Genomic DNA, 288,358 nt, shown 5'->3' on the forward strand with positions numbered 1-288,358 from the left:
GGTAATTGTAACAATTCCCACTAAGACAAATTTAATAGTGGGTTCCGTATTTCAAATTGAGTGATGATAATTCAGTGCTTGTAAATCAAGCTATCACAAAACCGTGTAAATGTCCGTGTAGCTACTGCATACAACCTGCCTTTATAGGTTAGAATTTAACCTTTGTGGTCCGATGCGTTGGTATCTCCCGACTCCTGGTGCATAAATGGCCGTTTTAAATGGGTCTTATCCGGAGTGTCCAACCAAGGGTCCAATTAAGAGCAGGTGAGGTAAGCTGAGGCAGGCTTAGATAACCGGTACCGGGTGGGTGAATAGCTCTTACGCGTTTCTCCGCCTATCGATTGTTCAGCGGCTTCCTCAGAGAAATATATCACCGTCTCTCCGTGCAGCATTTAAATAGCAAACAGTCTCCCGCTCATAGGGACGTCCTACGTATGTATTTCTCTGAGGAAGCCGCTGAACAATCGATAGGCGGAGAAACGCGTAAGAGCTATTCACCCACCCGGTACCGGTTATCTAAGCCTGCCTCAGCTTACCTCACCTGCTCTTAATTGGACCCTTGGTTGGACACTCCGGATAAGACCCATTTAAAACGGCCATTTATGCACCAGGAGTCGGGAGATACCAACGCATCGGACCACAAAGGTTAAATTCTAACCTATAAAGGCAGGTTGTATGCAGTAGCTACACGGACATTTACACGGTTTTGTGATAGCTTGATTTACAAGCACTGAATTATCATCACTCAATTTGAAATACGGAACCCACTATTAAATTTGTCTTAGTGGGAATTGTTACAATTACCTACAGCTGCTATTAATTGACTGATTTATACTAAGCCGTTTCATCATTGCTGGAAGAGACTGTTAGGCTAGAGTGATCACACTCATATGATATGATTAACTATTTATGGTCTAAATTATCACTAATTCTCTTCTAGACTGCATAGTACTACTCATGTGGAATATTTTATGCTTGCAGGAATAATCAGGTACCGAGGAATATGGTATTTATATGTATAAATTGTTTTTAAATTGTTTATAATAAAGGAACACATATGTTTTGGATTAGCGCTGGTATTTTTGTTTGTATAAATACCATCTAGGTTCCACTTCTCTAGGCAGGCGATACCGAGAATGTACACGGACGTCAGAAAAAGACTCACCAGTGTCCTAAAAAATGCAGTTGTACCCAATGTCCACTTAACCACGGACATGTGGACAAGTGGAGCAGGGCAGGGTCAGGACTATATGACTGTGACAGCCCACTGGGTAGATGTATGGACTCCCGCCGCAAGAACAGCAGCGGCGGCACCAGTAGCAGCATCTCGCAAACGCCAACTCTTTCCTAGGCAGGCTACGCTTTGTATCACCGCTTTCCAGAATACGCACACAGCTGAAAACCTCTTACGGCAACTGAGGAAGATCATCGCGGAATGGCTTACCCCAATTGGACTCTCCTGTGGATTTGTGGCATCGGACAACGCCAGCAATATTGTGTGTGCATTAAATATGGGCAAATTCCAGCACGTCCCATGTTTTGCACATACCTTGAATTTGATGGTGCAGAATTTTTTAAAAAACGACAGGGGCGTGCAAGAGATGCTGTCGGTGGCCAGAAAAATTGCGGGACACTTTCGGCGTACAGGCACCACGTACAGAAGACTGGAGCACCACCAAAAACTACTGAACCTGCCCTGCCATCATCTGAAGCAAGAAGTGGTAACGAGGTGGAATTCAACCCTCTATATGCTTCAGAGGTTGGAGGAGCAGCAAAAGGCCATTCAAGCCTATACAATTGAGCACGATATAGGAGGTGGAATGCACCTGTCTCAAGTGCAGTGGAGAATGATTTCAACGTTGTGCAAGGTTCTGATGCCCTTTGAACTTGCCACACGTGAAGTCAGTTCAGACACTGCCAGCCTGAGTCAGGTCATTCCCCTCATCAGGCTTTTGCAGAAGAAGCTGGAGGCATTGAAGAAGGAGCTAAAAGGGAGCGATTCCGCTAGGCATGTGGGACTTGTGGATGCAGCCCTTAATTCGCTTAACAAGGATTCACGGGTGGTCAATCTGTTGAAATCAGAGCACTACATTTTGGCCACCGTGCTCGATCCTAGATTTAAAGCCTACCTTGGATCTCTCTTTCCGGCAGACACAAGTCTGCTGGGGTTGAAAGACCTGCTGGTGACAAAATTGTCAAGTCAAGCGGAACGCGACCTGTCAACATCTCCTCCTTCACATTCTCCCGCAACTGGGGGTGCGAGGAAAAGGCTCAGAATTCCGAGCCCACCCGCTGGCGGTGATGCAGGGCAGTCTGGAGCGACTGCTGATGCTGACATCTGGTCCGGACTGAAGGACCTGACAACGATTACGGACATGTCGTCTACTGTCACTGCATATGATTCTCTCAACATTGATAGAATGGTGGAGGATTATATGAGTGACCGCATCCAAGTAGGCACGTCACACAGTCCGTACTTATACTGGCAGGAAAAAGAGGCAATTTGGAGGCCCTTGCACAAACTGGCTTTATTCTACCTAAGTTGCCCTCCCACAAGTGTGTACTCCGAAAGAGTGTTTAGTGCCGCCGCTCACCTTGTCAGCAATCGGCGTACGAGGTTACATCCAGAAAATGTGGAGAAGATGATGTTCATTAAAATGAATTATAATCAATTCCTCCGCGGAGACATTGACCAGCAGCAATTGCCTCCACAAAGTACACAGGGAGCTGAGATGGTGGATTCCAGTGGGGACGAATTGATAATCTGTGAGGAGGGGGATGTACACGGTGATATATCGGAGGGTGAAGATGAGGTGGACATCTTGCCTCTGTAGAGCCAGTTTGTGCAAGGAGAGATTAATTGCTTCTTTTTTGGGGGGGGGGTCCAAACCAACCCGTCATATCAGTCACAGTCGTGTGGCAGACCCTGTCACTGAAATGATGGGTTGGTTAAAGTGTGCATGTCCTGTTTTGTTTATACAACATAAGGGTGGGTGGGAGGGCCCAAGGACAATTCCATCTTGCACCTCTTTTTTCTTTTCTTTTTCTTTGCATCATGTGCTGATTGGGGAGGGTTTTTTGGAAGGGACATCCTGCGTGACACTGCAGTGCCACTCCTAGATGGGCCCGGTGTTTGTGTCGGCCACTAGGGTCGCTAATCTTACTCACACAGCTACCTCATTGCGCCTCTTTTTTTCTTTGCGTCATGTGCTGTTTGGGGAGGGTTTTTTGGAAGGGACATCCTGCGTGACACTGCAGTGCCACTCCTAGATGGGCCCGGTGTTTGTGTCGGCCACTAGGGTCGCTAATCTTACTCACACAGCTACCTCATTGCGCCTCTTTTTTTCTTTGCGTCATGTGCTGTTTGGGGAGGGTTTTTTGGAAGGGACATCCTGCGTGACACTGCAGTGCCACTCCTAGATGGGCCCGGTGTTTGTGTCGGCCACTAGGGTCGCTTATCTTACTCACACAGCGACCTCGGTGCAAATTTTAGGACTAAAAATAATATTGTGAGGTGTGAGGTATTCAGAATAGACTGAAAATGAGTGTAAATTATGGTTTTTGAGGTTAATAATACTTTGGGATCAAAATGACCCCCAAATTCTATGATTTAAGCTGTTTTTTAGTGTTTTTTGAAAAAAACACCCGAATCCAAAACACACCCGAATCCGACAAAAAAAATTCGGTGAGGTTTTGCCAAAACGCGTTCGAACCCAAAACACGGCCGCGGAACCGAACCCAAAACCAAAACACAAAACCCGAAAAATTTCAGGCGCTCATCTCTAATAACAACAACCACAAGTCCCTTACAGTGTTGCTGTGTTGTGCTCCATCAGACCAGTGGCAGTGTCCTGTTCATCAATCATTCCAGTGACAATATACGCGGCTGGTATATGTCCACTGCTGCCGTAAAATAATTATAACAACAACCACAAGACCCTTACACTGTTGTTGTGTTGTGCTGCATCAGACCAGTGGTAGTGTCCTGTCTCATCAGTCATTCCAGTGACGATATACGCTGCTGCTATATGTCCACTGCTGCCGTATAATAATAATAATAATAATAATAATAATAATAATAATAACAACAGCAACAACCACAAGTCCTTTACAGTGTTGTGTTGTGCTGCATCAGACCAGTGGTACAGATGGGTCCACCGTTATCTTGGTTAGTTTGCTACGCCTAGGCACAGCATGGTTTATTAACATATACCCTTCATCTGTTGTTCTCAGCTGCAATACAATACAGAGAACAATACAGCAGGGGATTAAGTCATTAAAGTAGGGGATTAAGTCCGACCGCCCAGTCTCAGTTTATCCTAATAAAGGTCAAGATAAACATGGACCCATCTGTAGTGTCCTGTTCATCAGTCATTCCAGTGACAATAGACGCTGCTATATGTCCACTGCTGCCGTGTAATATTTATAACAACAACCACAAGTCCCTCACAGTGTTGCTGTGTTGTGCTGCATCAGACTAGTGGTAGTGTACTGTCTCATTAGTCATTCCAGTGACGAGGCAGTCAAAGCGGTATACGCTGCTGCTAAATGTCCACTGCTGCCGTATAATAATATTAACAACAACAACAACCGCAAGACCCTTACACTGTGGTTGTGTTGTGCTGCATCAGACCATTGGTAGTGTCCTGTACATCAGTCATTCCAGTGATGATATATGCTGCTGCTATATGTCCACTGCTGCCGTACAATAGTTATAACAACAAGCACAAGTCCCTTACAGTATTGTTGTGTTGTACTGCATTAGACCAGTAGTAGTGTCCTGTCTCTTCAGTCATTCCAGTGATGATATATGCTGCTGTTATATGTCCACTGCTGCGGTGTAATAATTATTACAACAACCACAAGTCCCTTACATTGTTGCTTTGCTGGGCTGCATCACACGAGTGGTATTGTCCTGTTCATCAGTCAGTCCAGTGACGATATACATTGCTGCTATATGTCCACTGCGGCCGTATAATATTTATAACAACAACCACAAGTCCCGTACAGTGTTGTTGTGTTGTGCTGCATCAGACCAGTGGTAGTGTCCTGTCTCATCAGTCATTCCAGTGACAATATACACTGCCGCTATATGTCCACTGCTGCCGTATAATAATAATAATAACAACCACAAGTCCCTTACAGTGTTATTGTGTTGTGCTGCATCAGACCAGTGGTACAGATGGGTCCACTGTTATCTTGGCTAATTTGCTGCGCCTAGGCACAATATGGTTTATTAACATAAATCCTTCATCTATTGATCTCAGCTGCAATACAATACAGAGAACAATACAGTAGGGGGTTAAATCCGACCGCCCATTCTCAGTTAATCCTATTAAAGGTCAAGATAAACATGGACCCATCTGTAGTGTCCTGTTCATCAGTCATTCCAGTGACATATACGCTGCTGCTATATGTCCAATGCTGCCGTATAATAATAATAACAACAACCACAAGTCCCTTACAGTGTTGTTGTGTTGTGCTGCATCAGACCAGTGGTAGTGTCCTGTCTCATCAGTCATTCCAGTGATGATATACGCTGCTGCTATATGTCCACTGCAGCTGTATAATAATAAAAATAATAATAATAATAATAATAACAACAACCGCAAGGCCCTTACAGTGTTGTTGTGTTGTGCTGCATCAGAACAGTGGTAGTGTCCTGTCTCATCAGTCATTCCAGTGATGATATATGCTGCTGCCATATGTCCACTGCTGCGGTATAATAATTATAACAACAACCACAAATTCTGTTCATCAGTCAGTCCAGTGACGATATACGTTGCTGCTATACAGGGCCGAAACTAGGGGGGGGGCTAGGGGGGCAGGCGACCTGGGCGCCAGATTGGAGGGGGCGCCGAGACCCCCTAACACCCGCCGCGGCACTTACTTTTAAAAACCCCCTTCTCCCGAGTGCCCAGCTCGGGGGGCGGGGTTTCGCGGAATGACGCGATTGCGTCGTGATGTCACGGCGCAAACGCGTCATTCCACGAAACCCCGCCGGAGGAGGGAGAAGGGGGAGCCCGGAGCCGCGCAGACGAGGAGGGAGAGGCGGCTGAAGAGCGGCGAGAACCGCTTCAAATGTAAGTCAGCCCCTCTCCCTTCCTCTCTCTCTCTCTCCCTCCACCACCTGCCGCAATGTGTAAAATGGGGACCTGTGCCTGCCGCTATGTGTAAAATGGGGACCTGTGCCTGCCGCTATGTGTAAAATGGGGACCTGTGCCTGCCGCAATGTGTAAAATGGGGACACTTGCCAGCGTACTGTGTAAAATGGGGACCTGTGCCTGCCGCTATGTGTAAAATGGGGACACTTGCCAGCGTACTGTGTAAAATGGGGACCTGTGCCTGCCGCAATGTGTAAAATGGGGACACTTGCCAGCGTACTGTGTAAAATGGGGACCTGTGCCTGCCGCTATGTGTAAAATGGGGACACTTGCCAGCGTACTGTGTAAAATGGGGACCTGTGCCTGCCGCAATGTGTAAAATGGGGACACTTGCCAGCGTACTGTGTAAAATGGGGACCTGTGCCTGCCGCAATGTGTAAAATGGGGACCTGTGCCTGCCGCAATGTGTAAAATAGGGACACTTGCCAGCGTACTGTGTAAAATGGGGACCTGTGCCTGCCGCTATGTGTAAAATGGGGACACTTGCCAGCGTACTGTGTAAAATGGGGACCTGTGCCTGCCGCAATGTGTAAAATGGGGACACTTGCCAGCGTACTGTGTAAAATGGGGACCTGTGCCTGCCGCTATGTGTAAAATGGGGACACTTGCCAGCGTACTGTATAAAATGGGGACCTGTGCCTGCCGCAATGTGTAAAATGGGGACCTGTGCCTGCCGCAATGTGTAAAATGGGGACACTTGCCAGCGTACTGTGTATAAAATGGGGACCTGTGCCTGCCGCTATGTGTAAAATGGGGACACTTGCCAGCGTACTGTGTAAAATGGGGACCTGTGCCTGCCGCAATGTGTAAAATGGGGACACTTGCCAGCGTACTGTGTAAAATGGGGACCTGTGCCTGCTGCTATGTGTAAAATGGGGACACTTGCCAGCGTACTGTGTAAAATGGGGACCTGTGCCTGCCGCAATGTGTAAAATGGGGACACTTGCCAGCGTACTGTGTAAAATGGGGACCTGTGCCTGCCGCAATGTGTAAAATGGGGACCTGTGCCTGCCGCAATGTGTAAAATAGGGACACTTGCCAGCGTACTGTGTAAAATGGGGACCTGTGCCTGCCGCTATGTGTAAAATGGGGACACTTGCCAGCGTACTGTGTAAAATGGGGACCTGTGCCTGCCGCAATGTGTAAAATGGGGACACTTGCCAGCGTACTGTGTAAAATGGGGACCTGTGCCTGCCGCTATGTGTAAAATGGGGACACTTGCCAGCGTACTGTGTAAAATGGGGACCTGTGCCTGCCGCAATGTGTAAAATGGGGACCTGTGCCTGCCGCAATGTGTAAAATGGGGACACTTGCCAGCGTACTGTGTAAAATGGGGACCTGTGCCTGCCGCAATGTGTAAAATGGGGACACTTGCCAGCGTACTGTGTAAAATGGGGACCTGTGCCTGCCGCAATGTGTAAAATGGGGACACTTTTTCCTGCCGCAATGTGTAAAATGGGGACACTTTTTCCTGCCGCAATGTGTAAAATGGGGACACCTGTCTGCCGCAATGTGTAAAATGGGGAATGGGGACACTTGCCTGTCGTACTGTGTAAAATGGGGACACTTTTTCCTGGATATGAAATTTATGTTAGAAAAGGCAGTTTCTCAGGTAAAAAAGTTCTGAAAGAGATATATATATATATATATATATATATATATATAATATTTTTATTCATTTATTTTTTATTTTTTTTATTTTATTTTATTATTTTTATTTATTTATTTATTTTTTTTGCGGGGGGTGGGGGGGGTTTGGGGGGTGTCAAATGACTACCTTGCCCCGGGTGACAAAAATCCTAGTTTCGGCCCTGTGCTATATGTCCACTGCTGACGTATAATAATTATAACAACAACCACAAGTCCTGTTCATCAGTCAGTCCAGTGATGATATACGTTGCTGCTATATGTCATCTGCTGACGTATAATAATTATAACAACAACCACAAGTCCCTTACAGTGTTATTGTGTTGTGCTGCATCAGACCAGTGGTAGTGTCCTGTCTCATCAGTCATTCCAGTGATGATATACGCTGCTGCTATATGTCCACTGCTGCCATATAATAATTATAACACCCACAAGTCCCTTACAGTATTGTTGTGTTGTGCTGAATCAGACCAGTGGTAGTGTCCTTTCTCAAAAGTCATTCCAGTGATGATATACGCTGCTGCTATATGTCCACTGCTGCCGTATATTAATAATAATAACAACAACAACAACCACAAGCCCTTTGCAGTGTTGTTGTGTTTTGCTGCATCAGACCAGTGGTAGTGTCCTGTCTCATCAGTCATTCCAGTGATAATATATGCTGCTGCTATATGTCCACTGCTGCCGTATAATAATTATAACAACAACCACAAGCCCCTTACAGTGTTGTTGTGTTGCGCTGCATCAGACCAGTGGTAGTGTCCTGTCCATCAGTCATTCCAGTCATCCCTGTGCCACATATGGGCCCTCATTCTGAGTTGTTCGCTCGCTAGCTACTTTTAGCAGAAATGCAAACGCAAAGCCGCCACCCTCCTCTGGGAGTGTATGTTAGCATAGCAGAATTGCTAACGAAAGATTTGCAATTCTGCTATTAAGTATTTCCTTGCAGTTTCTGAGTAGCTCCAGACTTACTCTTAGATTGCGATCATCTCAGTCCATTTAGTTCCTGGTTTGACGTCACAAACACGCCCAGCGTCCGGCCAGTAATTACCCCGTTTCTCCAGCCACTCCTGCGTTTTTACATGGCACGCCTGCGCTTTTTAGCACACTCCCTGAAAACGTCCAGTTTCCGCCCAGAAACACCCACTTCCTGTCAATCACTCTACGATCAGCAGAGCGATTGAAAAGCTTTGTTCGCCCGTGAGTAAAATAGCATAGTTTTGTATAAAAATACTTAGCGCGTGCGCCCTGCTGTGCATACGCATGCGCACAACTGCCGGATTTTAGCCTATTAGCAATTCTGCTAAAAATAGCAGCGAGCGAACAACTCGGAATGAGGCCCATTGTCTCATATAACTCCCAAAATATAATGGAGAACAAAAGTTTTGAGGATAAAATAGGGAAAGATCAAGAAGAACCTCTTCCTTCTAGTGCTGAAGCTTCTGCCACTAGCCATGACATAGACAATGAAATGCCATCAACATCGTCTGCCAAGGCCGATGCCCAATGTGATAGTAGAGGGCATGTAAAATCCAAAAAGCCAAAGTTCAGTAAAAAGAACCAAAAAAAGAAATTTAAATAATCGGAGAAACGTAAACTTGCCAATATGCCATTTACAACACGGAGTGGCAAGGAACAGCTGAGGCACTGGCCTATGTTCATGGCTAGTGGTTCAGCTTCACATGACAATGGAAGCCCTCATCCTCCCACTAGAAAAATTAAAAGAGTTAAGCTGGAAAGAGCACAGAAAAGAACTGTGCATTCTGAGATGGTATCACAGTGTTCGCAGTTGCGATGCCTGACCTTCCCAACACTGGACGGGAAGAGGTGGCTCCTTCCACCATTTCCACACTCCCTACAAGTGCTGGAAGGGGCACCCACAGTCCAGTTCCTGATATTCAAAATGAAGATGTCACTGTTGAAGTACACCAGGATGAGGATATGGGTGTTGCTGGCGCTGAGGAAGTTGACGATGAGGATTCTGATGGTGATGTGGTTTGTTTAAGTCAGGCACCGGGGGAGACACCTGCTGTGGAATGAAGAAGCCCACTGTGATGCCTGGGCAAACTACCAAAAAAGCCACCTCTTCTGTGTGGAATTATTTCTCCACAAATCAAGACAACAGGTGTCAAACCATCTGTTGCCTCTGTCAATCTATAATAAGTAGGGGTAAGGATGTTAACCACCTAGTAACATCCTCCCTTATACGTCACCTGCTGCATATTCATCAGAAGTCAGTGTCAAGTTGTGAAACTTTGGGTAAGAGCATAAGCAGTCCACTGACACCTAAATCCCTTCTTTCTCTTGTACCTAAGCTCCTGCAAGCCACACCACCAACTCCCTCAATGTCAACCTCCTCCTCAGTCAGGAACATCAGTAGTCCTGCAGGCCATGTTACTGTCAAGACTGAGGAGTCCTCTCCTAACCGGGATTCCTCCATAGGATCCTTGAGTGGTACGCCTGCTGTTGCTGCCGCTGCTGTTGTTGCTGCTGGGAGTAGATCGTCATCCCAGAGGGGAAGTCGGAAGACCACTTGTACTACTTCCAGTAAGCAATTGACTGTCCAACAGTCCTTTGTGAGGAAGATGAAATATGACAGCAGTCTTCCTTTTGCAAAGCAGATAACTGAGGCCTTGACAGTTATGTTGGCGTTAGACGTGCGTCCGGTATCCGCCATTAGTTCAGTGGAACTTAGAGAATTGTTTGATGTACCGTGTCCCTGGCATCAAATCCCATCTAGGTTCCACTTCTCTAGGCAGGCGATACCGAGAATGTACACAGATGTCAGAAAAAGAGTCACCAGAAAAATGCGGTTGTATCCAGTGTCCACTTAACCACGGACATGTGGACAAGTGGAACAGGGCAGATTAAGGACTATATGACTGTAACAGCCCACTGGGTAGATGTATGGTCTCCAGCAGCAACAACAGCAGCGGCACCAGTAGCAGCATCTTGCAAACGCCAACTTGTTCCTAGGCAGGCTACGCTATGTATCACCACTTTCCTTAAGAGGCACACAGCTGACAACCTCTTACGGAAACTGAGAAACATCATCGCAAAATGGCTTACCCCAATTGGACTCTCCTGGGGATTTGTGATATCAGACAACGCCACCAATATTGTGCGTGCATTACATCTGGGCAAATTCCAGCATGTCCCATGTTTTGCACATACAATTAATTTGGTGGTGCAGAATTTTTTGAAAAATGAAAGGGGTGTGCAGGAGATGCTGTCGGTGGCCCTAAAGATTGCGGGCCACTTTCGGCATTCTGCCACTGTGTGCCAAAGACTGGAGCACCAGCAAACACTCCTGAACCTGCCCCGCCATCAACTGAAGCTAGAGGTGGTAACGAGGTGGTATGCTTCAGAGGATGGAGGAACAGTAAAAGGCCATTCAAGCCTATGCATCCACCTACGATATAGGCAAAGGAGGGGTAATGCACCTGACTCAAGTGCAGTGGAGAATGATTTCTGTCTTGTGCAAGGTTCTCCAACCCTTCGAACTTGCCACACGTGAAGTCAGTTCAGACGCTGCCAGCTTGAGTCAGGTCATTCCCCTCATCAGTCTTTTGCAGAAGCAGATGGAGAAATTGAAGGGGGAGCTAAGACGGAGCGATTCTGCAAAGTATGTGGGACTTGTGGATGGAGCCCTTCATTCACTTTACCAGGATTCAAGGGTGGTCAATCTGTTAAAAAATCAGAGCACTACATTTTGGCAACCGTGCTTGATCCTAGGTTCAAAGCCAACGTTGTATCTCTCTTTCCAGCAGACACAAGTGTGCAGAGGAGCAAAGACCTGCTGGTTAGTAAATTGTCAACTCAAGCGGAACGTGACCCGTCAACAACTCGTCCTTCAATTCCTCCCGCCACTGGGGCTGCAAGGAAAAGGATAAGATTTCCTAGCCCACCCGAAGGTGGTGATGCAGGGCAGTCAGGAGCGAAAGCTGACATCTGGTCCGGACTGAAGGATCTGCCAACGATTACTGACATGTCTACTGTCACTGCATATGATTCTGTCATCATTGAAAGAATGGTGGAGGATTATATGAGTGACAGCATCCAAGTAGGCATGTCAAACAGTCCGTATGTATACTGGCAGGAAAAAGAGGCAATTTGGAGGCCCTTGCAAAAACTTGCTTTATTTTACCTAAGTTGCCCCCCTCCAGTGTGTACTCCGAAAGAGTGTTTAGTGCAGCCGGTAACCTTGTCCCGCGATTGGCGTAGGAGGTTACTTCCACTAAATGTGGAGAAGATGATGTTCATCAAAATTAATTTTAAATTCCTTAGGGAAGACCTTTACCAGCAATTGCCTCCAGAAAGTACACAGGAACCCGTAATGGTGGATTCCAGTGGGGACGAATGAATACTCTGTGAGGAGTAAGAAATACACAGTGAAAGAAGAATCAGAATCAGAATCAGCTTTATTGGCCAGGTATACTTGCGTATACTAGGAATTTGTCTTCGGTTTGCTATACAACAGCCAAGTAGGTAACAGATAAGCAGGTGGGGGGGTAAGCAAAGTCACACAGATAGGTATACGGTAGGAACACAAGTGAGTTACATGTACGTCTAGTCAGTCAATGTTCAGGAGTTCAGCAGGCGGACCGTTTGGGGAAAGAAACTTTTGAGGCTTCTGGTGGATCTGGCGGGGACAGCCCTGTAACGCCTGCCTGAAGGAAGCAAGTTAAACATGCTGTGGCCGGGGTGTAGCTGGTCTTTTACTATCTTCATTGCCCGCTTTGTAGCTCTGGACAAGTACAGGTCCTGGACTGAGGGAAGGTCGGCCCCGATGATCTTCTCTGCGGTTCTGACCACCTTTTGGAACCTGCATCTGTCCCTCGTGCTGGCGGAGCTGTACCATACGAGTATCGAGGAGCACAGTACAGACTCCACAATCGCGGAGTAGAAGAGGAGCAGAAGCTTCTGTGGGATCTTGAACTTCCTTAGTTGCCTGAGGAAGAACAACCTCTGCTGCGCTTTCCCAACAGTGGCATCAGCGTTGGACCCCCATTTAAGGTCCCGGGAGATTGTGGTCCCTAGAAACTTGAAGGAGTCCACTAGCGATACCACACTGTCAGCAATCGTTAGCGGAGGTGCACTAGATGACTTCTTCCTGAAGTCCACTATCATCTCGACAGTTTTGAGGGGGTTGAGCTCGAGGTTGTTGTGGATGCACCACTGGGCCAGCCGGTCTACTTCCCGTCTATAGGCCGATTCGTCCCCATCCTTGATGAGGCCGATGACGGTGGTGTCATCGGCGAATTTGATGATCCTTACTGATTGCGCCTCTGAGGTACAGTCATTTGTGTACAGGGAGAAGAGCAGGGGTGAGAGGACACAGCCCTGAGGGGCCCCTGTACTAATGGACTGCGCTTGAGAGGTGAATTCCCCCGCTTTCACCACCTGTGTCCTATCTGTCAGGAAGTCTATTATCCAGGAACAGGTAGCTTCTGGGACCCCTAGGCGAAGTAATTTGGGGTGGAGGATGCTGGGGACGATTGTATTGAAGGCCGAGCTGAAATCGACAAACAGGACCCTCGCGTATGTACCGGGAATGTCTAGGTGCTGTAGAATGTAGTGCAGGCCCAGGTTGACTGCATCCTCGACACACCGATTCGAGCGATAGGCGAACTGCAGGGGGTCCAGTTGGGGGCCAGTCACAGTTTTCAGGTGATTCAAAACCAGACGCTCGAACGTTTTCATGACCACAGACATCAGTGCTATCGGCCTGTAGTCGTTCAGGTTCGTGATAGTGGGTTTCTTGGGGACCGGGACTATAGTAGACCTTTTGAGGCAGGAAGGGACTTTCTGTAGCTCCAGCGATTTATTGAAGATCTTGGTGAATATGGGGGCGAGCTGACCCACACATGCTCTTAGGGCAGATGGTGACACTCCGTCAGGACCCGGAGCTTTCCTGGTTTTGGCCCTTTTGAACAATGCCTCCACCTCTTCTTGGGTGACTTGCAGTGCCTGGGGTTGGCCGTCGGTGTTCGGGGCATCATAGAGGTGATTGTTTGGGTTGCAGGGGACTTCTTTTGCGAACCTGCAATAAAAGTGGTTCAGTTCATCTGCAAGGTCTTGGTGCATGGCGGTGGACTTTGATGTTTTCCTATAGTTGGTTATGGATTGCATTCCTTTCCATACAGATACGGGGTCATTGGTGGAGAAATCGTTTGTCAGCTTGTCCGAGAACCGCTTTTTTGCTAGCATGATTCCTTTAGTCAGAGAGATTCCTAGTACGGTTGTATAGTGCTCTGTCACCGCTGCTATAGGCCTCCTCTTTGGCTCGACGAAGTTGCCTGAGCTGGGCATTGAACCATGGCTTGTTGTTGTTGTAAATGCGGTAAGTCTTGGTAAGTACACACATGTCCTCACAGTAACTGATGTAGGATGTGACAGTGTCTGTCAAGTCATTCAGGTCGGTTGCCGAGGCTTCAAAGACCCCCCATTCCGTGCAGTCAAAGCAGGCCTGGAGCTTCATCTTGGCCTCATTGGTCCATTTCTTAACAGTCTTAACGACAGGCTTAACTGCTCTCAGCTTCTGTGTATAGGTAGGGAGTAGGTAGACGAGGCAGTGGTCAGATAGGCCAAGTGCAGCACGCGGGATAGACCAGAAGGCAGACTTGAGGGTAGTATAGCAGTGATCAAGGGTGCACCCTTCTCTAGTGGGACACGTGACTTGTTGTTTGTACTTAGGTAGCTCCTTGCTCAGGTTAGTTCTATTGAAGTCACCCAGTACTATAAGCAGAGAGTCTGGGTGTTTTTGTTCTATGTCGGATATACATACGGCCAAAGGGGTGAGGAATCGGAGGATGAGGTCGACTTCTTGACTCTGTAGAGCCAGTTTGTGCAAGGAGAGATTGATTGCTTCTTTTTTGGTGGGCACCCAAAAAAAACAGTCATTTCCGCCACAGTCATGCGGCAGACCCTGTCGCTGAAATGATTGGTTTGTTAAAGTGTGCATGTCCTGTGTATACAACATAAGGGTGGGTGGGAGGGCCCAAGGACAATTCCATCTTGCACCTCTTTTTCTTCTTTGCATCATGTGCTGTTTGAGGACTAGTTTTTGAATAGTACCATCTTGTCTGCAATTGCAATACCACTCCTAGATGGGCCAGGTGTTTGTGCCGCGTACTTGTATCGCTTAGCTTATTCATACTGCTACCTCGGTGCAACTTTTAGGCCTAAAAACATTATTGTGAGGTGTGAAGTGGTCAGAATAGACTGGAAAAGAATGTTATTGAGGTTAATAATACCATAGGAGCAAAATTACCCCAAACTTTTGTGATTTTAGCTGTTTTTATGTTCTTTTTAGAATTTTTAGTAAATTATATATCCAAACTGTGCAAATTGCTATCTACTTGGTGTCAATTCTAAGTATTGTAACATGGCATGCAGTCAGTATGGCAATGCTCACTATGTCGACATTCATCGACAGCCTGCAGTACACCGGCAACCAGATATCGATTTTCCCAATATATTGAAAAATTGATAAGTATCGGTAATCGGTGCAGACACTGGATCCTGGGGCACTTTTATGTTTATATACTTCTCGGGAACGGATCCAAAGATGCAGAAGGGCCAGTAGGTCCCTCTGCAATTGGTGGCTGCTGGAAGTGCCACATATAAAGGGAACTGAAACGTTGTCTGATATTATTCCACTGTGACTGTGTTTTCATTTTGTCTTGAGTGATGCACCATGTGGGGAATATATTGGTAATTTTGTGCTGGCACCCGGCACTGCTGACACGTTACAGGGAGAGCCCATAGGCAAACGCAAGGGGGTTTCTGGTTGCATGGAAACCCCACCCCCCCTCCTCTTGGCAAATGGCTCTAAATATGACAATAGCAATGGCATATAATATGATTACTAGAGCTGTGTGGTTCTGAGCAGGGCAGTAACTAGGTGTGTGCCAGTGGTGCCTTGCCCAAAGCGCATATGCACTGTGGGCACACCATCTGGCAGCGCCACTCCACAGCCCGCTAGCTTCATTCACTGCCGTCCACCTCCCGCCGCTGCAGCGAGGGCTGCCCGGCCCATTGTACAGGCGCATACGGCACCAAGCTGTAATGGCGCCGCAACTGCCACTGCCACCACCAGACACTGGCCGGCAGGGCCATCGTCAGTGGGGGGAGCTCCTGCCATTAATACCTGGAGTCTGCATAGGTCACTCACACCGGGACAGGCACGGTATCAACTCGGAGGCATGCAGGAGGAGCACTGGGTTAAGGTGCCGGCTGGCTGCCTGCAGGTGATCTGCAGATCAGACTCCAGGGACAGGTCTCACGTAAGCAGGAAGAAAGAGGTGAGTGGCTGGCTGCAGACCCTGTGCACTGCAGCTCATGTTCCACAATTAGGCTCCTGGAAGTGTTTTGAATTAAACTTTTTTCAGTGCATGTGTGCATTGAGTGAGGCACAGTGTGTGTGGGGGGCAGCATGTGCATGCAGTTATACATAGGTAGGTGTGTATGGGGAGCAGTGCCGTAACTACATTTGCAGTGTGGGTGCATTATCTGGAATCCCACTGATAGTCCGCAACTGTTTGTGACCTTGCTGTATATATTGTAGGCAGCACAGTGCATTTTCTATACGCACCGCCCCCGTCCCTTTCTGTCCTGTCTTCCATGCACTCTGACCCCGCTTCCTCCTGTTCTGTAGAGTGCTCTCCAGAGCAGGAGGACGGGTGATGCTAGAGACAGCATCGGGCACAGGATCCGGTTTGCTAAACATATAGGACAAGTAAGGCCACACAGACACACACAGACCACCACCACCTCTCTCACTCTCTGTCACATGGAATGCAGAATAGGGGTTTTACCTAGCGTTTATGTTTAGAAGGGGTTGAACAAGTCATAAGGTTTATAATGGGCTCTACCTGGTGTAATATGTATAAGGTCCTGTACCTGGCATAATGTGTATAAGAGCCTGTACATGGAATAATGGGGCAGATGTATTAACCTGGAGAAGGCATAAGGAAGTGATAAACCAGTGATATGTGCAAGGTGATAAAGGCACCAGCCAATCAGCTCCATTATGTAAATTAACAGTTAGAATCTGGTTGGCTGGTGCCTTTATCACCTTGCACATATCACTGGTTTATCACTACCTTATGCCTTCTCCAGGTTAATACATCTGCCCCAATGTGTATAAGGGTCTGAAGCTGGCATAATGTGTATAAGAGCCTGTACCTGGAGTAATGTGAAGAAGGGACTGTACCTGGCGTAATGTGTAGAAGGGGCACTATTCTGTGATGTAATGTGTAGAAGGGCTCTATTCTGTGATGTATGTGTATAAGGGGTACTGTGCAGTGTAATGTGAATAATGGACACTATTCTGTGGCCACGCCATAAAGCCGCAACCCTATATTTTTTATGTGCTCCTTCCGCATGCACTGCACCTATTTTATATATGGGAGGGGTCACCAATTCTCTTTCTGGCACAAGGCACCAAAATGTCTAGTTACGGCACTGGTTCTGAGTCCTCATTCAGTGCACTGGACCAGAGAGTAGCTGCCAGGAAAAACAGACAGGAGCCTTACCATGAGGTTGGAGAATGTGTCTAGAAAGTGCAGTTCTGTATTCTACTGGTTCTATTATGTGTGTGTATTTATTTATTATAGTATGTTTAACCATTTCCTGACCACTTATCTTATTTATATTATTTATAATTGGGAATGTGGAAATTATGGCAGGCCGACTGTGGACTAAGGGACTCCATACCCTATGCATTGGAGTGCACTACTGCAATCTTGGACCATCGCTCCCTGGAAAACCCCAGCAATGCCACAGGATCAGTAAATATCTATTACGAGTCTGGACAAACACCCCCCAAAAAAACTGATTATCTGCCATTTGAATTTCTTCGAATTACCAGGCCTGGGATCCATTTATACAAGCCCAGTGAATGAGCCCATGCAAATAGACCCCATAAGGAAGGACAAGGTCTTTTTATATTTGTTTTTATATATGCATAACTTTTATTATACTTCGGTTTAACTATATGTTTTCTTAATGACCATTAAATGTGGGTTATGAATTTTTCAATGAGCACTGTGTAGATAATCTTTAAAGTTATACAGTTTAGCGCTGTACATCTTTTTCACTATATTATTTAAATATGTTTGATATACAGCCTATACTATAGACCAGAGGTTCTCAAACTCGGTCCTCGGGGGCCCACACAGTGCATGTTTTGCAGGTAACCCAGCAGGTGCACAGGTGTATTAATTACTCACTGACACATTTTAAAAGGTCCACAGGTGGAGCTAATTGTTTCACTTGCGATTCTGTGAGGAGACCTGCAAAACATGCACTGTGTGGGCCCCCGAGGACCGAGTTTGAGAACCTCTGCTATAGACCATCTATAGTGTTAAATATTAATACTGTATTCCATGTTCCGCAGAGTGGGAGATTGTGGATTGAATTTGGAAACCCCACTCTAGAAATCCTGCGTTTGCCTCTGGAGCTGGACCTCCTTCTATGCTACAGTATATATACACCAAGATGCCTTCCCTCTATGTAACATACACATTGCAGATTTCCCCTGTAAAAAAAAAGGCTGCACTCATTTGTTTTTGTTGCAAAGCAAAGTTATTATTAGCAGGTAGAGCTCTCAATACATAGTTACCAGGTACAGCCTGGCATATAAGCAGACGGTCAAACATTTTGTCAACGTTTCAGATATGCATTATATATCATAGATATATGTTTAAGTGTGAGAGTGTGTGTGTGTACACAGAATCATTTATGGAGAAACTTGTTGGCATCCCTGTGGATGTCTCTTGCCGCTTTCAGACCACTTTTTATGGCAGTGTCTATCCAACCATGAGGAGAAGATGTGTGTTCTCCAGCAAAATATATTCTGCCTTCAGGTTGAGCTAATGCTTCATACATGTTACCATACTGGTAAGGGGTAAAGTAGGCAAATGCCCCCATAGAATGTGGATCCAGACTCCACTTCTTCACCACTGATTTTGGGCAGAGTTTCTTGAGCTCATCCTTTGGTCTCCTGTGGATGACAGCCAAGTCTTCCAAAACCACATCGACACAGTCTTCATCACTGAGTGCTGTGAAGAACATTGAATCATCTGTATCTGTGTAGGATGCGAGGAGGACACCTATTCCATTGGTGAAGTTATGACTTGGGTAGTAGATGTATCGAGATGGGCGATCAGTAACACTTCTACCACCCACTATGCCATCCTTCTCCCAGAATCTCTCGTTGCATTTTAGGTAAATCTTTGTTGCACTTGCATAGTGAATGAAACTCAATGCATTGTACTTCTCATGACTCAGTGGAGGGCTGAACTCCATCAGCCTAGTGGCTTTTGCAGTGGAGGTGATGATGACATAGTCTGCTGCTATGCTGGTGAGATCTGAGGATTCATCTTTGCGGTACTGGACAATCACAGATTTCTGCCTCCTTATGACTTTAACTACAGTGGAATTTAGTCTGATCGCACTTCCAAGACGGCGGGCAAAGGCCAATGGCAACTGATCAAAGCCACCAGTGATCTCATCAAGCCTAGTGAAACACAATGAAAATGTAAAACAGTTATTTAAATTCATCCTCATTTCTATATGATTTATACCTATTTTACTCTTCTATAGACTCCTATATAATTCCTATGTAACTGCTGTCTAGTGTCCAGCAAATCCTATACAATTCCTATGCAACTCCTATCCAGCAACTTCTGAGTCAGTAGGGGCTCTTTCCACGGGCAAGCAGGCTTTTTACCTGAGGCGCTGCTGTTCCGAAGGCGCCGCAGCTGTGGCTAGAGCCACCATCCTGATCTCCGCTCCCCCTCCCCGGCTGCAGCCGGCGCCACTGACTGATGATAGAGGTCATAATTGACCTCTCGTGTCTGTGCGGCGCTGCTATGGGAGAGACGTCATGACGTCTCTCCCATAGAGAGGAGTGGGCGGCCAGAGACGGAGGGCAGCGCAGCAGCGGACAAGAAGCAGGAGCAGGACTGGTAAGTATTGTGTTGTTTTTTTTGTGTGTGTGTGTTTGTAAACGGCGATACTGGGGCACACCTACAGGAGTCACAACTACCGGGGGCACTGCTACAGGGGTCACAACTACAGGGAGCACAGCCACTGGGGGCACTGCTACAGGGGGCACAGCCACTGGGGGCACAACTACTGAGGGCACAGCTAGGGGGCACTGCTACAGGGGGCACAGCTACAGGGGGCAAATCAACTGGGGGCATAGTTACAGGGGGCACAGCTACAGGGGTCACACCTACTGGGGGCACTGCTACAGGGGGCACAACTACAAGGGGCACTGCTGCAGGGGTCACAACTACAGGGGGCACAACCACTGGGGGCACTGCTACAGGGGGCACAGCTACAGGGGGCACAGCCACTGGGGGCACAACTACTGGGGGCAATGCTACAGGGGGCACAGTTACTGAGGGCATAGCAACTGGGGTACATCTACAGGGGTCACAACTACTGGGGGTACTGCTACAGGGGGAACAACTAAAGGGGGCACAACCACTGAGGGCACTGCTACAGGGGACACAACTATGGGGGGCACAACCACTTGGGGCACTGCTATAGGGGTTACAGCTACAGGGGGGCACAGCCACTGGGGGCACAGCTACAGGGGGCAAATTAACTGGGGGCAAAGTGAATGGGGGCACTGCTAGAGGGGTCACAGCTACTGGGGGCACAGCTACTGGGCTCACAACTACTGGGGCACTGCTACAGGGGGCACAGCTACAGGGGTCACAGCTACAGGGGGCACAACTACAGGGGTCACAACTACATGGGTCAGAACTACAGGGGGATAACTGTGGCCATGCCCCTTCCCTATGAAGAAGCCATGCCCCTATTTTTGGGCGCTCATCTTCGCAGCGCACAAACTATTTTACCTTGGGGAGTAGGGGGGCACCACAGGGTCTAGAACCGGCCCTGTTATGAGTGCTGCTCCTGTAAAGCAATTCCTATATAATTCCTGGGCATAACTGTACAACAGCTGTTTGCAATTCCTTTTTGCAAGCTCTGACCAGCAGGTGCCATGTGCCAAAGCTTACTACCCTAATGTCACCCACACAGTTTAATATGAGTATGCCAGACATACAGTGTTTGCTCATTGTACACCAACCATGGGCATAAAGAACTTTGTAGGCCCCATAGCAGTGTAAGGGGCGCTACTTTTACTGTGTGTGCATAATGTGTAAGGGGCACTACCAGGGCCGGACTGTCCATCAGGCACTAATGGCAAATGCCAGAAGGGCCGATGGGCTGGTGGGACAGTCCTATCATTCAGAGAGCTTGTAAGGCAGTATGCTGCGCAGCCTTCCGGCTCTCTGTTGTGGAAGCTCCCCCGCCCCCCTGCCCATCTCCATGGAAATGGAGGTGTGCCGCGAGTCCATGTTCCCTGACTCGCGGCCTGCCCCCGCCCGTTTCCATGGAAATGGAGGCAGGCTGTGAGTCCATGCCCCATTGACTCGTGGCTCTTCCCCATCACTAGTGTCTGCGCACCCCTTTTAGAGGCACGCACACCCCTGTCATCTGCGTGAGCCCCCAGTCCATCCCAGGGCACTACTATTGTGTAGAGGTACTATTGTGTGGTCAAGCCCCTTCCCCACAAGACAACACACACTTGTTAGCATGCGCTTGCCTATGACGTGTACTATCCCTATTTTAAATATAGGGGAGGGGACACCAATGCTCTTCCTGGCACAGGGCACCAAAATGTCTAGTTACAGCTCTGCATTTTAATTATCGACATACACACTGCATACCGACACTCTGTCTACATCATGCTGCTTCTCCTTACACAATATCACCATAGGGGCAGATGTATTAAGCCCGGAGAAGTGATAAAGAAGTGATGAATGGAAGGTGATAATGCACCAGTCAGTCAGTTCCTGACATTTTTCAAACCCAGCCTGTAACTTGACAGTTAGGAGCTGATTGGCTGGTGCGTTATTACCTTCCACTTATCACTTCTTTATTACTTCTCTAGGCTTAATGCATCTGCCCCATATCCCTTCCTTAAACAAGAGGCCATGAATCTCCTGATCAATTCTCTGTATTATCAAGTACATCCTCGTAACTGCCCTGCACATGCCAAAACTATCTCATTTGCAGCAAATCATGAAATCTGCTGCTTAATATAGCAAAATTTTATTATTACTATAACATCCCCATCAGGGGCATTTTAAAAGAGGTGGGTCCCATGTGCAGACTCCGGGTGTGCCCACTCCTCTCCATAGCGTAGTAGACTCTGGCATTGTGCCAGAGTCTACTGCATATGTGCAGGTCTCTGGAAATATGGTGCTCACATTGTTCCGGTGACAAATCACTACTGCGCTTGTGCAACGGCTATGTTGCTGGCAGCTGTGGCAATGCAGGACTCCGGAAAGGTAAGTAATTAAACATAGAAACATAGAATTTGACGGCAGATAAGAACCACTTGGAACCACTTGGCCCATCTAGTCTGCCAATTTTTCCATCCTTTAGGTAATCTCAACCCTTTTTGAAACTTAATTCTTTGTAAGGATATTCATATGCCTATCCCAAGCATGTTTAAATTGCTCTACAGTCTTAGCCTCTACCACCTCTGATGGGAGGCTATTCCACTTATCCACTACCCTTTCTGTGAAGTAATTTTTCCTTAATTTTCCCCTGAACCTCCCCCCCTCCAGTCTCCGTGTATGTCCTCGAGTTCTAATACTTCTCTTACTTTGAAGAATGTTTCCCTTCTGAACTTTGTTAAAACCTTTGGTATATTTGAAAGTTTCTATCATGTCTCCCCTTTCCCTTCTCTCCTCCATACTATACATCAAGCATTCCCAACCACGGTCCTCAAGGCACACCAACAGTGCAGGTTTTAGTGATATCCAGGCTTCAGCACAGGTGACTTAATTAGTAGCTCAGTTATTTTGATTTAACCATCTGTGCAGCAGCCTGGATATCACTAAAACCTGCACTGTTGGTGTGCCTTGAGGACCGTGGTTGGGAATGCCTGCTATACATGTTAAGATCTTTTAGCCTTTCCGGGTAAGTTTTGTGATGTAGGCCATGCACCATTTTATTTGCCCTTCTTTGTACACTCTCTAATGTATTTATATCCTTCTGGAGATATGGTCTCCAGAACTAGACACAGTATTCCAGATGAGGCCGCACCAATGACCTATACAGTGGCATTATTACTTCTCTTTTCCTGCTACTGATTCCTCTCCTTATGCAACCAAGCATCTGACTTGCCTTTCTCATTGCTTTGTTGCATTGCTTTCCTGCCTTTAAGTCACTTGAAATAGTGACTCCTACATCCCTTTCCTCCTCAGTAGTTTCCATTATAGTACCCTTGATACTATATTTAGACTTTGGGTTTTTGAGACCCAAGTGCATGATTTTGCATTTTTTAGCATTAAACTGTAGTTGCCATGTTCTTGACCATTTTTCAAGCCTAGCTAGGTCATCAATAATTTGTTTTACCCCTCCTGGTGTGTCTACCCTGTTGCATATCTTTGTATCATCTGCAAAAAGGCATACTTTCCCTTCAATACCAATTGCAATGTCACCAACAAAGATATTAAAGAGAACTGGTCCGAGTACAGATCCCTGGGGTACTCCACTGGTAACATTTCCCTCCATAGATTGCACTCCATTTACTACAACTGTCTGTTTCCTATCCTGCAACCAGGTTCTTAGCCATTTAACTGTTTTATAATCCACCCCCACGCTTTCAAGTTTATTTAGCAGTCTGCGATGTGGGACAGTGTCAAAAGCCTTACTAAAGTCTAGATATGCTACATCTACAGCTCCCCCTTGATCTATTATTTTCATCACAGAGTCAAAAAAGTCAATAAGATTTGTTTGGCATGATCTCCCACCAGTAAATCCATGCTGTTTTGGATCCTGTAAGTTGTTTGAGTTAAGATATTCTACAACCCTTTCTTTTAGTAGTTTTTCCATTACTTTCCCTACTACTGATGTAAGGCTTACTGGTCTGTAGTTACTTGCTTCTTCCTTGTTTCCACTTTTGTACAGTGGAACTACATTTGCTCTTTTCCAGTCCTCTGGAATGGCACCTGTATTTAGTGACTGGTTAAATAATTCTGTTAATGGTGCCACCAGCACATCTTTTAGCTCTTTTAGTATCCTTGGGTGTATCCCATCTGGCCCCATTGATTTATCCACTTTTAGTTTTGAAAGTTGAGTTAGGACCTTCTCCTCTGTAAATGTACTTTCATCTACCTTATTTTTATGAATGTCCTTGCAACATAACTGGGGGCCCTTCCCTTCTTCTTCTGTAGTAAATACTGAGCAAAAATATTTATTTAGGTGATCTGCCTTGTCTCCCTCCACCAAATTCTCACTCTCTGTCTTAAGTCTTATTATTCCTCTATTTGATTTTCTACTTTCATTTATATACTTAAAAAAAGTTTTGCCCCCTGTATCTACTGACTGGGCCATTTTATCCTCAGCTTCTGCCTTTGCACGTCTAATCACTTTCTTAGCATCCTTCCGTCTGTCAAGATACACCTCTTTGTCATTATTATTTTGAGTCTGTTTGTATTTCCTAAAAGCCATCTTTTTTGCTTTCACACTAGTTGATACTTCTTTTGTGAACCACACTGGCTTCGTTTTCCTGGTGCTTTTCCTAACCCTTTTGATACAAAGGTCTGTTGCCCTTAGTATTGCACTTTTCAGTTATTCCCATCTCTCCTGCACCCCTTCCAAGTTCCTCCAGTCCGCCAATGAATCACTTAAACATCTCCCCATTTTTGCAAAGTCAGCATTTCTAAAATCTAACACCTTTGTTTTTGTGTGACAGGAGTTGGATCCTGTCTTTATACTAAACCATACTGCTTGATGATCACTGGATCCCAGGTGCTCACCCACATATATGTCTGATATCATGCAGTGTGTGCAGTGTGGGCCTCCCTGGATCCATTATAGATACTCCAATGATCACCATGCTGTCATTTTCATAACTTTTATTAAAAAAATTCACACTGTTCACTTTTGCTTACAAATCCATTCACAACTCTGATTTCATAGATACTTGTATTCATTCATAAACACTTGTCCTATAACCATCTATACTACCCCAATGACCTTCTATTGTCATCCTTAAAAATCTGGGTGGGGCTTACCGGGCCACCGGGGACAGGGTTAACTCTGTGCCGGGAAGAAAAATAACTATTTTGTTCCACTTAGCCATTGATGTCAGAGAACCATTGGTTCTCTGCCATCGATAGCAAAACCAGCATTCATCGGTAGTTAGCCATCGATGTTTGGAAACTATCAATGGTTGATGGCCATTCTACTCCGCCTGCATTCCAAACAGCAGAGCTGCTGATACATATATATATATATATATATATATATATATATAAAATTCTAGAGGTCCCAGAATTTGCACCCCACCTTTTGACATTGCCCAAAAGTTTTCAAAACCTATGTGGCCTGGGGGGGCAAATGTGACCCAGTCTGTCCAGCCTGCCCCTGCCCACTGATCTCCTCCCTGTTCTCCCGTTCCCTGGCAGGCAGAGGTGTTTGCGGGGCGTGGAGGGGGCATTGTGGGAGCGTTTTCGGGGCGAGGCCTGGGGCAGGCCGCGGTGGCTACATGACATCACATGCAGCCGATGTGACCCGAAAACAATGAGGGCAGCCGACTGCCTTCGTAGCTAGGCTGCGTAGGCAGAGGGCTACCCTGAACATGTGACAGCACCGTCACCATTTGTGTGTGTGTGTGTGTGTGTGTGTGTGTGTGTGTGTGTGTGTGTGTGTGTGTGGTGTTGGATTGCACATGCGGGGCGGACTTGCCCTGTGGTGGGTGTCCCGCCACTTGTCAGAGAAATGGACCGTAGATGTGCATTTTTTCGCACATCTACAATGCATGCTGAATTAGGCCCTTAGTTCCTATAGATGTTCCTGCATAGGGCAGAATGCCGACAGGGGGGAGAGCGCATCGAATCCCCTTGCGGGCTCGCTGTACTCGTCATGCTGCGCTCGCCACAGGTTCTATTCCCACTCCATGGGTGTCGTGGACAACCAGGAGTGGAAATAGCCCTCGGCACCCTGTCGGCATTCTGGCGGTCGGGATCCCGGCATCTGTATGCTGACCTACAGGATCCTGACCGCCAGTCCCGTATCTACATCCCCCAGCATAATACTAGAATTGTTCTCACAGATACACGTGTGCTCACAGATACACATATGGGTGTTGGAGGTGGAGCAGAGCATACAGTGGACTAGCCAGTCATGTAGAAAGACACTGGCAGCAGAATTTTGCAGAGTCCCCCACGGACCTAAGTGGTACACAGCCACATACCGCTGTGGAGCTCAAACAGATGGTACAACTTAGACTAACCTTCAGTGGCCATCTTGGTGAAGAAAGATGCTTCAGTTATGGAGCATCATGGGGGAAGTGCAGTAGTGCACTCCATATTCCAACAATACCACACAGGCTGGATCAAGTAGTTCAGCAATGTACAGTGTATCTCTAAATACAACTCAGTCAGTAGTGGAAAGTGAAAGTGGCAGTTCTGTGATTTATTGGAGAACCCTTTGAATGCACATGAGGTTATGGCTTAAAGTGGTCCTGGAGAGGTGGTGGAACTCATTTCCTCGCCACCTACCCCCCTTCCCCAATAAGGCTATGGTTTTTGACACCCTCTGCAACCTTTAAATTTGTGCCCTACCTCCCATACTTTAGAAAGGGACAGTGTGCACCAAAGGAGCAAAAGACGGGGTGTGGCGTAGTAACACAATAGTACCTCCAATTCAAATGATGCCACACAGTAGTACACTCTTGTCCCCATTACACCGCAAGATGTGCTCCTGATTCATATTACACCATATAGTAGTGCCCCTTATTCATGTTACGGCACACAGCAGTTCCCCTTATACATGTTATGCCACACTTAGTGCCCCTTATACACAATGCCCACAGTAGTAGTGCTCCTTACACATAATGCCCACAATAGTAATGCAGCACACACACATAATGCCCACAGTAGTAGTGCTCATTACACATAATGCCCACAATAGTAGTGGTCTTACACATAATGCCCACAGAAGTGCTGCTTATACACATACTTTGTCACACCAGCAGCTCACCACCCATGTCCCTTCAGCAGCACCATCCCATGTGTCCCTCCAGCCCCCTCTTACCTTGTCTTCAGCATGCACAATGCCTGCTCCTCTTTGTGGTTCTTCTTCACTTCAGCGGTGGTGATAGCATGACATTGCATACACCGTGCTGGAAAAGGAAGCCACTGGGATCTGAGGAGGGGACGAAAGCCATCCAACAGACATACCAGGTGGGTACCAGGCAGAGGAGAACCACGTAGCCGCCAGGCTCTGAGGAAGGGGGAGGTGGCTGTAGCTCCTCAGTGACACTAGTGCTGCCTGCATCATCTATTGACATGTGTGGTGGGGTGTGCTTTTCTGTTGAAATTACTGTGCATGGTTGTGGTGGAGGCGGAACTAGTTTACAGGTGAGGAAACTAAGTTCAGCTCTGTTCCTCCCAACTTTAACCACTGCCTGGGGTTATGCAGTGAACATTTGTGTTTCTTTACATTGAGGTCTCAAAAGACCTTACAGCCATGAAAATTGAAAAAGTCAATACATGATCTACTACTGCCTTACTATTTAAAGTATCACGATCAGAATTTGTATTCTTCTCATTACATCTAAATGTAAATAACATGTAAATTCATCCAAAATCAATATACATTAGCTGATGTGCCTTGTTTCAACTGGTCAAAGGTTTGATGGGCGGAATTTTTTATCCCTTTTCGCCCCTTAGGAGTCGACAAATCCTTGCTCAGTGGGTGGCTGCAATTAACTGTCACAGTTTCCAGACCACCCAGCAGGTGCACAGGGAGAGTTCACCAACTGTCACGTTTTCAAAGAGCATGACGGTGATGCATTTTTCCCCATAACTTCAAAACCAATTACAACGCCAATATGATTCTGCAAATCTTCACACCAAGAGCTTTAATTTAGTATATGATGTGCTGCTCATGTAATGGCATCATAGAAATAAGTAACTCATGGAGGGGGTGGCCTGGATATTGCTCTGTGCAGACGTGCACTCTTAGAGCTCCTGCTGGCAGAGGTTTATTTTCCCTCCTGCAAACTGCCTCTGTTGCTGGTACTGACCCAATTGGACCTGCCCACAGTTGTGCACAGCTTGTGAGGCTCGGGGAGGCTGGAGAGTGGCCCCCTGCAACTTTAAACACTTGAGGCCTACCTCCTGCTCAGAGAACGGGACCTGGCGTTTGGGACTCCCCCAGAATCGAGCTCCAGGATCGGAACGCGACCGCACCGGGACTCATAGCAGCTCCCCCCGGCCCTTCTGACGATCCCCCCACAGCCTCTTACCTGCTCCAGACCCTCGGGAGCGAGAACAAAGAAGAGGCACCCCTGTTTTGCCCTCCGGAGCCGCGACTACTGCCTCTCAGCTCCTGCACCTCTCTTGCCGGTGGCCATCTTGCTCCACCCGGCCTGCTTCTCACCCCCTCCGGCCTGCTCACACATGCACCGGACGCCCTCCCGGTGCTTCCCATACCCCCTGGGCGGCCTCCCACGGTGGAGTGGTGTTGTCTGCCGCCTCCCCTGAAGCTCCTGCGGGTCGCGGCCTACGTGAAGACCGGGAGCCGCGGTCTAGATTTCCAGCTCTCCCCCACCGGAAGTGCCCTATCGGCGCGGAGGCCCGAAATTGGCCTCTCCTAACCTGGCAGCAGCTGTGGGCGGCCTGTTCCTCTTCTGTACACATCTCCTACATCCTGGCCCCTGTAAAGAGATGCAGAAGTATCCCTGGAGCGGAGTTTAAATACACAGTGAGACTTTGCCTATCTGACCCCTGGATCACTGTGCTGCTGGTTGCTGGCTGATTGTCTGACTTCTCACTCCCCTCTGCCAGCTGAGAGCCCATCTTCTAGGCTCTACGGGCAGGTGATGGTCTGCTATCTGGCCCCTTGTGATACCGACCTTCTGATGTAGTCAAGACCGCTTATACGCCACCACCCTTGCCCTTTGTCCTTTATGCTTACCTAACTCTCCGTCATATCTTCTACGGGATCCCCGGCTTTCCTAGCTCCGCCGCCTCGCCTTTGGAATTACATCTACTGAGAATGCCCCCTAAAAAGGTTAAAGAGGTCCTGCCTCCCAGAATATCTTTCCCATCTCAGAAAGCGGCCCCTACCTCCTCCTCTGTACGGAAGTCTCCTGCTGCTATTTCTGCACAAGATACTCCCTGCAGCCCTGCCTCTATGCCGGGGTTTGACCCTGACTCCGACGCTCCGCTCGCGGTCAAAACTCTGTATCAGGCCCTCTCCGCGTTTAAAACGGAGTTGTCTCAAGATCTTACAGCGGCTATCCGCGAGGTTAAGACGGAACTGACCGCTGTAGGAGACCATACAGATCATCTGGAACGGAAAGTAGAGGAACTGGTCTCGTCCCATAACGACCTCATAGCGGCCCATGATCAACAGCAAAGTGATCTTGAGGCGTTTAAAGTCAAGATCGCGGATATACAGGACCAATCTCGGCGTAATAATATCAAAATTCGAGGCATCCCCGACTCCGTGTAGAACTCTGAATTGGAAGATTACGCCACCGCATTATTCAGGAAGCTTTTGCCTAGAGCCGAACCCAGGGAGCTGCTTATAGACAGAATTCATAGACTGCTGAGACCACGCTCGGTAGCCCCCTCACTCCCGAGAGATACGCTCATGAGAGTGCATTTCTTTACGACAAAAGAACACATCCTGAAAGCGGCTCGGGAGGCGGGCGACTCTGCTTCTGATGTGCTTGGCGGTTTGCAACTTTTCCCGGATTTCTCTGCTTTGACTTTGGCCAAACGACGTTCGTTCATCCCTATCACTTTGGCACTCCGCTACCAAGAGATCACTTATAGATGGGGTTTTCCGGTAAAGCTCATCATCTCGTATGAAAATAAGTTTTACACAGTCGCTTCATTGGACGCTGGAGTCAAGCTACTATCGGAGTGGGATATCCCTGTCACAGTACCTCCTGGATCCAAGAAACAGTCTACTCTCCACTCGGAGTGGTCCATCGCCTGAAGTCGACCCTTCAGGTTCGACTATGTACTTTACTTTGTACAGTTGTCACGGATGGGACTCACTTGCTCTCTTTGGTGTGGTCACGTGAGTTACCCGGTTAATAGTTATGTTGAAGGAGTCCCGACTCCGTGTTTATTGCTCAGATCATATATATCTGTGTTCTGTTTTCTTCTATATTGTTGGTAAGCATATTTGTATTTGTCTCTGCTTTCCCTTTTTCTTATCTAGGTTCTTGGGTGGTGGCGCCAGGCCACATGTTCCCCCCTGTTAATGTACTACTGCATTTTTTTGCTTCCCTTGCAGTAGTTATACCGACCCGATGTACTGGGTCGTTTTGGTTTGTTTTTTCCCCCTCCCCCCCTGTTACTCCCCTTCTCCCCCCCTCCTCCCGTGTTCTGATATCGGTATTAATCGCCTGAGACAATTTTTTCTTCACATAGGTCGAAGTCACTCACCATTCACAGCATGCATTAGTTTGGTTCGATGGTTCAGGCTTTATCCATGAATGTTAAGGGGTTGAACTCCCCTAATAAGCGAAGGTTAGCATTGGGCAATTTTGCTAGGCACAAGGCGGATATTGTCACATTGCAAGAGACACACTTTTAATCTTTGGCGGCCCCTATTTTTAAAGACCGCAGATTTCCATTGGGGTATTTTGCTAACGGTCCCTTTAAGAGGAACGGTGTGGCTATATTGTTTAAACATTCCGTCTCCTTCACCTTGCATTCCCAGATAGCTGATAAAAATGGCCGTTATCTTATCCTGAGCGGCCTTTTAAATGACAAACCGGTTACTTTGTATCACTGACCTGGTCGGAGGGTGTTGTGGACTCGGGGCTTCTTCCGGTGACCGGGAAGAGGAACCGCTACTGGGTCGCAGTAGAGATGGCCGGATGTAGGTCTTCCTCATATAGGATGAAGACGGTAAGCAGGAAGCACAGAGGAATGCTTGAAGGTCTCCTGGAAAACAAGACTTGTAAAAGTGATGAGTGCTGAGGTACAGAGGTGCTGGTAATATTGAGGTGCTGAAGGCACAGAGGCGCTGAGGTGCTGAGGCACTGAGGTGCTGGAGGCACTGAGGTGCTGGAGGCACAGAGGTGCTGAGGTGCTGAGGCGCTGAGGCACTGAGGTGCTGGAGGCACAGAGGTGCTGAGGTGCTGAGGCACTGAGGTGCTGGAGGCACAGAGGTGCGTAGAGGCGCTCGGGCGCTGAGGCACGGAGGTGCATGATGGCGCTCGGGCGCTTGGAGGCACGGAGGTGCGTGTTGGTGCTCGGGCGCTTGGAGGCATGGAGGTGCGTGATGGCGCTCGGGCGCTTGGAGGCACGGAGGTGCTGGGAGGCGCTCGGGTGCTTGGAGGCACGGAGGTGCGTGATGGCGCTCGGGCGCTTGGAGGCACGGAGGTGCGTGTTGGTGCTCGGGCGCTTGGAGGCACGGAGGTGCGTGATGGCGCTCGGGCGCTTGGAGGCACGGAGGTGCTGGGAGGCACTCGGGCGCTTGGAGGCACGGAGGTGCGTGTTGGCGCTCGGGCGCTTGGAGGCATGGAGGTGCGTGATGGCGCTCGGGCGCTTGGAGGCACAGAGGTGCGTAGAGGCGCTCGGGCGCTGAGGCACGGAGGTGCGTGATGGCGCTCGGGCGCTTGGAGGCATGGAGGTGCGTGTTGGCGCTCGGGCGCTTGGAGGCACGGAGGTGCGTGATGGCGCTCGGGCGCTTGGAGGCACGGAGGTGCGTGTTGGTGCTCGGGCGCTTGGAGGCACGGAGGTGCGTGATGGCGCTCGGGCGCTTGGAGGCACGGAGGTGCTGGGAGGCGCTCGGGCGCTTGGAGGCACGGAGGTGCGTGTTGGCGCTCGGGCGCTTGGAGGCATGGAGGTGCGTGATGGCGCTCGGGCGCTTGGAGGCACAGAGGTGCGTAGAGGCGCTCGGGCGCTGAGGCACGGAGGTGCGTGATGGCGCTCGTGCGCTTGGAGGCATGGAGGTGCGTGTTGGCGCTCGGGCGCTTGGAGGCATGGAGGTGCGTGTTGGCGCTCGGGCGCTTGGAGGCACGGAGGTGCTGGGAGGCGCTCGGGCGCTTGGAGGCACGGAGGTGTGTGATGGCGCTCGGGCGCTTGGAGGCACGGAGGTGCGTGATGGCGCTCGGGTGCTTGGAGGCACGGAGGTGCTTGGGAACGCTGAGATGCTGGAAACACAGATATGCTTGGAAGCACAGCGGTAACAGGAACAAGGGAGCTCTGGAGATCACGGTTTCTGACAGGCAGAATTGATGATACACCTGCGCCGGATCTCTGCTCGGCGTCTGGCTTTAAACCTCCCGCCTTTGCCTGATTGGCGGAGCGGGCAGATGACGTCAGCCCCGCTCCGCCTACCTAGTCCCAGTCAACATGGCGGCGCCCTCGCTCCGGGAAGCCGCCGGAGAGACCCGCCGACCTGACGCCGGACCCCCGAGACCGCCGGAGGAGAGAGGCGCCAGGCCATCCAGGACACCCGCAGAGGCAAGCGCGGCCGCCGCTGCCCGCGAGGTGTGACTGTACCCCCTCCTCCAGGAGTGGCCCCTGGACACTTTCCGGGCTTAGTTGGATGTCTGGAATGGAAGATCCGAACCAGTCGGGGAGCCATTACCTCAGTAGCATTGATCCAACTTCTCTCTTCAGGACCATAACCTTTCCACTCTACCAAGTACTGTAGTTTTTTATGAAGATAACGAGAGTCAAAAATAGCTTTGATTTCAAATTCTGTCCCAGCTTCAGACACTATAGTAGTTGGCCTAGGAGACGCTGAGTGGAACCGATTCAGAATGAGGGGGCGGAGGAGAGAGACGTGGAAGGAGTTTGGAATTCGAAGGTGGGAAGGCAACTCCAATTTGCAAACGACCGGGTTTAAGACTTGCGGCACTGAGAAAGGACCAATGAACCTTGGGGCAAATTTCATAGTAGGTACTTTCAAACGAAGATTGCGGGTAGAGAGCCATACCTTGTCACCAACCTTATATTGAGGAGCTGCTCGTCGCTTCCTATCCGCAAAGAATTTATAGCGACCGGAAACTCTCTTAAGATTGGCATGAACTCGACTCCAGATTTGGGTGAAATGTCGGAGAGTTGAAGCTGCAGCAGGAACTTCTTCTGGAGGACAAATGGGCAACTCCGGAACTTGGGGATGAAATCCATAATTAATAAAGAATGGAGACTCACCAGTTGAAGAATGATATAGATGGTTGTGGGCAAACTCAGCCCAAGGCAACAACTCCACCCAGTTATCTTGAGAAGGGGAAAGGTAAACACGGAGAAAAGTCTCTAGATCCTGATTGACGCGTTCAGTTTGCCCATTAGTCTGTGGATGGTAAGCAAAAGAGAACTTGAGTTTAATTTGTAAAGTTGAACAGAGGGCTCTCCAGAATCTTGCTGTAAACTGTACTCCCCGATCTGAGACTATTTCCAGAGGTAACCCGTGCAGGCGGAAATGCTCCTGGATAAATAACAGGGCCAACTTGGAAGCAGATGGTAATCCGGTCAACGGAACAAAATGTGCCATCTTAGAGAATCGGTCAATGATCACCCAAATGGTGTTATGACCCTTAGAGAGAGGTAATTCAGTAACAAAGTCCATCGAGATATGAGTCCAAGGCCTTTTAGGAATGGATAAAGGATGCAACAAACCCACAGGCGGCAGACGTGGAGTTTTGTGCTGAGCACATTGAGGACACGAATTGACATACTCTTGAACATCTTTTTTCATAGTGTCCCACCAGTATGATCTTCGCAGAAATTCCCACATTTTCTGAACTCCCGGATGACCAGAAAACTTAGAAGTGTGAGCCCACTGCAACAGTTTCGGTCGAAATTTAACTGGTACCGACATTCTTCCAGGAGGAGGGCCCAACCTAGTGGGAGCTGCAGAAATAGAGATGGGACTAAGGATTAATGCCTTCTCCATTGTATTCTCCTCATCCGAAGCCATCACTGAACGGGATAGGGCATCCGCCTTGGTATTAAGAGTTCCAGCCCGATACTTGATGATAAAGGAAAATCTGGCAAAGAAGAGCGCCCATCTTGCCTGACGGGGATTCAAACATTGGGCCGTCTTTAGATACAGTAAATTCTTGTGATCCGTAAAATTGTAATTAAGTGTTTAGCACCCTCCAGAAGATATCTCCATTCTTCTAATGCAGATTTAATTGCCAGTAGCTCTTTGTCTCCAATGGTGTAATTTAATTCAGCAGGGGAGAACTTGCGAGAATGAAACCCACACGGATGCAACTTCCCATCTGATGCGTACTGCGAAAGTACAGCACCTATGCCTACCGTGGAAGCATCAACCTCCAGAAAGAATGGTTTTAGGAAATCTGGCTGCTGAAGTACGGGAGCGGATATAAAGGCTGTATTCAGCTGTTTGAACGCTGCTACTGCTTCAGAAGGCCAATTGCTTGGGTCAGCCCCTTTCTTAGTCAGAGCCGTAATAGGTGCCACGATAGTAGAGAAACCTCTTGTAAATTTCCGATAATAATTTGCGAATCCTAGAAATCGTTGCACTGCTTTCAAGGAAAGAGGTTGAGTCCAATCTCGGATGGCCGAGAGTTTCTCCGGATCCATACGCAATTCAGTTCCAGAAATAATGTAGCCCAAAAATGAAATAGAAGGAACCTCAAAGGTGCACTTGGAGATTTTGCCATAAAGATGATTCTCGCGCAACCGAAGGAGTACTTCCTTAACTTGTAGTCGGTGCTCGGAAAGATTGTTTGAAAAAATCAGAATGTCATCCAAATGGACTACTACATTCAGATACAACATGTCTCGAAAGACTTCATTAATGAATCCCTGAAAGACGGCGGGGGCGTTGCTGAGGCCAAATGGCATTACCAGGTACTCATAATGCCCATCTCTAGTATTGAAAGCCGTCTTCCACTCATCTCCTTGTCGAATACGTATCAGATTGTATGCTCCCCTTAAGTCAAGCTTAGTAAATACTCGAGCTCCACGCACTCTATAGAAAAGCTCTGTGATGAGCGGCAGAGGATACTTGTTCTTAATGGTGACTTCATTTAAACCACGATAGTCAATACATGGTCTCAGCCCTCCATCTTTTTTCTTTACAAAAAAGAAGCCAGCTCCCGCTGGGGAAGTGGAGGGACGGATGAACCCCTTCTGCAAATTCGACTTAATGTACTCTGACATAGCTTGTGTCTCTGGAACCGACAAAGGATAAGTGCGACCTCGGGGCGGCATTTTCCCAGGAATGAGCTCAATAGGACAGTCCCAGGCCCAATGCGGAGGTAATTTATCAGCCGCCTGTTCCGAGAAGACATCTAAAAATTCTCGATAAGCCTCAGGAACTGACTCCACGTCCAACTTGGCCGATGCACGGAGTGGAATGACAGGAGTAAGACAATTCAATCGACAGAAAGGAATCCAAGAAATTATTTGTGTCGACCCCCAGTCGACATGAGGGTTGTGAAGCCTGAGCCAGGGAAGACCCAAAACGAGATCATGAGACATCTCCTGAATAACCAGAAACTTCAGTTGTTCTCGATGCAAAGCTCCCACTTGTAGCTGAATTGACTCAGACTGACTCGTAATCAAGGCGTTAGGAATTTGAACACCGTTAATAGCGGTTATCGTAATAGGTCGTTCGACCAACTGTAACTTCAAGCCCAAACTCTGGGCGCAGGGGAGAGAAATAAAATTCCCCGCAGCTCTTGAATCCAAAAGAGCCATAACAGTTTTGACTTCTGTTTCAGTAGACAAAGATACTGAGAGTAAACAGTCCACTTCTGGAGAAGATTGAGAAACCACACCCAGCTTGACTTCCCCGGAACAGGCTAGGATTGCCCGTTTCCCGGGTGAACCTTGCAAGACTTGAGAAAGTGATCCGCGGCTCCACAGTAGAGGCAAAGTCTATTCTCACGCCAACGCTGTCGCTCCTCTGGAGACAGTCGAGACCGATTAATCTGCATGGGTTCGTCTGGAGCTGTCATAACCGATTGTTTAGACGGAGGAGCCCGGAATCTGCATCGATCAGACCGAGAACGTTCGCCAACTCGTTCCTGCATGCGGAGATCCACTTTCACACAGAGCGAGATCAACTGTTCCAAAGAATCTGGCAAATCTCTTGTAATCAATTCGTCTTTAAGACGGTCGGACAGCCCGTTCCAGAAAGCGGCCCGTAAGGCATCATTATCCCAGCGCAATTCGGAGGCTATGGTCTGAAAATGAATCACATACTGACCCACTGAACGGGAGCCTTGTCGCACTCGGAGAAGATCTGAAGAGGCAGCGGTCGTTCTGCCAGGCTCATCAAAGATCCTGCGGAAAGATGAGATGAAATTGGTGTAGCTGGAAACCAAAGGATCAGATCGCTCCCATAACGGAGACACCCATTCCAGCGCAGAGCCCTCAAGCAAGGAAATAATGTATGCTACTTTGGATCGATCCGTGGGAAAGTTGTGTGCGAGGAGTTCAAACTGTACCTCGCACTGGTTAAGAAAACCACGGCAATTCTTCGGGTTGCCGTTGTAGCGAGAGGGAGTGGGAAGCTGAAGGCGTGACCTGGTTCCGGACACTGCGTGAGCATTATCGGGGGCGACTACCGGAGTGGGTACCGGAGCTGGAACCGGAACTACTGAAGCCAGGGAAACCTGAATTTGATCCAGCCTGCCGGATAGTTCTTGGAGATACCGCATCACCTGGTTTTGCGCCGCTTCCTGACTCTGAACACTGGAAACCAGATCTTGAATGGCACTCGCTTCTGGGTTCCGATTCCCCGGGTCCATGGGGCCTGTGTATACTATCACTGACCTGGTCGGAGGGTGTTGTGGACTCGGGGCTTCTTCCGGTGACTGGGAAGAGGAACCGCTACTGGGTCGCAGTAGAGATGGCCGGATGTAGGTCTTCCTCATACAGGATGAAGACGGTAAGCAGGAAGCACGGAGGAATGCTTGAAGGTCTCCTGGAAAACAAGACTTGTAAAAGTGATGAGTGCTGAGGTACAGAGGTGCTGATAATATTGAGGTGCTGAAGGCACAGAGGCGCTGAGGTGCTGAGGTGCTGGAGGCACTGAGGTGCTGGAGGCACAGAGGTGCTGAGGCACTGAGGTGCTGAGGCGCTGAGGTGCTGGAGGCACAGAGGTGCTGAGGTGCTGAGGCACTGAGGTGCTGGAGGCACAGAGGTGCGTAGAGGCGCTCGGGCGCTGAGGCACGGAGGTGCGTGATGGCGCTCGGGCGCTTGGAGGCACGGAGGTGCGTGTTGGCGCTCGGGCGCTTGGAGGCACGGAGGTGCGTGATGGCGCTCGGGCGCTTGGAGGCACGGAGGTGCGTGATGGCGCTCGGGCTCTTGGATGCACGGAGGTGCGTGATGGCGCTCGGGCGCTTGGAGGCACGGAGGTGCTGGGAGGTACAGAGGTGCGTAGAGGCGCTCGGGCGCTTGGAGGCACGGAGGTGCGTGATGGCGCTCGGGCGCTTAGAGGCACGGAGGTGCTTGGGAACGCTGAGATGCTGGAAACACAGATATGCTTGGAAGCACAGCGGTAACAGGAACAAGGGAGCTCTGGAGATCACGGTTTCTGACAGGCAGAATTGATGATACACAGGCGCCGGATCTCTGCTCGGCGTCTGGCTTTAAACCTCCCGCCTTTGCCTGATTGGCGGAGCGGGCAGATGACGTCAGCCCCGCTCCGCCTACCTAGTCCCAGTCAACATGGCGGCGCCCTCGCTCCGGGAAGCCGCCGGAGAGACCCGCCGACCCGACGCCGGACCCCCGAGACCGCCGGTTGGAGAGAGGCGCCAGGCCATCCAGGACACCCGCAGAGGCAAGCGCGGCCGCCGCTGCCCGCGAGGTGTGACACTTTGGTCTCGGCATATGCCCCTAATTCAAACCAAGTAGCTTTTTTTCGTAAATTATGTTTGGCTATTCAGAAGATTCGTACAGGCTCTCTTCTTCTCGCAGGGGACTTTAATTTAGTCCTTGATCCTAAGTTGGACAGGTCTCCCAGGCCTTCTTCCTCCTCTTTAGCCTCCTCTAACGCCCCATGTTTAGCCTTTTCGTAATCTCTTAATTGAATTTGATCTCTATGATATTTGGCGAGTCCAAAACCCTTCCGGTCGCGAATACACCTACTATTCTCCCGTTCACAATTCTTATTCCCACATTGATTTTCTGTTTTCGGATAAATGGACCCTCCAATTTGCCAGATCTGTAGACATTCTCCCTATCACCTGGTCAGACCATGCCCCGATGATTCTTAAATGGGATATTGCTAGTCAACATTCCCCTCCCCGTCAACTATCTCCTCATCTACTGGCTAATCCCATATCTAAAAAAATTAAAGTTGACAGTATCACGTCTTATATGGAATTTAATTGCCCCGCGGACACGTCCACCCTGAATTTTTGGTGCGCCCTTAAAGCTGTTACTAGGGGGGCGACAATACAAGCAGGAGCGCAGCTTAAAAAACGTAATCAACAATGTCAGAATGATTTGGAGCTTAAATTAAAGGAGTTGGAGAACAAAAATCAAACTAGACCCTCGAAATCCCTCCAGAAAGAGTTGGTTGACACTCGGTCCCAACTCCAGAAATTGCTTATGGCACGCACCCAGGCCTCACTAAACAGGATGCGTCAAAAATTTTATTTAGCAGGGAATAGACCGGGGAAAATGCTTGCTCGTAAGCTTAGGGCTCAGCAAGCCAGGAATAGAATTAGACTTATTTAACCCCCCGCGGGCGCCAAAATATCTAACCCGTTGGAGATATCGAATCAGTTTGCCAACTTCTATTCCCAACTCTATAACCTTTCGACTGACCCCTCTACTCCACAACCCACTCTCTCCTCTATCAAGTCCTTTCTTGCTGATTTGAGACTCCCTTCCATTTCAGACGATCAATTAGAGATGCTAAATGCCCCTTGGTCCACATCAGAAACCCTTAGGGTGATCAAGTCCCTCCCCAAAGGTAAAGCACCAGGCCCTGATGGTTTTATTAATGATTTTTATGTCTCCCTTCAGGATCTCCTGGCTCCTTCTCTAGTGGCAGTTTACAATGATATTACTTCTCAGGGCACCCTCCCGAAAGAGATGCTGGAGGCTCGCATTGTCACGATCCCCAAACCAGGTAAAGATTTGACTCTTTGCCAAAATTACTGCCCCATTGCATTATTAAACGGGGACATTAAAATATATGCTAAACTAATAGTTTACCGACTGAATGCCCTCCTTCCCTCCCTGATACACCCAGACCAGGTCGGATTTATACCTGGAAGACAAGCGTCTGACAACACCCGTAGGGTATTTAACCTCGTAGACTCCTTAGCCCGTAAGCAAGGTCTCCTTCTGTTATCTTTGGATGCGGAGAAGGCTTTTGACCGCTTAAATTGGTCTTATATGCGAGAAGTGTTATTGAAATTCGGCCTTCGAGATCAAATCCTGTCATCCATACTAGCCTTGTATAGCTCTCCGTCGGCCCGGGGCTTTAGTAATGGTTTTCTATCTTTTCCCTTTTCAATTTACAATGGCACCCGCCAGGGATGTCCTCTCTCCCCTCTCATGTTTGTCCTGGCAATTGAGCCTTTAGCAGCTAAGATTCGAGCGGTCCCGCAGTTCCCAGGACTTCAGTTAGGTTCCACCCTTCATAAACTTTGTCTGTTCGCGGACGATGTTCTTTTATTTGTAACTAACCCGTGCACTACACTTCCACATTTACATAAAATTTTAGATATGTACTCTGCAGCATCCTATTATAAATTAAACGCATCTAAAACTGATGCCCTGCCGATTAATCTTACCCACTCCTTTGCCTCTTTGCGTGCTAATTACCCATACAATTGGCAAACGACCTCAATACGATATTTGGGTATTTATATCCCCCCGTCTTCCTCTTCTGTTTTCGAAATTAAACTCCCTCCTATATTGGCCTCGCTTCAGTTGTTCACCAAATCATGACTTAACTATGAGATATCTTGGCTGGGGCGTCTGGCCGCTTTTAAAATGTCGTTGCTTCCCAAATTAATGTTCCTGTTTCGTACAATTCCCTATATTTTTCCGAAGAAATATCTAGGTAAGGCTACTGCTATTCTCACCAATTACATATGGTCTTCGCGCCCACCTAAACTCGCCCGCGCTAGGATGCATTTACCAAGGAGAGATGGTGGCTTGAATATGCCTAATCTCTCACTATACCAGGAGGTCTGCCTCTTAGCTCAGATTAAAGATCTTTGTAGTGATACACGTTTGGGGTGGACGTGTCTGGAAGAATTAGCTTGCCCCAGATTTCCCTTGAGAGATCTCTTCTGGCTACCTAAATTGCTGCGGCCACCGGGTTTAAATCTCCTTCCCTCAACTCGAGCCACATTACATGTCTGGGACAAACTGACTGTGGACCTATCACCTTCCTTTCACAATTTGTCTTTAGTCTCGTTACGCACAGTGGCCACCCTGGTCCCTAATCTTAATCTTGCAAATTGGCGTTCTAGGGGAATCGGTTTCCTGGGAGACTTGTTTAATGGGTCTGTGCTTGGTTCCTTTTCTGACATTCAGGGACGCTTCTCTTTACCTAACTCTGAGAGGCTCCGATACTATCAAATACGACATTGGTGGAATAGTCTTCACCATATCCTCACCCCACCACTCCCTTCTATAGCACAGGTCATAGGCCGACTCTCTAATGATACTTCTAAAGGTGAGATCTCGTTCTGGTACAAGACACTACTAGCACTGATCCCCGTTTCTAAAACTAAAGCCCAAATCCGGTGGGAGGAGGATATTGGTTGTACCTTACATGACACACAATGGCAACACATTTTTCTGTCTTCTTTTACAATGTCTAAATGCCTGAACCACACCGAGATGCACGTTAAGTTACTGCATAGATTATACCTTACACCTGATAGGTTGCACACAATTTGGCCTGCATGTTCAAAGTTCTGTTGGCGTCTATGCGGTGAGGTGGGCCACCTCTTCCATATTTTTTGGACCTGCCCTCATATTAAACTATATTGGGTCGAGGTATTTGGGCTAATTAACAAAGTTCTTGAGCTTAACCTGCCCCCCTCCCCTCTCATAGCTCTATTGAACGTATTCCCGCGACCCGTAGGGGCCCATTTACATTATGTTTTAGGCCATATTTGCCTGGCTGCCCGTGCGGCCCTGGCTCAGAACTGGAAACAATCCTTACCGCCCCCTCTATTGAAAGTCATACACAAAATCCAGCTACACTTTTTGATGGAGACTGAGTACATCCCATATTCCTCTTCTGCTAAGTCCCCTCTAGTACGCTGAATGCCTTGGCATCTTTTTGTCACGGAGGGTGAGGGTACACAATTGGTACTTTGTTCCACCTCCCCGGACATACACCCTCAGAGCCTCTCTGCTGCTGGGGACCTCCCCCTCCCTTGAGTCTAGATGTGCCCCCTTCTCAACGCTGTAATTTGTGTTATTACGCTGTGCCCAATGTCACCTTTGTTTGCCTTTATTTTATTCGCCTCTATACTACGCTATTCTTTCTTATTTTCTATTTTACTGGGTCCACTGCAGTTTTCCTAATGAACATATATGACTGGCTTTGAAATGTATGTAAATTTTCATCATTCTGTTGTCTCATGTATTTTTGTATTGATCCCCCCCCCTATTTTCCTTCTGTACCCCTGTTTTGCAAAACAAAAAATTGAATAAAAATGACTGATGAAAAAAAAAAGAAAAAGAAATAAGTAACTCATAAAAGTCATCATTTCTCTTACGTCCTAGAGGATGCTGGGGTCCACATTAGTACCATGGGGTATAGATGGGTCCACTAGGAGCCATTGGTACTTTAAGAGTTTGAGAGTGTGGGCTGGCTCCTCCCTCTATGCCCCTCCTACCAGACTCAGTTTAGAAAATGTGCCCGGAGGAGCCGGTCACAGCTAGGGGAGCTCTCCAGAGTTTCTCTAGTAAACTTATTTTTTAGAGTTTATTATTTTACACGGAGGCTGCTGGCAACAGTCTCCCTGCTTCGAGGGACTAAGGGGAGGAGTAGTGTCCGCCCTGCGGGGTCTGAGCCACTATCTCTGCTGACAGGACACTGAGCTCCAGAGGTGATCGATCTTTCCCCGCCACAGGGGATCGCTCACCCAGGCAGCATGCCGCCACCCCCTTATAGAGCCAGAAGATCAGAAGATGGCGAGATATGGCGGCACAAGGGTAGGAGCGCTGAGTGGCTGCGCTCCGGGCAGGCTCAGCGTCACACAGTGTTGGCGCTATGAAGGGCGTCCTGAGCCAGCGTCTTAATACCATACACTGGTCACAGACGCTAACCGGAGACTGAATCCCCAGGCTAGCGTCAGAATCCGCAGTACACAGATGCTAACCGGAGACTGAATCCCCCAGCTAGCGACGGAATCCTCAGGCCAGTATAAATAATTTGTGCGGGAAGACGCGCCATCTTCAGGAGTTGGAGCTTCTCCTCAGAGCGGACCCAGCAGAATTCAGCGCTATATTCCTGCCTACAATTCCTGTACACTGGGAGCTGTCCCTCCAAGCAACTCCAGCTATCCTGAGCGGTACCAGGGGGTTGTAGAAGGGGGAGGGAAAGGCTGTGTAAAATCTAAGTAGTCTATTAAGGTACACAGATAGCGCTGGTAGTTTTATATGTTCTACCTCAGAAAGCGCTGTGTGTGGGTTGGCTCCAATCTCTGTGTCTCACTCTGCCATACTTGGGGGGGGGGGGGGGGGGGGCTGTGACTGACAATCAGTAGCAGCTCTTGCCACGGGCAAGCATGCTTTTTGCCCGGGGCGCCGCTACCCTGAGGGCGCTGCCGCCGTGGCAAGAGCCGCTACTAATTCTCCCTCCCTCCCTGCAGCGAGCGCCATGTGCGCCAGCTGCAGCCGGCATCGCTGACTGACGCTAGAGGTCAAAATTGACCCCTAGTGTCAGTGCGGCGCTGCTATGGGAGAGATGTCATGACATCTCTCCCATAGAGAGGAGCCGGCGCCCGGAGACAGCAGCAGCAGCGGCAGCAGCAGTCTGGAAGCAGGAGCGAGGCTGGTAAGTATAGGTTTTTTTAGGGTTGCAAAGTGGCGCAACTACAGGGGTCACTACTACTGGGAGCACATACAGGGGACAGAGCTACAAGGGGCACATACTGGGGGCACTGCTACAGGGGGAACAGCTACTGGGGGCAAATCAACTGGGGGCACAGCTACAAGGGGCACAGCTACTGGGGCACTACTACAGGGGGCACAACTACTAGGGGCACTGCTACAGGGCGAACAGCTACTAGGGGCACAGCTACTGGGGGCAAATCTACAGGGGGCAAATCAACTGAGGGCACAACTACTTGGGGCAAATGTGGGGGCACAGCTACTGGGGGCATAACTGTGTCCACGACCCTCCCCTATTTGTTTGCCTTTATTTTATTCGCCTCTATACTACGCTATTCTTTCTTATTTTCTATTTTACTGGGTCCACTGCAGTTTTCCTGATGAACATTTTTGACTGGCTTTGAAATGTATGTAAATTTTCATCATTCTGTTGTCTCATGTATTTTTGTATTGATCCCCCCCCCCCTATTTTCCTTCTGTACCCCTGTTTTGCAAAACAAAAAATTGAATAAAAATGATTGATGAAAAAAAAAAAAAAGAAATAAGTAACTCATAAAAGTCATCATTTCTCTTACGTCCTAGAGGATGCTGGGGTCCACATTAGATCAGAAGATGGTGAGATATGGCGGCACAAGGGTAGGAGCGCTGAGTGGCTGCACTCCGGGCAGGCTCAGCGTCACACAGTGTTGGCGCTATGAAGGGCGTCCTGAGCCAGCGTCTTAATACCATACACTGGTCACAGACGCTAACCGGAGACTGAATCCCCAGGCTAGCGTCAGAATCCGCAGTACACAGATGCTAACCAGAGACTGAATCCCCCAGCTAGCGACGGAATCCTCAGGCCAGTATAAATAATTTGTGCGGGAAGACGCGCCATCTTCAGGAGTTGGAGCTTCTCCTCAGAGCGGACCCAGCAGCATTCAGCGCTATATTCCTGCCTACAATTCCTGTACACTGGGAGCTGTCCCTCCAAGCAACTCCAGCTATCCTGAGCGGTACCAGGGGGTTGTAGAAGGGGGAGGGAAAGGCTGTGTAAAATCTAAGTAGTCTATTAAGGTACACAGATAGCGCTGGTAGTTTTATATGTTCTACCTCAGAAAGCGCTGTGTGTGGGTTGGCTCCAATCTCTGTGTCTCACTCTGCCATACTTGGGGGGGGGGGGGGGGGGGGGCTGTGACTGACAATCAGTAGCGGCTCTTGCCACGGGCAAGCAGGCTTTTTGCCCGGGGCGCCGCTACCCTGAGGGCGCTGCCGCTGTGGCAAGAGCCGCTACTAATTCTCCCTCCCTCCCTCCCTGCCTGCAGCGAGCGCCATGTGCGCCAGCTGCAGCCGGCATCGCTGACTGACGCTAGAGGTCAAAATTGACCCCTAGTGTCAGTGCGGCGCTGCTATGGGAGAGACGTCATGACGTCTCTCCCATAGAGAGGAGCCGGCGCCCGGAGACAGCAGCGGCAGCAGCAGTCTGGAAGCAGGAGCGAGGCTGGTAAGTATAGGTTTTTTTAGGGTTGCAAAGTGGCGCAACTACAGGGGTCACTACTACTGGGAGCACATACAGGGGACAGAGCTACAAGGGGCACATACTGGGGGCACTGCTACAGGGGGAACAGCTACTGGGGGCAAATCAACTGGGGGCACAGCTACAAGGGGCACAGCTACTGGGGGCACTACTACAGGGGGCACTGCTACAGGGGGCACAGCTACAGGGGGCACAACTACTAGGGGCACTGCTACAGGGCGAACAGCTACTGGGGGCACAGCTACTGGGGGCACAGCTACTGGGGGCAAATCTACAGGGGGCAAATCAACTGGGGGCACAACTACTTGGGGCAAATGTGGGGGCACAGCTACTGGGGGCATAACTGTGTCCACGTCCCTCCCCTATGAAGCCACGCCCCTATTTTTCACAAACTGTTTTGCCATGGGGGGGTGCCAGTGGAAACCTTTGCACTGGGCGCCACAAGGTGTAGAACCGGCCCTGCTGACAATTCCCTGTGTGTGTGTATGTGGGTGTTTAATACCTTCCATAGCCATGTTTAGGGACTCGGTGTCATATGCCGCTGAAGTGGTTTCCTCTCAGGAGGAATCCATTTCATGTACACAGAAATGTAATCACGGTGCTGATCCAACTTCTAAATACCTTAAACTGGTCACAGTCACTAACCGGAGACTGAACCCCCAGGCTAGCGACAGAATCCTCAGTACACAGATGCTAAAAGGGGACTGAATCCCCAGACTAGCGACGGAATCCTCAGGCCAGTATATAGAAGTTGCGCGGGAAGATGCGCCATCTTCGGAGTGCGGAGCTTCTTCTCAGAGTTTGGCTACATTTTCCTGTCTGCAGCTCCTATTCCATAGACTGCAGACGGTGATGGGGACATGCTGGGGGGGCAGCACCCCTTGCAGGAGGTGCAGCTCATGTTTGAGGCCATTAGAGATATGTTAAATATTGCTGACATGTCGCCTGAGCAGGTTGAGTAGACTTACTTTACTGACAATAAGAAAGCCTCGCTAACCTTCCCTGTGTCTAAAGTATTAAACGCTATTTGCAAAATCCTGAGTGAAAGGATTCCAGATCCCTAAAAGGGTTCTGGTTACTTTCCCCTTCCCTGAGGAGGATTGAAAGAATTGGGAAAAACCCACCCATAGCTGACGCATCTGTGTCCAGACTGTCAAAGAAGGTGGTTTTACCTGTCCCGGGATCTGTTGCATTGAAAGAAATGGCTGATCGCAAGATTGACACTACGCTTAAATCCATATACATGCCTTAAGGGGCGATACTACGGCCTACCATTGCCTGTGCATGGATTTTTAAAGCTATAGTAAAGTAGTCTGGCACGTTACTTGAGAAATTGGTTACAATGGATAAAAGTGACGTTGAATTGTTCTTTCGCAACATACAGGATTCTGCAGGGTTTACGGTGGAATCCATGAAAGACCTGGGTTCGATGGCTGCAGGAATATCCTCCATGTCTGTCTCAGTTCATAGAGGACTCTGGCTGCGCCAATGGTCTGCCGACACGGAATCAAGGAGAGGTGTGGAGACCCTACCCAACACAGGTCAGGGAAAACGTTGGATGCGTGGATTTCCACGGCTACAGCGGGTAAATCTCATTTTCTTCCCTCAGCTGCACCTGCCACGAAGAAACCCTTTTCTTCAGCTGCATCACAGTCCTTTCGGACTGCCAAGCCAAGAAAGGCCAAACCGTCCAACACTTTCTTTAGAGGAGGTCGGCCAAAATCCAAGAAACCTGCTGCTGCGGGTTCCCAGGAACAGAAACCTGCTTCAGGTACGCCAAAGTCCTCAGCATGACAGTGGACCGCGTGGCCTGGAAGTGGGGCTGGTGGCGGGAGAGACTTTCCTACAGGAAGCCATCCAGAAGTTGGTGGAGGCACAGCTTATTGTATCAGTCCCACCCCATATGCAAAACAAAGGTTGCTGTTCGAAACTTTTCGTGGTACCGAAATCGGATGGTTCGGTCAGACCCATTCTGAAGTTAAAGTCGCTAAACCCCTTTCTGAGGGAGTTCAAGTTCAGAATGGAGTCTATAAGGGCGGTGATATCAGGTCTGGAAGAGGGGGAATTCATGGTATACCTGGATATCCAGGATGCGTACCTCCACATTCCAATTTGGCCATCGCATCAAGCTTATCTCCGAATCGCGCTATTGGACTGTCATTTTCAGTTCCAGGCCCTGCCATTCGGCCTATCCACAGCACCAAGGGTATTCACTAAGGTGATGGCGAAAATGATGGTTCTCCTTCGCAGGCAGGGGGTGAACATAATTCCGTATCTGATCTGCTGATAAAGGCATCGTCCAAGGAGAAGCTGTTACGGTCCATAGCTCTCATGACCCAGCTTCTAAGGGGACAGGGTTGGATCCTGAATCTCTCAAAATCACATTTGGAACCAACCAGGAGGTTGTCCTTTCTGGGAATGATCCTCGACATGGAAGTGCAGAGGGTGTTTCTTCCAGAAGAAAAAGCATTGGTGATACAAACAATGGTCCGGGATGTCCTGAAGCCAGCCCGGGTGTCGGTTCATCAGTGCATTCACCTTCTGGGAAAGATGGTGGCCTCTTACGAGGCTCTGCAGTACGGGAGGTTTCACGCTCGGTCCTTCCATCTGGATCTCCTGGACAAGTGGTCGGGATCCCATCTACACATGCATTAGAGAATGCTTCTGTCACCAAAGGCCAGGATTTCAATCCTCTGGTGGCTGCAATTACTGTACCTCACCTTCTGGAGGGCTGCAGGTTCGGCATTCAGGACTGGATCCTTCTAACCACGGATGCATGTCTCCGGTGCTGGGGCGCAGTCACTCAAGGGAAAACCTTCCAAGGTTTGGAAACCGGCCTGCCGATAAACATTGCTGGAGCTAAGAGCCATCTACAACGGTCTTCTCCAAGCGGCCCATCCTCTGAGAAATCGGGCCATTCAAGTGCAGTCGTACAATGTAACAACAGTGGCTTACATAAACCGACAGGGTGGAATGAAGAGCAGAGCTGCAATGTCAGAGGTAAAAAGAATCATCCTCTGGACAGAAAAGCATGCATTGGCGCTGTCAGCGATCTTCATTCCAGGAGTAGACAACTGGGAAGTGGACTTCCTCAGCAGACACGATCTCCATCCAGGGAAGTGAGGTCTCCATCCGGAGGTGTTCAAGGAGGTAACAGATCTTTGGGGCATACCCCAGATTGACATGATGGCCTCTTGTCTCAACAAGAAGCTTCGGCGGTATTGTTCCAGGTCGAGGGACCCGCAAGCAGTGGCGGTGGACGCCCTAGTGACTCCGTGGGTGTTCCAGTTGGTGTACATGTTTCCTCCACTCCCACTCATTCCAAGAGTTCTCAAACTCGTAAGGAAAACAAGAGTTCAGGCAATCCTCATCGCTCCAGACTGGCCGAGAAGGGCTTGGTACGCGGATCTTCTGGGTCTACTTCTAGAAGAGCCGAGGCCTCTGCCTCTTCGGGAGGACCTGCTGCAGCAGGAGCCGTTCGCCTATCAAGACTTACCGCTGCTACGTTTGACAGCATGGAGGTTGAACGCCAGATACTAGCTCGGAAGGGCATTCCGAACAAGGTTATTCCTACCCTGATACAGGTTAGGAAAGGAGTAACGTCAAAACATTACCATCGTATTTGGAAAAAATATGTATCTTGGTATGAGTCCAAGAAGTTTCCTGCGGTGGAGTTTCAGCAGGGATGTTTTCTCCTCTTCCTGCAAGCAGGTGTGGATATGGACCTGAGGTTAGGATCCATAAAGGTCCAAATTTCAGCCCTGTCCATTTTCTTCCAGAAACAGTTGGCTGCCCTCCCTGAGGTTCAGACTTTTTTGAAGGGAGTTCTGCACATCCAACCTCCCTTTGTACCGCCTACGGCGCCTTGGGATCTTAGCATGGTGTTGCAGTTCCTCCATTCGGACTGGTTTGAACCTCTACAGGAGGTTGAGGTCAAGTATCTCACGTGGAAGGCTGTCACTTTGTTGGCCTTTGCTTCTACTAGACGTGTGTCGGAGTTGGTGGCTTTGTCATGTAAAAGCCCATACTTGATCTTCCATGAAGACAGAGCTGAGCTTCGGACACGTCAGCGGTTTCTTCCGAAGGTTGCGTTGGCATTTCATATCAACCAACCTATTGTAGTGCCAGTTACGACTGACTCCTCAATTTCATCAAAGTCCTTAGATGTTGTAACGGCTCTAAAAATCTATGTGGTGAGGGATGCTTGTCACAGAAATCGAACTCTCTGTTTGTCCTTTATGATTCCAAGAAAATTGGGTGTTCTGCTTCTAAGCAGACGATCTATCGCTGGATCAGGTTCAGTTTCCAGCATGCGTATTCTACGGCAGGCTTGCCGTGTTAAGGCCCACTCTACTCGTAAGGTGGGTTCTTCCTGGGCAGCTGCCCGGGGTGTCTCGGCTTTACAACTCTGCGAGCAGCTACTTGGTCGGGGTCGAACACGTTCGCAAAGTTCTACAAGTTTGATACTTTGGCCTCTGAGGACTTTAAGTTTGGTCAATTTATTCTGCAGGAGCCTCTGCGCTCTACCTCCCATTCAGGGAGCTTTGGTACATCCCCATGGTACTAATGTGAACCCCAGCATGGATGTAAGAGAAAATAGGATTTTAATTACCTACCGGTAAATCCTTTTCTCGTTGTCCGTAGAGGATGCTGGGCGCCCGCCCAGCGCTTCGTTTTCCTGCAGTGGTTATCTGGTTCAGTACAACTTTGTTTTTCGTTGAGTACTGCATTGTTACTTGGTAAGTAATGTTTCAGCGGTTGCTGAGTTTCAAGCTAGTTAACTTGGTTTGCCTTGTATATGTGAGCTGGTATGAATCTCGCCACTATCTATGTATAATCCTTCTCCCGAAGATGTCCGTCTCCTCGGACACAGTTTCTAGACTGAGCCTGGTAGGAGGGGCATAGAGGGAGGAGCCATCCCACATTCTCAAACTCTTAAAGTGTCAATGGCTCCCAGTGGACCCGTCTATACCCCATGGTACTAATGTGGACCCCAGCATCCTCTACGGACTACGAGAAAAGGATTTACCAGTAGGTAATTAAAATCCTATTTTTGGTATTAATAAATAGATGTAAGAACCAGACACTCTGGAGGAGACCAATCTTAAAACGAACAGGATAGGAAACGTGGGAGATTAAGGGGTTGTGAGGCTAAAGTGATGTGCAAAAAGGGTAAAATGTGTTGGGTAGAGTCAAAGCATTCTGCTCTGTAAAGACAACACCAAGTGGTAAATGTAAAGGGGCGGAGTTCTTAAAAAGAGTTCAGAGCTAAACTCACACATTTTTAGCACTCACACATGTAATAGGGTGCAGGAACATGTAAACTTGCTATTTAAAAAAAAAAAATAGCGCATGCTATGTAAAAAAAAAAAGCACGCACACAGCGTCTATTTACGCAGACAAGAGGGACTGGGGGCGTGGCCAGCAGCTCACATAGCGCTGGCCATGTCCCCATAGTGACTGAAAATGGGGGGGTGGCTCACGATCGTGGCATTACCGCGAAGCCACGCCCTCCTTTATGGAAGCCACGCTCCCTTTTTCCAGGCGGGCGCGGCTACGCCGCACTTGAGTCCCAATTCATACCTCCTGAAAGTTGGGAGGTATGTCTTACTGAGGCAAACTATAATACTGTGTGATACTGGGACATACTGTTACAGGGACATACTGTGCTACTGGGACATAGGGCCTAATTCAGACCTGATCGCAGCAGCAAAGTTGTTAGCTAATAGACAAAACCATGGCCCTCATTCCGAGTTGATCGCTAGCTCGCAGCGCAGTGATCAGGTAAAAAAACCGGCAATTCTGCGCATGCGTATGGGGCTCACTGCACACGCGCGTCGTACTTTCGCAAAAGGCGATGCAGTTTTACACAAGCTCTAGCTACGCTTTTCAGTCGCACTGCTGGCCGCAGAGTGATTGACAGGAAGTGGGTGTTTCTGGGAGGTAACTGACCGTTTTCTGGGGGGTCTGGGACTCCAGGTCAACAACAAAAAGGTCGACACACCTTAGGTTGACGCCAATTGGTCGACACACCTTAGGTCGACATGGACAAAAGGTCGACTTGGACAAAAGGTTGACAGGAACAAGGTCGACATGGAAAAAGGTCGACATGAGTTTTTTATGTTTTTTTGGTGTCGTTTTCTTCGTAGAGTGACCTGGAACCCCAATTAGTGCACCGCGTCCCCTCGCATGGCTCGCTTCGCTCTCCATGCTTTGGGCATGGTGCCTTCGCTCCGCTCCGCTTCCCTCGGCACAGATTACCGTTCCAATCGTAGTCCACGTGGATCGTTAAGAATGAAAAAGTTCCAAAAAAGAAAAAAATTGTGAAAAACTCATGTCGACCTTTGTCCATGTCGACCTTGTTCCTGGCGACCTTTGTCCATGTCGACCTTTGTCCATGTCGACCTAAGGTGTGTTGACCAATTGACGTCGACCTAAGGTGTGTCGACCTTTTTGTTGTCGACCTGGAGTCCGGATACCTTTCTGGGAGTGTGTGAAAAAATGCAGGCGTGCCTGATAAAAACGCAGGAGTGGCTGAAAAAATGTAGGAGTGGCTGGGCAAACGGAGGGTGAGTTTATGACGTCAAAACAGGAACTAAATAGTCTGAAGGTAGGAGTAGGTCTCGAGCTACTCTGAAACTGCACAATCTTTTTTTGTAGTAGCGCTGCAATCCTTTCGTTCGCACTTCTGCTAAGCTAAGATACACTCCTAGAGGGCGGCGGCTTAGCGTTTGCACGGCTGCTAAAAGCAACTAGCGAGCGAACAACTCGGGATGAGGGCCCATGCAGGCAGCTGCCTATGAGCGCCGGCCACTGGAGGGCGGCAGAACACACTGATGAGAAAATGCTGTCTCTACAAATCTGTCGCCCCCCACCTCCGTGATAGCGCCGCCTCACATATTCACTTGAGGGCTCAGGCATGTTGCCTGCACCCTTACCACCCCCCCACCCCCAGGGCCAGGGCACTTTTATTTTCCCTTTGCAGCCACATGCTGCAGTGTGCTCATACAGAAGCCGACGCTCTGCTGAGTTTGCTTCCTGCATGGACAGGAACAGGAAGTCACATGTGACTGTGAGAGAGGAGAGGAGCCTTCAGACGTGAGGAGTAGCAGCCCAGCAGGTCTATCAGAAAGCCATACCATACGGGGGAGCACAGACTCATGTACATTCTGCTGCTAATGAGGGAAACTGGTAATTTTAGTGTGTGCAGGGGAGGGGAGGGGGGGGGGGTTTGTATATTAGTGTGTGCAGGGGAGGAGGGGTGGTATATTAGTGTGTGCAGGGGGGGTATATTAGTGTGTGCTGGGGAGGGGGGTGGTATATTAGTGTGTGCAGGGGGGGTATATTAGTGTGTGCAGGGGAGGGGAGGGGGGGGGTTTGTATATTAGTGTGTGCAGGGGAGGAGGGGTGGTATATTAGTGTGTGCAGGGGGGGTATATTAGTGTGTGCTGGGGAGGGATGTGGTATATTAGTGTGTGCAGGGGGGGTATATTAGTGTGTGCAGGGGAGGGGTGGTATATGAGTGTGTGCAGGGGGGTATATTAGTGTGTGCAGGGGAGGGGGGGTGGTATATTAATGTGTGCAGGGGAGGGGGGTATATTAATGTGTGCAGGGGAAGGGGGGTATATTAGTGTGTGCAGGGGGGTATATTAGTGTGTGCATGGGAGGGGGGTGGTATATTAGTGTGTGCATGGGAGGGGGGGTGGTATATTAGTGTGTGCAGCGGAGGGGGGTATATTAGTGTGTGCAGCGGAGGGTGGTATATTAATGTGTGCAGCGGAGGGGGGTATATTAATGTGTGCAGCAGAGGGGGGTATATTAATGTGTGTAGCGGAGGGGGGTGGTATATTAGTGTGTGCAGCGGAGGGGGGTGGTATATTAGTGTGTGCAGCGGAGGGGGGTATATTAATGTGTGCAGCGGAGGGGGGTATATTAATGTGTGCAGCGGAGGGGGGTATATTAATGTGTGCAGCGGAGGGGGGGTGGTATATTAGTGTGTGCAGCGGAGGGGGGGTGGTATATTATACCCCTTTTCCACTAGCTCAAAAAACACGGGTAAATGCACGGGGGCGCGCATTTACCCGTGTTTTTGGCAAGTGGAAAAGGGTCAACCCGGATCAAGTGACCCGTGAATCCTACCCGGCTATTTACCTGGGTAGGACACGGGAATGATCCGGGTAGGGTTCTAGTGTAAACGGGAGCCGTGTCGATGCGACACGGCTCCCGTTTACACTGTATGGAAGGGCGGCGCTGGGAGATCATGTGATCTCCCTGCGCCGCCCCTGCCGCGTCACTAGAAGCGTCACCAACCCGGCATATGCCGGGTTGTGACTGCTGATGGGAAAGGGGACGAGCACGGGTCGCAGCAGTGGGCAGCTCCCGTGTCAGGCTCCCGGCTGCGACCCGTGATCGTAAGTGGAAAAGGGGTATAAGTGTGTGCAGCGGAGGGGGGGTGGTATATAAGTGTTTGCAGCGGAGGGGGGGTGGTATATTAGTGTGTGCAGCGGAGGGGGGGTGGTATATTAGTGTGTGCAGCGGAGGGGTGGTCGTATATTAGTGTGTGCAGCGGAGGGGGGGTGGTATATTAGTGTGTGCAGCGGAGGGGGGGTATATTAATGTGTGCAGGGGAGGGGGGTATATTAGTGTGTGCAGGGGAGGTTGGGTGGTATAGTAGTGTGTGCAGGGTGGTATATTAGTGTGTGCAGGGGGGTATATTAATGTGTGCAGGGGAGGTGGGGTGGTATATTAGTGTGTGCAGGGGGTATATTAATGTGTGCAGGGGAGGGGGGGTGGTATATTAATGTGTGCAGGGGAGGGGGGTGGTATGGTGGTATATTAATGTATGCAGGGGAGGGGGTGGTGGTATATTAATGTGTGCAGGGGAGGGGGGGACGGTATATTAAAAATTTGTATGGGGGAGTGGCATATTAATGTGTTTTTGTTTTTTAATTAATGCAGTTTCCCACTGCCTATCACCCACTGCCTCTCCCCGCCCGTCACCTCTCTCCTGAGACCCTCTCCCTATCACTCACTGACTCTTATACCGCTTTTAGACCAACAGCGCGGGTCGCAGCCGGGAGCCTGACACGGGTGCTACCCGGCTGCGCCCTGCGTCAGCTCCCTTTCCCACTGCACTCGCCAACCCGGCATATTGCCAGTGACGCGGCGGGGGTGGCACTTGGAGATCACATGATCTCCAAGCGCCGCCCGCACATTCACTGTACACTGCAAAGTTTGCCGGGTTGAACACGTGTTCAACCCTGCAAACCACCCGAGTTGGAATACCGGGTCACTCGACCCGGATTATTCCAACTCGAACCTTTTACACCAGCCAGCAACACGGGTTATGCACCTTCAAGTGCAATAATCCGTGTTATATGCTGGCGGTGTAAAAGGGGTATTGCCCTCACTCCGTCACCTCTCTTCTATTACACTCTTCCTGTTGTTCACCATTTCCCCATCACCTCTCTCGCTTGTTACCCAGTGACTCTCACCCTCTCAATGTCACCCTCTGTTTTCACCCTCTGCTTGTCACCTTCCTCCACTCACTGGTCACTGCCTGTCCCTAGCTTCACTCTCTACCCTTCTCCCACTGCCTCTCCCTGCTGTTACCCTTTTCCCGTCCGCTCTCTCTCCTGTCACCCTCTCCCTGTCACCTACTGACTTTTCTGTCAGCCACCGTCTCTAACACTCACCCGATCACCCTCTCTCTTTTCACATTTCTGTGGGGTCTATTCATGAAGCAGTGAAAAGTGTGGAGAAGTAAGTCAGTGAAGAAGTTGCCCATGGCAACCAATCAGCTTATATAATTGTATAGAATACACTTTATAAATGTTACCTCAACACTGATTGGTTGCCATAGGCAACTTCTCCACTGTTTACACTGCATCATGAATAGACCCACATCCTCCTCCCCCCCCCCCCCACACACACACACACACCTTGCGATTTCAGTCTCAGGCGTGTTTTTGACTACCACCCCTTCAGCGATTGCAGACTCCCGCATGTTGCCCGCTAGCCCCCACCCCCACAATTGCAGACTCCTGCATGTACGGCATCCACCACGTACCACTATGTAAGCATGCAGGGGGGGGGGGGGGGGGAAGGTTAAAGTTTTGCATAGGGTGTCAAGAAACCTTGCACCGGCCCGGGGTCCATGTGCACTGCAGGTGGGTCAGATATAACATGTGCACAGAGGTTAGATTTGGGTGGGTTATTTTGTTTCTGTGCAGGGTAAATACTGACTGCTTTATTTTTACACTGCAATTTAGATTTTAGTTTGAACACACCACACCCAAATCTAACTCTCTCTGCACATGTTATATCTGCCTCACCTGCAGTGCACACGGTTTTGCCCATTAGCTAACAAATTTGCTGCTACGATCAGGTCTGTATTAGGCCCATAGTCTTACTGGGGCATACTGTAATACTGTGCTACTGAGGCATACTGTGTAATGCTGTGCTACTGGGGCATACTGTTACTGGGGCATACTGTAATACTGTGCTGCTGGGGCATACTGTATTACTGTGCTACTGGGACATACTCTTCCTGGGGCATACTGTAATACTGTGCTACTGAGGCATACTGTGTAATGCTGTGCTACTGGGGCATACTGTTACTGGGGCATACTGTAATACTGTGCTACTGAGGCATACTGTAATACTGTGCTGCTGGGGTATACTGTGATACTGTGCCACTGGTGTATACTGTAATACCCCTTTTACACTCGCAGGAAAATCCCGGGATATTGCACGTGAACGCGCATCATCCCGGGATTCTTCTCAGTGTAAATGGGTACATGGACAATTTCCCGGGACGAGCATCCCGGGATTTCATCCCAGGTCAAAAGCAGGGTTGAACCCGGGACCGTCCCGGGAAGCTGTGTAGTGTGAAAGGGTCCGTCCCGGGATTCACTATCCCGGGACTGTTAAAAGGACTTGGATTGGAGCTTTCTTGGGCTCAGAAAAGCTGATGTCATCTTTTCTGAGCCCAAGGCCATTTCTAATGACATACTAATGCATTTGCAGGGATATCCCGGGATCAGTGTAAATGGGGCTGTCCCGGGTCGATCCCAGGTCTTAATGCAGTGTGAAAGGGGTCAGTCCCGGGAATGCATCCCGGGATGCATCCCGGGAAGCATCCCGGGAGTGACCCGGGAGTGCGAGTGTAAAAGTGGTATTACTGATGCATACTGTAATTCTGTGCTGCTGGGGTATCCTGTAATACTGCGCCACTGGGGCATACTGTATTACTGTGCTACTGGGGCATACTGTAATAATGTGCTACTGGGGCATACTGTGTATTAATGTTCTACTGTGGCATACTGTTACTGGGGTATACTGTAATACTGACTATTGGGGCATACTGTGTAATACTGTGCTACTGGAGCATACTATAATAATGTGTTACTGGGACATACTCTTGCCATACCTCCCAACTGTCCCAGTTTTCGCGGTACAATCACATCTTTTTGTGACTGTCCCGCTGTCCTACCTGCGGGCCTCAGTGTCCCGTGGTGGTGGTGGTGGGGGAGGGGGGGGGGGGGGCAGTTGGGAAGCTCCTGCCACTCGCTGCTCTGCTTAGCAGAGCAGCTGTGAATAGATGCTGTGAGCATGCACACAGCATCTATTTATGGAATCAAGAGGGACTAGGGGCATGGCCAGCTGCTCACAGAGCGCTGCCCATGTCCCCATAGTGATGGAAAATGGGGGCGTGGCTCACGATTGTGGCATTACCATGAAGCCACGCCCCCCTTTATGGAGACCACGCTCCCTTTTTCCAGGCACCAGAGTCCCGATTCATACCTCCTGAAAATTAGGAGGTATGTCTTACTGGGGCAAATGGCAGTAGTGTGTTACTGGGGCATACTGTTACTGGGACATACTGTACAGTACTTCTGTGCAACTGGGGCATACCGATTTTATTAAAATCATACACATATTGTGACACTGTAGGTGGTACGTGCTTTGTTGTACATAAAGGGGTCCCCTGCCAATCTATGGGTACTCTCCACCACTTCTAAAAGCTAAATATATCATTAAATTTTTTTTTTTTTTTTTATTGCTAGACCCCAGGGTACTATACTATTATTTTTCTGTGACACTGCCGGTCATACCACAGTATCATACACGTATTGTGAAACAGTAGGTGGTCCATGCTTTGTTATACATAAAGGGGTCCTCTGCCGATCTAGGGGTGTTCTGCACCAGTTATAGCTAAATATATTATTTTAAAAATATATCTTTTTTTTTTTTTGGGTGCTAAAAAATTAGAGGAAATCATGAACCAAGCACCAGTGCTGAAGCTGCTGCCACTAGTCCTGACAATGCAAGTCTATCAACGTCATTATTATTATTATTATTATTATCCTTTATTTATATGGCACCACAAGGGATCCGCAGCGCCCATTACACAGTACATAAATGAGCAAACAAGAAAATAGCACTTACAATTCAAGACAATATAGGACAGGTATACAAAACCCGGGGTTAGGTGTCATCAAAGGGTGTATGGAGTAAAAGATAGTGTAAGTAAGAAAAGGAAAGACACATGAGGAAAGAAGTCCCTGCTCTTGCAAGCTTACAATCTAAAAGGTGAAGGGCTAACAGACCGGAGTGACACAGAAGGGGTAGACAGTGCGCATAGACAAGAGGAGAGTTGGCTGGGTTTGGTGAAGAAGTAGGTCTTGAGAGCCCGTTTGAAGTTTTGTAGAGGGGTGGAGAGTCGGATGGGGAGAGGTAGGGCATTCCAGAGATAGGGAGCAGCACGTGCAAAATCTTGTAGGAATGAGTGGGAGGATGTAATCAGTTAGCAGGAGAGACGGCGTGCATTAGCAGAGCGAAGAGGACGGGTGGGAATGTAAAGAGAGATAAGATCAGAGATATAAGAGGGAGAAGAGTGGGTGAGGGCTTTGTAGGTGAGTGTGAGAAGCTTGAATTGGATTCTGAATGAGAAGGGGAGCCAGTGAAGGTCCTGCAAGAGAGGGGATGTGGATGTAGTACGTTTGGTGAGGAAGATGAGACAGGCAGCAGCATTGAGGATAGATTGAAGTGGAGAGAGGCATTGTTGAGGGAGGCCAGATAGGAGGAGATTGCAGTAGTCCAATCTGGAGATGACCAGTGAGTGGATGAGGGTCTTAGTAGCATCCTGGGTGAGAAAGGGTCTGATCCTGGAGATGTTTTTGAGATGGAAATTGCAGGTTTTTTAGAGGTACTGAATGTGTGGTTTGAAGGAGAGGGAGGAGTTAAGGATTACTCCAAGACATTGCACTTGGGGGCTAGAGGAGATAGTTGTGCCATCAATGCATAATTAAATTGTGGGAGGTGTGGTTATGCAGGAGGGAGGGAAGATGATCAGCTCAGTCTTAGACATGTTAAGTTTAAGACAGCGCTGGGACATCCAGGAGGAGATAGCAGAGAGACAGTTGGAGATACAGGTGAGGAGAGCAGGGGAGAGGTCAGGGGAGGAAAGGTAGGTTTGAGTATTGTCAGCATAGAGATGATATTTTAAGTCAAAAGAGCTAATGAGCTCACCTAATGAGGATGTGTAGAGAGAGAAAAGGAGAGGCTCAAGAACAGAACCTTGGGGGACACCTACTGGTAGACGCATTGGGGAGGAGGTAGAGTCATGAGAGGAGACAGAAAAGGAATGGTCAGAAAGGTAAGAGGACAGCCAGGAGAGAGCAGTATCACGCAAACCAAGGGAGTAAAGGATTTGCAGGAGGAGAGGGTGGTCTACAGTGTCAAAAACGGCAGAGAGGTCAAGGAGAATTAGCAGAGAGTAGTGGCCCCTGGATTTAGCAGCAAGGAGGTCATTACAGACTTTCGTGAAGGCAGTTTCAGTGGAGTGCTGAGGACGGAAACAAGACTGGAAAGGGTCAAGCAGTGAGTGGGAAGAAAAAAAGACAGTGAGGCGGTTGTAGACAATACACTCAAGGAGTTTGGAGGCAAAAGGGAGAAAAGAGATGGGTCGGTAGTTGGAGAGAATAGTTGGATCAAAGGTAGGTTTTTTAAGAATAGGGCAGACAAGTCATCTGCTAAGGCCAATGCCCAATGGCACAGAGAGCATGTCAAATTAAAGCTGGTGTATGTAAAATAAAAGCAGCAATATAATTTTACAGTGCTTAATAAAAAAAAAAAATCACAAGTAAAGTTAGTGGCAGAGAAACATAAAATTGGCAATATGCCATTCACTACACGAATTGGCAAGGAAAGGCTAAGGACTTGGTATTTGTTTATGACTGGTGGTTCTGTATCTCATGATGATGTAAGCCCTTCTCCCAGAAGAAGATTTAAAAAAATAAACTTGTTAAGGCACAGGAGCAAACTGTGGGCCTAATTCAGTAATCCTTTTATTAGCATGCTGACCGCCGCCTCCCCCCCCCCCATCTCCCCACCCCCTTCAACAAGCAGAAATTGCAAACACATCGCAATTTCTGCTTGGTGTCAGGAATTAAGGATGCCTCCTGCCGCCGCAGTTTAGCTGCACCAGCAGGAGGCCAACCGCCATGTTCCTGATCGCGGCGGCTGCATGTGACAGCATGTAGCCACCGTGATCACGCCCCCACAATGCCCCCGTTTGCACCGCACCCCACCATTTGGCTGCCCTTGAAACAGAGCATTGCTGCCCGCCCCGCGACCGCCTCTGCCTGATTGACAGGCAGAGGCAATCGCATTTTCTGCGCCCCCCGCAGAAAATGCGAGCGCATGTGCAGGACGGGTGCTGCGCATGCGCCCGCATCTTTTTCTCAGTCTATGCAGTTGGATCGCACACTGCAATCCAACCTGAATTAGGCTTTGTGTGCTCAGAAATATCAAAAATTCCCGGGTATTGTTTTTGCACATGGTATGAAAAAGCCCATTGTCATGCCTGGGCAAAAGACAAAAAAAATCCAACTTTCCTGTGTGGAATTATTGCTACCCAAATCCGGACAACAAGTGTCAAGCCGTCTGTAGCCTTTGTAAGCCATAGTAAGTAGGGGTAAGGACATTAACCACCTAGGAACATCTTCCCTGTTACGTCACTTGCAACGCATTCATCAAAAGTTATTGTCAAAATCAGAAACTTTGACTAAAAACATAACAGCCAGTCCAGCATGAACTAGCTGCTCCCTTCTATCTGGAAGTAATTCAGACCTGATCGCTGCTGTGCGTTTCACACAGCGGGCGAACAGGTCTGAACTGCGCATGCATATGCACCGCAATGCGCAGATGTGACGGTCCGCAGCGACAGGGAGCAACGGTCAGCAAAAGGATGGTGCGACAAATCCGAGAGCATCGGCGATCGCAAGAAGATTGACAGGAAGAGGGTGTTTGTGGGTGGCAACTGACCATTTTTAAGGAGGGTCCGGAAAAACGCAGGAGGTAACAGCTGTTTGGAGGGAGGGTTTCTGATCAATGCACTGGAAGAGTAAGTCCTGGGCTGCGCAGAGACTGCACAAAATTATTTTGGCGATCATACTTGATGCTAGATATAAATCTTATGTTGTATCTTTCTTTCTGACGGACACAAATCTGAAGAGATGCAAAGAGCTGTTGATGAGAAAATTGTCAGCTCAAGTGGCACGTGACATGACAACATCTCCTCCTTCAGTTTCTCTGGCAACTGCGGCTATGAGGAAAAAACTAAATTTTCCTAAATTTTTTGCTGGCAGATAAGTCAAGTTTTGACATCTGGTCCAGACTGAAGGAGCTGCGTACAATTACTGATATGTCTACTGTCAGTGCATATGATACGGTCACCATTCAAAAAATAGTTGATGATTATTTCAGTGATAGCGTCCAAATAGGCAAGTCAGACAGACTACTGACAGGGAAAAAACGCAATTTGAATGCTCTTGCACAAACTGGCTTTGCTTAATTAAGTTGCCCACCCCCCAGTTTGTACTCAAAAAGAGTTTTTAACACAGCTGGGAACCTTGTCAGCAATTGGCATAGGAGGTTACTTACCCAAAATGTAGAAAGGATGATGTTCATAAAAATGTATTACCATTTCTATGAGGAAGACCTTTACCAACAATTACGTCCACAAAATAAAGAGGCCCCTAATACAGTGGATTCCAGCGGGGATTAATATTATGTGAAGAAGAGAATGTACACACTGATGGGGATGAGGAATCGGATGCTGATGATGACATCTTGCCTATGTAGAGCCAGTTTGTGCACTGCCCATTGTCAGCTTGTTTTATGGGGGCCCAAACAAACCAATCATTTCAGCCACAAGTGACAGTCCCTGTCGCTGAAATGATTGGTTTGTTAAACTTTGCATGTTCTGTTTAATATACAACATAAGGGTGGTTGGAAGGGTCCCAAGGACAATTCCATCTTGCACCCTTTTATTAAATTATGCGCTGTATGGCGCATTGCTTTTTTTTGGAAGTTTAAGCGCCACATGTTGTGCCGCCCACTGCTGTTGCTTAGCTTAGTCATCCAGCTACCTTGGTGCAACCTTTAGGCATGAAGTGGATGAAAATAATATTGTGAGCTGTGAGGTGGTCAAAATTGACTGTAAATGAGTGGACATTAAAGTTATTGAGGTTAATAATACTACAGGAACAAAAACAGGCTAAAATTCTGTGATTTTAGCTGTTTTTATAATTAAAAAAAAAACAGATCCAAAACCAATACAAATCCAAAACATGCAAGGGCGGTTTTGGCATAACCAATATAGATCCAAAACAGGAAAGAGATACAGAAACAAAACCAAAACACAAAACCCATGAAAAGGCCCAGGGCACATCTCTACAAATAGCCCAGTTACTCAACCAGTGGAGTGGTTTAACTGAAGATAAAGCAGGTACAGCCGTACTCACTGTTATACACACAGGAAGATGCAGCAGAGCATGAGTGGAGTGGAGCTCACCAGCCGGTGAATGTATGTAGGTATTGGTGCAGGATGGTGGAACAGTGGTTATATCATCAGCAGGTAATCGCAGGTCTCACTGGAGCTAAGTGAAAGATTGTTATCTTCCACTGTGAGACTCTCCCATAGATGCAAATGCTCAGTAGTAGCCTCTGTAGCCATCTTGTAACATAGAATGAAGCTTCCCTTGAGGAGTAGCAACATAAAGTCTGCACAGTAGTGCACTCCACTTTCAACAATTTGCATATTTGAATAGCGTAATCTCCAGAAACACTCACATCTGTGCCTTTAACATATAGATTGTTACAGGTTATTAGAGCCATAACTAGACATTTTGGTGCCCTGTGCCAGAAAGAGAATTGGAGCCCCCTCTTCCCCCATATTGAAAATAGGGACTGGGCACGCTGAAGGCAATATAGGGGCGTGGCATTATGGGAAAGAGGTGTGACCACAGAATCAGGAGCTGTTTTAGGTGCGGGCAAGCAGGGTGGCCATCTAGGGCAATGCCACTGCAGTCACCCGGCTGGAGCCTGCTATCCGCCCACACTTCACACACCGGTTGCAGCAGGAGCATGGGATGCACAGGTGCCCGGTGCAGCCAAGACCATTAACAGAGACTGTCTTAAGCTAGAGGTCCCACTAGAGTCTGGAGGAGAGCAGAGAGAAAGATGGTAGAGGTTAAGTGGAACCTCTAGCATCTTACTGTCTACTTCAATGGTGTCGGTTGCAGCGGGTGCCCACGCAGCCCACGGTGCCTTTTGCGCTAATGTGCAGGAGGCATAGGTGGATTTGGGCAGGGGGGAGGCACCAAGGCACGTACCCCCCTGTCATTTTCTGGCATTTTTTATTATTATTATTGTATTTGTTACTGGTCACGGGGAGCTGCTGCTTTCAGATGCTGGTACTGCCAGCCAGAAACAAAGTATCTGCAGCAGCATGCTTGGAGGCTGAGTAGCTCCGCCTCCTTGAACTCTGCAAGCTTCCGAGCTGCTTGTGGTAACAAGCATGAACCCCGTGGCAACAAGCAAGAAACCCCTGGCAATGAGCATGAAACCCCTGGCAACAAGCATGGAACCCAGAGCATGAAACCTCTGACAATGAGCATGAAACCCTTGGCAAGGAGCATGAGACCCCTGGCAATGAGCAGGAAACCTCTGGCAAGGAGCATGGAACCCAGAGCAGGAAACCCCTGGCAACAAGCATTAGATCCCTAGCAATGAGCATGGAATCCAGAGCAGGAAACCCTTGGCAATGAGCATGAGACTGGTGGCAACAAACATTAGGCCCCTGGCAACAAGCAGGTAATTTAAAAGTAATTAGAAGCCTTACTGTGGGGAATAATTTGTAAGGGACATTATTGTGTGTGGAGCATAAAATGGTGTCGGGCATAGCTGTATGTGGCTTAATGTGTAATGGGCATTACAGTATATGTCATAATGTGTGGCATAACGTGTAATGGGCATTACATTGTGCAGCATAATGTGTAATGGGAATTACGGTATGTGGCATAAGTTGTAATAGGCATTACGGTATGTGGCATAATGTGTAATGGGCATTACGGTGTGTGACATAAGTTGTAATAGTTATTATGGTGTGTGGCATAACGTGTAATGGGCTAATGTCCATTACACGATATGCCACAAACTGTAATGACTATTACAACTTATGCCACACACCATAATTCCCATTACACGTTATGCCACATACCATAATGGTGTGTGGCATAATGTGTAATGAGCATTACGGTGTGTGGCATAATGTGTAATGGGCATTATGGTGTATGGTATAACATGTAATGGGCATTATGGTGTGTGGCATAACGTGTAATGGGCATTACGGTGTGTGACATAATGTGTAATGGTATTAGATGTGTGGCATAATGCGAAATGGACATTATGGTGTGTGGAATAATGTGTAGTGGGTATTACGGTGTGTGGCATAATGTGTAAGGGGCAGTACTATAAGGAGGAAAAATTACAAATAATGAAAAAAGGGCATGAAATTGTTTTTTTTTTTTTACCTGTGTTGTGTAAGGGGCTCTACCTGGCGCATTGTGGGGGTACTACTGTGTGGTATAATGTGACTGATGGACACTACTGTGCAGTGTAATGTGAATTGGTACTATTCTATGCCCACGCGCATCCCCATGAAGCCACTCCCCTAATTTTTGCTGCGTGCCTTCGCAGCACACCAACCATGATTTTAATGTGGGGCGCAAAAGAAAACTTTCAACCTGGTCTACAACCGCCCCTGGAATAGTTCAAATCACATTATACAGGAGGGAGGACAAGTGCTGCAAGCCTGTAATGAGGACCACTTACCCGAGGGGCAGACTGGGGTCAGTGATCGGGTGCCGGAGACTGGAGCATGCAGTGCTGAGAAAATACACTAGGGAAACTGCAGGCACCACTGAGGATGCACTCCTTCACCGGTTGGAGGACCCAGAAGGACCCCATAGAGAAGAGGACTCCTGTGAGAGAATGGGCAGCCCACATCACTGCCAGACTGCATGGGAGTGCCCAAGAGGAGCCGAATCTAGAGGGGTTGCAGCAGCACTGAGGAGGGAAGAAGACAGGACAGATAAAAAGGTAATGGACGACCTTAGGCTGATCGGAACTGGCAAGAAAAGAAGAGGATGAATGTATCAGAAAGGTGGGCAGAGTCAAGGAAGACTCATCGAGGTCAGGACCCCAATCAAGTCCCATGGAGCAGCTGGCTGCAACAACCAAAAAGGACATTTGCAAAGGACATCGCTGGAGAGAGCAGTGAAGACCCCTGCAGGGCCAGAGATGACCCCGGTGGTGTGAGGACTTTTCCTAACATCCAGACAGGGAGATGTTGGACAAAGAGCGCATCCCGTTGCAGTGCACAGAATCTCGGACATGCTGTGGAGTTCAGTCCAGAAGGAGTCGTGAGGTGGCGGAAGAGAAGCAGCAAGGGGATGAGACACTGGATATTAACGTAAGCCCCCTCTGCTGCCTACTCTACCCTTTTGGCCATCCACTGTGCGTTCTGCATGTTGGGGACAAAGTAAAGTAGGGGGTAGGCTCCCCTTTTGCCCCAGTGCCTACATTGTTTAAAAATTATGAAAGGGGTTATGCCCCTTTTGTTACCTTCTGGTGCCCTATTGGTTAAAGAGCTATTTAGGAGGTGTGCTCCCTGCGGGTACTGCAACATGTGTTGAACTGTTTCTTATGCAAAAGCTCATTGATTGCATAGACTGCTGAGCTTAACCTGGTGCACTAAAAGTACTACAATGGCCTGCTCAGTGGCGTAACTCCAGCCCCCACAGCCACTGCTATCCATATGTCAATCTGCCAAATGTCCCTACTAAAATGGCCGCCGCCATGGAGGAGACAGATGCTAGAGGTCATATTTGACCTCTAGATTCTGACAGAGCCAGGAAGTTTAGGGAGCGCATGGCGCTGATGGCAGCCTTACACCCCCTGGCAATGAGCATGACACTAAGAGCATGAAAACCCCTGGCAATGGGCATTACACACCCCTGGCAACAAGATGACACCCAGAGCATGAAACACCTAGCAATGAGCATTGCACATCACTGGCAATGAGCATGACACCCAGAGCATGAAACCCCTGGTAATGAGCATTACACTCCTGGCAATGAGTATTACACATCCCTGGCAACGAGCATGACACCCAGAGCTTGAAAACCCCTGACAACAAGCATTACTCACCCCTGGCAATGAGCATGACACCCAGAGCATGACACCCCTGGTAATGAGCATGATGCCCAGAGCATGAAAACCCCCGACAATGAACATTACACCCCTGGCAACAAGCATGACACCCAGAGCATGAAACCCCTGGCAACGAGCATGACACCCAGAGCATGAAACCCCTGGAAACAAACATGGAACCCAGAGTCTGAAACTCCTGGCAACAAACATGGAACCTAGAGCATGAAACCCCTGACAACATGCAGGTAATTTAAAAGTAATTAGAAGCCTCACTGTAGGGCAGGCATTCCCAACCGCGGTCCTCAAGGCACACCAACAGTGCATGTTTTAGTGATATCCAGGCTTGAGCACAGATGGTTAAATCAAAATAACTGAGGTACTAATTAAGTCACCTGTGTTCAAGCCTGCATATTACTAAAACCAGGACTGTTAGTGTGCCTTGAGGACCGCGGTTGGGAAACACTGCTGTAGGGCATAATGTGTAATGGGCATTGTGGTGTGTGGCATAATGTATCATGGACGTTGCGGTGTGTGGCATAATGTATAACAGGCATTGTGGTGTGTGGCATAATGTATAACGGGCATAATGTGTCACAGGCATACTGTATCACGGGCATTGAGGTATGTAGTATAATGAGTCAGAGGCATTGTAGTGTGTGGCATAATGTACCATGGGTATTACGGTGTGTTGCTAATGTATAATGGGCACTGAGGTGCATGGCATAATGTGTCACAGGCATTATGGTGTGTGGCATAATGTGTCACAGGCATTACGGTGTATGGCATATTGTGTAATAGGCATTATGGTATGTGGCATAATGTGTGAGAGGCAAAATGCCAAATAATGTAAGGGGCATGAATCAGGATTTTTTTTTTCCTGTGGTGGCCAATGTCTGGGGACGCAGTTTGCAAAATCGTGGTGTAAGGTACTCTTTTCCTGCAATGCCACTCCCCTTGCATCTAGGCAATGCCCCTTTTTAGGAGCACGTATGCAAATTGTTTACTTTTCGAATAGCATTGGGGGGGTACAATAAACTTTTTTGGCTTGGTGCAGCAAAATCTCTATCTACGCTACTGGGCCCGTTTGTTTTGAACTGATCCTTATTCAAAAGCTCATTGAATGCATAGACTGCTAGAGTTGAACTTTTTGTTTTATTTAAAGCTCATTTGTTTGCATAGTCTGTGTTATTCGATTGATTGCTTAAATTACCTCAGTGTTTGATACTGTTTCAAATTGTAGCACAATATCTTCCTTGGAATTGTATTCTAAAGAAAGTACTTCTTGTAGCAATTTATCTCCTTTTGCCATTTTAAACAAACAAAATAGCGTTGTACCTTTAATACTGGTTACGATTGTGACTCCAAAAAGGGGAGTTACACCTACACTTGTCTCTGTGTCATGGTGTGCCTTCAATGGTCGACCCCTAAGAAGAAATCCATGGCCACAAGACAAGCACACCTGAGTACCTGGGCATTACACCATGTAGAGCCCCTATTCCTCCTTTCCATAGCCATTCCTCTCCCCCTCCCGCTCCCCACCCCCACAGGCTGTAGTGTAGTGTAGTGTAGTGTAGTGTAGTGTAGTGTAGGTGTGTGTGTGTCAATAACCAAAACATGTAACAAACCTAAAATACAGTATTTATGGGTCTTCATTTACAGCACAAAAGTCATAATGTCAATTACACACTTGTGGCACAGTCTCCAGGTGTCGTTATTTATGGGCTAAGTAGCAGCAGAACAGCCGTGCAGCCCGCTATCTGCCTCTCACCCTGTGACACATACCTGCGTCTCTGTAGCGGCATGTGTACCGGCAACACCCGACACAGACAATGCACAAAGCTTCCTCCCATTCCCATGTGTGCGATATGATGTCACTGTCCACTCGCACACAGACTACTACTGCTGCTGCTCCGGTTTGATGAGAGCAGAGTGTATCAACGGGCTCCAATACCCGGAAGTCTGCTTCAAAGTTCGAACACTACAGGAGAGGAAGGGGGAGGGGCAGAGCACACAGGGGAGACACACTCACACTCTATCTGCCCGTTGCTGCCTGCTACAATATATACAGTGGACACATAAAGCGGCGGCCAATCGATGTCATTGTGGATGGTGCGCTCACACACTAAATGCAAAGCATTGTCTGCACCATCCTAGTTACAGCTCTGCGGGTTATCATCATCATCCTGAACTTATACCTGCCCTATACTAGGTGCAAATAATACATCTTCAACAGAGGTATTTACACAGGATCGGTATGAAAATCTGGTGGCCGGGATCCCGATTGTCAGCATTGCAACAGCGGGATTCCGGCCACCGGTATGACGGTAGCAGGGCTGAGTGCTAGCAAGCCCCTTGCGAGGCTCACTGCGCTCACCACAAGTTATATTCTCCCTCTATGGGTGTTGTGGAGACCCATAGAGGGAGAAATGCCTGTGGCGCCGTGATTCCTGCGTTGGTATTTCACCACTGGTCAGGATTCCAGCATTGGCATTGTGACGTCCGGGATCCCGACTAGCGGTATTGTAACCACCTCCCATTTACATTTCCACCCAAGTCTGTATAGGATGAATTTACATTACTATGTCCTCACTTATCTATGACTATGTGAGAACACCCTCTCACCAGGGGCGGAACTAGCGCCATTGAATGTATTGCACTGGGGCCTGCCTCAATGAAGAGACCTGCAGCTGGTGGCATTATAATAAGCCAGACTGACCCATTATAGTCACTGGTGCATCGCAGGCCATAACAAGGAAGGGATGCTGTCAGAAGAGTAGCTTCTCTGCCAGTGCCTCCTCTCTGAAGCAGTTCTGCTCTTGTTGCTGGCAATCTTGTGGCGCAAACCCCCAGGGAGGAGAGGAGGAGTCAATTTCCACATGTTGCCGTTGTATTGTGGACCGTGGACCGAGGTAAGTATATTGTACTTGGAATAAGGACTCATAACCACAGTGACAGATACTGTAGAATAGCATACACAGGCTTGGGCCTGGTCACACAGGTACATACGGAAAATAAACTAATGAACATAAAAGGTCCTAGCACTTAACATGCTCAGTAGTCATTCTGCTGCAGTGGCTTCCAGCCATACATGCCATGCTCCTGTGGTACGGCCAATGTCCACAGTCCCTGGCACTACAAACTCTGCCCTGCTAACTGGCCTCTAACAGGCATCAGTACACAGAACTCTGGGTAAATGGAAGTTTTAAACTTTTAAACATTTCCCCTGCACATGACTTCCTGCTGTCTCTGGGTGTGATGGAAAACCAGACCTCTGTTTCTCCAGTTGCAGCTGTGCAGAATGTGCAGGTCCTGTTTTCTTCTCCCTAGGAGGGAGCTGGAGGGATCCGGAATGTGAACAAATCAGGTGAAAGACCAATTCTCTCACAATAAGATATATATATATATATATATATATATATATATATATATATATATATATATATATATATACATACATACAGGTTGAGTATCCCATTTCCAAATATTCCGAAATACGGACTTTTTTGACTGAGAGTGAGATAGTGTAACCTTTGTTTTTTGATTGCTCAATGTACACAAACTTTGTTTAATAGACAAAGTTATTAAAAATATTGTATTAAATGACCTTCAGGCTGTGTGTATAAGGTGTATATGAAACATAAATGAATTGTGTGAATGTACACACACTTTGTTTAAAGCACAAAGTTACAAAAAATATTGGCTAAATGACCTTCCTGCTGTGTGTATAAGGTGTATATGTAACATAAATGCGTTCTGAGCTTAGATATAGGTCCCATCACAATGATATCTCATTATGGTATGCAATTATTCCAAAATACGGAAAAATCCGATATCCAAAATACCTCTGGTCCCAAGCATTTTGGATAAGGGATACTCAACCTGTGTGTATATATATATATATATATATATATATATATATCTAAGATGTGCTGTTCAGTTCTCCAGAAATCCAAACCAACCCGAATTTTGAGTATCCAAACCAAAACTCAAACCAACAAAAATTGGCCATTGCACATCTCTAAGATGTGTGTGTGTGTGTATGTGTGTGTGTGTGTGTGTGTGTGTGTGTGTGTGTATATATATATATATATATATATATATATTTATCTATTTTGTGGTAATGGGGGTGTATTCAGGAAAGCAGAAATGATCTGGAGTGAATTACTACTTCTCCCTGTCGCCCACTGCCTCTCCTCGTCACCCTTTGCTCTCCGTCACCCACTGCCTCTTCTCATCACCCTCTGCTCATCACCCATTGCCTCACCCTCTCAGTCTGTCTCTCATTTTCTGCCTTTCCCTGTCACCCTCTACCTCTCCCTGTCACCCACTGCTTCTACCTGTCACTCTCTACTTCCCCCTATCACTCTATTCCTCTCTGTCACTCACTCACTGCCCTCCCCATCAGTCTCTGCCTCTGTCTGTCACCCTCCATCACTCCCTGTTACTCCCTGCCACTACCCATCACCCACTGCCTCTCCCTGTCACCTATTGCTTGTTAATATGCCACACTTCCAAGTGAAAATTATGAACTTGGGGGAGGAGGGGAAACCAGCAAACCACCTGGGCCTACCACTACCTCTGAAACCACCTCTTTGGTCATAAAAGTAACCAAAATGCATTTAACTCTGCCTGCGTGGTGTGAATTCACATACAGATGCTCATTTTGGCTACAGTACATCTCCCATTTACATGCACATGCGGTGCAGTTTGGTGCCCCCATGCAGAGCTGCGTATTTTGCAGCCTTATTCAAAGTGAATGGAGCAAGTGTGCGTTTAAGGCACACATGCCTTAGACGCAGATATGGCTGTGGCAAACAAGGAGCGAATGTGCCTAGATGTAGCCACGATGAGCGTGGTTACATCTGTAAGTTACTTTCCGCTAACAGCCATAGGTTCAACTCTGCCTCATCCCCAGTACAGTAGGTTAAGATTAGAGATGTGCGCCGTCCCAAATCTTCGGTTTTGGATTCTTGTTTTGGTTCTGTATCTCCTTCGTGTTTTGGATCTGTATTGGTTTTGGATCTGTATTATTATTTTTTTTAATATCAATTTTGACCACCTCACAGCTCACAATATTGTTTTCATCCAGTTTAGGCCAAAAGGTTGCATCGAGGTACCAGGATGACTACGCTAAGTGACAGCAGTTGGCGGCACAAACATGTGGCAATTAAACTTCCAACATGGCACATCTAGGAAACAAAATGGCACTGCAGTGGCAGACAGGGTGGCAGTTTAATAAACTATACAAATGTTTGTCGTCTACACAAGAAGACAGTCAGCAATGCTCCAAACAGCACATAATGCAAAGAAAAAAGGTGCAAGATGGAATTGTCCTTGGGCCCTCCCACCCAACCTTATGTTGTATATATTAAACAGGACATGCACTGTTTAACAAAGCAATCATTTCAGTGACAGGGACTCTCACTTGTGGCTGAAATTATTGGTTTGTTTGGGCCCCCACAAAACAAGCTGGAAATGGACAGCGAACATTGCTGGCAGTGATCTCAAACTGGCTCTACATAGGAAAGATGATGTCATCATCTTCATCATCATTCCTCATCCCCATCAGTATGTACATCCTCTTCTTCACACAGTATTAATTCATCCCCGCTGGAATCTGCTATATTAGGTGCCTCTCTATTTTGTGGACGTAATTGTCAGTAAAGGTCTTTCTCGTAGAATTGGTCATTCATTTTGATGAACATCATCTTTTCCACATTTTGGGGGAGTAACCTCCTACGCCGATCACTGACAATGTTCCCTGCTGCACTGAAAACTCTTTCTGAGTACACACTGGAGGGTGGGCAACTTAAGTAAAGTAAAGCCAGTTTGTGCAAGGGCCTCCAAATTTGGCTGCTATCACTGAAATAATCATCAACCGTTCTTTGAATGGTGATTATATCATATGCAGTGACAGTAGACATGTCAGTAATTGTAGGCAGCTCCTTCAGTCCAGGCCAGATGTCAACAGTTGTTCCTGACTGATCAGCATCACTGCCAGCGGGTCACTTAGGAAAATTTAGTTTTTTTCTCACAGCAGCAATTTGACGGAGAAACTGCTCTTTGCATCTCTTCAGATTTGTGTCCGTCAGAAAGAAAGAAACAACGTAGGACTTAAACCTAAGATCAAGTCTGGTTGCCAAAATATAGAGATCTGATTTCAAGAGATTGACAACCCTTGGATCCTGGCATAGCCAATGAAGGGCTTGATCTACAAGTCCTACATGCTTACCGTACTCGCTTCCTTTCAGCTACTCCTTCAATTTGTCCAGCTTCTTTTCTAAGAGTCTAATAAGAAGAATGACTTGACTCAAGATGTCAGTGTCTTAACTAACTTCACATGTGGCAACTACGAAGGGTTTAAAAACCTTGTACAACACGGAAATTATTCTCCAATGAGCTTGACTAAGGTGCATTCCAGCTCCTTTCCCTATATCATAGGTAGATGTGTAGCTTTGGATAGCCTTTTGTTGCTCCACCATCTGCTGAAGTATATGGAGGGTTGAATTCCACCTCTTGCTTCAGCTGATGACAGGGCAAATTCAACATTTCTTGCAAGTGCTGCAATCTTCTACATGCACTTGCAGAATGGCAAAAATTTACCAAAATTTTCTGGCCCACGGACAGCATCTCCTGTACACCCCGGTCATATTTAAAAAAAATTCCACCACCAAGTTGTGTGAGCAAAACATTTTACTTGTTGGAATTTGCCCAGATGTAATGCTCTCACAATATTGGTGAAATTGTCATATATCACAAATCCTGAGGATAGTCCAAGTGGAGTAAGCAATTTTGCAATGATTTCCCTGAGTTTTTCTAAGAGGTTGTTAATGTTATACCTCTTAGTGAAACCTATGATACACAGAGTAGCCTGCCTCTGAATGAGCTGGCATTTGTGAGATGCTACTGCTGTTGGGGCTGCTGAAGGCAGTACAACTACCCAGTGGGCTGTCACAGTCATGTAGTCTTTAGTTTGCCCTGTTCCACTTGTCCACATATCCGTGGTTAAGTGGACAGCGGATAAAACGGCATTTCTGAGGACACTAATAACGCTTTTTTTAATGTCCTTGTACAGACCGGGAATTGCTTTTCTACTGAAGTGGAATCTAGATGGGATTTGGTACCTCAATCAACTGTATAAAACCCACTGCAATAATAGCGGATACTGGACGGACATCTAATACCAGCATAGTTGTTATGGCATTCGCTGTGCAACTGGGTGACGGCTGTCATACTTACTCCGCCTTGCAAAGGATTGTTTAACAGTCAATTGTTTTATTAAACTACTACAAGTAGTCTTCCTGGTCCAATTCTGGACAGTAGTAGCAGCAACAGGCGTAGCACTCAAAGATGCTTCTGAGGAAGGCCGGATAGGAAAGGAGTCACTCACGCTTATGAGATTGGAAGCAGGACTACTTCTGATTATGACTGAGGATGTTGATGAAGGTGTGGGTGGTGGAGATTGCAGGCCCATGGATCTAACAGAGAGAAGGGAGCAGCTAGGTGACACTGGACTGACTGTTACTTTTGTTTTAGCCAAAGTTTCTGAATTTGACAATACCTTTTGATGAATGTGCTGCAAGTGATGTAACACGGAGGATGTTCTTAGGTGGTTAACGCCCTTACCTCTACTTACTATGACTTTACAAAGGCTACAGATGGCTTGACACTTGTTGTCCGGATTTAAGTAATAATAATTTCACACGGAAGAGGTGGATTCTTTTGTCCTTTGCCTAGGCATGACAATGGGCTTTTTTATATAATGGGCAACAACTGTTTCCACTGGTGCCTGATTTGCACAAACAACATCCTCATCAACATCCTCATCATTAACATCCTTATTAGCGCGAGCTACACAAATATACTCCTCATTCTGGTGCACTTCTACAGAAGCATCTTCAATTTCTATGTCAGCATGTTGACTTGTGCACATTTGCAGAGGGAGCACAAATGGTGGAAGAAGCATCCTCATTCCCACAGTATTGGAAAGGTCATGCTCACACATGGCACCTGCAGACACACTTAGACACTCCTGAGGGATGTGTGATTTTTCTGAGCACACAGTTGGCTCCTGTGTCTTAATGAGTTTCTCCCGGCCAGCCGCAGGAGCTGTGCTGGCCGGGAGTTACTCCTTAAATGCAAAAGCATTGCCGCTATGCAATGCTTTTGCACTTTTGCGTGGGGGGCCGGCACTGACATGCAGGGCGGACCAGCCCTGTGCTGGGCGTCCCCCCGCATGTCTGAGTGCCTGATCGTAGCTGTGCTAAATTTAGCACAGCTACGATCAACTCGGAATGACCCCCAATATGTGTATGAGATAAGTACAAAAATATATTATTGTGGTACCACCTTTACCCACAGTGTCTCACAATATGTGTATTAGTCAGGAATAGTAATCAAACAATGCGGTTTAATTTCACCAACAGTGTCGTACAAAATGTGTATGAGACTACGAGTATGGAAATATATTACTGTGGTACCACCTTCACCCACAGTGATCACAATATGTGTATGAGTCAGGAATAGTAATAAATCACTGCATTTTAATTTCACCCACAGAGTCGCACAATATGTGTTTGAGTCAGGAATAGGAATAATAATCAAACACTGCAGTTTAATTTCACCAACAGTGTCACACAATATGTGTATGAGACTATGAGTACAAAATAATAATATACTGCAGTCTGAACGGCAGTGTCACAGTAATTATGAAAATAAAATAAAAATTGTATAGTACACTGGGGTACAGCACAAACAAAAATATATATATTTTTTATAATTATATTTTAGGCTTTTTAGCTTTTATTATTTTAATTTCACACTGGAGCGGAGACCCTGGATGGATGGACAGAGCACCTCTTGTCAGATACACCAGATGACAGATAGAGCACCCCTGGACTGATACTGATAGGAATCGGACACACCAGCCCCTGGATATATACTGGGTTTTTTAACACTGGGGCAGAGCCCCTTGATGTATATAGACAGATCACTCCTTGTCAGATACACCACCAGACGACAGACAGAGCACCCCTGGACTGATACTGAGGACACACCAGACCCTGGATGTATATAGACAGATCACCCCTTGTCAAATACACCACCAGACGACAGACAGAGCACCCCTGGACTGATACTGAGGACACACTAGGACACACCAGCCCCTGGATGTACACACAGTATACTGGGTTTTAACACTGGGGCAGAGCCCTTTGATGTAAATGGATTATGCACAGAACAACCTTTCTCTAACGTCCTAAGTGGATGCTGGGGACTCCGTAAGGACCATGGGGAATAGCGGCTCCGCAGGAGACTGGGCACAAGAGTAAAAGCTTTAGGACTACCTGGTGTGCACTGGCTCCTCCCCCTATGACCCTCCTCCAAGCCTCAGTTAGATTTTTGTGCCCGAACGAGAAGGGTGCACACTAGGTGGCTCTCCTGAGCTGCTTAGTGAAAAGTTTAGTTTTAGGTTTTTTATTTTCAGTGAGACCTGCTGGCAACAGGCTCACTGCACCGAGGGACTAAGGGGAGAAGAAGCGAACTCACCTGCGTGCAGAGTGGATTGGGCTTCTTAGGCTACTGGACATTAGCTCTAGAGGGACGATCACAGGCCCAGCCATGGATGGGTCCCAGAGCCGCGCCGCCGGCCCCCTTACAGAGCCAGAAGACTGAAGAGGTCCGGGAAATCGGCGGCAGAAGACGTCCTGTCTTCAATAAGGTAGCGCACAGCACCGCAGCTGTGCACCATTGCTCTCAGCACATTGTTATATTGTACACTTCACACTCCGGTCACTGAGGGTGCAGGGTGCTGGGGGGGGGGGGCGCCCTGAGACGCAATAAAAACACCTTAGATGGCTAAAAATACATCACATATAGCTCCTGGGCTATATGGATGCATTTAACCCCTGCCAGTTTTTCCTTAAAAAAGCGGGAGAAAGGCCGCCGAGAAGGGGGCGGAGCCTATCTCCTCAGCACACAAGCGCCATTTTCCCTCACAGCTCCGTTGGAGGGAAGCTCCCTGACTCTCCCCTGCAGTCCTGCACTACAGAAACAGGGTAAAACAAGAGAGGGGGGGCACTAAATTTGGCAGATTAATAATACAGCAGCTATATAAGGGAAAAACACTTATATAAGGTTATCCCTGTATATATATAGCGCTCTGGTGTGTGCTGGCAAACTCTCCCTCTGTCTCCCCAAAGGGCTAGTGGGGTCCTGTCCTCTATCAGAGCATTCCCTGTGTGTGTGCTGTGTGTCGGTACGTTGTGTCGACATGTATGAGGAGGAAAATGGTATGGAGGCGGAGCAATTGCCTGTAATAGTGATGTCACCCCCTAGGGAGTCGACACCTGACTGGATGGTCGTATGGAAGGAATTACGTGATAGCGTCAGCACTTTACAAAAGACTGTTGACGACATGAGACAGCCGGAAAAACAGTTAATACCTGTCCAGGCATCTCAAACACCGTCAGGGGCTCTAAAGCGCCCGTTACCTCAGATGGTCGACACAGACCCAGACACGGACACTGACTCCAGTGTCGACGGTGAGGAAACAAACGTATTTTCCAGTAGGGCCACACGTTACATGATCACGGCAATGAAGGAGGTTTTGAACATTTCTGATACTACAAGTACCACAAAAAAGGGTATTATGTGGGGTGTGAAAAAACTACCCGTAGTTTTTCCTGAATCAGATGAATTAAATGAGGTGTGTGATGAAGCGTGGGTTTCCCCCGATAAAAAACTGCTAATTTCTAAAAAATTATTGGCATTATACCCTTTCCCGCCAGAGGTTAGGGCGCGTTGGGAAACACCCCCTAGGGTAGATAAGGCGCTCACACACTTATCAAAACAAGTGGCGTTACCGTCTCCGGATACGGCCGCCCTCAAGGAGCCAGCTGATAGAAAGCTGGAAAATATCCTAAAAAGTATATACACACATACTGGTGTTATACTGAGACCAGCAATCGCCTCAGCCTGGATGTGCAGTGCTGGGGTGGCTTGGTCGGATTCCCTGACTGAAAATATTGATACCCTGGACAGGGACAGTATATTATTGACTATAGAGCATTTAAAGGATGCATTTCTATATATGCGAGATGCACAGAGGGATATTTGCACTCTGGCATCAAGAGTAAGTGCGCTGTCCATTTCTGCCAGAAGAGGGTTATGGACGCGACAGTGGTCAGGTGATGCGGATTCCAAACGGCATATGGAAGTATTGCCGTATAAAGGGGAGGAGTTATTTGGGGTCGGTCTATCGGACCTGGTGGCCACGGCAACGGCTGGGAAATCCACCTTTTTACCCCAGGTCACCTCTCAGCAGAAAAAGACACCGTCTTTTCAGGCTCAATCCTTTCGTCCCCATAAGGGCAAGCGGGCAAAAGGCCACTCGTATCTGCCCCGGGGCAGAGGAAGGGGAAAAAGACTGCAGCAGGCAGCCTCTTCCCAGGAACAGAAGCCCTCCCCCGCTTCTGCCAAGTCCTCAGCATGACGCTGGGGCCTTACAAGCGGACTCAGGTACGGTGGGGGGTCGTCTCAGGAATTTCAGCGCGCAGTGGGCTCACTCGCAAGTGGACCCCTGGATCCTGCAGGTAGTATCTCAGGGGTACAAATTGGAATTCGAGACGTCTCCCCCTCGCCGGTTCCTGAAGTCTGCTTTACCAACGTCTCCCTCCGACAGGGAGGCGGTATTGGAAGCCATTCACAAGCTGTATTCCCAGCAGGTGATAATCAAGGTACCCCTCCTACAACAGGGAAAGGGGTATTATTCCACGCTGTTTGTGGTACCGAAGCCGGACGGCTCGGTGAGACCTATTTTAAATCTGAAATCCTTGAACACTTACATACAAAGGTTCAAATTCAAGATGGAGTCACTCAGAGCAGTGATAGCGAACCTGGAAGAAGGGGACTATATGGTGTCTCTGGACATCAAGGATGCTTACCTCCATGTCCCAATTTGCCCTTCTCACCAAGGGTACCTCAGGTTTGTGGTACAGAACTGTCACTATCAGTTTCAGACGCTGCCGTTTGGATTGTCCACGGCACCCCGGGTCTTTACCAAGGTAATGGCCGAAATGATGATTCTTCTTCGAAGAAAAGGCGTCTTAATTATCCCTTACTTGGACGATCTACTGATAAGGGCAAGGTCCAGGGAACAGTTAGAGGTCGGAGTAGCACTATCTCAAGTAGTGCTACGACAGCACGGGTGGATTCTAAATATTCCAAAATCGCAGCTGATTCCGACGACGCGTCTGCTGTTCCTAGGGATGATTCTGGACACAGTCCAGAAAAAGGTGTTTCTCCCAGAGGAGAAAGCCAGGGAGTTATCCGAGCTAGTCAGGAACCTCCTAAAACCAGGCCAAGTGTCAGTGCATCAATGCACAAGGGTCCTGGGAAAAATGGTGGCTTCTTACGAAGCGATTCCATTCGGCAGATTCCACGCAAGAACTTTTCAGTGGGATCTGCTGGACAAATGGTCCGGATCGCATCTTCAGATGCATCAGCGGATAACCCTGTCTCCAAGGACAAGGGTGTCCCTCCTGTGGTGGTTGCAGAGTGCTCATCTTCTAGAGGGCCGCAGATTCGGCATTCAGGACTGGGTCCTGGTGACCACGGATGCCAGCCTGAGAGGCTGGGGAGCAGTCACACAGGGAAGAAATTTCCAGGGCTTGTGGTCAAGCCTGGAGACATCACTTCACATAAATATCCTGGAGCTAAGAGCCATCTACAATGCTCTGAGCCTAGCAAGACCTCTGCTTCAAGGTCAGCCGGTGCTGATCCAGTCGGACAACATCACGGCAGTCGCCCACGTAAACAGACAGGGCGGCACAAGAAGCAGGAGGGCAATGACAGAAGTTGCAAGGATTCTTCGCTGGGCAGAAAATCATGTGATAGCACTGTCAGCAGTGTTCATTCCAGGTGTGGACAACTGGGAAGCAGACTTCCTCAGCAGACACGACCTCCACCCGGGGGAGTGGGGACTTCACCCAGAAGTCTTCCACATGATTGTGAACCGTTTGGAAAAACCAAAGGTGGACATGATGGCGTCCCGCCTCAACAAAAAACTAGACAGATATTGCGCCAGGTCAAGGGACCCTCAGGCAATAGCTGTGGACGCTCTGGTAACACCATGGGTGTACCAGTCAGTGTATGTGTTCCCTCCTCTGCCTCTCATACCCAAGGTACTGAGGATCATAAGAAGGAGAGGAGTAAGGACTATACTCGTGGCTCCGGATTGGCCAAGAAGGACTTGGTACCCGGAACTTCAAGAGATGCTCACAGAGGACCCGTGGCCTCTACCTCTAAGAAAGGACCTGCTCCAGCAGGGACCCTGTCTCTTCCAAGACTTACCGCGGCTGCGTTTGACGGCATGGCGGTTGAACGCCGGATCCTGAAGGAAAAAGGCATTCCGGATGAAGTCATCCCTACCCTGATCAAAGCCAGGAAGGATGTAACCGTACAACATTATCACCGTATTTGGCGTAAATATGTTGCGTGGTGCGAGGCCAGGAAGGCCCCTACAGAGGAATTTCAACTGGGTCGTTTCCTGCATTTCCTACAAACAGGACTGTCTATGGGTGTAAAATTAGGGTCCATTAAGGTTCAGATTTCGGCCCTGTCGATTTTCTTCCAAAAAGAACTGGCTTCAGTTCCTGAAGTACAGACGTTTGTCAAGGGGGTACTGCATATACAACCTCCTTTTGTGCCTCCAGTGGCACCTTGGGATCTAAATGTAGTTTTGGGATTCCTAAAATCACATTGGTTTGAACCACTTTCCACTGTGGACTTAAAATATCTCACATGGAAGGTGGTAATGCTGTTAGCCCTGGCTTCAGCCAGGCGTGTCTCAGAATTGGCGGCTTTATCCTATAAAAGCCCCTACCTAATTTTTCATACGGACAGGGCAGAATTGAGGACTCGTCCTCAATTTCTCCCTAAGGTGGTTTCAGCATTTCACTTGAACCAGCCTATTGTGGTGCCTGCGGCTACTAGGGACTAGGAGGACTCCAAGTTGCTGGACGTAGTCAGGGCCCTGAAAATATATGTTTCCAGGACGGCTGGAGTCAGAAAATCTGACTCGCTATTTATCCTGTATGCACCCAACAAGCTGGGTGCTCCTGCTTCTAAGCAGACTATTGCTCGCTGGATTTGTAGTACAATTCAGCTTGCACATTCTGTGGCAGGCCTGCCACAGCCAAAATCTGTAAATGCCCATTGCACAAGGAAGGTGGGCTCATCTTGGGCGGCTGCCCGAGGGGTCTCGGCTTTACAACTTTGCCGAGCAGCTACTTGGTCAGGGGCAAACACGTTTGCTAAATTCTACAAATTTGATACCCTGGCTGAGGAGGACCTGGAGTTCTCTCATTCGGTGCTGCAGAGTCATCCGCACTCTCCCGCCCGTTTGGGAGCTTTGGTATAATCCCCATGGTCCTTACGGAGTCCCCAGCATCCACTTAGGACGTTAGAGAAAATAAGAATTTACTTACCGATAATTCTATTTCTCATAGTCCGTAGTGGATGCTGGGCGCCCATCCCAAGTGCGGATTGTCTGCAATACTTGTACATAGTTATTGTTACAAAAATCGGGTTATTATTGTTGTGAGCCATCTTTTCAGAGGCTCCTCTGTTATCATGCTGTTAACTGGGTTCAGATCACAGGTTGTACGGTGTGATTGGTGTGGCTGGTATGAGTCTTACCCGGGATTCAATATCCTTCCTTATTGTGTACGCTCGTCCGGGCACAGTATCCTAACTGAGGCTTGGAGGAGGGTCATAGGTGGAGGAGCCAGTGCACACCAGGTAGTCCTAAAGCTTTTACTTTTGTGCCCAGTCTCCTGCGGAGCCGCTATTCCCCATGGTCCTTACGGAGTCCCCAGCATCCACTACGGACTATGAGAAATAGAATTATCGGTAAGTAAATTCTTATTTTGTCAGATACATCACTTAACGACAGACAGAACACCCCTGGACTGATACACCAGCTCTACAGGAGCCAGCAGTCCCAGGCCCCACTCAGCACAACCCAGCACTGAGATGGACACGTCTGTACAGTGCACTCTCCACAGCTGGAGTGAAAATGGCACCGATCATCTGGCATTTGTAGAATCCAAAACCCCACAAGAATCCGACAGCGCGATGATAACGTTTTGCCTTGTTTTGGAATCAGAGTCTGGCAGGAAACCCCGGAGAACCAGACCCGCTCATCTCTAGTTAAGATTAAGACTTAAGCTGGGTACACACTCGGACGATATCAGCCCAATTTGATGTTTCCAGATTAATCAGAATGACATATCGGGCATATCGCTAAGTGTGCATGCCCAATTTGCAGGTGAATGTGGTCGCTAGCACATACTTCCCAACATTTCTAATCTCCTCTCCAGGAGATGCCTGGAGAGGAGAAGCAGGTGGACGGTGATGAGGGAGGGGCTGAGCTTATTGCGTCATTAGGCCCCGCCCACCCATTGGAAAATCAAGCGATTGGACAATATTTGCATAGAAGCGGAGCTAAAATGATGTGATTAGCATATAATAACATAATTAGGCACCGCCCCCTCCTTCAGGTCTGCGATTTCAACATATTGTTCTTCCCTTACCTGCCCACTTCACTAGGAAGTAGGCAGAATGCGGTAGGGGTGCCCACTCTTCCGTGGCTGCGGAGGACTACCCGAGAAAATGTGTGTCTCCCGCAAAATCCGGGAGAGCAGGTAAGTATGCGCTAGCAACATTGCCCTGTCGGCCCTGCTGCATGGCTAACCAGGTGATAACGCTATGGACCGCAGCGCATGTAATGAAGGTATGTCGCTCCAACCTTCATTTCACCGCTCAATGGGGGTCATTCCGACCCGTTCGCACGCAGCGGTTTGTCGCTGCGGTGCGAACGGGTCTGGAATGCGCATGCGCGGCGGCCGCACTGCACATGCGCGACGTTGCTGTTGCCAGGTTACGTCCAGGACAACGAAGAAAGCGGTCACAGAGCCGACCGCAAGAAGATTGACAGAAAGAAGGCATACCTGGGCGTCACCAAACTGTTGCCAGCCATTTTCGGGGAGTGGAGAAGTCAAAGCCGGCCCCAGCATCGCCGAGATCGTCGCACAGGGTAAGTCTGTCCAGGGCTGGTCTTGTTTTACTTGAATTTTTTTTAGCTTAGCAGGGCTGCACAAGCGATCGCAGCCCTGCTAAGCTAAAATACACTCCCCCATAGGCGTGTACTAGTTGATCGCAGCAGCAGCAGCAAAACGTTGCTAGCTGCGATCAACTCGGAATGACCACCAATGTGTAACCAGGATCGTCTGGGTACACATTATCCCATTGTACCCAGCTTTAGTGTGCTTCAGCACACGCTGACATTATCTGTATTATCTTGGGGCTCAATGCTAATAATGAAAACAGAAAAGTTAAAAGCAATTATTATCTTCTTTACTGTACCTGGTAGTGTTAAATACAATGTCGTCTATCAATGATTCAATGAATGAGATATATAAATTACTATTCAAATCCATGTAGTGTCCAAGCATTTCAACAGCTCCTGTGCTCAAACCTAATTCATTCTCCAGGAAAGACTGTTTTAAAAGAAGATAAAAAGACAAAATTGTCACAGTATTTATTATTGAACTAGAACTGAAAACGAAGTACAGCATTTAGTCAATTTTGAAAAGTAAATTGTGAAAAAAATCAAAACTATAATACATAATATCAATGGCGTCAATACATAATATCAATGGCGTCACCAGGTGTGGTAATACCCGGTGTGTTAGCTGAGAGTGACACAGGAAAAAGAAGGTGGACACTTTGGGCGCACGAATGTGTAAATAAAAGCTGCCTAGAAAACCAAATGTCCCCCACCTAAAAAGGGGAAATGGAGTGCAATAAAAAAGCAATCTGGTGTATGGTTCCTTGCCCGCTATTACATTAGCTCACACGTATATACAGTAGATCAGAAAGTATAAGTGCGTGCCATACTTTTTGAACTGTATAAGCATTAGCTGAGAGTGTTCGCACAGTAGGTGCACACTTGCAAAAGGAGCAGGGGTATGTGCCACCAAATCCACGTCCCCTGGAATGCCATTTTGGGGCAGTGCCCGATAACAGAGCCGGTGGAAACTCTGTACTGCCAGACAAATCCTGTCGCCTCTGTAGCCTACTGCAGTGCTGGCGGCTTACATTCCCTGGTGGACATCCTGCTGCAACTCCTGCCTTCCTTAGGGGGGAAAGGGGGTGTGGCCTGCTGTTATGCATTGGGGTTTGGCTGCACTGTTCTCATGGATGACAGCATTATAGCAGAGCAGCTCTGCTATTTAAGTGTCACCCTCTCAGATTGTGTCACACAGTGCGGACTGCACCCTCTGCATTCCTCTATTGATGCCACTGCATAATATAGTTATTATAAGAAAAATATAATAACAATGTATATTGTGGCACTAATGTCTAAAAGTTGACACTCATAATGAATTTTTGATGGAAAAATCTCCCTGCAGGATTGAGAGTAGAAACTCTTCCAAATACATAGGGTAAGTCCTTTACTTTGCCACTCTTTATAGAGGTGAATATGAGTCATACAGATGCAAATGGCAAGTTTGTATGTACAGCGCATGTGCAGATGCATTCTTGGGAGCACTGTCAAAGTGTTTTGCGCATTTATGTAGATCCGTGAGTATGGGAAAGGGAAACATGTATCTGACGGATCTCTTGCACCTACCATGGGGCCAGTGCCAGATTAAGGTCCACATGGGCCTGGAGCTTAGATTTAGAAAGGGCCTGTTATGTGCCATCGCAGGTAGTGTGATCAGCGCCGTAGAGAAGTTCTACCAGGTGGGAAGAGGGGGTGTGGTGATCTCCCCACACTACGGGGTCTATTCATGAAGCAGTGAAATGAGTGGAGAAGTGAGCCTGTGGAGAAATTTTCCATGGCAACCTTTCAGCTGCTCCGTAGAATTGTGTGGTATGCAAATTATAAATGTCACTTCAATGCTGATTGGTTGCCATAGGCAGCTTCTCCACTGGCTCACTTCTCCACACTTTTCACTGCTTCAAGAATCGACCCCTACATCACTAAGCTACCTCCCTTCACTACATCACTATGCTAGCTCCCCACATTACATTACTGTGCTACTTCCTCACACTATGGGGGTTATTCCGAGTTGATTACACAAAGCTACTTTTTGCAGCCCATGCGATCAACTAGACGCCGCCGATGGGGAGGGATTTTTTGCATAGCAAGGCTGAGAACGCTTGTGCAGCCCTGCTATGCAAAAAAAGTTTTGTGCAAAAGAAGACCAGGGTCAGACTTACTTACCCTGTGCGATGGATCTAGCGACGAAGGTCCTGGAATTGACGTCAGACATCCACCCTCCAAATGCCTGGACATGCCTGCGTTCACCTCACCACGCTTTGAAAACGGTCAGTTTACACCTCGGAACGCCTCCCGCCTGTCAGTCTTCTTGCGAATGCTGCTGCGATCACTATTTCCACTGGTCGCGTCGCTGGCCGGTAACAGCCGTCGTCAGGCAACGACGCGCATGCGCAATGTGCCCGCCACGCATGCGCAGTTTCGACCCGTTCGCACCGCTGTGACAAACTGCAGCATGCGAATGGGTCGGAATGACCCCCTATGGGCGTAATTCAGAGTTGATCGCAGCAGCAAATTTGTTAGCAGTTGGGCATAACCGTGTGCACTGCAGGTGTGGCAGATATAACATGTGCAGAGAGAGTTAGATTTGGGTGGGTTATTTTTGTTTCTGTGCAGGGTAAATACTGGCAACTTTATTTTTACACTGCAATTTAGATTTCAGTTTGAACACACCTCACCCAAATCTAACTCTCTCTGCACATGTTGTATCTGCCCCTCCTGCAGTGCACATGGTTTTGCCCAACTGCTAACAAATTTGCTGCTGCGATCAACTCTGAATGAGGCCCTATATCACTAAGATAGTTTTTCACACTACATCACTGCATTATATCCCTGCAGTAAATCACTACTGTACATCTCCACACTATTTAACTGCACTACCTCTCCAAACGACATTCCCGCACTATATCTACCTACCCACACCACAATACTGCGCTACCTTCCCACACCACCGTACTGCGCTACCTTCCCACACCACCGTACTGCGCTACCTTCCCACACCACCGTACTGCGCTACCTTCCCACACCACATTACTGAGCTACCTTCCCACACCACATTACTGTGCTACCTTCCCACACCAACGTACTGTGCTACCTTCCCACACCACTGCGCTACCTTCCCACACCACTGTATTGCGCTACCTTCCAGCACCACATTACTGCACTACCTTCCCGCACCACATTACTGTGCTATATTCCGCACCACATTACTGTGCTATCTTCCCACACACTACATCACTACACTACCTACCCACACTACATCACTACAATGTTCCCCACACATGCATTACATAACAGCTGTAAATCCCCACAGTATATCACTGCACTACACTTCACTAATCCTCCCTCCCATTACATGAGAACATACCCTACACAGTCAGTTACCTGGAAGACAAATGTGTCAGACCTGCACCAGACAACAATCTCTCTGAACAATTTTTCACCCTGACTGACATACAGTGTTGGACTGGGGAATGAAGGGCCCACCGGGGGAATGCTGTTGTACGGCCCATGCTTAAGGGTGTGGCCAGCCACCACAGAGGTTTGGCTAACCATTACAGAGCACATGTTCTGTGCCCCTTGGTAAATATATAATAAACCATGTTCTTATGAAGTATAATGTAACATATGTATAACTAGGAGATTCATCGCGCCCTACGGGCGCTCTTCACACCGTCATAAGGGGCTACGCCCCTGTGGACTGAGGGGGCAGGAGGTGTTGGGCTTGTTGGAGTTGTGGGTGTGTGTGGCAGGGGGATTGGGGAGGGTATGTCCGAGGCTGCCATAGGTGGTGGAGTTCCACATGTGGTGTGTGGGTGGATGGTGAAGGGTATGGGGGGCTTTGTAGTGTCCATGGGAGGGGTGGAGAGTAGGGTAGGGGGAGGTTGATGGTTTTGTTGAGGTTTCGTGTGAGCTGCAGGGGTGTAGGGGGGAGGGGAAAGTGAAGTTGAGGGTGCGGGCATGTTGGTAGGAGTGTGGAGGGTGAGTGTGTGTAGGGGAGGAGGGGAAAGTGAAGTGGGGGGTGCGGGCGTGTTGGTAGGAGTGTGGAGGGTGAGAGAGTGTGTGTGTGTTGGGGAGAGGCGAAAGTGAAGTGGAGGGTGCGGGCGTGTTGGTAGGAGTGTGGAGGGCGAGTGTGTGTGTGTGTAGGGGGGGAGGGGAAAGGGAAGTGGAGGGTGCGTGCGTGTTGGTAGGAGGGTGAGAGTGTGTGTGTGTTGGGGGGAGGGGAAAGGGAAGTGGAGGGTGCGTGCGTGTTGTTAGAAGTGTGGAGGGTGTGTGTGTGTGTAAGGTAGAAGTGGTTGCCGTGTATGTGGTGATAGGTGTTGGTATATGTGGGGCCATGAGGCTGCTACTTGTTTTCCCCCTTGTGATGGATGGGGTGCAAGTGGGGCTTGGTGCACCTGGTGGGATGGGTGATATGGGGGGCACGCCATATGTGAGTGGGTGGGTGAGGGCGCTGTCTGCACAACACGGAGTAACAGTAACACAGGCCATAGCTGTACATGCGGCATCACCCTGACAGCACGCCGCAACTGACTCTGTACCAGCGTTATCTCTCTCGCCGCTGCTGGCTCGGACCCGACGACCCTGCTGGATGTTTGGAAACAGACAGATTCGTCGGGTTGGAGGCAGCAGCGGCGAGAGAGATAACGCTGGTACAGAGTCAGGTGCGGCGTGCTGTCAGGGTGATGCTGCATGTACAGCTATGGCCTGTGTTACTGTTATTCCGTGTTGTAGACGGCGGGTCCCGGACAGCGTGTCAGTGGCTGCATGTGGGAACAGGCGACGGGCTAGTGCAGAGGCAGGGGTGTGGGGTGCGGGTGTCAGTGGGCTCCCGGGCAGTGTGTCCCGTCTGTGCCATCGGTGGCTGGATGCTGTGCTCCCCCCACCACCGGCCCCGATTCCTGGATCACACAGCCGCAGCGGCCTCTGCTCCCCCCACCGCCGGCCTCGATCCACGGGTCACGCATGCGCAGCGGCCTCTGCTCCCCCCACTGCCGGCCCCAGGTCACACAGCCGCAGCGTCCTCCATTCCCCCCCACCGCCGGCCCTGTTCCCCGAGTCATACAGCCGCAGCGGCCTCCGCTTCCCCCACCGCCGGCCAGTGTGTGCAGCGGTAGTGGGGAGGGGGGGAGCGGTGTGTGCGGGCGGGGTGTGGAGGGCGTTTGAGCTGTGAGTGTGTGGCCACGGCGCGGCTGCAATCTTACAGATGGTAGGGGGGGTTAGCGGCGGCCTAGGTTGCGGGTGTGTGTCCCGCCGTGGTGGGGAAGGTGGGTGTGCTAGGTGGTGGTGGGTGTTTGCAGGGGAGGGGTGGTGTTGGGTGAGGCTGTGTGGGTGTCCATGCTTACCTGTCAGTGTGGGGCGTCAGTGCACTGCTGGCTTGTGCCTGGGAATGGTGTGTGCAATCTCTGGCTGGTCCCTTCTGCTAGTGGTGTGCTGACACTGGGACAGGCCAGGAGGTGCTAAGTCCGCCCAGGTCTGTGACTCCACCCAGTGTAAGAAATGCAGGCACAGAGTCACAGGGCTAATATATAGGAGATGCATAATTCATGTGCACTAGGATAGAGACTGGAACCTAATCCCTAGAGGAGGAGGAGGGCCCACAGGTAGTGGGGCCTATCAGTGGTTTCCCCTGTTCCCCTGTGGGCCAGTCCGACTCTGCTAACACCCCCTCCACCATCCACCCCCCATATATGTCTCCCCCACACCTGCCCCCTCCACCCACAGCATCTGCAGACACCCTCCTCCATCTGCGGTCCCCCCCCCCCCTCACCCACCCCTCCCCCACCCATGGCACCCCCGCACCTGCCCCTCCACCACCTGCAGCGCCTCCGGACCCCCTTCCCCCTCTGCCGCACCACCCGTACCTGCCCCCCCCCCTACCCAGGGCGCCTCCAGACCCCCTACTCCACCCCCGGCACTCCCGCCCCTTCCCATCCCACAGCACCTATGGAACCCTTCACCCATCCGCAACATCCCCGCACCTGCCCCTCTCCCACCCGTGGCACCCCTGCCACTCCCCCACCTAAGGTGCCTCCGGACCCCTCCCCATCTGCAGCCCCCACTCCTCTGCCCCTCCCCCACCCGCAGCACCTGCCGACCCTTCCCCATCCGGGCCCCCCCCCGCTTCCGCCCCCCCTCCACCCGCAGCATCTACAGACACCCTCCCCCATCCGCAGTCCCCCCCGCACCCACTACATTCTGTACATCGTGCCCCGCAGGTGCTGTTCACGCCGTCGCAAGGGGCTGCGCCTCCTTCACCATCGCAATGCCCTTTCATTGTGCAATATTTAACCACTAACAAAGGAATGCAGGTAATACTCCATATAATACAAATATTGAACCCCAGAAAGGCATGCAAGGGTTAAGGGGGCGTAGCCCCTTGCGATGGTGTGAAGAGCGCCCGTAGGGCGCGATGAAGCACCTAGTTATTTGATAAGAGTGCCCCCAAAAAGAGGTTTACTTCTTTTTCCTGATTGCTTCTTTTTGTTAAAGTGAAAAACTTTCTGTTGATACAGTCAGTTACCTGCAAGGAGGATGTCTCTGTCCCCTTCCTCGGGTTCCTGGCTGCATGCACAGAAGTTCCGCCTCCGCAGAATCAGCATGGAGCGGACAGGCTAAGGTAGGACAGAAGTCAAGGAGTGGCAGGCCTGAGGATTGGTACTGGTGGAACAGAAGAAAAGAGGGAGGCAGCTGGGTGGGTATAGGAGCTAGAGGCGGGCGGGCCTGGTCCTAGAGGTGGGAGGGGCTATCTGGATGTTTCTGCCTATTCACTTAAAATACAGCAGCAGCAGGACAGCCAATGGCTGGGGGATGGACCAGCCACAGCATCCCAGCATGTACACCAGCAGAGGTGAGTAGCAGGACGGGCTGGACTTGGCATGGAGGTAGAGGGGGCTGGAGGCTGCAGTAGAAGGAAACATTTGTTTCACAGAGATCTGCAGAAGCTGTGGGCCTAAAGCTGCAGCTCCATCATCCCCATTGTTAATCCAGCCCTGTATGGGGCTGATGCAAGCACCTATACCAATAGTGATGGTTGCGGCAGTTGACGTAAAATCAATGTGCGAGATGAATTTGAAATTCCAGGCCCCAGGGCTGGTGACATGGGGGGTCAAAGGGGACACCTGTACCAGGACCCAAGGATCAGAGGGTCTCCAAGGATATGGCAATTAGTGCCCAGCAGGGATATGAGTCGTCTTGTCCAAATACTGCAGTGAGCTGTAGGTGGTGTGGTCTCAAAGTGACCGGAGCCTCTCACACACAGTGACTTTGCGGCGTGAGTCTGTGCCCACTCTACCGGGTCCTGTTCTGTTGCAGGCAGTTACAGGACATGGCAACAGCTCTGCTGGTCAGGATCCCTTGCCCTGTGCCGGCCTCTCTGGTGGGGTGTGAGGGCCACATGGTACCTGCTGCGCTGGTGCTGGGTACTGGGGAGTTTAGCGCAGGTGAGACTCTCCCCGGGGTAAGAGTGGATTGGTGAACAGATACAGGGCTTTGGGATGGGGTGGGGGAGCTCGGAATGCAGCATGGAGTCATAAGTAGATACAGACTGTGGGGTGTATGGGAGGAGAGAGAGAGGGAGACAGACTGTGATGTGTGTGGGGGAGTAAGGAGAAATATAGATAGATAAATATATATATATATTTATTACGTTTCTAATAAAGCGCAACAAATTGCATTGCGCTTTAATATATATATATATATAATATATATATATATATATATACTGCACTGCAAGATCCGGCACTCCTTGTCCCTGCTGGGTACCTGCTCCGGTGCCCTACTTAGGCAATGATGGCTCAGTATATATACAATGGAAGGCGACACTCGGAGACTGTCATCAGTTGAAAATATATATATAATCTGAGGGGGGCCCCAGAGATATCACTGTAATGGGCCCCAAGATTTCTATTGCCGGCACTGCCAGGCGCACGAGCCCCCGCATTAGCCCTATGGATTCTTGCATTAGCATAAGGCTTCTGCAGATGCCCACAACCACTTTATTTATTTTTACTACTGTGTCCTGTACACTATAATCATAATGGAATCAGTGTTAATATTTGGAAGCCAAAGCTTTGAAGAACATGAACATTGCTACAATGGTATACTGTTAAGCTCTAGCCAAAACCATGTTAATGTTGTTTCATCTTACAGAAAATCTTTTAAATTATTTTGTAGATACAGTAGGTTTTCAGTTACTGTAATTTTCAAAATCTGTCCAGAGTTAGTTACCTGTTCAGAAGCTTTGTCAAATTTCTGCCATATTTGAGAGCAATACCTGGCACTGACTTTCTTCAGAAACTAAAGAGGATAAATAAGAACAGCTTTAGTATCTGCTTAGGGAGTGAACAGTCAGATGGAGCAACAGTTATATTTCATTTCACAAAAATCACTATTTTAACCAATAGCTAGCTTAAAATATTTGCTCTCGCTCGGAAAATCACCCTGTGTGTATTTTTTTATTACGACTGGTGGGCAATAATCTACAGGACATGCAGGAGGGATAATGAGATTGACCACCCAGGAGAGGATCACAAATTGAGGCCGTAGGGGAATTCAAAAGCAGGCAAAGGGTACAAATTACCGTTCAAGAGCACAGCATCTCACACACATCGCCTGACTGAATCCCAAATGTGCACAAAAGTGCTCCCTACTCTATGTAGCAGCGAGCTGTTTTGTGTGAGTAAGGGCTGCCATAAAGTGCGGCTTATTCGGCCGGGCGGATGTCTTCGCTTGCAATTGAATTCCAACCTCCGTGTTATGGGAAGGGTGAGGTAACCTAAAAATATTTGTCATTTTATTTGAAAATATAAAAATGCCTTAAGTTACACATTAATATATGTTGCAGTCAGTGTATGTACATGCATTTTATATGAAACTAATCCATTATAAAAAAAATTACATTATAGCAAGAGTAGTATTGTAACCGAGGTAAGAGAAACTGGAATTAATACATATTCATGTGCAGAAGTCTAGCATTGGTGGCAAGTAAGGCTAGCGTTTTAAGGGGGGGGTTTACAAAGAAGGAGCACATGCAGTAGAAAAATTGTATACTGTACTTTTTCTACTGATCCAGAATACAGATCTTCAACAGATTTTCCTTCTTCCTCAGATGTCAGTTGGAATCCGAACAGGTTTGGTGTCTTCTCAACGTCCTTGTATGTTTTTCTTATATTGTTGAAAAAATAAAAATTGTCTTCATCTGACACAATAAAAGGGTTCAGTTTCAAACCAAACTGCTGAATATATTCACGCACGATCCTATAAAAATGAACAGAAACACTTTCTAGATCCAATCAGATACTATGATTCAGAGGTGGCAATACACAAATATTTACCATTCCCATAATTTATTCATAAATTTTCAATATTCTATTTCATTACAGTGAGCAATAATATGAAAGTGTAGTATATCATTAATAATTTAAAAGTTTGCTAATACCAACAATGCAACTCACTAGTAACAATCAAAAAATAGGCTTACATTCCCAATACTCCACAGAGACAGCACTGATTAAGGTACTGTAGTGAATGATGTGATCACTGCTAAGTTAAAGCATACTTTCCAACATTCTAGCTATCCCCTCCGGGAGTGGGAAAGCCAGGTCAGTACAACAGGTGGGGTGGCACAGTATCGGGGGCATGGAAAAAGTATGTAAAATTGGGGGTGGAACAGGGAACATGACCACACAATTATGTCATCATGGCCCTGCCCCTGCCACACAATGCCAATATTACGGGCATTGTAGGTCAGGAGGTGGGGCCACAATGACACAATTCAGTGCGACCGCGGACCGCCCAATTTTGACGAGTGCATGGGGAGTTTGTGGGTAGGTGCGGGGTAGTTGCAGTGGTGTGTGGGCAGGTGGTGTGGCCCAGAAACTTGCTCACTCTTCTGGGATGCTGGGAGCGCCACATAATTTTCAGGAACCTCCTGGCTGTTCCGAGAGAGTAGACAAGTATGGTCTAAAGGCCATTACTCACTTCATTGCTGCTAAATAAACCTGGTAATTCTAGATAACCTGCACAAAGGAAAATGCTGTACGTGCAGCAACCAAATTTATTTTTTAAGGTTACTATAATATTCCTGTTGGAATCTCCACCATATCCACAAATGGCTAACGCTAGTGTCCCTTCACTTGAAGCTGACCCCTTTTCCTTAAAGCTAGTATACTACAGTAGTACTCGGTTGCTAGCGCATGGACTTTGCAGAAGTTGAGCCTGGATTCTGTTTGCTCAGTACCAATGATTGTATCAAGTGAGCCATGGCACATGTTTGTTTTAGGCTACTGTTAAGTAAAACAGAAACATCATGTTTTTGTACCTTGCACTATATTCTAGATGTTCCCTTGGCTTCATCTGGAGTCCACTATGGTTCTGATTCACCTTGCTTTTATTTCCCTGATATTGTCAATGGAATACCAGCAACAGATTTCTGACTGCCTCAGTACAGAACATGTCTCCGGTTAACTCCTTGGTTACCAACAGTTGGGGTCCATCCCTGAAATTTTTAAAGTAACAACTGCTTTTCTGTACAACTGATTACAGTAGTCAAACATCTCATTATTTCTGAGGAAGCCGCTGAGAGTGATAGGAGGCAGGGACACACGTCAGGATCAGTGGCGTAAGTTTGTCACAGTTGCCCGGAGGCAAGTTCATACCAGTTGCCCCCCCTTATATTTAGATAAATACAGTATATGTATGTATGTATGTATGTATGTATGTGTGTGTGTGTATATGGAGTGTTCTGATTTTTTTTTATATACTGTATATATACATTTCATTGTCTCTTATTTTAAATCACACATTTCTTAGCAGTCGTACCCAGGATTAGAACCCACTGACAGCAGACACTTTACTGATGGAGCTATTTGCTCCAGTACAGGAAGCATGAGAATTGTAACTATATGAAGTTATGTGTAATTGTCAGAGAAGTAAGTTCATATAGTGAAAAGATAGCAGCAGCCATCAATTAACTTACCTCAAATGTGTCACAGAATGGGGGGGGGAGAAGAGCCCCCCTTCAGAGCAGGAGCCCGGCGGCAGATGACTCCGTTGCCTCCCAGAGTTCTGCCTCTGGTCAGGATATCTCTACTTTTATTGCACATGCCAGATTGTCCACCAAATGTCTGAAAAATGGCATCTCCCCTATATCACAAAACTCCAGAAGGCGCTGCATCAAAGGATAAGCACCAACAGCCCGGAGCATGATCAGGGTTGGAGACCAGAGGTAGAAAGAATTATCATAGACCATTTATCTATATCCAGTTACAGAATCTGCCTGGTCAGATAATTATAATCCCTCCTAATTGAGTTATATGGATATCTAAAAAGAAACAATGGGAGGAAATAGCCTAATAAATGATAATGTCGATATTATCTTAAACCATAAAGCTATACCTCTAGATACACTTTTATCGTGGAGCCGCTATGGCCGCCAGACTGAATACACGCGCTACGCACTTTGTACGCTATTTGCGTACAGAGTCCCGTACGTGGTACGTACTTGGCGTACACACGCCGCGCTGAGTGTACAGAGTTGATAACCTTAAAACCTTGTTAGTGATACAATGTAATGATATGATTACACTTTAAACCTTTAGCAGAAAAGTACTCCAACGATGTTATACCTTAAACCTTAAGTAGCGCTGGCGGTATAAAGTACCCGCAGTGCGTACACCTTATCAATACTTATAAACCTTATACAGTTAAATACGCTTTAAACCCTAGCAGGGAAATGAGGACACAACACCGATATGTAGTTGAACCACAGGGTTCTAAGGCCACAGTGGATTATTTCAAAAGGGATAACAGTACAAATCATACACTACAGGCTAACAAGATAAATCTAAACAGAATAATGGCTACAGTCAATGTACATACGTGAGAATGTTCGCTTGCGCAACCTGGACCAGTCCTCCGCTTATCAGGTAGAAAGCGTTCAGAGTTTTCTGACCGGCCAGGCAACAACCGGCTTTTTATACACAACTTACATACACAATACAATGGTTACTGTAATCTCATTGTCCATTGGACATCAGAGATGCATCTTCACATTACAGGAGAGGTCATAGGTTGATTTGAAAAGGTGGGCGATGTCTTTCTCAACTGCTCTTGGGGGTGGTATCCCCTGGATTCCCGCCGCATACATAATATACAGTAAATACAGTTTATACCTATATTCTACTTCTGCACATAACTATACGCTGGAACATACGATCTTTCTCTAACCAACACCGGAATGTTACCCTTAAAATACCCTGCAGTTGGATACTAGACATCACCTTCTAACCTTTATCTGACCCTTCCTATCATGCAAAGGCGAATCCCTTAGTTCTGGAACTGTTTAAACTGTTGATACTCGCTGATGTGGTGCGGGGTGGCTATGTGTAAAATGTGCACTATTTGGGTTAAATATGTAATGTTCTAATAACCCTCTATGCGCTCACAAACTCCGCCGTAAATACCCATACCACGCTCAGGAACGCGGGAGCGATCATACGCAAATTGCGGATATGTGCACGCACGGCGGAATAAGTGCACGCGCAGCGGGCATGTGTAAGGGGTTTGTACATGGTGTATGCATTACAATATTTTTTGACTTTGACAGTCCACCCTTTGTCAGTCAACAATAACTGCCACTATCTAAACATTAAACAGAAAAATATACAATACAATATTTACAGATGATTGGATAAAAATATACAATACATTATCCACAGATGATTGGATAGTAGGAGGAGAGGTGTAGGCGGGAAATGTATGACCTAGTGGGATAGTAAAAGCATGTATGTATGAAATCCATGTCTGAGGGGCATGTATCATCGTGCTGTATATGTTCTAGATAAGCTTCAAGGTATTGCGAAGTATACATTAAATCCTTCTTATCCCGTATTAAGGGTCTGTAAGTGGGCCAACAAACACTACCGAGCTCTTTTCGGCTTCTTGTTCCAACAAATGGGGTGCACATTTAGTTGATGATACATGGAGGGGGGAACACATGTGAATGCTAATATGTGGATATCACCTGTTGACTATGTGTGTCACTACCTGAAGGTTGTAGAGATGAAGATAAGAAACATATCAAAAATACATTCACATAACATTTGCGTAATCATTCTTGGGTGTTGATTGAAGTCTTCTCCGGATGGGTGTATTTTTGCTGAGGGAAAACAAAGGAGAAACGGGTGAAAGAAACGGACCGTGGAATTACGTCTTATCACAACATTGTCTCTATTGATGGGTCATAAATTAAATCAGTTGCTGTACCAATGCCCCCGCTCCTTAAACTCATCACTTTGGTACCGTGCTTGCGCCGCGTTAAAATTCGAACACACTTAAATATCAAGCCAATAATTATGACAACTCCCAGGATACAAAGGAGAAACTTTCCCACACTCATGATAACATTTTGGGCCCACTCTCCTAAACCTGAGAACCAATTTCGTGGGTTCAACCATGAGACCCAGCCGGTCAGTTCATTACTCACAGCAGTAAGGGTAAGGTTGTGTCTCCTTCGGAACTCCCACTTCAACTGTAAGATATCATCCATCTTTTGATCTATGACCTCGGTTGGGTCATCAGCGCTGTTTGTAATATACGTGCAGCACTTCACACCATACTGAGTTGCCAAAGTGACGCAGTACCCGCCTGTCACTGCTGTGATTATAATTGAGGACCATTCTGTGTTGGATCAGTTCCGTTTTGTAAGCTTGCAACTCCCTTCTTGTATACCTGAAGGTGTCATCATACATCTCGGTGATATTATCTATTAGGTTCGCTAGCGCATAGATATACCTATAATTTATAATTCCTCTGGCGGTGCGGGTGATGTCTAACGCGAGTAGGAATTGAATCCCGGTGGATTCGTGGATTAAATCAGAGGCTGCGTGCTCTTTCCTATCTATGAGGTGTCTCTTAACGATGTGTTCATAGTGAGTATGAGTATAAGGAGCTTGAGCACTGCGGTGAACGTCTTTCATTTTATTATGGGTTATGGTCATAACTTCTGGCAACACTCTTCCAATGTAACACAATCCCTCTGAGTTTGGGGCAAGCCACTTATACGCCTTCCTCCCGCATATGAAATAGGCATCATCGGGGAGAACATATGGGACAGAATATGACATTACCATATTGCAAACTTTCCAAGTGAAAAACCCAATCCCTAGTTCTCTCATCTGTTCAGTACACGTATCAGACTGTATGATATGCGCACAGTACCCTGGTGATACTTCTCCAACCCGCATGGTCTTACTTCCTAGAGTATACCTATACCGAAAATACCTTCTATTGTCGGCTATTTGGCGTATAAGTTCAGAGTCTACGGGTATCCTATCAGCTCTGTGTGAAAATGCCATGGTCTGGTTATTCCATGTCACTTCCCAATTTCCCAGCTTTCGGGAATTGGAAATGTTGAAACATACTAAGGACCTATCCACATGATATTGGTGGAGCTTCAAACTAGGGGGCCTAGAAATATTAAATTTCTTGTCCACCGGTCTCCCACCCCGTAATTCAAGTACCTCATCTATTGCTAAAGGGTATAGTACTAGTCCTGACTTGCTTTGACCTTGAGGTACTTGTGAGCACACCCAGCATTCTGTTTGGTTTAAAACCTTGCCCACTAGTGAGTGATAATCACTCAATGGATGACGGTCCATGTTAATATTAAGGCTGGACTGACATCTCTGGATGCACCCGTCCTCAACTATGTTTTCACAATTCCTACAAATACAATTTTCCTCACCCAATAACCCTTCACAGTGCCTCCTAGTTTCCTGACTACCAGGTCGTTTTCTGATACTCACCTTTGCTCGATGGATGTGTTGCTCTTGGAATTCTACAAATGCGTCCTTGCCATCAGAACCCATTCCAGATCCTTTCTCGACCTCTCTGGTACACTCACCGAAACAGACTGCTTTGGTCAACAACAGGGTCAACAGGAAAACCCGGAACGCAGTCTCTTGGGGTAAGTCCATCTTGTTAAGGGGAGAGAAAGGGGAACAACAAGGGGGAGGAAAGGAGGGTAATGGGAGATGGAGAAAATAATAAAAAGGAAAAAGAAAATTGGTGCGACAACCGCCTCTGGTCTTGTAGTTCTCCGCGCTCAGGTGCCGTGACAACAGTCCTGCCTCTCAAACTTCCCGGAACAGACACTCCAGTGATACGATGTTCTCTACACTCTGCTCTTTGTCACGGGCTCTCTCTTGGTCAGCGACCTTCTTACAGTGGGACGAGTGGACTCAAGTCTCTCGGCAACCTTTAATGCTGTTGTGCTGGTTAGTAAGACTTGGTATGGTCCTTCCCACCTGTCAATGAGGCAACCTGAGCGTAGAAAATTTCGAATCATTACATAATCCCCAGGTTCAATGTCATGACAATTACTGTTTGGTAGGTCAGGAATCACCAGCTTTAGATTTCTGTTCTGATTCCTCAGCTGCTGGCTCATCTTAACCAAATATTTTACAGTCACCTCATTATTGCATTTCAAATCATCCTGGGGATCAATCATTACATGGGGTTGTCGACCAAAAAGTATCTCAAAGGGTGATAGGTTAAGGGGGGACCTGGGAGTGGTTCTGATGCTGTACAATACAAGTGGCAAAGCTTCTGGCCACAACAATCCAGTTTCAGCCATCACTTTGCTCAGCTTGTTCTTAATAGTGCTGTTTACTCTTTCCACCTTCGCACTCGCCTGTGGGCGGTATGGAGTATGCAGCTTGCTATTAATCCCCATCAGTTTGCACATAACCTGAAAGACTTCACCTGTAAAATGGGTTCCCCTATCGCTTTCAATTATCCTAGGGATACCATATCTGCACACAAATTCCTGCACGATTTTCTTTGCAGTGAACGTAGCAGTATTTGTGGCAGCCGGGAATGCTTCTACCCAATTTGAAAACACATCAATACAGACTAACACATATTTTAAATTTCTGCAGGGTGGTAACTGTATGAAATCAATCTGTATTACCTGAAAAGGGCCGTCTGTTGGCGTGATATGGGATGGTTCTGTTGGTATTGACTTTCCAATATTCTTCCTCAAGCAGATAAGACATGTCATTGCTCTCTTACCCGCATGAGAAGAGAATCCTGGCGCACACCAGTAGGCTCTCACTAGCTTACACATACCCTCTTTGCCCAGATGAGTCAGACCGTGTGCCGCCTCAGCTAAACTTGGAAGATATGCTCTGGGGGCTACTGGCTTACCTTGTCCATCTGTCCAGAGTCCTGAGGACTCCTGGCCATACCCTTTTGTCCTCCAGACTGCCTTTTCCTGTGGAGAACACAAATTTTGCATTTCACTTAATTTTTGTGTATTGACGGTGTTGAATATCATCAGTGATGTGATATCCGTTTGTATGGGGGTGCTGGCTGCTGATTTAGCAGCTTCGTCTGCCCAGCTGTTACCAAGTGACACTGGGTCTTGACTGTAAGTGTGGGCTTTGCACTTGATAACAACCACGTTGTCAGGTTCCTGTATCGCTGTTAGAAGCCTTTTTATGTGGGATGCATGCGCTACAGGTGTGCCAGCTGCCGTCATGAAATTTCTGAGGCGCCATAGGGCCCTGAAACCATGCACTACTACATAGGCACACCTAGAATCTGTATATATATTGGCTGACTTACCCTTAGCCAATTCACACGCTCTGGTTAGGGCGACCAGCTCAGCAACTTGTGCTGAGTGCGGTGGGCCCAGGGGTTCAGCTTCTATGATACCTCTGTCATCTACAACTGCGTATCCAGTACTTGTAATGCAAAGTCTACAACCAAGCAAGTTTAAGCAGGAGACAACTTGAAACACATATGAAGTGGTTGTATTAAGTGCCAGATGCCATAACACAATGCTGAATGCAAGTTAACCATACACAGGTGAAAATAATGAATAGCACCTGAAGAAAGTCTCTTACTGCAAAAGGTGGAGGCTGACTGTAGCAGAAGTTGGAGCTGAAGTAAATGCTGGGACTTGTAGTTCCACAGGAATACTGGAACTGGGAGATCACTTGAAGATGCCAGAAATAGGAGATCGCTGGAAAACATGAAATTGAAGACTGGAGACTGGAAACTGGGGATTGGAACTGGAGACTGGAAACTGGAGATTGGAAACTGGAACCAGGAGACGCTATGCAGCAATTCGACACGTTGTCTAAGGTGATGAGACTGAGCCGATGCTCTGGACTTATACTCCCCTGGTCGACAGTCATTGGATACTTGGATCATGTGAGCAATCACAACGCAGGATTGGGTGCTCTCCGGTCAGCTGACCGCAAGTGTCATGACGGCACCCATGCTGTACAGATGGCCGGTACACAGGAGGGCACCCGCAAAATGGACTTCAGGGGTTCACCACAATAGTGGGTACTGCGCTCCGCAGACAGGATGCTCATACAGCCACAGACTGGGGCCTTGACCTCCGGAGGCCTGCACACCAGCACTCCGGTAAGTGAGACATCACTGAATGCTGATTCCTGACAACTACTTATCAATATCAACTGTATATGCAAATTTATCCCCCTCCAACTTTCACTCTATGAACACTATGCAACCCATTTGCAGAAAGGAACATATGTAAGATCAAGTTTGCATCCATAATCAGGGTCACAAAGATCTTCATTGGCACAATTGTGAGTTCACCTTCTTACCACATCTAGCAACTCCTGTCTGTGTAACCTAAACAATAAGCACTGTATTTCTATGTTTTTGACGCACTTACAATTTTTAATTTCTCCTTCAGTTACTTGTATATTTATTTGCAGTATTCACAAACCTCTTCATGCACATGCATGTAACCAAATTTTAATGCCACTGAACACTTCCAACACTGTGCTTTCACCTGCATTTCTGCAATTCTACTGCTCTGTTCATCGTACAACCACCACTCCTATTTCCAAATTTATAATCCTTTTTACCTCATGCATACTACAGCATGTCCAGCCTGTCACTAACACACCCCAACACTGCTTGTCTGCCCTATCCTTTTCTCTGTTCCCTGCTCCCACCTCTATCCTTCTCCCCTAGTCTCCTACATTTCCTTCTCTCTCCCCTCCTTTGTCTCCCATCCACTCCACTGCCTCACTTCCACTCCTCCCCAGATATCCCACTGTCATTCACCTCTACCCTACCATGGGCCCAATCGTCCACCACTCTGCCCTGCTCCCTCCCTCCTCTCCCAAACCTCACCTCATATACCTCTGTACCACACATTATGTCCTACATGCTCAACTGCTGCAGTGTCCCTTCCTAGCCCAGGAGCCAGCACCCTCACTACATCCTCTGTATCCCTGCCTTCTAAATCCATCTCACTTCATTGCTACAGCAACCTTGATAATCTCATTCCCATCACTCCCTCAGACTCTCTCCCTCTTTCCTGTGCCCGCTGGAAGGCCAGATCTGTCTGTAATAAACTGGTCCCCACCCATGACCTTTTCATCTCAAATTCCATGCATCTCCTAGCCATCACTGAATCTTGGAATACCCCCTCTGACACAGTTTCTCCCACTGCTCTCCCTGCTGGGGGTCTCACATTCTCACACACACCCTGACCAGGGGGTCGCCATGGGGGTGGTGTTGGGATCCTACGACCCTCTAGCTACTCATACCAACTCATATCACCAGAACCATCCCTTACATTCTCTACATTTGAGGTCCATGACATATGCCTCTTCTAACCTGTTCATCTTTGAGTAGCTGTCATTTACCACCCCACTGGCATGCTCTCCAAATTCCTTGATAATTTTGCTTCCTGGCTTCCTCATTTCCTCTCTTCTGACATTCTCTCCATTATCCTAGGTGATTTCAACATCCCTATAGATAACCCCACAAAATCACCTGCCTCTAAACTCCTTAACCCCACCTCTTCTCTTGGTCTCTCCCAGTGGACCATCTCCTCCTCCCATGTGAGTGGAAGCTCACTGGATCTGGTCTTCACTCGCCACTGTGATCTTTCTGATTTCTCCAACTCATTGTTCCCCCTCTCTGACCATCACCTGCTCACTTTTAACCTATCTCTATCTGCTTCTCCATCTTTACCACCTAAGACTACCATCACAAAGCATAACATTGAGGCTATTGACACCACTCCCCTATCTTCCCTGTTTGACTCGCTACTCTCTCCTATTCTCTCTCTTTCCTGCTCTGAACAAGCTACTTCCCTATACAGTACATCCCTTACCTCTGCTCTTTACTTTGTCGCCCCACCAACCACTATTCACCCTCGCACATCGACTCCTCAACCCTGGCACACCAAATGCACCAGATATCTGCAAAAATGCTTACGTACCGCTGAGCGACAGTGGAGGAAATCACACTCTAAGGCCGAATTCCTCCACTACAAATTTATGCTCTCATCCTACTTTGCTGCCCTTACTTAATAAACCTACCCTTGATCCAACCAATCTCTCCAACTACCGACCCATCTCTCTTCTCCCTTTTGCCTCCAAACTCCTTGCCTTGAGCTTATTGTCTACAACCGACTCACTGTCTTTCTTTCTTCCCACTCACTGCTTGACCCTTTCCAGTCTCGTTTCCATCCTCAGTCCTTATGAAAGTCTGCAATGACCTCCTTGCTGCTAAATCCAGGGGACACTACTCTCTGCTTATTCTCTTTGACCTCTCTGCTGCTTTTTACACTGTAGACCACCCTCTCCTCCTGCAAAATCCTTTACTCACTTGGTTTGCATGATACTGCTCTCTCCTGGCTGTCCTCCTACCTTTCTGACTGTTCCTTCTCTGTCTCCTCTCATGACTCCACCTCCCCACCCACTTACTCTACCAGCAGTTGTCCCCCAAGGTTCTGTTCTTGGGTTTCTCCTTTTCTCTCTCTACACATCCTCATTAGGTGAGATCATTAGCTCTTTTGACTTAAAATATCATCTTTACGCTGACGATACTCAAATCTACCTTTCCTCTCCTGACCTCTCCCCTGATCTTCTCACTCATATTTCCAACTGTCTCTCTGCTATCTCCTCCTGGATGTCCCAGTGCTTTCTTAAACTTAACATGTCTAAGACTGAGCTGATCATCTTCCCTCCCTCCCGCATAACCTCACCTACCACAATTTCATTATCCATTGATGGCACAACTATCTACTCTAGCCCCAAGTGCGATGTCTTGGAATAATACTTGACTCCTCCCTTTCCTTCAAACCACACATTCAGTACCTCTCAAAAACCTGCCATTTCCATCTCAAAAACATCTCCAGGATCAGACCCTTTCTCACCCAGGATGCTACTAAGACCCTCATCCACTCACTGGTCATCTCCAGACTGGACTACTGCAATCTCCTCCTATCTGGCCTCCCTCAAAAATGCCTCTATCCACTCAAATCTATCCTCAGTGCTGCTGCCTATCTTATCTTCCTCACCTAATGGACTACATCCACATCCCCACTCTTGCAGGACCTTCACTGGCTACCCTTCCCATTCAGAATCTAAATAAAGCTTCTCATACTCACCTACAAAGCCCTCACCCACTCTTCTCCCTCTTACATCTCTGATCTTATCTCTCTTTACATTCCCACCCATCCTCTTCGCTCTGCTAATGCACGCCATCTCACCTGACAACTGATTACCTCCTCCCACTCCCACATACAACATTTTGCACGTGCTGCTCCTTATCTCTGGAATGCTCTATCTCTCCCCATCCGACTCTCCACCTCTCTACAAAACTTTAAACGGGCTCTCAAGACCCAGTTCTTCCCCAAACCCAGCCAACTCTTCTCCTAACCCTCTTGTCTATGCTCACTGTCTACCCCTTCTGTGTCACTCCGGTCTGTTAATTCCTCACCTTTAGGATTGTAAGCTCGCAAGAGCAGGGACTTCTTTCCTCATGTGCCTTTCCATTTCTTACTTACACAATCTTAAACTCCTTACTCCCTTTGATGGCACCTAACCCCTGATTTTCTATACCTGTCCTATATTGTCTTGAACTGTAAGTGCTGTTTTCTTGTTTGCTCATTTGATTATGTACTGTGTAATGGGTGCTGCGGATCCCTTGTGGCACCATATAAATAAAGGATAATAATAAATAATAACTGGTTTTCAAATTGAATAATATCTCCCCCCCCCCTCCACTGACCTTACACTAAAGGGTTTAGCTTGCCTCATTCCAAATCTGCAGTTTGATACTTGGCTGTCACACGGTATTTCGTCTCTCAATGAGGTTACTGTGACCTGCTCCCTGTTATCATTTACTCAAATTCAATCACCGTTCTCCTGATCACATAAGAATTTCTATACATTTTTACAATTAAAACACTGGCTGATGGAGGCCACACATCTCCTCATAGAGTATCCCTAATACCTTAATACATACGAGAATTAATAGCTAAAAAGGACAGTAGAGGGGGTATAACCAGGTGGTACAACCTTCTAATAATTCTCAAACTCCGCTGAAATTCTCCAGGCAAAATTTGAGACTGACCTTGTATGCACTGTTTTGGGGGAGGAGTGAAAACTAGTTTTCCAAACCAGTTTCTGCAACACAGCTATTTTTAAATAACATATTTAATGTACAAGTTGCACTCACATAAATAAAAACTTTAAAAGCATATATAACCACAACAATGGTGTTTCCAACCAAACATTCTGTCAGTCCAGGGGCCTGGAGACCATCTGTAGCCAGATCTAATATGGCAAGGTATAATAACTCCCGGGTGCTGTCTGTAAATAGCTTTAGCAGTATCAGGTAGCCAGGTAACCTTAGTGCGGGATTCAGAGGAAAAAGTCCCTGTGCTCAAACGTAGGTTATGGACAGGGTACATTATATTGCAGAAATAGATTGACAAATGATGGTGGTACATACAGTAAATTGAAGGCTGATCCCACTGCTAGAATAGTCAAATCATTGATTACTCTTACTGATGGTGCGTTATCAAAAAATGTAATCACTAAATCTGAATGAGTATATCAACATAAAATATCCTTCAGTTCCCACCATCTATACTCTGCCAAAGGTCCGCAAGGACCCACTCCACCCTCCCAGTAGACCCATCATATCAGTTAGCAACAGCATCACATATAACTTGTCGGCAATAGTCAATCATTACTTGCAGCCATTAGTAAGAAAGACAAAATCATATCTTAAAGACACTGGAGATGTGTTAAAATTATTAATAAATACCATTTGGAATGAGAATTACATTCTAGTGTGTGCTGATGTGTCAACTTTATACACTATAATACAAGAAGAAAATGGTCTGCAAGCAGTGAGCTATTTTTTAAACCAATCAGACTATTCTACTAAACTAAAGGATTTCCTAATTGGAAGTATCAGATTTATTTTGAATAATAATTATTTCATATTCAACAGTACATATTACCTGCAGCGTGTTGGTACTGCAATGGGCTCCAGGTTTGCCCCCAGTTACACAAATCTATTCATGGCCTACTGGAAAGACCTTAAAGTATGGCAGATTTGATGACCAGCTGTTTGTTTGGGAGGGCTGTATGGAAGAACATCAAACTTTCTGCATGTCCTTGAATGAAAATAATTTTAATATTGAGCTTAAGGTCAATATGAGTACAAAGGAGATTGTCTTTTTGGATCTGTGCATATATATTAAAGGCGACACATTACAGACCACAATGTATCACAAACCGACTGACTCCAATTGCTTTATTGAAAAAAGTAGTCAACATCATGGAAACTGGCTTAATACCATTCCGTATAGGCAGCATATGAGGATCAAATGAAATTGCACTGAATCTGAGGTCTATGAAGGTCAAGTAACTGATATGACTAACCACATCTTAGAGAAAGGTTATGAAAATGAACTCCTTAGAGGGGTTCTACAAAAAGTAGATACCTTTAAAAGGCAAGATTTAATTTCTAACACGAAAACCAAAATTTAGAATGGTAAATTGCAATGGTCATTTATAACAAAATTCAACTCTCAGCATAGAGAGATTGAACAAGTGTTCAAAAAACATTGTAAGGTCCTTAAAAAAGACCCTATTTTCGGTAATAATTTACCTTATAAACCTGGTGTCATATATAGAAAGTCGAGTTCCTTGAAAAAGAAGTTAGTTCACAGCTCAATTGAAACATCTAAAAGAAGCAGTATACGCACACAAGGATTTCATTGGTCTGCTATGTGTAACGTGTAGAGCAACTAAAGGCAACAGCAAGCTAAAAGAATTCACAGTTAACAGTATTCAATATAACATTAGAGAATTTATAACCTGCAACTATAGGAATGTTATATATGCTATTGAATGCCACTGCGGACTACTCTATGTAGGCAAAACTAATAGATGTTTTAAACCTAGAATGTCTGAGCATCTGTATAACATTAGGAAGAGGCTAGAGACCCACTGCCTATCTGCCCACTTCAAAATGGCTATAATCCCAATGGCTGTAATCCCAAAGGAATTAAATCCTTTTGGGGTATTCAGCTAATTAATTACACCTGGCGCAACAAGGATGTTGAAATAAGACTGGCAAAATCAGAGATGCACTGGATCTATAAACTGGAGACTTTAGCACCACAGGGTCTGAACAGTGACTGTGAGTTAAAGTGGTTCCTGCAGTTTTAAGAAAAAGATTAAACTCCTTCTATTCTTCTATTCTTTTTACTCTTTATTGTGCTGTTTTGAGATATGTTATGTTTTTTTATGGTTATTAAATGTAACCCCTGTAAGTGATGGTTGTGCCTCCACCCATGCTATATTTTCACCCCAGGCTTGCTTGGGTAAGCCTGATACAAATAAGCATTTACTGTACCTGTAATACTAAGATAACTGTGCGTTTACCTGTTTTTTCCTTTGTATCTCGTTCCAGGAACCTTAACAAGGATGTTATCAAACTCACTTGGCCAGTACGGTAAGTATTAACTTTATTAATTGCAATATACAGCTTAATGTCTCATAGCAGGGTATCGTATCTAGGACAACATACTAATAACATAACCACTTCCCAGGTATAACCCAAAATAGTAATATATGCAGTAGGTACCCTATTCCTATACAGCTTTTGTGCGAGCAATACAAAAATTACCAAAAATTACCTCTGTTTATAACAGGGGAAAAAATATTAGTATTAGTTCAAGAATACCCAGGTTTCTCTTACGTCCTAGAGGATGCTGGGGACTCCGTAAGGACATGGGGTATGGACGACTCCGCAGGAGACATGGGCACTGTAAAGACTTTAGAATGGGTGTGCACTGGCTCCTCCCTCTATGCCCCTCCTCCAGACCTCAGTTAGTTCCTGTGCCCAGTGGAGACTGGATGCACTGCAGGGGAGCTCTCCTGAGTTTCTCTGAAAAGACTTTTGTTAGGTTTTTTATTTTCAGGGAGCACTGCTGGCAACAGGCTCCCTGCATCGTGGGACTGAGGGGAGAGAAGCAGACCTACTTAAATGATAGGCTCTGCTTCTTAGGCTACTGGACACCATTAGCTCCAGAGGGTCGGAATGCAGGTCTCACCCTCGCCGTTCGTCCCGGAGCCGCGCCGCTGTCCTCCTCACAGAGCCGGAAGATAGAAGCCGGGTGAGTATAAGAAGAAAGAAGACTTCAAAGGCGGCAGAAGACTTCAGATCTTCACTGAGGTAACGCGCAGTGCTAACGCTGCGCGCCATTGCTCCCACATACACACACAGGCACAGCATGGGTGCAGGGCGCAGGGGGGCACCCTGGGCAGCAATAAACACCTCAATTTAATCTGGCAGCAAGTTTAGAAACTGCAGGGGCAGTATGTTATAAAACCCCCGCCAGTATAAAGATATGAGCAGCACCGAAGCCCGCCGTCGAGTGGGCGGGGCTTGATCCTCCAGCACTAACCAGCGCCATTTTCTCCACAGCATGCTGCAGAGACTCTGCTCCCGGACTCTCCCCTGCTGCACACAGTAACAGGGGGCAAAGATGAGGGGGGGGGCACATTATTTGGTGCAAATATTATATGTTATAAGCGCTATTTAGACTGGGACTTTTGTTTTCAGTATATTGTGACACTGGGTGTGTGCTGGCATACTCTCTCTCTGTCTCTCCAAAGGGCCTAATTGTGGGTCAGTCCCCATATTTCAGTTATCCCAGTGTCAGTACGTGTATGTCGACATGTCTGAGGAGGAATGCTTGTTTAGGGATGATGCAGAGCAGATGGTGATCGTGTCTCCGTCGGCACAGCCGACACCAGATTGGGTGGACATGTGGAATGTTTTAAATGCTAATGTGAATTTATTACATAAGAGATTGGACAAACAGTGTCCAGGGATAGAGCAGGGAGTCAATCCATGGCTTTGACTGTGTCACAAGACCCATCAGGGTCACATAAACGTCCCCTTTCCCATATAGCAGACACTGATACCGACACGGATTCCGACTCCAGTGTCGACTATGATGATGCACGGTTGCACCCAAGAGTGGCCAAGAGTATTCAATGTATGATTATTGCAATAAAAGATGTTTTGCATATCACTGAGGACCCCTCTGTCCCAGACACGAGGGTCTGCATGTTTAAGGAAAAGAAACCTGAGGTAACGTTTCCCCCATCTCATGAGCTGAACGCTTTATTTGAAAAGGTTTGGGAAACTCCTGACAAGAGACTGCAGGTTCCCAAGTGAATTATTATAGCGTATCCTTTTCCCGTGACGGACAGGTTACGGTGGAAATCCTCGCCCACGGTGGACAAGACCTTGATGTGCTTGTCCAAGAAGGTTGCATTACCGTCCCCAGACGCAGCAGCCCTCAAGTATCCTGCGGTTTGCAGACCGGAAACTACCTTAAAATCAATTTATGCGACTACGGGTGCCCTGCTCAGACCGGCAGGGGCATCGGCATGGGTGGGTACCGCTATTGCAGCGGGGGCAGATAACTTGTCATCTGACATAGACACCCTAGATAAAGATAGTATTTTGTTGACCTTGGGTCACATTGAGGACACAGCCTTATATATGAGAGAGGCTGCGAGAGATATTGGGCTGCGGGGTTCAAGAGCCAATGCCATGGCAGTTTCTGCTAGAAGGTCCCTGTGGACCCGTCAATGGACAGGTGATGCGGATTCAAAGAGACATATGGAGGCTTTGCCTTACAAAGGTGAAGTGTTATTTGGGGACGGCCTCGCGGATCTGGTTTCCACGGCTACCGCGGGTAAGTTCTTCTTTTTTGCCTTAAGTTCCCCCACTGCAAAAGAAAACACCTCAATACCAGATGCAGTCCTTTCGGGCGCATAAGTTCAAAAAGGGTCGGGGCTCTTCCTTCCTCGCCAGAGGTAGAGGTAGAGGGAAAAGAACTCCAGCTACGGCTAGTTCCCAGGAACAAAAGTCCTCCCCGGCCTCTACAAAATCCACCGCATGACGCTGGGGCTCCGCTGCGGGAGTCCGCACTGGTGGGGGCACGTCTTCGGCTCTTCAGCCAAGTCTGGGTTCAGTCGGACTTGGATCCTTGGGTGGTCGATATAGTATCCCAAAGCTACAAACTGGAGTTCGAAGATGTGCCTCCACGCCGATTTTTCAAATCGGCCTGGCCAGCTTCCCCCCCAGAGAGGGAAATAGTTTCAGCAGCCATACAAAAGCTGTGTCAACAGCAGGTGATTATCAAGGTTCCCCTAGTGCAACAGGGGAAAGGGTTTTATTCGACCCTATTTGTGGTTCCGAAGCCAGATGGTTCGGTCAGACCAATTCTGGATCTAAAATCCCTGGACCTATATTGGAAAAGGTTCAAATTCAAGATGGAATCTCTCCGGGCAGTGATCTCCAGCCTGGAAGGGGGGGATTTTATGGTGTCACTGGACATAAAGGATACATACCTTCATGTCCCCATATATCCGCCTCATCAGGCGTACTTGAGATTCGCTGTACAGGATTGTCATTACCAGTTTCAGACGTGCCGTTTGGGCTTTCCACGGCCCGAGATTTTTCACCAAGGTAATGGCGGACATGATGGTGCTCCTGCGCAAGCAAGGAGTCACAATTATCCCATACTTGGATGATCTCCTGATAAAGGCAAGATCAAGAGATCAGTTGCTAAAAAGCATGGCTCTCTCCCTGAGAGTATTACAACAACACGGCTGGATTCTAAATCTTCCAAAGTCGCAGTTGGTTCCGACAACTCGGCTGTCATTTTTGGGCATGGTTCTGGACACGGAAAAAAAGAGGGTTTTTCTCCCAGTGGAAAAAGCCCAGGAGTTCCAGAACATGGTCAAGGACCTGCTAAAACCAAAAAGAGTGTCAGTTCATCAATGCACTCGAGTATTGGGAAAGATGGTGGCTGCCTACGAGGCCATTCCGTTCTGCAGGTTCCATGCGAGAACATTTCAGTGGGACCTTCTGGACAAGTAGTCAGGGTCCCATCTACAAATGCATCGGAGGATAAGCCTGTCCCCCAGGGCCAGGGTATCTCTCTTGTGGTGGCTCCAGATCAATGTGCCTGAGTTAAGGGCCATATACAAAGGCCTACTACTAGCGGGGAATCTTCTTTGCAACCTACCCGTTCTGATTCAGTCAGACATGTCACGATCCGGGTATCTGGACGCCATTTCTTACCCATCAGATGCCTCCTAAGGCTGGCTCAGCGCTCCAGGACCGGATCCCATCTGTTATCCTGATGTGTACATTCCTGTATCCTCTCCTGTCACTCTGGGATGCTGTCACAGTAAACGCCATATTACCCCTGGCATGGCGTCTCCCGCGGCCTCCGCCGCCGTCCCTGAACTTCTGCATGCAGAGTGTCTGAGTGGCGATTACGTCAGCCGCGGCCTCCGCTGTGTCCGCGTGGTTGGATGTGCATCTGTCTCCGGTGGCCGGTGCCGCCATTACTGTTTTCATTACCACATGGATTACAAACCAAACTTCCCTCCAAGTGTCTGCATGGGCGCAGCCATCTTGGATTCTGTCAGCTGATCATTTCCACCAATCTGTTCTCAGTATTGATAATCTGCATAATTGCCTAGCCAATCCCTTCCTTGCTGCAGGTATAAATACACTGTGCCTGAGCAAGGAAGGCGTCAGTGCTTTGGTTGTCAAACCTAGTTCCTGTTTGTCTCTCTCCTGTGATTGTCTTCCAGGTTCCAGCTCCTGTCTCAAGACTTCTACCATAGAGACCCGCACCAGCATTCCACCTGCGGTGTAGCCTGACTCTCCAATCCATTGTGGATTCATCTGTTTCCAGTTACAACATTACCTGCTTCCAGCTCAGCTTCCAGCAGAGTACAGCTTCCCTTAAAGGGCCGGTGTCCTTTCTACACTTTACCACTCTCCACCGGTATTATTATTTCTCCGCTCTCAAGTTCTACATTTCAGTTCATATTTCATCGCTCCCAAGTTCATTTATTATTTAACTGGTTCCAGCCAGTATCCACTCCGTGCTAACAACAGTCTGGTTCCAGCCAGTATCCACAGCAGCTGTTTTATCTTCAGCAACCCAGCTTTTCCTGGAACACCAGCTGGCACAATCCTGGGTTATCTCCATTGCTACAGTCGGGCCTGGTAAGGACTTTCCATCTAGAAGATCATAAGAACTATCTCACACTACCAGTGCCCTGTGGCTCCTGCCATCCTGTAGTACCCAGGAACTGTATTTATTCTTTGCTGACTTTTACGTTTTCTTTTACTGCTGCTGTGTTGCGGAGTTGTCATAATAAACATCATTGACTTTTATCCAAGTTGTCGTGGTCACGCCTTCGGGCAGTTATTATTCATGTTACTTACATGTCCAGGGGTCTGATACAACCTCCCAGGTTCCGGTACATCTCAGCCCCTACAACTGAGGCTGCCTCCCGTCAGCTCAGGCCCTCAGTTGTGACAAGACAACGTCACAGCCGTGACACATGTAAACCGCCAGAGCAGGACAAGGTGCAGAGCAGCAATGGCAGAAGCCACCTGGATTCTTTGCTGGGCGGAAAATCATGTAAGTGCTCTGTCAGCAGTCTTCTTTCCAGGAGTAGACAACTGGGAAGCAGACTTCCTCAGCAGACACGATCTCCATCCAGGAGAGTGCGGGCTTCATCAAGAGGTCTTTGCAGAGGTAACAAGTCATTGGGTACTTCCTCAAATAGACATGATGGCGTCACGCCTCAACAAGAAGCTTCGGACGTATTGTTCCAGGTCGAGAGACCCTCAGGCAGTGGCGGTGGACGCCCTAGTGACACCGTCTGTGTTTCAGTCGGTCTATGTGTTTCCCCCACTTCCATTCATCTCAAAAGTATTGAGAATCATGAGAAAAACAATTCTCATTGTCCCAGTTTGGCCTCGAAGGGCCTGGTATTCAGATCTTCAGGAAATGCTCAGAAGATCCGTGGCCTCTTCCTCCCAGGGAGGACCTGTTGCAACAGGGGCCCTGTGTGTTCCAAGACTTACCGCGGTTGCATTTGACGGCATGGCGGTTGAACACCAAATCCTAGCTAGGAAAGGTATTCCGGGGGAAGTCATCCCTACTCTGATCAAGGCTAGGAAGGAAGTAACGGTGAAACATTATCACTGTGTCTGGGAAAAATATGTATATTGGTGTGAAGCCAAGAATGCTCCTATGGAGGATTTTCAGCTGGATCGTTTTCTCCACTTCCTGCAGACAGGAGTGGATATGGGCCTCAAGTTAGGCTCCATCAAGGTGCAGATTTCGGCCTTATCTATTTTCTTTCAGAAGGAATTGGCTTCTCTCCCAGAAGTCCAGACTTTTGTAAAGGGAGTGCTGCACATCCAGCCACCTTTTGTGCCCCCAGTGGCACCGTGGGACCTTAACGTGGTGTTACAGTTCCTTAAATCACACTGGTTTGAACCTCTTCAGACGGTTGACTTAAAATTTCTCACTTGGAAAGTAGTCATGTTGTTGACCTTGGCATCTGCAAGGCAGGTGTCCGAATTGGCGGCTTTGTCTCACAAGAGCCCCTATCTGATTTTCCATGTGGATAGGGCGGAGTTAAGAACTCGCCCTCAGTTTCTACCTTAGGTGGTTTCGTCGTTTCATATGAACCAACCTGTTGTGGTGCCTGTGGCTACGGGTGACTTGGAGGATTCCAAGTCCCTAGAGGTAGTGAGGGCCTTAAAAATTTATGTAACCAGGATGGCTAGAGTTAGGAAAACAGAGGCACTGTTTGTCCTGTATGCAGCCAACGAGGTTGGCGCTCCTGCTTCAAGGCAGACTATTGCTCGCTGGATCTGTGATACGATTCAGCAGGCTCATGCTACGGCTGGATGGCCGTTACCGAATTTGAAAAAGGCCCATTCTACTAGGAAGGTGGGCTCTTCTTGGGCAGCTGCCCGAGGTGTCTCTGCAGTACAGCTTTGCCGAGCAGCTACTTGGTCGGGTTCAAACACTTTTGCAAAATTCTACAAGTTTGATTCCCTGGCTGATGAGGACCTCCTGTTTGCTCAATCGGTGCTGCAGAGTCATTCGCACTCTCCCACCCGGTTTGGAGCTTTGGTATAATCCCCATGGTCCTTACAGAGTCCCCAGCATCCTCTAGGACGTAAGAGAAAATAAGATTTTAAACCTACCAGTAAATCTTTTTCTCCTAGTCCGTAGAGGATGCTGGGCACCCGTTCCGGTGCGGACAAATTCTGCAAGGCTTGTATATAGTTGTTGCTGACATAAGGGTTATGTTACAGTTGAGATCAGTCTTTGGCTGATGCTGTTTGGTTCATACTGTTAACTGGTTTGGTTCATTCCATATTGGCCCTCATTCCGAGTTGATCGGTCGCAAGGCGAATTTAGCAGAGTTACACACGCTAAGCCGCCGCCTACTGGGAGTGAATCTTAGCTTCTTAAAATTGCGACCGATGTATTCGCAATAATGCGATTACTAACTACTTAGCAGTTTCAGAGTAGCTCCAGACTTACTCTGCCTGTGCGATCATTTCAGTGCTTGTCGTTCCTGGTTGACGTCACAAACACACCCAGCGTTCGCCCAGGCACTCCCACCGTTTCTCCGGCCACTCCTGCGTTTTTTCCGGAAACGGTAGCGTTTTCAGCCACACGCCCCTGAAACGCCGTGTTTCCGCCCAGTAACACCCATTTCCTGTCAATCACATTACGATCGCCGGAGCGAAGAAAAAGCCGTGAGTAAAAATACTTTCTTCATAGTAAAGTTACTTGGCGCAGTCGCAGTGCGAACATTGCGCATGCGTACTAAGCGGATTTTCACTGCGATGCGATGAAAAATACCGAGCGAACAACTCGGAATGAGGGCCATTGTACGGTATGCATGGTGTGGGCTGGTATGTATCTTGCCCTTAGATTAACAAAACTCCTTTCCTCGTACTGTCAGTCTCCTCTGGGCACAGTCCTGAGGTCTGGAGGAGGGGCATAGAGGGAGGAGCCAGTGCACACCCATTCTAAAGTCTTTACAGTGCCCATGTCTCCTGCGGAGCCGTCTATACCCCATGGTCCTTACGGAGTCCCCAGCATCCTCTACGGACTAGGAGAAAAAAATTTACCGGTAGGTTTAAAATCTTATTATTTCATACATGTAAGCAGCTGCTATACTTGACTCTCATTGGGGCCCTTACTGTTAACGTGAAGACTTTTTATCATGCAGTAGGTTGCTCCTACATTCTGATCTGTAGCCGTGGGTGACACTGTATCTATATAGATGTCCTCCCTTGGGAGAATACAAAAGTCCAGGGGTAGTGTTTAACTCTGCACAGTTCCTAGTATATGTGTTAGTCTGTTCTCCTCACTGAATTAATGCTAGTGGATGATCCAAGATAGTGACAGTAAATTTATAGCTGTAATCCTTTCCATGGGGTTTTACTTGCAATAGGTAAACCTGGTCCCGTGAGTAGGGTTAATAATAGCACTCTGGTCAGCGGAAGGGGTTTGATAACTGTAGTTGATTACTATGTAGCAGCTAGGAGTTTGTTTATCTAAACTGAAATCTTAAGTAGTCTCTCTAGTAGTAGTCGCATCCACCGCTGCACGTCGTCAATTCCTGACCCCCTGTATATCTTTCCCCCCATTAGCCTTTAGTAGTTATAAAAACAGTAATAATCTGTAACCAATAAGGAAGTTTACTCATCTCATAGACAGCCTATATGTTAGTTAAATCACTCTCCATCTATTAGCACCCTTATGATACAGTTCTGCATAAGGGGAGGCTGTTTCCACCTGGTGAGGATAGAGGCACCATACTCTGAGTAGGCAATCTCATTGACGAGCATTCCCTATCTACCGTCCACTCTTCACTCCTCCCCCGACTCTCGCTACTGTGCTGCAAAGTTGCTGGGACTTAGGCAATGTAGGAGGATAGTTAGCCCCGCTGAATAAGTAAACCTGTGCGCCAGTCCTTAATCACCTCCGGGGTGCCCTTGCTCTGTAACAGACCAGCTGTCAATTATAATATGGGGGTCTTACGTCCCTCTATTCCTGTGTGCTGTATAGGCTGGCACCTGTCAGTCTCCCACAGTAGCGCCTCCTCCTGGGTCAAGCCGACCGGTATGAATGGGAGGCTGCTCCCCTTGTGCCGCCTATGTACCCGCCTTCCACTCACTGCACCTCTGTGGCCGGGTACGTAGTTCAGCTCCAGTCCCCTCTACAGAGCTCTGAAACTGCCGCCTCCTGCCTTTCACCATGGGTCACCTCCCTGGCTATCTCCTCCGGAGCCTCCTGTCGCTGCGCTCCCCAGATCTCCGGTAAGCTGGGGGCCTCACACCGATCACAGTCCACCACCATCTCCCGGGACTTACCTTTTTTTCTGTTGCTCCCCACCTGTAACTGTTGGGTTTTTTTTCTCCTTCAACTGTCGCGCCCCGAGCTCAGCCTCCCCCCCTGGGCTTCCAGATCCTTTCCTCACACTGACCACCAATGTATGCCATCATAAATACACAATTGTTAACACAAAAAACATACATATCCTATGCTAGGAACAGGTCAGTATTAGCTACCGTACAGTGCTGTTATTACTGTTTCAACTTATAGTATATAATACATTAAGTAATTCACAATTCACCAGGGGACTACACTCTCCCCCTGATGATTACATGAAATATATAAAAGTGGAATTCATCACATATTTACACTGGGCATGCATTTCAGACAAGTCCAATAAATTTATATAACATATTCGAAATATGGCCAAGGCATCACTACTCTCGGATGTAATACCAAGGGAACCTCTGTGGGAGTTCCTAAATTATCATAGGTAAGTATTTTCATGGGCCTACGCTCCCTTTGGGGCCTAAGGGGTGTCTCATTTCTTAAATCTGACACCATACTTAATTCTCCAGAGGACCCATTCTCTGAGGGGCAATCATTAGGACTCTCCCAACCCCTTTCCTGAGATAGGTGAACATCCTCCACTCCCCATTCATCGGTAATAGGGGTCAACAGGGGATCCAGGTGATGAGCCTCCCTCCCTTTCCCACTATGGTTCAGCAAAGGGATAGTGTCTTTATAATATCTCCCAGGTCCATACTGCTCTTTTTCTCTATAACAACCCTCATCCATGTGTTCAGTATCAGCCTCTGCAGGCAATGGTACTTCAGTGGAAGTCAAATTAGCCTAACTTAGATCGGGGCCAGAATCTTCGGATCTAACATGCTGCACTATCGGTAATAAGTGCTGTCTATGATAGGTCAGGAGGGACCCTTGTCCATTTTCCAGCAGTAGTTGATACACCGGGATATTTGGCAGCTGCTTTACTACTATATAGGGTTGAGACTTCCAGCGATTGCTGATCTTCTGTCACCGTGGCAACCCTAAGAGTTTAATTAAGACTCTATCTCCAGGCAATAATCGGTGAACCTTTACATGAGTATCATATCTTTGTTTGTTCCGTTCTCCCATTTTTCTAGCTTCGTGCTGAGCAAGTTGATAGGCTTCGGTCAACTGCTGTTTTAATTGTCAGATGTACTGACTATGGGAAGATGCATTAGAAATATTGACCTTAGTTCCTAAACTCACATCAATGGGTAATCGAGCTTCTCACCCAAACATTAGTAGATACGGAGTGTACCCAGTGCTCTTATTCTTGGTACAATTATAGGCATGTACTAAATGTGAAATGTACTGCTTCCAATAAAGCTTCTTCTTACAATTCAATGTACCCAACATGTTTAATAAGGTTCGATTGAATTGCTCGGGTTGAGGGTCTCCCTGAGGATGGTAGGGAGTCATTCTAGACTTTCGGATGCCACAAAATGTGCATAGTTCATGAATTAACCGACTCTCGAAGTCCCGCCCTTGATCAGAGTGTATCCGAGCCAGTAACCCATAATGGATAAAAAACTTTTCACATAATGTTTTTGCTACAGTTATCGCTTTCTGGTTAGCTGTCACATAAGCCTGTGCATATCGGGTAAAATTGTCAGTGATGATCAATATATTGCTATCTCTTCTGCCTGGACCTTCAAGTGCCAGAAAGTCAATGCATATTAAATCTATGGGGTCCGTACTAACAATGTTCACCAGGGGGGCTGATTTCTCTGGTAATCTCTTTCGGACTATGCAATGTCCACAGGTCTTACAGTACTGGTCGATATCTTGATTCATGTATGGCCAGTAGAAGCATTCCAAAATCAACCCTTGGGTTTTTTCATATCACAAATGCCTATGATTGTCGTGTAAAGACCGTTACACACTTGGAGTGTATTTAACTGGTAATACCAACTGCAACCTATAGGTACCAACCCTCTTCCAAGTTTTTTGATATAAATATTCCTTGTTTTAGCATCAACTCATGCTTCTGTCTTGCTAAGATTTGGCGGACAATTGGGACACCGGGGTAATTATGGAACGCCAGTCTAACATCTGAATAATCGGCAATATATCTATGTCAGCATGCTGCTCATGCCTCATCTGTTCAGGTGTCACCATATCTAGGCCATTGAGGACTGCTCTTTATCCAGCCAACAATACATAGGGGGCAAGACAGCAGTAGACGTCCCCATGGAAACAATTGCTGGATTTGAATTGCGATATAATATACTAATCTGGTAACATAGCCCTTTCACCGTGGCCGCAGGGACTTCCACTTACTCATCAGGAGTAGCATACCCTTCTTGACGTGGCATTCGGGATAAGGCATCTGCCTCAAGGTTGTTGATGCTGGGCTTATATTTGATGATAAAATCATAATTGGATAATGCCGCCAACCATCTATATCCAGTGGTATCAAGTTTGGCAGTTGTCTGAACATAGGTAAATGGATTATTGTCTGTATGTACCGTAAATGGTACACCATACAAATAGTCATGAAATTTGTCTGCCACGTCCCATTTTAATGGCAGAAATTCCAATTTGTGAACAGGGTAATTCTTCTCACTGGCAGATAATCCACGACTAACATAAGAAATGGGTTCACCATTCTGCACTTGATAAAGTCCTACGTAAGAGGCATCTACATGAACCTTATAAGGGAGAGAACGATTGGCATAACCTAACACTGGGGTGTTGGTCAGTCTCTGCTTTAGATTGCAGAAAGCTTCTTCACATAGCCCATCCCACCTTTCTCCAAAAGGATCCTGGTGCCATAAATAACTTTTCTCCCCTTTCCAGGGGCAAACGCAGGATTTCATAAGGGGGGTTTCGTGGGTGCTTGGGTGTGAGTGTGTATGTATGTATATATATATATATATGTATATATATATATATATATATATATACACACACACACACACACACACACACACCCCCACCCACCCACCCTCTGTGCAGTAGAAAGCAGGAGGCACTCAATGTTCTTTGTGAGTAGATTAATGTATAAAAGTACAAAAGGCATAGTGTACCGATGTTTCAACACCGAGCAGGGGATTTGTTTCAAACCTACAGCATAGCACCTTGAAAAAAATGCCCTGCGCAGCGTTGAAACGTCGGTACACTATGCCTTTTGTACTTTTATACATTAATCTACTCACAAAGGCCGCTGAGTGCTGCCTGGTTTCTACTGCATGGAAGGGAGCGCGGTGCAAGCCAGTCTCCACCCAGGGAACCTTTGCAAAAAAATAAATAACTATATATATATATATATATATATATATATTTATATATATATATATATATATATATATAGTTATTTATTTCATACATATATGCACACATACATACACAAGCTATATACATACATACACAAACAGAAACACACAACCATACATACATACACAACTACAAATAAATACATACATACAGGACATACATAGTGTTCCACCACTGGCGGGCAGCAGTATGAGGACAGAGGGAGCTGCTGTGGCTGAGCATGCGCAGCCAGCAGTTCCCCCCTCCACCCCTCCGGACGTTCTACAAGCAGAGAGCTACTGTAGCTCTCTGATGCGGCTTTTAACTGACATGGAGACAGCTGTGTCTCCATCTCAAAAATAGAAGATTCAGCTCGTCAGGAAGGGGGGGGGGGTTTCCAGGTACTTGGAAACCCCCCTGCGTGCGCCACTGCTTTCAGCTTAAGCCTGTCCTTTGTATTGTTTGGTGGGTATCCTTTGGTTAGATCGGTGAGAGATCGCGCCACTTTAGAGACTGTGGAACGAACTTTCGATAATAACCGCAGAATCCCAGAAAAGACCGTAGATCCTTCATAAAGGTGGGTCGTGCCCAATCCTTGACTGCCTGTACTTTATCAGGATCTGTGGCAATCTCATGCCTGCTTACAATATGTCCCAAGTACTTTACTACAGATTGACACAACCGACATTTCTCAACTGACAGTTTTAGGCCTCAGGCTTGTAAGCAATCTAGCACCTTTAACAACCGGACATTGTGTTCCTCGGGAGTTCTTCCAAAAATAATTATATCATCAAGATATACCAATACTTCCCGATAACACATGTCACCGACGTTTTTTTCCATCATCCTTTGGAAGGTTGCGGGGTCCCCCTTTATACCCTGCGGCATCTTCAGAAACTTAAAAAACCCTATCGGACAGATAAACGCCGCCTTGCACCTGTCGTTGACACTCATAGGGATTTGGTAGTACCCACTATGTAGATCAAGTATGGAGAACCACTGACTCCCTTGTAGACAATCCAGAGCCTGTTCAATCTTGGGCACGGTATATTGGTCAGTTACTGTACGGTTATTCAAGGTGCGATAAGCTATACACAGTCTAATTTCCCCATTTTTCTTTCTGGCTACAACTATGGGTGACGCATATGAACTTTCTGAATCAGCTATCACTTGATTCTCCAGCATATCTCATAGATGTTTTCTTACATCTTCAAAATCGGCTGGAGCTAACCGCCTAGATCTTTCTCTAAAAGGGGTATCATCTGTCAGCTTGATATTATGTTCCACATCTTTTGCTGTTCCTAAATCCCAATCTCGCCGGGAAAATACTTTTTCTCGTATATGCAATAGCTCAAATAACTTCAGTTTGTCTCCCTCATCAATATCACTACTAAGAAAGCATCCATCCAGAGCGAAAGGTTTGTCTAGTGATATATGTTATGATCTCAGATCGGTCTCCAGGGGAGCTACGCCACAGTCAATCTTTTGGCTTCCGGGGCAATTGTCAGACGAAGTTCTTGTATGGGCTTGCCCTTGCTTCTTACACCAATCTCAGAGGTTCTTAAATAAACTGGTGTTGGTTCCCACAATCACCGGCAGCTTCCCATTGTCCCCTGGGGAGTCAGGACAAACTAGGGCAACTGGGGGAACAGTCTCATTAGTTGTACCCAGTCCAAGGTCGAAGGTTATATTGGTGACAAAGAGGGTCATTCCGACCCGTTCACATGCAGCGGTTCTTCGCTGCGGTGTGAACGGATCAGAACTGCGCATGCGCGACATGCGCATTGCACACGCACGTCGTTGCCCAGTGGTGGACGTCGCCAGGCAACGGTGTGCACAGCGAAAAAAGAAGATGCAGCGCCGATCGCAAAAAGATTGACAGCGGAGAGGCGTTCCGAGGCGGATACTCACCGTTGGATGCCATTTTCGAGAAAAGGTCGTCCGAATGCAGGCGTGTCCAGGCAAACGGTGGGCAGATGTCTGATGTCAAAGCCAGGAGGAATGTCGCTGGATCCGTTGCACAGGGTAAGTAGATCCAGCCTTACTCGTCAACAGCACAAAACTTTTTTAGCTAAGCAGGGCTGCACAAGTGAACGCAGCCCTGCTAAGCTAAAACATAGGCGGGGATTAGTTGATCGCACCAGCAACAAAAAGTTGCTGGCTGCAAGCAACTCGGAATCACCCCCAATATACCGTAGATAAGGATACTTTTGCTCGCTAAATGGGTATGATATCAGTTCTCAAATACAATAGAAACTTGCAATCCACTGTCCATTAGTACGGTGCATTCCTGCCCGTTTACCATGGCTTTCACCACGGGTGCAGGCCCTATTAGACTACCTGGAATATTGTCCACCCACTGAGCACTCCCCATGGCATGTACAGTTATAATTCGGGAGCCTGTGTGGTTGTCTCAGGACTCCCGTTGGGGTTTTCCGATGGTTCAGACCTCCGTCTATTATAGGCACTATTCCCTTGTCGGCTATTATCATTCATGGGTTACTAAAATGAACGATGGCTGAGCTGTCCACAGCATACTATGGATGATCTGTTTTCTCCTCTACGCATCATCCATCATCGCCTGCCTGAAGGCAAGAAAGGCCTAACACTTTGTTAGTCTGCAGAGAAATCAGCTGATCCATTTTCTTGTTTTGCTCTTCTAACAGTTTTAATAGTCTGTCATCCATAACCATTTTCTCACCATTGGGTACCACTATCTTTACTTGTTTTATGGATTTTTACCTGGTTTCAATCTGGACTTCCTCCAGTGTAACCTCTCTCACCAGTTCATTCAGGTTAGGTGGGGTAGTTTTAGATACGGTGCACAGTAATTTCTGGGCCACAGGGCTATTTGTAAGGGCCCCTTTAAGTACTTGTATAATCTACTTTTCATCAACCTGCTCCTTAGCAAAACCCCCTTTGTCAACAATCTTGTATATTAATCAATCCACACGATAAATATACTGTGTCAATGTTTCTCCATACTCCTGGTATGTACTATTCAATCTGGCTAAGAGGTCTCCTACGTCTTCCAATGTTCCGTAGGAGAAATCTAACGTGCCAAAATAATCCACTAATGTAGCCTGAGGATTGCTTATCCGAGTAGCTTGAATTACCCCCATGGCTGGCCCCCTCAAGCTCTCTACAACACGTTGATGCTTGATATGCTCAGAGCATTGCCACTCCTCAGAATGCTGAATAGCTGCCTTTCACCATAATTCATAGGTTCCTTCGCCAGCGGGCACTGGCGTAATTCCCGAGAATATCCGTAATCGCATGTATCCTCCTTCAAAATGCCATCGTTCTAATTGATTTACTACTTCACCCACCACCACTTCTGAATGAGACTCAGCTGATGCATCTTTCTCATTTGAAGGCTCCTTTTGGGTTGGCTATTTTTGGGATCTCCCCTGGAATATGGTTGCCCAGGACCAGCACTATAGTCTTCTCCGGAGGTAGCTGCCTCCTCTACTGCATTGCTAGCTTCTGGCCATAACAACTGAAATTTTCTCCCAGGATTAGTCTCCAATATAACCATACTCAGGAGCAAAGTAGGATCTAATGGAGTGCTGTTGGTGATAAGCAATGCAAAGGTATCTCCGACGGGTCTTCTCCACCGATCTACCACATTTGAAGGCTCCTTTTGGGTCGGCTATTTATGGGAACTCCCCTGGAATATGGTTGCCCAGGACCAGCACTATAGTCTTCTCCGGAGGTAGCTGCCTCCTCTACTGCATTGCTAGCTTCTGGCCATAACAACTGAAATTTTCTCCCAGGATTAGTCTCCAGTATAACCATACTCGGGAGCAAAGTAGGATCTAATGGAGTGCTGTTGCTGATAAGCAATGCAAAGGTATCTCCGACGGGTCTTCTCCACCGATCTACCACATAGGCCTGTCTTATCCTGTATAACTTGGATACTGCTTTTATGACAACATCGTCATTTACAGCATTAAAATTTCCCCCTAAGCCAAAACTATGTGATTTTTCTACTCCCATCTCAGTGCACCAGCAAGAGATGTCTCGTCCATTCACAATCTCCATCACTAGTCAATATATAACAGGTGCTTCTAGAGGTTCAGGATCTCAGCAGTGCCTCCATAAATGTAACCCCTGTCTTCCCTTGGGGCTACTAAGATATGTAAGTGATGGTTGTGCCTCCACCCAAGCTATATTTTCACCCCAGGCTTGCTTAGATAAGCCTGATACAGATAAGTATTTGCTGTACCCATAATACTAAGCTAACTGTGCGTTTACCTGTTTTTTCCTTTGTATCTCGTTCCAGGAACCTTAACAAGGATGTTATCAAGCTCACTTGGCCAGTACAGTAAGTATTAACTTTATTAATTGCAATATATAGCCTAATGTCTCATAGCAGGGTATCGTATCTTGGACAACATACTATTAACATACCCACTTCCCAGGTATAACCCTAAATAGTCATATATGCAGTAGGTATCCTATTCTTATACAGTTTTTGTGCAAGCAATACAAAAAATTACCAAAAATGAACTCTGTTTATAACAGGGGAAAAATATTAGTATTAGTTCATGAATACCCAGGTATTTCATACATGTAAGCAGCTGCTATACCTGACTCTCGTTGGGGCCCTTACTGTTAATGTGAAGACCTTTTATCATGCAATAGGTTGCTCCTACATTCTGATCTGTAGCCGTGGGTGACACTGTATCTATATAGATGTCCTCCCTTGGGAGAATACAAAAGTCCAGGGGTAGTGTTTAACTCCACACAGTTCCTAGTATATGTGTCAGTAATGTGACTTGGGAGTACTGTGTTGCATAAAGTGTACTGGGAGACCTACAATTTCCCATAACATGAACTAGGCCAGTACTATGGTTCATTAAATAAACTAGAGCACTATTATCGGGCATAACATTAACTAGGGCACTACTGTAGTTCAGAAAATGAGATAGGGCACTATTATAGGGTATAAAATTAACAACTACTGCATACCTCCCAACATGACCCTCTCCAGGAGGGACACTATGCTCTGCTCCTGGACTTTTCTCTTAGTTTATGATTGCCAGCACCTGTGTTGAATAGGTCGATGGATTAGAAAGGTGTTTCAGCACAGGAGATGGCAATCATAAAGTAAGAGAGAAGTCCAGGAGCAGAGCATTTGGTCCCTCCTGGAGAGGGTCATGTTGGGAGGTATGCTACTGCGGACTGGTGTCTCTCTAGAAGCAGTGGTATTGGGGCTCCTTCAAAATGTTACTGTGGGGCCCACAAAGTTCTGGCTACCAGGGATGTGCAGTCCGGGGAGGCAGGGACGGCAGTGCCTCCCCTGTCATTAATGATTAAAATAATATAAATAAGATACATAAGACACATATTATGTGTCATATATATCCTCTTTATATTATTCTAATCATTTTAGAACATTTAATTAGTTTGGGAGGCACTGATAGCTAGTGCCTCCCGTAGGTAGTGGGAACGGGAACATAGTGGGGGCAGGGCCAAGCACTGGGCTGTAAAAGCCCATTAGAAAAAGAGGGGAATGCGGTACTTATGCAAGTACCTCGCTGGCAGGGAAAGCACGCCCCTACCAGCGAGGCACATGTGATTGGACAGCAGATCCAAGGCTGGATTCGCTGACCCAATCACACATACGCGGAGGGGTGAAGTGGCGGCGGGACCCGGCAGTTATTGTTACAGCAGCGGCGGCCCCGGGAAGCCCAGACCAGGAGTGCATGCAGCGGCGGTGGCCAGCACTCTCCCCTCTTGTTCCTCCTCCATCCAGCAGCAGCGACAGTGGCGCCTACACTCTGGGACACGTCTCAGGTGAGAGAGGGGGCAGATGGATATATGTATATATATATATATATGTATATCTCTCTCTCTCTCTCTCTCTATATATATATATATATATATATATATATATAGAGAGAGAGAGAGAGAGAGCAGGATAACGTGTATTACATGTGGTTCATCAACGTTTTGGGGGTCCTCGAAACGTTCATGAACCACATGTAATACACGTTATCTTGCTGTTTGAAAGTCGCCGAGTGCCGCCTCTTTTTTTACCCACTACATTGAAGGCTTACTGATTGCGGAGGGCACCAGAGCAAGACGATCCCAGCGTGGACATCAGGAGCGCCGGGGTACAAATACGTGTGTATATATATATATATATATACAGGTTGAGTATCCCTTATCCAAAATGCTTGGGACCAGAGGTATTTTGGATATCGGATTTTTCCGTATTTTGGAATAATTGCATACCATAATGAGATATCATGGCGATGGGACCTAAATCTAAGCACAGAATGCATTTATGTTACATATACACCTTATACACACAGCCTGAAGGTCATTTTAGCCAATATTTTTTATAACTTTGTGCATTAAACAAAGTGTGTGTACATTCACACAATTCATTTATGTTTCACATACACCTTATATACACAGCCTGAAGGTCATTTAATACAATATTTTTAATAATTGTGTGTATTAAACAAAGTTTGTGTACATTGAGCCATCAAAAAACAAAGGTTTCACTATCTCACTCTCGCTCAAAAAAGTCCGTATTTCGGAATATTCCGTATTTCGGATATTTGGATATGGGATACTCAACCTGTATATATATATACTGTTTTTGGACCGGCACTCACCCTTCAGCGTTGTTTGGCTCCGGTGCCCTCTGGAAATATTGCATATAAGTCTCACATCAAACAAGCAGCGGCACTCGGAGGCTCTATCATGGTGAAAACTAAAGTGCAAATTTATTCCATATCACAACAAGGCCAACGTTTCGGGGCTCGTCTACCCCTTTGTCAAGGTGAGTCAAAAGTGAAATATACATGAAATTGCATTACCTTTATAGGGTGAAGAAGACCCGTCTGCGGGAACTGTGCTGTGAAATCGGGAACGCGCCATACCGATTTCACAGCACAGTTCCCGCAGACGGGTCTTCTTCACCCTATAAAGGTAATGCAATTTCATGTATATTTCACTTTTGACTCACCTTGACAAAGGGGTAGACGAGCCCCGAAACGTTGGCCTTGTTGTGATATGGAATAAATTTGCACTTTAGTTTTCACCATGATAAAGCCTCCGAGTGCCGCTGCTTGTTTGATGTGAGACTTGTGTATATATATATATATATATATACATGTGCCTCCCCAGACAAAGACTTTACAGCACGTCACTGCTGGCTACACCCCTGCACTCACTCACTGTATAAATGCTTTGCACACAGTGAGCAGCAACTGCTGTAGTGAGTGTCATTCACAGGGTTACTAAACCTAATACATATACATGCAAGGAGTTTCTGATCTGTCCACACACCTGAACATTACCCACTGATAATTACAATTCAGGGATTAATACTATGACTTATTCACCACACCAGCCAATTTTTTTGTATTTATGTGTGAGTTAGGTGTATCTACAAGAGGCTCACAAAACACTAGAGATGAGCGGGTTCAGGTGTTCTCAAAATGACATCTTATTGGCTATCCAAAACACGAGACATCCATGAGCTAATAAGATGCCGTTTTGAGAACCGCGTAAAACTTAAAAAAACCGTCTCTACAAAACACACACAGCAGCTGCCCTGTGATGATTAGAGATGAGCGCCGGAAATTTTTCGGGTTTTGTGTTTTGGTTTTGGGTTCGGTTCCGCGGCCGTGTTTTGGGTTCGACCGCGTTTTGGCAAAACCTCACCGAATTTTTTTTGTCGGATTCGGGTGTGTTTTGGATTCGGGTGTTTTTTTCAAAAAACCCTAAAAAACAGCTTAAATCATAGAATTTGGGGGTCATTTTGATCCCAAAGTATTATTAACCTCAAAAACCATAATTTACACTCATTTTCAGTCTATTCTGAATACCTCACACCTCACAATATTATTTTTAGTCCTAAAATTTGCACCGAGGTCGCTGTGTGAGTAAGATAATCGACCCTAGTGGCCGACACAAACACCGGGCCCATCTAGGAGTGGCACTGCAGTGTCACGCAGGATGTCCCTTCCAAAAAACCCTCCCCAAACAGCACATGACGCAAAGAAAAAAAGAGGCGCAATGAGGTAGCTGACTGTGTGAGTAAGATAAGCGACCCTAGTGGCCGACACAAACACCGGGCCCATCTAGGAGTGGCACTGCAGTGTCACGCAGGATGTCCCTTCCAAAAAACCCTCCCCAAACAGCACATGACGCAAAGAAAAAAAGAGGCGCAATGAGGTAGCTGACTGTGTGAGTAAGATAAGCGACCCTAGTGGCCGACACAAACACCGGGCCCATCTAGGAGTGGCACTGCAGTGTCACGCAGGATGTCCCTTCCAAAAAACCCTCCCCAAACAGCACATGACGCAAAGAAAAAAAGAGGCGCAATGAGGTAGCTGACTGTGTGAGTAAGATAAGCGACCCTAGTGGCCGACACAAACACCGGGCCCATCTAGGAGTGGCACTGCAGTGTCACGCAGGATGTCCCTTCCAAAAAACCCTCCCCAAAACAGCACATGACGCAAAGAAAAAAAGAGGCGCAATGAGGTAGCTGACTGTGTGAGTAAGATAAGCGACCCTAGTGGCCGACACAAACACCGGGCCCATCTAGGAGTGGCACTGCAGTGTCACGCAGGATGGCCCTTCCAAAAAACCCTCCCCAAACAGCACATGACGCAAAGAAAAAAAGAGGCGCAATGAGGTAGCTGACTGTGTGAGTAAGATAAGCGACCCTAGTGGCCGACACAAACACCGGGCCCATCTAGGAGTGGCACTGCAGTGTCACGCAGGATGGCCCTTCCAAAAAACCCTCCCCAAACAGCACATGACGCAAAGAAAAAGAAAAGAAAAAAGAGGTGCAAGATGGAATTGTCCTTGGGCCCTCCCACCCACCCTTATGTTGTATAAACAGGACATGCACACTTTAACCAACCCATCATTTCAGTGACAGGGTCTGCCACACGACTGTGACTGATATGACGGGTTGGTTTGGACCCCCCCAAAAAAGAAGCAATTAATCTCTCCTTGCACAAACTGTCTCTACAGAGGCAAGATGTCCACCTCATCATCATCCTCCGATATATCACCGTGTACATCCCCCTCCTCACAGATTATCAATTCGTCCCCACTGGAATCCACCATCTCAGCTCCCTGTGTACTTTGTGGAGGCAATTGCTGCTGGTCAATGTCTCCGCGGAGGAATTGATTATAATTCATTTTAATGAACATCATCTTCTCCACATTTTCTGGATGTAACCTCGTACGCCGATTGCTGACAAGGTGAGCGGCGGCACTAAACACTCTTTCGGAGTACACACTTGTGGGAGGGCAACTTAGGTAGAATAAAGCCAGTTTGTGCAAGGGCCTCCAAATTGCCTCTTTTTCCTGCCAGTATAAGTACGGACTGTCTGACGTGCCTACTTGGATGTGGTCACTCATATAATCCTCCACCATTCTTTCAATGTTGAGAGAATCATATGCAGTGACAGTAGACGACATGTCCGTAATCGTTGTCAGGTCCTTCAGTCCGGACCAGATGTCAGCATCAGCAGTCGCTCCAGACTGCCCTGCATCACCGCCAGCGGGTGGGCTCGGAATTCTGAGCCTTTTCCTCGCACCCCCAGTTGCGGGAGAATGTGAAGGAGGAGATGTTGACAGGTCGCGTTCCGCTTGACTTGACAATTTTCTCACCAGCAGGTCTTTCAACCCCAGCAGACTTGTGTCTGCCGGAAAGAGAGATCCAAGGTAGGTTTTAAATCTAGGATCGAGCACGGTGGCCAAAATGTAGTGCTCTGATTTCAACAAATTGACCACCCGTGAATCCTTGTTAAGCGAATTAAGGGCTCCATCCACAAGTCCCACATGCCTAGCGGAATCGCTCCGTGTTAGCTCCTCCTTCAATGTCTCCAGCTTCTTCTGCAAAAGCCTGATGAGGGGAATGACCTGACTCAGGCTGGCAGTGTCTGAACTGACTTCACGTGTGGCAAGTTCAAAGGGCATCAGAACCTTGCACAATGTTGAAATCATTCTCCACTGCACTTGAGACAGGTGCATTCCACCTCCTATATCGTGCTCAATTGTATAGGCTTGAATGGCCTTTTGCTGCTCCTCCAACCTCTGAAGCATATAGAGGGTTGAATTCCACCTCGTTACCACTTCTTGCTTCAGATGATGGCAGGGCAGGTTCAGTAGTTTTTGGTGGTGCTCCAGTCTTCTGTACGTGGTGCCTGTACGCCGAAAGTGTCCCGCAATTCTTCTGGCCACCAACAGCATCTCTTGCACGCCCCTGTCGTTTTTTAAAAAATTCTGCACCACCAAATTCAAGGTATGTGCAAAACATGGGACGTGCTGGAATTTGCCCATATTTAATGCACACACAATATTGCTGGCGTTGTCCGATGCCACAAATCCACAGGAGAGTCCAATTGGGGTAAGCCATTCTGCGATGATCTTCCTCAGTTGCCGTAAGAGGTTTTTAGCTGTGTGCGTATTCTGGAAAGCGGTGATACAAAGCGTAGCCTGCCTAGGAAAGAGTTGGCGTTTGCGAGATGCTGCTACTGGTGCCGCCGCTGCTGTTCTTGCGGCGGGTGTCCATACATCTACCCAGTGGGCTGTCACAGTCATATAGTCCTGACCCTGCCCTGCTCCACTTGTCCACATGTCCGTGGTTAAGTGGACATTGGGTACAACTGCATTTTTTAGGACACTGGTGAGTCTTTTTCTGACGTCCGTGTACATTCTCGGTATCGCCTGCCTACAGAAGTGGAACCTAGATGGTATTTGGTAACGGGGGCACACTGCCTCAATAAATTGTCTAGTTCCCTGTGAACTAACGGCGGATACCGGACGCACGTCTAACACCAACATAGTTGTCAAGGCCTCAGTTATCCGCTTTGCAGCAGGATGACTGCTGTGATATTTCATCTTCCTCGCAAAGGACTGTTTGACAGTCAATTGCTTACTGGAAGTAGTACAAGTGGGCTTACGACTTCCCCTCTGGGATGACCATCGACTCCCAGCAGCAACAACAGCAGCGCCAGCAGCAGTAGGCGTTACACGCAAGGATGCATCGGAGGAATCCCAGGCAGGAGAGGACTCGTCAGAATTGCCAGTGACATGGCCTGCAGGACTATTGGCATTCCTGGGGAAGGAGGAAATTGACACTGAGGGAGTTGGTGGGGGGTTTGCGTGAGCTTGGTTACAAGAGGAAGGGATTTACTGGTCAGTGGACTGCTTCCGCTGTCGCCCAAAGTTTTTGAACTTGTCACTGACTTATTATGAATGCGCTGCAGGTGACGTATAAGGGAGGATGTTCCGAGGTGGTTAACGTCCTTACCCCTACTTATTACAGCTTGACAAAGGGAACACACGGCTTGACAAATGTTGTCCGCATTTCTGGTGAAATACTTCCACACCGAAGAGCTGATTTTTTTGGTATTTTCACCAGGCATGTCAACGGCCATATTCCTCCCACGGACAACAGGTGTCTCCCCGGGTGCCTGACTTAAACAAACCACCTCACCATCAGAATCCTCCTGGTCAATTTCCTCCCCAGCGCCAGCAACACCCATATCCTCCTCATCCTGGTGTACTTCAACACTGACATCTTCAATCTGACTATCAGGAACTGGACTGCGGGTGCTCCTTCCAGCACTTGCAGGGGGCGTGCAAATGGTGGAAGGCGCATGCTCTTCACGTCCAGTGTTGGGAAGGTCAGGCATCGCAACCGACACAATTGGACTCTCCTTGTGGATTTGGGATTTCGAAGAACGCACAGTTCTTTGCGGTGCTTTTGCCAGCTTGAGTCTTTTCAGTTTTCTAGCGAGAGGCTGAGTGCTTCCATCCTCATGTGAAGCTGAACCACTAGCCATGAACATAGGCCAGGGCCTCAGCCGTTCCTTGCCACTCCGTGTGGTAAATGGCATATTGGCAAGTTTACGCTTCTCCTCCGACAATTTTATTTTAGGTTTTGGAGTCCTTTTTTTACTGATATTTGGTGTTTTGGATTTGACATGCTCTGTACTATGACATTGGGCATCGGCCTTGGCAGACGACGTTGCTGGCATTTCATCGTCTCGGCCATGACTAGTGGCAGCAGCTTCAGCACGAGGTGGAAGTGGATCTTGATCTTTCCCTAATTTTGGAACCTCAACATTTTTATTCTCCATATTTTAATAGGCACAACTAAAAGGCACCTCAGGTAAACAATGGAGATGGATGGATACTAGTATACAATTATGGATGGACTGCCGAGTGCCGACACACAGGTAGCTACAGCCGTGGACTATTGTACTGTACTGTGTCTGCTGCTAATATAGACTGGATGATAATGAGATGTAGTATGTATGTATAAAGAAGAAAGAAAAAAAAACCACGGGTAGGTGGTATACAATTATGGATGGACTGCCGAGTGCCGACACAGAGGTAGCTACAGCCGTGGACTACCGTACTGTGTCTGCTGCTAATATAGACTGGTTGATAATGAGATGTAGTATGTATAAAGAAGAAAGAAAAAAAAAACCACGGGTAGGTAGTATACAATTATGGACGGACTGCCGAGTGCCGACACAGAGGTAGCTACAGCCGTGGACTACCGTACTGTGTCTGCTGCTAATATAGACTGGTTGATAATGAGATGTAGTATGTATAAAGAAGAAAGAAAAAAAAACCACGGGTAGGTGGTATACAATTATGGACGGACTGCCGAGTGCCGACACAGAGGTAGCTACAGCCGTGGACTACCGTACTGTACTGTGTCTGCTGCTAATATAGACTGGATGATAATGAGATGTAGTATGTATAAAGAAGAAAGAAAAAAAAACCACGGGTAGGTGGTATACAATTATGGACGGACTGCCGAGTGCCGACACAGAGGTAGCTACAGCCGTGGACTACCGTACTGTACTGTGTCTGCTGCTAATATAGACTGGTTGATAAAGAGATGTAGTATGTATGTATAAAGAAGAAAGAAAAAAAAACCACGGGTAGGTGGTATACAATTATGGATGGACTGCCGAGTGCCGACACAGAGGTAGCTACAGCCATGGACTACTGTACTGTGTCTGCTGCTAATATAGACTGGTTGATAAAGAGATGTAGTATGTATGTATAAAGAAGAAAGAAAAAAAAACCACGGGTAGGTGGTATACAATTATGGACGGACTGCCGAGTGCCGACACAGAGGTAGCTACAGCCGTGGACTACCGTACTGTACTGTGTCTGCTGCTAATATAGACTGGTTGATAAAGAGATGTAGTATGTATGTATAAAGAAGAAAGAAAAAAAAACCACGGGTAGGTGGTATACAATTATGGATGGACTGCCGAGTGCCGACACAGAGGTAGCTACAGCCGTGGACTACTGTACTGTGTCTGCTGCTAATATAGACTGGTTGATAAAGAGATGTAGTATGTATGTATAAAGAAGAAAGAAAAAAAAACCACGGGTAGGTGGTATACAATTATGGACGGACTGCCGAGTGCCGACACAGAGGTAGCTACAGCCGTGGACTACCGTACTGTACTGTGTCTGCTGCTAATATAGACTGGTTGATAAAGAGATGTAGTATGTATGTATAAAGAAGAAAGAAAAAAAACCACGGGTAGGTGGTATACAATTATGGATGGACTGCCGAGTGCCGACACACAGGTAGCTACAGCCGTGGACTACTGTACTGTGTCTGCTGCTAATATAGACTGGTTGATAAAGAGATGTAGTATGTATGTATAAAGAAGAAAGAAAAAAAAACCACGGGTAGGTGGTATACAATTATGGATGGACTGCCGAGTGCCGACACAGAGGTAGCTACAGCCGTGAACTACCGTACTGTGTCTGCTGCGACTGGATGATAAATAATGATATAAAAAATATATATATATCACTACTGCAGCCGGACAGGTATATATTATATAATGACGGACCTGCTGGACACTGTCTGTCAGCAGAATGAGTTTTTTATAGAATAAAAAAAAAAACACCACACAAGTCACACGACGAGTGTTTAACTTTTTCAGGCAATCACAATATAGTATACTACTAACTATACTGGTGGTCAGTGTGGTCAGGTCACTGGTCAGTCACACTGGCAGTGGCACTCCTGCAGCAAAAGTGTGCACTGTTTAATTTTAATAATATGTACTCCTGGCTCCTGCTATAACCTATAACTGGCACTGCTCCCCAGTCTCCCCCACAATTATAAGCTGTGTGAGCACAGTCAGATATATACATAGATGATGCAGCACACTGGGCTGAGCAGTGCACACAGATATGGTATGTGACTGAGTCACTGTGTATCGTTTTTTTCAGGCAGAGAACGGATTATATTAAATAAAACTGCACTGTCTGGTGGTCACTGTGGTCAGTCACTACTAAACTCTGCACTCTCTACAGTACTCCTAAGCTCCAGTAAATCAAGTGTCTCTGTCTCAAATCAATCTCACTCTCTCTCTTCTAATCTAAATGGAGAGGACGCCAGCCACGTCCTCTCCCTATCAATCTCAATGCACGTGTGAAAATGGCGGCGACGCGCGGCTCCTTATATAGAATCCGAGTCTCGCGAGAATCCGACAGCGTCATGATGACGTTCGGGCGCGCTCGGGTTAACCGAGCAAGGCGGGAAGATCCGAGTCGCTCGGACCCGTGAAAAAAAACATGAAGTTCGGGCGGGTTCGGATTCCGAGGAACCGAACCCGCTCATCTCTAGTGATGATGTATTAATCCCCATAAATAATTTTTGCTATGATGGGATTTTGTTATAAATGTATATATCTTATAAACACTGAAACAGTAAGTCTATGTGATTCTATGATTATCCTAGTGTGACATAAGAATTTGTAACCTTGTTATAACCTGTATTGCACTGGTCGGTTATACAGTATCAGGACTGTTGGGGATGGTGCCAAGTTACAAAAGGAACATTTTGTTTCCATTATGATTTATGGAATATGACACCACCCGGATTGTTGATTACATTTTCGCATTGCTCTTGAGTTATCAGTAACTCAGATTATTGAAGTCTATATTTTTCTTTGCTACATTAAGACTGGTTCAGTCTTTATACAATTTTTTTTCCATACAAACCTTTTTCTATGTTAAATGTGATGTCTTTTTGTGTATGTAGGAAACGCCCTGTTTTCATGAATCCTAATAAATTTTAATTTTTAAGATATAAATAGATAAGAGTGCCCCCCCCCCCCAAAAAAAAAAGAGTGCGTCTTTCCTCTGCCTCTTCGTATATATACCCACACTCTTATGGGCGCAACTCCACCTGAGATATTTAAGAGTGGTACCTCTTAGGAGAGCACCACACTAAACTCTTGCATATTGTGGAATATTTGATTCCTACTGCAAACTATAATATTTTACTGTACATACGTGCGCTCGGGTTTTACCCTCTCCCCATTCCCCTTCCCTTTGTCAGTTACTGAACAGGGCCCAGTATGGAGTCTCATGGTGACTTACAGCCAGGAAGATATCTGGCTTGCCAGGCTAAGGCATGCTGTGGGCACAGAGGTTAGCATTGCTTCCTCCCACAGTCCTGCTTATAGTATGAAATGAGTTTGGACTGTAGAGTGGTAAACTCCACTAGAGCAGGGGCTCAATAACGAAAAAATTTACTGCACAGTCGTGCTTCGTACTTTACCGAACCCACCCAAATTCAATTAACCCCATCCGGGGCTGCTCTGGGGGCTCAGGAGAGGCTGCTAAAACATCTAAGGAGCTGCTTTATTTAAAAATAAAATATTAAAAATAAACAAGACACACAGGTATGGTCACATGCATGAAACTGGAACACACAGGTATGCTCACATGCGTGTAACTGGGAGCTGTGAAAAACAAAAATAAGGCATCAGGCACAAAATATGTAAATAAAAATGCAAAAAAAAAAAGGAAAAAAAGACTCCGTGGAGGGGAAAATATCCAATCTTGATCCTGTGGTATACACCAGTTTATTTGCATCCCAGCATTAAATCCGAGATTATCTTAATCCCTTAAAATGGAGAAGGGGGTACAATTTTGGAGGCTTTGGCCCCTAGTTTTTTAGTTTGTACAGTAATGTGGCAATTAATAATTATATATTTGCTTAGTTGAAGTCCTTTCTGTTCCACACCAAGATAGGTGTGGAGGTGAAAGCCTGTGTGCTGCTCCTGATTGTGCATGCCTCTCTAATTTTTAATCACCTTCTTGACACTGTCCTCTTCCTCTTGCCTCTTCTCATAATGTGAAAAGTCATCAAAAAAGGAGGTGGTATGTTTGTAAATAGCTATGATTCGGCGAACTTGGCAAGCTTTTTCCAGGACGACCACCTGTCTCTGAAATGATGGGTTTATTAAACTGTGCATGTCCTGTTTAAACAACATAACGGTGGGTGAGAGGTCCCAAGACAATTCCATCTTGCACCTCTTTTTTTTTCTTTGCATTATGTGCTCTTTGGAGCCTAGTTTTTAAAACTGCCATCCTGTCTGCCACTGCAGTGCCACTTCTAGATGGGCAAGGTGTTTGTGCTGCCCACCAGGGGCGTATCTACCTATTGGCCAGGATGGCACTCGCCAGGGGCGCCAGCCAAGGAGGGGCGCCGCCCAGCGGTGCCACCCGCGGCCAGTAGGTAGATTTAATATTAATGTCAGCAACTGTCCAATCCGGCCCCCCAAGGTGTGTCTCCCCCCACTCCCTGGTAGTTCGTCTCCCCGAACTGACACCTGGCAGGCTGGCCGCACTGAAGACCATAGCAGGAAGCCGCAGCAGTGGCAGTCACTGTAATTGGCGCCGGGGTCCGACACCGCGCTACAATCAAGAAACTACAGCTCCCAGCAGCCCTTGCTGCCGGGAGGTCACTGCAGAAAGGGCTGCTGGTAAGGTGTAGTTTCTTGATTGTAGCGCGGTGTCGGACCCCGGCGCCAATTACAGTGACTGCCGGTGCTGCAGCTTCCTGCTATGGTCCAGGGCGTCAGTGCGGGTGAGGAACTAACGGGGGGGGGGGGGGATGGGAGGGGGGGGAGTGCTCGGGGTATAATTATATTCTGCAAAGTTGTGCCTTCACAATTAAACTGAACATGCACATTGTTCCAGAGTTGCCACTAAACATACAGATTGAGTAATAAAGTCAGCATGTTATGCTCCCATACAGAGAACTGCCAGCAATACCTCACTTGTTGAATGGAGCTATCCTTATCACCCTAGCACACATTTACCAGAGACTAAACAGATGTGTTAACATTTACAACTTTCTATATTGACAAAATATAATGGCTCCTCTTTGAGTACAAAACATTTTAATCAATATCAATCCAGGCAGCATGTATTTGTCATCTTTAATAGTGCAAAAAAAGGGTTGTTTTTGTATGATTATTGAATTTAAACACATAAAAAGGTATGTGTGTATGTATATATATATATATATATAGAGATAGAGATAGATAGGCAGGTGTGTGCGGCACTCACGGCGACTTTCAATAAGCAGACTTTAGACAGCAAGAAGTTAGCAACGTTTCAATGCTTAAAGCATTGAAACGTTGCTAACTTCTTGCTGTCTAAAGTCTGCTTATTGAAAGTCGCCGTGAGTGCCGCACACACCTGCCTATCTATTGAAACCTTCACATGCAGGCACCCGGTGCGTTATTAGGAGCTTATGGGAGAGCCGGCACCTGCTGAGTTGTGTGTATATATATAATATTGATAAGAGGACGTTGTCCAGTATTTCTTTGTGAGACCAGTGAGTGCCGTCTTTGGGTATATCTATATATATATATATATATATATATATATATATATTTCAAATGGTGATGCCGTGGTCATAGGGACCGAAGACCATCTCCACAGAGCCGCTGCCCCGGGCTTCCTCCTCTTCACCGCTGCTGCCCATGTCCTCCGCCGCTGCCCATGTCATCCTCCGCTACACCACCCGGGGCCTTCTCCTGGTCACCACCACTGCCCAGGGCCTCCTCCTCACCATCGCTGACTTCAGCCTCTGCACCGCCGCTGACCACAGCCCCATCAGCTGCTCAGGTACTCACTCTTTCTGTCCCTGTCACTGCTGTCACTCTCTCTGTCACTGCTGTCACTCTCTGTCCCTGCTGTCACTCTCCCTGTCTCTGCTGTCACTCTCCCTGTCCCTGCTGTCACTCTCTCTGTCACTGTCCCTGCTGGCTCTCTGTCACTATCCCTGCAGTCACTCTCCCTGTCCCTATGTCCCTGCTGTCACTGTCCCTGAATTTTGGCTCATACTGTGTGGGGTAATGTGAATTTTGGATCATACTGTGTGGGGTAATGTGAATTTTGGCTCATACTGTGTGGGGTAATGTGAATTTTGGCTCATACTGCGTGGGGTACTGTGAATTTTGGCTCATACTGTGTGGGGTAATGTGGGTGGGGTAATGTGAATTTTGGCTCATACTGTGTGCGGAAATGTGAATTTTGGCTCATACTGTGTGGGGTATTGTGAATTTTGGCTCATTCTGTGTGGGGTAATGTGAATTTTGGCTCATACTGTGTGGGGTAATGTGAATTTTGGCTTAGTCTGTGTTGCATAATGGGAATTTTGGCTCATTCCATGTTGCATAATGTGAATTTTGGCTCATTCCGTGTTGCATAATGTGAATTTTGGCTCATGCAGTGTGGCATAATGTGTATGGGGCACCAGTACTAGATGGTATAAGGGGTCCTACTATTGTGGTGCATAATGTGTATAAGGGGTATATGATGTGGTACACTACACTTAAGGACAACAATGGGCATTACTGTGCTGTGTTATGTTAGTAAGGAATGCTACTGAGTGGTGTAATTCGTATTTGAGTATTATTGAGTGGCCACGCCCCCTTTATGGCACATGCGTCTTCGATATTTCAAATATGGGTGGGTGTGGGGCGCCAGTCCTTTACTTTGCCAGGGGCGCTCAGACCCCTAGATACACCCCTGCCGCCCACTTGTGTCGCTTAGCTTAGTCATCAGGCTACCTTGGTGCAACCTTTTAGCCTAAAAACCATATTGTGAGGTGGGAGGTGTTCAGAATAGTCTGTAAATGAGAGGAAATTAATGTAATTGAGGTTAATAATACCATAGGATCAAAATTACCCCCAAATTCTGTGATTTTAGTTGTTTTTATGTTTTTTTTCAAAAATCATCCAGATCCAAAAACAAAAATAAAACCTGAAAGGGTGGTTTTGGCAAAACCAATCCAGATCCAAAACACGAGCGGGGATTCGGATCCAAAACCAAAACACAAAACCCGAAAAAGTGTCCGCCGCACAGCTCTGATATAGATTAAACAACGAATGTCTTGCGACACAAAATATGTTGTGTACGTTATCTGGTGTCCCTGCAGATTGATTTACTGTATGTGGGGAAAACCTAGAGGATGCTAAAGGAACGGATATCAATGCATCGCAGCTCCATCAAAAAAGCATTGACAAAAATTGATACCAGCACATCGCCAGTAGCACGCCATTTTTCGGCAGCAAATCATGGTATAAAGGACTTGAAGGTTATGCCAATTGAGCAGGTTCCTCCTTCCAAAAGGGGAGGAGATAGGAACCGAATATTGCTGCAAAAGGAATCTCAATGGATTTACAATTTGGGATCAATGGCACCCAATGGACTAAATGAAGAATTGCTGTTTACTCCCTTTTTAAAAAAGACTTAGTATGGGCATAACGGTGTGAGGAATCATCTGATGGATCCCTGATATTTTAGTCTTATAGGTTTTGATATTATGTGACAACTCACTTATTTGATAGATATAGAATGTGATTCATCTATTTTTTGTACCTCTTAAGATAGAACCGTTTTTTTGGTTACCTGCACCAATTAGCGCCGTAGAGACTAACCAGTAGATTCATATTTTAAAATGTATGCTTTCCGATAGATCTGTACATCATCGATAGGGTCTGGCCCTAACTATATAGTTAGCGGCTGATATGTTGTTTATTAACATTAGCCTTCGATCGGATGCACGGACAGGCAATATATAACGCCCATAAGGTTTAAAGACTCGGTGACGCCACTTTGAGTCTCAGTTGCCGTGGTAACACTGTGTGTGACACTAGATCCGGTGACGCGTCACTTCCTGTGATGCGGACGGGATCGCGTTACAGTGCAGTGGCCGTGGGGCATGATGGGCGAGGTACCCGGAAGTAAGGGGAGATGCGCCGCACGTACTGGGCAGAGCACGTGCTGGTCAGAGACACATGTGGGGAGGACTTGTTACCATGGACACTTAGCTGATGCCATGACCCTATTGGATGGGAAGTAAATGAGGCGCAGATTGGAGCAGGTGACACAGGTGTTGGTAATGTTTATGTGTGTGTATTGGTATATAAGACGTAGTGGATTTGTTTGTGAGCATGCATGGATGGCTTTTTTGACATTGGTATGGCTCCTTGTACCTGACGAAGGTGCTGTGGCACCGAAACAGCTGTTGGTGGAGCTGCTGACTGGTAACATGTACTGAAACCATAAGTAACCTGCATATTGACTGCTATCCATTTAACTGCACATTATTGCACGATGCACTTTATTTCAAGAAAATTATGGATTAACAATAAAAATAATATTTTCTGCTACTGTGCTGGTACAAGTGGATTTTCTGCTTTTGCTATCAAAGGAAGTGTGTGTGATTCAATTTGCTTTGTTTATATATATATATATATATATATATATATGGGTTGGGTATGTGTAACTAGCGGTCAGGAGACCGCTAGTCACAATAACAATGGCAGGATCCGGCTGTTAGGTGGCTAGCATGGCGGCGAGTGCAACACAGCCCCAGTTTCTATTCCCACTCTATGGATGTCATGGGAATAGTCCCCGACCAGTGGGATTTTCAGATGCCGGGATCCCGGCGTTGTCACACAAACGCATCCCTGTTTCCTTCCTGTTGTACTAACTAATTACGGAAGGAACAGGTGACATTTGCTCTCTCTCTCTCTCTCTCTCTCTCTCTCTCTCTCTCTATATATATATATATATATATATATATATATCTGGAAGTGCCCGGCACTCTCTCAACTTTGCCCCTGGTCCCGGTGCCTGAATCCAAAAACAATACAATACGAGGATAATGAACGGCACTCAAGGGACAACTTATTTTGAATGCAAGAAATGGTCTGCGTTTCGGAGACCTTTAATCTCCGTCGTCAGGACAAATATAACAACAATAAAACAAACAAACCTTAAGTACTTTTTTACTCAAGTGCTGGGAAGCGGGCGCGGGCCCGGGGAGCACTTGAGTGAATAAGTACTTAAGGTATGTTTGTTATATTGTTGTTATACTTGTCCTGACAACGGAGATTAAGGGTCTCCGAAACGTAGACCATTTCTTGCATTCAAAATAAGTTGTCCCTTGAGCGCCGTTCATTATCCACATATAATATATATATATATATATCTCTTTTTGTGTATCCGGCACTCGCTTGACAAACGGGACCATTCAACTTACTTTACCCCTGGTGCCTTCACGTGGTGCATTTGCTTACACCCCTTTATGCATAGATAGACAGGGCGGCACTGCCGGATTTGAAAAAGTTAAAAACTAGTGGTTTATTTGAACATTTTGGGGGATGACACCCCGTCATCAGGGCTGCTTGGCCCTGATGACGGGTTATCATCCCCCGAAAAGTTGAAATAAACTACTTGCTTTTTGTTTTTTTTCAAATCCGGGGGTGCCGCCCTGTCTATCATGGTTGCCGCCCTGTCTATCTATGTGTATTATATATATATATATATATATATGTATATATGTATATATATGCATGTATAATAATTTGTATTTAGTCTTCTAAAGCAATGTTGTTGTGTGTATGTTTATATACAGTACAGCAGTACTCATATGCAGGGACATAGCCAGAACATTGTGTGTAGCAACATTTAGAAAGGGCCCCTGTTCCAATGATCTGGAGCAATGTTTTTCAACCTTTTCTTATTTGCGGCACACCGAACAATACTTTAAAATTGCAGTGGTTTCACGTGGACAGATGTCCCTATAGGGGAAGTCTTATCATTTTCTGAAAGTGAGACAGAAGCAGCACTTTTCAAAGAAAGATTTGCTGAGACGGAGGGAATTACCCCTAATAATGACGTCTTTAATTTATCATTGAGACAGAAAAAGAAGGAAATGGACTTCCTACTACATGGAATTACTCTGTCAGAGTATATCCGGGAGAAGAAAATTCCCCGCGGCTTCAGGGTGCGAAATACTCCCACGATTGGTCGGTATAATAAGGAGTTTGTGCGCCGCTGGATAGCAGTATTGAACAAATGCTCGCTGGACTTGATGACATTAGTGGTGGAGGAGTCTGCAAGGGAATTGCAGTTAGTAAGAAACAAAATTGAATCAACAGAGAAGGAATTTAAAGAACAACTGATGCAGGACAATACTTGCAATTGGATGGAGAAACTCCGTTTACAAGTCACGAATCACAAAAAGGAACTGATAGCATTTAAGAAGCGCAAATTTGAGAGAGTTAATTTGGATTATGAAGAGATAAACGTATATCGTTGGCTATCAGGAGACCAGGAGAGCAATCATGCTGGATGGAGATGGCAAACGAATAGAAGAGAACGTGGCTTTAGAGATCACAATTTCCACAGCGATGTACCCTCTTCCTCAGGTGAAGATTCTACGGATCTAGATGGCCCGTCCACTTCTTCTGGAAAGCCCCCTTTAGGGGTAAAAACCCATGCTGGGCACAGGGGAAGAGGAAACACACGAGACGGGGCGGCCAGTGTAAAAGGAAGAGGAAGGAGAAACAACAAGTCAAAGAAGTAGAAGTTGTATTCAATCTCTCTAGACACACCTTATCTGAGGCTGAAAAATCTGTTCTTAGCAAAGGACTGGGGTTTGTACCCACCACCCCATTCGATTCATTTGAATGGAAGATTGAGCAGTTTCGATTAGGTAGACAACTGAGATTGAGAGTTTTTTGGTGAGACAGAGGGCACAGGATCTCAGGATACAACTGCTATATTTAAGAGAAAATCCCAGTTTGATCCTATATCTAATAACATTACCATTCAAGGATTTATGAAGGCTTTGGATGCTCAGGTTTTGTATGATCAAAAAGCTTCTGCACCCTATAAGAACAATTTGACCAAAGATGAATGGACAGCCTTAAGGGACTTGAGTAAAAATAATGATATCGTAATCATGTCTGCTGATAAGGGGGGAGGGGTAGTGGTGATGGATGTTGATGCATATTGTGCTGAGATCTACAGACAGTTATCAGATAGTAACGTGTATGATCTTCTGCCCACCGACCCCACCAATTCATTCAAAGCAGAGATAGATCTGATCCTAGATAAAGCCATGGAAGAGGGTGTCATTGACAGTGATGTATGTAATTTTTTGAAGGTTGATGCACCAAGGGTGCCTTTATTATACACTCTCCCCAAGATCCACAAAAGTATGTGTAACCCGCCTGGCCGTCCGATTGTTTCAGCTAGAGATTCGCTGTACAATAATAATCCAAATAATGTGATATGTTATTTGCAGCCATGCGTCCAGGCGGGGAACACATACTTGAAGGATACTACTGATTTGTTGTTGAAAATGGAGGATATAGGAGAATTACCTCAGAACATGTGGATGTGCACTTTAGATATTGGTAGTTTATATACCAATATCCCTCATGATGAGGGACTTGAGGCAGTTTTTACAACCCTGAAAGACAATCTTCTATACAATGGCCCTAACTTAAAAAAAATTCTGACATTGCTTGAATTAGTTTTAAAATGTAATTACTTTTATTTCAACGGTAAATACTACAAGCAGTGCTCTAGCTGTGCCATGGGGTCCCCTGTGGCACCGGTATATGCTAATACTTACATGTCAGTACTGGAAGAACAACTTTTCTTTAATCGAGAGATGCGTGATCATATAGTGTTTTACAAACGCTATATAGATGATGTCATACTGTTTTGGAATGGGACATATGGGGAATTGGTCAACCCCATTGAACAAATCAACAGGTTGGATTGTCCCTTCAAGTTCACACACACCATCAGTCGTGAAGAAATCACATATTTGGATGTAAGGATCCAATTGGATGGAGACAATAAGATCCATACTGGCATATATTCAAAAAATACAGACAGAAATACTTTGTTGAGGGCAGATAGTTTTCACCCACAGGCCACAATTAACAGCCTTCCATATTCTCAATTTTTGAGAGTAAAGAGGATTACCAATGATACAAGGTTGCTGGAAAGCAATCTTGATATCATGACCAATAAATTTAGAGAACAAGGTTACAAAGATGACACACTTAAGGCTGCCAGAAACAAAGTATCTCTGGGATCTAGACAGGGTACCCTTCTGAAAAGTAAGAAGGATGACTCTGCGAATGCCCTTAATTGGGTTCATAAATATACCACAGCCCATAAAAAAATTAGAGATAGCAGTACTGATTTATGGCCCATGATACAGAATGACATTAAGAGTTTGAAACACACAAGAATTAGGCATTGTTACCAGAGGGGAAAAAATATTAGAGATTGGACCGTGCATGCGGATATCACTAAACAATTGCAATCGAGGGATGGTACAACCAGACGTAGCAATGGTTGTCACAAATGTACAGGTTGTACTACCTGCAGCCATATGATGGCTGGCAAATATTTCTTCCATCCACATACGGGCCGCAGGTATGAAATTAGACATTCTGTAACATGCACAAGTTCATACATTGTCTATATGATTAAATGTCCATGTGGACTTTGTTATGTAGGGTCGCAAGCAATAGTAGTGAAGCTTCTTGTTGAGGCGAGACACTATCAAGTCGATCTGTAGGCATCTCCACCTTTCGATGATCTGTTGAAACACCTGACGGTGTAGTCCCCACTCCCCCGGGTGGAGATCATGGTGACTCAGGAAGTCCGCTTCCCAGTTGTCCACTCCCGGAATGAAGATTGCGGACAGTGCTCTTACATTTCTTTCCACCCAGAGGAGTATCCTTGACACTTCTTGCATGCAGACCCTGCTTTTTGTCCCTCCTTGTTGATTGATGTACACCACAGCCATGGCGTTGTCCGACTGAACCTGGATTGACAGATTCTGGAGCAGAGGGGAGGCCTGAATCAGAGCATTGTAGATTGCCCAAAGTTCCAGGATGTTGATCGGAAGTAGGGCCTCTTGGGCAGACCACCTGCCCTGGAACTGCGCCCCCTGGGTGACAGCTCCCCATCCTCTTAGACTTGCATCCGTCGTGAGGAGGACCCAATCCTGAATTCTGAAGAGTCGACATTCCAGGAGATTGGAAGACTGTAGCCACCACAGGAGAGAAATCCGGGCCTGGGGTGACAGCTGAATCATCCGGTGCATCTGGAGATGGGAACCGGACCACTTGTTCAGGATGTCCGATTGGCATGGAACCGTCCATACTGTATCGCCTCATACGATGCCACCATCTTTCCCAATAAATTTATACAAAGATGAATGGACACTCGAGCAGGTCTGAGGAACATGCAAACCATTTCCTGGAGTGTTCCCGCATTGTCCACTGGGAGGAACACTCTCTATGCTACAGTATCTAGTAAAAATGGAGCCGCTGAGACGGTTCCAGGTGGGAATTCTGTAGATTGAGCATCCACCCGTGGTGAGACAGAAGTTGGATAGTGCTATCTATATGGAGCAGTAGAAGCTCCCGGGAACTCGATTTCATCAGGAGATCATCCAGGTAAGGGACTATATTGACCACCTGGACTCTGAGTTGAAACATCATTTCCGCCATCACCTTCGTGAACACCCTCGGAGCTGTAGACAATCCGAAGGGTAACGCCTTGAACTGGTAATGATCGTTCAGCAGGGAGTACCTTAGATAGGCCTGATGAGGGGACCAAATTGGGATATGAAGGTAGGCCTCCTTGATATCTAGAGACACTAGGAACTCCTGGTGTTCCAGGCCTGTGATCACTGCTCTCAAAGATTCCATCTTGAATTTGAACACCTTCAGGTAAGTATTCAAGGTCTTCAGATTCAAAATGGGTCTCACAGACCCATCTGGTTTTGGTACTACGAATAGGCTGCAGTAGTAACCTTGTCCTTGTTGATGCAGGGGCACCGGAACAATGACCTGGGACTGGACCAACTTTGTGATGGCCAGTAGCAGCGTAACACGCATATTTTTCAAAGCTGGTAAGCTTGATTTGAAAAATCATTGGGGAGGAGCACCGTCGAACTCCAGCTTGTAACCCTGAGAGATGAGGTCCTTTACCCAGGCATCCTGGCAGGAACCTTCCCAGATATGACTGAAGCGACATAACCAAGCTCCCACCACGAGATCCTCTCGGTGTGGGTGGACACCGTCATGTTGAAGCTTTTGCGGAAGCTGAACTGGTGCTCTGTTTCTGAGAGCCAGCAATGGCTGGTTTCTTAGGCTTACCTCTGGTGCCTCTAGCTGTGTTGGAGGCCCCCCTGGACCTAGATCGAAATCTGGTGGATAGAAAGGACTGGGTAGATGGTCCCGGGTAGGTACGTCTAGCAGTTGGAGCCCCAGAGGGAAGAAACGTGGATTTTCCAGCAGTAACCTTGGAAATCCATGCATCCAATTTACCTCCAAAGAGTCATTCACCTGTAAAGAAAAGAGATTCCACATTTCGTTTGGAGTCAGCATCTGCAATCCACTGACGCAACCATATGGCTCTGCGTGCAGATACAGCCATAGTGTCAGGAATCAGCATTCAGTGATGTCTCACTTACCAGCGTGCTGGTGTGCAGGCCTCCGGAGGTCACGGCCCCAGTCTGCAGCTGTATGAGCATCCTGTCTGTGGAGCACAGTACCCACTATTGTGGTGAACCCCTGAAGTCCGTTCTGCGGGTGCCCTCCAGTGTACCGGCCATCTGTACAGCATGGGCGCCGCCATGACACTTGTGGTCAGCTGACCGGAGAGCACCCAATCCTGCGCTGGGTTTGCTCACATGATCCAAGTATCCAATGACTGCCGACCAGGGGGTATAAGTACAGAGCATCGGCTAAGTCTCATCACCTTGGACAACGCGTCGCATTGCTGCATAGCATCTCCTGGTTCCAGTTTCCAGTCTCCAGCTTCAAGTCTCCAGTTTCCAATCTCCACTTTCCAGTTTTCAGTTCCAGTCTCCAGTCTTCAATCTCCTGTTTCCAGCGATCTCATATTTCTGGCATCTTCAAGTGATCTTCCGGTTCCAGTATTCCTGTGGAACTACAGGTCCCAGCATTTACTTCAGCTCCAACTTCTGTTACGATCCTGATGCTCAGGACAGGGGAGATCTTATGTAGTGAGTCCTGAGCACCAAGACGGAATGCTGGGATTGGGAGATGGGAAGGAAATAGCCCCTAGCACCCTACCTCCGTTGTCTTACCCGTGTTATCAATTCACGCCTGAACGACTATGGTTTCTTGGGCCCATGGCAGCCGCGTTTGAAGGGCGGATTAGGTCTGCCCAACTCCGATGCCCCCTCAGGTCTTAAAGAGAGACAAGGCGTGAACTGAGACAGGGTAATAACAAGGGGACCTCTAACTGAAACAACCACGCTAGGGGCTATAAACTACCTAAAAACTAAACGTATGTGTGGCACGCCGCCAAAGGAAAAGAACTACAAAGAAACCACTGTCCACTCCCCTACACGGCACCGCCGAGTTCCGGGGAGGACAGTGAAAACGGAAACCTCCGCAAATGCACCAATTCACAGTAAAGTAAACACTAAGTGGCATAGGCCGCAACACGCGGCAGAAGCCGCTACTCACGAAACCGGGCGAGAACCCCAGATGACAAATAGGTTCGCAAGGACTTAGAAGGATTCCCAGGACTGGCTTCGGACCTCCAAAGTACCAAAGGGCAGGGAGCAAGATCCACCAAACACGGCTGACAGGAACAGGAACAGCATACAAGAAGCTATCACCGGCGGGGCTGCAGTGTGCTGGCTCACATAAAAAGGTCCTGCTGGCCAGCAGGAGGGCCAGCAGGACCAGCCCCCAGACCCTAATTACTAGTTGCCGTGCAGCTGCCCTGCTGCACGAGCAACCTACTTAATTATTCTTAGCAACGGGGAATGCGGTCCACCTGTGGCGTCCCCGTTGCTATGCACCCGGCGGCCCTGCACGCACGGCATCCTGCGTTGCCAGGGACCCGGCGGCTATCATGCGCACGGCGTCCTGGCGTTGCTAGGCGCCGTGTGGGGGACAGGGAAGGAGAGAGGCGCGGCAGCCGTGACCGCTGCTCAGTCAGGGCACGGCCGAAGACCGCCGCGCCTAACAGTACCCCCCCCCTTGAGGAGGGGTTAAAGAACCCCTAGAGCCAGGTTTCTGAGGAAACTCCTGAAAGAAAATCCTCTTCAGCTTGGGAGCATGTAAATCTTTATCCAACACCTAAGATCTTTCTTCAGGGCCATAACCTTTCCAGTAGACCAAAAAATAGAGCCGACCCCGAGAAAGCTTAGAATCTAAAACCTTCTCCACCAAGAACTCTTGTTGCCCCTGAACATCCACCGGAGATCTACCCTGGGAAGTCCTCCGAGGAAATCTACTGGAAGAAAAATACTGTTTCAAAAGAGAACAGTGAAAAGTATTGCCAATTTTGAGAGATCTCGGCAAGCGTAGCCGAAAAGCAACTGGGTTGACCTTCTTAATGATAAGGAATGGTCCAATAAATTTGGGTCCCAATCTAGCCGAAGGTTGTCAGAGCTTGATGTTGCGAGTTGACAACCATACCTTATCTCCCACCTTAAAAGTGCAAGGACGTCGGAGCCTATCAGAAAATTTCTTTTCCCGGAAGGCAGCTTTTCTCAAGGCAAGGTGCACCTTTCTCCAAATTGTTCTGAGATGGGAGGTTAAGGTCAACGAGGAGACTGGAGAATGAGGAAAAAAATAGTTGGCTCTAGGATGAAAGCCAAAGACTGAAAAGAATGGGGACTCCTTGGTGGAAGAATGACAAGAGTTATTATAAGCAAATTCGGCTAACGGAAGAAATTCAGACCAATCATTCTGGAGTTTGGCCGAATACAACTGTAAATACTGTTTTAATGACTGGTTAACTCGTTCGGTTTGTCCGTTAGATTGTGGATGGTACCCAGATGTTAAAGAGAGTTTCATATTGATTGGGCGTGGCCTGGCTAGCAGTGGGAGAAGCTGCACCTTACAAGAGCTCCTGCCACCTAAGGGCTCAAAACCCCGATTCACCCCCCAATCAATGCCCTGGTGCCCCCTGCACTCACCCCATATCCTCTGCCATTAGTGCCCTGGTCCGGGGAAAAGCGCTGCGGAGTCGGGAGGCGGCCTTGGCTGCCTTTGCGGACTGCGGCCTATCCCCTCTCGTGAAGCCGGGGCCTCGATTTCTGCGCCCTGTGGGGCCGGGCTCCGGAGCCGCCCACGGGAGCCGTGACTCTTCTCTCCCCCCTCCTGGATCACCTGTTCCTGCCTGCAGTGTCCTCGCTCCCCCCGTGGGTCCCTCCGGCGGAGCTGTACGGCTGACGGGCCGCGCCTGCGGCCTCCTGCTGCCTCCGGCCGACGCGGCCTTCTGCGCGCCCTGCAGCCGGGACCCGGAGTTTGGGGATACCCCGGTCGGGAGCTCCAGGACCGGAGCGCGGCCGCGGCGGACCCCCCGGGACCGCGGATTCCTTTAAATCTTCTCCCCTTAGCGGGGATGGACACCCCCTGACGCCGGGAGAGAGCCTCTGAGCCACAATTAGCCCCACAGGGGTTAGAAGAAAGGAGAGGAGAGGCCCTGTGTGTGCTGCGGCGGCCATTTTGGGTTCCTGGGACACAGGCTGGAGGAAGCTGTACACCCCTACAGGCAGCCCTGAAGAGCTTTATTCCACACCAAACAGGCTGAAATATATTCAGGGCCCACTTCACCTGGAAGATGGTGAGTACCTGCTGCTGTCACAGCTGCCTTCCCTGATCTGCACCCCTGCTCCATAGAACCCTGTGACAGGAGCCCAGTGCCGCCATCTTGCTTTCTGGCATCCCGCCAGGGTGAAGATAAACCGCACTATACCATATACTCCTCACCCCTGCAGGTTTACAGTTTCACCCCACATTACTGCCCGCAGTGGCGACAACCATGAAAGTGCTTTAATATCCACTGTACGTGCCAGGGCCATAAGATGAAAAGTTAAGCTACAATCTACCCCGACTGCGGAATTGGTGCCTGGAGGAGTCTCGGCCTCAGCGTTATGACACTCGGATCCACATATCCCTAACCCATTCTTAAGATGAGTTAACGCACAACAATAAAATACAGCAAGTGCCATAATCAAGTAGCTGGACTTTATCTATAACACTCTGGCACAATACCCCCAACTCCGCGGCTGGAACACCTGAAGGAGACAAATTCATCCCCCTCTGGAGGCCGTTACGGTGAGCCGTTTGATATACAATAATGGAAGTCAGGAACACGTCATAATCTTGAATACCGATCAACTTTTACGAATCTGCTGTGCCACCTTCCTCCACCCTCCAAGATCCCTGGAGTATTCATTACTTACTCTACCAGTCACACAGGAGATCAGAGCGAAGTTGAAAAGCAGCGACCTGACCTCAACGGACTGTCCGCTCACTATACTGTCAAAGTCAGAAAAATATCACGCTACACATTGCCATATTTGCACCTCATGCGTGTCCCCGCTGCGCGTGCATGAGCTCTCCCGTGCGTGCGCATACTCGCTGTTGCGTGCACCCGCGGGCGCACGGTATGCGCATTTACGGTAGAGTTTGTATACGTCTAGCGTGCGACTCAATCGTAACATATTTTAACCATATAATGTATTTTGTAGATTATGGTCCCTTTGATAGAATCTGAAAGTTTAGTTAATGTAGCATGTTCATAGACAGAGATCCCTCTTTGTTTGATACGAAGGGTCAGACAGGGGTTATACAGTGGTGTTTAGTATCCATCGGAAGAGTATTTAATTAGCAATATTCCGGTGTTGGTTTGAAGCGGATTAATCGCTTGTGCGAATAGTTATGGACATAAGAAGTTTATGAACATTTACTGTATTTGCACTTTATTACCCATGCGGCGGGAAACCCAGTTTCCCACCCACCTGAGCAGTTAGGAATAGTCACAGCCCACCTGTATGAATCAACCTATGACCTTTTGTTATAATGCGAAGACGAATTCCTGTGTCCAATGAACAATAAGAATATAGGGACCATTGTACTGTATTGCGTGTAGTGTATAAAAGGACAAGCCGATCTAGGCCAGCTCTCTACTCTCTTCAACGGTTCTCAGTGCTGATAATCGGGAGCTGGACATCCAGAAGGCGCATGCGATTGTTTCCCTTTGTGCGTAAGTTTCTCTGCAATCATATTGTCTTCATTGTTATAAGCCATTCTCTCTCGTTCTCTCTCACTTTCTCTCTCTCTCTCTCTCCCCTTCCCCCTTTAAAAGTAATTGTATCTTTATTGTATTTTATGTGTAGTTACCTGGTTAGATATTCTATGTTATTTTGGTAGTGTATAACTTGTACTGTATTATTCTTTTGCGATTGAACGTTCATTCATTTCCTTAAAAGGCGTTAGACCCTTAGACCGGTATTTGAGTGTTTATTATATTGCTAAGGGGTTCTCTGAGCGTCACATACGCTCATACAGCTTTAAAACTAACAAGGTTACACTGTGTCACATTTACACCTTATCACTGCATAAAGGTTTACTGTATAAATACATTGTTCAAGGTATAGTTGTTAAGGTTTAACACTGTGAGCGTCAGCGCCGCTTGTGATCTCCTCGTGGTCCCGAGCGTCCGCTACGCTGATAGCGTATCATTACGTTAGTCGGCAGCCTATAGCGTGCTTGCCTGTACGCTCTAAGCCGTGAGCGAACGTGCCACTCGTGCGTCTCGACCACGGCTAAGCGTTTGATATGCAATGTGCGTACTCTTACGGTATTCCATACGTCAATTGCGTACTGTGTTCTTTAACCTTTTACAGTGTTTTAAATAAGATAAATATTAGGCTTTATCAATTGGCGGCTCGTCCGTCCTTCACATATCTGCACTAGGTAATTTCAGCAGACATTATCGGTCAGCAAAGGGCGGGAGGTAATATTCCTCATAGTGCTGACCAGATAAGCGTCTGCTCCGCTTAGTAAAGGGTGCTGAAGGAATCCGGAACCGGAGGTAAGAACAATACGCTAGTGTCTTTTAAAACTGTTTTTTTTTCTTTCTCTGTTCTGTCTTGCGTACGCACGCACGCATATATCTGCATTTCTTTTCATTAGTGTATTTTCACATATCACTCTCCTGGTTGCCATTTCACAATTGATAATGTGCTAAGAAAGATTTGTTGCTATTAGTAGTAAAAGAATAAAAGTAATACATTAAGGGGTAATTTGTAAAGCACGCACACAGCTTTGCCTAAGATACAAGGAGAGACCTGTGTGGTGCTCGGTAGATGAATACAATTAAAGATCATCTACATTGATAAACGTGTTAATTGTATTTCTGTGGACATATCTGGCTGGCATACACGTGTTTCTTACAAGAGGGTGAGACTAGTGTACGCAACACAAAGGCCGACGCACGTAGCGTATATTACGCAACGGAGCGTCCGGGTACGCCCACATAATTCAAATCACACGATAGTATTATTTTTAACAGGCGAAAAGGAGGCAACGCGATAAATAGCGCAAGTCAATTTTAGTGTCCAAAATTTTAAGCTAATAGATCCTTCTCCAATTTGTGACTCATCTGGTCTAGATTGTTTACTGAATGAAAGGAATTTCTGCGCAGAAATAAAATTAAAGTGTACATGTGGTGAGTGTTTGTATATATAAGTTTCTACAATTTTGGGTTGAACCACAAGAAGTCGAGTTCTCGTGAGGTACATACATGTAAGTGACGTGCATGGTGGCTTGGGAGGCATCCCTTGTTAAACATAAATTTGAGCATTAGAGTATAGCAGACCAGGAGGTCTACTGTAGCACAGACCAGGAGGTCCGGAACAGACCAGGAGGTCTAGGTACAGCAGACTAAGAAGTCCACTATAGAGAAAAGTAGCACAACACCAGGAAGGGTTGGTGCGGAACCCATATAGGCCATTAAAGCTCTGGCTGAAGGAATTCGCAGCCGAAATTTTCGATTCCACTGGTCGCTCCGCACATAAGATTAGTTGCTTATGTGCAGAACGATTGTACCGCACGTAATTGTGTGCATTAGTTAGTAACCTGACCAGTACCATTTGCGTACGAAAGGGGTCATAAACGCTATTTGTACACTCTAACGTGATTTGTGTAATTTTTTTTATTTTAAGGGAGGTTCGCTGGTCACTCGGGAACTATCCAACAACCGATACTTGCTGGGGACTGGTAGGTCCAACACGCCCCAGTAAGTAAAGGTTCATAGGGGCCCTAGGTTGGGTACAGCAGCTCTGAATCAGTGATTGCAGTACTGGCCAACGTGGGCGAGGAGTGAGTGGAGTATTCGGTAAACTTCGCCGCCGGCCTGCCCCGGACATCTTGGTTTTTGTAAGGGTTCGCTGAAGACCCTGATTTGAAGGTCAGAGGTAGTGAAAGCAACACCTGCAAGTATGGGGGCCAGTTGTTCAGGTAGGGGGCGATCAACCTCGGTTCAGGTTGATTCAGTAAACCGGCCAATCGGGTCGGCAATGTATGTAATGTGTTAAAAATACGGTTCACACACAGAGGTTTTATGTGATGAATGGGAAAGGATGACTGTGCATGACGGGGAAAAGTTTCCCCGGGTAGGTAGTTTTAGCCCAGATGTGTTACAAAATCTAAGGAGAAGGATATGTCTCATTAAATCAACAAAGAGACGGATCAAACATTATGACTACTTACAGTTATGGCAACAGGAGGGTGAAATACAGAAAGGATTGGCTCAGGCGGCTGGATCTAACCCTATCAGGAAACTGATAGCTACGGCACCACCGCCACCTTACATAACGGGAGAGAAGTTGGTTGCAGAGAATGACGCACTAATGTGTAATAAACAGGCACTTAGTAACTATATAAAAGTTAAGGATAATATGAATAAGATAAGTAATGCAAATATTAACCCGTGCAAGTTGTACCCTGTTTTAAACTTTCCCCAGGAGTGTGATCAAGAGGACGAGTCAACAACACTATCGGCACTCTCTCTAGCAGCCACCATATCAGAAACAGCAGTGGGCACGACCCAACCCGTAAGATTAGTATCCAAGGCCCCTAGCGGAGGGACAGGTGAGGTCGTATCAACGGGTAAGTACGGCACCATACACTATGCTGAAACCATTTCACCACAAGCTGTAGAATCTACTCAGAATGATGTTATTAGACTTAATCCCGTTAGGGTAATAGAAGTGCCAAATGGGAAAACGGATACTTCAGGAGTTACTCCTGTCAGAAACATTGCCATGCACTGCCCATTTTCCCGAATGGAATTAAGAGCAATAGTGTCTGAATTCCCTGATCCTAGGAAGGATCTAGTTGCTAGCCAGAAATACATTAGAGATCTAGGGAATACTGTAGAGCCCAATAACAAAGACTGGCAGATATTGCTGAGGGCATGTTTACCCTCCAATGTCGACTCAGCACAATTCTTAGCTGACTGTAAATTAGATGAAGATGTACCCCTTACGGATGTGTACAACCAAGACAATGTAAAGAGGATAAATTTACAGTTAAAAGCGTATTTTCTAGCTGTAGTTAAATGGAACAAAATTTTCTCCATTAAACAAAAAGAGTCAGAAACAGCTGCTGAGTATTTTCATAGGGCACTACTGGAAATGGCTAAATACACAGGCATAGAAGACATTAAGACAAACGCCAATCATAGAGAAGTAGCAGTATCTGTGTTAATGGATGGTTTAAAGGAGGTATTGAGGACAAGGGTACAGACCACGCAACCATGTTGGCGAGGTCTGTCGGTGGCTACTTTGAGAGAGGCTGCTATTGATCACGATCGGAATATCACCAGACACAGGGAGTCACAAAGTGATAAGTTAATGGCCGTAAGTATACAGGCCCTGACCACAAGGCAACCTTTGTATAAATCTCCAAACCCTGTGGGTAAGTCAAATGTGGTAACTTGTTATTCCTGTCATAGAGAGGGACATTTTGCACGAGACTGTAGAGTGAAAAACACACAAAAATCATATCAACCCCCTAGACAACGACATGACACACGAAATTGGGATCAGGGACCGCAGAGACGGAGTCATGAGCCACATGCAGGGGAAACAAAAAGGTATCCCCCCAAAAAGAGACTGGCAAGTCTCTGGTAGTTCCCATTTACCCCCTTCTCAAGTAGTTGCTGCCAGCGCGATTCAGGGAGGTCACCATACCCAATAGGGGTGTGGCCACACCTGTAATCTGCAGCCAGTGAAATTGATTGCAAGCCTTGGAAGTGAACCCGAGGTCACAATCGATGTAGCTGGTAAATCATTAAACTTCCTTGTAGATACGGGGGCGGCCAAATCAGTGATAAATTCGACAGTGGGCATGAGAACCACTGGTAAGACAATTCCAGCCATGGGAGTAACGGGAGTAGTCCAGCACTACCCTGTTAGCAAACCAGCAGAGATTACAATAGGGCCCTTGCATACCAAGCATTCCTTTTTGCTGGCGGCATCGGCACCGACTAATCTCCTGGGAAGAGATTTATTGTGTAAAATGGGGTGCGTCATTTATTGTACTCCTGAAGGTGTATTCTTAGACATACCTGAGAATCACGCTCAGGAAGTGCGAGACATGCTAGACACTCCCCATCAAAATGAATGTCACATACTGTTATGATAAATAGGAATCCATCCCAGGTAGAAGAAATGACATCCCAAATACCAGAGTCACTTTGGACTAAAGATGGACAAGACACTGGATTAATGGCAAACGTAGCTCCAGTAGTTGTGCAAGTAAAAGATGGCAGGATAGCTCCAAAAATCCCACAATACCCTCTGAAGCCAGAGGTGGAGTTAGGAGTATACCCCGTAATAGAGCGCTTGCTACAACAGGGCATTCTGGTAAGAACATCCAGCACTGCCAATAGTCCCATCTTCCCTGTGAAAAAGAGTGGGGGGAGGGGTTACAGGCTAGTACAGGATCTAAGGGGGATTAACAAAATAGTTGAGAGTCAGTTCCCCGTAGTGCCAAATCCAGCTGTCATCCTTATGCAAATCCCTCCCACTGCGAAATTTTTCACTGTTATTGACCTCTGCTCCGCCTTTTTCTCGGTACCCCTGCATCCTGACAGCCAATATTTGTTTGCATTTACATACAGAGGAGTCCAATACACATGGACTCGATTACCGCAAGGTTTCATAGACAGTCCAAGTATATTTTTACAGGCTTTGCATGATTGTTTACAGTCTTTCCAACCAGAGAGTGGATCAATATTGATACAGTATGTGGACGATTTACTCTTGTGTTCGGATTCACTGGAAGCGTCCCTGAAAGATGCGAAACAGCTCCTGTTTCATCTTTCAGACACAGGACACAAGGTTTCCAAAGACAAGTTACAATTATGCCAGCCTAAAGTAAAATATCTGGGACACTGTCTAACACAAGGACTGAGACACCTGACCGCTGATAGAATTCAAGCAATTAGAGACATGACTCTGCCACAAACCCAGCAACAGATCAGAACGTTTTTAGGAATGTGTGGGTATTGCCGTAACTGGATCCCAGGGTTTTCCATTCTAGCATTACCGTTGCAGGAGATGGTCTCATCAAACAAACCTGATCGGATTTCGCATACAGACGAATCCGAGATGGCATTTGAGAGACTTAAACAGTGCCTAACGCAGGCACCAGCATTAGGTATGCCAGACTATGGGAAACCCTTTGACCTGTACGGAACAGAAAGTGCTGGTTGCGTGGCAGGCGTCCTAACCCAAAAGCACGGTGATGCCAGCAGGCCGGTAGCATACTACAGCGCTCAGCTAGACACGGTAGCGCGATCCCTCCCCACATGCTTGCGAAGTGTCGCTGCGATAGCATTGCTAGTTACAAAAAGCGAAGATGTAGTGCTAGGACACAACCTCACAATTCATACACCACATGCAGTGTCAGCCTTGCTGAATTCTGCCCAAACCAGGCACGTCTCATCAGCGCGGTTTACAAGATGGGAATTGGCATTAATGGCCCCCGTAAACATCACCATAAGGAGATGCAGTGCATTAAATCCTGCAACATATCTCCCAGGTGTGCCTGGACAGGCACAAAGGGTGGAGGATGAGAGTGATGGGGAAGGAGGATTTAATACAAGGGATGACACACATGATTGTATGGAATATTTGACCCAAAATTTCACGGCAAGGCCTGACATCAGTTACAACCCACTGGAAGATGTAGATTTTACTTTCTACACTGACGGTAGTTGTCACAGACAGACGGACTCGGGAGACTTGTGTACTGGATACGCAGTCGTAGATGACCAAGGCACCATAGAAGCAGAACCGCTAGGCCCACCTCACTCAGCCCAGGTTGCTGAACTGGTTGCCCTAATCAGAGCATGTGAATTGGCTAAGGGAAAGTCAGCCAATATCTACACCGATTCTAGATACGCCTTCGGGGTAGTCCATGATTTCGGAGCCCTATGGCGCCTCAGAAATTTCATGACGGCAGCTGGTACACCGATAGCGCATGCAGCTCACATCAAAATGCTTCTAACAGCGATACAGGAACCCGACAGAGTGGCTGTTATCAAGTGTAAAGCACATACATACAGCCAAGACCCAGTATCACTTGGTAACAGCCGAGCAGACGAAGCTGCTAAGTTAGCAGCTGGTACCCCCAGACAGACAGACACCATACAATTGATGGTATTCAATACCATCAACACACAGAAGTTGTGTGAAATGCAAAATTTGTGTTCCACACAGGAAAAGGCAGTTTGGAGGGCAAAAGGATATGGCCAGGAGTCCTCAGGACTCTGGACAGATGGACAGGGTAAACCAGTGGCACCCAGAGCATACCTTCCATGTTTAGCTGAAGCAGCACATGGGCTGACTCATCTAGGCAAGGAAGGGATGTGCAAGTTGGTAAGAGCATATTGGTGCGCCCCAGGATTCTCATCCCATGCAGGTAAGAGAGCAATGTCATGCCTTACCTGCTTGAGGAAGAACATCGGAAAGGCAATACCAACAGAACCATCTCATATCCCACCTACAGGCGGCCCTTTTCAGGTAATACAGATTGATTTTATACAATTACCCCCTTGTCGAAATTTGAAATATGTACTTGTTTGTATAGATGTGTTTTCAAATTGGGTCGAAGCATTTCCTGCGGCCACAAATACCGCTATGTTTACTGCTAAGAAAATTGTGCAGGAATTTGTGTGTAGATACGGTATCCCTAGAATAATTGAAAATGATAGGGGTACCCATTTTACAGGTGATGTCTTTCAAGGAATGTGTAAGTTGATGGGAATTGATAGTAAGCTGCACACTCCGTACCGCCCCCAGGCGAGTGCGAAAGTAGAAAGAGTGAACAGCACTATTAAAAATAAATTGAGCAAAGTTATGGCAGAAACAGGATTAACATGGCCAGAAGCTTTACCCATTGTACTATACAGCATCAGAACCACTCCCAGGTCCCCTCTTAATCTGTCCCCCTTTGAAATTCTGTTTGGTCGACAACCGCATGTTATGATTAACCCTCAGGATGATTTGAAGTGTAACAATGAAGTGACTGTAAAATACCTGGTTAACATGAGTAAACAGCTAAGGAATCAGAATGACAATCTGAAGTTAATGATTCCTGATTTGCCAGATAGTAATTGTCATGACATTGAACCTGGGGATTATGTAATGATACGGAATTTTCTACGCTCAGGTTGCCTTATTGACAGATGGGAAGGACCATACCAAGTCTTATTGATTAGCACGACAGCATTAAAGGTTGCCGAGAGAGAGACTTGGGTTCATTCGTCCCATTGTAAGAAGGTTGCTGATCGAGAGAGGTCCCGTGATAAAGAGCAGACGGTGGAGGAAGTTGTATCACTGGAGTGTCTGTTTTCAGGAGGATTGAGACGGCACCTGAGCATTGAAAATAATAAGATCGGAGGCAGTTGTCGATCCCCTGTCCCCTTTTATTGTTTTTCTCCACTTCCCATCCCATCTCCCTCAATTATTTCTTTCCCCCTTCTCATTCTTCTCCATTTCCTCCTATAAGATGGACTTGCCCCAAGAGACTGTGATCCGGAATTTCCTGTTGACCATGATGTTGACCAGAGCAGTCTGTTCCGGCGAGAGTACCATGGAGGTCGAGAGAGGTTCTGGAATGGGTTCTGATGACAAATATGGAGGCGTATTTTTCCAAGAACAACATAATCAACAAGCAAAGGCGAGTATCAGAAAATGATCCGATAGCATTGACCATAGAAGGAATTGTGAAGGATTGTTAGCTGAAGAAAATTGTATCTGTAGGCATTGTGACAATGTAGTTGAGGATGGGTGCATCAAGAAATGCCAATCCAGTTTTAATATCCATATGGATAGGCATCCATTGAGTGACTATCACTCCTTAGTGGGTAAAGTACTAAATCAGACAGACTGTTGGGTATGCTCTCAAGTACCTCAAGGTCACAGCAAGTCAGGACTAGTACCATTTCCTTTTACGATAGGGGAGGTACTTGAGTTAAGTGGTGGGAGGCCGGTGGACAAGAGGTTTAATATCTCTAGTCCTCCTAGTTTGAAGCTCCACCAATACCATGTGGATAGGTCTTTAGTGTGCTTTAACATTTCCAATCCCCGAAAGCCAGGAAATTGGGAAGTGTCATGGAATAACAAAACCATGACATTCTCACATAGAGCCGACGGATTGCCTACAGATACAGAACTTATACGCCACTTAGCCGGTAGTGGAAGATATTTCCGATATAGGTATACCCTAGGAAGTAGAACCATGAGAGTTGGAGAGGTATCACCAGGATACTGTGCACATATCGTACAAACCGATACGTGTACTAAACAGATGGGAGAATTAGGGTTAGGAAATTTCATATGGAAAATGTGTAATATGGTTATGTCCTACTCCGTCCCATATGTTCTCCCCGATGATGCATATTTCATATGCGGGAGGAAGGCGTATAAGTGGCTTGCCCCAAACTCAGAAGGATTGTGTTATATTGGAAAAGTACTGCCTGAAGTAATGACTGTATCACATACTAAAATGAAAGATATTCACTGCGGTGCCCAAGCTCCTTATACTCACACTCATTACGAGCACATCGTTAAACGCCACCTAATAGAAAGAACAGAGCATCCGGCCTCTGACCTGATCCATGAATCCACCGGGATTCAGGTTCTACTCGCGTTAGACATCACTCGCACCGCCAGAGGAGTGTTGAATTATAAATACATATCAGCGCTTGCAAATTTATTAGACAATATCACTGAAATATATGACGACACTTTTAGGTATACCGGAAGGGAGCTCCAAGCTTATAAAACAGAACTGGTTCAGCATAGGATGGTTCTTAATTATCTCACAGCAGTGACAGGCGGATATTGTGTCACACTGGCAACGCAGTACGGCGTAAAATGCTGCACTTATATTACGAATAGCACCGAGGACCCGGTCGAGGTCATAGACCAAAAGATGGACGACATTCTCCAATTAAAGTGGGAATTCCGCAGGAGACACAATCTCACCCTTGCTGCTGTGGGTAATGAGCTGACCGGTTGGGTGTCATGGTTGAACCCACGAAATTGGTTCTCTGGTTTAGGAGAATGGGCTCAAGGAATTATAATGGATGTAGGGAAATTTCTTCTGTGTATCTTGGGTGTTGTCATATCGATTGGTTTGATATTCAGATGCGTTCAGGCTTTAACGAAGTGTAAACGAAGTACTAAGGTGATAAGTTTAAGGAGTGAGGACATTATAATTCCAATGAATTTGATTTATGACCCAACGATAGAGACAATGTTGTGATGAAAATGTGATTCCACGGTCCGTTTCTTTCACCCGTTTCTCCTTTGTTTCTCTCCAAGGTAAAAAGACATCCGCTTGGAAGAAGAATTTGACAACCTTTTACACAGACAACTGATGGACTATGCCATAGACCCCCCATATCCCTAGTACCTTTAATTTTACGCTAGCCCAACACTTTTTGTAAGTCTATGGACATTGATAAAGCTTTGCTTGCGTTTATTGGCAAAAGCACAAAGAGACTACAGTCAACATGTACATCAAGACAAGACTTCAGACAAGACTTCAATCAACAAATGCATATTAACCTCACATAGAATATCACTGCATTTACCATAATTGTTTCTTATCTTCATCTCTACAACCTTCAGGTAATGACACACATAGTCGATAGGGAATACAGGCACAGATATCAGCACTCACATATCCCCCCATTCATGTATCATCAACTAAAATGTGCTCCCCCATTTTGTTGCAACCAAAAGCCGAAAAGAGCTCGGTAAAGTTTGACAGCCCATCCACAGACCCGTACCACGGGATAAGAAGGAATTCAAATGTATACTTCACAATACCTCGAAGCTTGATTTAAAACACGTACAGCACGATGATACATGACCCCCCAAACATGGATTCATACACACATGCTTCTGCTATCTCACTAGGTCATACCTTTTTCCTAGCTTCTCCTCTCCTCCCCTACCCAACCATAGAAATGTATTTACACATGACATATATTTTTCTCTTTTTGAAATGTTTTAGGAAGTGGCAGTTATTGGTGACTGCCAAAGGGTGGACTGTCAAAGTCAGAAAAATATCACGCTACACATTGCCATATTTGCACCTCATGCGTGTCCCCGCTGCGCGTGCATGAGCTCTCCCGTGCGTGCGCATACTCGCTGTTGCGTGCACCCGCGGGCGCACGGTATGCGCATTTACGGTAGAGTTTGTATACGTCTAGCGTGCGACTCAATCGTAACATATTTTAACCATATAATGTATTTTGTAGATTATGGTCCCTTTGATAGAATCTGAAAGTTTAGTTAATGTAGCATGTTCATAGACAGAGATCCCTCTTTGTTTGATACGAAGGGTCAGACAGGGGTTATACAGTGGTGTTTAGTATCCATCGGAAGAGTATTTAATTAGCAATATTCCGGTGTTGGTTTGAAGCGGATTAATCGCTCGTGCGAATAGTTATGGACATAAGAAGTTTATGAACATTTACTGTATTTGCACTTTATTACCCATGCGGCGGGAAACCCAGTTTCCCACCCACCTGAGCAGTTAGGAATAGTCACAGCCCACCTGTATGAATCAACCTATGACCTTTTGTTATAATGCGAAGACGAATTCCTGTGTCCAATGAACAATAAGAATATAGGGACCATTGTACTGTATTGCGTGTAGTGTATAAAAGGACAAGCCGATCTGGGCCAGCTCTCTACTCTCTTCAACGGTTCTCAGTGCTGATAATCGGGAGCTGGACATCCAGAAGGCGCATGCGATTGTTTCCCTTTGTGCGTAAGTTTCTCTGCAATCATATTGTCTTCATTGTTATAAGCCATTCTCTCTTGTTCTCTCTCACTTTCTCTCTCTCTCTCTCCCCTTCCCCCTTTAAAAGTAATTGTATCTTTATTGTATTTTATGTGTAGTTACCTGGTTAGATATTCTATGTTATTTTGGTAGTGTATAACTTGTACTGTATTATTCTTTTGCGATTGAACGTTCATTCATTTCCTTAAAGCGTTAGACCCTTAGACCGGTATTTGAGTGTTTATTATATTGCTAAGGGGTTCTCTGAGCGTCACATACGCTCATACAGCTTTTAAACTAACAAGGTTACACTGTGTCACATTTACACCTTATCACTGCATAAAGGTTTACTGTATAAATACATTGTTCAAGGTATAGTTGTTAAGGTTTAACACTGTGAGCGTCAGCGCCGCTTGTGATCTCGTGGTCCCGAGTGTCCGCTACGCTGATAGCGTATCATTACGTTAGTCGGCAGCCTATAGCGTGCTTGCCTGTACACTCTAAGCCGTGAGCGAACGTGCCGCTCGTGCGTCTCGACCACGGCTAAGCGTTTGATACGCAACGTGCGTACTCTTACGGTATTCCATACGTCAATTGCGTACTGTGTTCTTTAACCTTTTAGAGTGTTTTAAATAAGATAAATATCAGGCTTTATCAATACGGACCCTGAACTGTGTCCCCCCGTCAATAATTTCTCACCCCCTTTTCTTTTACACACCCACCGTTATCCTTCCCCCTTTTTGTACTTACACGCCACTATGTCCAAGAACAAAAAAACAACACAAGTTCCGACTAACTTCTTTGGCTCAAAATCAAAGGGCCCGCAGAACCCCAACATGTCCGCAGGCTCCCCCCCATCACCGTGTTCCTCGGAGGCAGGTATCGACCCCCAGATACAAGCGGTCATGTCGAGCCTGCTGGAGGGGGTACAATCTGCATTCAAGCAGGAACTATCGAACGCTATAGCAGAATTTAAATCGGACCTTACAGCTCTCGGTAATAGAACGGACACATTGGAAACGAAGACGGACGATCTCTGCCGCTCCCAACACCGCATTGACAGCGAGCTCTCTAGATTACACGAGGAAATGGAGACCCTCAAAGAGCGACAAGAGGACCAAGAAAATCGCTCACGTAGAAATAATCTACGCATACGCGGTATCCCAGAATCGGTCCTTGGACCATCGCTGCCGTCTTTTCTGAAAGAATTCTTCACACACATTGCACCAGACCTTACGGACGAAGAATGCCTCTGCGACAGGGCACATAGAGCACTCCGTGCAAAACCGTCGCCCGCCCAACCGCCCAGGGATGTTATTGTCCGTTTCCATTATTTCCGCTCGAAAGAGAAAATTTTGTCCTCCGTTCGAGATTCATCGGAGATCCTGTTTAAGGGTATGCAACTGCAGATATATCAGGACCTGGCCCCCTCCACGTTACAGAAAAGACGGGACCTCCAGCCGGTCACCCGGGTCCTCCGTCAACACCAGATCAGATACAGATGGGGATTCCCCTTTCAACTTCACGTCTCGGTCAATAACTTTGTTCACTCAGTCAAGACCTTAAACCAAGGGCAGGAACTGTTGGCAAAGTTAGATCTCCTCCCAGCATCGTCCGTAGTCGACATGGCGACTTCTTCATCTAAATCACCGCACTCTCAGCCTCCTCTTCCTGACTGGACGAGGGTGACCCGACAACGCAATACGGACAAAGAGCCCCCCTGATCTGGGGAGCCCCCAGCTGCTGATTGCGTGCAAAATGTTGGCGCAACACCTCCGCGCCTCGACCTGAGCCAGAACCGTGGAGGACTCGACCTCCATCTACATGCCAGTGTCGTAACTATTCTCTGTTAATGTCGTTATAATTCAGTTATACTTGTTTGCACCCCCGCAGTATGCACCCTTCCCCCCCCCCTAATTATTATTTTTTATTTTTTTTGTCGCCCCCCCCCTCCTTTTTTTTTTCCCTCTTCCTCCCCCTAACCTCCCCCCTCTTCCTCCCCCCCCCCCTTCTTTTTTTTTTTTTGGATTTATGTGTGAGGTTCTTGTTATCTGGACACAGTTCTCAATGTCCTATATTGTAATATGTCCGATGTAGATGAAAACGGCCATTGCCATTCTCAACCCTTGTGGCCCTGGCACCCTACACCCTCCCACATGGTACCTTGGTTACCCCCCCATAATCCCTTACTGTTGCTTACAATGTTAATTATGCAGTGTTTTTTCCCTGGCGGCCCCCGAATGGGACCCACAACCTTAGGGATGTCTCCCCGTTTGGGGTATCTTTTCTTCTTCTCTATGTTCTTCCTTCTCTTTCTTTTCTCGTGGCCTTTGCTTGACCTTCCTGCTCCTTTCCCTGCTGGCCCAGAGGGGTGGCCCTCTCATGGCGCGAATGGTACGTTACTGGACCATCTCGGGCAACATGCCATACTCCCTTATGTAAATAGCCATGTCCCTTAAAATATTCTCGGCCAATGTAAATGGCCTAAACTCCCCTAGGAAACGCACCATGTTCTTAAGCGCCTGCAGGCGTGAGAAAGTCGACATAGCGTTTCTCCAGGAAACACACCTCACCAGCCCCCACACCCAGCTTAAGGGCAAATGGTTCTCCCAGTCCTACTTCGCCTCGGCAGACTGTAAAAAACGGGGTGTGGCCATCTTAGTTCGCCGCAACATCCCGTTTACTCACTCTAGGACAGTGACAGACCCAGAAGGACGGTTTCTTATGGTAATGGGTACCCTCCGCTCTACTGCTCTCACTCTGGTCTCCACCTATGCCCCCAACCAAGACCAGTCTCTGTTCTTTGACTCTCTCTCTAAACGCTTATCACAAGAAGCACAGGGAAGCATCATAATGGGTGGCGATTTTAACACTATAATTGACCCGTTGCTAGATAGATCCGGCCCTCCACCTCACGCTTCCATGACGACCCTTCCTCGGGCCTCCCGCACACTTGCCGCCATCATGAAACACCACGGCCTCTGTGACACTTGGCGTTCCCAACACCCCCACACCAAAGACTTCACGCATTTTTCAGCTGCACACCAGCACTACTCCAGGATCGATATGATCCATATCTCCTCGACCCTCGACGGACACGGGCATCACACCTCTGTCATGGACGGACCACGCTGGGGCCTATCTCCTTATAGATATTTACCGCGCGCCGCGTAGGAGATACAAATGGCGTCTAGACGACTCGCTTCTACAACACCCCTCAGCACTAGAGGAAACTAGACTAGCAATCCCACACTATTTCACCGAAAATACGTCCCCCGACATCTCACTTAACGTTCTCTGGGAAGCCCATAAAGCCACGATTCGCGGCGCATTACTGGCAAAATCGTCAGCACTTAGGAAAAAAGCAGCGCAGGAGATATCCTCCCTCGAAGCAGAAATAGCCACCCTACTATCCAAACATAAAGCATCCCCCAGTCCTTCCCTACTCACCCAGATAGATTCCCTCCGGGGGCAACTTAACACCCTTCTATCCAATCGAGCGGCACTAATCCTTCGGAAACTGCAACAATGCTTTTATGATAAAATGGATAAAATAGACTCCCTACTGAGTGATGGCCGAAGACTTCCGTCTGTTTTATAGCTCCCTTTACAACCTACCTGGCCTACCCCAGCAGTCTCCTGACGAGTCCGGGGGAGTACGCTCATACTTGTCTGACACCCTCCTCCCAACCCTATCGGACACTCAGTTGGAAGCCCTTAATAGTCGAATCTCGGAGGAGGAGATAATAGCTGCCATACGATCCATGCGCTTGTCGGCTGCCCCGGGTCCGGACGGTTTCACAGCCCAATATTCTAAACGTTTCGCGAAGGAGCTGACCCCACATCTAACCTCCCTATTTAACGGGATTCTCGAGGGAGCCTCCTTCCTGCCAGAGACGACCCGGGCCGACATAGTGGTAATCCCAAAGCCCGACAAGGATCCGACTAGCTGCTTAAACTACAGACCGATCTCGCTATTGAATGTCGACCTGAAGATATACGCGAAAATATTGGCTAACCGTCTGGGTCCCTTGATGCCCGAGCTGGTCCATCCGGACCAGGTCGGCTTCATCCCTGGACGCCAGGCACCTGATAATATACTCAATTCAAAAAAGGAAATCTCCCTCTCTTATTCTAGCCCTTGATGCGGAAAAGGCCTTCGACCGTATATCGTGGTGTTTCGCCTTTGCTGTCCTTGGAAAAATGGGATTTTCCGGAAAATTTTTGGAAGGGATTAGAGCGCTTTATCGCTCCCCAACGGCCCAGGTTATGGTTAACGGTGTCTCCTCCTCCACTTTCGGGATTGCCAACGGTACCAGGCAGGGGTGCCCCCTCTCCCCTTTAATCTTCGCACTAGTCATGGAGCCCCTAGCAGCAAGAATCCGTAATAACGTTGCTATACATGGAATTTCCACAGGTCTATCCGAACACAAGATAGCGTTATATGCCGACGATGTCCTGATATCCCTCACGGACCCAGCACAATCTCTCCCCGCTCTCTTATCTGAGATTAACTTATACTCTCAGTTTTCGGGATACAAAATAAATGTCAACAAAACAGAGGTCCTCAATTTTTATATCCCGGCAGCTCTCAAACGAGACCTGCAAACTACCCTCCCCTGTAACTGGTATACAAAGAAGATTAAATACCTCGGTGTGTACTTGACCCACCATCATCACCAACTTTTCCAAGCAAATTATCCCCGTTTACTGCAGACAATCAAGGAGGATCTAGCGGAATGGTCCAGCTACTTTATCTCATGGATAGGCAGAATTAACTCCGTCAAGATGAGCGTGCTCCCCCGACTTTTGTATCTATTTCAGACCCTCCCGATTTATGTTCCCACCTACGTGTTCAAGACCCTGCAACGCCAATCCTCCCTTTTTATCTGGAACCACAAACGTCCCCGCGTTCGACTTAAACTGCTTCAACGCCCCTCCAGAGGCGGAGGCCTGGGTATCCCGGATTTTAAGAAATACTTTTATGCTGCACAACTGGCTCAATGCGCACAATGGTGTAACGAGGGGGGGACACGGAAGGTCTGGGTGGGGATAGAGGCAGAGGAGATAGGCTTAGCTACATTGTCCTCCCTATTGTGGCTCCAGCGGCACCAGCGCCCCCGCGCGGCCCTCTCGCACCCCGTAGTAAGCCGCTCACTAGCCACATGGGACCTGACATATAGACGGTTCAGCTTGGCCCCATACCCGTCCCCGCTCATCCCGTTATTTCATAACCCAGCCTTCCCTCCAGGCATGTGTAAAGCCTCGCATGCATCTTGGCGATCGAGTGGTATACTATACTTTAACGATATTACCTCCGATGCCACCTTCCCACAATTTGCGGATGTACGTGAGGGAACAGTAATCCCCTCTTCGGACTTCTTCCGCTATTTGCAAATCAGACACTTCCACTCCACCATTACCACTACCCTCCTCCACAGACATTTATCTTCCTTCGAATACATTAGCTGGAAGCGCACTAATACTAAAGGCCTCATATCAGATATTTACACTCTACTTGATGACCACCTCAACACACCCCGGGCCCCTCACGAGTCGGCATGGGAAAAGGAACTAGGAGTAACTATTGACAACGAGGACTGGGTAGATATATGGGACAATGCGGCTTCCAGCTCTATCTGTGTGAGAATTAAAGAAAACATTTATAAATTACTCTACCGTTGGTACTACGTACCTGCCCGTCTACATACCATGTTCCCCGACACTCCAGATGGATGCTGGAGGGGCTGCACGGACAGTGGTTCGTTCTTACACATATGGTGGGCTTGCCCCAAAATTCATAAAATATGGGGTGAACTCATTATATTGCTATCGCGCTTATTTGATACCTCCATCCCCGCTGACCCCCAATACTTTTTGCTCCCCATGACTCTCCCTACCCTCAATAGACTCCAAAACAAACTATTCCGACATGTAGTTTCGGCAATGACATGCCAAATCGCCACAGACTGGAAGAGCCCGACCCCCTCGCCAATGCCGGTGATAATCTCCCGGATATGGTATGTCTACAAAATGGAATATATGACCGCAGTCATACGTAACACTTCGAAACGATTTGACAAAGTATGGTCCCCGTGGCTAACCCTCCAACAGGCCTCCTCCCCATTTGTGACCTGACGTGGCACGCCATGGCCTTAGCCACCTCCTGCCCCAGAGGGCCACCCCTCCACCCCCCCCCCCCTATTTCCCCTGCTTCTTTCTCTGCTTGGAGGCGCTCAGCCTCAACCGCTTTCCTGTCCTCTCCTACTCGCTCTCTGAGTATTCTTTTCTACTTACTGCCTTTGCTGACTCTCTATGACGGAATGCCACTCCGTTGCCGAGAGTTCCCCATCGCATATGTCTCAACTTTAACCTTTAAAATGAGGGGAAAACAAAAATCCAAAAAAGGATCGAATTTACTGTAATTACACTTGTTCTTTAAACACCCAAATTGTCCGGGTGTTCTGTTACCAATGTATTCTTTTTATGATCCACCCAATAAAACGTGTTTAAAAAAAAAAAAAAGAGAGTTTCATATTTAATGAGGCACAAAAACGTTTCCAGAAACGACCAATGAATTGCGGACCCCGATCAGAGACAATATGCCTGGGCAACCCATGGAGCCTGAACACATGACGGAGAAACAAGACTGCCAACCCTTGAGTAGAGGGTAATCGGGGAAGAGCAATGAAATGAGCCATCTTACTAAAACGATCTACTACCACCCAAATGACTTGAAATCCGGCTGAAAGAGGAAGGTCCACCACGAAATCCATGGATATATGTGACCATGGCCTGAGAGGAACGGCTAAAGGTACGAGTTGCCCGATCGGCAATGAACGAGGAACCTTATGCCGTGCACAAACCTGACAGGAATGGACAAATTCCCTTACATCTTTAGAAAGACTAGGCCACCACACCGAGCGAGAGACTAACTCCAAGGTCTTAGTGATACCTGGATGACCAGAGACTTTGTTGTCATGAAACTCAGCTAAAACAATGCCTCTCAGAAATTCAGGGACAAAGAGACGATCAGCAGGAGTCGGTTTAGGAGCCTGCTGTTGAAGCTGGACTAACTGAGTAAATAAATCCTGTGTGAGGCCTGCCCGGATGACAGATGATGGAACTATGGGGGTAGTAGCAGGATGGTTATTGTGAACCGGAAGAAAACAACGTGACAGGGCATCAGCTTTAGTATTTTTGGAACCGGGCCTGAAGGTGATAATAAACCTGAAACGAGTAAAAAACAATGCCCAACGTGCCTGCCGAGCATTAAGCCGTTTAGCTGACTCAATATACTGCAGGTTCTTATGTTCAGTAAACACTGTAATAGTATGCCTAGCTCCCTCCAGCCAATGCCTCCACTCCTCGAAAGCCCATTTAACTGCCAGCAATTATCGATTACCAACGTCATAGTTGGATTCTGCGGAGGAGAATTTCCTGGACATGAAGGCACAAGGGTGTAATTCCTGAGACTCCGGATCTTCCTGAGATAGGATAGCCCCCACTCCAACCTCTGAGGCATCAACCTCGACTATAAAGGGGAGCTCCGGGTTAGGGTGCCTGAGAACAGGAGCCGAGACAAAGGCCTGCTTTAAGGCCCGAAAGGCAGACTCGGCTGCAGGCGACCAATTGGAAGGGTCCGCTCCTTTTTTAGTCAATGCTACTATAGGAGCGACCAAATCAGAAAAGGTATGAATGAACCGCCTATAATAGTTTGCAAACCCTAAAAAGCGCTGAATTGCTTTTAAATTTGTGGGTTGCGCCCAATTAAGGATGGCCTGGAGTTTTTTCGGTTCCATGAAAAATCCCTGGGGAGAAATAATATACCCCAAGAAGGACACTTCCGTGATGTGAAAATCACATTTCTCTAGTTTTGCGTATAAATGATTCTCTTGTAGTTTTTGAAGAACCAGACGCACATGGGTAATATGTTGTTCCATAGACTCAGAATAAATCAAAATGTCGTCTAAATAAACGACAACGAACTTTCCAAGAAAGTCACGAAGAACATCATTGATGAGGTCTTGAAATACCGCAGGAGCATTTGACAACCCAAAGGGCATCACCAGGTATTCATAATGACCCGACTGTGTGCTGAAAGCCGTCTTCCACTCATCCCCAGATCTTATTCGGATGAGATTGTAAGCTCCTCTAAGATCGATTTTTGAGAAGATAACGGCAGAGCGTAACTGATCAAAAAGTACTGAAATCAAAGGCAAAGGGTAGGTGTTTTTAACAGAAATGTATTCAGAGCCCGAAAATCAATACATGGTCAAAGCGACCCATCTTTTTTCTCAACAAAAAAGAATCCTGCACAAAGGAGATTTCGAAGGCCTAATGAAGCCTTTTTTCAGGCTTTCCTGGATATAATTATCCATAGCCGTGGTTTCTGGCCCGGAGAGGGCATATAATCTCCCCTTAGGTAAAGTGGCCCCGGGAACTAAATCTACAGCGCAGTCATAGGACCGATGGGGAGGCAGAACGTCCGCATTACCCTTGGAGAACACATCAGAAAAATCCTGATATTTCAGAGGAATAAGTTCTGGGGTAACTGCCGCAACCTGGACAGGATGGGAAATACACTCCTTAACACAAAAAGGACCCCATTGGGAAATCTCCCCAGAATGCCAATCTATGGTGGGATTATGAAAGGCAAGCCAGGGGTGACCCAAAACTACTGGAACTGCCGGACAATGTGTAAGGTAAAATTCTATTTCTTCTGAATGTAGGGCCCCCACTGTTAGCAATACTGGAGGTGTGCGGTGAGTAATAATCCCATTGGAAAGCGGACCCCCATCCAAGCCGTGCATGGTGATACGTCTATCTAAGGGTATCAGTGGAACGCCTAAAGCCTTAGCCCAAGCTAAATCCATAAAATTTCCTGCAGCTCCACTGTCGACGAAGGCCGACACCAACGAACTGAGGCTGCCAAAGGAAATCTTTACCGGAACTAATAGAGAATTATTAGAGGAGATTAACTGCAGACCCAAGTGAACCCCCTCACAATTCACTTGGTCAGAGCGTTTCCCGGCTTGTTCGGGCAGTTACGTGCGATATGTCCCTTACCACCACAATACACACAAAGACCAGAACTTAACCTTCTGGTTCTTTCCTCTGGGGACAGCCGGGAGAGACCCATTTGCATGGGCTCCTCGACGTCCTCAGGAAAAGTATATACACATGGATTAGGCCTAAAAGTTGTTCCTCTTTCAGCCCTCCTCTCTCGGAGACGACGATCAATTTTAATAGCGAGCTCCATGAGTTTGTCTAGAGTCTCAGGAGCGGGGTACTGAAGGAGACTGTCTTTAATCACTTCCGACAGACCGAGGCGAAACTGACTGCGCAGGGCCGGGTCATTCCAGCCACAGTCGTTCGACCAACGGCGAAATTCGGTACAATACACCTCTGCTGGATTTTTGCCTTGCTTAAGGGCACGCAGGTGACTCTCCGCTGATGCTTGTCTATCTGGGTCGTCATATAAGAGGCCTAAGGATTTAAAAAAGGCGTCTACTGATAACAAAGCAGCATCATCCGCTCTTAGCCCAAACGCCCAGGTCTGTGGATCACCCTGAAGTAGAGACATCACAATCCCGACCCGCTGAGACTCAGTACCAGAGGAACGGGGCCTTAAACGGAAATAAAGCTTACAAGCTTCCTTAAAATTAAAAAAATCCTTTCGGTTACCCGAAAAACGGTCAGGTAAATGCATCTTTGGTTCTGGAACCATACTCGGGGAGGCTCGCAAAAGATCTTCCTGCGATCTCACCCGAAGAGTAAGGTCCTGAACCATCTGAGTTAATTCCTGTATTTGGTTAACCAAAAGCTGACTGGGGTTTGGCCCTAAACCTGCCGGATTCATGAGGCCGAATTTCTAGGCCCACCAATACAACGGGAAAAATTAAACCCCATTTTTTTTTTATGTGGGCCGGTGATAATGTTACGATCCTGATGCTCAGGACAGGGGAGATCTTATGTAGTGAGTCCTGAGCACCAAGACGGAATGCTGGGATTGGGAGATGGGAAGGAAATAGCCCCTAGCACCCTACCTCCGTTGTCTTACCCGTGTTATCAATTCACGCCTGAACGACTATGGTTTCTTGGGCCCATGGCAGCCGCGTTTGAAGGGCGGATTAGGTCTGCCCAACTCTGATGCCCCCTCAGGTCTTAAAGAGAGACAAGGCGTGAACTGAGACACGGTAATAACAAGGGGACCTCTAACTGAAACAACCATGCTAGGGGCTATAAACTACCTAAAAACTAAACGTATGAGTGGCACGCCGCCAAAGGAAAAGAACTACAAAGAAACCACTGTCCACTCCCCTACACGGCACCGCCGAGTTCCAGGGAGGACAGTGAAAGCGGAAACCTCCGCAAATGCACCAATTCACAGTAAAGTAAACACTAAGCGGCATAGGCCGCAACACGCGGCAGAAGCCGCTACTCACGAAACCGGGCGAGAACCCCAGATGACAAATAGGTTCGCAAGGACTTAGAAGGATTCCCAGGACCGGCTTCGGACCTCCAAAGTACCAAAGGGCAGGGAGCAAGATCCACCAAACACGGCTGACAGGAACAGAGTTCTGCAAGGCAGGAATAGCATACAAGAAGCTATCACCGGCGGGGCTGCAGTGTGCTGGCTCACATAAAAAGGCCCTGCTGGCCAATAACAGGAGGGCCAGCAGGACCAGCCCCCAGACCCTAATTACTAGTTGCCGTGCAGCTGCCCTGCTGCACGAGCAACCTAATTAACTATTCTTAGCAACGGGGAACGCGGTCCACCTGTGGCGTCCCCGTTGCTATGCACCCGGCGGCCCTGCACGCACGGCGTCCTGCGTTGCCAAGGACCCGGCGGCTATCGTGCGCACGGTGTCCTGGCGTTGCTAGGCGCCGTGCGGGGGACAGGGAAGGAGAGAGGCGTGGCAGCCGTGACCGCTGCTCAGTCAGGGCACGGCCGAAGACCGCCGCGCCTAACACTTCTGCTACAGTCAGCCTCCACCTTTTGCAGTAAGAGACTTTCTTCAGGTGCTATTCATTATTCTCACCTGTGTATGATTAACTTGCATTCAGCATTGTGCTATTGTATCTGGCACTAAATCATACTTGCCTACCTGACCCTCTCCATGAGGGAGAAAATGCTCTGTTCCTGGACTTTCCTGGTAATGTAGGATTTCCATCACCTGTGGTCAGCTATTTAATTGATAAGAAAGGTGTTTCACCACAGGTGATGGCAATCATACATTACCAGGAAAGTCCAGGATCAGAGCATTTTCTCCCTCATGGAGAGGGTCAGGTAGGCAAGGTTGCACTAAATACAACCACTTCATATGTGTTTCAAGTTGTCTCCCGCTTAACCTTACTTGGTTGTGGACTTTACATTACAAACTGACTGTGTGGAGTATCGTTGCTGGTTTCCAAACCAACTGTGGGAGTGATCAACATCTGATTGCTATACTAGTTTCTAGACTAGTTCATTGCCTGTATTTCATTGCCTAATTACTGCACTGGTTTCCAGACCAGCTAAATACCTGTGATTGTTTATTTCATCGTTGTCAGCATTCCTTGTACCATTCATCTCAAGTTTTCATCTGCTTCAATTACTGTTTATACTCGTGAGCATTTAATAAACATCATTGCGCGCATGTGCAGGAATCTCTTACAGCCTCCTCTGTGTCTCCATCGCACCACCATTGACCCACTAGTGCCCCCTCCGGGAACAGACATAACCACAGATCTGACACATAGCAGTGGTCCTAGCATTAATATTGCCAATCTCTTTTAGGGAGTCACAGAGGACTCTAGCCATGTCCTGAATGTGTTTTTGGAAAGCAACTGTAGTAACCAGGGTCATATCCCCCGAGAGACCCTCCCGAATTTGAGTAGCCCAGGAATGAATTGCATGTGTCATCCAGCAACCTGCAATGACTGGTCTTTGAGATACACCTGCAGAAGTGTAGATAGCTTTCAGTGTGGCCTCAATTTTCCTTTCCCTGGGTCCTTTACCGTAAATGGGGCATGGAGTACTGCCATGGGGCATGGAGTACTGCCTTTTTGGAAAGGTGAGAGACAGAGACATCTACAGCTGAAAATTCTTCCCAGAACTTTCTGCCTTCAGGGGCAAAGGGAAAGGTATGCAAATACTGTTTTGACACCTGATATTTTTTATCAGGAGTTTTCCAGGCTAATTTAACCAAATCATCTAATTCCTTGGAATCAGGAAAAGTGACTGTCAGTTTGTCTTGTGGGAGGAAAAATTACTGCTGATTTGTAGCATCCTCCAGGGGGAGTTTTAGCACATCCCTTATAGCCAAATGAGGGGTCAAATACCCTGTGCAAGGGTGGAGTCCCCACTTATGGGGTCCACATCATCCCCATCATCCTGTATATCATCATCAGTATCTGATAGGAGTGCAGGTAAAGCACATTTACGTGCACCTGTAGTAGACAGGGGGAAATGGGGGGCATCAGCCTTGGCAGCTAGACTTGCTACTGCTTGTTGCAGTTCTTGTGTTTTATTGGCATTAGCCATTAATTGAGATGACATATCAGACATCATATTTTTTTATAGCCCCCAGCCAGGAGGACTCGTGACTCTCCCCCACATTGTCAGCATTTTGTGATGACTGACTACACTGCTCACATGATAAGGAACCAGGTGAGAGAGGGGAGAATCTGGCATTACAAACACTGCATAATCTTTGTTTCACCATTATAGAGTAACACACAATAACACACACAACACAGACTGACTTACAAACAAGCCTGCCCTATTGCATGTGAGTGGAGACAGAGTAAGAGAGGACACCAGCACAAAAATTCTGTAGAGCCCCAGTGAGGCTGTCAGCGTTTTTATATAGATATATCAGTTAAACTGTTTCTAACTAGGATTCCCCTAGAGGAATATTGTGCACAAATAGCAGCTATCCCCCTACTCAAACACTCTGTACCAGTGATCCAGCGTGTGATGGAGGAAGCTGGCAGTTAACACCAGCGAAACGCGTTGAGACGACATTATTGGACATCTTCACTAAACACCCCCTCTTTAAAAATTGGAGAACTTTTCTTTACAACTTACCCGGACGGCACCAATTGGACTCTCCACTTTGGACCCTAAACATCAACGGTGAGACTAGAGAAAACCCTATCTGCATGAGAAAGCTTGCACGGTGTGCTTAAAAAGGGACTTAGCAAAGTTGCTACTCACCTACAACCATATCTGTGGACCATATCTGGAGAGAATCCTAGCCTGGAGTATGATATACTTCTCCTAAGGGGACTAGTGAATGTCTTGTGACCCATGAATTGATTTGATCAAGATGATTTTATATGCCAGACATCTTATGTGTTTTTAGTAATTCTATTAAATTTGTATATTAATTCAACCTAAAACCTACCGTCCTTTTATATTCATTTATAATTATTTATTAATTATTTTTTAATTGTTGGATTATTATTAGAGGGATATACCCTTATTAACAACAGAGCGCAGGTGTTTTCTATTTTTTTCTGTGATCACATGATAAGGAACCAGGTGAGAGAGGGGAGAATATGGCATTACAAACACTGCATAATCTTTGTTTCACCATTATAGAGTAACACACAATAACACACACAACACAGACTGACTTACAAACAAGCCTGCCCTATTGCATGTGAGTGGAGACAGAGTAAGAGAGGACACCAGCACAAAAATTCTGTAGAGCCCCAGTGAGGCTGTCAGCATTTTTATATAGATATATCAGTTAAACTGTTTCTAACTAGGATTCCCCTAGAGGAATATTGTGCACAAATAGCAGCTATCCCCCTACTCAAACACTCTGTACCAGTGATCCAGCGTGTGACAGACCGGAGGGGCTGTGTGAGGCTGCTGCTGCTTATGCAGAGGAAGGTGCCAAAATGCCGATGAGCCTGCTCTGACATAGCTCCACCCCCTGTAATGGTGCTGGAGCTACTGTTACATATTTATACTGGCTATGTCTCCTAAATGCGCTGTAGTGTCACATAAATGTTAAGCACAGCAAGTGTCAGCCAGTGTCATGCAGGGGCTACAGCGGGTCCCCCCCCAGGAGGGACCCGTATGTCTCACCCGTGCTTTTGCCGCACAATGAAGCGGGGACCCCCCTAGCGGGGCCCCCGGTTTGTACTCACCACCGACGATCACCTTCAGGCAGCATTAGGGGTGTGCGGCATGCTGCGACTGCAACAGCTAAGGCGCAGTGCCCGCTGAACAAATAGCCCCTCAGGACGGTGGTCCTGCAGTGGGGAAGTGGCTCTGCACCTCACGAGGCAGGTGACCATCCACCCCCTAACTCCAAACAGCATACCAAATATAATACAATTTTAAAAGAAACTGGAGAAATATCTCTAGAGCTCCAGAGTGTGCATCCTCTCCTGAGGGCACTGTAACTTAAAGGCACAATTGCAGTGTTTCACCTTAAAGGCACAGTACAGTATTCCATAGTCTCAACTTAAAACCACAGCTGCAGTAGTCTACCGTCACAGCCGCAGGGTTCTTCTGCCTCGTACTAGAGTTACAGCCACAGTCTTCGTTCTACTTACAGTTGCATCGCAGTCTCACCGGTAACCAGCCCGGTTATCAGTCTCACCAGTAACCAGTCCGTCTTACTATCTTGTCAGTAACCTTGAGTACATAAGCACCTACTCCTGTGACACTACATCCAGTACAGTCTCACCTATACATTTATCATCCTGCTATCAAAGTCCCTGGTGATCCAGTGGTCAGGATACGGCTTCCTCTGCCGAGGCCCGGGTTCGATCCCCGGTCAGGGATTGCTCCTTCTTCTCACTGATTCCTACAGATCAGTCTAATATTCACATAGTCCTCCAGTTGCCCGCACAGACTTCACTAACACCGGGTTCACAAAACCACAGTCATGACAGGGCCGACATTTCTTTATTTAAAATCCTTTTTTTATTGATTTTATGTAATATTCTAATTTTCTGATTATTTTGGATTTGGGGTTATCTTAAATTGAAAGCCACAATCATCAAAATTATAACAAATAAAGGCTTGTATTTGCATGTAATGAGTCTATATAACATATTAGTTTCACCGTTTTAGGTTGAATTACTGAAATAAATGAACTTTTGCACAATTTACTAATTTTCTGTGTTTCACCTGTATACATGACTTCACTAAAAAGTGTATTCCAAAAGAGTTACATTTATTTATTCATGAATGTTTAGGTATATAGAAATGGAAAGTAAATATATGGTTTTGGAAAATTGGTTTATAATGTTCGGAGTGGGACGGGACGGGGACTACCTAATGTAATAAGGAATTAAGGAGTTGTGTTAATGGTCTGTACATAACTTAAAGGAAAAAAGAGAAGAAGTACTTCCATCAATAAGCAGCATTAGTTAGAGCTGGACCTGGATAATTGAAATACACATACCCAAGTAAACTACTTATTGATAATCGTATGTGAATATGAATTTTCAGTTGATACATTATGTACTTGTATATGATTAGAAAAGAGCTGTTTTAACATGCCCTAATAGCGTTACTATGGCAAGGTATGCTAGGATGTGTACTTCCACAGCAGCTGGAGAGCTACATATTGAATACTCCAGGACTAGAGGGTAAAAGTATTTTACAAATACAGTTAAAATGACCCACACATGCAGCCAATTTGGTCAGTTTGATTACATTGACAGACCATAGCAGGTAAGTGTGAACAGATCAACTACTGTAATTTTATCCAGCTGTTCAGTAAATGAGTTTAGTTGTAAAGAATGTTTGCAGCAAAATTTATGTTTACTTTCTGTTGCCTACACAATCGGATCTACGTGAAGGTCAGAGTGCTCAATGGTCCTGTTTTGTGATGATCATGCAAAACAGAAAGATTGCATTATTGGTGTTAAGCTTTACCTTTGTGATATAGGCAGACGCATAGGTCCTAAGTCTGCATACCAGCCCTCTGGGTCTCTGTGTGTTAATACACGACCTCCTACACGATAACTGGCTTCTAGTACAGTCACCTGGAATAAAAAAGACTAATTTTAGATTTATTTTTAGTTTCATTCTCTTCTCTTGGACCACATTGTTTGACCTTCTTACATTCATTTTGTCCTTCTGAATACTGTAAGTATATATATTTATTAGCAGTAAGCTCCCAATTCATCTCATATTCTCTCAATATGTCATTGGTGTTTCTATAATGGGTGCAATGTGTGCGGAGCACATGGGCCCCTGAGTCCAGGGGACCCCACACGGTGCACACTGCACCCATATTTTAATACTTACCTTCTGGAGTACAGCGTCGGGCGCTGCATTCTCTGCAAACATTGCAGCCAAAATGGCCACTGCACATGCGCAGAAGTCAAATTGGTCTCCGGAACATGGTGGGCGCCATGCTTCTGGAGACCTGCGCTTGCACAGTAGACTCCGGCATAATGCCTGAGACTACTATGCTGTGCAGAGGAGGGGGCCCACCCGGAGGTGCACATGGGCCCCCTCCTTTGTAAACATGCCCCTGCACCACATGTATTCTGTCTAACCTCTTCACTTATGTTTTTCCTACGGTAAAATATTACTTAAATTCCTCCATTATTTTCGCTCAAACAATCAGCAGTGACTTCCCAACCAGAGCAAGACCACTGATTTTCAAATTTGCCTAGGTGTAGCTTCCCAGTGTTCCAAGCCACTAGTGGCACACCTGTGTTACTGCACTCCAGCAGCTAGATTCCTGCATGTATCCCTGTGTTCAGCCTCAGCTGCTGTATAATTAGTAGTTTGCCTCTGTGTGTCTAGCTGTCCAGCTGCATTGTATCTCCTCATCAGGAGGCTTGTTTTTTCTGGCTGCTCTGATTGGGAGTGTCTCACTTTATATTCCCTTCCTGTTTCCTCTCCTGTGCTGGTTATAGTTCCTGCTACGTGTGAGAACCTGTCAGCTCAGTGTGTTCCTGAAATCGGTTACCTTGTCTTGATCATGTTCCTGATCAGGTCCAGTCCACCTAGAAATCAGGTTTTTGTGTGGACCTTCCACATAGATTATTACCTTTTGCTCTTTTATTGTTGACCATCTTGTGCATTGTTGCATTTATATACAGTTATACTCAGTCGCTTATTCCAACCTGTGCATTGTTGCATTCACATACAGTTAATGTTTAGTCGCTGATTCCATCCTGTGCATTGTTGCATTTATATACAGTTATACTCAGTCGCTTATTCCAACCTGTGCATTGTTGCATTCACATACAGTTAATGTTTAGTCGCTGATTCCATCCTGTGCATTGTTGCACTCACATACACTCTGTTATAAATATCAGTTTGAGAATTGGGCAGTCTGTCTTGGTTGCATTCGGTGAGCATCTTTCCACACTATACCTTACTCTTGCTCAGCCTCCAATAGCTGCCTTGTCCATCCATAAGACATGGGGGCATCTGAGTATGGGGTGGACCTAATTCACCCTGGAAAGGTGGCTGGTTAAGGTGAAGCCTAGCTTAGCAGGAGGCTACTGGACTGCTGCGCAAGCGTAAATGTATGAGCGCCACCGGGTGCCACCTGGAAGCCCTTTGAAACAGAGTAGTCCCCGTAACAGTATAACCAGCCACAACCATAGCCTCTTGGGTCATTTGTTTTCCTGATGGATCCAACTCAAAATCCAGTTTAGATTTTGGAAGGCCAGATCCAGGGTTTGACAGAGCAGCTATAAAAACCCAAGAGGAGAGTCATTATAGGTCTCGGGCCATCTCGTCACCTGCTGCGAGGGAGCCAAAACTCAACCTCCCTGATAGGTGTTCTGGAGACTGTAAACAGTTTATTAACTTCCAGGAAAACTGTAAGCTTTATTTTAAGCTCAGGCCTCACTCCTCAGGTTCTGAGGCCCAGTGAGTGGGAATCATTATTTCCCTTTTGCAAGGCGATCCGCAATCTTGGGCCTTTGGCATCCCAACAGATCACCCCAGTCTATGTTCCATGGATGCATTCTTTAAAGCCCTGGGAGTACTCTAAGATGACCCAGATCGGGCAGCATCCTCAGAAGCCAATCTTCATTCCCTGAAGCAAGGGAAAAACTCAACTGAGGTGTATTGTACTGAATTTCGCCGATTGGCCAATGATTGCGGTTGGAATTACCTGCCACTACGGAGTCAGTTCCATTTGGGACAAACTGAGCAAATTAATGATTCACTCGTTCAATATCCTTCTCTGGCTACTTTGGATGCTCTTATGCAGTTAGCCATTAAAGTGGATAGGCGGTTCTGGGAACGGAGGATGGAAAAAGAGGTTCCCACACAATCTTCTTGTTGGACGGTGCCTGAAGTTGCGGGGGATATGGAGGAACCTATGCAGATTGGGGCTTTCCGCTTACCACCCCAAGAGAAGTCCAGACGTCACAATTGGGGATATCTTTATTGTGGAGCAAAGGGGCATCTGGCGAATGCTTGTCCGCAAACGATGGAAAACAAGTAGACTCAAGAGATTCCGGGGGAGTTTTCTCAGGTCTCTGTTCCCCAAATAATTAATTCTTGTTCCCAGCTAAGATTTCTACTTGAAGTTGAAGTCCTGGCCTTCTCGGATTCCGGTGCCACTGGAAATTTTATGGATTTGGAGTTTGCTTGTGCCCAAGGAATTCCTATACAATATCTTGATTCACCAATTTCCGTCTGTGTCTTGGATGGGAATCCGCTAATCAACGGTCGGATTACCGCTCGGACATCAGTTCTACATTTTTCCGTTGGAATATTTCATCCTGAGTAGTTAGCCTTTCTCCTCATTCGCTGCCCACTTACTTTGGTTGTATTGGGACTACTTTGGCTAAAAACACATAATCCAACATTCAACTGGAGTACTGGCGATCTTATTTCCTGGGGTTCTGAATGTATTGCAAATTGTTTGACCATACCAATTAGGTAGGCACAACCGTTTCCGGAGGGGTTGCCAAACCAATACTTGGCTTATGAGAATGTCTTCTCCAAGCAGCAAGCTGAGTCAATGCCTCCTCATCGATCCTATGATTGTGCAATCAATCTTATGCCTGGAGTAAAGCTTCCTAAGGGTCGGCTTTATGCATTATCTTTGCCTGAGACTAAAGCCATGGAGGAGTACATCCAGGAGAGTTTGGAGAAGGGTTTTATTCACCCTTCCAAATCACTGGTAGGAGCAGGTTTTTTCTTTGTGGGCAAGAAAGATGGCTCGTTGCAGCCATGCATTGACTATAGGGGTCTGAATAAGGTGACGATAAAAAAATCATACCCCTTACCTTTAATTTCTGCTTTGTCTGATCAGCTGAAGGAGGGCAACAATTGTTTCTGAAATTGATATGCGTGGCGTGGAGCATACAACCTTATACGGATCTGGCAGGTGGGTGAATGCAAGACCGCTTTTAATACTCATACAGGTCATTATGAGTATTTAGTTATGCCGTTTGGACTTTCTAACGCTCCTGACGTCTTTCAGGATCTCATTAACGATGTTCTCCGAGAGTTCCTGGGAACATTTGTGGTCATCTATTTAGATGATACCTTGATTTATATACAGTTATACTCAGTCACTTATTCCACCTTGTGCATTGTTGCATTTATATACAGTTATACTCAGTCACTTATTCCACCTAGTGCATTGTTGCATTCACATACAGTTAATGTTTAGTCGCTGATTCCACCCTGTGCATTGTTGCACCCACATACACTCTGTTAAAAATATCAGTTTGAGAATTGGGCAGTCAGTCTTGGTTGCATACGGTGAGCGTCTCTTCGCACTATACCTTACTCTTGCCCAGCCTCCAATAGCTGCTTTGTCCATCCATGGACCTAATTCAACCTGAAAAGGCAGCTGCTAAAGGTGAAGCCTAGCTTAGCAGGAGGCTAAGCATAATTGTATGAGCTCCACTGGGTGCCACCTGGTAGTCCTCGAAACAGAGTAGTCCCCGTAACACCCAGAGATTATACTATGTGTAACTTGTTAAACACAGGGTGTAAGTAAAGAGGAAGCCATAGTTTTATCGTTTTGGGAACAAAAGTTATCTAAGAAAAAAATTGACCATGTGTGATCACGCTCTGGACACCTCATGTCACAACAGATCCTGGCAACACTACGCAAATGTTCAGAGCCTTGAGAACAGAGTTAAAAAATCTTGATAACAATTACCATACTGAAAAAAGCCTATAGTAGTATACGTGATAAGTGTGAGGGTTGGGATTAAACATTTAGGGGACCCGGGGCACTTAAGACAGATTTACATACATATATATATATATATATATATATATATAGTCTCTTTCCCTCTCCCAGCTGCTCATCAAATCCACCCATATATATTAAATGGTCCTCCACCCCTTATATATGATCCCCCACCCTTTAAATATTTAATGATCCCCCACACCTTAAAAATCTAGATTAACGATTCCCACTCCTCCCCCCCCTAATATCTTTACACACTGACCTGTACTGGTGTGACCAATAATCAGGAGACTTCCCGCCTACTCGCGCCTTGTTGCCACAGCTCCAATGTCAGATGCACAGGCTGCACTGGCTTTTACTAGTCACCGGTGCTGTAGGAGTAGGTGAGCATGCAGTGTCGCGGGTAGTGAAGCCTGGAAAGATGTAGCATTGTCCATGTACAGCAGCTCTGGCAGGAGGGCCCCTAAGATAGGGGGGGCCAGGGATTCGTACACCCTGTCCCCCCCTTAATCTGGCACTGGAGGGTGTGATCGCACTAATCACCTTTCCCTCTAGATCCACCCAGGTTTAGATCAACTACTCCCTTTTATTCTACTCATTGTCTTTTTGGTATTCATATATGCTGCAGTGACTGACTCTGCTGTTGGATTGTGACTGCTCATTTTATTTGGTACTGCATCCTCCATAACATCGTCTGGTGTGGTACCATCAGATTAGACATTTTTTATTATGTAATTTCCTGCTCATATTTGAGACCTGCTCTGAACAAATTGCTAATACCTATACTTTAACTCTTGGGAATAACCAAGCACAGTGGAGAGTAGTCCATTGTCAACAGCTAAAGTTTTGGCCAACCAGCTTTAAGCACTGGCACAGATTATCCTCTCGTTAGACTTGCTATTCAAAGTGATATTCATTGCATCTCAAACTCAAGTAATGAGAACCTAAACTATACTTTCATCATCTGGCAGCAGAGGGCTGCTCTGTAATTTCAGAGACAGTTGCAATTTGTACTTTTAATTTAGCCCATGTTCTTAGAGGCGGATTTAGACATCATGGGGCCCTAAGCAAGACACGAATTTGCCCCCCCCCCCCCTTTTACTAAAACAATACTCAGCATGCCCCCACCAATTGTAGCAGACAGGTCACCACTGTCAAAGTCAAATTGCATATTTAAATATTTAGAATACACTATGGTATTTACGAATGAACGCGTCTATGACTCATGAGTCTACTACGCATGCTATAGGCAATACGGTAGGGCGCGAATGACCATAACGGTGAGTTTCTGTGCACATTATGGTAGAAGACTCATTTGTTAATAAATATCATACAGTAACACATAGCAAATATTTCTTACTTACAGATAGTATACACAAAGGCACCATCTACCCAACACACCTTTTATATATATATATATATATATATATATACATGTAACACATGTGTAATAATGACAATTGCGCAATAACGCTTATAGACACACAGGGACATATTATCAGATATGTGAACATAATATGAATAAGTAATTAGGTACACAGAAACTAGTTGTCTGGTGAGACCCTAAGGACAGTAACAGTAGCATTCCTGAAGACAATACCTTTCAAGGGGACCAATGGACTATCAAGATTTGAAACTGTGTACTTTACTGACCAATTGTAGCAGTGCATCCCCCACTGCACGGTGTGGGTTGGAAGTCCTGTATAAATATAGGACAAGCCACAGTAAGCATTGGCTCTCCTATATCAAATCATCGCGGTTATATGCTGACGACTGTGGCCTGGATCCAGGGATGCCTGCGTATGTATTTGGTCTGTTACCTGTAAGTCCTTATTAGTGTATTATACTGTACTTTCATTTCTCTGTATATTTGTGTTTATTGTTTGATCAATCGTTACTGCATTCTGTATCTGTTTTCCCCTTTTCTCTTTATTAAATGTTTGCGGGTTGGAGCACAGTACACTTGTAACAATGTTCATTTGAGGAAAAGTGCCGCACTTTTCATCAGAGTTGCGTACATATGCTTACAGGTTTGAGTTTACGTATTCATAGCACCGGAGGTGCCGTAATGTTTACATTGACGATTGCACTGGTTTTTAAATATTGTCAACTTTTACAGTTTGGGGGCTCTTCCGTGGCTTTATATTTTTGCAGATTTTGCGCAGAAGCAGCGGCAGACTTTGGTTTGTCAAAGGGTGGATGACGCGTCATTTAAGGTAAACAAAATTGTTTAGATTTTTTTTTCTCTTTTTCATCCAATGCTGACAAATTACGTCTGCTGTTTTGTGTAAGTCTGCAAAGTACTAAAGTGAATCCAGGGATGGTAAGGAACATTTATTTCCTTATCTATACTGGGTGCAATTAATAAGTTTTACTGTATTATCTTTCTTTTGTGGGTTGCTGTATTGTTGCCACAGGTTTATGCAAATCATTTAGGGCTTAATTCAAGGTGGATTGTTTGTTTGCTAAAAGTTTAAAACCGTGCGTATATTCTCCTATAGTAAAATCATAAGCCTGTAATCAAAACTTGGTCGCAGTTAACACGCGTCTGAGCGGAGATTCATCTGCAAACAGCGAGTGTTTTCACAATAAGACACTCGGTTCCTGCAGGGAGAGCTATAGTATGCTTTTGCAAGCACTAAGGTAATCCTTGGTGAGCGCTAGAGTATGCTTTGGCGAGTGCTAGGGTATGCTTTGGTGAGTGCTAAAGTAATCATTGGTGAGTTCTAAAGTATGCTTTGGGGAGTGCTAGAGTATACTTCATGAGTGCTAAAGCATGCATTGGTTAGTGCTAAAGTATGCTTTGGTGAGTGCTAAAGTACGCTTTGGCGAGTACTAAAGTACATTTTGGAGAGCGATAAAGTACATTTTGGCAAGTGCTAAAATACGCTGTGTAGTCACGTCATATTTGGAGCGCCTTTGCGGCTCAAGCCTCTGATGCACGCTATAGGAAACACGGTTTAAATTGAGTAATAACAGATATAGGTTGCTTTAAGTAAAAGTGCGCAAGTAGAATAGAGTTAAGTAAGCGTATAAGAAACGCATTGTGTAAATTGTCACGGGAAATCGGAACCCAGACGCGAAAATAAGTATAGAAGTGCGAAGTATATAGGGTGCAATATAACAATCCAACCTTAAAGGGGCCATTACTAGTGTACATCTTGCTAGGTTATAGAAAGACCTCTGGGACATTACCAGTTTTGGGAAGTGATTATTTTCAGTACAGAAAAAATATTGTGAATTTGTGTGAGTTGAAAGTAAAGTGTGTGTGGAGTGAACCCAGAAAAGGGTATACCGAGGTGACACCAGGGTAAAGAGACCCAGCGGCATACGGGCTTTATACCATATGTTAAAGTGATTTGCGTATAGCCTACGGAGGAGGGGGGTAATTCCAAGTTGATCGCAGCAGGAAATTTTTTAGCAGTTGGGCAAAACCATGTGCACTGCAGGGGGGCAGATACAACATTTGCAGAGAGAGTTAGATTTGGGTGGGTTATTTTGTTTCTGTGCAGGGTAAATACTGGCTGCTTTATTTTTACACTGCAATTTAGATTGCAGATTGAACTCACCACACCCAAATCTCTCTCTCTCTGTACATGTTATATCTGCCTCCCCTGCAGTGCACAAGGTTTTGCCCAACTGCTAAAAAATTTCCTGCTGCGATCAACTTGGAATTACCCCCGAGGTCAATTTGTAGAAGGTACAATTAGCGACAATACGAAGGACTTATAGGCAGGGTTAGGAGAGGCGTACCTTCACCAAACATCTCCATAGCCATAAGACATATATATAGGAAGTACCTGTGTGTTTTATAGCAGGACCATGCGTCTGTGTGTCAATCCACATTGTCAGGTCAAAAGTACCAGACTAGTCATGCAAACAACTTCGCTGGTGTGCGACACTGTCGTTTGCATTGTGTATTAAACGCAAATGTGATTTGTGCAAAGAAAGCAGGTCAAAAGAACCAGACCAGTCATACAAACGTCTCCGCTGGTGTGAGATACTGTGAGGAAATCTGTTGTCCTCTCACAACAGAGCGTACAGGCTGCATAACGTCTTCTAAGTTATAGCTTCTACTAAGGGGGAGATAAGGATTGAAAGACACAGGTCAAAAGAATCAGACCAGTTGTGCAAACTGCTCCGCTGGTGTGAGACACTGTAACGCACAATCTATCTCCAGCATCCTAGTAACAAGTGGCGGACATAGGCGACTCCGCTGGTTACACTAACTTCTTACTTGTTTGCTAGTTGTTCCTCAGTTGGAGGGAGTGTGTGAGGGCAGCTCAGGAACCCCTCACCGGCATTTCTCAGGGAAACCTTTAAGGATTGCAGAATGGCGCAATGGGAGCTAAAGGTTCACGTGGAAATGCCGTTGTTGCAACTCAGGTTCAGGTTGCCGGAGATATCAGGCCAAAAGGGTCAGCGATAGCTATAATGATGCAGAAATATGGTAGGTAGACACTGGCTTTCGTGAATGTATGAATGAGAATGGTAAAACAGCATTTCCTATTATTGGTAGTTTTGACCCGGAGGTATTACATACTGTAAGAAATAGAATATGTCTTATAAAATCCCATAAACTGAGGATAAGACATAATGATTGTTTAAATTTGTGGCAGAATGAAGGTGATGATCAGAGTGAAATGGGGTATGCAGCAAATGCAAGTATAACACCAATAAGGGCAACTGCACCACCACCATATGTGGATGGGGAAAAGGTAACAGCCAATACAAAAAGTGTTAAGACTAACCTTGTAATTTATGTCCTGTCTTAAGTAAGTTCCAAGGAAACGGTGCAGGAGATGTGGATGAAGCTGCACTAATCTCGGCTATTTCACATGCCATTAGTATTAGCGAGCAGGAGGGGCAAACCCAACAAGGAAAAGGGGGGGCTGCTCCTCAGGATGAGGAGACAGCTGAGATCAGTGAACAGTGTGAGTATGAGGTCGTTCATAGCACTGAAACAGTACTTCCTGTAATCATCAGTAAGTAATGCAGTGACAGGAATGTACCCCATAGGTACTCTAGCTGTCCCAAGCAGGGAAGCAGACAGACAAGGTGTAAATTCCCATTAAAAATATCACCATGCACTGCTGAGTTAAGGTCCATTATGAGAGAGTTTCCAGACCCTAAAAATGATTTAGTCGGGTGTCAGAAAATCATCCGGGACTTGGGCAATACTCATGAATCCACGAATAAAGACTGGCGGGTAATATTGAGGTCCTGTTTGCCTCCTTACATTGATAGCTTGAAATTTATAAAAGATTGTCAATTGGAGGAAGATAAGACCTTATCGGATGCTGGCAACCAATTAAATGTGACCCATATAACTACCCAATTAGGAATATGCTTTCCAGTAGTAGTGGACTGGAGCAAATTTATTTTTCCATAAAACAAAAGGACAATGAAACAACCGTGGATTATTTTGCTTGAAGTTTGCTAGCAATGTTTAAATACACAGGAATTACTGATATCAAAGACAACGTGCACCATAGGGAGGTGGCTGTCTCAGTGCTTATGAATGGCCTAAAGGAAAGTTTAAAAGTAAGAGTGCAAACATCCTTACCAAAATGGCGTGGGATAACTGTAGATGCCCTCAGGGAATCTGCACTAGAACACGATAGGAACATAGGTAAGTAGAAAGAAAGACAAAATGAGAAGCTAATGATGGTAAGTATCCAGGCATTAGAGAAAACAACAAGACCAAAACAGATTAATATGCACTGGGAACCACATAAAAGACCTATCAGATGATACACGTGTGGGAGAGATGGGCACTATTCCAGAGACTGCCCAGGACATAGGAACACTAGGAGTTATGACACACATTGAAGTAATTATGATTCATATAGGGGTAACCAAGGTCCACCTAACAGGGGAGCACATAGACACCCCCCAAGAGGAGACTAGCGAGACTCAGAAGTGTCTCCAAGTATACCTGCACACATCATAGCAACTAACGCTATGAGGCACGACCAAGGAAGTCAATAGGGAGAAGGTCACACCTGTATCCTACAACCAGTTTGGTAAACTAATGATCTTAGGAAAGAACCCCAAGTGATGGTTGACATAAATGGTACAGAGCAAAACTTTCTTGTAGATACAGGGGCAGCCAGATCAGTATTGACTTAGTTTAGAAATGACTGGGAAGACTATTTTGGCAATGGGGGTAACGGGAACTGTGCAACATTACCCTTTAACTAAGCAAGCAGAGGTTACTATTGGTCCACTGCACACCAAACACTCTTTTCTCCTGGCTGCAGCGGCCCCTACTAACTTACTTGGAAGAGATTTGCTTTGTAAAGTGGGATGTGTGATTTATTGTACCCCTGATGGTGTATTTTTAGACACCCCAGGAAACTTTGCTTAGGAAGTACAGGACATGTTGGACACTCCCCAAAGACTAATGTTGCATTCTCTTGTTCTAGATTCGCATCCATCTCAGGTAGAGGAAATGATATCGCAAATATCGGGTTCCCTTTGGACCAAAGATGGAAAGGACGCTGGATTAATGGCGAATGTAGCACCCATAGTAATCCAATTAAAAGACGGTAGGACAGCTCCAAGAATACCATAGTACCCCCTGAAGCCAGAAGTGGAATTAGGGGTGTATCCTGTAATAGAAAGGTTGCTCCAACAGGGAATTCTAATCAGAACTTCCAGCACAGCCAATAGTCCCATCTTTCCAGTAAAGAAAAGTGGGGGGAGGGTCTTCAGGCTAGTGCAGGATTTAAGAGGGGTAAACAAAGCAGTTGAGAGCCAATTCCTCGTAGTGCCTAATCCAGCTGTTTTCCTAATGCAAATTCCTCCTCATTCTACCCACTTTACTTTAACTGACCTATGTTCTGCTTTCTTTTCTGTCCCACTTCACCCTGACAGCCAGTATCTGTTTGCCTTCTCCTATAGAGATGTACAGTATATAAGTACCCATCTTCGAACACCCAGGTAAACTGTCTCTCAGATGCTGTAGGAGACATTATCATGTGGCCTTACACTGGGCTATTAGACCCAGACATATTTGTCATTATTTATGGGGTGGGTTTGGGATGCAATTTTCCCTGTGTTGGTATGGCTAGGCTGCTTAAGGTTGGTACACCCTAACTCTTTATAAACACTTATGTTTTTCCCTGTCACATTGCATACATTTTTGTATTATGTTAATCACACCTCACGTAGCACTTATGTGCTTCTTATTAACCCTTACTAATTTTCACCTGTGTGCTGCCCTGGGGTAGCCGACCTGTGCCGACATGATGGGGTCCCGCACTCCGGACCCACACCTAGTATTAGGGACCCCCCAGTGACAGAGATGCCTTGCCGTTCCGTCTGGGGGCTTAACCCTATATCTGCAGATATACGCAACTAAGATCTCTGTATTATCTGATTATTATGTAGTGTTATTTCTCACTCAGTGTGCATTAGGGATAGCTATATGTTTTTCCCTTACCCAGAATAACCCCTCCCTTTTAGCACCTGAGTGACATCACAATCTAATTGAGCTGCTTACCAATAAATGTGCATTGTATTTCAGAGAGGCATGGATGGGTCAGCATTAGGAGGGATTGCTGACTCCAGAGTGCCATTGGAGAAGTTAGGGGTGTCTCCAGGTAAGCTGGCTCTCAGATGCTGTAGGAGCCATTATCATGTGGCCTTACACTGGGCTATTAGACCCAGACATATTTGTCATTATTTATGGAGTGGGTTTGGGATGCAATTTTCCCTGTGTTGGTATGGCTAAGCTGCTTCAGGTTGGCACAGCCTAACACTTTATTAACACTTATTTTTTCCCTGTCACATTGTATATATTTTTGTATTATTTTAATCACGCCTCACTTACGTAGCACTTATGTGCTTCTTATTAACCCTTACTAATTTTCACCTGTGTGCTGCCCTGGGGTAGCCGACTGTGCCGACATGATGGGGTCCCGCACCCCGGACCCACACCTAGTATTAGGGACCCCAGTGACAGAGATGCCTTGCTGTTCAGCCTGGGGGCTTAACCCTATATCTGCAGATATACGCAACTAAGATCTCTGTATTATCTGATTATTATGTAGTGTTATTTCTCACACAGTGTGCATTAGCGATAGCTATATGTTTTTCTCTTACCCAGAATTACCCCTCCCTTTTAGCACCTGAGTGACATCACAATCTGATTGAGCAGCTTACCAATAAATGTGCATTGTACAGTCTGATACTTTGCTCAAAGCAGGAGTGAGTAAGTCTGGAGAGTATGGAGTTCGGATACAATGTAAGGGGTTATTGTCTGAGGAATACTGTATTTGTAAGTATTGTGACCCTATAATTGAAGATGAGTACATCCAAAGATGTCAGTCTAGCAATAATGCAGAATTTGACAGACATCCCTTGAGTGATTACCACTCACTAGTGGGTAAGGTCTAAGGCAGGGGTGGGGAACCTTTTTTCTACCAAGGGCCATTAGGATATTTATAAAATCCTTCGGGGGCCATACAACAATTCTCAACTTAAAAATGACCCTGCCCCTCAGTAGGTCTGCCCCTTAAAGGTACTGTATGTAAATAAATGGGTGTGGCCAATTAAAATGGGATGTGATACACATATGCCCCAAATAGTGCAGTGTCAGATCCACAAATGCCCCCACAGTGCCAGATCCACAAATGCCCTCACATTGCCAGGTATACAAATGCCCCCGCAGTGCCAGATATACAAGTGCTCCCAGAGTGTCAGATGATATACAAGTGCCCCCAGAGTGTCAGATGATATACAAGTGCCCCCAGAGTGTCAGATGATATACAAGTGCCCCCAGAGTGTCAGATGATATACAAGTGCCCCCAGACTGTCAGATGATATACAAGTGCCCCCAGACTGTCAGATGATATACAAGTGCCCCCAGAGTGCCAGCTGATATACAAGTGCCCCCAGAGTGCCAGATCACTCACCGCTGCTGCGGCGGCGGCGTGTCTCAGCTGTCGGGTCATGGCAGGGAGGAGAGCGTGGCTATGTCAGGCTGCAGCGGCGTGTAGGACCTCAAACCAGCCACCCGTTCGTGAGCCAATCAGAGCTCGCGGACCAGCAGTGGCAGCTCCTGATTGGCTGCCGGTCCACGAGCTCTGATTGGCTCATGAACCGGCGGCTGGTTTGAGATCCTACCCGCGGCTGCCGGACATAGGGCAGGGAGGAGAGCGCAGCTACTAACAGCTGAGACACGCCGCCGCTGGACTGAGTGGCGGCGTGTCTCGCTGCCAAACTAGCAGGTGGGCCAGAACAAACAGCTTTGCGGGCCGTATACGGCCTGCGGGCCTGAGGTTCCCCACCCCTGGTCTAAGGGTATGCTCACAGGTACCTTAAGGACAAAATAATGTAGGCTTAGTCCCATACCCACTAAAGTTATCTGAGGTACTTGAATTGATGGGAGGGAGACCGGTGGATAAAAAAAATATAATTTAACTAAGTCGCCTATGGTATGGGTCGTTCGGTCGACCCAAACTTAGGTCATCATGGGCCTTAGGTCAACATGAACTAGGTCGACATGTATTAGGTCGACAGGTCAAAAGGTCGACATGAGTTGTTGGACTTTTTTTGTGTCATTTTCTTAGTAAAGTGATGGGGAACCCCAATTAGTGCACCGTGTCCCCTTGCAAGGCTTGCTTTGCTCGCCATGCTTCGGGCAAGGTGCCTTGCTCCGCTTCCGCTGCGCTCGGCACAGGTTACCGTTCGCAATTGTAGTCCATGTGGATCGTTAAGTATGAAAAAGTCCAAATTTTTTTTATTTATTTTTTTAAACTTATGTCGACCTTTTGACCTGTTGACCTAGTACATGTCGACCTAATGCCCATGTTGACCTAGTGCATGTTGACCTAATGCCAATGTCGACCTTCAGTGGTTGACCTAATGTCTCCACCAGTACCATGTAGACAAATCCCTGATATGTTTATATTTTCCCAATTACCAGAAACCAGGAAATTGGGAGATTATATGGAATAATCAGACAATGACCTACTTACATTGAGCTGATAGGGAGCCTCTCGATACAGAAACAATAAGAGGGTACAGCAAGATAATGGTCGGCAAAGTGGTGAAAGACTATTGTATGAAAACCATAAAGCCAGAAACTTGTTAAACCCAAATGAAAGAAATGGGCTCAGGAATTGATATCCAGCATAGGGAAGCTGCTCCTGTGTCTCTGTGGTGTCATCATTATTATCGGTTTGGTGATTAAATGTGTTCGGGTGATAAACCAGAGAAAAAGTAGGCGTGAGAGACCGGAAGATGTTTGCACAAAATGAATGAGCTTAAGGAGAAGCAGTACTGTGGAAGAAGACCTAGTCTATAACCCTGAAGTGGAAACGGTGATCAGATAAGGGAGACCATGTAAATGCCAATATTTGTATGCACTGTTTTCTCCCCCCCTCTCTGCGCCATTGATCGTCATCTCAACAACGCCTGGTTTTGGACTTCCTAAACATCCTTTATAGGTTGGATGCACTCCCACGTTGTACCCATGGGCCTTATATACCCGCTGAGTGTATATATAGGTTGTCTTACCTTCTTTTCTGTAATCTCCAGTTAATTATACACATAGCCGATGCAGGGACATTATCCACACATAATAGCATACACATACATCTCCCCAAATGTATCATCGGGTAAATGTACTTCCCCATTTATTAATAATCTAAACAAGATGAGGGCAGCTAGAAATGCCCTTAGGTAAAAAGCTTGGTATGTTTGTTTGAACATCTTCAGACCCTTGATACGGGATGAGAAGGACTAAATGAATGCTTCGCAGACCTTGAAGCTATTTGTAGAACTAGGACTTATTATGGCACAATGATACATTCCCCTCAAACACACACCCATACATATACGCATTACCTATCCCACTAGGTCGTACAATAATAGATATATTCCCATCTACAATTCTTCTTCTAAGGTACTTACTGAAATATTGTGTATACGTATTAAGAAATATGAATTATGAAATGTATGTGATAGTTTTGGTTACTATCAAAGTGTGGTCTGTCAAAGTCAAATTGCATATTTGTGTTTATTGTTTGATCAATTGTTACTGCATTCTGTATCTATTTTCCCCTTTTCTCTTTATTAAATGTTTGCGGGTTGGAGCACAGTACATTTGTAACGTGTTCATTTAAGGTAAAGTGCCGCACTTCTCCTCATCAGAGTTGCGTACATACGCTTACAGGTTTGAGTTTGCGTAGTCATAGCACCGGAGGTGCCGTATGCTAATTGACGCAGAGTTACATCCGGTTACATTAACGATTGTACTGATTTTTAAATATTGTCAACTTTTACACCACTCAATATGCCGCCGCCTAGTCAATGTATGCTCCCCAATCTGCCCCCAGCCGATTATAGCAGGCACATGGTAGTTATACTAGTGTATTGATTATTGTTTATTACCAGTTATTTATAAAGCGTACATATATTCTGCAGCGCTTTACAGAGAACATTTGGCCATTCTCATCAGTCCCTGCCCCAGAGGAGTTTACAATGTATATTCCCTACCACATTAACACATTCACACTAGGGTTAATGTTGTTGAGAGCCAATTAACCTACCAGTATATTTTTGGATTGTGGGAGGAAACCGGAGTACCTGGAGGAAACCCATGCAAGTACTGGGAGAATATACAAACTCCACACAGTTAGGGCTATGGTGGGAATGGACCCCATGACCCGATTGCTGTCAGGCAGTAATGCTAACCATTACACCGTCCATGCTGCCCTTAAAATCACACCTGGCCTATCTAGTCACTGACAGGCTGCCAGGAGTACTCAGCCAGCCCAGCACTCAGACATTTTTTACGTAAATCAGAAATGCCCTCCTGACTCCATGATCTGTTGGTGAGCCCCTGGGATTGGCCAGGCCCTTGCAGCTGCTTTGGTTGCCTAGTGGTAAATGCGTTACTGCACGGTGGAGAGTTCGCTAACTTACAGTAATTGTCAGACCTTGTATAATGGAGTCACACTAAAGGTACTGATATATAGTCCATACAGTCACTGACTGAGAGGTGTAATAATGGATATCATAAGGGATGGGGGACTTGCTAATAGGGGATGGGCGACGTGCTACAATCAGTGTGTGTGTAGGAGACACTGATATTTAATGCAATACTGATTGTAGCAGCCTAGTAGGTCCCCTATCCCTTATAATACCCATTATTACACCTCTCAGTCAGTGTGACTATATTTATTACATACTGTATCAGTTCCCCGCTGATTGTAGCAGGCATTTCCCATACACAGCAGTACTTAAAATAGAGTATTATAGCATATTGATAGATCACCAGTCAGTGTGTGCCTCCTCCCCAGCCATGATTGTAGCAGGCAAATGTTAGATACTGTACTAAAAATAAAACTGTCCATTCCCCCCACACACACACCTCCCCTGCCATCCCCACTCCTGTCTGACTGGAATTTGAAGTAGGTGGATGTTATATAACATTTTAAAAATACTGTAATAAGCTACACTGGGAGACCTCATGTTATTTTCTGTGCACATCCCGGCTCTTCTCTCTAAGCATCTGAAGTCATACATACGTGTGTCTCGACTGGTCACACACACAGTACTGCAGGACTGGAGACACAGGTATGCGTTGTAGCCGACACCCATCAACTGTGTAATTATTGACAGCCTGCTGGGAGTAATCAGTCAGCCCTGCTCTCGGACAATTTCGGTGAGGCTCGTGGTCTGTCAGAAGTGCCCTTTATACAGCCTTGTCAGCTGGCCCTCTGGGACCAGCAGGGCCCTCTGGGACCAGCAGGGCCCTAAGTAGTCACTTTGGTTGCCTTGTGGTAAATCCTCCTCTGCATGTTCTTCAGCTCACACACAACAATATGTGGGATTAAGCATTTATCTCCTTCAAAGAAGTAGGCATTTAGATTGGATCATGATAACCATATGCTTTTCAGGCTCTGGGTCTTTGTGTGCTCCAGATAAGACTATGGGAGTGGAGAAGTGTGCCAGTGGAGAATTTGCCCATGGCAGCCAATCAACTGTTACGTATAATTTTATAGAATGCACTTAATACATGTTACTTTAAAGCTGATTGGTTGCCATTGGCAACTTATCCACTGGTACATTGAAAGCTGGGTACACATTAGACAACAATATGAATGATATGCCTGATTCCGATGGATAGGAATGACATATCGTACAAATCATACAGTGTGTACGCACTGCATCGTTAACGATACACGCTCCCATGGGTTGTTAATGACATCGCCAGTCATCTGTACATGCAGTCCAATCTGGGGATGTCGTTAACGATGTCATGCTGCCGCACTTGGGATGTCATTTGCCGCTGCTGGTATCGGCAAGTGTGGGGTGCCGGGACCCGACGCTGACGATATCGCTGGGTACACATTATCGTCTAGTGTGTACCCAGCTTTATCCACTCTTTTCACCGCTTCATAAATATCCTATGTCTGAGAAGCACATTTATGTCTTTATGGCAAGGCTGCCCCACTGTGGAGAAACATTCCATAGAATTCCATCTTTGGTCATCAGACTGTGGGCTGTACATTTCCCAAACTACAGTAGATTATATTTTCTCTTTGCTCATGAATCCATAGCTATGGAAGAATATACTTCTGAATACATAGGATCAGGGGTGGAGTAACAGAGAAACTGGCCTGTGTGCAGACTCCGTATGGGTTCCCTTCAGTCTACGTTGCAGTAGACTCTGGCATTGTGTCAGAGTCTACTGTGCATGCGCAGGTGTCCAGAAACATGGAGTCCGTCATGTTCCCACGACTAATCACTACTGTGCAGGGGCTGTTTTCCAAGTGATTTTTTGCCACGGCTGTAGCGCTGACTCCAGAATGATTTGTATTTAAACATGGGTTGGGTGCAGTGTGTGCAGTGTGGGACTTCAGGATCCAGGGGCCCATGTGCACCCATTATAGAAACACCAATGCTTAGGAAAGGGTTATCAGGCCATCAGTCACCACTGGGAACTATTTTATTTCTTGTTGCCAAGAAAGATGGTGGGTTTCGCACATGCATTGAGGTCTGAATCAAGTCACTATTAAAAACAAGTATATATTACCTCTAATTTAATTGTTTAATCAGTTCAGTCATCAATAGTGCTATCCAAAATTAACTTTGTGATCTAAAAATCTTATTTGCCCTTTTTGTGGAGAGTAATAGAAAAGACCCCTTCTGGACACTATGGGCAGATGTAGAGTATAGGGCTGCTTTGCGTGCTCAGGAAAATTGCAGCTGTATCTCTCTCCAGCTCTATTCAGAGATGGATGCATCTATACAGCACACCACCCCTAGACGTCTGCATGATAAAGTAGCTGTCATCACTATCAGCATGCATTTGCCCCAGCTCTATGCTTGGTGCAAGTGTTCCATCTAAAATCAGCTGGATCTCTGTGGGATCAGTATGGGATCCCGGCAGTCAGGAGACCGATGCCTGGAACCTGACAGCCAGAATCTCTGCAGCGAGCACAGTGTGTCCGCTCACCATACTTCGGGCCTGGTGGCAAACTATTATATTCCCCCTCGGTTGGACCACCACCTGAGTGGGAATACCAGGCTTGGGTCGGGATTCCAACCGCCAGCGTTTCACCGGTAGTTGGGATTCCGACAGCCGGTAATTTAACTGCATACCATCCTGTTGCTGTCTAGTTACACCCACTCAGGCAAATATTAGCGTTACACACATCCATACTTGTTGACTTTTACCTGAGACTCGATGCAGAGACACAGGCCCGCCCACCCATTATACAGTGGCATGATTTGCAGCATTGGGGATTTTAATAGTTTAGGACAACATTTAATGATTTAACTTTCTCAGAAATGATAAAACTTTTATTGTAGAGTTCTAGTGCTACCACTTGTGTAAAGGTGAGGAGGTGATTGAATTAGTAAAACATATAGGGTGTTATTCAGAGTTTTTAGCAGGGCCGGTGCTAGAGTGTTTGGTGCCCCCCTGCAAATGATAAATTTGTGCCCTCCCATCCCCAAAAAAAGAACAGTGCATGCCGCAAAATAGGGTGTGGTCACATAAGGAAAGGGTGTGGTCACATAAGGAAAGGGTGTGGCCGCAATGGTACACACAATTCAAATTACACCACACAGTATTACAATCTTATTCACAATACCCAAAACGTAGTGCCCCTAATTCATATTACACCACATAGTAGTGCCCCTTATTCACATTACGTCACACAGTAGTGCCCCTTCTTATACACGTTACACCACACAGTACTTCCCCTTTTACACAAGGCCCACAGTAGTGCCCCTTATCAGAAGTGTAGCTAGGTGCCATGGTTCCCGGAGCAAGGGTATGTTTCATTGCCCCTTTCCCTTTAATGAATTGGGGGCATGTTACATTTGAAAAGAAAAAGCTATTTTAAAATCGATGACAGGGCTTGTTCTAGACCTTGAGGAGCTCAGAGCGTAAGTTTCCTTTGGTGCCCACCATGCTCAAGATAGGGACAGTGTGCACCGAAGCCGCGCACCAAAAATATGGGGCCATGGCCACAGAATAGTACCAGATCACATTACACCTCACAGTAGTGTCCGTTAGTCACATGACACCTCACAGTAGTGTCCGTTAGGCACATGACACCTCACAGTAGTGTCCGTTAGGCACATTACACTGCACAGTAGTGTCCGTTAGGCACATTACACTGCACAGTAGTGTCCGTTAGGCACATTACACTGCACAGTAGTGTCCGTTAGGCACATTACACTGCACAGTAGTGTCCGTTAGGCACATTACACTGCACAGTAGTGTACGTTAGTCCCATTACACTGCACAGTAGTATCCTTATACATGTTACGCCACACAGAAAAGCCGCTTATACACGTTACACCACAGTAGAGCACCTAATACATGTTATGCCAGGTAGAGTGGCTTATACACATTATGCCAGATAGAGTCCATCATACACGTTACGCCAGGCAGAGCCCATTATACACGTTATGCCAGGTAGAGCCCATTATACACGTTATGCCAGGTAAAGCACATTATACACATTATGCCAGGTACAGCCCATTATACACGCTATGCCAGGTAGAGCCCATTATACATGCTATGCCAGGTAGAGCCCATTATACACGCTATGCCACGTACAGAACATTAAACACATGTTAGGATCTCCTGCTCTGTGCTGCCACGTCGCCATGGCAACCGGGAGGCAAGTGTTAGCGAAGTAACCTGAGCGCAGCTGATACTCCGGTCCGGGTTTTTACTGTGTAGTGGTTACAGGCTCTGTGCACGGCAGGGAATCCGGCGCTGGTTTTGTGCTCACAGTCTGTGAGGTCTGAGTGGGGCGTGGACAGCACCTGCTATATAAACCATCCTCTCAGGCTAGGCAAATGCTGCTGAATCTTTGTTTGTTAGTCAGTTCCAGAGAGTTAGCTAGTACTGTGTGACTTTGTATTTACTTGTTGCTTACTGCGAATAGGCCTTGGGATTCGGTACTTCATTCTGCCAATCCGGACCTAGCAGTAAGACTGGAGTCAGTTGTTTGACCTGCTGGGGTTCTTTTGCTATTCTGTGAACCCAGCAGGTTTGCGGCTGTACTCTCAGACCTGCTTGCTTAATCCTCCCTCACTGTGCAGGGCGTCCAGGTGTCAGTTTAGTGGCAGTAAGCTGAACCTGTGCCCTGCAAGTGGGGGTTAGGATTGTGGATACTCTCCTTGTGTCTATATTTCTATCTCTGACCAAGGAGTTTATTCCCACACCCGTTGGTAACCCTTTGGGGTTTTTTCTGTTGCTCTTAGCAACATCATTTCAGGTGCTCCACATGTTAAATCACTACACCTCGCTTCATTGTCCGCTCTATTCCATCTGAGCATTCCTGACACTAGGGAGACACCCAATTCCTGAGCCTTTGGGCTTCTCCGTTCACTTTGTGTTTATTAGTTATTCCATCACCTCCTGTGTATGTTATGTTATACTGTCTGTGAGTTCGTTTGCTTCGCTTCCCTCTCTGTTCATACACCGGTATACTCCTGTTAGCACTGGTGTGCGTGACATATTCAGCAGCCCTACTCCTGTTAAAATTTTGTGGGAATATGGAGCATACCCCTCAAAATACTTTGCAACAGGTGGTCGATCAGGTGCAGGTCCTGACTCGACAATTTAATGAGATGTCCATTAAAATGAACACCCCGCAGGCCGCTAGCGGAGCTCCCGCAGCAGCAGCGGCAAGTTCAGGGGTTAAGGAGCCGAAAGTAAATCTCCCGGATCGTTTTTCTGGAGATCGCTTGCAGTTCTTTTGTTTCAAGGAGAGCTGTAAGCTATATTTCAGGCTTAGGCCCCAGTCTTCTGGGTCGGAGATTCAGCGGGTGGGCATGGTGATTTCCTTGCTACAAGGAGACCCACAGGTCTGGGCATATGGGTTACAGCCTGACTGTCAGTCGCTTAAAAGTGTTGATGCTTTTTTTACGGCACTGGGCATTTTGTATGATGACCCTGACAAGATGGCTTCAGCCGAGGCTCAGATTACGGTTCTTAAGCAAGGGCGACGGCCAGCTGAGGTTTATAGTACGGAGTTTCGGAGGTTGGCTCATGATACCCAATGGAATGACCCAGCCCTGAGAAACCAGTACCGAAGGGGCCTTTCTGACCAGATAAAGGACCAACTGGTACAATATCCCTCGCCTGATAGCTTAGATCAGCTCATGCAGTTATCCATCCGGGTGGATAGACGGCTGAGAGAGCGTAGGCTTGAAAGGGAGACCGCAGTTTCCTTTTTTCCCAAGGGAACCTCAGACTCTGAGGAATATTCCGAGGAGCCTATGCAGATTGGGGCTACCCGCCTCTCCTCGCGTGAGAAGACGCGGAGGAGACAGCAGGGTTTGTGTTTGTACTGTGGGAATAAAGGTCATGTTGTAGTATCATGCCCAGAAAAACCGGAAAACTTCAGGGCCTGAGGGTGATGGGAAATATCCTGTCAGGCCAGAAGTCAGAGTTTCCCAAAAAGACTTTTCTCATTCCGGTGACTTTGGAGATCCTCGGTCAAACTGTCAAGACTGAGGCCTTTGTTGACAGTGGGGCCGATGGGGTTTTCATGGACCGTCAATTCGCCCTGGAACACTCTGTTCCCTCAGTACCTTTGGCATCAGAGATTGAGATCTGTGGGTTAAACGGGGAACCATTGTCCCAGGGTAAAATTACCTCCTGCACCAGCCAAATTCCTTTGTTTATTGGAGCCACACACTCTGAAAAATTGTCTTTTTATGTGACTGTCTGTTCTTTTGCCCCATTGGTTTTGGGGTTACCCTGGTTAAGGGCCCATAACCCTCAATTTGACTGGGTCTCTGGGGAAATTCTTAGTTGGGGTAGTGATTGTTTCAGGAGTTGCTTGAGCCTTCCAGTCAGGCTCTCGCAGCTAAGTTTGCCAGGATTGCCAGGATGTTATGCAGATTTTGCGGATGTGTTCTCCAAAAAAGTTGCGGAGGTACTACCTCTCCATCGCCCCTATGACTGTGCCATTGATTTGTTGCCGGATGCTAAGCTTCCCAAGAGCAGGTTGTACTCCCTGTCACGTCCTGAGACTCAGGCTATGGCAGAGTACATTCAGGAGAACTTGGCTAAGGGATTTATCAGACCCTCACAGTCCCCAGTTGGGTCGGGGTTCTTCTTCGTGGGTAAAAAGGACGGTTCGTTGCGACCCTGCATCGACTTCAGGGAATTGAACCGTATCACGATTAAAAACTCGTACCCACTGCCTCTCATTTCGGTTTTGTTTGACCAGCTTCGTACTGCCACCATTTTTTCTAAGATTGACCTACGCGGTGCTTACAATCTAATCCGAATAAGAGAGGGGGATGAATGGAAGACTGCCTTTAATACCCACTCAGGGCATTATGAATATTTGGTGATGCCTTTTGGGCTCTCTAATGCCCCGGCAGTCTTCCAGGAATTCATGAACGATGTGCTCAGGGAATATTTGGATAGATTCTTAGTTGTTTATCAAGATGACATCCTAATCTTCTCTCATTCCCTGGAGGAACATCGGAAGCATGTACGCTTAGTCCTCCAGAAACTCAGAGACCACCAGCTTGGGGCGAAGCTGGAGAAGTGCGAGTTTGAAGTCCAGCAAATCGCATTTCTAGGGTATATTATCTCCTCAGAAGGTTTCCCAATGGAGGGTTCTAAGGTACAGGCAGTCCTGGATTGGGTGCAGCCCACTAGTTTGAAGGCGCTTCAGCGTTTTCTGGGCTTTGCGAATTTTTATAGACGGTTTATCGCTGGATTTTCGTCTATAGTGGCCCCCTTGGTGGCACTCACTAAGAAAGGGGCGGATGTTGCTCACTGGTCTTGTGAGGCCAAAGCGGCCTTTGCCCGTCTCAAAAGGGCATTTGTCTCGGCCAAGGTGCTGCGACACCCAGATCCAGAGCGTCCTTTTGTGGTAGAAGTGGATGCCTCTGAGATAGGTATTGGGGCAGTGCTCTCTCAGATGGGGGTGTCTGATAATCGCCTTCATCCCTGTGCTTACTTTTCCCGTAATTTTCGTCTGCATAGATGAATTATGATGTGGGTAACCGGGAATTGTTGGCTATAAAGGATGCACTCGGGGAGTGGAGACACTGGCTTGAGGGGGCTAAGTTTGTGGTCTCAATTCTCACCGACCATAAGAATCTGGCATATTTAGAGTCAGCGAAGCGGGCTCAATGCCAGGCAGGCACGATGGGCTTTGTTTTTTGCTCGCTTTAATTTTTTGATAACATATCGCCCTGGGTCAAAAAACATCAAGGCTGATGCGCTCTCGCGGAGTTTTGCTCCAGTTCAAGAGACCACCGAGGAGCCATTGCCCATTGTGTCCCCATCATGTATTAAAGTGGGCATTACCCAGGACCTCTTGTCATTAGTCCTTAGAGCACAGGAGCAGGCTCCTCCAGACCTTCCGGTAGGTCTCTTGTTTGTGCCTCCTAGGTTAAGACAGCGAGTGTTCCTGGAATTCCATGCCAAGAGGTCGGCAGGGCATCCGGGTATTGCCAGAACTCGGGAGTTGCTGTCTAGGGCGGTGTGGTGGCCCTCGGTGGCTAGGGATGTGGATCAGTGGGTTCGGGCATGTGACGTTTGTGCCCGAAATAAAACTCCTAGAGGGGTTCCTGTCGGCCCATTACATCCACTCTCTATTCCGTCTAAGCCATGGACCCACATTTCCATGGATTTTGTGGTGGACTTGCCCAAATCCTCGGGGATGACAGCCATTTGGGTTGTCATTGACAGGTTTTCGAAGATGGTGCATTTCGTTCCACTGGTTGGGTTGCCATCGGCCAGACGCCTGTCTGAGTTATTTATGCAGCATGTTGTGCGCCTCCACGGGTTGCCACTTGATGTGGTCTCTGACCGTGGATCCCAGTTTGTTTCCAAATTCTGGAGGGCATTTTGTTCTGATCTCCAGATTTCTGTGAGCTTGTCGTCAGGCTACCATCCACAGTCTAATGGGCAGACTGAGAGGGTGAACCAGTCCTTGGAGCAGTTCCTCAGGTGTTATGTCTCCAAATGTCATACTGACTGGGTTGCTCATCTGTCCATGGCGGAGTTTGCCTATAACAACGCGGCTCACTCTGCTACAGGGATCTCTCCCTTCCTTTGTGTGTATGGGCATCATCCTAAGGCCAATTCTTTTGACCCCCTGGATTCCACGCCTGGTGGTTCCTCTGTTGTTTCGGTCCTTAGGGGTATTTGGAGGAAAGTGAAGAAAGCCCTTGTGTCTGTGTCATTAGTGACCAAAAGGGTTTTTGATAAGCGGAGAAGACCCTGCAGCTTCAAATTAGGAGACTTCGTCTGGTTGTCCACCAAGAATTTGAAGTTGAGACAGCCATCTCATAAGTTAGGCCCCCGGTTCCTCGGCCCTTATAAGATCACCAGGGTTATCAATCCGGTGGCATTTCAGTTAGATCTGCCCCGTTCATTGGGTATCAATAAAACATTTCATTGTTCCCTTTTAAAACTGGCGGTTAGTAATCCTTCCAGTGGAAGACCTTCTCCTCTTCTGATACGGGGTCAGAGGGAGTTTGTGGTTGAAAGGGTTCTTGACTCCAAGATGGTTCGGGGTCGGCTGTCATTTTTGGTGCACTGGAAGGGGTATGCCCCGAGGAGCGGTCGTGGGTGCGCAGTTGTGATCTTCATGCCCCCAGACTGATACGCTCTTTCTTCTCGCAGTTCCCCGATAAACCCGGTGGTAGGGGTTCTTTGACCCCTCGTCAGAGGGGGGGTACTGTTAGGATCTCCTGCTCTGTGCTGCCACGTCACCATGGCAACCGGGAGGCAAGTGTTAGCAAAGTAACCTGTGTAGTGGTTACAGGCTCTGTGCACGGCAGGGAATCCGGCGCTGGTTTTGTGCTCACAGTCTGTGAGGTCTGAGTGGGGCGTGGACAGCACCTGCTATATAAACCATCCTCTCAGGCTAGGCAAATGCTGCTGAATCTTTGTTTGTTAGTCAGTTCCAGAGAGTAAGGTAGTACTGTGTGACTTTGTATTTACTTGTTGCTTACTGCGAATAGGCCTTGGGATTCGGTACTTCATTCTGCCAATCCGGACCTAGCAGTAAGACTGGAGTCAGTTGTTTGACCTGCTGGGGTTCTTTTGCTATTCTGTGAACCCAGCAGGTTTGCGGCTGTACTCTCAGACCTGCTTGCTTAATCCTCCCTCACTGTGCAGGGCGTCCAGGTGTCAGTTTAGTGGCAGTAAGCTGAACCTGTGCCCTGCAAGTGGGGGTTAGGATTGTGGATACTCTCCTTGTGTCTATATTTCTATCTCTGACCAAGGAGTTTATTCCCACACCCGTTGGTAACCCTTTGGGGTTTTTTCTGTTGCTCTTAGCAACATCATTTCAGGTGCTCCACATGTTAAATCACTACACCTCGCTTCATTGTCCGCTCTATTCCATCTGAGCATTCCTGACACTAGGGAGACACCCAATTCCTGAGCCTTTGGGCTTCTCCGTTCACTTTGTGTTTATTAGTTATTCCATCACCTCCTGTGTATGTTATACTGTCTGTGAGTTCGTTTGCTTTGCTTCCCTCTCTGTTCATACACCGGTATACTCCTGTTAGTACTGGTGTGCGTAACAACACATTATGCCAGGTACAGCTAAACCACCTCATACCTACCACCTCAAACCCACCCTGCTACTGTAAATGTAGTACCTTCTGCTTCACCACTTACACTGCCTCTTACACATAATGCCCACAGTCATAGTGCCACATATAATGCCCACGGTAATAGTGCCCCTTTCATATAATGCCCACAGTAGTGTCACAAATAATGTCCACAGTATTGTGTGCCCCTTACACACATGTCTCCACAGCGCTACCCCGGGACCTGCAGGAGGTCCCGGCTCGGGCGCTGCTCCTTCTCTGCCTTCTCCCTCTTGCAGACTCCATTACTCCAGCAACAACAGCTCTGGAGAATGTTGGAAGTGATGCAGAGAGGGGAAGAATGGGTACTACTTACCCGAGCCCGTGACTGATGGAGGGGCGCGGCGGGGGGCCCTGGTCCACTGCACTTCTTCCCTCCCTCCTTACTGGACTTCAGCAAAAGGGCTGTAGTATGTTATACCGGCGGTCGGGCTCATGGCGGCCAGCATACCGGTGCCGGAATCCCGACAGTTGGCATACCGACCAGAGCCGGCCATAGGCATAGGCAAACTAGGCAATTGCCTAGGGCATCTGATATACCTAGGGGCATCAGCAGCTTCTGCTGATTAAAATGATATGCGGCATGCTTATATTCTGTATGTAGCAATCATATGCAGATACAGCCACAGTCTCACACAGTATATAGGCATGTTGCATATCAGTTTAATCAGCAGAAGCTGCTTGTGCATCCTAGCCACATAGCAATGCAAATAAGATGCATTTTCATTAAAAAAAGGTGCCCGACGTTAGCATTGATGCAAGATTTTTGAGGACACATCTGTATCCAAGCAGAGGCAGAGGTCACAGTGTTAATGGCAGTGTGAGTGCTGTGTGCATGTGACTGGGTTGGTTGTGCAGTAATGTTCGGAATATGTGTAAGGAGCATTATGTGTGTCATGTAAAAATGCATTAATAATGTGCAACATATGTGTAAAGGGCCACTATGTGTATCATTATGGGGGTAATTCCAAGTTACTCCATTATACTTAGAAAGATTACAATGGAGAGAGATAAAAGCTCCTCCCTAAGTTCCTGGATGCCAAATCACTGTACTTAGTATCTCTGTACAGTATGTTCTACTAGTGTACTAATTAGCACGAGCAGCTTGTAGCATACAGCGGCAAGTTTAATCTTTCTAAGTATAATATAGAGAGATAAAAGCTCCTCCGTAAGTTCCTCATTGCCAAATCACAGTCCTTAGTATCTCTGTATAGTATTTTCTATCAGGGTACTAATTAGCACGAACAGCTAATTAGTACCCTAATAGAACATACTGTACAGAGATACTAAGTACGGTAATTTGGCATCCAGGAACTTACTGAGGAGCTTTTATCTCTCTCCATTATACATAGAAAGATTAAACTTGCCGCTGTATGTTATAAGCTGTTCGTGCTAATTAGTACCCTAATAGAACATACTGTACAGAGATACTAAGTACGGTTATTTGGCATCCAGTTAAAAGCTGTTCGTGCTAATTAGTACACTAGTAGAACATACTGTACAGAGATACTAAGGACAGTGATTTGGCATCTAGGAACTTAGGGATGAGCTTTTATCTCTCTATTATACATGGAAAGATTAAACTTGCCACTGTACGTTACAAGCTGTTCGTGCTAATTAGTACACTAGAAGAACATACTGGGTACTCGGACTCATACAGTACCTGCATTTCAAAAGCACGGTATTTTCCACCGCCTCCCACTAGCCCATCGCCCTTCCCCCGTGGAAGCCTGCACAGGTCATGCAGTAGACAGGGAGGGAGATATTAACATAAACCAGGGCAAAGCTGCAGGAGCGGTTGTACTGTTAAGGTTCTATGCACCATACGGTACACATACAATTCTGTAGCAGGGCAGACTCAATTGAAATGGCTACCGCCTGTGACTCCTTGCCCCATGGAGGCCCTCTGCTATGGAGCAAGTAACAGCACAGATTTTGTAGGTCACGGGGCAATGCTGAAGGAGCGTCAGAATCCCCTAGCTAAAATACACAGGGTCGATAGGGATAAGCGAGGTCTATGCACTTAACGATACCCCAACCCCATTGCATCACAAAGTGACAAAATGTCCAAGGCACATGAACATCCACCTTATGTCAGCACTCAGCTATGGAGCGAGTGACGGCATAGGTTTTGCAGGCTTCTGGGAAGTGCTGAAGGAGCGTCGGAATCCCTTAGCTAAAATACACAGGGGCGATAGGGTTAAGCGAGGTCTATGCACATAATGCTACAAGGCGGGGGTTCATGTGCCTCGGACATTTTGTCACTTTGTGATGCAATGGGGTCTGGTGTATCGTTATGTGCATAGACCTCGCTTATTCCTATCGACCCCGTGTATTTTAGCTAGGGGATTCTGATGCTCCTTCAGCATTGACCCGTTCTTTGAACACAGTATTTTCCACTGCCTCGCCCTACCCCATCCCACTTTCCCCTTCCTCCCTGGGAGCCTGCACAGTTCATGCAGTAGACAGGTAGGGAGTTCCAATCTGGTTACAAGACAAGATTTATGTGAAACCTGTGTGCACCCTTCCATTGAATGTAAAACAAAGAAAAAAAATTATAATAAAGTGAATGTCACGGGAACTCGGACGCTCATACTGTACATGTATTTCAAAAGCACGGTGTTTATGCATTGTACATACTTCCTTTTACACAATTAGTTGCGTCTCCATACACAATCTTGCGTCTGCATACATAAGTGTTTTAACATGTTCGCTTGTGTCTGTATGAACTATTTATTTATATTGAGAACTCTCACCATCTGACCATCGGTCACCATCTATTAACATTACAGTCGTCACTGACCATTTGCTAGAGCTGTAGATCAATCTGCCGCTATACGATCGAAAGTACTGGATTAGTGGAGCATTAGCCACCCAGTGGTGGAGATGTGTAATGCATGCTGAGTATCTAGAATCTCCTCAACGCGCCTGCCTGTGATTAAACTCAGCAAGCTAAGCTATCGCCTTAGCGTGACTAAACATCCGTCTAGGCGGAGAATGGGTCAAGATAAAGGTGGCTACATCTGTACTTTAATTGGCTACTGACACACACAAAAAAAAACTGGTGTGTTTGAGTGCGAACATGTGTGAGGGAATATATACTGAGGGCTGATGTGAAGAGACAATATTCTCTGTAAAGCGCTGTGAAAAGTGTGCACTATATAAATAACTGTAAATAAAAATAAATAATTTATGATGAGAACAAGCTTTGCAGTATAACATAGACTCATCTACTTACTCTGTGGCCGGCGTTTAGTAAAGTTTTAGCTGCAGAAAGTCCAGACATTCCTGCACCAACAATTACAATGTATTTTTGATGAAGCATCTTAGTAGAAGGCAATCCATATTTGGCAATATCGATTACCTCTTCATATTCACGATCTTGAAAGCATTCTTGCAACAAATTCATATCACTTCTCATCCCACAGATCATTGCCAAGAATACCAAGGAGAGAAACACTGTAATGAGAAATGTACAATTCATTTTATGCACAATTTTCATTTAATGGCATAGCCGCACATTACTTCCTCAATATAGATTATGTGAAATGTCTGTCATATATAAATGGGAAACAGTGCCCCCAGTGGTCACACTGCATAATACATCAGCATGTTTGCATCCAAAGAAAACACCTACTAGACATCACATTACAGGAACAAAAACTTTTGCTGACTGATAAGCAAACGGAAATGTGTTGCTGCAAACTAATGTGAGTTATTGTGGTGTATACTATATCTATAAAATACTCCCCCATGCCCTGAAGAAGTATTACTTCAGTCATGATCACACTAGTACTGATGCAACCCACAAGATTTAAGCCTGGCTAATATATTGGCCTTTCAATTGATCGGACAATATATTCGGGTGTGTAGGCGCACTGTGGACAGGTAGCGTTCACAGATATATCACGTTGGCCCTACAGAACAGCCAATGGTTGATATATCCACAGATATATCGGCGCATCATGCTGTGTGTATTTGTAGATTTGCTGTAAAGCTCAAACTGTGAGCCGTGGCACCCCGAGGTGTCTCAAGTCACTCTCAGTGGTGACTTAATTGGTGGTCCAGGACCAATTCAATTTATTTATGGTCAACGTAAAAGGGAAAACAAGTGCTGGTGGCTGTCAATCATAAATTACGTGGACTAACAGAAGCAAATTTCGCCCCTCACCACACAATTGAACCTGATGATGACATATATACCCAATTACGCAATTTAATATTTTTCAAAATTTCTCAATAGGAAACTTTTGACCTAGATGTGTCGTGAAAAAATTCTGATACTCTAGGGCGCCGTGATTCAAAAAAGTTTGGGAACCACTGATCTAAACTATGGGTACTAGTTGTGACGTTCAGTGGTACTTGTAAAACTAATAGAAACATTGTCTGTTCTCCCAGGTGGCAATAATTAATAGGGATATGTGGCAGGCACTTTTCATGTTTTGGTTTTGGAACTGGATTCCCACTCGTGTTTTGGATCTGGATTGGTTTTGCCAAAACCACCCTTTCGGGTTTTGGTTTTGGTTTTGCATCTGGATGGTTTTTGAACAAAATACAAAAACAACTAAAATCACAGAAGTTGGGGGTAATTTTGATCCTACGGTATTATTAACCTCCATAACATTAATTTTCACTAATTTCCAGTCTATTCTGAACACCTCACAATATTGTTTTTAGGCCAAAAGGTTGCACTGAGGTTGCTGGATGACTAAGCTAAATGACACAAGTGGGTGGCACAAACACCTAGCCCATCTAGGAGTGGCACTGCAGTGGCAGACAGGATGGCAGTTTTTAAAACTAGGTACTAAAGAGCACATAATGCAAAGAAAAAAAGAGGTGCACCGAAGTCGCTTGGTGACTAAGCTAAGTAATACAAGTGTGCGGCACAAACACCTGACCCATCTAGGAGTGGCACTGCAGTGGCAGACAGGATGGCAGTTTTTAAAAAAAGGCCCCAAAGAGCACATGATGCAAACAAAAAAAAGAGGTGCACCGAGGTCGCTGGGTGACTAAGCTAAGCTACACAAGTGTGCGGCAAAAACACCTGGCCAATCTAGAAGTGGCACTGCAGTGGCAGACAGGATGGCAGTTTTAAAAACTAGGCCACAAAGAGTACATAATGCAAAGAAGAAAAAGAGGTGCAAGATGGAATTGTCCTTGGGCCCTCCTACCTACCCTTATGTTGTATAAACAGGACACACACACTTTAACAAACCAATCATTCAGTGCCAGGGTCTGCCACACAACTGTGGCTGAAATGATTGGTTTGTTTGTGCCCCCACAAAACAAGCTGGAAATTAATCTGTCCCTGCACAAACTGGCTCTACAGAGGCAGGATGTCATCCTCATCCTCACCGACCGATTCCTCACCCCCTTCAGTGTTGTGTACATCTTCATCCTCACAGAGCATTAATTGGTCCCCGCTGGAATCCACCACCACAGGTCCCCCTGTATACTATTTGGAGGCTGGCCTTCCCGCGAGGAATGATAATTCGTTTTGATGAACATCATCTTCTTCACATTGTGTGGAAGTAACCTCCTACGCTTATCGTTGACAAGGTTACCGGCTGCACTAAAACTCTTTCGGAGCATACACTGGAGGAGGGGGGGGGGGGCAACTTAGGTAAAATAGAGCCAATTTGTACAGGGGCCTCCAAATTGCCTTTTTTTCCTGCCAGTACAGGTATGGACTGTCTGACATGTCTACTTGGATGCTGCCACCGATGTAATCCTCCATCATTCTTTCAATGGTGACAGCATCATATGCAGTGACAGTTGACATGTCTGAAATTGTTGGCAGGTCCTTCAGTCCAGACCAGATGTCTAAAGTTGGTCCAGCCTGCACTGCATCACCGCCAGTGGGTTGTTTAGGAATCGGATATCTAAGTTTTTTCATGGCAACCCCAGTTGCCGGAGAAAAAGAGGGAGCTGTTGCCGTGTCACTTTCCGCTTCAGCTGACAGTGTTTTCACAAGCAGGTCTTTGCACCACTGCAGGCTTGTGTCCACCGGAAAGAGAGATATCATGTAGGCTTTAAACCTAGGATCAAGCACGGTGGCCAAAATGTAGTGCTCTGATTTCAACAGATTGACCACCCTTGCATCCTGGCAAAGCGAATTAAGGGCTTCATCCACAAGTCCCACATTCCGAGCAGAATTACTATGTCTTAGCTCCTCCTTCACTTTCTCCAGCTGTTTCTGCAAAAGCCTGATGAGGGGAATGACCTGACTCAAGCTGGCCGTGTCTGAACTGACTTCACGTGTGGCAAGTTCGTAGGGTTGGAGAACCTTGCACAATCCGTAAATCATTTCACTTGAGTCAGGTGCATACCCCCTCCTCTGCCTATGTCATAGGTGGATGTATAGGCTTCAATGGCCTTTTGCTGCTCCTCCATCCTCTGAAGCATATAGAGGGTTGAGTTCCACCGCGTTACAATCTCTTGCTTCAGGTGATGGCAGGGCAGGTTCAAAAGTGTTTGTGCTGGCGCTCCAGTCTTCAGCACGCAGTTGCTGAATGGCAAAACCAACATTTTTCAGGCCACCGAAAGTGTCTTCTGCTTGACCCTGTCATTTCCCAAAAAATACTGCACCACCAAATTTATTGTGTGAGCAAAACATGGGACATGTTGGAATTTGCCCTGATTTAATGCCCGCACAATGTTGGTAGTGTCTGATATCACAAATCCTCAGAAGAGTCTAAGTGGGGTAAGCCATTGGGTGATAATTTCCCTCAGGTCCTCTAAAAGATTGTCTGCGGTGTGCCTCTTACTGAAACCGGTGACACAGAGCGTAGCCTGCCTTAAAGCGAGCTGGTGTTTCTGAGATGCTGCTACTGGTGCCACTGCTGTTGTTGCTGTGCAAGACGATACATCTACCCAGTGGGCTGTCACTGTCATATAGTCATTAGTCTGCCCTGTTCCACTTGTCCACATGTCTGTGGTTAAGTGGACAGTGGGTACAACCGCATTTTGTAGAACAATGAGGACACTTTTTCTGACGTCTCTGTACATTCTTGGTATCGCCTGCCTAGTGAAGTGGAATCTAGATGGGATTTGGTACCGGTGACACACTACCTCCATCAATTGTCTAAAGCCCACTGCACTAATGGTGGATACCGGACGCACGTCTAACACCAACATAGCTGTCAAGGCCTCAGTTATCTACTTTGCAACAGGATGACTTCTGTCATAATTCATCTTCCTTGCAAAGGACTGTTGGACAGTCAATTGCTTAGAGTTCGTAGTCCAAGTGGTCTTCTGACTTCCCCTCTTGGATGGCGATCGACTTCCAGCTGCAATAACAGCAGCGGCAGCAGCAGCAGTAGGTGTACCACTCAAGGATCCTCCGGAGGAATCCCGGTTAGGAGAGGACTCGTCAGTCATGCCAGTGACATGGCTTGCAGTACTACTGACATTCATGGCTGAGGAGGAAATTGACATTGAGGGGGGTTCACTACGATCTGCCGGCGGCCGGCCTCCCGGCGACCAGCATACCGGCGCCGGGAGGCCGGCCGCTGGCTTACCGACAGTGTGGCGAGCGCAAATGAGCCCCTTGCGGGCTCGCTGCGCTCGCCACGCTACGGGCACGGTGGCGTGCTACGCGCGCCACACTATTTTATTCTCCCTCCAGGGGGGTCGTGGACCCCCACGAGGGAGAATAAGTGTCGTATGCCGGTGGTCGGGCTCCCGGCGCCGGTATGCTGGTCACCGGGAGCCCTACCGCCGGCATACTGAAGACCACCCATTGAGGGAGTTGGTGGTATGGCTTGCAGGAGCTTGGGTACAAGAGGAAAAAGAGATTTAGGTGTCAGTGGACTGTTTACACTCTTACCCAAAGTTTCTAAACTTGACAATAACTTCTGATGAATGTGCTGCAGGTGACGTATAAGGGAGGATGTTCCTACGTGGTAAACATCCTTACCCCTACTTATTACAGATTGACAAAGGCAAAATGCTACACACGGCTTGACACCTGTTGTCCGGATTTGTGGAGAAATAATTCCACACCGAAGAGGTGGCTTTTTTGGTATTTTGCCCAGGCATGACAATGGGCTTATTCATCCCACGGACAACAACTATCTCCCCCAGTGCCTGATTTAAACAAATTACATTGCCATCAGAATCCTCCCCGTCAACTTCCTACTCAGTGCCAGCAACACCTATATACTCATCCTGGTGTACTTCAACAAAGACATCTTAAATTTGAATATCAGAAACTGGACTGTGGGTGCTCCTTCCAGCACTTGCAGGGGGCGTGCAAATGGTGGAAGGAGCCACCTCTTTCCGTTCAGTGTTGGGAAGGTCAGGCATCGCAACCGCTGACACACATGGACTCTCCTTGGGGATTTGTGATACCATCTTAGAATGCACAGTTCTTTGCTGTGCTTTTGACAGCTTAACGTTTATCATTTTTCTAGTGGGAGGATGAGGACTTCCATGGTCATGAAGCTGAACCACTAGTCATGAACATAGGCCAGGGCCTTAGCCGTTCCTTGCCACTCCATGTCATGAATGGCATATTTGCAAGTCTACATTTCTCCTCAGATGATTTAAATTTATTTTTTCGGGTCATTTTACTGAACTTTGACTTTTTGGATTTTACATGCCCTCTACTATGACATTGGGCATTGGCCTTGGAAGATGACGTTGATGGCATTTAATTGTCTATGTCATGACTAGTGGCAGCAGCATCAGCACTAGCAGGAAGTGGTTCTTGATCTTTCCCTATTTTATCCTTCAATATTTTTGTTCTCCATTATTTTTCTGGCATTATATAACAATATGCGGCACAGGAGAGCATACCCCTACACCACACAGGGCAAACCCTGTAAAAACTATTTAGCTTAAATATTAATAACCCTTTTATTTGCAATAAAAAATATACAGCACAGGACAGCACCACTGGACGTATACGGCAGACCACTGGACTGGACTTATACAGCAGTACCCCTGGACTTATACGGCAGCACCACTGGACTTTTACGGCAGTCCCACTGGACTGGACTTATATGGCAGTACCCCTGGACCAATATGGCAGCACCACTGGACTGGACTTATAAAGCAGTACCCCTTGACTTATACAGCAGCACCAATGGACTTATATGGCAGTACCACTGAACTTATATGGCAGTACCCCGGATTTATACGGCAACACCACTGAACTGGACTTATACGGCAGTACACCTGTACTTATATGGCAGCACCACTGGACTTATATGGCAGTAACACTGGACTGGACTAATACGGCAGTAACCCTGGACTTATATGGCTACACCACTGGACTGGACTTTTATGGCAGTACCCGTGGACTTGTACGGCAGTACCCCATGACTTATATCACAGCACCATTGGACTGGACTTATACGGCAGTATCTCTGGACTTATACTGCAGTACCACTGGACTGGACTTATGTGGCAGTACACCATGGCTTATACGCCAGTACCCCTGGACTTATACGGCAGCACCACTGGACTGGACTTATACAACAGTACCCCTGGACTTATACGGCAGTACCCCATGATTTATATTGCAGCACCACTGGACTGGATTTATACGGCAGTACCCCAGGACTTATACGGCAGCAACAGTGGACTTATATGGCAGCACCACTTGACTGGACTTATACGGCTGTACCCCTGGACTTACACATCAGAACCCCTGGACTTATACGGCAGCACCACTGGACTTATACTGCAGCACCAATGGACTGGACTTATACAGCAGTAACCCTGGACATATACGGCAGTACCCCATTATTTATATCATAGCACCACTGGACTGGACTCATACGGCAGTACCCCATGACTTATACGGCAGCAACAGTGGACTTATACGGTAGCACCCATAATCCTATATGGCAGTACCCCTGGACTTATATGGCAGTACCCCCGGACTTATATGACAGTACCCCTGGACTTATAAGGCAGCACCACTGGACTTATAAGGCAGCACCACTTAACTGGACTTATACAGCAGTACCCTTGGACATATATGGCTCTACCACTAGACTTATACGGCAGCACCACTGGACTTATACAGCAGTACCACTGGACTGGACTAATATGGCAGTACCTCTGCACTTATATGGCAGCACCTAGGACTTAAACGGCAGTACCCCTAGAATTATATGGCAGCACCACTGGATTGTACTTAAACGGCAGTACCCCATGACTTATATGACAGCACCACAGGACTTATACAGCAGCACCACTGGACTGGACTTATACGGCAGTACCCCTGGACTTATACGGCATTACTCCTCGACTTATATGACAGCACCACTAGACTTATACAGCAGTACCACTGGACTTATACGGCAGCACCACTGGACATATACGGTAGTACCACCAGACTGGATTTATATGGTAGTACCTCTGGACTTATATGGCAGCACCACTGGACTTATACGGCAGCACCACTTGACTATACTTATACGGCAGTACTGCTGGACCTATACGGCAGCACCACTGGACTTATATGGCTGTACCACTGGCCTGGACTTATACGGTAGTACTGCTGGACTTATATGGCTAAACTACTTTACTGGACTAATACAGCAGTACCCCTAGACTTATACGGCAGTACCCCATGACTTATATCGCAGCACAACTGGACTGGACTTATACAGCAGTATCCCTAGACTTATACTGCAGCACCACTGGACTTATATGGCAGTACCACTGGACTGGACTTATATGGCAGTACCCCTGTACCAATATGGCAGCACCACTGGACTGGACTTATACGGCAGTACCCCTGGACTTATACGACAGTATCCCTGGAATTATACAGCAGCACCAATGGACTTATACAGCAGTACCACTGGACTTATATGGCAGAACCCCAGACTTTATATGGCAGCACCACTGAACTGGATTTATACAGCAGTACCCCTGTACTTATACGGCAGCACCACTGTACTTATACGGCAGTATCCCTAGACTTATACTGCAGCACCACTGGACTTATATGGCAGCACCACTGGACTGGACTTATATGTTAGTTCCCCTGGACCAATACGGCAGCACCACTGGACTGGAATTATACGGCAGTACCCCTGGACTTATACGACAGTATCCATGGACTTATACAGCAACACCAATGGACTTATGCGGCTGTACCACTGGATTTATATGGCAGTACCCCGGACTTTATATGGCAGCACCAATGAACTGGACTTATACGGCAGTACCCCTGTACTTATACGGCAGCACCACTGGACTTATACGGTAGTAACACTGGACTGGACTAATACGGCAGTAACCCTGGACTTATATGGCAGCACCACTGGACTGGACTTTTATGGCAGTACCCGTGGACTTATACAGCAGTACCCAATGACTTATATCACAGCACCATTGGACTGGACTTATACATCAGTATCCCTGGACTTATACTGCAGTACCACTGGACTGGACTAATGAGGCAGTACACCATAGCTTATATGGCAGTACCCCTGGACTTATATGGCAGCACCACTGGACTGGACTTATATGACAGTACCCCTGGACATATACGGCAGTACCCCATAATTTATATTTCAGCACCACTGGACTGGATTTATAAGGCAGTACCCCTGTATTTATATGGCAGTACCCCTGAACTTATACAGCAGAAACTGTGGACTTATATGGCAGCACCACTGGACTGGACTTATTTGGCTGTACCCCTGAACTTACATGGCAGTACCCCTGGACTTATACGGCAGCACCACTGGATTTATATGGCAGCACCAATGGACTGGACTTATACAGCAGCACCCCTGGTCTTATACGGCAGTACCCCTGGACTTATATGGCAGTACCCCTGGATTTATAAGGCAGCACCACTGGACATATAGAGCAGCACAACTTAACTGGACTTTTACAGCAGTACCCTTGGACATATACGGCACTACCACTGGACTTATACGGCAGCACCACTGGACTTATACAGCAGTACCACTGGAATGGACTAATATGGCAGTACCTCTGGACTTATATGGAAGCACCTAGGTCTTAAACGACAGTACCCCTAGAATTATATGGCAGCACCACTGGACTGTACTTATACGGCAGTACCCCTGGACTTATATGGCAGCACCACAGGAATTATACAGCAGCACCACTGGACTGGACTTATACGGCAGTACCACTGGACTTATACGGCATTACTCCTCGACTTATGTGACAGCACCACTGGACTTATACAGCAGTACCCCATGACTTATATGGCAGCACCACTGGATGTATATGGCAGTACGACTGGACTGGACTTATATGGCAGTACCTATTGATTTATATGGCAGCACCACTGTACTTATATGGCAGCACTACTTGACTATACTTATACGACAGTACTGCTGGACTTATACAGCAGCACCACTGGACTTATATGGCTGTACAACTGGACTGGACTTATACAGTAGTACCCCTGGACTTATATGGCTATATCACTGTACTGGACTAATACAGCAGTACCCCTAGACTTATACGGCAGTACCCCATGACTTATATCGCAGCACAACTGGACTGGACGTATATGGCAGTATCCCTAGATTTATACTGCAGCACCACTGGACTGGACTTATAAGGCAGTAACTCTGAAATATAGTATACGGCAGTACCACTGGACTTATATGGCAGCACCATTGGACTTATACGGCAGCACCACTTGACTATACTTATACAACAGTACTGCTGGACTTATATGGCAGCTCCACTGGACTTATACAGCTGTACCACTGGACTGGACTTATACGATAGTACCCCTAGACTTATATGGCTACACCACTTTACTGGACTAATACAGCAGTACCCATGGACTTATACGGCAGTAACCCATGACTTATATAGCAGCACAACTGGACTGGACTTATACGGCAGTATCCCTAGACTTATACTGCAGCACCACTGGACTTATATAGCAGTACTACTAGACTGCACTTATATGGCAGTACCCCTGGACTTATACAGTAGCACCAATGGACTTATACGGCAGTACCACTGGACTTATATGGCAGTACCCTGGACTTATACGGCAGCACCAGTGAACTGGACTTATACGGCAGTACCCCTGTACTTATACAGTGTAAATGCCAAATTGCTTTCTAACAAATATTTAAAATGCCCGCTCTAATATATACTGCGGACGCCAGGCGCATCTTATTACCATATATGATATAAGTGCTCTGTATGTCGCAAAACACTACATCCCTTAAGAGAAAGCAATACACCCACACATTGTCTGAGTTCCAAAGCTCATTGATGTATATATTTGTTATTAAAAGGATATGTATTCAATATACCACAATGTACAGTATATATATATATAGTTACATGGTTACAATTTATACAGTAAGCAGTTAATACAAACTGAATTAAATACATACAGTTACAGGCCAGCATACAATACCATTCCCTCAATGCATCTTCCGCTCCATATATCTCTCTCTCAGCAAATAAATACAGGAACTGGGCAGACAGCATCTCGAACAGCACCCAGGGAAAAAGAACAGAGACCTCTGTGTGTCTCATCAGCAATGTACTATATAGTTTGGGGGAGTGCACAGACTAGTCTAGGGGAGGGAACTTTCTCATTCATGATGAGTCACTGGTCAATTCATATGCAAACGAGGTTCAGCCTTGAAGACATCAAAAGGGCTGGCCTGAGTTTCCTGTCCTTCAAATGCTTGGAATATCCTTTGTTCTAATAAGAGTGACTTTAGCTTTCATACATTTAATCATAACTACTCATAGCAATGTGCTACAACTTAATAACAAGCATCAAATGAATATACACATTAATCTGGTTACTGTGACACCAAACACGACATGTCTATCTTGCTTCATTACAGTAATACACATACATGACGTTACTCCATTAAATACATTTAAAACTTTATGATGTCTGGCGCTTGATATGTTATAATTATGTGCTGTATGAAATATGTGTCGAATCTATATCTGTGGCATGTCTGTGTAAATGCATATGTTACCATATATTGCTGTGCTCACTGCGAGTATTTGTAAGCTTAGCGACTCATATGTGATGAGTCTGTATGTTCTCTCTATGTAATATTTTTGACTTCGACAGTCCACCCTTTGACAGTAAACAATAACTGCCATGAATAATTAACACAAGCAAAAATATTTCAGACAAATAATTGGTGACCTAGACACACGTATGTATTCATTTTGCAAATCAGACACTTGACTATATTTGGGGAAGACAGGGAGGAGGACGAGACATCCTCTATATGCACTCAGCGGTCACGGGACCACTGGTTGGGTGTGGGACAACATTCAACCTATAGAGTATGCTGGGACAGTGCTTTGGCCTATAACATCTGATTTGGACGAACATTTCAAACATACATGTACCTACATCTTTGTACACTGATGTTCGGATTCGACTGAGGTTCTGCTAGGTAGATGAAAAAGACACAAACAAATTGTGAAAGTGACATATAAAATTCTCATGATTTACATATTCCTATCATTTTCTGAACATTGTTTCCATTTCTGAAATGTATGCTAGGTCTGTTTAATCATTGAACAAGGGCTATAAGTAGTGTCCTTCCTAAATAACATAAACCTTCGGAGTTCGGGGAGAGCCACTCATAAACCTTTCTTCCACACATATTAATGAGCTCTTTATCTGCTATGTGTGAATAGCCATTGTCTGATTGTTCCTGATTACCTCCCAATTTCCTGAAATTGGTGAGATTTAAACATACCAAGGATTTATCTATGGTACTGGTGGATCTTAAGGCTAGGGGGTCTAGTTATATTATACTCTTTGTCCACCAGTACCCTCCCCCTTCCGTGTAATTCAAGTACCTCAGCTAACTCTAAAAAAAATATGGCACTAATCCTGCATCTTTTCATCTTAGAGGTACCTGTGAGCACATCCAACATTCCGTTTGGTTTAAGACCTTTACTCACTAGTGAGTGGTAATCACTCAAGGGATGTCTGTCACCTTATTTCTAGACTGACATCTCTGGATGCTCTCATCTTCAAATATGGGGTCACAATAACTACAAAATACAGTATTCCTCAGACAATAGCCTATCACGTTACCTCCGAACTCCGTAACTACTAGACCTTTGATTTTTCTCTGGCTTTAACAAACTGATCGGCTAATCCTGGGATCCTATAAGGAAATCACTCCTTCCTCCTTGCGATCTCACTCCATTTACGAGTTCCTTCCGGACTACCGACTTTCCTGCAATGGGAATCGTGGACCCAAGTCTCTCTCTCAGCTACTTTCACTGGGATAGTGCTGTCAACAAAACTTGGTATGGTTCTTCGCACCTGTCTATTAGACAACCTGAGCATAAGAACAATCTCACAGTCTCTTGGTTCACAATCAAGACAGTTAGTATTTGGCATACCAGGAATCAACAGTTTCAAGTTCTTTTGTCAAGTTCTCAAATGCGGGCTCATCTCAAGTACTGTACTGTCACCTCATTGGTGTATTTCTGATCATTGTGCGGATCAATCATGACATGAAGTTGTCTTCCAAAAAAAAAAAAAACACAAAAACCAAAACAAAAATTTCGAAGAGGGTGATTCGTTAAGTGAAGTTCTGGGAGTGGTTCCGATGGTACATAATACTAGTGGCAGTATCTATGATCACAATAGTCCAATTTCAAGCTTTGATCCTACTTCTAGGGGTACCATTATCTACACACAAATTTCTGCACAATCTTTCTTTGCAGTAAACACAGCAGCATCCGTGGCGGCAGGAAATGCCTCTACCCAGTTTGAGAAAACATCAGTGCACACCAATCCATAACAATAATTCCTAAAGGGTTTAACTGTACGAAGACGTTGTGTGTTTGCAATGTAGAGTACCATGAGCATAACTCAAAAAAAGAAAAAGAAAAAAAAAAACATCTCTAGAGGAGAGAAAGAAAAAGAAAATGAAAAAGAAAATGTCAGGTTTGCCATTCACCAACAGGCATATCAGTGTCTATACAAAATTTCCCTTCACCAGTATTCTCATCCTTCCTCCACCCTTTGTGCATGACAAGGCACACTGCAGTAATACTGGTGTTATCGTGCTCATGAGATATACTGGTTCAGGCAGAACTCTGTAGGACCAATTAGGCTTGTAGTGTTTGAACTGTAATCGGGTCCATGTATTGTGTGAACGCAAAAGATGAAGAGGAAACTGTGGAGAAACAGAATAGAGGTTGGTGACAGATGAGTTTGTAGAGGTGGAAAAGATTTTATTAACTACGGGGAAGTGATTCTCTACTTGGTCTACTCCCCTTAAAAAAAAATCTGTTTGTTGTATCGCTATTGGGACTATCCCAGCCATCAATCCAGTGTCCTGTCCATCCTAAGTTCATAGGGAACCCGGTATCTGTGAGATAATTTCCTCTACCTGTTATGGACATGCATCTAGAACAGTGAAATGTAACATTAGTCTTCGTGGGTGTCTAACATACTTTGTACTTCCTGAGCGGGAGCACATTGTATGTATATCATTGCTAACAAAGCTCCTGTTAAGTTAATCAGGGGCCATTTCTGCTAGGAAAAAGAAGCAAAAGTTTAGAGGCCCCATCTTAATCCCAGCAAGTTTTGTCAAAGGGTAATGTTGCATTTATTTTGTTCTTCCCATTAGCCGAATCTGTGTTTTCTATATGGCTTGTGATTCCTTATTATATGTTCCTTGGTCCCATCTATGTGTTTAATAATGTGGCTTGTGTTTTCTGTCTAAGGGGTCTATATTGACTATGTGTCCTACTACTCCTACAATCTCTGGCTAAATGTCCTTTCTGTCTACAAATGTAACATAGCTTTGTTCGTGCTGTACCATCAGGGGTCTGGGGTTCAGGCTGATGGGGCTTTCTTGTATGTGCCTGTATACTTACCGTCCCCAACTTCTCCTCCTGTTCTCTGCGCCTAGCAATATTCTTGTGATGTTCAATAGCACACTCTCTAAGATTAGCTACTGTGACCCCTTTCCAATTTGGCAAAGAAGTCTGCACCTTGACCCTCAATGCCTTATTGAGCCCATTCATTAGCACAGAGACAGCCACCTCCCATTTGCCGAATTAGTGTTTACCAGTGATCTTATTCAGACGGAGAGTTTTCTATTACTGCAAAAGACAAAAAATTTTTTTTACCAAGCTTCTAGATCATGCGAAGTATTCATTCAATCCTTCTCATCCCGTATTAAGGGTCTGTACATGGTCCAACAAACATTTTCGAGCTCATCTTGACTAGGGGCATTACTAGGAATGAATACTTCTTATATGGTAAGTAAAAGAAATACCCGGGGGTTACCCTGTCTCTGTCCACTTTCCTACTGGCAAATACTAATGTGCGGACAGGTTTTTCTCCATTTCTGACGTTACTTTCTTGATTTTTATTTTATTTTTGCGTTTTACTGTATATGTACACGAATGTTACCATACTTACCAGTTCCACTGGTCTCAGCCCCTTCCCCCACAGGCTACTGCTCTTCTTTAACTGGTTGGATACTCCTCTGAGTGCATGAGAAATGGCTGAAACCAATCAGGTTGCCTTCTCCTCCTAGATAAAACTTCAACATTCATTAGTACATATAGAGGTTACAGTCATATTTTTCATATTTTTATTATTTTCTATAGTTTGTATGCTGGCCGTAACTGCTTCCACATCTACATATGGCAGTGTACTTGCTTTCTCTTTTTCTTCCTACTTGTTTATTGTTGATACAAGTTCAAACAGTTCTTATATTTCCATTCCTGTCTTATATGATTTTGGTTAGACATACCACCTGCAATACCTTAGGATCAAACTCACCAACCCCTCTTGTTGCCACAGGTTTAAACAATTTGTATATCTGACCCTTTGTTTTCTAGATTTTATCAGACATATTCTAATCTTTACATTCTGCAGTACCTCTGGCTCAAAGCTGCCCATCCTAGGGAATGATGCCCTATCTTCCGCAGTCATACGTACCCATTCAGAACCAGAAAGTCTCTGCGTGTGGACCATATTTCCCACACATAATAACTTCAGCATAATAACTTCAGCCTGAACCCTGGCTACCATACGTCTCTTACTGGAGCAACTGGCTCCCATATTTGTGGGTCTTGCCTTCTCGGCCGTTCCCACCAGGGACGTGCAGTCAGGGGAGGCAGGGGAGGCAGTGCCTCCCCTGTCATTAATGAGTAAAATAATACAAAGAAGATACTTATGACACATAAGTATCTTCTTTATTATTTTACCTATCATTATATATGTTCAAATCACTTTGGGAGGCACCGATCGTGGTGCCTCCCGTAGTGATTAGGAAAAGTATGGGGAGCGGGGGGCGGGCACAGGCGGGCCCTAGCAATGGGCTGGAAAAGCCCATTGAAATAACATGGGAAAGCGGCACCATTAGTGGTGCCGCTTTCCTACAGGGACGTGCTTTCAACCTATGAAAGCACGTCCCTGTGAGTGAGGCCACAGTGATTGGCCAGCGGATCCGTCACTGGATCCGCTGTCAATCACTGTATGGGGCGGCATCGGTACCTGCGGAGGTGCGGCGGCGGAGGTACGGGAAGCGGCGGAGGTACGGGATGCGGAGGTACGGGATGCGGAGAGGCGGGCGGCGGTAGCGGCGGCGGTAGCAGAGTTTTGGCAGCGGAAGCGGTACCCATTTCAAAAAATGGCGCCTCAGTGTCATTTTTGAAATTCAAGATGGCCGCCGCGAGCCAATCATGGCTCGCCGCGTCATCGCCCCGCCCCCTCCCGCTGACTTATATAAGTCAGCGCGAGGCAGCGGCTGTCAGTCCGACGGCGGAGGAGGAGCGGAGAAGAGCTCCTGAAGACGCCGTGGAAGTCCTGGATGGGCGGCGGCTATGCAAAAGAGCTTAGCAGCCGCCGCCCACCAGGTGAAGTTGCTGGAAGTCCTGGGAAGGCGGCGGCCATGCAAAAGAGCTTAAAGGCCGCCGCCTCCCAGGTGAAGACGTCGTGGAAGTCCTGGATGGGCGGCGGCTATGCAAAAGAGCTTAGCAGCCGCCGCCCACCAGGTGAAGACGCCGGAGGAAGACCCCAGAAGCCCTGGGGAGGTGGCGCCCTCCCAGGTGAAGACGCCGGAAGCCCTGGGAAGGCGGCGGCCATGCAAAAGAGCTTAAAGGCCGCCGCCCCCAGGTGAAGACCCAGTTTAATAAAGAATTTTTTAAAGAATGTGTTGTGTTTTTTTTTTTAATATTTTCTTTACAGGTGGACTACAGGTGCCAGCGGGCCCTTTATGTCCGGGCATGCTGGCACTTGTGGTTCTCCAAGTGCCAGCATGCTGGGGCAGGCTTGCTGGGACCTGTAGGCCACCTGTAAAGAACAATATTACTATTCTTTGCAGGTGGACTACAGGTGCCAGCAGGCCCTTTATGTTCGGGCATGCTGGCACTTGTGGTTCTCCAAGTGCCAGCATGCTGGGGCAGGCTTGCTGGGATCTGTAGGCCACCTGTAAAGAACAGAACATACAATGAACCCCGCACCCACCGCCACCAGGGGTGCGGGGCATAGCACTGGGCTATCAGCCCAGTGCTGGTTGTTGCTCGGGAGGGGGGACCCCATTTTGATTTTTTGGGGACCCCACTTTCCGAGGAATTCCAGCCCTGGGCTGACTGGTTTGGGGGGTGTTTAATGGCATGGCAGGGGGACCCCACACTGAGTGTCTCCCCTGCTATGGCATTATCCCCCCTGGCTGGTTCTGCCTGGTGCTGGTTTTAGTGGTGTGGGGGGACTGCACTTTTTTTTTTTTTTTGGGGGGGGGGGGGGGGGCGAGTTTAGCTGCAGTGCCTCCCCAGGCCCTGACCTCACCGCACGTCACTGGTTCCCACAAACACCAAAATACTCAATGCAAGCAGACGGTGAAAGTTACTCGAGCGCCTTTCACTCGCTCTCGCCCACGCTGGCCAGTACTACGATACACTGTTGATAGTGGAAGGCAATGTACCCAACTTAGGGCTCCTATAAGACCTTACAGCACTGTAACTTCTTTCGTTGGAGGTTCTGTTGGAATATTTTCCTGAGAGAGGCAGCGAAAAATTCCTTTTCGGTATCTTTCCACTGGATTTTTTTGGTAGGGTGAAAAACAGAGAAATTAGATATCTATTGTTCACTCTTTCCAGTGGAAGCCCACCAGGGAGATTTCCCAACTTTATCCAAGAAAAACCCCTTTGTCTATTCAATCACGTCTGTGTATGCTTTTCCATAGCGCATATGACACAATGGTATCACATTGTGCTATGTAGAACACACGGACGTGCGATTCAATCACACAGCCTATAGATACTAGTTATCTATATGCCCTATGATTGCTGTAGACCACCTAGAACACCTAGACCACTCTAGACCACCTAGATTTGGGACACCTAGACCACCTAGATCACCTAGGCCACCTAGTTCTGATCACGCAAGGTAGCGAACCCTACGCCACTGGGCCTCTACTAACCCAGTGTACCAACGACGGGATCCCGAATTCACGGGGTTCAATACACTCACTCTTACTTTCAGCTCACACAAATACACCTTGTTTTTCTTTTCTGTACAGAAAATTTTTACTCCCTTAGGTCAGCCGCTTTACCCCAGAGGTACTTATAGTTTTTAAACTATATTTTTAAGGTAACCTGTTTTTGAAATCGGATAGTTACAGTATGTGCTATTGTATTAAATGTATACTATCCCGCCTTTAATTGAACAAATATCGTGTGTTTTGTACTTAGCGTCTGTATTCCTACCCAACCTTGCGTAAACACGTAACCAGCGTGCCTTTTACGACGCCGGTGCGACCCTGTACTTTGTCCGTACCACGTGTACAACGTACGTCTGCAATTCAACAAACCACACAGTCTCTATAAATGTGAGCTGTACTAACTATAATCGCTCACTTACCACAACCCACACTTGTTCAGTATAACCCTTTACGACTGGGCCAGAACTGCATTTTGTGTTTTTATAATTACTCCCTTAAATACATTTACTTCAAATTTATCTATATAGCAAACAAATGTATCCGATTTCACACAGATCTATAATGACTAATCTATAATTTAAATGATATGATTCAGATTGGATAGCTATCTTGCAGAACATACACTGATATAAATATACACATAATTATAATATTATTATATATATGTATCAATTACTAGCCTCCTATGAGACACCTTACCTCTTCACTGCCTCTAATTTGCATATCAAAGATATTTGCTGCTCACTACTAAAAAAATGTAGTTACACAGGTTAATTTGCATTTCAATGGCTATACTCCACAAGTCTTGGAAGAAAAGAAAGAAGAAAAAAAAACCTCTTTTTTTTTCTTTTTCACAGACAGAAAGGGGAAAAAAACACTTATCTCACCATTTACTCTCACTAGGCCCAATTGAAACTATTTGTAATTGACTATGGCATGGGTTAAATAAATTCATTGGTAACTCATAAATGGTGCTATGAATGTGACAAAGGAAACTGATTGTTCTAAACAGACTGAAAAACAGCTATTTAGAAAGTGTCCATCCTAAAATGGCCACTGCTCCTCCCCCATCCACATCCATGAGGTTTACACAAGATGGTGGACACACCATGTGGCTAGGCCAAAATGGAGGACAAACCATGCGGCTCCTTTGTCACAAAGAAATCACACCCTATACAGGCACCAAAGTTACTTTAGGCCTGAGTTTAAAAAAGTATACAAAATTTCTCAGCATGCTAACACAGCCATATCATGGATATGCAGCAACTTTTAAATGTACTTTTAAATTCTACTTAACAGATAAACAATCCAATCTGAATTAAACACAATATGACTTATTTGAACTTTGTTTTGCAACAATAAAAATAGATTTTAGCATTTTAAATATTATGAGAAACACACTGTCCCTTGAATTTCCTATCAGCGGCTTACTAACACAACAGAACACACGGATGTGATTTCTCATTTCGTTAGCTGATCTACCACAGCGTCGCGTTTGTAATGTACAGTGCATCATTAAGACCGTGATATCGCAGACGCAGCCCCCATATGTAAATGCCAAATTGCTTTCTTACAAATATTTAAAATGCCCGCTTTAATATACACTGCAGACGCCAGGTGCCTCTTATTACCATATACGATAAAAGTGCGCTGTACGTCACAAAACACTACATCCCTTAAAAGAAAACAATACACCCACACATTGTCTGAGTTCCAAAGCTCATTGATGTATATATTTGTTATTAAAAGGATATGTATTCAGTATACCACAATGTACAGTATATATATATACTCTAATTGTAAAGCGCAACGGAATATGATGCGCTATATAAGAAACTGTTAATAAATAATAAATAATAAATATATAGTTACATGGTTACAATTTATACAGTAAGCAGTTAATACAAACTAAATTAAATACATACAGTTACAGGCCAGCATACAATACCATTCCCTCAATGCATCTTCCGCTCCATATATCTCTCTCTCTCTCAGCAAATAAATACAGGAACTGGGCAGACAGCATCTCGAACAGCACCCAGGGAAAAAGAACAGAGACCTCTGTGTGTCTCATCAGCAATGTACTATATAGTTTGGGGGAGTGCACAGACTAGTCTAGGGGAGGGAACTTTCTCATTCATGATGAGTCACTGGTCAATTCATATGCAAACGAGGTTCAGCCTTGAAGACATCATAAGGGCTGGCATGAGTTTCCTGTCCATCACATGCTTGGAATATCCATTGTTCTAATAAGAGTGACTTTAGCTTTCATACATTTAATCATAACTACTAATAGTAATGTGCTACAACTTAATTACAAGCATCAAATGAATATACACATTAATCTGGTTACTGTGACACCAAACACGACATGTCTATCTTGCTTCATGCCAATAATACACATACATGACGTTACTCCATTAAATACATTTAAAACATTATTATGTCTGGCGCTTGATAAGTTATAATTATGTGCTGTATGAAATATGTGTCGAATCTATCTCTGTGGCATGTCTGTGTAAATGCGTATGTTACCATATATTGCTGTGTTTGCTGTGCGTATTTGCAAGCTTACTTAGCGACTCATATGTGTGGAGTCTGTATGTTCTCTCTATGTAATATTTTTGACTTCAACAACAGCAGTACCACTGGACTTCTACGGCAGCAACACTGGACTGGACTAATACAGCAGTAACCCTGGACTTATATGGCAGTACCACTGGACTGGACTTTTATGGCAGTACGTGTGGACTTATACAGCAGTACCCCATGACTTATATCACAGCACCATTGGACTGGACTTATACATCAGTATCCCTGGACTTATATTGCATTACCACTGGACTGCACTAATGAGGCAGTACACCATGGCTTATACGGCAGTACCCCTGGACTTATATGGCAGCACCACTGGACTGGAGTTATATGACAGTACCCCTGGACTTATACGGCAGTACCCCATTATTTACATCGCAGCACCACTGGACTGGATTTATACAGCAGTACCCCTCGACTTATACAGCAGCAACAGTGGACTTATACGGCAGCACCACTGGACTGGATTTATACAGCTGTACCCCTGTACTTACACGGCAGTATCCCTGGACTTATACGGCAGCACCACTGGACTTATATGGCAGCACCAATGGACTGTAATTATATGGCAGTAACCCTGGACTTATACAGTAGTACCCCATTATTTATATTACAGCACCACTGGGCTGCACTTATACGGCAGTACCCCAAGACTTATACGGCAGCAACAGTGGACTTATACAGCAGCACCCCATGTCTTATACAGCAGTACCCCTGGACTTATATGGCAGTACCCCTGGACTTATAAGGCAGCACCACTGGACTGGACTTATATGGCAGCACCTATGACTTAAACGGCAGTACCTCTAGAACTATACGGCAGCACCACTGGATTGTACTTATACGGCAGTACCCCTGGACTTATATGGCAGTAGCCCTGGACTTATATGGCAGCACCACAGGACTTATACAGCAGCACCACTGGACTGGACTTATATGGCAGTATCCCTGGACTTATATGCATTACTCCTCTACTTACATGACAGAACCACTGGACCTATACAGCAGTACCCAAAGACTTATATGGCAACACCACTGGATGTATACGGCAGAACCACTGGACTGTACTTATATGGCAGTACCTATGGACTTATATGGCAGCACCACTGGACTTATATGGCAGCACCACTTGACTATAGTTATACGGCAGTACTGCTGGACTTATACGGCAGCACCACTGGGCTTATATGGTAGTACCCCTGGACTTATATAGGTACACCACTTTACTGGACTAATACAGCAGTACCCCTAGACTTATACGGCACTACCCCATGACTTATATTGCACCACAAATGGACTGGAATTATACAGCAGTATCCCTAGACTTATACTGCAGCACCACTGGACTGGACTTATAAGGCAATAAATCTGAAATACAGTATACGGCAGTACCACTGGACTTATATGGCAGCACCACTGGACTTATACGGCAGCACCACTTGACTATACTTATATGGCAGTGTCAAAGTCAAAAAATATTACATAAAGAGAACATACAAACCACACACATTTAAGTTGCTATACTTGCAAATATGCGCAGTGAGCACAGCAATATATGGTAACACACGCATTTACACGGACATGCCACAGAAACGGATTCAACACTTATTTCATACAGTACATAATTATAATAATATCAAGCGCCAGACATCATGGTGATTTAAAATCACCTAATGAATTAATGTCATGAATGCGTATTATTTGAATGGAACCAGATACACCTGTCATGTTTACTTTTAAAACAAGCAGATTGGTATGTAGATTAATTTGATGCTTGTTATTAAGTTGTAGGACATTGCAGCGGATAGTTATGATTGAATGTATAAAAGCTAAAATCACTTTGTTAAAACAATGAATGATACAGTGAACAGGGCTGAACCTGATCAGCATATGCAAAGAAACTGGTGACTCATGAGTCCCCTCCCCCAGAAACTAGATAACATATTGATTACACTGGAGCCCACTTGCTTTTTGGACTCAGACAGAGATGAAGGTCTTGCATGATTTTACAGAGGAAAGAGAGGAAGAGAGAGTCATATGGAGGGACAAATTTATATGAGAAAGACCTGGTAATTGTATCGCTGGCATTTAACTGTAACTATATGTAACTGTGTTTTAACTATGTTCTAACTGTTTACTGTGTGAGTTGTATTAATGAAACTATAGGTATACTGTACTTTGTAATATATATTGAATCCATATCCTTTTAACAACAAATATATACATCAATGAGCTTTGGAACTCAGATAATGTGTGAGTGTATTGTTTTCTCTTATGGGATACAGTGTTTTGCGATGTACAGCGCACTTTTATCGTATATGGTAGTAAGTGGTGCAGGCATTTACAATATATATTAGAGCGGGCATTTTAAATATTTGTGAGAAATCAATTTGGCATTCATAGATGGGGGCTCTCACGGGATATCACGTTATTAATGATGCACTTTACATTACAAACGCGGCTGTGATCGACCGGCTAATGATGGACGCATCGCAAAATGCTGACGAATCACATCCACGTGTATTGTGTTGTGTTATTAGTAATATGCTGATATGAAATTTAAGGGACAATGCGTTTCTCATAATATTTAAGATGCTAAAATGTACTTTTATTGTTGCAAAACAAGGTTCAAATAAGTCATATTGTGTTTGATTCAGATTAGATTGCTTATCTGTTAAGTAGGGTTAAAAGTACATTTAAAAGTTGCTGCAATAGCCTTGATATAGTGTTTTTTTTTTAACTCAGGCCTAAAATAACTTCAGGTGCTTGCATGGTGAGTGATTTCTTTGTGACAAAGGAAGCCACATGGTCTGTCCTCCATTTTGGACTAACCACATGGCCTGTCCACCATTTTGTGTAACCCTCATGGATGTGGAAGGGGGAGGAGCAGCGGCCATTTTGGGAAGGTAATTTTTTCTAAATGGCTGATTTTCAGTCTGCTCAAGAATTATCAGCTTTCCTTTGTCACATGAAACACAATTTATGAGTTACCAATGCATTTATTTAACCCATGCCATAGTCAATTACAAATAGTTTCAATGGAGCTTAGTGAAAGTTATTAGTGAGATGAATACTTGATGTAAGAAGTACACACAGAAAAAAAAAGTTTTTTGTTTTTTTTTACCTCTAGGATTTAGGTAACTCTGCTTGCTATAAGATAGCCATTGAAATGTTAGTTAACCTGTGTAACTGCTTTTTCTTAGCAGTGAACAACCTCTTGAACAGGCAGTCAAAAGCACACAGCTTTGATATGCAAATTAGAAGCACTAAATGGGTAAATGAGTTTCAGAGGAGACCAGTGAATGATACATATATACAATATTATTATAATTATGTGGGTGTTTATATCAATGTATGTTCTGCAAGATGGCTATCCAATCTGAATCATATAATTTAAATTATTGATTATTGCTAGAGTCATTATAGATCTGTGTGAAACCAATGATATTTGTTGCTATATAGTTAAAACTAAAATAAATATTTAAGGAAGTAAACGTAAAACACAAACACAGTCTGGCCTAGTTAAAAAGGTTTATACAGAAAGAAACTGTATTGTGTTAAGTGAGCGATTATAGGTAATATCGCTTACATTTATAGAAATGTGGGATTTGTACTATTGCGGACGTACTGTTTTTGTACACGTGTCTCGGACAAAGGACGGGACTGCGTACGCAATGTAAAGACATACACACGGTCGCGTGTTTACGCAACGTGCGTAAGGGTACGAACGCTCTGTACAAATTACACAATAGCATTGTTTAGTTTAGGGGCGGGACAGTAGCCACGCTAAATTAGCACAAATTGCTCGGTTTCCAAGATTTAGTTTAAATAAAACCTTTTTTACTGTATTGCCTCTGGGAATAAAGCTGTTTATCTGAATGAAAGATAATTTTCTGTACAGAAAAAAACAAAGTGTATTTGAATGAGTGAACGTGAGTGAGCAAACGTAACAGAGAACGTAGTGGACCCAGGGAATTCGGGATCCCGTCGAGTGGTACATCAAGTGAGTGGAGACTTGGTGGCGTGAGGCAGCTGACTCATGTTAATATAGATTGAAGTACAAAGGAGCAAGGTAGCAGAGTACCGCGGCCCAGGAGGTCAGCGAGGTTTAGAGTACCGCGGCCCAGGGGGTTAGCGAAGGTTTACCCATTTAGTTTTTTTTTATGCGCTCCGGCTGAGGTCTCGCAGCCTGAAAATTGATTCCAGTGGTCGTATGGCGGATAAGTAACAAGTACCTATACGCTGTGCGATTGGACCGCGCGTTCGTGGGTGCAATATTTAGCGCAACGTGATAACCTTTTTACGAGCTATGCATAAAATCGCGGTATCATTAGCGCTGTATATAGCATACACAAGCGTGATTTGTGTATAATAAAGGTTTAGGGAGTTTTCGCTGGCCTCTCTCAGGAAATCTCCAACGGCCTATATTTACTGGAAAGGGTAAGTTATTCCCAGAAATTTCCAGTAAATAGAGGTTACATAGGGGCCCTAAGTTGGGTACATTGCCTTCGCTATCGACAGTGTATGGTAGTACTGGCCAACGTGGGCGGTGAGCGGGTGAAGAGCGCTCGGAGAACTTTCACCATTGCCTTATATTGAGTATTTTGTTTTTTTGTGGGATTAGCCGAAAGGGCAATACCTGCAAAATATGGGGGCCAGTTGCTCAAGTAAGGGACGTTCAACCAGGGTTCAGGTTGACATACCGCGGCCCAGGGGGTCAGAGAGGTTCATAATGTGTGAGAAGCATGGACCACACACAGAAGTTTTATGCAATGAATGGGAACATATGACTGCGGGAGATAGGGAACCATTCCCTAAGGTAGGCAGTTTTGAACCAGAGGTATTGCAGAATTTAAGGATTAGAATATGTCTGATAAAATCCCGAAAACAAAGAGTCAGACATACAAATTGTTTAAACCTGTGACAGCAAGAGGGTTTGGTGAGTTTGATCTAAAGGTATTGCAGGTGGTATGTTTAACCAAAGTCATATAAGACAAGAATGGAAATATAAGAACTGTTTGAACTTGTAGCAACAATAAATAAGTAGGAAGAGGGAAAAAAAGAGAATGCAAGTACACCGCCTTATGTAGATGTGGAAGCAGTTACGGCCAGCGTACAAACTATAGAAAATAATAAAAAAATATGAAAAATATGACTGTAACCTATATATACTGTATACTACAGGTTGAGTATCCCATATCCAAATATTCCGAAATACGGAATTTGTTGAGTGAGAGCGAGATAGTGAAACCTTTGTTTTTTGATGGCTCAATGTACACAAACTTTGTTTAATACACAAAGTTATTAAAAATATTGTATTAAATGACCTTCAGGCTGTGTGTATAAGGTGTATATGAAACATTAATGAATTGTGTGAATGTAGACACACTTTGTTTAATGCACAAAGTTATAAAAAATACTGGCTAAAATAACCTTCAGGCTGTGTGTATAAGGTGTATATGAAACATAAATGCATTCTGTGCTTAGACCTAGGACCCATCACCATGATATCTCATTATGGTATGCAATTATTCCAAAATACGGAAAAATCCGATATCCAAAATACCTCTGGTCCCAAGCATTTTGGATAAGGGATACTCAACCTGTAATGAATTTTGAAGTTTTATTTAGGAGGAGAAGGTGACCTGATCGTTTTCAGCCATTTCTCATGCACCCAGAGGAGTATCCAACCAGTAAAAGAAGAGCAGTAGCCTGTGGGGGAAGTGGCTGAGACCAGTGGAACAGGTAAGTATGGTATCATTCGTGTACATATATAGTAAAATCCAAAAATTAAACAAAAAAAAATCAAGAAAGTAACGTCAGAAATGGAGAAAAACCTGTCCGCACATTAGTATTTGCCAGCAGGAAAGCGAGCAGAGACAAGGTAACCCCAGGGTATTTCTTTCAGTTACCATATAAGAAGAATTAGTTCCTAGTAATGCCCCTAGTAAAGATGAGCTCGGAAATGTTTGATGGACCATGTACAGACCCTTAATACGGGATGAGAAGGATTGAATGAATACTACGCATGACCTAGAAGCTTGTTAAACTTTTTTTTGTTTTTGTCTCTTGCAGTAATAGAAAACTCTCCATCTGGATAAGACGACTGGTAAACACTAATTCGGCAAATGGGAGGTGGCTGTCTCTGTGCAAATGGACGGGCTCAATAAGGCATTGAGTGTCAGGGTGCAGACTTCTTTGCAAAATTGGAAAGGTCACAGTAGCTAATCTTAGATTGTGTGCTATTGAACATCACAAGAATAGTGTTAGGCGCAGAGAACAACAGGTGGAGAGGTTGAGGACGGTAAGTATACAGGCACATACAGGAAAGACCCATCAGTCCAAACCCCAGATCCCAAATGGTCAATAATATGTTACACTTGTAGGAAGGAAGGGCATTTTGCCAGAGATTGTAGGAGTAGTAGGACACATAGTCAATATAGATCCCCTAGACAGAAAACACAAGCCACATTATTAAACACATAGACGGGACCAAGGGACATATAGTAAAGAATCACGAGCCATATAGAAAACACAGATTCGGTTAATGGGAAGAACAGAATAAATGCAACTTACTAATGTTACATTTCACTGTTCTAGATGCATGTCCATCACAGGTAGAGGAAATTATCTCACAGATACCAGGTTCCCTATGAACTTAGGATGGACAGGACACTGGATTGATGGCTGGGATAGTCCCAGTAGAGATAAGACACACAGAAATGTTTTTTTAAGGGGAGTAAACCAAGTAGAGAATCGCTTCCCCGTAGTGCCCAATCCAGTTGTTAAATTTTTATAAAATCTTCTTCATCTCTACAAAACTCATCTGTCACCAACCTCTATTCTGTGTCTCTACAGTTTCCTCTTCATCTTTTGCGTTCACACAGGGTGGTACAATACATGGACCCAAGTACAGTTCAAACTCCACATTCCTAGGTCCCTCAGAGTTCTGCCCAAACCCAGTATATCTCAACAGCACGATAACACCAGTATTACTGCAGTGTGCCTTGTCATGCACAAAGGGTAGAGAATGGGAATACTGGTGAAGGGAAATTTTGTATAGACATTGATATACCTGTTGGTGAATGGCAAACCTGTCATTTTCTGTTTCCATTTTCTTCTTCCTTCTCTCCTCTAGAGATGTTTTTTTTTCTTTTTGAGTTATGCTCATGGTACTCTACATTGCAAACACACGATAGTTAAATTAAGATACAAAAATTTGTGTTCCCTGCAGGAAGAGGCAGTCTGGAGGACAAAGGGGTATGGCCAGGAGTCCTCAGGACTGTGGGCAGGTGGACACGGTATGCCAGTAGCCCTCAGAGCATACCTCCCAAGTCTAGCTGAGGTGGCACATGGTCTGACTCATCTAGGCAAAGAGGGTAGGTACAGGCTGATGAGAGCCTACTGGTGTGCGCCAGGATTCTATTCTCATGCAGGTAAGAGAGCAATGACCTGTCTTACTTGCTTGAGGAAGAATATTGGTAAAGCAATACCAACAGATGCATCCCATATCCCTCCTGCAGACGGATCTTTTCAGGAAATACAAATCAACTTCGTACAGTTAACACCCTTTAGGAATTATTGTTATGTATTGGTGTGCACTGATGTTTTCTCAAACTGGGTAGAGGCATTTCCTGCCGCCACGGATGCTGCTGTGTTTACCGCAAAGAAAAATTGCGCAGAAATTTGTGTATAGATAAGGATACCCCTGGAAGTAGGATCAAAGCTTGAAATTGTACTTTTGTGATCATAGATACTGCCACTAGTATTATGTAGCTTCTGAACCACTCCCAGATCTTCACTCAACGAATCACCCTCTTCGAAATTTGTTTTTGTTTTTGTTTTGGTATTTGTGTCTTGTTGGGTTGTTTTTGGAAGACAACCTCATGTCATGACTGATCCGCACAATGATTAGAAATACACCAATGAGGTGACAGTACAGTACCTTGTTGAGATGAGCCAGCATTTGAGAACTTGACAAAAGAACTTGAAACTGTTGATTGCTGGTATGCCAAATGCTAACTGTATTGATTATGAACCAAGAGACTGTGTGATTGCCCTTATGCTCAGGTTGCCTAATAGACAGGTGGGAAGGACCATACCAAGATTTGTTGACAGCACTAAAGGTCGCCGAAAGAAAGACTTGGGTCCACTCGTCCCACTGCAAGAAGGTCGCTGACCCGGAGAGAACTCGTGACAAAGTAGTTTATTGCTCACATTCATCGAGTTTGTGAACTGTGTGTTTGAAGTGAACTGTGTGTTCCAAGTGAACTGTGTATTCAAAGAGCAAGGCAAAGAGAACCTCGTATCACCAGAGACTCTGTTCCGTGAAGACTGAGAGACGGCACTGTTGGACACTACCTGAGCGTACTAAAGGACTGCAGAAAGACCAGTCATTGTAATTGATTTGTTATGAACAAGAGTTGTTTTGTTCTATTTCTCTTTTCTCTCTTTCCCGCTGACGAACATTTTCTTTCATGATATTCTATTTTTGCAAGGTTTTTTTATGAGGAGTCGAGTGTGGGACTGGAACTGGTTCTGTAGGAAGGAGTGATCTCCTTATAGGATCCCAGGATTAGCTGATCAGTTTGTTACAGTAGAGAAAAATCAAAGGTCTAGTAGTTATGGAGTTCAGAGGTAATCAGGAACTGTCAGACAATGGCTATTCACACACTGCAGATAAAGAGCTCACTAACATATGTGGAAGAAAGGTTTATGAGTGGCTCTCCCTGAACTCCGAAGGTTTATGTTATTTAGGAAGGACACTACTTATAACCTTTGTTCAATGATTAAACAGACCTAGCATACGTTCCAGAAATGGAAACAATGGTCAGAAAATGATAGGAATATGTAGATCACGAAAATTTTATATGTCACTGTCACGATTTGTTTGTGTCTTTTTCACCTACCCAGCAGAACCTCAATAGAATCCAAACATCAGTGTACAAAGACGTAGGTACATGTATGTGTGAAATATTCACCACAAATTAGACATTATAGGCCAAAGCACTGTCCCAGAATACTCTATAGGTTGAATGTTGTCCCACACCCAACCAGTGGTCCCATGACCGCCGAGTGCATATAGAGGATGTCTCATCCTCCTCCCTGTCTTCCCCAAATATAGTCAAGTGTCTGATTTGCGAAATGCATACATACTTGTGTCTAGGTCACCGATAATGGTATGAAATATTTTTTTTCTTATGTTAATAATTGATGGCAGTTATTGTTTACTGCCAAAGGGTGGACTGTCAAAGTAAAAAAATATTACATAAAGAGAATATACAAACCACACACATTTAAGTTGCTATACTTGCAAATATGCGCAGCGAGCACAGCAATATATGGTAACACACGCATTTACACGGACATGCCACAGAAATGGATTCGACACTTATTTCATACAGTACATAATTATAATAATATCAAGCGCCAGACATCATGGTGATTTAAAATCACCTAATGAATTAATGTCATGAATGCGTATTATTTGAACGGAACCAGATACACCTGTTATGTTTACTTTTAAAACAAGCAGATTGGTGTGTAGATTAATTTGATGCTTGTTATTAAGTTGTAGGACATTGCAGCGGATAGTTATGATTGAATGTATAAAAGCTAAAATCACTTTGTTAGAACAATGAATGATACAGTGAACAGGGCTGAACCTGATCAGCATATGCAAAGAAACTGGTGACTCATGAGTCCCCTCCCCCAGAAACTAGATAACATATTGAATACATTGGTGCCCACTTGCTTTTTGGACTCAGACAGAGATGGAGGTCTTGTATGATTTTACAGAGGAAAGAGAGGAAGAGAGAGTCATATGGAGGGACAAACTTATATGAGAAAGACCTGGTAATTGTATCGCTGGCATTTAACTGTAACTATATGTAACTGTGTTTTAACTATGTTCTAACTGTTTACTGTGTGAGTTGTATTCATGAAACTATAGGTATACTGTACTTTGTAATATATATTGAATCCATATCCTTTTAACAACAAATATATACATCAATGAGCTTTGGAACTCAGATAATGTGTGAGTGTAATCAATCAATTTGGCATTCATAGCAGATGCAGTACTGCTGGACTTATGATGTAAGATGTAATTCATAAAAAGCAATTTAAATTGAGTTGTTCATTTAAGCCTCTAGGGTGGATACGAACAACTCAATTTAAATTGCTTTTTATGAATTACATCTTGCTTCAGAAGCCTGTTATTATTTATTATTTTTTGTTTTCTTATAATAATATCTCAGAGTACTACAGATATTTCACAGTCAGATTAGTTTCTGAAGTATAGTGTTTTCTAATCTGTTTACAGGTACAACAGGTTTCATCTTGCATGTTTAGGTCGTTATCAGCATCTTATCATCTATTTATCATCTATATGTTAAGTATTGAAGTACATTTCACACGTTATTTGATGTTTACATTACATGATAAATGCAGGATACTTCACCCAATTCCATTTTGCAGGATTAGTTCCTGTATTTAGGTTTACTTGTGGTTACACATGTTCGGTGTTAACAGGTAGCCCTTGCAAATACAGGTTGAGTATCCCATATCCAAATATTCCGAAATACGGAATATTCCGAAATACGGACTTTTTTGACTGAGAGTGAGATAGGGAAACCTTTGTTTTTTGATGGCTCAATGTACACAAACTTTGTTTAATACACAAAGTTATTAAAAATATTGTATTAAATGTCCTTCAGGCTGTGTGTATAAGGTGTATAGGAAACATAAATTAATTGTGTGAATGTAGACACACTTTGTTTAATGCACAAAGTTATAAAAAATATTGGCTAAAATTGCCTTCAGGCTGTGTGTATAAGGTGTATATGAAACATAAATGCATTCTGTGCTTAGATTTAGGTCCAATCACCATGATATCTCATTATGGTATGCATTTATTCCAAAATACGGAAAAATCCCATATCCAAAATACCTCTGGTCCCAAGCATTTTGGATAAGGGATACTCAACCTGTATACATATTTCATTTTTTCAGCTGATCGCACTATCTAGTAGTGTGTCTTAAACACTTGTTTTTATCAATATTGATCATTGTATGCACTTTTAACAATGTTTTCACTGATATGGTTTGTTATTGTTGTGTCACGTGACGCTGCGCGGCATTTGATTGTCGCGCCGCGTCTCCATGGTTACCTGCTCCCTTCTGTCCACAGCCACGTCATCAGCGGGTCCGTGTAGCGGGATGACGCTACTTCCGGGCGCCGTATGCCACACGCTACCGGAAGTGCGGGCTCCGTGCACTGGATGGCGCGGACACGGCCGGAGACGCTGGGACCCGGGAAAGGTGAGGTATTTAAGTTGTTTTCACTGTATTGTCACTAGTTTGCAGTGTCCTGAGGAAGGGGGTCCGTCCCCTGAAACGTTGACAATAAATGCACTATTTGCTTTGATTCAACTAATTGTGAAAGACTCTGAGTGCCGCCACTACTTTCTCTTCTGCATAATGGGGCTGCCATACCCCTAGGAGGGCACCGGAGCGATACCCCTACGGGGACAGCGGAGTGCCGGGCTGCTTCTATGGATTATATATATATATATATATATATATATATATACACACACATGTGTATAGCATGCACATGGCGTCTTTAAAATAAAGTGTGCCCAGTAAATGGATTGGATATACACACACACATACAGTGTGTGTGTGTGTGTGTGTGTGTGTGTGTGTGTGTGTGTGTGTGTAAAAAAAAATCAATATACAGTATGACACACACACATACACTGTATTGGGACCAGATGCACACTGATACACACACACACACACACATACACTGTATAGGGACCAGATGCACACTAACTGACACACACACAAACACACACATTGTATGGGGACCAGATGCACACTGACACACACACACACACACACACACACACACACACACACACATACACTGTATTGGGACCAGATGCACACTGACACACACACACATACACTGTATAGGGACCAGATGCACACTGACACACACACACACACACACACTGTATAGGGACCAGATGCACACTGACACACACACACATACACTGTATAGGGACCAGATGCACACTGACACACACACACACACACACACACACACACACTGTATAGGGACCAGATGCACACTGATACACACACACACACACACACTGTATAGGGACCAGATGCACACTGACACACACACACACACACACACATACACTGTATAGGGACCAGATGCACACTGACACACACACACACACACACACACACACTGTATAGGGACCAGATGCACACTGACACACACACACATACACTGTATAGGGACAAGGTGCACACTGACACACACACACACACACACACACTGTATAGGGACCAGATGCACACTGATACACACACACACACACACACACACACACACACACACACACACACACTGTATAGGGACCAGATGCACACTGACACACACACACACACACACACACACACATACACTGTATAGGGACCAGATACACACACACACACACACACACACACACACACTGTATAGGGACCAGATGCACACTGATACACACACACACACACACACACACACACACACACACTGTATAGGGACCAGATGCACACTGACACACACACACACACACACACACACACATACACTGTATAGAGACCAGATGCACACTGACACACACACATGTTGTACAGGGGGAGCCAGCCAGCTCACCCTCCTTCAGGCGCTACTGCACTGTGCACTGTATCCCACCCCCTGTTCCCAGCATGGGGGAGGGCTGCTGTGTGTGTTCAGAGCTGATGGAGTCTGACAGGCAGTGTCCGTGAAGGCTCCCATCAGAGGAGCCTGTAATATCCACAGCGCGGATTTCTGCAGCAGGAGTGACAGTGACTCACTACGCTGGCCGCCGAGGGGTGAGTGTGCCGGCTGGAGAGGGCTCTCTGTGTGGCTGCCGGTCCGTTCTCTCCGCTGGTGGGGTCTCTGATGCAGGCTTCCTTCCATCTTCCGGAAGCAGCCGCACTGTGCATGACGATGCCTAGTCCTCCTGTGCACTGCACATGTGGCTGCTTCCGGAAGTTCAGGCAACACTAGCGGCGCGCTGAAGCTGTGATCGCGATCGCGGTAGCGGTTGCGATCGCAGTTTGTATTGAGAAAGAGACAAAGCTGTCTCTGTCTCTGAAAACAAGAATTTTCCCTAAGAGGGGGGTTTCTGGGTACTCAGAAATCCCCCCTGCGTGCGCCACTGGGCTTATACGGCAGTACCCCTGGGCTTATACGGCAGTACCCCTGGACTTGTACGGCAGCACCACTGGACTTATACGGCAGCACCAATGAAATGGACTTATACGGCAGTACCCTTGAACTTGATTTGTTTTTCTTTTGGGATGGGGATTTAACACAGCCTCACAATTTGTTACTTCACTAAATACCAACACTTTTAATTTATCCTTCACCTACACTTTTGACAGATGTAAAATTCATTATTTGGACCTTACTTTGGAGATCGTTGATAATAAGATTCAAACTACCAAATTCATAAAAGAAACCAGTAGTAATGCCTATTTGCACTTTAGTAGTGCACATCATGCCCCTTGGAAGGAGAATATTCCTAAAGGACAGCTGTTGTGTATTAAACGCAACTGCTCTAAAAAAGAACTGTTCTCCGACCAGGCACAGTCCATGATTGAATCATTTAATTCCCGAGGATATCCCAAGAAACTACTTTCAAAAGCTTATGATGAAGTTATAAAGGTAGATAGAGAGTCTCTGATAAATGATCTGGCATTTATCTCTAAATTTAATAACAAGTCAGGAGAAATTAAACAGGCATTTAATTGTAATTATAATATCTTAAAACAAGATCCTTTGTTAAAAAATGAACTTCCATCCCAACCAAAAGTTATTTTTAAAAAGAATAGATCCCTTAAAACAATATTAGCACCTAGTATGTTGAAAAGTCAATCAAAAACAGACGATTGAAAGTTAGAAGGGGAGTGGCTGTCCACAAAACCTAATGGATTTTATAAATGTGGGAAAACTCGATGCACAACATGTAAACACGTGATGGATCGAACAAAGACTGTGGATATAGATAAGGATGGGAACACCCACAATATAAAAAGTTTCATCAGTTGTGACACGAATTGGGTCATCTACTTATTGCAGTGTGGATGTTGTTAAAGCAGATTATTTATCTTATATAATACCCTTTATGAGGTCTAAGAACACTGTACGCTAACTACGTATGAAGTACCGTAAGGGTACGCACGTTGCGTAACAATCGCTTAGCCGTGGTCGAGACGCTCAAGTGTTACGTTCGCTCACGGCCAAGAGATCACTGGCAGGCACGCTATTGGCTGCCGACTACCGTAATGATTCGCTATAGCGATGCGACCGCTCGAGACCACGAAGAGATCACCAGCGGCGCATACGCTCACAATGTAAAACCTTTATATCTAAACCATAAACAGTGTATTATGCAGTAAACCCTTTGTGTAGTGATATGGTGTAAATGCAACACAGTATAACCTTACTAGCTTAAAAGCAGTTTGAGCGTCACCGACGCTCTGAGAATACTTAACTCTATAAGAAATACACAGATACCTGGGCTTAGGGTCCAACGCCTAATATATATATATTTTGAATGATATACTTGCAAAAGAATTAATACAAATACAAATCATACACTACAATATAACATAGACTAACTAACCAGGTAACTACACAGTAAATACAATACAATTAAGTTTAAGAGAAAAATAAGAGAAGAGAGAGAAAGATATGGCCCATAATAACAAGAGAGAAACAGTATGATTACGGAGAAAAACTTACGCACAAAGGAAACGATCGCATGCGCCTCTGGACATCCAGCTCCCGATTTTCAGCAATGATAACCGTTGAAGAGTGAGAGCTGGATGTGATCGGCCTTTCTATTTATGCCCCACACACAATGCAATTCAATGGTCCCTACAATCTCATTGTTCATTGGACACAGGAATTCCTCCTCGCATTATAACAAAAGGTCATAGGTTGATTCATACAGGTGGGCTGTGACTATTTCCAACAGCTCAGGTGGGAGGGAAACTGGGTTTCCCGCCGCATGGGTAATAAAGTGCAAATAAAGTAAATGTTCATGAACTTCTTATGTCCATAACTATTCGCACGAGCGATTGATCTGCTTCAAACCAACACCGGAATATTTCTAATTAAATATTCTTCCGATGGATACTAAACACCACTGTATTACTCCTGTCTGACCCTTCGTATCAAACAAAGAGGGATTTCTCTGTTCATGAACATTCTATATTAACCAAACTTTCAGAATCTATCAAAGGGACCATGATCTACAAAATACATTATATAGTAAAAATATGTAACGATTGAGTCGCACGCTACGATCACATAAACTCTACCGTAAATACGCATACCGTGCGCCTGTGGGTGCCCGCGACTGTGAGTATGCGCACGTACGGGAGAGCGTACGCATGCGCAGCACGGACCTGTGTGAGGTGCAAATATGGTAGTGTGCATAGAGATATTTTTCTGACTTTGACAGTCCACCCTTTGGCAGTCAACAATAACTGCCACTTCCTGAAAACATTTCAAAAAGAGAAAAATATATGTTAGGGGTTAATACATTTACATGGTTGGGTAAGGGAGGAGAGGAGAAGGTAGGAAAAGGGTATGACCTAGTGAGATAGCAGAAGCATGTGTGTATGAATCCGTGCTTGGGGGTCATGTATCATCGTGCCGTACGTGTTTTAAATCAAGCTTCGAGGTATTGCGAAGTATACATTTGAATTCCTTCTTATCCCGTGGTACGGGTCTGTGGATGGGCTGTCAAACTTTACCGAGCTCTTTTCGGCTTTGGTTGTAACAAAATGGGGGAGCACATTTTAGTTGATGATACATGAATGGGGGAGATATATGATTGCTGATATCTGTGCCTGTATTCCCTATCGACTATGTGTGTCATTACCTGAGGGTTGTAGAAATGAAGAAAAGACATAATTACGGTAAATGCGGTGGTATTCTATGTCAGGTAAATGTACATTCGTCGATTGAGGTCTTGTTTGGTGTCTGTTGAATGCAGTCTTCTTTGTGCTTTTGCCCATAAGGTGCGAGCAAAAGCTGTCAATGTCCATAGATTTACAAAAGTGTTGGGCTAGCGTAATTTTAAAATTTCTAGGGAAACTGGGGATCCATGGCATAGTTCATCAAAATCTGTGTATCAGGTTGTCAAAACTTCTTCTTTAATCCCTCTGTTGTCTGTATATCGGCTCATCAAATTCCTCGTCCAAGTGGGTCTTTTTACCTTGGAGGAAACGGAAAAACAGGTGAAAGAAACGGACCGTAGAAATCGCATTTTCATCACATCATTGTTTCTACATTTGGGTCATAAATCAAGTCCATTGGAATTACAGTTTCCTCACTCCTTAAACTCATTACCCTGGTACGATGTTTGCACTTCATTAAAGCCTGACCGCATCTAAATATCAAACCAATCGTTATGATAACACCTAAGATACATAGGAGAAACTTCCCAACATCCATTATGACTCCTTGAGCCCAGTCTCCTAAACCAGAGAACCAATTTCGCGGGTTCAACCATGACACCCAACCAGTCAGCTCATTACCTACAGCAGCAAGAGTGAGATTGTGTCTCCTGCGAAATTCCCACTTTAGTTGGAGAATATCGTCCATCTTTTGGTCTATGACCTCGACCGGGTCCTCGGTGCTATTCGTAATATATGTGCAACATTTCACGCCGTATTGTGTTGCCAGTGTGACACAATATCCGCCTGTTACTGCTGTGAGGTAATTAAGAACCATTCTATGCTGTACCAGTTCTGTTTTGTAAGCTTGAAGTTCCCTTCCAGTATACCTAAATGTGTCATCATACATTTCAGTGATATTATCTAACAAATTTGCGAGCGCCGATATGTATTTATAATTCAGCACTCCTCTAGCGGTGCGGGTGAAATCTAACGCGATTAAGAATTGAATCCCGGTGGATTCACTTATCAGATCAGAGGCCGGATGCTCTGTCTTCTCTATCAGGTGCCTTTTAACAACGTGCTCGTAATGGGTGTGAGTATAAGGAGCTTGGGCACCACGGTGTATGTCTTTCATTTTGTCATGTGATACAGTCATTACTTCAGGCAGTACTTTTCCAATATAACACAATCCTTCAGAGTTTGGGGCAAGCCACTTATACGCCTTTCTCCCGCATATGAAATATGCATCATCGGGGAGAACATATGGGACGGAGTAGGACATAACCATATTACACACCTTCCATGTGAAATCTCCTAACCCTAATTCTTCCATCTGCTTAGTACACGTATCAGGTTGTACGATATGTGCACAGTATCCTGGTGATACCTCTCCAACTCTAGTAATCCTATTTCCTAAGGTATACCTATACCGGAAAGATTTTCCTCTACTGGCTATGTGGCGTACAAGCTCTGTATCTGTAGGCATTCTATCTGCTCTATGCGAAAAGGTCATGGTTTGGTTTCTCCATGACACTTCCCAATTTCCCGGCTTTCGGGGATTGGAGATGTTGAAACATAATAGGGACCTATCCACATGGTATTGGTGGAGCTTCAAACTAGGAGGACTGGAGATATTAAACCTTCTGTCCACCGGTCTCCCACCACTTAACTCAAGTACCTCCCCTATCGTTAAAGGAAATGGTACTAGCCCTGATTTGCTATGACCTTGAGGTACTTGAGAGCATACCCAACAATCTGTTTTATTTAACACACTACCCACTAAGGAGTGATAGTCACTCAATGGATGCCGGTCCATATGGATATTAAAACTGGATTGGCATTTCTTTATGCACCCATCCTCAATGACATTGTTACAAAGCCGACAGATACAGTTTTCTTCAGCTAACAATCCTTCACAATTCCTTCTATGGTCAATGCTATCGGATCGTTTTCTGATACTCGCCTTTGCTTGTTGGTTAAGTTGTTCTTGGAAAACTACGCCTCCATTTCTGTCATCAGAACCCATTCCAGAACCTCTCTCGAACTCCATGGTACTCTCGCCGGAACAGACTGCTCTGGTCAACATCATGGTCAACAGGAAAATCCGGATCACAGTCTCTTGGGACAAGTCCATCTTGTAGGAGGAAACGGAGAAGAATGAGAAGGGGGAAAAAATAATTTGAGGGAGAGGGGATGGGAAGTTGGAGAAAAACAATAAAAGGGAACAGGGGATCGACAACTGCTTTTGATCTTGTGGTTCTCGATGCTCAGGTGCCGCCTTAGTCCTCCTGGAACAGACACTCTAGTGATACAACCTCTACCGTCTGTTCCTCATCACAGGACTTCTCTGGATCAACGACCTTCTTACAGTGGGACGAATGAACCCAAGTCTCTCTCTCAGCAACCTTCAATGCTGTAGTGCTAGTCAATAAGACCTGGTATGGTCCTTCCCATCTGTCAATAAGGCAACCTGAGCGTAGAAAATTCCGTATCATTACATAATCCCCAGGTTCAATGTCATGACAATTACTATCTGGTAAATCAGGAATCACTAACTTCAGATTATCATTTTGATTCCTCAACTGTTTACTCATGTTAATCAAGTATTTTACAGTCACTTCATTGTTACACTTCAAATCATCCTGAGGGTTAATCATAACATGCGGTTGTCGACCAAACAAGATTTCAAAGGGAGACAGATTAAGAGGGGACCTGGGAGTGGTTCTGATGCTGTACAGTACAATGGGTAAAGCTTCTGGCCATGTCACTCCTGTCTCTGCCATCACTTTACTCAGTTTATTTTTAATAGTGCTGTTCACTCTTTCCACTTTCGCACTCGCCTGTGGACGGTATGGAGTGTGCAGCTTGCTATCAATTCCCATCAATTTACACATTCCTTGAAAGACATCACCTGTAAAATGGGTACCCCTATCACTTTCGATAATTCTAGGGATACCATATCTACATACAAATTCCTGCACAATTTTCTTAGCAGTAAACATAGCGGTATTTGTGGTTGCCGGAAATGCTTCGACCCAATTTGAGAAAACATCTATACAAACAAGTACATATTTCAAATTTCGACAAGGGGGTAATTGAATGAAGTCAATCTGTATTACCTGGAAAGGGCCGCCGGCAGGTGGGATGTGGGATAGTTCTGTAGGTATTGCCTTTCCAATATTCTTTCTCAAACAGGTAAGGCATGACATGGCTCTTTTACTCGCATGAGAGGAGAATCCTGGGCCGCACCAATATGCTCTTACCAACTTGCACATCCCCTCTTTGCCTAGATGAGTCAGCCCGTGAGCTGCTTCAGCCAAACATGGAAGATATGCTCTGGGGGCCACTGGTTTACCATGTCCATCCGTCCAGAGTCCTGAGGACTCCTGGCCATATCCCTTTGCCTTCCAGACTGCCTTTTCCTGTGTGGAACACAAATTTTGCATTTCACACAACTTCTGTGTGTTGATGGTATTAAATACCATCAATTGTGTGGTGTCTGTCTGTCTGGGGGTAGCAGCTGCTAATTTAGCAGCTTCGTCTGCTCGGCTGTTACCAAGCGATACTGGGTCTTGGCTATATGTGTGTGCTTTACATTTGATAACAGCCACTCTGTCGGGTTCCTGTATCGCTGTTAGAAGCCTTTTTATATGAGTTGCATGCGCTACCGGTGTACCAGCTGCCGTCATGAAATTTCTGAGGCGCCATAGGGCTCCGAAATCATGGACTACCCCGAATGCGTATCTAGAATCGGTGTAGATATTGGCTGATTTGCCCTTAGCCAATTCACATGCTCTGGTTAGGGCGACCAGTTCAGCAACCTGGGCTGAGTGAGGTGGGCCTAGCGGTTCCGCTTCTATGGTGCCTTGGTCATCTACGACTGCGTATCCAGTACACAAGTCTCCCGAGTCTGACTGTCTATGACAACTACCGTCCGTGTAGAACGTAAGTTCTGCATCTTCCAGTGGGTTGTCACTGATGTCAGGCCTTGCGGTAAAATTTTGGGTCAAATATTCCATACAATCATGAGTGTCTTCCTTTGTATTAAATTCTCCTTCCCCACCACTCTCATCCTCCACCCTTTGTGCCTGTCCAGGCACACCTGGGAGATATGTTGCAGGATTTAATGCACTGCATCTCCTTATGGTGATGTTTACGGGGGCCATTAGTGCCAATTCCCATCTTGTAAACCGCGCTGATGAGACGTGTCTGGTTTGGGCAGAATTTAACAAGGCTGACACTGCATGTGGTGTATGAATTGTGAGGTTGTGACCTAGCAAGACGTCTTCGCTTTTCGTTACTAGCAATGCTATCGCAGCAACGCTTCGCAAGCATGTGGGGAGGGATCGCGCTACCGTATCTAGCTGAGCGCTGTAATATGCTACCGGCCTGCTGGCATCACCGTGCTTTTGGGTTAGTACGCCTGCCGCGCAACCAGCACTTTCTGTTCCGTATAGTTCAAAGGGTTTCCCATAGTCAGGCATACCTAATGCTGGTGCCTGCGTTAGGCACTGTTTAAGTCTCTCAAATGCTGTCTCAGACTCGTCTGTATGCGAAATCCGATCAGGTTTGTTTGAGGAGACCATCTCCTGCAAGGGTAACGCTAGGATGGAAAACCCTGGGATCCAGTTACGGCAATACCCACACATTCCTAAAAATGTTCTGATCTGTTGCTGGGTTTGTGGCAGAGTCATGTCTCTAATTGCTTGAATTCTATCAGCGGTCAGGTGTCTCAGTCCTTGTGTTAGACAGTGTCCCAAATATTTTACTTTAGTTTGGCATAATTGCAACTTGTCTTTGGAAACCTTGTGTCCTGTGTCTGAAAGATGAAACAGGAGCTGTTTCGTATCCTTCAGGGATGCTTCCAATGAATCAGAACACAGTAGTAGATCATCCACGTACTGTATTAATACTGATCCACTCACTGGTTGGAAAGACTGTAAACAATCATGCAAAGCCTGAGAAAATATACTTGGACTATCTATGAATCCTTGTGGTAATCGAGTCCATGTGTATTGGACTCCTCTGTATGTAAATGCAAACAAATATTGACTGTCAGGGTGCAGAGGTACCGAAAAGAAAGCGGAGCAGAGGTCAATAACAGTGAAAAATTTTGCAGTGGGAGGGATTTGCATTAGGATGACAGCTGGATTTGGCACTACGGGGAACTGACTCTCAACTATTTTGTTAATCCCCCTTAGATCCTGCACTAGCCTGTAACCCCTCCCCCCACTCTTTTTCACAGGGAAGATGGGACTATTGGCAGTGCTGGACGTTCTTACCAGAATGCCCTGTTGTAGCAAGCGCTCTATTACGGGATAAACTCCTAACTCCACCTCTGGCTTCAGAGGGTACTGGGGGATTTTTGGAGCTATCCTACCATCTTTTACTTGTACAACTACCGGAGCTACGTTTGCCATTAATCCAGTGTCCTGTCCATCTTTTGTCCAAAGTGACTCTGGTATCTGAGATGTCATTTCTTCTACTTGGGAGGGAGTCCTATTTGTCATAGTGGTATGTGACATTAATTTTGACGGGGAGTCTAACATGTCTCGTACTTCCTGAGCGTGATTCTCAGGTATGTCCAAGAATACACCTTCAGGAGTACAATAAATGACGCACCCCATTTTACACAATAAGTCTCTACCCAGGAGATTGGTCGGTGCCGATGCAGCCAGCAAAAAGGAATGCTTGGTATGTAACGGCCCTACTGTAATCTCGGCTGGTTTGCTAACAGGGTAGTGCTGGACTACTCCCGTTACCCCTATGGCTGGAATTGTCTTACCAGTGGTTCTCATGCCCACTGTCGAATTTATCACTGATTTGGCCGCCCCTGTGTCTACAAGAAAGTTTAATTATTTACCAGCTACATTGATTGCAATTTCTGGTTCACTTCCAAGGCTTGCAATCAATTTTACTGGCTGCAGATTACAGGTATGGCCACACCCCTATTGGGTATGGTGACCTCCCTGAATCCCGCTGGCAGCAACTACTTGTGAGGGAGTTAGCTGGGAACTACCAGAGGTTTGCCAATCTCTGTTTGGGGGGTATCTTTTTGTTTCCCCTGCATGTGGCTCATAACTCCGTTTCTGCGGACCCTGCTCCCAATGTCGTGTGTCGTGTCGTTTTCTAGGGGGTTGATAAGATTTTTGTACATTTCTCGATCTACAGTCTCGTGCAAAGTGTCCCTGTTTGTGACAAAAATAACATGTTACCACATTTGACTTACCCACAGGGTTTGGTGATGTTAACACAGGCTGTTTTGTGGTCAGGGCCTGTATACTTACTGCCATTAACTTATCACTTTGTTGTTCCCTGTGTCTGGTGATGTTCCTATCGTGATCAATAGCAGCCTCTCTCAAAGTAGCCACAGACAGACCTCGCCAACATGGTTGTGTGGTCTGTACCCTAGTCTTTAATGATTCTTTTAAACCATCCATCAGTACCGATACTGCTACTTCTCGATGGTTTATGTTTGTTTTAATGTCCTCTATGCCTGTGTATTTTGCCATTTCTGATAATGCTCTGTGAAAATACTCTGCAGCTGTTTCTGACTCCTTCTGTTTAATGGAGAATATTTTGTTCCATTTAACTACGGCTGGGAAATACTCCTTTAACTGTAAGCTTATTCTTTTTACATTGTCTTTGTTGTACACATCTGTAAGAGGTACATCCTGATCTAATCCACAGTCAGCTAAAAATTGAGCTGCGTCGACATTGGAGGGTAAACATGCTCTCAGCAATATCTGCCAGTCTTTGTTGTTGGGCTCTACAGTGTTACCTAGGTCTCTGATGTATTTTTGGCTGGCAACTAAGTCTTTTCTAGGGTCAGGGAATTCAGACACTATGGTCCTTAATTCCATTCTGGAAAATGGGCTATACATGGCAATGTTCCTCACAGGGGTGACTCCTGATGTGTCAGTTTTCCCATTTGGAACAGCTATTACCCTAACAGGATTAACTCTAACAATATCACTCTGTGTGGGTTCTACAGCCTGTGGTGAAATGGCTTCAGCATAGTGTATGGTGCCGTACTTACCTGTAGATACGACCTCACCTATCCCTCCGCTAGGGGCCCTTGTTACTAATCTCGTGGGTGGAGCTGTGCCTACTGTGGTCTCTGCTATGGTGGCTGCTAGAGAGAGCGCTGAAATTGTTGCCGATTCGTCTTCTTGATCACACTCCTGAGGAAAGTTCAAAACAGGGTACAACTTGCACGGGTTAATACTTGCATTGGTTAATTGGTTAACATTATCTTTAACATTTACACAGTTGCTAAGTGTTTGTGTGTTACACCTTAGTGCGTCATTCTCCGCAACCAATTTCTCTCCCGATATATATGGTGGCGGTGGGGCCGTGGCTATCAGTTTTCTGATTGAGCCAGATCCCGCCGCCTGAGCCAATCCTCTCTGTATGTCACCCTCCTGTTGCCACAACTGCAAATAATCATAATGCTTGATTCGTCTCTTTGCTGATTTAATGAGACATATCCTTCTCCTTAAATTCGTTAACACTTCTGTGCTGAAGCTACCTACTCTTGGGAATTTCTCCCCGTCATGTACCGTCATTCTCTCCCATTCATCACATAAAACCTCTGTGTGTGAACCGTATTTTTCACACATCACGTACCTTGCCGACCCAACTGGTCGGTTCACTGAATCAACCCGAACCGAGGTTGATCGCCCCCTACCTGAACAAGTGGCCCCCATAGTTCGAAGGTGTTGCTTTATTCAGCCAACCCTTACGCAAACCAAATGTCCAAAATAGGCTGACGGTGGCGGTTTACCGAGTACCCCACTCACTCGCCCACGCCGACCAATACGACCTGATCACACCGATATGGTGCTGGCGTACTCGACCCAGGGCCCCTGCGACCTGAACCTCTATTTACTGGAACCTGTGAGGGTGATCCGAAGAACACTTACTCTTTCCAGTAACTATTGGTTGTTGGATAGTTCCTGAGTGAGCAGCGAACTTCCCCTAAAATAAAAAAAATTACACAAATCACGTTAGAATGTACAAATAGCGTTTATGACCTTCGTACACAAATAGTACCGGTCAGGTTTACTAATGTACACAATTACGTGCGGTACAATCGTTCAGCACATAAGCAACTAATCTTATGTACGGAGCGACTAGTGGAATCGAAAATTGCGGCTGTGAATTCCTTCAGCAAGAGCTTGTATGGCCTATATGGGTGTTGCACCAACCCTTTCTTGGTGTTGTGCCTGTGGACTGTATAGCGGACTTCCTTGTCTGCTGTACCTGAACCTGTTGGTCTGCTATGACCTCCTGGTCTGTTACAGTATGACCTCCTGGTCTGCTACACTCTAATGCTCAAATTGTATGTTTTAACCAGGGATGCCTCCCTAGCCACCATGTACGTCACTTACACGCATGTACCTCACGAGAACTCGACTTTTCTTGTGGTTCAACCTGTAAAATTGTATACAACACACTCACTCACCACATGTACACTTTTGTTTCTATTTCTATTTCTGCGCAGAAATTTCTCTTTAGACCAGATCTGTTACAAATTAGGAGAAGGATCTATTAATTTAAATTTCGAATTAAAAAAAATAGATTTGCGCGATTTATCACCTGGCGTTATTTACCGCGTGGCGCTACTTATCGCGTTGAGAGGAGAGAAAAAAAAACTTGTGATTTGAGTTACGTGGGCGTACCCGTACGCTCCGTTGCGTAATATACGCTGCGTGCGTCGGCCCTTGGATTGCGTACGCAAGTCTCAGTCTTTTGTTAGAGACACGTGTACGCAAAGCAAAGATCCACCGTAACACAATTTATACGTTTATCAATGTAGATGATCCTTGATCATCTACCGCACACCACACTGACTTCACCTTATCTCCCAGGCAAAACTGTGTGTTTGTCTATATTTTAACTATGTTACCTTTACTTTTACACTTTGAAATAGCGGCAAATCTCTCTTAGCACGTTTATCAACTATATAATAGCAAACAGGAGAGTGATATACGAAAATACACGAATGAAAAGAAATGCAGATATGCGTGCGTGTGTACGCAAGACAGAAAAATAAACAGTTTTAAAAGAGACTAGCGTGTTGTTCTTACCTCCGGTTCCCGGATTCCTTCAGCACCCTTTACTAAGAGAAGTAGACGCTTATCCAAACAGCACTACGAGGAATATGATCTCCCGCCCTTTGCTGCTGGATAATGTCTGCTGAAATTACCTAGTGCAGATATGTGAAGGACAGGACGAGCCCGCAATTGTTAAAGCAGATTATTTATCTTATATAATACCCTTTATGAGGTCTAAGAACACTGTACGCTAACTACGTATGAAGTACCGTAAGGGTACGCACGTTGCGTAACAATCGCTTAGCCGTGGTCGAGACGCTCAAGCGTTACGTTCGCTCACGGCCAAGAGATCACTGGCAGGCACGCTATTGGCTGCCGACTACCGTAATGATTCGCTATAGCGATGCGACCGCTCGAGACCACGAAGAGATCACCAGCGGCGCATACGCTCACAATGTAAAACCTTTATATCTAAACCATAAACAGTGTATTATGCAGTAAACCCTTTGTGTAGTGATATGGTGTAAATGCAACACAGTATAACCTTACTAGCTTAAAAGCAGTTTGAGCGTCACCGACGCTCTGAGAATACTTAACTCTATAAGAAATACACAGATACCTGGGCTTAGGGTCCAACGCCTAATATATATATATTTTGAATGATATACTTGCAAAAGAATTAATACAAATACAAATCATACACTACAATATAACATAGACTAACTAACCAGGTAACTACACAGTAAATACAATACAATTAAGTTTAAGAGAAAAATGAGAGAAAGAGAAGAGAGAGAAAGATATGGCCCATAATAACAAGAGAGAAACAGTATGATTACGGAGAAAAACTTACGCACAAAGGAAACGATCGCATGCGCCTCTGGACATCCAGCTCCCGATTTTCAGCAATGATAACCGTTGAAGAGTGAGAGCTGGATGTGATCGGCCTTTCTATTTATGCCCCACACACAATGCAATTCAATGGTCCCTACAATCTCATTGTTCATTGGACACAGGAATTCCTCCTCGCATTATAACAAAAGGTCATAGGTTGATTCATACAGGTGGGCTGTGACTATTTCCAACAGCTCAGGTGGGAGGGAAACTGGGTTTCCCGCCGCATGGGTAATAAAGTGCAAATAAAGTAAATGTTCATGAACTTCTTATGTCCATAACTATTCGCACGAGCGATTGATCTGCTTCAAACCAACACCGGAATATTTCTAATTAAATATTCTTCCGATGGATACTAAACACCACTGTATTACTCCTGTCTGACCCTTCGTATCAAACAAAGAGGGATTTCTCTGTTCATGAACATTCTATATTAACCAAACTTTCAGAATCTATCAAAGGGACCATGATCTACAAAATACATTATATAGTAAAAATATGTAACGATTGAGTCGCACGCTACGATCACATAAACTCTACCGTAAATACGCATACCGTGCGCCTGCGGGTGCCCGCGACTGTGAGTATGCGTACGTACGGGAGAGCGTACGCATGCGCAGCACGGACCTGTGTGAGGTGCAAATATGGTAGTGTGCATAGAGATATTTTTCTGACTTTGACAATGTAACTTAAGATATATAGGAAGGACAACACGTAATCTGAAGATAAGATTTATGGAGCATCGTCGCAACATTGTAAATAAGAGGATAGACCACAGTGTGCCAAGACATTTCTTGGACCATCACCAAGGAGATCCCAGTACATTAAAATTGATTGGCCTTGAACATATTACACAGACCAAAAGAGGAGGGGATAGGTACAGTAAACTGTGCAAACAGGAGATATTTTGGATTTCTCATATGTCCTAGAGGATGCTGGGAATGACATCAAGACCATGGGGTATAGACGGGATCCGCAGGAGACATGGGCACTCTAAAGACTTTTCATTGGGTGTGGACTGTCTCCTCTCTCTATGCCCCTCCTCCAGACCTCAGTTTTAGAAATGTGCCCAGGCTGACTGGATGCACTCTGAGGAGCTCTACTGAGTTTCTCTGAAAAGACTTATGTTAGGTTTTTTATTTTCAGGGAGATCTGCTGGCATCAGACTCCCTGCTTCGTGGGACTGAGGGGGCAGAAGCAGAACCAACTTCCTAAAGAGTTTCATGGCTCTGCTTCTGGCTGACAGGACACCATTAGCTCCTGAAGGGTACTGAACGCTAGCCGTGTCTAGATGCTCACTCCCACAGCATGCCGTCACCCCCCTCGCAGAGCCAGAAGTCAGAAGACAGGTGAGTATGAGAAGAATGATCTTCTATCAAGTAAGTGATGACTGAAGTGCGGCACGGCTGGCGGTAGCGCAGCACGCCATTGCTGCCCACACACACTGCAGGGGGCAGGGCGCGGGGGGGGGCCCTGGGCAGCAGTAAATATACCTCAAACTGGCTAAAAGGGGGCATAAGATGCCGCTGGCACAGCCCTACCGCCGCCAGTATAAATATTGTCATGGATACTGAGTGTAAGGAGGGTGGAGCTTCTTCCTCAGGCAGCCAGCACACTGCTCAGCGCCATTTTCTCTCTCTCCTCAGGCTGCACAGAACACGCTGGTCCTCTCCTCCACTTCTGACAAATACAGGGTGCTATTAAGGGAGGGCAAAAAGCTATTGTGGTGCATTTTAATAGTGTGAATTACTGTTTAAAAGCGCTGTTGGGCTGTGGGCATACTGTGTTCACAGGCAATACTGGCTCTGGGATTGTGAACTGGCTGCTCCTATCCTGTGTCCCTCTGACAGATTTTACTGTGGGTCTGTCCCCAAATAAGTCCCAATGTGTCTGTGAGTGTGCTGCACACGTGTGAGGCATGTCTGAGGCAGGGAGTTCCTCCCTGGAGGAAGCCATTTTAGGGACACAGAGTTGTAATGTGGTGGCGCTACCGGCACACCAAGAGCCTGCATGGGTGAAAGAGATACGTGACAGTATGCATCTGATTAACAGAAGATTAGATAAGTCTGAATCTAAGGCTGCATGCTGGAGAAAATCTGTGGAAGATGTGATTTTTCAGGATGCTGTTATTCCTTATGCGGGCGGCCCCTCTGGGTCACATAAGAGACCGTTTGCGAATGTTGTAAACACTGATACCGACATGGACTCAGATTCTTGTGTCGACGATAGTGACTCCAGAGAGACAGATCATAAATTGGCAAAAAGTATACAATATATGATTGTGGCTATAAGGAACGTGTTGGAGGTTACAGAAACCAATCCTGTACCTCAGGAGAAGGCTTATTTATGTAAAGAAAAGAAATCTAAAGTCACGTTTCCTCCTTCACACTAACTAAATGCTCTGTTTGAAGGGATATGGGTGAATCCTGATAAGAAATTTCGTATTCCCAAAAGGATTCAGATAGCTTACCCTTTCCTGGCTGAGGACAGTTAAAAATGGGAGTCACCCCCTGTGTTAGACAGTGCGCTTTCCAGGTTGACAAAGAAGGTAATTCTCCCTGCTCCTGGTACGGCTTCACTTAAAGAGCCGGCAGACGGCAAAATGGAAACGACATTGAAATCCATGTTACCAATGGTACACTACTCAGGCCCACTATTGCCTGCGCATGGGTGAGTCGCGCTATTAAAAAATGGTCAGAGAGCGTGTCATCAGAAATTGACATGATTGATAAAGATGAGATACTCCTTAAGTTAGGGAATATCAAGGACGCTGCCGCCTACATGCTGAAAGCAATGAAGAATATTGGACTCTTCAGTTCACAAGCCGCTACCATGGCAGTATCGGCTAGGCAGGCGCTGTGGATTCGCCAGTGGAACACGGATGCAGATTCCAAAAGAAACATGGAGGCGCTACCATATAAAGGTAAGGCCTTATTTGGCGATGGCCTGGAAGCGTTAGACTCGGCGGCTACCGCAGGTAAGTCGATATTTTTGCCCTATGCGCCTGCACCGGCAAAAAAGACCTATCACACGCAAATGCAGTCCTTTCGGCCCAATAAATACAAAAAGACGAGAGGTTCCCCCTTCTTTGCAGGTAGGGGAAGGGGAAAGAAGCCCACAGCGGCTCCAGGTTCCCAAGAGCAGAAGTCTACCCCTGCTTCTGAAAAATCCTCAGCATGACGCTGGAGCTCCCTTGCGGGAGGCCGCTCGGGTGGAGGCACGTCTCAAACTCTTCAGCCAAGGTTGGATTTTGCCTGGCCTGGATCCCTGGGTGTTTCAAATAGTATCCCAGGGATACAAACTGGAGTTTAAAGACGTTCCCCCATGCCGATTTTTAAATCAACCTTGCCAGTTTCTCTGCCAGAAAGAGAAGCAGTAACAGCGGCAATCCAAAAGTTATGTCAAGACCAGGTCATAGTCCTGGTACCGTTGTTACAACAAGGGTGGGGTTATTATTCAAGCCTCTTTGTTGTTCCGATGCCGGACGGCTCGGTCAGACCAATCCTAAATCTAAAGGATCTGAATTGTTATCTGAAAAGGTTCAGGTTCAAGATGGAATCACTGCGAGCAGTGATTGCCAGTCTGGAGGAGGGGGACTACTTGGTGTCGGTAGACATAAAGGATGCTTACCTGCATGTTCCCATTTATCCTCCTCACCAGGCTTATCTGAGATTCGCGGTTCAGGATTGCCATTACCAATTCCATACGTTACCCTTTGGCCTCTCCACAGCGCCGAGGGTATTCACCAAGGTGATGGCGGAGATGATGGTCCTCCTTCGTCAGAAAGGAGTCAATATAATTCCTTATCTGGACGATCTCCTGATAAAGGCGAGTTCCAGGGAGCAGTTGTTTCAAAACATATCACTCTCTCTGTCAGTACTCCAACAACACGGGTGGATCATAAATTACCCGAAGTCACAAATGGAACCGACGACAAGGTTGTCTTTCCTCAGGATGATTCTGGACACAGAAGTTCAGAGAGTATTTCTTCCGCTGGAAAAGGCTCTGGAAATCCAGAAAATGGTAAAACAGATATTGAAACCATCGAGTGTGTCAATCCATCAGTGCATTCGATTGTTGGGGAAGATGGTGGCGGCCTACGAGGCCATACAATTTGGCAGGTTTCATGCCAGAGTATTCCAATGTGACCTGTTGGACAAGTGGTCGGGGTCACACCTACACATGCACCGAAAGATAATCCTGTCATCAAAAACCAAGATTTCGCTCCTGTGGTGGTTACACAGCTCTCACCTACTAGAGGGATGCAGGTTCGGGATTCAAGACTGGGTCCTGGTAACCACGGATGCGAGTCTCCGAGGCTGGGGAGCAGTCTCTCAGGGAGAAAACTTCCAAAGACATTGGTCACATCAAGAAGCCTGCCTTCACATAAACGTACTGGAGCTAAGAGCCATTTACAACGGCCTTCAACAGGCGGTACATCTTCTTCAAGACCGTCCCGTGCAGATCCAGGCAGACAATGTAACAGCAGTCGCGTACATAAACAGGCAGGGCGGAACGAAAAGCAGAGCGGCAATGGCAGAGGCGACAAAAATCCTCCGCTGGGCAGAAAAACATCTACAAGCTCTGTCGGCAATATTCATTCCGGGAGTAGACAACTGGGAAGCAGACTTCCTCAGCAGACACGATCTCCATCCAGGAGATTGGGGCCTCCACCAAGAAATCTTCGCCAAGGTGACAATTCTTTGGGGAGTTCCTCAAATAGACATGATGGCATCTCGCCTCAACAAGAAGCTTCAGAGATACTGTTACATGTCGAGAGACCCTCAAGCAGTAGCAGTGGATGCACTGGTGACCCAGTGGGTTTTCCCGTCAGTGTATGTCTTCCCTCCACTTCCACTGATCCCAAAGGTACTCAGGATCATAAGAAAAACAAGGGTTCGAGCAATCTTCATTGCCCCAGACTGGCCAAGGAGGGCTTGGTACCCAGATCTTCAGCAGTTGCTCATAGAAGATCCTCGGCCTCTTCCTCCTCGAGAGGACCTGCTGCAGCAGGGGCCGTGCGTGTACCAGGACTTACCGTGGAGCATTTGACGGCATGGCTGTTGAACGCCGGATCCTAGCCAGGAAGGGTATTCCCAAGGAAGTCATCCCCCCCCCTTATTCAGGCCAGAAAAGGAGTAACGTCAAAACATTACCACCGTATTTGGAGAAAATATGTGTCTTGGTGTGAATCCAAGAAAGCTCCTATGGAAGAGTTTCACTTAGGGCGTTTCCTCCATTTTTTGCAGGATGGTGTGGAGGCGGGCCTCCAATTGGGATCAATCAAGGTTCAGATTTCGGCCTTGTCAGTGTTCTTCCAAAAACAATTGGCCTCTCTTCCAGAAGTTCAGACCACCGTGAAAGGGGTTCTGCACATCCAGCCTCCATTCGTGCCTCCAGTGGCACCATGGGACCTTAACGTGGTATTGCAGTTCCTTCAATCGGATTGGTTTGAGCCTCTACAAAATATAGAGTTGAAGTTTCTCACTAGGAAAGTGGTGATACTTCTGGCTTTGGCATCTGCAAGATGGGTGTCTGAATTGGGGGCCTTGTCTCACAAGAGCCCTTACCTGATCTTCCATGAAGATTAGGCAGAGTTGAGAACTCGACAACATTTTCTTCCTAAGGTGGTTTCATCTTTTCACATAAACCAACCTATTGTAGTACCAGTGGTTATTGACACATTCACTGAATCAAAATCTCTAGATGTGGTTAGAGCTTTGAAAATCTTTGTTGCTAGAACGGCTCGTATACGGAAAATAGAGGCCCTGTTTGTCCTGTATGCTCACAACAAGATTGGGTGTCCTGCTTCTAAGCAGACTATTGCACGGTGGATCAGAAATATGATTCAGCAAGCTCATACTACGGCTGTATTGCCGTTACCGACGTCGATGAAGGCCCATTCCACTTGGAAGGTGGGCTCATCCTGGGCGGCTGCCCGGGGGGTCTCGGCATTACAACTGTGCCGAGCAGCTACTTAGTCAGGGTCAAACACATTTGCTAAGTTCTACAAATTTGACACCTTGGCCGAGGAGGACCTAAAGTTTGGTCAATCGGTGCTGCAGGGTCATTTGCACTCTCCCGCCCGTACTGGAGCTTTGGTATAGACCCCATGGTCTTGATGTCATCCCCAGCATCCTCTAGGACGTATGAGAAAACAGGATTTTAATACCTACCGGTACATCCTTTTCTCCTAGTCTGTAGAGGATGCTGGGCGCCCGTCCCAGTGCATACTTTACCTGCAGTTTTAGATATTAGAGTTACACAAGTTGTGTTATCTTAGTTTTCAGCATGTTGCTGCAATTGGTTCATGCCTGTTGGCATGTGTTATGTTGAATGCCATGTGTGCGGCATGGTTGAGGGTGTGAGTTGGTAGATATCTCACCACTAATTTAAGTAAATCTTTTCCTCGAAATGTCAGTCTCCCTGGGCACAGTTCCTACAACTGAGGTCTGGAGGAGGGGCATAGAGGGAGGAGCCAGTTCACACCCAATGAAAAGTCTTTAGAGTGCCCATGTCTCCTGCGGATCCCGTCTATACCCCATGGTCTTGATGTCGTCCCCAGCATCCTATACGTACTAGGAGAAAAGGATTTACCAATAGGTATCAAAATCCTGTTTTTTAAACTAAATTCACTCCATCCTCAGGGTCTCAATGAGGCTATGGAGTTAAATTCAATATTATGATATTAAATCCAAAGATATCATCCTGATTCCCCCTCCAAAAATGTATATTTAACATCAACATATGTATTACTTTCTCTTTATGCATCGTTTCCTTTTTCTGTTTTTTGCACGTCATCCCTAGGATCCATTTATGGATGTGTATATATATATATATATATATGTGTGTATATACGCATGTATATATATATATATATATATATATATACTTATTAGATTATGTTTTTTCAAAAGGGATAATGAAGGTTGCCCTTCCCCTTTATTCTTTCACCCCCTTCCTTCCTCCTCCTGTTCGTCCCGTTCCTATTTTTAAAGATTAATGTCAGTAAGTAAGAACTGAGTCCATAGAAATACTTACTACCATTTAGAAATTAATAATGCAGGAGGATCAATAGAAGGTCATATAACTATTAATAAGGTACTAAATGGGAAAAGTAAAAATCCTATTACGTAGCCTCAGGAGAGGCGTTCTGTAAGTTTAAGAAAAGGTAAACAAAATCATGTGACTCTAAATTGATGACGCGTCCATATGGCTGACGTTGAAGGGAATGTTTCTATGTTTAAAGCGCGATCACGGGACGAACGAGGTCATGTGACCGGGATAGAGGACGCGTCATCACAGCGGGAGGAGCAGTGATCTTTCATAGTCTAAAGGCAGTTCACATGACTGTATGACGCGTTTGAGACGGAAGTCCTTATTAGGTGGCCGCGTTAGTCACGTGAGCTGGGACATTAGGATACAGTTTAACACCCATTGGGCCGCACAGTCATGTGACAAGGAAATAGTGTGGGTGGCTGCCATGGCAACTAAGTTGTTTACTTTGCTCACCAATGTGAGACCTGATAGGAGAAAAAAATCTATACCATGTAATATGGGTCATGTGATCGGACCTAATCTTACATCTAATAAAAACTGTATTTTAGCACATTTACCCAGCTAGTTTTTAAGTTAGATTATTACTACTAAAGGAAGTTTGCCTTTCTGCTGCTATATATGTATAAATAAAATCATTTTGTGTTTATAAATATAATTAAATCTGAACAGGTGGTTTTTGTATGGATAATTGATATCCCTATATAAGAGCCATATGAGCCCAGTATTAGCACATTTGATAAAGCTGCCAAACGCCAGCGAAACGCGTAAGGGGACCAGCCTTTGAACCCGACACCACAAAGCCACCTAAAGGACACTTCTGCAGTTGTTGTCATCTTGGACATTTCAAGCTTATGGACGTGGAAAAGTAATATAGAGAGAATCACCAAACACTTGCATCGGATCGGAGACAGCATCTGGACCTTCGCTAGGTGGGACACGCGGCTAATCCACAAAATATCCAGTAATTATACCTACAAGATTGGACGCATCTGCATACCTTAAAATAAGGATCCTGTTGATAATGTGACCAGTCACAGGGATATTAATAATATTGGGTGTGCTTACACACATTATTTGTTGGTGGTCAGAGACTGGCTTTAGAGGCTTTAAAAATTCATGGTTTTATTTGAGAACAATTTTTACATGTCTTAGTATTATTAAATTGATGTGACTTTTTATGAAATCACCTGTTTTCAGATTCTTTCTTAGCGCTGTTTTTTTATATGTTGTTACCTTCAGTCTTATGAGAGATTGACTATCCCTCACTCTACAGCAGCTTAGAGAACCAGCACAGTCATAGCGCCAGAACCTGTATTAAGTAATTAAAACAATTTTTTGCATAGCACAAACACCTGGCCCATCTAGGGGGTTAATTTACTAAGATGGGTGTTCTATGTAAGATGGGATGTTGCCCATAGCACTGCAGTGTCAGACACAGAGCCGGATTAAGGGGGGGTCACAAGGGGTTAGTACCCCGGGCCCTCCTCCCTGAAGGGGCCCCCCGGACAGAGCTGCTTAGATCCATCTGACCCTACTACCTGCACAGCATACACAGTCACGCTGCACGAAGGGTTACTCACAGCAGTAGCTACAGCAGTAGCAGCTGCCTGGCTTGCAGCAGGGACCATGCCTCTTCCCAGCGTTACCGAGGAGAGAGGGACCCGGATCAGCGGACTGGACAGGAGACGGAACAGACCTCTCTGCTGCACTGATAAGGAGGGCTGTCAAGCAAGATAGTCCGGAGGTGAGCGCCTACCCCACACAGTAATGAGTTTACTGTTATAGTCCGCAGCAGTGGCAGTGCAGACTGCATGCTGTGTTAAATCTCAATGGGCAGGGACTTAAACCTTTATAATAGTTACCCCATATCCCTAAGAAGCAAGAAAAGTCGCCCCCCCCCCCCCATTAAAAAGCACTAAACAAAAAAAAACACTACCCCACCCTGCGGCCAATGTATTTTTTTTAATTATTATTTTAACCTCCCTTCTCCTCCAGCATAATTTAACGGTGTATTATTCCTCCCTCACCCCCAATAGTTATTGATTCCTTCCCCCCCCCCCCCGGGAGTAGCCCCCCCTCCTCCACCACCTCCACCCTAGGCATACATGATTTTCCCCTCCACACACACACACACACACACACACATGCAGGGGCCCCCTATTTTAAGTGCCCTGGGCCCCCCAAAGGCTTAATCCGGCTCTGGTCAGACAGGATGGCAGTTTTAAAAACTAGGCCCCAAAGAACACATAATGCAAAGAAGAAAAAGAGGTGGAATGAGGTAGCTGGATGACTAAGCTAAGCGACCCAAGTGGGCGGCACAAACACCTGGCCCATCTAGGAGTGGCACTGCAGTGTCAGACAGGATGGCAGTTTTAAAAACTAGGTCCTAAAGAGCACATATTCCAAAGTTTAAAAAAGAGGTGTAATGAGGTAGCTGGATGACTAAGCAAAGCGACCCAAGTGGGCAGCACAAACATCTGGCCCATCTAGGAGTGGCACTGCAGTGGCAGACAGGATGGCACTTTTAAAAACTAGGCCCCGATGAGCACATAATGCAAAGATGAAAAAGAGGTTCAAGATGGAATTGTCCTTGGGCCCTCCCACCCACCCTTATGTTGTATAAACAGGACATGTTCACTTTAACAAACCAATAATTTCACCAACACAGCTGTCGCTGAAATGATTGGTTTGTTTGGGCCCACAGCAAAAAAGAAGCAATTAATCTCTACTTGCACACACTGGCTCTATAGTGGCAAGATGTCGTCCTCATCCTCAGATTCCCCCAACCCCTTTAGTGTTTACATCCTCATCCTCACAGAGAAATAATATTCAAACAAACAAAACCACATAATTTAGGTGTCAGTGGACTAGTGCTTACACTATTACCACAAGTTTCTGAACTTGACAATGGGGGTCATTCCGAGTTGATCGTAGCTGTGCTAAACTTAGCACAGCTATGATCGTAAACTCACACATACGGGGGGTACGCCCAGCACAGGGCTAGCCCGCCCAGCATGTCTGTGCCTGTCCCCCCTCCTCCCCCGCACAAATACAAAAGCATCGCACAGTGGCGATGCCTTTGTATTTGAGGAGTAACTCCTGGCCAGCGCAGCTCCTGCGGCTGGCCGGGAGTTACTCGTCGCTCCCGCTGGCCGCAGCGGCTGCGTGACAAATCACGCAGCCGCCGCGGCCCGCCCCCCAATGATCCGGCCACGCCTGCGTTGGCTAACTTGCTCCCCCTAAACGGCGGCTTAGCGCCGCCGTTCAGCCCCTCCTGCCCTGTGACCGCCTCTGTCTCAGAGGCGATCGCTGAGCACCGACGACTGCCATGCGCCGGCACACTGCGGCGCATGCGCAGTTCCGACCAGATCGCTGCGCTGCGACAAACTGCAGCGAGCGATCGGGTCAGAATGACCCCCAATGACTTATGATGAATGCGCTGCAGGTGACGTATAAGGAAGGATGTTCCAAGGTGGTTAACATCCTTACCCCTACTAATTACAGATTGACAGAGGCAACACACGGCTTGACACCTGTTGTCTGGATTTGTGGAGAAATAATTCCACACCGAAGAGAGAAGAGGTGGATTTTTTGGTATTTTGCCCAGGCATGACAATTGCCTTATTCATCCCATGGACAGCAACTGTCTCCCCTGGTGCCTGATTTAAACAAACCACATCACCATCAGAATCCTCATTGTCAACATCCTACTCAGTGCCAGCAACACCCATATCCTCATCCTGGTGTACTTCAACAGCGACATCTTCAATTTCAATATTTGAAAATGGACTGTGGGTGGTCCTTCCAGCACTCGCAGAGGGCGTGCAAATGGTGGAAGGAGCAACCTCTTCCTGTCCAGTGTTGGGAAGGTCAGACATCGCATCCGCCGACACACTTGGACTCTCCTTGAGGATTTGTGATACCATCTTAGAACGCACAGTTCTTTGCTGTGCATTTGCCAGCTTAACTCTTTTCATTTTTCTACTAGGAGGATGAGGGCTTCCATCGTCATGTGAAGCTGAACCTCTCGTCATGAACATAGGCCAGGGCCTTAGCCGTTCCTTGCCACTCCGTGTCGTAAATGGTATATTAGCAAGTTTCCGTTTCTCCTCAGACGATTTAAATTTATTTTTTTGGGTCAATTTACTGAACTTTGGCTTTTAAGATTTTACTTTTTGAATGGATTTTATTGTCTATGTCATGACTAGTGGCAGCAGCTTCAGCACTAGGAGGAAGTGGTTCTTGATCTTTCCCTATTTTATCCTCCAATTTTCTGTTCTCCATTATTTTTCTGGAGCTATATAACAATATGCAGCACAGGAGAGCATACCCCTAAACCTTACACACACGGCAAAGTCTGTAAAAATTATTTGGATAATAATAACCCATTTATTTGGAGTTATTATAATAATATGCAGCACAGGAGAGTGTACCCCTACACCACACAGGGCAAACCCTGTAAAAATTATAATATTAATAACCCCTTTATTTGGAGTAAATAATATACAGCACATGACACCACTGGACTTATACGGCAGTACCGCTGGAGTTATACGGCAGTACTGCTGGACTTATATAGGAGTACCCCTGGACTTATACGGTAGTACCGCTGGACTTGTACGGCTGTACCCCTGGACTTATACGGAAGTACCGCTGGATTTACGTGGCAGTACTGCTGGACATATACGGCAGCACCACTGGACTGGACTTATACAGCAGCACCACTGGACTGGACTTATACAGCAGCACCACTGGACATATGGAAGCACAGGACACCACCACTGGACCTATGGCAGCACAAAACACCACCACTGGACTGATGCAGCACAAGACAGCACCACTGGACTGGACTTATACAGCAGCACCACCACTGGATTTATGGCAGCACAGGACACCACTACTGGAGTGACTGGACTGATGCAGCACAAGACACCACCACTGGACTGATGCAGCACAAGACAGCCCCACTGTACTGGACTTATACAGCAGTACTGGACTTATGGCAGCACAAGACACCACCACTGTGACTGGACTGATGCAGCATAAGACAGCACCACTGGAATGATACAAAAGAGCAGGTCGCCACCCCACCACGCCACTTTCCCGCTCAGACATTGAGGAGACACATCCTCTCGCAACACTCTCCAGGACTGGAACTAAGATGGTGGGGCGGGAGGTGCAAAATATACAAAGTCCGGATCTCATAAGAATCCAACAGAAGGATGATGACGTTTTGCCTCATGAGTGTGGTGGGAAAACCTGAGCCGGACTCGGATCCAGACTCGGATCGTCAAGTCCGCGGGGGTTCGGATCTCTAAAATCTGAATCCGCTCATCCCTAGTTTAAACGCCCTGGCAACAGCAATTTGTACTCTTCGCCCATAGTTGAATTCCCCCCTAGCTTGTGTTGTTTATTAGTATATTTATTGAATATGATTTGCTTTAAAATTTTTGATTTTGTTTTATTATTTATAAATGCATTTTTAATATATCAATGTGAGTTGTTTATGTCACACTGATGCTGATCATATTCTTTGTAAACTTAAAGTTCCATCTCCTATAAACTTTTAGTTCTGGTGACCCTGAATCTAAATACATTTTCATCTAAACAGAAATCGTTAAATCCTTACATCCAGCAAAACAATAGAAATAGTAGTTTTGTATAAAAATATGATTTCATAAAACATGATGAAAGTAATGCAGATCTGTGCTGTAAATGCACTACTTACCAAAGTTGCCCATGCCTTCCTTTAATTCCTGTTGCCCAAATGTAGACAATTTCCAATGTGTGTATTTCTTATACTGAATTCACAAGATCATGTGGTGGAAAAGTGCTGATATTCTGTATATGCAACCACATAATTATAGTATAGGCACTGTGACAGTGACAGATTGCAATAAGCCAGTGTTCCCAAAAGCAAGTTATACTGCAGTCAGCGTCACCCACATTTTATTGTGAAAGATTTTACTTTAAAAAAAATTAAGTTCATTGTTGTGTTGGGAAAAAGCAGGTTATGAAAAAAAAACATTAAAACAGCTAAAATCACAGAATTTGGGGGGTAATTTTGCTCCTACGGTATTATTAACCTCAATAACAATCATTTCCACTCATTCCAGTCTATTCTGAACACCTCACACATCACAATATTGTTTTTAGGCCAAAAGGTTGCACCGAGGTTGCTGGATGGCTAAGCTAAGCGACACAAGTGGACAACACAAACACCTGGCCCATCTAGGAGTGGCACTGCGGTGGCAGACAGGATGGCAGATAAAAAAAAAGGTCCCAAACAGCACCTCATGCAAAGATGTAGAAGAGGTGCAAATGAGGTACCTGTATGACTAAGCCAAGCAACACAAACAATTGGCCCATCTAGGAGTGGCACTGCAGTTGCAGACAGGATGGCACTTTTCAAAAACTAGGCCCCAAACAGCACCTCATGCAAAGATGTCGAAGAGGTGCAATGAGGTAGCTGTATGACTAAGCCAAGGGACACAAACAATTCCCACTGGAATTATATGTCCAAATCACTGGAATTAAATGGCAAAATAACTGGACTTATACGGCAGCACCAATGAAATGGACTTATACGGCAGTACCCCTGGACTTGATGATTTGTTTTTCATTTGGGATGGGGATTTTAACACAGCCTCACAATTTGTTACTTCACTAAATACCAACACTTTTAATTTATCCTTCACCTACACTTTTGACAGATGTAAAATTAATTATTTGGACCTTACCTTGGAGATTGTTGATAATAAGATTCAAACTACCAATTACATAAAAGAAACCAGTAGTAATGCCTATTTGCACTTTAGTAGTGCACATCATGACCCTTGGAAGGAGAATATTCCTAAAGGACAGCTGTTGCGTATTAAACGCAACTGCTCCAAAAAAGAACTGTTCTCCGACCAGGCACAGTCCATGATTAAATCATTTAATTCCCGAGGATGTCCCAAGAAACTACTTTCAAAAGCTTATGATGAAGTTATAAAGGTAGATAGAGAGTCTCTGATAAATGATCTGGCATTTATCTCTAAATTTAATAACAAGTCAGGAGAAATTAAACAGGCATTTAATTATAATTACAATATCTTAAAACAAGACACTTTGTTAAAAAATTAACTTTCATCCCAACCAAAAGTTATTTTTAAAAATAATAGATCCCTAAAAACAATATTAGCACCTAGTATGTTGAAAAGTCAATCAAAAACAGACGATTGAAAGTTAGAAGGGGAGTGGCTGTCCACAAAACCTAATGGATTTTATAAATGTGGGAAAACTCGATGCACAACATGTAAACACGTGATGAATCGAACAAAGACTGTGGATATAGATAAGGATGGGAACACCCACAATATAAAAAGTTTCATCAGTTGTTGTGACACAAATTGGGTCATCTACTTATTGCAGTGTGGATGTAACTGTATATAGGAAAGACAACACGTAATCTGAAGATAAGATTTATGGAGCATCGTCGCAACATTGTAAATAAGAGGATAGACCACAGTGTGCCAAGACATTTCTTGGACCATCACCAAGGAGATCCCAGTACATTAAAATTGATTGGCCTTGAACATATTACACAGACCAAAAGAGGATGGGATAGGTACAGTAAACTGTGCAAACAGGAGATATTTTGGATTTTTAAACTAAATTCACTCCATCCTCAGGGTCTCAATGAGGCTATGGAGTTAAATTCAATATTATGATATTAAATCCAAAGATATCATCCTGATTCCTGCTCCAAAGATACATATTTATCATCAACATATGTATCTCTTTCTCTTTATGCATCGTTTCCTTTTTCTGTTTTTTGCACGTCATCCCTAGGATCCATTTATGGATGTGTACATATATGTGTGTATATACGCACATATATACTTATTAGATTATATGTTTTTTTCAAAAAGGATAATGAAGGTTCTCCGTCCCCTTTATTCTTTCACCCCCTTCCTTCCTCCTCCTGTTTGTCCCGTTCCTAATTTTAAAGATTAATGCAAGTAAGTAAGAACTGAGTCCATAGAAATACTTACTACCATTTAGAAATTAATAATGCAGGAGGATCAATAGAAGGTCATATAACTATTAATAAGGTACTAAATGGGAAAAGTAAAAATCCTATTACGTAACCTCAGGAGAGACGTTCTGTAAGTTTAAGAAAAGGTAAACAAAATCATGTGACTCTGAATTGATGACGCGTCCATATGGCTGAAGTTGAAGGGAATGTTTCTATGTTTAAAGCGCAATCACGGGACGAATGAGGTCACATGACCGGGTTAGAGGATGCGTCATCACAGCGGGAGGTGCTGGGATCTGTCATAGTGTAAAGGCAGGTCACATGACTGTATGATGCGATCGAGCCAGAAGTCCTTATTAGGAGGCCGCGACAGTCACGTGAGCTGAGACATTAGGATACAGTTTAACACCCATTGGGCCGCACAGTCATGTGACAAGGAAATAGTGTGGGTGGCTGCCATGGCAACTAAGTTGTTTACTTTGCTCACCAATGTGAGACCTGATAAGAGAAAAAAATCTATACCATGTGATATGGGTCATGTGATCGGACCTAATCCTACATCTAATAAAAACTGTATTTTAGCACCTTTACCCAGCTCGTTTTTAAGTTAGATTATTACTACTAAAGGAAGTTTGCCTTTCTGCTGCTATATATGTATAAATAAAATCATTTTGTGTTTATAAATATAATTAAATCTGAACAGGTGGTTTTTGTATGGATAATTGATATCTCTATATAAGAGCCATATGAGCCCAGTATTAGCACATTTGATAAAGCTGCCAAACGCCAGCGAAACGCGTAAGGGGACCAGCCTTTGAACCCGACACCACAAAGCCACCTAAAGGACACTTCTGCAGTTGTTGTCATCTTGGACATTTCCAGCTTATGGACGTGGAAAAGTAATATAGAGAGAACCACCAAACACTTGCGTCAGATCGGAGACAGCATCTGGACCTTCGCTAGGTGGGACACGCGGCTAATCCATGAAATATCCAGTAATTATACCTACAAGATTGGACGCATCTGCATACCTTAAAATAAGGATCCTGTTGATAATGTGACCAGTCACAGGGACATTAATAATATTGGGTGTGCTTACACACATTATTTGTTGGTGGTCAGAGACTGGCTTTAGAGGCTTTAAAAATTCATGGTTTTAATTGTGAATCATTTTTACATGTCTTAGTATTATTAAATTGATGTTCATTTTTCATGAAATCACCTGTTTTCAGATTCTTTCTTAGCGCTGCTTTTTTATATGTTGTTACCTTCCGTCTTATGAGAGATTGACTATCCCTCACTCTACAGCAGCTTAGAGAACCAGCACAGTCATAGCGCCAGAACCTGTATTAAGTAATTAATACAATTTTTTGCATAGCACAAACACCTGGCCCATCTAGGGGGTTAATTTACTAAGATGGGTGTTCTATGTAAGATCGGATGTTGCCCATAGTACTGCAGTGTCAGACAGGATGGCAGTTTTAAAAACTAGGCCCCAAAGAACACATAATGCAAAGAAGAAAAAGAGGTGGAATGAGGTAGCTGGATGACTAAGCTAAGTGACCCAAGTGAGCGGCACAAACACCTGGCCCATCTAGGAGTGGCACTGCAGTGTCAGACAGGATGGCAGTTTTAAAAACTAGGTCCTAAAGAGCACATATTGCAAAGAAGAAAAAGAGGTTCAAGATGGAATTATCCTTGGACCCTCCCACCCACCTTTATGTTGTATAAACAGGACATGTACACTTTAACAAACCAATCATTTCAGCTACACGACTGTCGCTGAAATGATTGGTTTGTTTGGGCCCACAGCAAAAAAGAAGCAATTAATCTCTCCTTGCACACACTGGCTCTACAGTGGCAAGATGTCGTCTTCATCCTCAGAATCCCCCAACCCCTTTAGTGTTTACATGCTCATCCTCACAGAGAAATAATATTCAAACAAACAAAACCACATCATTTAGGTGTCAGTGGACTGCTTACACTATTACCCCAAGTTTCTGAATTTGACAATGACTTATGATGAATGCGCTGCAGGTGACGTATAAGGAAGGATATTCCAAGGTGGTTAACATCCTTACCCCTACTTATTACAGATTGACAGAGGCAACACACGGCTTGACAACTGTTCTCCGGATTTGTGGAGAAATAATTCCACACCGAAGAGGGAGGAGGTGGATTTTTTGGTATTTTGCCCAGGCATGACAATGGGCTTATTCATCCCACGAACAGCAACTGTCTACCCCGGTGCCTGATTTAAACAAACCACATCACCATCAGAATCCTCATCGTCAACATCCTCCTCAGTGCCAGCAACACCCATATCCTCATCCTGGTGTACTTCAACAGCGACATCTTCAATTTCAATATTTGAAAATGGACTGTGGGTGGTCCTTCCAGCACTTGCAGAGGGCGTGCAAATGGTGGAAGCCACCTCTTCCTGTCCAGTGTTGGGAAGGTCAGACATTGCAACCGCTGACACACTTGGACTCTCCTTGAGGATTTGTGATACCATCCTAGAACGCACAGTTCTTTGCTGTGCATTTGCCACCTTAACTCTTTTCATTTTTCTACTAGGAGGATGAGGGCTTCCATCGTCATGTGAAGCTGAACCTCTCGTCATGAACATAGGCCAGGGCCTTAGCTGTTCCTTGCCACTCCGTGTCGTAAATGGTATATTAGCAAGTTTATGTTTCTCCTCAGATGATTTAAATTTATTTTTTTGGGTCATTTTACTGAACTTTGGATTTTAAGATTTTACATGTTGATGGGATTTAATTGTCTATGTCATGACTAGTGGCAGCAGCTTCAGCACTAGGAGGAAGTGGTTCTTGATCTTTCCCTATTTTATCCTCCAATTTTCTGTTCTCCATTATTTTTCTGGAGCTATATAACAATATGCAGCACAGGAGAGCATACCCCTAAACCATACACACACGGCAAAGCCTGTAAAAATTATTTGGATAATATTAACCCATTTATTTGGAGTTATTATAATAATATGCAGCACAGGAGAGTGTACCCCTACACCACACAGGGCAAACCCTGTAAAAATTATAATATTAATAACCCCTTTATTTGGAGTAAATAATATACAGCACATGACACCACTGGACTTATACGGCAGTACCGCTGGAGTTATACGGCAGTACTGCTGGACTTATATGGGAGTACCCCTGGACTTATACAGTAGTACCACTGGACTTATACGGCTGTACCCCTGGACTTATACGGCAGTACCACTGGACTTATACGACAGTACTGCTGGACATATACGGCAGCACCACTGGACTGGACTTATATGGCAGCACCACTGGACTGGACTTATACAGCAGTACCACTGGACTTATGGCAGCACAGGACACCATCACTGGACTTATGGCAGCACAGGACACCACCACTGGACTGATGCAGCACAAGACAGCACCACTGGACTGGACTTATACAGCAGCACCACTGGATTTATGGCAGCACAGGACACCACTACTGGAGTGACTGGACTGATGCAGCACAAGACACCACCACTGTACTGATGCAGCACAAGACAGCACCACTGGACTGGACTTATACAGCAGCACAGGACACCATCACTGGACTTATGGCAGCACAGGACACCACCACTGGACTGATGCAGCACAAGACAGCACCACTGGACTGGACTTATACAGCAGCACCACTGGATTTATGGCAGCACAGGACACCACCACTGGAGTGACTGGACTGATGCAGCACAAGACACCACCACTGGACTGATGCAGCACAAGACAGCACCACTGGACTGGACTTATACAGCAGCACTGGACTTATGGCAGCACAGGACACCACCACTGGACTTATGGCAGCACAGGACACCACCACTGGACTGGACTTATACAGCAGCACTGGACTTATGGCAGCACAGGACAACACCACTGGACTGGTGTAGGACAAGACAACACCACTGGACTGGACTTATACAGCAGCACCACTGGACTTATGGCAGCACAGGACACCACCACTGGACTGGACTTATACAGCAGCACTGGACTTATGGCAGCACAGGACACCACCACTGGACTGGTGTAGGACAAGACAACACCACTGGACTGGACTTATACAGCAGCACCACTGGATTTATGGCAGCACAGGACACCACCACTGGAGTGACTGGACTGATGCAGCACAATACACTACCACTGGACTGATTCATCACAATACAGCACCACTGGACTGGACTTATACAGCAGTACTGGACTTATGGCAGCACAGGACACCACCACTGTGACTGGACTGATACAGCACAAGACACCACTACTGGACTGATGCAGCACAAGACAGCACCACTGGAATGATACAAAAGAGCAAGTTACCACCCCACGCACCACGCCACTTTCCCGCACAGACATTGAGGAGACACATCCTCTCGCAACACTCTCCAGGACTGGAGTTAAGATGGCGGCGCGGGAGGTGCAAAATATACAAAGTCCGGATCTCACAAGAATCCAACACAAGGATGATGACGTTTTGCCTCGTGAGTCTGGTGGGAAAACCTGAGCCGGACTTGGATCCAGACTCGGATCATGAAGTCCGCGGGGGTTCGGATCGCTGAGATCCGAATCCGCTCATCCCTAGTTTAAACGCCCTGGCAACAGCAATTTGCACTCTTCGCCCACAGTTGAATCCCCCCCTAGCTTGTTTTGTTCATTAGTTTATTTATTGAATATGATTTGGTTTTAAATTTTTGATTTTGTTTTATTATTTACAAATGCATTTTTAATATATCAATGTGAGTTGTTTATGTCACACTGATGCTGATCATATTCTTTGTAAACTTAAAGTTCCATCTCCTGTAAACTTTTAGTTCTGATGACCCTGAATCTAAATAAATTTTCATCTAAACAGAAATCGTTAAATCCTTACATCCAGCAAAACAATAGAAATAGTAGTTTTGTATAAAAATATAATGATTTCATAAAACATGATGAAAGTAATGCAGATCTGTGCTGTAAATGCACTACTTACCAAAGTTGCCCATGCCTTCCTTTAATTCCTGTTGCCCAAATGTAGACAATTTCCAATGTGTGTATTTCTTATACTGAATTCACAAGATCATGTGGTGGAAAAGTGCTGATATTCTGTATATGCAACCACATAATTATAGTATAGGCACTGTGATAATGACAGATTGCAATAAGCCAGTGTTCTTGAAAAGCAAGTTATACTGCAGTCAGCGTCACTCACATTTTATTGTGAAAGATTTTAGTTAAAAAAAATTCAGTTCATTGTTGTGTTGGGAAAAAGCAGGTTATGAAAAAAAACCTAAAAACAGCTAAAATCACAGAATTTTTTTTTTGGGGGGTGGTGTAATTTTGCTCCTACGGTATTATTAACCTCAATAACAATAATTTCCACTCATTTCCAGTCTATTCTGAACACCTCACACATCACAATATTGTTTTTAGGCCAAAAGGTTGCACGAGGTTGCTGGATGGCTAAGCTAAGCGACACAAGTGGACAACACAAACACCTGGCCCATCTAGGAGTGGGTCACAAAAAAAGGGGAAAAGTTAAGGATAAGGGATTGGAGGGAAGGGGGAAAGGTAAGGTTAGTTGCACAGGATGAGAGTTTACAGAAAAAGGCCCCTAATTCATATGTTTTATTAGTTATTCATATTTAGAGGGGGTGCTACCACAGATCATGTTGTAGTTATGTAGCAAAGGAAAGGAAAGGATCTGTCTTAGGTGCACAAAATTTAAAATATAACTTTTAATTATTACCGTTAAGAATTTTGGGTTATAGCGTATTCTACTGAGTAGCTAATATGTGAAATATTAAAACCACAATTAACAGATATGTGAAAACATGACAACACTGTGAATTACAAAAAAAGAAAATAAACAAAGATTTAAAATGAGCGTCTGTTTGGTGTCTGTTCTGTTATATCCCTGTTTTTGTATATATCAGCAATATTACATATTTATGTTACACATAAGTGTGTTTATGTTCAGTTGGTGAATTGAATGCTTAGAAGAGTGTTACTGAATTTCAAAATTTAAATACTTCTGGCACTGTGCCCAGATTTTGTATATATCAACAATGTTGCATGTTTGTGTTACACATGGATATATTTGTATTCAAATGGTTGCTTCAATGCCTAGAAGAATGTTTCTAACACTTCAATATTTGGATAAATGTCTCTGGCACAGAGCCCAGATTTTATGACTGAAACATATGTTGCAATCTTTGAAAATTGTACTGAAATGATCCTGTATTCATTAATTTGTTACTGATCTCTCAAATTTATAAGATCAATCGCACATATATTTTATGTGCTATCGTTCTTCATTGATTTAAGGACGTTATAGACATATGCTGCATCCTATAGTTGCAGTATTAAATCCCCATGGTGTTTCATTGATGTATAAATCTCCGTGTGGTAGTATGATATCACCTTTCAGAAATAGTCAAATTCTCAATCGTTTTGTTTGATGATATAATATAATATTCCACTGTTGGTTCACCTCTCACTCATAGTGTCAGGTGTCTGTCTTGTATATATGGATCATCTGTTCATATCCCCCTTCAAATTCACTGTGACATCACACCACCTCTCACTTATAGTGTCAGGTGCATTACATATCAGGGAATAATCCCGTATTATCTCTTATATGTGAGATTGTATGCTGGTTCGCCTCTCACTTATAGTGTCAGGCGTGCTGTATATAAGGGGGGAGTGATCCTATGATGTCCTTAGTTATATGCCGATACACCTCTCACTCATGGTGTAAGGTGTTATGTTATTACTGAATTTAGATAATAATGGATATCACACTATGTGTCACTAGAGATTTATTCTGATGGTAGTGCACCAGATTATTTATCCCAAAAGGGGATGAAACATAGAAGGGGTGAATTTAATATAATACGTGGATGGAGCTTAGTTGTATATAACAAATGTGTGGCGCTTTTGTACAGGAAAATTATTTCAATACAATGAGTGTTAGATTGCAATCAAATATACAGTAGGTAATCTATAGCTAAATTTTGTCAATTACTGTGATCTATTGTAATTTGATCACTTCATTGACTTTGCATCCCTGTATACAGCTCAAAATCAAATATACAGTCGGCGCTCTGTGACTAGGATAATTGCTGTGATCTATGGTTTGATTATTTTTATCTTCACCCAATTTATATACGGTGAAATAATCATATAGTCCCCTACTGAGTGCCACTTGCGTGTGCAGATCCCTTGAGCAGAATATTGTCAGTTACCCATATATATTAATTCCTGACAATTCTTTTAGGGCGAATCTGCACCTCAGTAGCGGCCAGTATCCATATCTACAAACGTTATCCACTATATTAAAGATATCGTATTGTTTTACTCCACACTCCGCATGTAAATTGCCTATCACAGCCCACATATGCTGTGTATTCTTGCTCACACGAGAGTGGGTATGGTGTCAGTTTATTATCAGTATTTTGATGATCAGAAAACTGGCCGTCACTCTAATATGCACACATGATCACAGTATTACACTTGCATATATATGTATATGAGTTCTTCTAAGCATCACTGTTACGCTAGGACTGATGTAGTGTTTAGCATTCCACACATGGGATGCCTATAAGTCCTCGTATCCTATACTATCTAAATCCCGTGATCTTAGTCGCTCGGGATTCACAGACCTAGCGGTGACTTTACTTATAAATGATACATTGCCTAATCTTTATACATTTCTTAATATTTTTCAAACAGGAGAAGCAGACACGTAGGACGCTCAGGTCCTACGTACGTTTCACAATAGCTTCGTCAGGGTTACCCTGACAAAGCTATTGTGAAACGTACGTAGGACCTGAGCGTCCTACGTGTCTGCTTCTCCTGTTTGAAAAATATTAAGAAATGTATAAAGATTAGGCAATGTATCATTTATAAGTAAAGTCACCGCTAGGTCTGTGAATCCCGAGCGACTAAGATCACGGGATTTAGATAGTATAGGATACGAGGACTTATAGGCATCCCATGTGTGGAATGCTAAACACTACATCAGTCCTAGCGTAACAGTGATGCTTAGAAGAACTCATATACATATATATGCAAGTGTAATACTGTGATCATGTGTGCATATTAGAGTGACGGCCAGTTTTCTGATCATCAAAATACTGATAATAAACTGACACCATACCCACTCTCGTGTGAGCAAGAATACACAGCATATGTGGGCTGTGATAGGCAATTTACATGCGGAGTGTGGAGTATAACAATACGATATCTTTAATATAGTGGATAACGTTTGTAGATATGGATACTGGCCGCTACTGAGGTGCAGATTCGCCCTAAAAGAATTGTCAGGAATTAATATATATGGGTAACTGACAATATTCTGCTCAAGGGATCTGCACACGCAAGTGGCACTCAGTAGGGGACTATATGATTATTTCACCGTATATAAATTGGGTGAAGATAAAAATAATCAAACCATAGATCACAGCAATTATCCTAGTCACAGAGCGCCGACTGTATATTTGATTTTGAGCTGTATACAGGGATGCAAAGTCAATGAAGTGATCAAATTTCAATAGATCACAGTAATTGACAAAATTTAGCTATAGATTACCTACTGTATATTTGATTGCAATCTAACACTCATTGTATTGAAATAATTTTCCTGTACAAAAGCGCCACACATTTGTTATATACAACTAAGCTCCATCCACGTATTATATTAAATTCACCCCTTCTATGTTTCATCCCCTTTTGGGATAAATAATCTGGTGCACTACCATCAGAATAAATCTCTAGTGACACATAGTGTGATATCCATTATTATCTAAATTCAGTAATAACATAACACCTGACACCATGAGTGAGAGGTGTATCGGCATATAACTAAGGACATCATAGGATCACTCCCCCCTTATATACAGCACGCCTGACACTATAAGTGAGAGGCGAACCAGCATACAATCTCACATATAAGAGATAATACGGGATTATTCCCTGATATGTAATGCACCTGACACTATAAGTGAGAGGTGGTAGATTGTCACAGTGAATTTGAAGGGGGATATGAACAGATGATCCATATATACAAGACAGACACCTGACACTATGAGTGAGAGGTGCACCAACAGTGGAATATTATATTATATCATCAAACAAAACGATTGAGAATTTGACTATTTCTGAAAGGTGATATCATACTACCACACGAGATTTATACATCAATGAAACACCATGGGGATTTAATACTGCAACTATAGGATGCAGCATATGTCTATAACGTCCTTAAATCAATGAAGAACGATAGCACATAAAATATATGTGCGATTGATCTTATAAATTTGAGAGATCAGTAACAAATTAATGAATACAGGATCATTTCAGTACAATTTTCAAAGATTGCAACATATGTTTCAGTCATAAAATCTGGGCTCTGTGCCAGAGACATTTATTCAAATATTGAAGTGTTAGAAACATTCTTCTAGGCATTGAAGCAACCATTTGAATACAAATATATCCATGTGTAACACAAACATGCAACATTGTTGATATATACAAAATCTGGGCACAGTGCCAGAAGTATTTAAATTTTGAAATTCAGTAACACTCTTCTAAGCATTCAATTCACCAACTGAACATAAACACACTTATGTGTAACATAAATATGTAATATTGCTGATATATACAAAAACAGGGATATAACAGAACAGACACCAAACAGACGCTCATTTTAAATCTTTGTTTATTTTCTTTTTTTGTAATTCACAGTGTTGTCATGTTTTCACATATCTGTTAATTGTGGTTTTAATATTTCACATATTAGCTACTCAGTAGAATACGCTATAACCCAAAATTCTTAACGGTAATAATTAAAAGTTATATTTTAAATTTTGTGCACCTAAGACAGATCCTTTCCTTTCCTTTACCATCTAGGAGTGGCACTGCAGTGGCAGACAGGAGGGCAGATGTAAAAAAAAAGGTCCCAAACAGCACCTCATGCAAAGATGTAGAAGAGGTGCAAATGAGGTAGCTGTATGACTAAGCCAAGCAAAACAAACAATTGGCCCATCTAGGAGTGGCACTGCAGTTGCAGACAGGATGGCACTTTTCCAAAAACTAGGCCCCAAACAGCACCTCATGCAAAGATGTCGAAGAGGTGCAATGAGGTAGCTGTATGACTAAGCCAAGGGACACAAACAATTCCCACTGGAATTATATATCCAAATCACTGGAATTATATGTCCAAATCACTGGAATGGGCTTCATCCACAAGTCCCACATACTTTGTGGAATCGCTCCGTCTTAGCTCCTCCTTCAATTTCTCCATCTGCTTCTGCAAAAGCCTGATGAGGGGAATGACCTGACTCAAGCTGGCAGTGTCTGACTCTGAACTGACTTCACGTGTGGAAAGTTCGAAGGGTTGGAGAACCTTGCAAAAGACAGAAATCATTCTCCACTGCACTTGAGTCAGGTGCATTCCCCCTCCTTTGCCTATATCGTAGGTGGATGTATAGGCTTGAATGGCCTTTTGCTGCTCCTTCATCCTCTGAAGCATATAGGGGGTCATTCCGAGTTGATCGCTAGCTGTATTTGTTCGCAGCGCAGCAATCAGGGTAAAAAACAGCAGTTCTGCGCATGAGTATGCGGTTCAATGCACACCTGCGATGTACAGGCACAACTGATGTAGTTTTGTACAGGGTCTAGCAATGCATTTCAGCCGCACTGCTTGCCGCAGAGTGATTGACATGAAGTGGGCGTTTCTTGGTGGCAACTGACCATTTTCAGGGAGTGTGCGGAAAAACGCAGGCGTGCCAGGAAAAATGCAGGCGTGGCTGGGCGAACGCTGGGCGGGTTTGTGACATCAAATCCAGGACTGAATAGTCTGAAGTGATCGCAAGCGCTGAGTAGGTTTTGAGCTACACTGAAAATACACAAAAAAAATGTTGTAGCCTCTCTGTGATACAACCATTCGCACTGCTGCTAAACTAAAAAACACTCCCAGTGGGCTGCGGCATAGCGTATGCACGACTGCTAAAAACTGCTAGCAAATGATCAACTCGGACTAACCCCCATAGAGTGTTGAATTCCTCCTCATTACCACTTCTTGCTTCAGTTGATGGCAGGGAAGGTTCAGGAGTGTTTGCTATCGCTCCAGTCTACGGCATGCGGTGGTAGAATGTCGAAAGTTGGCCGCAATTTTTCGGGCCACCAACAGCATCCCCTGTATGCCCCTGTCATTTTTCAAAAAATTCTGCACCACCAAATTAATTATATGTACAAAACATGGGACGTGCTGGAATTTGCCCATATGTAATGCACGCACAATATTGGTGGCATTGTCCGATATCACAAATCCCCAGGAGAGTCCAATTTGGGTAAGCCATTCTGCGATGATGTCCCTCAGTTTATGTAAGAGGTTTTCAGCTGTGTGCCTCTTATGGAAAGCTGTGATACATAGCGTAGCCTGTCTAGGAATGAGTTGGCGTTTGTGAGATGCTGCTACTGGTGCCGCTGCTGTTGTTGCTCCGGGAAGCCATACATCTATCCAGTGGGCTGTTACAGTCATATAGTCCTTAGTCAGCTCTGTTCCACATGTCCGTGGATTAGTGGACAGTGGATACAACCGCATTTTGTAGGACACTAATGACTCTTTTTCTGACGTCTTTGTACATTCTCGGTATCATCTGCCTAGAGAAGTGGAACCTAGATGGGATTTGATACCGGGGCATGCTATCTCCATCAATTCTCTAAGTCCCACTGAACTAATGGCAGATACCGGGCGCACGTCTAAGACCAACATAAGTGTCAAGGCCTCGGTTACCGCGTTGCAACAGGATGACTGCTGTAATATTTCATCTTCCTCACAAAGGACTGTTGGACAGTCAATTTCTTACTGGAAGTAGCACAAGTGGTCTTCCAACTTCCCCTCTGGGATGACGATTGACTCCCAGCAGCAACAACAGCAGGCGTACCACTCAAGGATCCTCCGGAGGAATCCCGGTTAGTAGAGGACTCATCAGTCTTGACAGTGACATGGTCTGTAGGACTACTGACGTTCCTGACTGAGGAGGAAGTTGACATTGAGGGAATTGATGGTGTGGCTTGCAGGAGCTTGGGTACAAGAGGAAGAAGGGATTTAGGTGTCAGTGGACTGCTTACGCTCTTACCCAAAGTTTCACAACTTGACACTGACTTATGATGAATGCGCTGTAGGTGACATATAAGGGAGGATGTTCCTAGATGGTTAACATTCTTACTCCTACTTATTACAGATTGAAAGAGACAACACATGGCTTGACACCTGTTGTCCGGATTTGTAAGGAATAATTCCACACCGAAGAGGTGGCTTTTTTGGTAGTTTGCCGAGGCATCACAATGCCCTTCTTCATCCCACGAACAACAAGTGTCTCCCCTGGTACCTGATTTAAACAAACCACCATCAGAATCCTCATCGTCAACTTCCTCCTCAGTGCCAGCAACACCCATATCCTCATCCTTGTGTACTTCATCAGTGACATCTTCAATTTCAATATCAGAAACTGGACTGTGGGTGCTCCTTCCAGCACTTGCAGGGGGCGTGCAAATGGTGGAAGGAGCCACCTCTTTCGATCCAGTGTTGGGAAGGTAAGGCATCGAAACCACCGACACACTTGGACTCTCATTGGGGATTTGTGATACCATCTCAGAATGCACATTTCTTTTCTGTGCTTTTTCCAGCTTAACTCTTCGAATTTTTCTAGTGGGAGAATGAGGGCTTCCATCATCATGTGAAGCTGAACCACTAGTCATGAACATAGGACAGGGCCTCAGCCGTTCCTTGCCACTCCGTGTCATAAATGGCATATTGGCAAGTTTACGTTTCTCCTCAGACCATTTAAAAAAAAAATTTTTGTTCTTTTTACTGAACTTTGGCTTTTTGGATTTTACATGCCCTCTACTATCACATTGGGCATTGGCCTTGACAGACAACGTTGATGGCATTTAATTGTCTATGTCATGGCTAGTGGCAGCAGCTTCAGCACTAGGAGGAAGTGGTTTTTGATCTTTCCCTATATTATCCTCCAAATTTTTGTTCTCAATTATGTTTCTGGAGATATATAACACAATATGCGGCACAGGAATGACTGATGGCTGATGGCCAGGACACTACCACTGGTCTGATGCAGCACAACACAGAAAAACTGTGAGGGACTTGTTGTTATTATTATTATTATTATTATTATTGTAATATGGCAGCAGTGGACATATAGTAGCAGCGTATACCACTGTGACTGCCTGGTCACTGGAATGACTGTTGGCCAGAACACTACCACTGGTCTGATGCAGCACAACACAGCATCACTGTAACCGACTTGTTGTGTTGTTATTATTATTATTATTATTATTATAATACGGCAGCAGCGGACATATAGCAGCAGCGTATACCACTGTGACTGCCTGGTCACTGGAATGACTGATGGCCAGGACACTACCACTGGTCTGATGCAGCACAACACAGCAACACTGTGAGGGACTTGTTGTTGTTGTTATTATTATTTTTATACTGTAGCTGTGGACATATAGCAGCAGCGTATACCACTGTGACTGCCTGGTCACTGGAATTACTGATGGCCAGGACACTACCACTGGTCTGATGCAGCACAACACAGCAACACTGTGCGGGATTTGTTGTTGTTATTATTATTATTATTATTATTATTATTATTATTATACTATAGCAGTGGACATATAGCAGCAGCATATACCACTGTGACTGCCTGGTCACTGGAATGATTGATGGCCAGGACACTACAACTGGTCTGATGGGGTGGTATTCATGTGACCGGCAGTCGGGAGACCGACGGTCACATGACCTCCACCGACATCCCGCCCCCTCACTATCACGATGGTCGGCATGTCGACCAACAGGGACTATTTCCACTCGTGGGTGTCCACGACACCCATAGAGTGGGAATAGAACCTGTGGCGACCGCAGGTCGCTACCGAGCCCGCAAGGTGCTTGCTGCACTCGCCCCTCCCCGTCGGGATCCCGGCGGCGGTATGCTGACAGATGGTCTCCTGACCGTCGGTCAGACATACTACACCCGTCTGATGCAGCACAACACAGCAACACTGTAAGGGACTTGTTGTTGTTATTATTATTAATATTATTATTATTATTATTATTATACGGCAGCAGTGGACATATAGCAGCAGCATATACCACTGTGACTGTCTGGTCACTAGAATGACTGATGGCCAGGACAATACCACTGGTCTGATGCAGCACAACACAGCAACACTGTGAGGAACTTGTTGTTGTTATTATTATTATTATTATTATTATTATACTGTAGCAGTGGACATATAGCAGCAGCATAAACCACTGTGACTGCCTGGTCACTGGAATGATTGATGGCCAGAACACTACCACTGGTCTGATGCAGCACAACACAGCAACACTGTGAGGGACTTGTTGTTGTTATTATTATTATAACATGGCAGCAGTGGACATATAGCAGCAGCATATACCACTGTGACTGCATGGTCACTGGAATGACTGTTGGCCAGGACACTACCACTGGTCTGATGCAGCACAGCACAGCAACACTGTAAGGGACTTATTATTATTATTATTATTATTATTATTATTATTGTTATTATTATTATTATTATACGGCAGCAGTGGACATATAGCAGCAGCATATACCACTCTGACTGCCTGGTCACTGGAATGACTGATGGCCAAGACACTACCACTGGTCTAATGCACCACAACACAGCAACACTGTGAGGAACTTGTTGTTGTTGTTGTTATTATTATTATTATTATTATTATTATACGGCAGCAGTGGACATATAGCAGCAGCATATACCACTGTGACTGCCTGGTCAATGGAATGACTGTTGGCCAGGACACTACCACTGGTCTGATGCAGCACAACACAGCAACACTGTAAGGGACTTATTTTTATTATTATTATTATTATTATTATTATTGTTATTATTATTGTTATTATTATACGGCAGCAGTGGACATATAGCAGCAGCATATACCACTGTGACTGCCTGGTCACTGGAATGACTGTTGGCCAGGACACTACCACTGGTGTGATGCAGCACAACACAGCAACACTGTAAGGGACTTATTATTATTATTATTATTATTATTATTATTATTGTTATTATTATTGTTATTATTATACGGCAGCAGTGGACATATAGCAGCAGCGTATACCACTGTGACTGCCTGGTCACTAGAATGACTGATGGCCAGGACACTACCACTGATCTGATGCAGCACAACACAGTAACACTGTGAGGAACTTGTTGTTGTTGTTGTTGTTGTTGTTATTATACTGTAGCAGTGGTAATATAGCAGCAGCATATACCTCTGTGACTGCGTGGTCACTGAAATAATTGATGGCCAGGACACTAGCACTGGTCTGATGCAGCACAACACAGCAACACTGTAAGGGACTTGTTATTATTATTATTATTATTATTATTATTTTCTCTTACATCCTAGAGGATGATGGGGACTCCAAAAGGACCATGGGGTATAGACGGGATCCGCAGGAGACATGGGCACACTAAAAGACTTTAACTGGGTGTGAACTGGCTCCTCCCTCTATGCCCCTGCCCCAGACCTCAGTTAGACTCTGTGCCCAGGAGTGACTGGACACACACTAGGGAAGCTCTACTGAGTTTCTCTGGAAAAGACTTTTGTTAGGTTTTTTATTTTCAGGGAGACCTGCTGGCTACAGGCTCCCTGCATCGAGGGAGTGAGGGCAGAGAAGTCAGACCTACTTCTTCTTAGTTAAGGGCTCTGCTTCTTAGGCTACTGGACACCATTAGCTCCAGAGGGTTCGATCACTTGGTTCGCCTAGCTGCTTGTTCCCGGAGCCACGCCGTCACCCCCCTCACAGAAGCCAGAAGAAAGAAGCCGGGTGAGTATTAGAAGAACAGAATACAACAGATGGCAGAAGACTTCAGTAACGGTACAGCGCAGCATGCTTCCACACACTTCACTAACGGCACTTACAGGGTGCAGGGCGCTGGGGGGGAGCACCCTGGGCAGCAGTTACTGGGGTCAAATTAAACTCGCAGAAGGCATATTCGGTGCCGGGCACCGTATACTATACCCCCGCCAGTATAAAAATGTCAAATTTTAGCGGTACTACAGCGCTCCGGGAAGGGGCGGGGCTTAGCCACACAGCTCACCAGCGCCATTTTCTCTCTCTCCACAGCCGCTGCAGAGACGCTGGCCCGGACCTCCAAGCTCCTTCCAAGTAAAAGGGAGCAAAAGGGGGGGGGGGCACAGGCATTTTGGTGCTTTTTATTATATATAGGCAGCGCTAACCACACATATTATTGATTGGTAGTATATGGGCGCTGGGGTGTGGGCTGGCATACTCCCTCTGTGTTTCTCTCTACAGGCTTCCCTGTGGGTCTGTCCCCTTTATTTGGCCAGTGTGGGTGTGTCGGTACTACGTGTCGACATGTCTGAGGCTAAGTGTTCCACCCCGGAGGAAATTACTGGGGGCGCAGAAAAAGGATTTGGGAATGACTGATTGTGTGAATATGTTGAGTACACTGAATGCAAATGAGGCTTTATTGTCTAAGAGGCTGGATAAATCTGATTCTCAGACACAAACATGGAGGAAATCCATGGAGGACGCTTTGTCTCAGGTACAGACCCCCTCGGGGTCACAAAAACGCTCGTTTACCCAGATGGTAGATACAGATACCAACACAGACTCTGATTCCGATGTCGATTTCAATGAGACTACTTTACACCCAAGGGTAGTTCGGAGTATTCAGTACATGATTGTGGCTATTAAGGATGTTTTACATATCTCTGAGGAACCTGCTGTTCCAGACAGAAGGGTTTGCTTATTTAAGGGAAAAAAGCCTGAGGTGAAGTTTCCCCCCTCTCATGAAATGAATGCTCTTTGTGAAAAGGCTTGGGAGTCGCCGGACAAGAGGTGGCAGATTCCCAAGAGAATTTTTATGGCTTATCCTTTTCCCTCTGATGAAAGGGAGAAATGGGAGTCGTCCCCCAATGTCGACAAGGCTCTGTCCCGATTGTCCAAGAAGGTGGCGCTTCCGTCTCCTAAAGAGGGCTGCTCTCAAGGATCCAGCGGATCGCAAGCTGGAGACGTCATTGAAGGCCATTTTCGTCAATACTGGTGCATTGCTCAGACCTGGTGTGGCGTCGGTATGGGTGAGTAGTGCTATTGCTAAGTGGGCTGATAATTTGGCTTCTGATATGGATACCCTTGATGAGGATAACATTCTTTTGACTCTTGGTTATATCAAGGACGCTGCAGATTACCTAAAGGATGCGGCAAGGGATGTTGGCCTCTTGGGATCAAGAGCCAATGCCATGGCGGTCTTGGCCAGGAGGGCGCTGTGGATTCATCAATGGAATGCTGATGCCAACTCCAAGAAAAATATGGAAGCTCTCTCCTTTAAAGGTAGTGTCTTGTTTGGTGACTGCCTTGCTGACCTGGTGTCTACCGCTACTGCGGGTAAGTAATCTTTTCTTCCTTATGTTCCCACACAACAGAAAAAGGTGCCCCATCAGCAGATGCAGTCCTTTCGGCCTAATAAATACAAAAGAGGAAAGGGCTCGTCCTTTCTCGCTTCAAAGGGTAGAGGAAGGGGAAAGAGGTTGCCTGCAGTATCAAAAAAAGTCCTCCCCCGCCTCTACCAAGTCCATCGCATGATACTGGGGCTCCCCTTCGGGAGTCCGTGCCGGTGGGGGCAGTCTCGGAATCTTCAAATAGGTCTGGTTTCAATCGGCCCTGGATCCTTGGGTTTTAGATATAGTGTCCCAAGGGTACAAACTGGAGTTTCAGGAGATGCCCCCACCCCACCCCCGCCGCTTTTTCAAGTCGGCCCTTCCAGTTTCTCTTCCAGAAAGAGTAGTAGTAAATGCTGCGATACAAAAGCTGTGTCAACAGAGGGTCGTGGTGCCGGTTCCCCCGTCCCAGCGGGGGGAAAGGTTCTATTCGAGCCTCTTTGTGGTGCCGAAGCCGGACAGCTCGGTCAGACAGATTCTGAACCTAAAATCCCTCAATCCATACTTGAAAACTTTCAAGTTCATGATGGAATCTCTTCGAGCTGTGATCTCCAGCTTAGAAAGGGGGGATTTTATGGCGTCAGTCGACATAAAGGATGCCTACTTACACGTCCCGATATATCCTCCTCATCAGACCTTCCTGAGATTTGCGGTACAGGATTGTCATTACCAATTTCAGACATTGCCGTTTGGGCTTTCCACGGCCCTGAGGGTTTTCACCAAGGTTATGGCAGAAATGATGGTACTCCTTCGCAAGCGAGGGGTCACAATTATTCCATACTTGGATGATCTACTGATAAAGGCGACATCAAAAGAACAATTGCTAAGACATGTGGAACTCTCCCTGTCAGTTCTGTGACATCACGGTTGGATTCTAAATTTTCCAAAGTCTCAGATGATCCCAACAACTCGGCTGCCCTTCCTGGGCATGATCCTAGACACGGAGCTACGGAGAGTGTTTCTTTCGGAGGACAAAGCTCTGGAAATACAGACCATGGTCAAGGAACGTCTGGGACCGACAAGAGTGTCGATTCATCAATGCACTCGAGTGCTCGGGAAGATGGTTGCGGCTTACAAAGCCATTCCGTTTGGCAGGTTTCATGCCCGGGTGTTTCAGTGGGATCTGCTGAACAAATGGTCCGGGTCTCACCTACACATGCACCGGACAATAAGTCTATCTTCCAGGACCAGGATTTCTCTCCTGTGGTGGCTGCAAGGCTCTCACCTTCTAGAGGGACGCCGATTCGGAATCCAGGACTGGGTCCTGCTGACAACAAATGCAAGTCTCCGAGGCTGGGGCGCAGTCACGCAAGGAAGAAATTTCCAGCGAAAATGGTCAAGCCAGGAATCTTGTCTCCACATAAATGTTCTCGAGTTAAGAGCCATTTACAACGGCCTCCTGCAAGCGAAGAACATTCTTCAGGGTCTCCCTGTCCTGAACCAGTCAAACAACATAACAGCGGCGGCGTACATAAACCGCCAAGGTGGAACAAGGAGCAGGGCGGCAACGGCGGAAGCCACAAGAATTCTCCGCTGGGCGGAAAAGCACGTGAGCGCTCTGTCAGTAGTCTTCCTCCCGGGCGTGGACAACTGGGAAGCAGACTTCCTCAGCAGACACGATCTCCATCCAGGAGAGTGGGCTCTTCATCAAGAGGTGTTTGCAGAAGTGACAAGCCGTTGGGGAATTCCTCTGATAGACATGATGGCGTCTCGCCTCAACAAGAAGCTTCCGAAGTATTGTTCCAAGTCGAGGGACCCACAAGCCTGTGCGGTGGACGCCCTGGTGACTCCGTGGGTGTTTCAGTCGGTGTATGTGTTCCCTCCGCTTCCTCTCATCCCAAAGGTGTTGAGGATCATAAGATGAACAAGGGTTCAGGCTATACTTGTCGCTCCAGATTGGCCACGGAGGGCCTGGTATCCGGATCTTCAGGAATTACTAGTGGAAGATCCCTGGCCGCTTCCTCTAAGAGAGGACCTGTTACTGCAGGGGCCCTAACGAATTAAGGTTTATCCTGCACCAGACTAGATGTAAATAATTAATTAATTAATGATAACCAACTAGACAAAAAAATTAGGCCCCAATAGGCAACTGTTCTTATGTTGGAGGTGCTCCCAGGAATTATGTAACAGATACACATTTATTTGGTGGGTGTGGAAAAACCCACAACTCACCAAAAGAAAAGAAATTCCTTTGTTTGGAGCACTCTTTTTTATGATATGTATGTATTTGTTCGTAGTTTATTTATTAAAACATAACTTTTATTATTCAGTACTTGACTAAAAAATGAAAGGGGTATACTTTAGATAACAGGGGCCCTGCGTGTTTCTGGACTTACCACAGCTGCGTTTGACGGCTTGGAAGTTGAACGCCAAATCCTAGCTCGGAAGGGTATTCCCGGGGAGGTCATCCCCACTCTCCTTAAGGCTAGGAAGGAGGTCACGGCGAAACATTATCACCGTATTTGGAGAAAGTATGTGTCGTGGTGTGAAACCAAAGCAGCTCCTGCGGAGGAGTTTCACTTGGGTTGTTTCCTCCATTTTTTTGCAGGCAGGTGTGGATGCAGGCCTAAAATTGGGTTCCAACAAAGTGCAGATTTCGGCTTTATCTATTTTCTTTCAAAAAGAATTGGCCGTCCTTACTGAGGTTCAGACTTTCGTGAAGGGAGTGCTGCATATCCATCCTACCTTTGTGCCACCCGTGGTGCCGTGGGATCTTGAAGTGGTGTTGCAGTTTCTTATGTCTCACTGGTTTGAACCTTTGCGTAAGGTTGAGCTAAAGTTTCTCACTTGGAAAGTGGTCATGCATTTGGCTTTGGCGTCTGCCAGACGAGTGTCCGAGTTGGCGGCTTTGTCTCACAAGAGCCCATATTTTATTTTCCATGTGGATAGAGCAGAATTGAGGACTCGTCAACAATTTCTGCCGAAGGTGGTTTCTTCGTTTCACATAAATCAACCTATTGTGGTACCTGTGGCTACGGATGCAGTGGCAGTTCCAAAATCTCTTGATGTTGTAAGAGCTTTGAAAATTTATGTCGCCAGAACGGCTCTTACTAGGAAAACAGAGGCTCTGTTTGTCCTGTATGCTTCCAACAAGATTGGAAATCCTGCGTCTAAGCAGACTATTGCACGCTGGATTTGTAATACGATTCAGCACGCTCATTTTTCAGCTGGGCTACCGTTGCCGAAGTCAGTAAAGGTCCATTCTACCAGGAAGGTGGGCTCATCTTGGGCGGCTGCCCGAGGGGTCTCGGAACTTCAACTTTGCCGAGCAGCTACATGGTCGGGTTCAAACACTTTTGTAAAGTTCTACAAGTTTGATACCCTGGCTGATGAGGACCTCATGTTTGCTCAATCGATACTGCAGAGTCGTCCGCACTCTCCCGCCCGGTCTGGAGCTTTGGTATAGACTAGAGATGAGCGGGTTCGGTTTCTCTGAATCCGAACCCGCACAAACTTCATGTTTTTTTTCACGGGTCCGAGCGACTCGGATCTTCCCGCCTTGCTCGGTTAACCCGAGCGCGCCCGAACGTCATCATGACGCTGTCGGATTCTCGCGAGACTCGGATTCTATATAAGGAGCCGCGCGTCGCCGCCATTTTCACACGTGCATTGAGATTGATAGGGAGAGGACGTGGCTGGCGTCCTCTCCGTTATAGTAGAAAAGAGTAAAGACTGAGTGACTTAGTTATAATTGTGGGGAGGATTGGGGACGGGGAGCAGCTGTTAGGGAGTACAGTGATTTAGATTAGGAGAGAGAGAGAGAGATTGACTTGATTTACTGGAGCTTAGGAGTACTGTAGAAGAGAGTGCAGAGTTTACTAGTGACTGACCACAGTGACCACCAGACAGTGCAGTTTTATTTAATATATCCGTTCTCTGCCTGAAAAAAACGATACACACAGTGACTCAGTCACATACCATATCTGTGTGCACTGCTCAGCCCAGTGTGCTGCATCATCTATGTATATATTATATATCTGACTGTGCTCAGCTCACACAGCTTATAATTGTGGGGGAGACTGGGGAGCACTGCAGTGCCAGTTATAGGTTATAGCAGGAGCCAGGAGTACAAGACAGTCACATACCATATCTGTGTGCACTGCTCAGCCCAGTGTGCTGCATCATCTATGTATATATTATATATCTGACTGTGCTCAGCTCACACAGCTTATAATTGTGGGGGAGACTGGGGAGCAATGCAGTGCCAGTTATAGGTTATAGCAGGAGCCAAGAGTACATATTATATTAAAATTAAACAGTGCACACTTTTGCTGCAGGAGTGCCACTGCCAGTGTGACTGACCAGTGACCTGACCACACTGACCACCAGTATAGTTAGTAGTATACTATATTGTGATTGCCTGAAAAAGTTAAACACTCGTCGTGTGACTTCACTTGTGTGGTGTTTTTTTTTTTATTCTATAAAAAACTCATTCTGCTGACAGACAGTGTCCAGCAGGTCCGTCATTATATAATATATATACCTGTCCGGCTGCAGTAGTGATATATATATATTTTTTATATCATTATTTATCATCCAGTCGCAGCAGACACAGTACGGTAGTTCACGGCTGTAGCTACCTCTGTGTCGGCACTCGGCAGTCCGTCCATAATTGTATACCACCTAACCGTGTTTTTTTTTTCTTTCTTCTTTATACATACATACTACGACATCTCTTTATCAACCAGTCTATATTAGCAGCAGACACAGTACAGTACGGTAGTTCACGGCTGTGGCTACCTCTGTGTCGGCACTCGGCAGTCCGTCCATAATTGTATACCACCTAACCGTGGTTTTTTTTTCTTTCTTCTTTATACGTACATACTACGACATCTCTTTATCAACCAGTCTATATTAGCAGCAGACACAGTACAGTACGGTAGTTCACGGCTGTGGCTACCTCTGTGTCGGCACTCGGCAGTCCGTCCATAATTGTATACCACCTAACCGTGGTTTTTTTTTTCTTCTTTATACCTACATACTACGACATCTCTTTATCAACCAGTCTATATTAGCAGCAGACACAGTACAGTACGGTAGTTCACGGCTGTGGCTACCTCTGTGTCGGCACTCGGCAGTCCGTCCATAATTGTATACCACCTAACCGTGGTTTTTTTTTTCTTCTTTATACCTACATACTAC

The 288,358-nt window shown here is 45.9% G+C and overlaps 1 protein-coding gene across 1 annotated transcript; it reads right to left on the minus strand.

The window, feature by feature from the left end:
- Positions 1-18,414: 18,414 nt before the first annotated feature.
- On the minus strand, positions 18,415-207,897 carry LOC134965257 (L-amino-acid oxidase-like). Its single transcript, XM_063941751.1, has 7 exons — positions 207,312-207,897; positions 204,829-205,049; positions 175,214-175,323; positions 90,180-90,381; positions 89,353-89,421; positions 81,423-81,556; positions 18,415-19,335 (listed from the first exon to the last, which is right to left on the minus strand). The coding sequence occupies exons 1-7, from the start codon at positions 207,895-207,897 to the stop codon at positions 18,552-18,554; spliced, it is 2,106 nt and encodes a 701-aa protein (XP_063797821.1). The 3' UTR covers positions 18,415-18,551.
- Positions 207,898-288,358: the final 80,461 nt, after the last annotated feature.

The sequence above is a fragment of the Pseudophryne corroboree genome, chromosome 10, assembly GCF_028390025.1.
Source record: "Pseudophryne corroboree isolate aPseCor3 chromosome 10, aPseCor3.hap2, whole genome shotgun sequence".
Taxonomy (NCBI): domain Eukaryota; kingdom Metazoa; phylum Chordata; class Amphibia; order Anura; family Myobatrachidae; genus Pseudophryne; species Pseudophryne corroboree.

Coding starts and splice junctions, on each gene's coding strand:
- LOC134965257 (XM_063941751.1), bottom strand. CDS start 207,897: ATGATTTACGGATTGTGCAAGGTTCTCCAACCCTACGAACTTGCCACA. Junction 90,382..175,213: donor CGTCTGCCTATATCACAAAG/GTAAAGCTTAAC, acceptor TCATTTTTATAG/GATCGTGCGTGAATATATTC. Junction 89,422..90,179: donor ATTCTGGATCAGTAGAAAAA/GTACAGTATACA, acceptor TATCCTCTTTAG/TTTCTGAAGAAAGTCAGTGC.